The 288,358-nt window shown below is 36.2% G+C and overlaps 2 protein-coding genes across 3 annotated transcripts; one reads left to right on the top strand and one right to left on the bottom strand.

Annotated features, from left to right (window-relative positions):
• Positions 1–82,726: 82,726 nt before the first annotated feature.
• On the bottom strand, positions 82,727–169,263 carry SPATA17 (spermatogenesis associated 17). Its single transcript, XM_039697996.1, has 10 exons — positions 169,119–169,263; positions 165,335–165,424; positions 163,075–163,156; positions 157,503–157,553; positions 152,028–152,131; positions 134,733–134,856; positions 117,419–117,622; positions 112,116–112,267; positions 103,596–103,734; positions 82,727–82,966 (listed from the first exon to the last, which is right to left on the bottom strand). The coding sequence occupies exons 1-10, from the start codon at positions 169,223–169,225 to the stop codon at positions 82,886–82,888; spliced, it is 1,134 nt and encodes a 377-aa protein (XP_039553930.1). The 5' UTR covers positions 169,226–169,263; the 3' UTR covers positions 82,727–82,885.
• A 184-nt stretch (positions 169,264–169,447) lies between these two features.
• Positions 169,448–286,102, top strand: GPATCH2 (G-patch domain containing 2). 2 transcript variants are annotated; one of them, XM_039697993.1, is made up of 10 exons: positions 169,448–169,671; positions 177,749–178,459; positions 183,689–183,750; positions 191,538–191,720; positions 192,818–192,897; positions 251,189–251,253; positions 254,518–254,557; positions 257,319–257,389; positions 270,310–270,392; positions 282,423–286,102. In XM_039697993.1, the coding sequence occupies exons 1-10, from the start codon at positions 169,616–169,618 to the stop codon at positions 282,590–282,592; spliced, it is 1,521 nt and encodes a 506-aa protein (XP_039553927.1). In that variant the 5' UTR covers positions 169,448–169,615; the 3' UTR covers positions 282,593–286,102. The 2 variants fall into 2 exon arrangements, with proteins under 2 accessions (XP_039553927.1, XP_039553928.1); XM_039697994.1 differs by lacking the exons at positions 251,189–251,253; positions 254,518–254,557; positions 257,319–257,389; positions 270,310–270,392; positions 282,423–286,102 and adding exons at positions 194,371–194,414; positions 196,474–196,852.
• The last annotated feature ends 2,256 nt before the right edge of the window (positions 286,103–288,358 follow it).

Here is a 288,358-nt window from a genome sequence, read left to right as displayed (position 1 = left end):
AAATAGTACTTCAGATGTATTTGATGGTCAAATATTTTCATTTCAGTTCCCCACCTGTCAAAACAAGTGCAATAATATTTTCCTCACAGGAGTCTTGAGGAAAGCCTTGCCTTTCAACTCAATTTCTAACTCATTTGAGAATAACAAATTGTCTTACCTTTGCTAGGGTTTTGTCAACTGTTTATCCCAAGATAATGAATCCAAGATAAACTCACCTTCTTCCATTAACATGGTGAGGGAGAAAGGCAACCAATTACATTCCACATATCTCTACCATCCTGGTTTCTGAAGGCAGAGCTGCCATAATTCATACTACTGAAGCTGTACCTCCAGAGGAGATGAGGGAGGGATTAAGTAGAAAGCAGTTTAAATACTTTGAGAATTTTTTTCTACTGTGAGGTATTGAGGAGTGCCAGGATCAGCTATCCATTAATTTTGGCTGATTGCTTGTGAATTGGCATCTGAGAAAGATTTCAGCAAATGTCTTGCCTGCTGTGATATCCTTGTGAGAGTCACGGAGCTCAGCCAGTCTTTGCAGAGGACTGGACAAAACAGTGGGGTAGCCACGCTCACGCATCTCTTCTCACTGGCCGCAGGGCTAGAAACATTTCTGATCTGTTTATGCACATTTGCCTAACTTAATTTGGCCTGTTTTTTGGGAAGGATCTTTAGACAGCCATGACTTTCCCAACATCAGAGTGGATCCTCCAGGCCAGCAGGCACAGTCAAGACCAGTCTTGCCATGCTGCTCTATGATGCTGTACTGTTTCACTATACACTTCTTTATGGTCATGTCTATGCAACAGACTGGATGAAAAAATATCTCAACCTTTTTACCATGCAGTTACATCCTTCGTAACCAAAGCAATCAAAAGCTGTAGTAGATATTGTGCTCTGGACCATGGTATTCACTGGAGATTATCTGATTTAGATGAATTTAAATTACGGCTCTTCTCCTCAAGCATAAACACAGTCTCCTGGCTCTTTGGAAACAGAGGAGGACACATAACATTAGTCATTCTGAAAGCTAAACTGTGGGTTGTTAGGTAAAAATGAACAAGACTCTCCTAAATAATTTACTCTCTTGTGAATCAAATTAGTGACTCCATAGCCTAGGTGCACATTTGAAATGAAATCTTCAGTTATTTTGAACCAGGTATTTGATTGCTTCACATGGTGTCATCTTATTCTGGTATGATGTACCCTGTTAGAGCATTTGCCCTGTACAGCCCGTGAGCCTGTGGAGCTGTAGCTCCCTCAGTAACCTTCCTGCCAGCCCAAGGAATCCTTCTTGGCTGAGCCATTCCTATTGCAAAACACACAACAAGCCTTGTCCAGCTTTGTTACTGTTCTTTGTACATTTTTGGCCTTTAAGAACCTATTTTTCAGTGAAATGGGACTAGAAATTAATGCAATATACAGGATGAATGCACAAAAAATGTTCAGACTAGGAACATTAATTGCACCTCATAAAGGCTGGCAAGTGTTCCCAAAGCTCAAAGATTAGTAGCTTCCAAAAACGAAAAATGATACTGCTACTTTTTTTTTTGCTTTTGACAGTGAAGCTTTTGTGTCTAATCAGAATTTCTGAGATCCAAGGGAAACTCTTGCCAGCCTACATTTCTCTCCATTAAGACTTCTATTTATGAAACAAAAAAGCCACAACCAAACTGGCAGTTGACAGATTGGCCAGTTTAGCACTACATCATGACATGGTTATGCATGCCAGTAAGAAAATGGTTCCAATGAAGCAATTTATGATTTTAAAATAATGTAAAAAACATGTAGTAATGTATAAATAATCCTCAAGGTTCTTTCAAGAAACATAAGTATAATGAATTATTTTATTATGGTACATAATCTGATGTTCACACAGATACTGGAAGATTTACACTTCAGTTGAAGGCTGAAAACAGAGAGGATCTGAGAAGTTTTTGTCCAGATTGGCATGTCCTTTACATTCAGCATGTTACATAGATTTGCCACTTTAGCCACAGGCAATTTCTTTGGTGAGGAAATCATCTGCATTCTATTTGGTGAGGAAATAGATATTACTTTTATAATCAGCATGCTGGATTTAGCTTCATCTAAGAATACTAAAATGTGCATTGTCCATAAACTGTCAGTGGCTATTTAGAATGAATCTCCCTAATTCAACTAGGTGTTTTTGGACTGATGTGTGAAATTTTCAATATTTACTGTAGGTATGTAGTATCTGAATGTAGAACTAATGCACTCATCAGTGTATCATAAAATTAAGGTAGAAGAGAACCAAACACTGGGTTTTGAAGGCAAGAAGAACTTGCATTGACATGCAAATTTATGTCAGTCTTACGTACTGAAGCCAGCAGCCAAACAGCTCATTTAAAGAATGAGCCATAAAGGCCTACACTGTCAGTGGACGCTGAGACAGGATTTATGGTGCCCAACAGACACTGCCTTGGAAGATGATTCAGGTAAACCTGCTTGATTACTTATGTGGCCTTTCTGTTCAGTGTGAGTTATCAAAAGTGTGGTACAAAACACATGGATATGAAAGGTAAATAACCAGGTCAACCAAATTAATTGATGGAAATGAGTCCTGCACCGTTATATAGTAAATATGTCAAATTACTGAAGATAAGCCTTATCCAGTTGTCAAAAAAAAAAAAAGTTTGTCCCATAGTACCGGGAAAGAAGACTAAATTTGGCTAGATTTCTATCAGGGAAAAGAATTTCTCAATTCTTTTTTCCTCCCACAAATAATTACAGATGGAGATGTTCTGAAGTAGATACACTAAGATTAGTTCAAGTGTTAAACTCTGACGTATTTGAATATTGCTATAGTTCATATTTCAAAACCAGGCATGAAGGAGGAAGGATATAGATCCTATGAATTTCTATCAATTGCCACATCTTAGTGTCAGCAAGTGATAGACGGTTTTGTCCTTATCTTGTCCCATTTCTATAATGTAATACACAATACACAACTCATGCTGGAGCTGTGGCATTAATACATGTATAGTGTTTTAGTAAATTCAGACTTCTTCATTGCAATACACTTCACTAAAGGAAAAAAAAAAAAAAAGCAAGCTCTATATGGGCCTTACTTCAAGAAAGTATTTACTCATTTCCACATTTTATTCCTTTTCATGACAGCTAAAGGAGTTTAAGGCTCCATTTACTTTAATGATACAGTGTTAGTTTTCTAATATTACAACAGAAATATCCTTCTGACATGACCTGGAAACACCTCTGACGGTGCCTGCACTCACTGAGTCCTGTTTTGGGGAAAGTGAACAGTTAATACTTATGGTTTTGATAACAGAATCGTGGTTTTGTGGTGGAGTTATTTGCCTTCTAGGCATGGGCCAGAATTAACAAACTCATTTTGTATGTTTTAAAATATGTTTTTATTGAATAGAGATAGACCAGATTTCAGCATGTTTTGGAAAAACACTTTTTCTTTAGTCTAGTAGCACCTCACAGAACTGTCAAATTGCAATTTCTTTGAAAGAAGCTACTTCATTTAATAAAACTGACAACTTATCCTACAGAAGAAGAGATTTCTGAGTCATTGTTAATTACTGTGATTACTGTGTTCTCCTTTTTTCACACTAATATCTATTTATTGCTACTTAATAATACAATTTTGTCTTCACATTTTTAGAATGCACTGACTAACCTACAAATGGATATAGAAAGAAGCTGATTGGCCTACAGAATTTTATGCATTTTCTGATCTCTTGCTTTTCTTTTGTGCTTATTCTTTTGTATGTCAACTAGCATTTTTAGAATCACAAGATTTTTCCGAAACTTTAGCATTCTTGCCATAAGCAAGAAAGCCACAAGCAATGTTTTGAAGATTTTATTCTGGGTCAAAGAGAATCTGCTGACAATAGGAATTCCTTGTGAGTAGACCCTGCTGAATAAGGACTTTTGCTGGACTTTTTCTTCTATTTCACTGAAATATGCTCTCAAAGTGAGCAGTGTGGTGTAGAATTGCTACTAGTTTGCACTCAGAAAAGTTCCAAAACATGTTTCTTGCTTAGGACCTTAGTTAACAACACTTAAATAAGATGTATTTTGTATTTATTCATAAAAATCTGTGTTTCTAACAGTATTTATAGCCCTTGAATATAGTTTTCAGAGAGGTTCATCTGATACCGCTATTTCCTCTGAACAACACATTGAGAATATCAACCTCTGTTCTCCACGCTTCCCAGCTGTTACTACAAGCAAACCTATGGAGGTCAATGTTACCTGGCACTCCTTGGTGGATCTGAGATATCTTGTAGATTTTGGTCCTGAGCTTCACAACACAGGAAAATTTCTCTAAGGCAAGGATAATTTCTCTATTCTCCTATAGTCACTCTGAAATTCCTTTAAAAATTTGCTCTCTTTTTCTCTTGTGCTTTTTGGGGACCACAACAAATGAGGTGATAACTTGCTTAGTCTTAACAGTGCCCATGGTTTATTACAAGCAATGGAGGATGTGCATTTGTCGCTATTTCCTTCTGTTTCTGAAATCTCTCTTTTATGCAGGAGTTAAATTAAACAAATTGTTTCTGCTTTAGTAACAAAGAGAAATAACTTCAGCTGTCTCCAGACTTAGGCTGTTGTCGCTGGAGTATTGGTTTTGGAAACAAGATGCTTCGTCTCTGCCCCCACCCCAACATGTTCAAAGTCATTTTCTCAGGCTGGTCTAACACCCTGGCGTTATTCAAGGAAAATGGACTTCAGGGACCCAGCAAAAAATTAATGGTTTTAAACATCAGCAAATTTCCCAATCCAGTTCACAGTGGGGTTTTTGTGGTGGTTTGGGGGTTTTTTGTTTTTGTTTGTTAGTTTGTTAATGTTATTTAAAACAGGAATGATCTTATCCGCCGAAACTACAAAATCACAGAGTAGTTCTGAGGACTTATTACTGCTGCACTTGTACCATGTTTTGTAAGTGGTGAGACCAAAATGCACCACTGCTGGGCTACTGCAATTTCTTGACAGGTCCAAGCTTTCAGGTTATTATTAAATGTCATTGCTTTAAGCTTGCTGTGGGCAAAAGGTGTCGGGGTAAATTAAGTACAACAATTTCCAAGCTTCCTCTCTCTAGGCCTGTTCCTAGGTTGTTTTCATCAACTTCCATGAAACTTGCAGGTGCTCAGAATAAGGTCCCATCTAGCAAATCAGTCTACACCCTGCATCTGCCAAAGATGTGCAGATATGCATTAGGTTTTGGCTGACATCTCTATCTTGACATGACAAACACTAAAAAACATTCACCCTCCCCCCAAGTAAAAACGAAAAAAAATGCAAGGAAAACCTTAATATTGGTTAAAATGTCAGTTGAATTAAATGAGAGTGATGTGATTTGTACCCATGAGGGCAGAAAGAAAGAACAGAAGGTATGTTAGAGGTGCAAAAAAATATTGAGTTTCACACATAGCATGTACAAGCTGACAAGTCTGCTGGCAGCTGCCTGGTCACGGGGGGCTGCAGGGATAGCAGGAAAATGTAGTCAGTACTGTGGTCCTGAGAAATGGGAGAGAAAAAGAGACGGAGCAGAGCAATAGAGATACACCTCTTGGCTTGCTAAAGCTCAAGTCACTTTGGATTCAACTCTGGGCTCACAGAATTGGGAAAGACCAAAACTCAGCTTCCAAGAGAGTTAAAACACAGGGAGAGACCCTCTTTTAGAGGGTATTTAAATAGGTATTTGCTCTGATTGATCACCTGGCTTTACCCAAGATTCCATTGTATTGGATCTATATGGAGCTTAATGTCTAAACATACTGGGAACTGCTGAGACAAAAGGCAAAATATAAATAAAATTTTAATTGCATGATTTCTGCTTTTTCATTATTAGTATGAAGATTGAACAAGAAAACCAAAATACAAAGTCTAAAAAAATCAGAAAATTATTTTTTCTGGTAATCAGGACTGCTAATTGGAGATGTGGATTGTTTTGGTTTTCTACAGAAATTAAATTACATTTCAAGGAAAATCAAATTGAAAAAAAAATATTTAAATCTGTAACAAAAAAGCTTTTTCATACCTTAATGATGAAACAGATTGTTAAGCTATATAACCAATAGTTTCATGGTAGTGAAGGGAAATGGATGAAGATTAATTTCACTTTTTAATTATTGCAATATTTTCTCATAGCTTTACAAAAAGTAATTAAGTTTAGCCAAAGTTCCATTTTCTCTGAAAGAAAAAAAAAAATTAAGAGCCAATAGTCTGATAATAAGATCTTACACTTTGTAAAGTTTTTGAACTTTTCCAAGTATGGGGTTTTCTTCCAAATTAGGCACATCCTCATAATATTTGAAGAATAATACTTTCCATAATTGCTTTAGATGTTAGATGTATTTCTGCTGTGGTTGAGGAGATGGTGCTGAGTTTGTTTTTTTAATGTGTTAAGGTACCTAGAGTTTGGGATGGGCACTTAACTGTTTTTTTTTTAATGTTAAAAACCCAGTTATAATAACACCTACAACAGTTATGACCTAGAAGTTGGGCTCATGCTGTTGTTCCTATATGCTTTTTATTGGAGTTGGCACAAGGAACTACCAACAGCAAATCTATTTTGTGGGTAATTTGGGGGATGCAAGACGTCACTTCATCACATCACTTAAGCAAGCCCTTAGCTCATTACACACACTCAAGTTTAATTGACTTGAAGGTTTAAGCAGAGCACAGTCTGTGAATAGGGCTACATTGAATAGACCCATGGTTTTCTCAGCCTGGAAACTGCCAATCCACACAACCAAATGGGAAGTTCTGGAGTCAGGCCTGTGCCCAGGTTTTCCAGTGACTCCTAAGCAAGCTAAAAATCTGTTAGGCTTGAGCATCCACACATCATCCCAGCTCCATCAGCAATGGCCCTGCAGTGGCACTGAAGATGAGTGTTGCACCTGGTTGCAGGTGTCATTTTTGAAAGAAATCAGAAAATATGGGACTTAGGTAACAGGTTAAAATAACGTGAAGGTGTTGTGGGAAGCCAGTCTTCCTCCTGCTCTTTTCAGTGACAAATTTTGTAACATTCTTAAGAGCAAACACTTGGAAAATGCAGGGTGAAGTCAGGGGCTCAGTTTGGGCAGCCTCCCAACTGCATCTGCCTTCGGATACAGCAGTGCTGTTTCAGCTAATGACTTCATACTTTAGATCACCATGATATCACAGATAGGGGTTTTAGCAGATTTGAATTCTGTTGAAATCTTTAGACTTATTCCACCTTTATACTGAATGCCAGAGAAGCTCCAGTTAATCTTCTTTAAGGCCCTATTCGCTTAATGGAAACGCTTAGCTGCATAATTGCTTTGAGCCTATTGCTATTCCAAAAGGAAAATATAATAATCTAATGGTATTGTCTCTATAAGCGAATGAGAATTTCAGGAGTGGATGTTGGTGCCACCCATGTGATCCAGAGAGGTTAATGCAGTTAAAGTTATTTCACAGTCCATTAAGGAGCTTACGGTGACCCGTCGACCTTTGAGCCAACAACACGGAATCCATTATCATCACAACGGAGGAGCCGGGGCTCCAGCAGCTCCGCAATGGGCCCAGGAAATCCCAAGTTAGTACTTAGTCTAAAAAAATGCACTTTTCTTTCTGCTTCTTGGGTATGGCTATTAATACACCCTCCTGTAATTTGTAACATTAACATTGCTGAAGGTACAGAAAAGGACATTGAAATGAAGACGTCAAAACTGCTGACTTGGTTCGGAGTATGATAATATTGGCTGCATATTGAAATGGTGGATATATATAATAGGAGAGATCAAGATGAAGAAAGTCAAAGAAACTCGGGGAAATTGATGATAAATTATTGAAGGTTCTGAAACTCATTTAAGCAAATAATGGCTTTACTTTTTATTTTCTGATGCCACAGGGCTGGTGGGGTTTATTTTTTTGTTTTGTTTTGTTGTTTAAAATTATTTATATGAAGTAGATACTTGCAGAAAATTAAAAGGACATTGGGAGTTTACCATATACAGCATAGGTACATTTTAGTTTTGCAGATGTAGTTAATTCATATTTTTTTCATCTAAACCTTTTTTTTTCTTTAATTATTTTATTTACACATTAGTAGCATTCTGCAGAAGTATTCACTAGTATGTTTAATGATATTAAAATGAATACTTAATCTCTAATGTACAAAAGAATTTTTAAAAGATAATGTCAGTCACACAAAAAGCATTGATATGGAGTGATGAGGAAGAAAAATTAAATTTTAAAATTCTGAAATTTAGCAAGAAAGTGTCACAGATTTTACTGTCAAAGTTAATGAAAATGCAATCTTCTATGTTGCTTAAGAGAATTAATAAGAATATTGGGATAATATATGCATGCAATTGCATCCCATTTTATAAAAACTATACTATTAAAATTATACCATGGAAAAGACCTTACCCCAAAGCTCAATAAACATTAAGAAATTTGATAATACAAGTGTCAAGATTATACAGTTTTTGCTGTGGTTCTTGATGAAAAGAGAATGACATATCTTCCTAAAAGCCCTACAAGTTATTAAGGATCACAGCACTGGAAAGTTGACCAGTATCTCTGATACTTCAGGACCCATTCTAAACAAATAAAAATTGAGACAGTCACAAGCAAAGCCCCTCATGTCTGTGTTATGGTAGTACTGACAGAGAAAAAACATGTATAGCTACACCAATTTCAAGAATGCAAGACAATAACATCTTTTCATAGTTGGTAGTCAGCTCAAATAATTGGAAACAGGGTTATATCCTCCTGATTACTCTAAAGAAAGAAGAATGTTCTGGTGATAATTTTTAATGACAGCATTTATGGTAAATTTTGTGTCTTTAGTATGGAAAAATTTGAGGAAGTAGTCTGAGTTGCTCTGTTAAAAACATAATTAAAACTTGCATATATCCTAATTTTCTGTATCATGTCTTTAGAGAGATTATGAAAACAATGTATATTGAGATTGGATTATGTAGAAGCTGCTGCAAGAAACACAGCAGGATATTTTGTGGAATTCCAGAATGTGTGTTAGCTAACTGCATAGTGTCTCTTTCACCATTTTACAGAAAAATAAAATTAGCTGAATGACTCTATTAAATGACAGAGATAATCTCTCTCTGACTCTTTAACAAACATGAAGGGGGGGACAAATCTGTGGAGTGCTGTGAAGCTGGTAGAGTTTGCATCACTGCACATGGTAAAATAGCTCTTTTAAAAATATTGGGTTTTTATCATAGCAAAGGGGCAGCCAGGCTGTACCTTCCATTTTAAAGATCACCATGGTCACCCTGTCATTAGCTAAATAATTAGGTAAATAGTGATACTGAGGGGAAAATAACAATTTGAGTACAAAATGATAACTAGACTTGAAAGATATTTTATGACATACATATTGTTTTAGAAAACTGGTGAAATCATCAGGAATTGCCATGAGTAGCATGCCATACTGGTAATTTTTCTTCTATTTCTAGTCCTTATTTTTAATGAAGAAGGGGTCATTTTGTTAATTCCTACACTCAGTCACTACAGCAGTGTGCAGCTTAACTGAGCCCCAGCTCTCTCTCTTTCACACACAGGGGCACTCTCAAATACATTCACAGAGCAGCAATTATTGAGAAAGTAGCCAGGGTAAATGTAGGTTGGCATAATAATATAATACAAGTAATTAATCATGGGGTGTAGGATTCATTATGTCAACAAACTAGATGAAACCTCCTTGGGAGGGTGATATAAAACAATATGTAAGAATGATTTCTTTAAAGTGGCAGGCAGAGATAATCAATCAAAACTCTATCTGAAAAAGAAACATATTCAAAAACCTGGAATATTTGGGACCAGGAAGTGTAGATACCATTACTGCAATATAGGATAGCTTTCAGAGAGTTCTTGTGCAAACGGAATTAATAAATGGTATATCAAAACAATAGACACATTTTACCACATCATATATACGCATAATAAAAGATTTTTAAAACATATATTTAATTTTTCCTAAGGACTTGAACACTTTCCTGAAGATTATAGGAAAAATTATAAAAAATGTGAACCCTCCTAAAGACTCTACATTTTCAAGTAGCAGTGAAAGAAATAAATAACATTGACACACAGCTAGGAAGTCCCACCACTGTACACGGGCAGCATGCAGAAGCTGATTTTTCTATGTAGAAATCATATATAGGACTACAGATTTCTGGCAAAAGTTACTAATAACTTGTTAGTGAAATAGCAAGTGAGTAGTGAAAGTCTTTGGACATAAATGGAGCTCCAAAGTGAGTCTCAGCCTTCAGCGGCCAAAAATAAACCAGTTCTTGGCTGAAAGACATAAGTGTTATTGTGAAATTGATATCCCTCCTTGGCTTATTCCCAGACAATATGTTGCCTTTCTGGGGGCTGATCAATGTGATTGATGTGATGTGTGAAATCCAGGAGGGAGCTCCCCTTTAATCAAACCCACTGTCCTCCACTGATAGGCAGCTGTGGACTAACATGTTCTTCTGCCTTGCTCCCCCTGGCTCCCCTCAGAAATTAGTACAGCCACATCAAAAAGGACGAGAGGGGAGAGAAAAACTAACTGCAGCACAGGACATGAGAGGGCAGCAATCGAGCAGTGGATTTAAGTGTTAAAAAACTAAAAGCCCGTGACTCTCCCAGGCAGCCCCTCCCGCACAGGCTGGCTGCGGGGATGGAGAGGATGGGTTCGCTCCCAGGACAGAGCCCTGGTGCTGGGTTACCCCCCTCCCCTGGCTTCCCCTCTCCCTTAACATCGATCTGAGCTCTTTGTACTGCTTCAGGCTAGCACGAAGGTAAAATAATCAGGGCTAAAAATACCTTAAAAGGTTTTTGGGCATTACTTTACTCACTTAGACATGATGTAAGCAGCTGTGCAAAGAATTTTAAATACTGACCCGCTGCAGTTTTGCACATCACTGGATTACAGTCCTTCACGTTTCTCTTCTGCTTGTACAGCGAAAGATGTGTGTGTCCAAAGGTTGTTGGTTTTGGACTTCAAGCAGCACAATCTTTTAGCTAAACAGCAATAAAATTGTTAATACTTCCCTAGCATGTGGAATACATTAAATTGGTCTATCTTACAAAGTTAAGGTTACAGCATCATTTTTTAAAATATGTTTTTAGAGGCTTATTCTTATAATTGTAAAGGTTTCAGAGGTACAAATCTTATTTAGTTAACTTCTTTTACAATTTTCTGTATTATTGTAGTACTTGCATATCCACTCTTGATGCCAAGCTGTCAAATAATTATGTCATATGCTGCCAGCTAAGTCCATCCAGGCCTTCTATGGAAAATTTATATGGTTTTTAAGTTAAACCAAGAAAAAATAACTTTTTCAAAAATGGAGCAAGTAAGGGAGTTTTGCAAACTAAAAATGCTCTTGATTGCAAAGGCAGAGTAGCCAGAGTAAATATATTTTGAAGAATACCCATAATAGGTGGGTAAATAACAGTTGAACTAGGATTAGAAGATTAGAAATGGATGCTAACTTTAAGTATGTGAGTATCCTTGCAAAGTCTATTCCAGCAGTCATGGACGACATGTTTCAACACCTTATAAAAATGAATTTACAGAGAGAGACTGATTTCCTTGAATTTGAGCAGAGTCCTCTGACACTGAAATGCAAAGGCTTTGTATGGTCCAGCCATCTTACTGCCAAGAGCTCTACCTGACTGTCAGGTTTTATATTTGCCATTGTAGCCAGAAGTTGAAAGCCTGAATAAAAACCCAGCAGTGTCAAACCCAGAGCATTAATCTGCTTTTTTTCTTTTTTTCTGTCCTTTTGTGAGTAGCACCACACTGCTGCTGGGGGACCCATGAACATGCAGATAGTCATCCCTGCAAGATCTACCTTGCTCTTGTACTCTTCTGAGTACCAAAAATATATATTTATTTGCATCAGCCAAGACCTTTCCCCATTAGAGAGCAACCAAGAATCATTTATGTACAAATGCATCATGAGAGAATTGAACACTTTATTTTCCTTTCCTTATTTCAAGTTGCATAACTAAACCCTTTTCTTTCAGATTCAGGCAAGACTGCACAGCAACTTTGCATTGAACAGGAAAAAAAACCCCTCAACTAATACCATGGGGTAAATGAAAATATTGAGAGGGCAGAATTTTCCAAGGTACAGATTTTAAGCTGAAATTTTTAAAACAGCAGAATCATAAATGTACTATCATCACCAACACACACTTAGAAAATTGCATAGAGTGACTATGAAGGACACCTAACTAGATCTTAGCTATTCTATTGCTGTAAAAATACACACATTTTCCACATGCAGGCACAGAGTATTTGTATTTGTACATCCATATAGCACTCTTATCCAAAAAGTTCAAAGGCCCTAAGTTGCACCAGTATTTTTTCCATATCCAGAATATTTCAGGGTTTTTCTCAGGTCCAGAAAATAACTATTTCATGGCGTATTTGTAATTCATTAGCATTTTTATTTTAAATTCTTGTTTTGAAAAGGAAAATGCAGTATTCTTGAGTTCTCTTTTATGTAGTGAAAATTAAAGAATTATCTGACTACCAAAATGCATCTGCCAAAGTTTAGATCCTCATCTTCATTTCTGAAAATATCCTTTTCATAGGACAGACTAAATAAAACACTAAGAGGGATTAATGAGTGTAACATTACTTTCCTGAATTCTCAGTCCTGCCCTATCTACCTCACCATGCTGGTCCTTGCCTTTGGAGATTCTGTGGAGGGCCAGTTCTTGTGGTGATGGACACTGATTATCTCAGAGAAGGATAATAAGCTGAAGGTGTCAAGTGGGTCCTCAGTCACGCCAGAGACAACCATCTGAAGGATGTGATATGAAAAATATCTAGCTTGCAGCCAGTAGTTCCCATGGAAATTCACCCAGATTGGAATACTGCTGGTCTAAATTTCTACAATTTTTTAAGGAAAATCCACAAATGGTGTGTCTTCATATTAAAAGCCAATGTTTGGAAGTAATCATTTTCATCAAAGAAAAGATGCGTAAATGTTGTCCCTAAATCATAATATTTGCTGAAAGAAAATTTATTTTGGCATCAGTGAACTACACTGTGTTAAACCTCTGACTTTTGATAGCATGCAACACAGTAATATGAGAATGACATACCACAGATAGTAAACATTTCAAATGTGCATCAGCTCATTAAAGCAAGTATTTGTTGAATGCATGTTAGCAGCACTGCTCAAAGTAAGGCTACAACACATTCTTTGGCTGTCGCCATAATGAATATCCCTCTAAGTACATTTTCATGGAAGTCACACGGAAAGATTGCAAACTCTGATCTCAGCTGGACCACTGCAGTGAGTCCTGCAGATAATGTCTAATGTACAAAGACCAAACAATGGGTAGACTGCCAAATTCTTATTTGTCCTTCACATGAAGACCATATTGACTGTTTCAAAAACTCTTTGTATGAGCCATTATTTTCAAATTGTTTCCCAACTTATACTGCAATTGAAAATTGGACAGCTCTTCAATTGCTCCAACATTTCAATTGATTACCAATACAGGTTTTCAGAATTAAGAATATTGCTCTATTCTTTTCCACAGCATCATGTTGACTTTGTGCTGTGGTCATTTAAATATTGCTGCACAGTTTGTGCCAGACTCTGTGTTTAGATAACAGAAGAGAGAATCAATTAGATTTATTATCTCTAAACTGTACAGTAAGTGATAAGACAACCCCTACACGTAAAGTAGCACCCATTTTCAAGGACTTGTGTGGATGTGCAGTTTTAGTAGTTTAAGTAACACAGCAATTTATAGGGAAATATACAATGATGGAAAAGACTCTGCTTAAATGGGATCAAAATTATCCCCAAGCAGGAAATGGAGAAGAAAGCAGATGAAAGCCCTCATTCATGAAGGAACTGACTATGGCTGATTACCAAAGTTGAGGTTACAGCTCTGAGCCAAATGAACTAGAGAAAACTTCTTGAGTTTTCCTGCCTTCTTTTTGTTCAGAAGTTTGCTTATTTTGCTCTTACTGTTTTTAGTAGGAGCCTTTGAGTAAAATTGACCAAAAGATGTGATAGAAGTGCATTTTAATAGCTTTACATTCTTTAACAAATTATCTCCCGCAACTGTTCCAAAGTCAAGTGAATATAAATTAAGTAGTTTTCTGACATCAATAAACTTTAATTCATAATCTGCATGACTGTATTTATGGCCAAATAAAAATGTAATGTGAAATATTTTTTCCTCCTCCACTGGAAAGCATAAACAGCATTTGTTTTTTCTCTAGTCAACACTAGGGATTTCCCTTCATTTGTTCCCAAAGAGATATTCAAATTGATGGGATAGCATTAAGGAAAAGGTCATAAACACAAAGGCTAAAGAGTTTGATCCATCCCCTGAAATCAATGGAAAGTTTCTTGTTGGTTTCAATGAGAGCAAGGTTGGGCCCATAGTACTTTAATCTTTGCTCATAATTTTTCAGAGTCAAGTATTCTGCCTTCAATGACTTAGGAAAAAAAGAAAAGGAAGTCCATCCCTCTGAATAAATTACTCATAATCAACCTTGGAAATACCTCCCTATATAAAATACACACAGTGTTTTTCTGTCTGAAGATAAGGAATAAGTTTCACATGAGTAATTTCCATGTCTACTAACTTCCCCTAACATGTTCCTCCATTAATTTTTCCACCATGATAAAACCTCACTTATTACTGGTTCAAGGTTTATCATGACTTTTGTGATGCATGCAGGTCATTCAAAAGCCTATGGACTCATACTATTTGGACTGAATTTGCCATATTGCCTTATACCTGGGACATATAAAGAGACAGTAAATATCCAGTTTTCCAAAGAAACTTAAGGCTCCCTCTGGATGTAGCAGACCTATAGTTTCCTGAGTATTAAGTTCCTCAGTGAGTGCTCATCTGCTGCCCATTCATGACATGTGTTGTCTAAATAACATGTAAATATTTTACCTCTACAGATATGAGCAATGCAAACTGGGAAAGTATGAATGATAGAAGTTGGGAAAGCATGACAGTTTTCTGAAGGTGTAGCATCTCAGGATATTTTATTTGATTATACTTGGCAAGATATGAATCTGAAAAGTACAACACTTAGACTAGACACCTCTGCAAGAGTCCTAGGCTAACACAGAAAACGGTCCCAGAAATTCAGATGCTGCTGCTTTTCCTCAATAGCTGTTACCATGATTGAAGGGAATGGTACTGTGCAGCTAAGGACATCAGTTTTTACATGTGTTCATCAACCAAAGTCCTGATCAGCTTTAGCCCTAGAAGGTTCCAGCATTCTCTGGAAGTGTTGGTCTGACCTGGGTAGCTGCAGAGCATTTTTTAAAGTCTCTTTATTATTTTCTTACTAATATTCTTATTATTCTATTATAACCTTATTGTAGTCTTTTTAATTTTCACTGCCTCTGCTGTTTTTATGTGTTCTAAATAGGGACTTTAATTGATATTTCACTAATACAGAAATTTCTGATCATATACCATCCCACAGAGCACCCCTGAATATCCCCAGAATCCATGGACAGGCCTATTGCAATATAAACAGTAAGTGAAACTTTAAGAAAATCTTACATTGTGATCAATTTTCCTATTTACTTCAAGACAGTGTTATCCATTTTTCATATGTGGTTTATCAGGTCCTACAGTCCCTTAACCACCATCTAATTAGATAGGTTCAGGATTTTCATCACTCTTACAAAATTATAAGGTTTAAGGTATTACATCCACTCTTTCTGCAATAGAAGGTAACCCACTATAAAATGTTGTGATGACAATGCTTATTTGAAGTATTTTCAGTTGAAAAGAGACTAGAAAAGTTAGAATTATGGAAGTAGATTATCCAGTGTGCTTTACATCACAGCAAAATCTAGGATCAACATAAAGCTAAAAAACCTTGCTCTTTAAAATATTTAGGCATTCTGCAGAAATGTTATATTTCAAAAATCCATTGTTCTCACTAAAAGAATTTTGGAAAAGAAGTAAAATGCATAAGTTCATTTAGAAGTCTTACTCTATTCTGGGAAATATCAGAAGTAGATTCATATTGAATATTTCCATTGATAATTAATGAATTTTACAATGTTTCTATAGTATTAGCACTTGACAAGCCACCATACTTTCAGAACAGTCTGTGCTCAGATAATTAATTTGCTGTTCTTTTGTCCATTTACAAATCATCCTATAACTTTAGGAGACAGAAAATCTGTGCTGCCTGGCAACCCTAGCTTTTCCCCCAGGGAGATGGCACCATCAACTCGCACAGCCCACGCGGGGAGGAACTCCCCCTGAAAGGTAAGGCAGGCATGAGAAAACAGGCAAGAGATAGGGGTGGAGGTGGAGGCAAAGAGCACAAAATATCATTACCTAAAGCAGCTGCCAATGAGTGCAAGATCTGCCACAACTATAGCAAGAAATCTCCCTCTTCAGCAGCTGAGATCAGCTGCGCACCCACTCTCACCTAGACCTGGCACTCCAAGGGGGCATGTGAGTGCAGCACAACTACTGCAAGTAAAAAGACAGCTTAACGTTTAAACAGCAACATCAAATCCAAGAACCTCTAGGACCTCAGCACCTAGCCAGATTTTTTAAAAAAATTAAGTTTCAGAATTAGGTGCATAACATGACAATGATATGGCATACCAGAGTGATATCCTTTTCCAGTTTAACACTGACAAGCCTGTTGGCTATAAGGAGTAACACAGGAACATGATGCTGAATCCTTGGAGGTTAGTTCTGATCAGAAAGCATGACAATAGTAGCGATATTTAACATCACGAAAAAAGTTAATTTGGAACTCTTCAAGCACTGTGCTTTAAAAATATGTTTCTCAAAAGATCTTCAAACACTTCTTTGGAAATGTTGCAGAATGGCATATTGCATTGCTGCTCTTACCCCTCGAGATTTAAATACCTTAAACAATAAACAGTGTGTTTTCAATAGTTGAAAGTCACTTGGATCAAGTCAGTTCTCAAGTGAATCGACGTATCCTGATTTATACCACAGTTTATCTGATTAGTCTCATAAGAGAGGCAGCAGCTCTAATAAAAGCCTCACTGGAAAAAAATAGTGCACCTACTTATTGCTATCTTTAATATTTTGTGAAAACAAGAAAGACTTGAAGGTAAGCAGCTTTAATGAGCCAATTGATTTTCTTTTTTTTTTTTTAATATTAATGAACTGGCTAAAATAAGTGATGTTTAAAAAAAAATCAGATTTAAACAACATGCATGATGTTTTCTACATGATCCCAAGTGTTTATATATTAAAAACCAAATTAAAACTGATTAGTTGATAATGACTGCAGATGCTGACCTTTGGAAAGATTTATTAGTCCTGCAAACTGTGAACTGGGCTACCTGCTCATTCTGACCTTGATACAAGAACAGAAACAGCAAATGGTAGATTTAACCCTTGCTGATTCTAAAATACATTTCTGATAAAAGAAACATCAGTTGTGGTTAAACAGCAGAACTTCACACTGTGAATATTAATGCAAGTCCTTCTTGGTTTTGTTTTTGTTTTTTTGTTTTTAATGAGGCTATTCATGGGAAATTAATTATTGTCCTCTATCTCCCTGGTTGTTTACTAATAAATATCTTTTTAGGCCATACAGAAGGCTTAGTGGAACATTTAATTCTATAATCTGTACAGTCACTTTCGATTCACCAGCAAAGCAGGCTGAGTGTGTATCATACAAAGATTGCTATTGTCTCCCTTTGGTTTCATGACTGGTCTCATTCAATGTCCATTGCAGATAGCACAAATGTTCCCCTTAACTTCAGTTTGTTCAAGTACAGGCACAGATATGGAGAAAACTGTAACTTAAAAGCAGACATTTCAGACAGTTATCAAGCTAGAACATCAATAAGTCTTGTAAATATCTGGGAAAATTATTTAATAAAAATTTTGATTTAAATAATGATGATAACTGGAACTGCTTTAGGTTACTTTTTATTTATTTGTTGTGACTTCTTTTCAGGAGCCTATTAATGACTCTTTTAAGCTCACAATTCATATCTATTGACTTTAATACAACCCATTGCAATACTGATAGATCCTGCCTTCAGCAGCTGCTTTATAGCTTCCTAAATTAATAGCTAAACATCAGTTCTTAGTCCTGTGCTTTTAATGTTAAATAAGCCAAGTCTGGACTATCTGGTATAAATAGACTGTGATCAGGAACAACTAGTTACATGAGTTAATATACAAAATAAAATGGGGTGAGGAATAGGGAAAGGGGTAGACGGGAACAGCAGGCTTTTGGGTTGGGGTTTTGTGGGCTTTTTCTTTTTCTTTTTCTTTTTCTTTTTCTTTTTCTTTTTTTTTTTTTTTTTAGCCACCCTGTGATCTACACTGCAATCTGTTTTGTCCGTTGCTTCTGACAGTATCACAGGGAAACTCACTTGGTGAGATTGATTGGTACCTCCAACTTAGCCATTTCCTTGCAGAATGGCTGCCTTTTTTTGCCTAATGATGTTACATTTGTCCTGCAGATGATGTAGAGCATGCTACAGAGGATGAACAGCTCTGCTCTGATCACTCCTTACTTGGCAAGTACTCACGCTTCACACCAACACTCCTCAGCACCATTAATATTATATATAGATACTCTTGTCACAGATTTACATTCGGTGATCTGAAATCAGGACAGGAAGGGTGAAATGTGCAGGGGGTGTGTGGGTGAGGAGGCAATCTGATTTATTGTGAGGAATGTTGGTGAATAAAAAGGAAGTGATCAAATTTATATTAATGTCTTGACCTATATTCTCAGTGCTGCTTTTTTCACCGCTCTACCCCAAAGCGTTTCCTTCTGCAACAGATTTCAAAAAGTCCTTAAAAACATGAAGGTTCAGTGTCTTTATATGCATTTACTTGCAATAGATTCTTTGAAATCCCAATGTTGTGCAGCAGTGAGAGCCCCTGGCAAGATTAATTAGTCATGAAGTAGAAGCCAGGTTCACAGTCTCTAAAATGGTTCATGCATGACCTGCACACCCACAACTGGATGCACACAGGAAACCCAAGCACTGAACACAGTAAAACACAGAATATCACAGAGTTACCTTGAATTTACATACTCACCTACAGATCCTATGTGTAAGATTTGCTTGAAAGTTCATTAGAGAATAAGCAAAGATTTAGTGTATACCTTACACAGGAAGTGCAATACCAAGCCATATAGAAAGAAATGTTGCATGAAGCTGGTGAATGAGCTGAACTCAGAAAAGCAGGAATAAGATTTCTTGCAACACAACTTCAGTGTCTTTTATTTAAGTCTTCCAATAATAAATTCATTAATGAAATAAAGTTTTCATCCAATTACTTTCATAGGGAACCTGCTCTGGGGATGAATCAGAATGTCATTAGGAAAAACCTTTCCTGTAAGAATGACAGCTTTGTTTTTCAGAGGAGATAGACCACAGGAGGTTTCCTGAGGTTTCCTGTGGCATTTGCTAAGTTGTCTACATTTATATACTGATTTCCAAATAACTCCATTGAGGTTTGGAGGTTAAAGAGTTAAATATCACAATTTTTTGAATATCTGTGCCTCTCTGCTGAGTAAAGTGCAGATAATAAAACCACCTTAGCAGTAATATGATGTATAGTGGAAGTGCTGTTGTTTTCTGCATCTCTTAATCTGAGACTTAGAACTGTGTAAGTAATAACTCTGCGTCATTTGCATAAATTTTTTCTCAAAAATAATAACTATGAATCAAAAAGTGGGAAATTGTCAATTTATGATGAATAAACTGCTTCATTTCTGACTGTTTTACTTTTTTTTTTCAAATAAAGTTCAAGTTTGTTCCTATATGAAACATTGCTTCAAACTAAACAGGTTCATATAGAAAGCATTGAAATAAAATTATATGCTTTGAAACATCTGTTTCTTATGTTGAAATGGACTATTTTGACCTTTCATTTTAAAGAGACGTTTCTTATTAGTCTTTAGTTTTTAGCAGTAGCAATGGTCAGAATTTTTTACAAATTTACTAAATATTCCTGGCACCAAGAAGTTTTTCAGTATAACAAATATTCTGATTGTTGCTCTGCTCTACTAGAGCTTCCTTGGATCATGACAATCCTTGAGGAGAGAGTATATCACAGAAGAAAACCAAGTGGTTCTTTCTGTTCTACAGCAGAAAAGATATGACTCAAGCACTATAGTGGAACATGAACCTGCAGTCAATGCAATATTGCAATGAAGCACTAAGGAAAAATCCACCATTATGAGAAGTGCCCAGTGACCCAGCAAGTCAAGATCCCTCTCCTACTCACCTCAGGTGGCTGGTCAGCAGTAAGTTAATGATATCTTTATACTTCTGAAAAGTATATGCAAATAAGTTATTTACAGTCCATTAAATACATGCTCTTGGTACTTGAAATGCACGTCTTTGTAATGACTTGAGATATACAATCTAAAATCAAATGTGTACAAAACTTTTTTCCACTTTCCGCCTTCTGCCACATTGTCACTCTTCTGAAGGGATTTGGGAGTAATGTCACCATGTTTCCCAGCTTCAGTTAGTGAAGCCACAGTAGTTAGCTATTGACTTTGATTAGTCTGCTGCTGTCCCCTTCTGTCTGATTTCAAAGACCTATCAGTATTTGCAAAATTTAATTTTTCAGATTTTTGATACATGGGAAAAATATAATATTTATCCATTAAATATTATTTTTGTGTGCATTCATTCGCACTTAGATTTAGTGGTGATATTCAACCAACACATTAAGCATAAACTAATACCACAGTTGATTACCATCAATTCAACAAGGCGTGAACTAATGCATCATAATGCCTTTTTGCAGTTACAGAGTTTACTATAAAATTCTTTAAAATTACTTATGTTAATTTAGTTACAAGGCTAACATGTACTGAGCAGAAAATTATGTTGTATTAATTTCAGCATTCTCCTCTCTTATTAGCCAATCATATCACTCTTCATCTTTCCATTTTATAATTATCATTAATTACCAGTTTATAATAAGTTTATTCAGTTAATTCAGTGCTGTTCATGCCCTGAAGCATAAACCAATAATATCATTTGAACTTGCAACTAATTAGAAAATTGTACTACCATTAGGTAACTTGTTCTATAAATTATTTAATCCTTTCAGGTAACCTAAGCCTTTTTTTTTAAATTATGAGCAGAGAAAACAAACATTCATGATTAATTCCTTTGAAGTTTGACACATCAAGGTTTTTCATGGGCTTGTTTCGCAACAAAATTTTTACCAGCGATGAGAAAATAGACCAAGTTAGAATTATTGAATCACTTAATTGGTTAGGTTGGAAAAGACCTTTAAGATCATCAAGTCTAACCATTGACAAAACCATTGTCAAGTCTACCACTTAACCCTGTCTCCAAATGCTCCAACAAGATATCTTTTAAATGCCTCTAAATGATGATGACTCTGCCACTTCCTCTGGGCAGTCTGTTCAAATGCTTGACAGCCCTTTTGGTGAAGACATGTTTCCCAATATCCAGTCTAAACCTGGCACTGTGAAACCTGAGGCTTTTTCTTCTTGTCCTTTACTTACAACTTGGAAGAAGAGACTGACCCCACCCTTGCCTGAGGCCTCCTTTCAGAGAGTAATAAGGTCACCCTTGACCTTGTTTTCTCTAGGCTGAATTACTCCAACTCCCCCAGATACTTTTCAAAATACTTGTGCTCCAGACCCTTCACTGCCTCCATTGTCCTTCTCTGGACATGTTCCAGAGACTCAATCTGAAATAACTGAAAGTAGAAAGTAAGAAACAAATGTGTTACCTACAAATTTATATTGTCTGCTTCCACAGCAGAAAAACTCAAAGACACAGACACCTGCAGGCTAAATTTGGGAGTGGAGCTTTCAGGCAACTAAACAGAGTGTTTTACTGAATTATTTTTTCTTGTACACTTTTAAATGGGACTAGACAATGTCATTGATCAAGTACTGTAAAGGGTCATCTTGTACTGTGCATAAAATATAGGCTCTCTTCTGCTTGTAATTTCTTTATGGAATCCTTTAAACAGATACTTTAAGAATGATTTCTTATAGTAATTCTGAAATTTGAGCTGGAATTTTGATTATGATTTAACAGCCCAACCTTATAAAAGAATATTAACACAGTAATTCTACTAAATAATATCCCTTTCTGCAGGAACAGTAGTTAAATTCCAGGGCACTTTAGATACAGTTGCAGGTTTTCATATAGATTAATTATACAGTACCTAACTAAAGAAGTAAGACCTGCAGTAGCAGTACTTGTACATTTTTCAGGTGATGGAGTGAAATACACTTTCCCTTTTATAAGGAATACTTGAGATCTATTACTCTTAGCTTAGTTAATTCCACAACCGTTCCTCACTAAGTTCACCTAAACACTGCACTTTTAATATTTCAAATGCAAATAGACCTTTTTCCATTGCCTTAATCCAAGACAGAAGGTTTTTGTACCAACTACCCTCAGTCTCAAGCACCCTTGTAGCACCAAGTCTTAGCAAGGAGGCAGCTGGTCATTCAGTCACTTTAATTGTGACACTCACAAGATGTGCACAGGGATTTAGATATCCCAGAGAGCTCCTTCTCTGTATTTTCTGCTCCTTTAAAAGAAGCAGATGTCAAAACTCAGGCACAGCTTTTGGCTTCCTTAACCTTAGGTTAGGCACTCCAGTGGGGTTATGTCAGTCTACAGAGCTGCCAATTGCTGCCCTACCATATATGCCGTGTGACTCTTGACAATGTTGTCATAAATGTAGGTTGTGGGTCTTCCAAAAGAGTCACTGTTGCTTTAGACATGGCACTAGTTGGCATTAGTCACTATTGCAAATATACATGATGGCACAGGTAGGAGCACTGAGAGTAACAAGGTGAGGTGTTTCTTCCTTCTGGTCTTGATGACATGCTTCTTGCCAGTAGCTGTCAAACACCACCCGCATCACAAACCTGAAATCACTAAACCAGTCTTGCACGACCAGTGGTTTAAAACTGGGCTAACTCATTTGCCATTTCTTATGAAGCCAGCTTGTGTCAGCTCTGCTGCTGCTTAATCACGCTGCTGCTGAGAAAATTCCCTGGCAGAAGAACCACATAAGGAGTGACAGACATTATCTTGGATCTCATCATCTTTGGGTGGTATCCCTATGTTCATACCATGAACAGAATGCATATGCAGAAGTGTATTTCAATCACAGCTTGAGTAACTGCAAATTACTTTTGCAGTGTGAATGACCATGAGGCCAGAGCTCTGAAGTGCATCAGAGAGTGAGTGGTTCACAGCATACCTGTCATGTCTGAGATCTAACCTGATCATCTCAACCTTTCTGTTGTGTCCAATTCCTCCTTTCATGGCTCCAGTCATGACAGGATGATCACTCTCTATGTGCTCTTGACATCATAGAAACAGCCACACTGATTAGGACCAGTACTAATTTTAAGTCAGCTTTCCCTGTTGCTAAGAAAAGACTTCAAAGAGAGTAGCAAAAAACTTTAGATGTACAATTATGCAATAACTGATACTTCACAATGATTCTATCTCTGAATGAGATTTAGATTTTATTTGCTAAATATTTCCTATAAAATAGATTTTTTAGTCTTGCTCTACATATTGCTACTACCTTTGCAGAGTGATTAAAAATTCTGATCTCACACGGATGGTTACAAAGCACAGTTTTGATTAACCAGAAAATTGTTTTAATAATTTGTTGCTTGGAATAATAAATTGATGCAGATGAAGTCCATACTGCTGTCTGTTGAAGTGTGAGTCTGATATCACAGACATTCAAAATGTGGAAAATTCAGAGGAACTACTTATATGAGTAAGAATATTTAGCTGTCTTGGTCTTTAAGTCCTCATTGCCCTGTTTTAAGTATTTGAGATGGTGTCCAGTTGTATCAAACATTTAATTTCTCTTCATATTCACAGACAGTAAATAAATATTAGGAGCTAACGTGGTGAGGCATATTAGTATTAGCTGGCATTTGGAATAATGGAGTCATGATGAAATTCTGCAATGGAGAGGGACTCTGAACAAAGATAATCAATTGTCTAGGAACTTTATTCCAATATATTATGACTTTCTTACTCTGAAATCCATGCTATAATAATTATTTGATAATTATATGTTGGATGTCGTCACAGCTAGGTTAGGCTGTGCTACTTCAAATACAACTATCAACAGAAAGCAGGATTTCACTGATGTTGCACTTTTTTCATTATGCACTTCAATATCACTCATATGCTTACAAGACCATAAAACATGGAACCTTTATTTACTGCATACCTAATAAGGCAGAAGACAGGCTGAAAAAACAAACACATACAGAGAATACTCTATCATGAGGGAAGGCTTTCAGGGGTGAAAAGGATTTTGCAGGCAGCAGTAGTGGCGGTGCTTGGTAAGTTCTGAGGTCTTAATATGGTGTGATTTGAAGAGTGTCCAACTTATAATTAGATTTTGTATGCATCTAACATTTATTTTCTAAAAATATGAGAGCTAGGATGTGAAGCTGTAGTTGTGATAGATGGTGAATTGCACTGAAGATTCTCTTAGGGTCACTTTACTTTGCAGATCAAGCTGATTACTGGCAGATCACACCTATAACCTTTAGTCAGGTGAGTAGACCCTCCTCACTCCAGTAGTCCTGTGGCTTCAAGTGAATGCAAATGACAAGCTTAGACTTACTGTTTAGATGTGTGTGTACTCTCACTTCTAATTAATGAGCCATTATTTCATATCAGTAATGCAAGTACCACTGGGTCCTTTGTTATTTAAAACCAATAGGTTTACACACACACACACACACCCACACACACGCACACCCCAACACACACCCACACACAAACATATACATACATACACACACACAAGCAAGCATAAATACCCACACACTCAGATACACACACTGCCTTTCAAACAGCAAACAGATTTCTCACTTACTCTCAGTGCAGTTCTCTGCATATGGACTTCAGCTCTTTGGAAAATGAGGTGTATTGAAGAAAGGAAATATGTAACACACAGAGCTCTTAGCTAGATAAAAGTCAGCTGTCAATATGTGAGTACTGGTCTCAGAAAACTAATACCAACTGTAGTCATATGTCATGTACCTTTATTCAGAGTTCTGCGCTTCCTGTGATGGGTCAGCTCTGTAGAAAAACTAGTCAGAAAATCAATAAGTAGAGTAAGAAATGAAATAAAAAGTAGATCTTTTTTAGGCAGGGTGTTTTCTGTCTTCATCACTGACATATGTAAGCATTTTGTGACTTAGACCTTTCTGCTTGCTGATGAATAAGTTTTCTGCACGTGGTGCGAAGACTTTTGATCCAAGAAGAGGAAGCAGAGTACAGAATTCACTGCAAGGTTATTCTGAACCAATAATACTTCATAGAGGTTTTGCATGCTTTTACATGTAAGATCTATCAGAAGATGAGAATGATCTAAGTAAAACTTGCATTTCCATATTACAGAGACTTGAGGGGTAGCATGGCTCATGAACCTTCTATGAGTTTGTGACACAAACATTCTCTGATTTACACACTTGAACCATTTTTAGCCACGTTCTGTGCATAAGCAATGCTCAGCTGAATTCCCTCTCTGCCGAGTGGAGAAATCCACTGCCACACTAATCTCTGAAACTGTTAAATTAATTCCTCCCCTCCATTAGTTGTCTCTTAGATGTACTGCATCCCGGATGTCCTAATCCAATTTATTAACCAGGGTGTGAAGCAGCACTCCAACTACTTGGAGTGACTGGTCCAGCACAGTAGTTTACCAGTCCAGCTGGTGAACTCTGCTGAACTAAGCTCTCATCTCTACCCTACAAACATGGAGCTTCAGCCCCCACATCATCACAGGCTCATCTGCAGCTCTCCACCTTCAGTCTGTGCCTGTCTGTGTGGGCCTTTGTACCTAAGAGTTCTGTGAGTGTGGAGGGATTTGTGTGGAATACTCTAAGCACTACAAAGGATGTAAACTTCCATCTAACACTTCAGCAGACATACACTTTGGGAATATAACTCCATCAACACCATTATCTATTAAAATTCAAACACAAGCCCCTCCACATATGAAAAATGTGCATGTATACAAATGGCACTTAAGAAGGGGAGTGTGGATACATTTTATTGTGTGATTTAATTATTCTGAATTGATTGATAAAAACAATTTAGATTTCTATGGGGAATTTTGTTGCAATTTCTCAAAGTCTTTTCCAAATAGCAATGAGATAGAAAAATGTTATTTTTAAAGAAAAATTTATAAAGAAGGAAAGTCAAAGACAGGCTGTTACTTAATAAAATTGAAATTCACACCAGAATCCAGACTTGATGCTACATCACTACAACTGAGTCACTCTTCTCTGATGAGAATTATGTTAGTGGTCCTCTATTTCACTTGAACATTTATTCTATTTTGGCAAATTTATGGCAGTTTAACTTCTCACTATTGCTGGAACCTGAGCTTCTTTCTGCACCTGAAGTTTGTCAGTATGGCTGAGAAATTCAGGGATCTCGATGTATTCAGCAGCAGTTCATCAGTCTCATAAAGTTTTCCAGTTTTCCAAATTGAGGAATAAGTGGTGCTAAAAAACCCTATTAATGCTTAATGCCAAAAGGAAGGGATTTTACTGTTCTTATACAATTTAATTTTTTTCCATCTGTCAGTGGTTGTGTGATGAACTTTTATGTTGTGGATTAAAATAAAAAATGTAGCTAAACTGATTTTCTTTCTGTGTCCAAGATTTTACAAAGTATGCCAACTTCAGTGTGTCAGAGAATTGTGTTTCATCACATCCATTTGAAAACCAGTACTATAAAATTTGACATACATGAAAATAATTAATTTCAGACTGTGGAAAATGGAGAAACAGTAAGTGTCTTAGAATAAGCAGTAGGACAGTGATATCAATTCACTTTTCGTGCATCAAAAGAGCGAAGTGAGCTCAAATCCTAAGCAATGCGTCAAGAACTGAGACACTGGGGATAATTTATGAGAGTACAATCAACCAAAAAGAGCTAAATATTTTGATCTTCAATATCCTTCTATTAAAGTATGTTCATTTCCATGCACTATTTAGTTTACAAGTATTGATGGACTGAATGAGTTTGAAGAAACAGCAGGGGATTTATGGCCTTCTGATTTGTTATCTGGGTCATGAATATAAGAATTTCATTCTAATGTCCTGGAGCCATATCATGCCATTGATTTTTTTTTTTTTTTAAGCAGATTTTGCCAGTGATTTAAATGGGGAGTTCTGCTTAAAAATCAATGGCACAATATGGCCCTGAGACATTAACACATTCAGAATATTGACAGAAAAGGAAAATAAAATCTTTTGTCAAAAGCTCTTTCTCTCAAAATATTATCCTTTCCCTAGAAAGTTGAGGCATTCTACGGGATGTTCTAAAATTAAGCATGAACACTCTTGAAGGCAAGTTAACAATTAGATTTTTTTCCTAAAAAAAATATATGATTGTCATCCAACCTTTTAATCAAATAATTGACTAATCATTTGCTATGTACAGCCTCACAATCAACTCTTCCAAATAAACTCATCTCCCCTGGCCCACTCCTTGCCACTTTCCTCTGCATTTCACTTCAGAAAATGTTCAGTACAGCCCATTGAGGAACACTTTAATTCAAGAGGGTCTGGCTGATCAAGAAAAATTAAGCTCCTAATAACAGCAAAATCGGAAGAAATTTGGACAAAATGACTCTCCGCATCACAGATTTTGTTTACTAGTGGGTAATTAATTCTCCACATATGTTGGGAACATCTGTCGCAGTGACCTGCCATCGTATCTGTGAAATGACTGCTGTGCAGCTCCTCTGCAGATCATTAGCAACGCTCTGAAAGGAATCTTCCTCGTTCTGCCCCAAACGGGCATTGCTCTCTGGGGTGTCCACATCCCAGGAGCGGCCTAGGTCTCTGTGACCCTGCTGCTCCCCTGCTTCCAGCACCTACGTCTCCTTCTGAATGATGCAGTGCTCAGAGGAAGACCTGCTGCCTGCTAGAAGGATGTGCAAGAGAGAAATTACAAGAAAAATCAGATGGATTTTGTAGTCTGCTGCATGGGTTAGCTGCCTTCTCAGCTAAGAAATCATCCTAATTCAATGTTTTAGCAGCAAAACTGCTCATTCTGTTTCTACTTCGCCAAAGGGCTTAAATGAATGGAGAAGAGAAAGGGCGCTTTTCTCTCTTTCTGTGCAAAATTTCCCTTTCTGTCTCCATAGGGACATCAAGACAGAACAAAGATGTGCCAAAGGAAGTAAAACAGAGGCCAAGTTTCCAGGCTTCCACTTCTATGTCTGTATTAAATTATTCCAAGGGATAAGCTGGTATAGGAAATCTTCCTGATTAGAGAACGGAGATAGCAGTGAATACTGACACATGTGCAAATCCCTTTTCTATTATAAGTAAAGCAAAAAGCATAACAAATAAACACAAACACTAAAGAAAAAGCCCAGCATCTGCACTTGAAAACCACATTTAGGTCATGTATTGGCCAAGTACTGCTCACATGCCAAGGCATAATCACATGCTTCAGAGCTTTACACATTATTTTCAAGGTCATGCAGAAAATATTTTTCTGGTGAGGCAAGTTGCCCTCCCACCCTCCCCCATACCCATAGGGACAAGAATAAGCTGAGGAGGGTGAACACCTGCAGCTCTCCCAAGACACCTGTGCTTACAGGGAATGCCACAAACCCAACAAATCTTCTTTCACATAAAACAAAAAAAAAAGATGCAGAAATCAAAGAAAATTAATCAGAGATATCATTATACACAAAACAAAGTACCTACTATAAGAATAATGTGTCTCTCTCCATCATATTTTATTATCTACAGGGATTCACATCCTGCCATTCTCAGATTTCCTTTAATATTTAAGTACCTTTTCTAACCTTCCTCAAATGTGCATTGTACCCCAAATATATGATTAACTGATGCCTTTAAGTAAGTTTCTAATTTTATCTTTTCAAGGGACATTGCCAAATTAGAATTCTGGATAGATCTGAACAAATGGTGTAACTCCACTGGTATATGAGCAACAATGCTGATTCACACCCACTGAGATTGTTGAACCTCTTTATTTATTAAAAAACAAAAACAATAACAAATCCTTTTCAGTGTTTCAGATAACAGAAAGGAGAAATCTGAATTTAAATATTTCTTCAGAAATTGAGAAGTAATTTCTATCTGTAAAAGCTGATCATGTGTAAACTGAAATAAAGTATGAAGAAGTCAGTCTGTAAATCATAAGACATATATAAAAATATAAAATAAATGTCTTGCTATTGAGCACAATTGGTTGTATTCATTTTTCAAGACGCACAGTTTGTTCTGTGAATCTGTTTGTTTGTTAGAATGTACAAATCACACCAAAGACATTGTAGCCAGAACATAGGGCTGGGAACTGGGAGATGGGAACTACTCCTGACTCAGCTGAAAACTATCTGTGTGACCTTGGAAAACATCTTAGGACTCATAGGACTGATGGCTGCTTAATGAGATAATCTGCTATGAAAAATGGGCGTAGGGGTATCAGGTAAAACACATGTGTGCTCATGAGAGGAGAGGCTTCTAAGGCAAATAATGTTTAATTGGGTCAGTATTTTTAAAGGTTTTGAGACATCTTACATACAAAGTCAGAAATTATCAAGACTGAAGGAACAAGAACAAATGGAAGAAGTATGTCACGAGACTTGCCTTATGGAAAGTGACAGGGTCAGGAGGCAGTTTGGAATGAAACCACATTTAATGCTGGATTTGGTCTTGCACATAAGAAGAGAACAGGCTACCTAGGCAGCACAGAAGTGGCTTTGACAGCAGGGGAGAAAGCGAAGTTCAATCATTGGTTCTTTACAATACGAGAAGTACAGAAAAAATGTTATTAAGAGATTCAATGTTGTTGCTTTTGTTTTACCATGAAGATTCATTAAAGAGGAAATGTACTTTGTTGAATTTCTAGCAAGAATAAGATAGTGTGTCTCGGTTCCCTACAGGCCTCTGGGGCTCAAGGAGAGAATTTGGAGGAACACTGAGAAACAGAAAATCTATTAGCAATGAAGGGTCTCTGACAAACAATCTCAGAAACTGCAAGGCTTCCAAGAGACAGCAATCACATGCATGTATGTATATTCATATCCTTTCAATTCTTATCTCATGTGCTACTAGTGAGAATTATATCAGATATGTTACTGCAATATGGCAAGGTTCAGAGTTGTTAAAGGACTACCTCACTGCATACCCAGTAGATTTCCAGTTTGGACTTTTCAGCAAATTCTCCAAAGCAGATCTTCTCCTTGTGGATCACAAAAATAGTGATAAGAGGAAATTGCCTACCAGGATCAGCATGAGCAATTTTTAAGCATTAACTAATACAGGTAAGTATCATCCTCATCTCCTCTCTCAGTCCAGTTCCATAAATTCAAGAGGATCAGGGCAGAAGGGAGAGAGTACAATCTCAACTTTTATCTTTGAAGTTCACAACAAATCTACACACAAGCACTGCACCTTGTACTGTCTTTAGTCCTCCTGTAATCCCTGACAGTATAGATTCTTCTGCATACTTTCAGCCTAGAGAAAGTCTAGAGAAAGTTTTCTGTGGAAAGTCAGAATAGCTCTGGAAATTAAGAGTGCTCCAAAGAAGTGGGGCTGTCAAAATGGCTGTGGCCACCCTGAGACAGTGGATGGATCTCCAGACACCTTTTCAAATGTGTTCCAAACTACTGATCTATTCTGCCATAAATCTTGCAAGTTAGATTTTAGTGAAGAGACCTCCTTCATCCCTGCATTGCTCTCCTTTCCACTTCTCACGATTCCTTCACCCACTTCCCTACCCCTTCCCCTTCCTTCAAGCTGGAAGAAGTTGGAAGGAATTCCTCCACAGGAGATTTTAAAAGGTTTACTTCCCACAAATTTCTCACATGTAGCATTCTCCCATCCCCTCCATGGCAGACCCTCGTCTGACCCAATATGATTCACTGTTCCTTCTGCAGGCTGTAATCTCCAGCTCTCCCAGGGGAGCAAAACCCGCAGCCAAATGTCTACTGACAGCTTTGCATGTGTAAATCCATAGCAACTTCATTGAAATCACTGGAATTAGTTTGGCTTGACACCAGTAAGAAGAAGAGCTGGATTTGACTCATTAGCACAATAAGGGAGAAATTAGTTAGATTACACTAAGGATTTCTTTGATAAAAAACATTTAGTTTTCATTTAACCAGTGCAAAGGTAACAGCACAATTCCCTTAAGGAATGTTCAGAAATAGTGGCCTATATACAAAGAAGGAAAACCCTTAAAGAGGAGTATGCTGTCAGGGAGAGTGATACTGATGCCCAGGAGAGCTGTATATAATTAGCTGTCATCATTTACATGGTTAGTTTCTTCACCACATACAAAATATACATAATTACAGTTCACTTACAAAGGATTCATTTGCTGTTTTCCATATCTTATGAATTTTTATGGCACATAATTCAGTAAACATTAAGTTAAAATCTAGGCCAAAATTTCTAGAAAACTTCCAAGCAACAATCTGCTGTAAATTGAAGGAGAATCAGCTATGACTGCTTGGTACTACAGTTGCTAATCTTTCTAAAATTCAGTGTTTAGTTATTTATAACTACGTTTATATATACATAACTACTACTACTGAGATTGTTGCTCATTTGACTTAATTATAAACAACTAAAATTTGACACTTCTGGTACATGTTAAAAGCTCAGAGAAGTCTTCAGAAAACCTTAGTCAAAATAGTTCAGCCATTCCAATTCATATTAATAGGAAAAAATATCTTTTATATATAGGAAATTATTTAAAATCATGCCACTGAGAAACTGTACCAAACTAGAATTTTGAAGGCCCATCTTCTTGAAGAGATCTATGAACTTCTGCCAAATATTTGTTCTTCTGTATTCAGCAGAGACTCTAGCAGGTAAATTGTCTGAGGACCAGAGCACAAGAAACATTCCCAGGAATCAGATATGGGGGGAAAAAAACAGTAAGAAAACATTCCCAGGTGTTACAACAGACCCAGATATTTCTGAGTCTGACCATGCTTTTGCTGCTAACAAATCAAATTAATGTGATGTTCGCTGGCCATTAGGAATTTTCATCTCCCCTCTTTTTATGGATTTGGAGTTGCTAATAACTTATTATGAGCATGAGACAGTTTGATTTTTTAAAAATAAAGCAGAAAATGAAGGAGCTGAACTAATTCCTATCTATAACCTCTGTGAGGTGTATATTTTTATAAATAATATTAATCAAGGTCTGTGACTAGGGAGAAAACACCTCCTTGTTGGCCTATGTATCTCTACACTTATTAACATGAATTTCTAAACAAAATTCTGTAGAATAAGACTGACTCTAGAGTGAAATCAAAACCTTGTTGTTATCATGGCATAAATTGCTGGCTTACTAGAAGTTTTTTGTGTTGGCTCAAATTCATTTTAACTGAACTTTAGAGGGCTAATATTGTCTTATCAAAAGCTATACTGTATATAATCTGTTATATCCCTACTAGCACAAGAATAATTGTGCTTCATGAGGAATAGTGTTCCTTCTTCCTGTGTTTTTCAAATTCTTGAGCTACAAGACTCTCTTTTTCCTCAAAACATAGGTTATTGGAGAAGTTGATCTTAAGTGAGGGTTGAGAAGGGGCCCAATACTACAGTAGCCTTCTGAAGAGAGGAAAAGGTGAAACCTGGGAAAAAAAGCAGAAGAAAATAGAAGTAGGAGCACCTTTTTACCATGTCTAGAGTAAACTTAAAGCAAGTTTATAAAATATATACATATACATTTATAAAATATATACATATATTTGTGGGATTCACATTCTCTGAAACTGAGAGGAGCAGTGAGAGAAGCAGAGAATGATCAAAACAATTCTTATCTCATTTGCTGCTCCTGTGTTGTGCCAAAGTAGAATGCAATATGGAGATTGTTTACCCAGAGTGATGGTATTTTGTTTCCTTGGCCTATCAGAGCCAAGCATGTGTCCAGACTGTCGGTCAAGAGACAGTCGCAAGATTTTGTTCAGTGCTTGTTCAGTTTCAGTTTAGATGTAGTGTAATATAGTATAGAATAATATAGAATAATAAAGCATTTAATTGGCCTTCTGATATAGAGTCCTCCTCATCATTCCTCCTGCCAATTGGGTGAAATATCACTGATGTATATTTGTGGACAAAGTACTTTCTGGAGCTTGATCTGAAGCCCATTAAAAAGGACAGCTTAGAAACAGCAGTCAAGAAGTCAGGAATAATGATCGCAGTGGATCTTTCTAAAAAAAAAATGTTTCACAGGAATTTCCAGAAAAATGAAGAGGAAATAGTGAAAAACACACAACCATCTCTGGAAATAATGTTTAGACTCAGCTTATAGTGGGTAAATGCCTCCAGGAAATTATTGAAGCTTCTAACACGTATATGATGCAAAGGAAAAGGTCTAGAATATGTAATTGGAGCCTCTTTTAAAGGAATTAGCAAATATAAAACCTTCTATGTAGTCATGCAGAAGAATAAGACTGCAGACTGCTTGTTTGCTCCAGAATTTGACACTAGTCTGAGGGCAATATTAAAATTGCACCTACTGTCATTTCTTTGCTCAATGTCCTTCAAATTTCTCAAATCTCTTTCAGCTTTGCCCTTCATGGTGACTGTCAGTTCCATTTCTGTAGATGTTTGCACGTGAACTACAATATTACTGGTATTAGGAAGTATCACTAATGAATACAGTGAGATGATTTTTTTCATTCTGCTTGTATCTCCTTTGGACTGGCATTTGGATGCTGGTAACTGTGGTCTACTGAGAGCAAATGAGAAATATTGTTTTAACTAAGCTGGCTTTCTGCACCTTGGTTTGCTAAGCACCTTTGGCACATCTGGAGGGAGTTCTCTGCCTTGGGAAAGGCAGGAATAGAGAAACTGGAAATGTGAATTAATTATTTTTAAATCACAGTTAAATATTGGATTATTTTCTGAGACTAGTAAGATGTTTGGAAGGTTTGACCACAGGTTGCTACTACATTTTCCTGTGTGGTCAAACACTGAAGCCTTAGCAGAGCGCCAGCTTCTTCAAGCAAATGTTGTGAGAAACTAACATCTGCTCAAAAAACAGGACTCACATGGCACTTCAATAATGCATTGAAATCGCTGAGGGACATGGTTGTAAAGACTTGCATGTACCACACCTTCCCACACACCACGTGCAAGACTGCATTCAAAAGTTTGCGAGGTCTAAGCAGATGTTGTTACCATGACAAATGACTTTTTAATCAGTCATAATTTTGCACTAAGTGCTGTATAAGTGCCTTTTGTTTCACTACTTAAACTGTCAATGGCTAACAATGGAAGTCACAGACTAGTGCCTGTCATTAAAAGCAATGGAAAAAAATCAATACCATTTTTAATTAAAGCTGCCCAATGACTTGAGCTTTTAAGGAAGGCATTCTCCTTGTCAGTACATCTTGCCTTCAAGCCCTTTCTGGCACTTCAGAATTTAACGCACAGGCAAATTGTGATATTTCCAACGTGCTCCTGGAAACAAGGAAAGAAGGGAACATGAGAGGAATCCAAGGAAAATATTTTCTATTTGATTGGTATTGGTAGGGTAGGGATAAAGTATATGATGCCTGCAGAAACCCTAAAGCATGTTTTTTATTAGATCTTTTAAAATATGGAATAATATCTAAAAAGATAACCCTGACAGTAAAAGTTGCAGTATAGATTTTTCTGTACAGACTTGTGAAAAAGCAGCTTGAAAAAGCTTCCTATTGCTGTCATTATTACTGGAGTATTTGTGTTATTGACTGCCTCAAGCAACTTGTCTTTGTTTAGTCTTTTCTTACCCCTGAGTGTTCAGGTTTTTTCTTGTATTTTTTCTAATACCTTCTGTTTCTCTGTCATCTGCAAATGTATTTCTGAAGAAGCAGATGTATTTTTCACTTGTGGTAATAAAATCTTCACTGGTGTACCTTTAATGGCAACAACATACAGCTGTAGAATTGAACTCTTAATTTCTCAATAGAGGAGGAATTTGACAGGAATAAATATAAGGGATGGAAGAAACAGATGATCTTTTTGGGTATGTCCTGGATGGATAAAACTTATAAATGAACATACTTATTTTGAAATTAGGGTAAAAATTTTGGACTAGGTAAAATTGTATTGAAAGGCATATACTATAATATATATTCACTTGTGTTACTAAATTACCAAGCAATTTTGCAGCATATGTGAACTTGACATGACCTATGAAAACCTGTATTCCTTTTGCATGACCTATGAAAACCTGTATTCCTTTTGCATTCTAGATAATGTTATAATTTCAGTAAATAGAAATTATAAAGAATATGACCTCTTTATTCATGTAAACAGCACTTTAAGGTTTTTATAGATTTAGATTGTGATCCTTTTGTTTACAAACTGAAGACTTAGATTATGAACCAAAAAATTGAGTATTAAAAATTCTATATTTCTAGGACAAATGTCTACATGTCTTTGAATTCGACATTTGATTAAATATTGAAGCAATAACAAGAATAGAATTCAGGACTTCTGTAACACTTTCACCAAGTGTATGGCAGTATGAGTAAGCTGATCCTGTGAACATTATGCAATTGACAGTGTCTTTACTTTCTTACAAGATGTTTTCATTAAAAATACCTAGTTTCTAACCTAAGCTGTATTTCCACTTTATATTTCTGATTTAATCACCTGTGTTCTTTTCCCTTTTTATTTCTTTTTCTGTGATATGTAGAGGGTAGAATTTTTGTCATAGGAGTAGCATTTAGCATTTATTTTTCTTGCTTAAATTACAGAACTTCCATAAGGAGTAATGAAGAAGAAAATGGCAGTGGAAAAAAAAAGCACCAGCTGTGCATAAGATGCACAATGCTAGGAAATTAAAAATAATTGAATAAATGCTTTGGGATTGGACAGTGCATTCAATATTCTTGGATACAACCTGCCCTGACTGAGATCCAGGTACTTCTTACTCTGCTTTCATCCAAGTCAGTCTTTCAAATTTGCTCTCTGATCAAGATTCAGATGTCTGGACTTCTTTAAAGGGAAGCTAGAGGTGTGGAGTAGAAGTTACTGAACATTATCTTCCCCATTCTCTGCTGACAACGGCAACAATCTGCACTGACTGGTCCCTCAGTGCAATCAGGAGCATGTTAAAGTATCTTACTGAGGACATGGCATTTCTTGTGCCAAGAGGTCCTATTCAGCCCACTTTCCACAACTGCCAGACAAGGTGTGATATGAGATGAGATGGGAGTCTAGGCTTCACTTTCAGGACTGAAGGAACTACAGCAGTCTGTATGGATTGAAGTAACTGAGGGCAGCCAGTTAAGCTGCCTCTGTGGTCACTGTGTCCCTATAGAACCGGTAAAGGAAGGCTGCTCCTGAAGGGTGTTGAACTGGACTAGGCTGTTACTGCTTTATAAGGCAAGTGGCACACTCTTGTATTCCTTTCCCAGGTTATTCCTGCTGAAGCAGAGAACTCAATTGGACTGTTGCTTCCAAGCTGAAAGGTTTACAGAAAAAATGTGCCTATGGAATAGATAATGGTGACTGAAGCACTAGTGCTCTGTAGGTAGGACCTGTCTGGCAATACTTGGCAATACTTAGAGTATTGTCTCCCCCCTGGTTCTTTGGGTGTCCACTTGCTTACACTTGAACAAGTTGCTTAGTTTCCATCATGTGTCTATGCATTGAAATCTAGACTAGCCTTGCAAACAACAAAAGCTCAATAGGCAAAGTTCAAAGAAAAAAATTACTGCCCTTCCAAAATGAGTCTGGTATATACCATGGGTCTGTGTCCTCCAACAGTGCACTTTTCCCATTCCTGTCTCAGACAATGAACAGCAGCATTTCTGGGGAGTTTTTGCCTTTTGATCTCCTCTCTGATCTAATGCAATTGTCCACTGGCAGAAGCGCTGTGAGGTGCAGAATAAAGTAATGAAGCTAATCTGATTTCCAACCCCCCAACCCCAGTATCTACATGCCCTTATTATATTAGATTCCTAATGAGATTCTCTGTCTGCACTCTAGAAACCAGGCTGGAAATGTATGTATATGTGGGGAGGGGGGGATATTGTGGAAGGTTGCCTCCATTTACATCCCATCTTTAATGGATAGAATTTGCCTGTCCTTGAGTTGCAAGAAATCTGCCTCCAAGATTTCTTGAGGGAGAAGCTTTTAAAATTGCCAAGAAAAAAAAAATTAACACTAATATGTCTTTGATACGGCAACAAATGTAAGCACAGGAGAAATGCAGGGAGGAATCTTCTTGGGAAGGTCTTGTGCACCTGCCTGATAAAGTTGGAAGATTTCCTGAAGTGAGAGTGAGTTGGAGGGATGCACCTGAGCCAAAATTGACAGAAAGAACTGAATACACTCTGGAAAGAACTCTGAACAAAGTGATTTTCTGTTGTTGAGCAGCAAACATAGTTACTTTCTTGTGAGTAGGGAGCTTGTACACTTTTAAAGGTTCCCTGAAATGTGGTCTTGCAAGTCATGCAATCCATAGTTAATCCTCACTAGAAAACACAGTTCTTATCTTCCTCAGCTATACAGAACCATTTCCAAGCAGGTTTTAATGAAGAAGGTGGGAGCTGCTGGATATTGCAGAGCTGGTCAGTAATGGGGCCATCCCAGGCTACAATTCACGCACCAGAACCATGTTTCTCCAGTTTGGTCATAAATAAGCCTCTCCTACTACACTGGATTCAATGTATCTTAGAAAACAAAGATCTGTGGCCACCATACACTCTCTGAGTATTGCTCAGAGAGTGTATGGTGATCATAGAAGATTTTTACTTTCCTTAGAGGCCAAGTTGTAACTTCAATTATGTCACTGAAATGTACCTGCTGTAATGCAGTAACAGAATAACTGTCCCCTAACAGAGAAAAACCTCTGGCCTCCCCTTAGTTCAGTGAAAAGCACTGCCAGCAAGGCCTGAATCCAGTTTCAGGCTTGATGGGCCCAAACTTCGTCAATTGAAAACTGAGTTTGCCACTTTGTCCTGAAGAAGAAATTTTTTGTTAAAAAGCACCCTCATGACTGCTGAGTGTTTATGGATAAAATGCCTTTAAAAGCAGTTTGACAGCCTCGTATGGTTCCTTCATGGACAAAGGTCCCTATCACAGAAGCACTATACATAATTCACCACAAGAGAGCCCCAGAACTAAGCAAGAAAGCTAAATTACCTGTCACTTCCAGAAGAAGTGTTCCCTTTGGGTCAAGGTTGAAATCATTGGTAAACCGGTGTGAAGAAGATCATGTTGGTCTCCTTATGGATTCCTTCCCTGTGTCAGGACTGCAGAGAAATAAGGGAGGCAGAATGAACACCAGCTACAATTTCCAAGGTATTCTCAATTCTTATTCATAAACCAGCAAGCCTGTCCCTGATCAAAGTTTGAGGGATGAAGCAGCATTGATTCTTCCTCCAAAGCAAAACAATGCCTGTGGCAGAGCACGTATTCTTCTCACAGGGGTGTCCTGTCACAGGTGCGAGGCACTACGGCTGTGTCTGAATACAAAAAACACCTCATTATTACTGGGATGGGAAATGCTGCTAGTTATAGGGAGCAAGTATGACTTCAGGAGTACAGTTCATGAGAAGTAGATGCCATCTGGCTGTCATTAAATGGCTGATTGTGGCTTTCTGTGATTGACTGGTGGTTGATTGACAGGTGGTAGAGAGGAAAGGGATCTAGCGTGTCAGTCAGACCCGCCAGCCTTTTGTTTCAGTCCTCTAATTTTTGTGGTGTCTGTAGCTATCAGGGGGGCAATTTTTCCTTCTGTCCTACTCGCATTGCAGCCTCCATGTCAAGTAGACCTGAAGTCTGTAGAGAAGAACAGGAGAGTGGGGAGAGTATTCCACCAAACACTTAGACTCCTGCAAAGATTCACAGTTTAATTCTATGAAAAAGATGTGATTTAAAGAAGATATTTGGTCCTATCTTCCCTTTCCCACATGCTGACATTTCCAAAGCCTGTAAGGGATAAATTTATGCTGTGTCACATTAAGTTTATAACAACTTTAAACATTTTAACAGTTTAATAACACCTTTTCTATATGTTAATTTGAAAAACTGAAGCTTAACTGATAGGACACAGAATAATATAGTCAAATTAAGCTTGCAGTGGTCCACCACAAAATATATGGGACTGAAGTATTTGTTTCCCCCTGAAAATTAAAGTGACTTAGGCCTATGCTATTCTGAGCAAGGTTTGATTGTTAAATATACATAGATTAACTGGTTACTGGGAATGTAAGCACATGGCAAAGGCTTTATTCAAAGCTGGATCATGAACAGTCTGTGTGCAGTCTCTACAAGGAGTGTGTTCCACAGGAGTGGGTGGGAGCTGCTCTGCCTCTCCATAGAACTTACATGGACTATCACTGCCAAGCTCCAAATTACTCAGGTTTATGGGATCTCTGCTAGAGACTGAGCTTGCAATCTAGTTCTAAGCAGTGCCATGCTGAGGCTGGAAAGCATCCCCGGGGGAGGTGGTGGTTGCAGTAGGGGCTGCTCTGAGCTGGGTGGGTGGAGAAGTCTCTGAGAAAGACTGTAGGGTTTGTAAATGAGCAAGCAGAGTAAGAAATGGGAATGCAGCTCGAGATGGTCAGTAGTATCTAGCTGACTGTTCCTCAATTTTCAGAGATTAGCAATGTGTCTTTTCTTCTGCAGGGGGATAAATTCTGCCCCAGTGAAGGTTTTGGGAATGGGACAGTCTGTGCTTCCAAAGGGACTTGCCCATGCTGAAGTTAGGCCATATCAGGTCTGCTTAATTACAGTTTACACATCAGTCTGAGGTGTTTCCTTGGGCAAAATCTTCTTTGCTTTCTGAACCAGGACTGTTGCTTCCAAACACAGAATTAAAATAACTTGTAAAACCTCAACAAAAATATTGGACCAGAAAAGCTGATTGATATTAATGTTGATATGTCACTGTTTATATTAATGGGAATTTCTGATTAAAACTTGGACCGCCCTTTCTCATATTTATATGCAGAGATTTTACTGAAATCCAGGTTTCTAATATAGCTGAAAGAGCTTTCAGATAAGAAATCATTTTTTAAGCAAGTTTCTAAATATGTTTAGTAATTTTGAGAGAAAATAAACATAAGAAATAACTTCCTCTCTTCTTATTATCTGGAGTAGGAAAATAATACAATATCACTTAGGCTGGAATGGATTTTCATCTAAAGCTCATTTCTTCTAGAAATATGTGAAAAAAAAATTAAAATTACAGTGATTTTCAGGTGCAAAAACATCTATAATGCAATGTATAATATCTTTATATATTTAGAACGCACTTGACTACATGCATGGGACATAACTAAATCCACACAGACAGGTTTTAATAGTTCCCATGGTAACTATATAATGTATAAGAATCACCTAAGTAGATTAAAAAAATGAATTTATATTTAGAAGACTTGATTCCTAAATAACTATTACTTTACTAATAAAACTAAATAGGATGAAATGTTTCACAGGAAAGAAAAACATAAGTTCCCTATTAGATTAAGACTGAGTTAAAACATTACTGTTTTGCGGGACTTTTTTGCACTTGTTAGGCTTGTGCACTGATAGAGCAGCTCTAGAATACAGTGCAATCCTTTCCACCAAAAAAAAAAAAAAACCAAGCCAAAAATTCCAGCACATGCCAGCAAAGTGTGCGCTCTTACAAGAAGGAAAAATGAACTAGATAGGATTTTGCAAGTTTGTGCACGCAACTTGGTATTTTATTCTGGGACATAGACAAGACTACTGCTGCTTTAAGGAAAGATGGTCTCCAAACGGTTTATGAAGTGATAGATCATATATAAATAGGTTGTTTGCTCTCAGTACAGATGCCATCATTACTAACTACTTTCAGGCTCTTTGAGAGCTAAATAATTTTGTAATGCATCATTGAACATTTAGTTGCTTCGATAGCAGATGGTTTCAGGGGTCCATCTGCTCACAGCAATGTTTTCAACAAGCCCCCTTCACCTTCACCAAAAGGTTCAGAAACATTAGAATATTCATTCCTCACCACAGGTGCCTTTCCCAGAGCCTCCCCATACACAGGCATAGTGGGTCGCTCACTTGGAAAGACAGAGGTGGTTACTGAAAAATGTGACTTAATCTATTGTGTGTAGATTACTTCTGTCAGCAAATGGAGACAGCAGCAATATTGGGAAATACGAAGCATCAGATTACTTGGAACATAGCTTTCATTTGTCAGGAGTAGGTTTTTAATAGGCTTGCATCTAAATATAAACAGTTGAATAAATTTTAATAGTATTAATAATTTTAACTTACACACACAGTCAACTATAACTGTAACAGTGTGTTCACAGAGTTATGAATACTATTAAAACTATTACATGTAGATGCACTCACAGTTAAAAAATCAGTGCATAGCATAAATATCTATGTAGCAGCTGCTGAAGAGAGAAATCTGATGGAGTGGAATACAAATACATCAAGTATGTATTGCCTTGTAGTTCTTACAAGTGTGATAGCAAAAGAGTAAGTTATAGTAATTTTTTTGTAAATTACCTGTCTTCTATTAACTCTTATACAAGAAATGCAGTGAAGAAACTCAAGACTGATCTGTTAGCTCTTTGTTACAACCAAAAAAAAATAATTACAGGGCTCACAGACTTATTTTGGCAGAGGAAATAGACATGTTTGATCTGTTGATTAATAGCAGAGTCATTTCTCCAACTTCTGTTTTTACAGTGGTTTTCTGAAGGCAGACAAGAGGGCTCTCTGAGAAGGAGAGCACTTCACACAGACTGATCTGTTGAATGCAACTGAGATACAGGAATTAGAAGAGCCTTTGTTTCTGAATTACTGCCTCTGTAATTCCCAGAAGAGCTATCTAGAGTTGCTTGATTTTATCTTCTCCAAAGGCATATATTTCCACATAGATTTCCAATTTCATAATGTGTTTAAAAATAGAAATTAATTCTGAATTACCTGAAAATAGCTTTGAGCATGAGCATCCTCCTAAGAGGAGCTAAAATATTTGGTTTATGCAAATGACAGTTTTTAATGATCTGTAAGAAATAACATGTCACAGCTACATGGTGTACACTGGTATAAGGATTGGTTCAACTTCTGCACTTATATCAGGTTGCTAATTTTTTTTTGTGTATAAATTGGGGTACAAATACACAGTAGCCACTCAAATATTCCTTGCCTCAAAAACATGTAGTATGGTAGGTACACAAAGAACCTAGCACAGCAGTGAGATCCAGTTCATCAGTAGATTGAACTTGTTTTGATACCTGCTCAGGAGTTCCTTTTCCTTTACAAAGCTAAAGACATTCTCATTTCTAAGCAGGATGATAGGTTTGATATAACAAAGCAGATAGTAAGGTTTAAATTACTTTCAGTGTGTCTGTCCCCTGCAGTTCCAAAACTTCTGAAAATGTGCATTGCTAGGTTATCTCTGACCACTGAAGAGCTGTTTTATGATTTTATTTTGGCCCATGTCATAGACTCCTAATCCTGAATATGTATGTTTGTGGAAGTGGCTACAAGCAAAGTACCTAAGGTGAAACCTTCAACTGTCGTTTAGCCTCCCTAACTTTGTTCAGTGATGAAGAGTTGAACAGACACTCCTATCAGTATTTAAGACAACCACTGCCTTCTGAGTATTAGCAGCAGACCACCCCTAGAAAAATCTGAACAAAGGCAAGTCAGCTGTGTCTCCTTGGTTGAACACAGACCCAGAGTTCAGTCTCCTGAAAGATTAACTCTGAATTTTGCAAGTAGTAGGATCATCTTGATGGCCTCATGCAGGTCAGCCCACAGAGAGGTCGTTCCTCCCTTTTAAGTCAGTGAAGCAGGATAACAGGTCTTTTTAAGTTTATAGTCAGTGGGTTCTAGACAAATCTAGGGTGGGTTCCTCTTTCTTTCTCACCAAAGCTTGCTTATTTACAAAGCAAACTTTCAAATTTACCAGATAGGAAATACAAGGGCGCAGTCTAGAGGTCAGAGAGTTCAGTGGATGGGCTTCTGCAGCGACCTGGGCAAGAGAAGTGAATTGTGGTTTCTTTCTAATCACATGACCAGTAAGCAAATCATCACTACCTTTCCATGTTTGTCAGTGGCCCATGTTGTTCTTTTATTTACCTAAACTCCTTCCATCCCTGCTGCTAAAACTCTGATGAGTGAACTGTTCCAAAAACAGGTATTTATTTTCCCTATCCAGACTTAGGATACAGAGTAGGATAAAATTAGATTTGAGGGGATTTGCTTATTTTGGTTAGCTGGACAATAAGGCTTTGGTCTCCCTATAATCAACATTGAGACCAAAGGACCCATATTACATGCATGCAGATACATCACTCTTTGAAATACCAGTTGAATCCCAACTGCATTTTGAGACATAAATGCTTTTTTTTCTGCATAAATATACAGTTGCTTTTTAAATTTTTTTGCTGTGTACAATAAATTACAGCTGCAAACAGCACTTTTAATAAAATATCTGTCATGAAAAATTATTTTATGAAAGGAGAGGTTTTATTTGCACTGTGGTTAGGAATTAGCATGTCAATAAGAAGTTACTTTTCCTTAACTATAACTAATACATTGTGTGCCAGGGTAGGTATCACACCCCAACAACTGGAATTTGTGGAGAGATATTGGCAAAAATGAAAGTTCCAAACATTGAAAAAGCATTCAAAATGAAAAATTAATACTTTAAAAATATAAAAAACCCTTTTGTAGTGCTTACTAGCAAAGGTACTATACACAGTACATGCATATACATCCGCAAAATAATAAAAGCAAACATTAATGTGTTCAAAAAGAAGATCAATGAGAAAGTCAGCTTTATTCTCAGAAGTAAAGGATTGGATTTATACTGTGGCTGTCATTCCCATCTATACTGTCTACTTTGTTTTGTTATAGCATCACATTATTGCTTTAGATGGCCGTGTAAGGTTGTGATGCTGCAATCTTTCTCTAGTGAGTAGCATCACTGACATTTTATGGGACTGCTCATTTCATGAGGCTGCTCTATTTTGCAGCTGCAGAACCTCAGGCTTGATAGCAGATGATTATTTTTTGTCAGTTATCACATGCTCATCACAACAGGATTTCATGCTACAGTGTACAAAAATCTGACAGTTACCAAATAATTAGTTCTAACTTCTCTATGCCCATTAAAAGTAAGAGGGTCAGAAGACCACAATCTAATCAAATATTTTCTCTTCACACCCTTAAAAGATTATGTCAAAAATCTGTTTCAAAAGTGCTCACAGTGCTTTTCCAAAACAATGGGGAGTTGTCAACTCTCTCAAGTGTTTGCTCTGATGTACTGTCCAATCAAAATCAAAAGTCCCTGAAAAAAGCAAAGCCTACAGACAGGCTGTTACACCTTCTTCCCTTATCTGTCACTGCATCTTACTCACCAACTACTCTAAATCCATTTTTCATTCTCTGTTCTGGAGTCCTTGAGGTGCCATATATACACGTTATCTAAATTATGTGGTTGTCACAAAAAACAGTATAACTCATGTGGATTTTTTGACGCTGCAAGCCCAGAGGAACCCCTCTCTTCCCTCCTCTGCAGTGTCTTCCAGGATTAAGCCTCTCTCAGAACCTGACTCATTAATGTAAAACATCACTAGTCTCATCCTATTAATACCTTTCAAGCAGTAGCCATGAACATCAACCAAAGCAGGAGAAAAAGAGATTAAAGCCCAATGTGTGATAAAGCTGGTCTAAATATCACAGGGAACAGTTAAGAAGAAGAAAGTTTAGTCTAAATATATAAAAGTGAAGTGGTGGAAGTTATGTAATAGGTCTTAAAACCATTCTGGAGAAAATGTTTTTAAGCTTGGTATTGTGATGGCAAAATGATGGATTTGATAGTTTTTATAAGTCTTAAGTATCTCATCACTTCTGTGTATTGAATTTACTAATTTATAATTCCATCACACTGGATTGAGTTTCTTCTGGATGGCTCACCAGATGCAACTTGCTTTAGGAAGAAGCTTAGAAACTTGCTGCATGAGTATGGAAGGGCTCTAAAAGAGAAAATGTACCAATAATTGAACCTGGCATTTCGCTAGAGTTAGGAATCATTTATGCTAAGGATCAGGTCAGATCACACTGGTTGGTATTCGCTTTATGAAAAAGTTTCATGTATACCCACACTATTTTTTTTTATTTTTTTTTTTTGAGATTTACTAGCAATTTCCCTCTGAGGAGCAATGTTATAACACCAGAGGAACAATCTGGCTCCTTTTAGATCAGAAGAGAATAAATTGGGTTTTTTCCTCTCTCCAGAGAAGGAATGATGGCCAAAGCATTGATGTAATTTCAGATCCTGTTCTGCAAGCCCAACTGCACTAAGTACTCCTAAATTTTTGTCTTATCTTGGAGTGCAGAACGCTGGGCTAAGGGGGACATGGAAACCCCAATTAAAAATAAAATCAACTAAGATTTTTCAATTTTGACCCTGAACTGATTTGTCCTGTAGTCAGGATGTTAACACAACTCCTATTATCCCCCGAGTTAATTTGGTGTCAGGTTTATACAGTTATGAGGACAGCTTAATTTTAATACCCATTCAAAACATGGGACAGCAAGTACTATATTTCTCATTCTCTTTTAATTGCATTTCTCACTTTAAGGTTGGAATAAACCAATTGCAATTTAAATAAAATCATTAAAGGAAAATTTTTCTAGTGTTCTATAAAGACACTGCAGCTACAGTGAACAGCTGACCCATGATTTTAAATTGTATAAATTATAATGATTAAATCTAAGACAATTTAAACATTTCTCTAAACATTATGGTGTCTATGTGTGTTTTCTATCCACAGCTAACTGAACTTTCTTGCTTTCCTACTACCAGTCATAGTAGTCATAATTCCCCTAGTTTAGACTTTCATAAACACTTATTTTAGTGAACACTAAAATATTTGACATTACTAAATTATGTTGATGTGTATTTTCTTATAGGAGCTCTTTTAGATATTTCTCTAAAATTTAAACCAGAAATATAATTGGGTAAGAGTATGATACAAAAAATAGTATACAGTAATTAAAATCATAAAATCTGAGCAGGTAAAAGAGAAAGAGTGCTGGAGAATGAAAGGGAAATGCAGCTATTTATATATAAAATTATTTATATGCACATGCATACCTCTGTATATTCACACATATCCATACTTTTTTGAATAATTAGGCACCAAATGGATATGTTTTCATTACAGAAACTTTACCATGCGGCTGTCCTCTGTGCTTCAAATACAGAGCAAGATCTGTGTACTCACCTCTCAAACTTTATACCTACTATACACATTTCCTTTCAGTGAATGTCCAATAAGCCTTGACTGATAGCTCTTTCCTTATGTTGCCTTCGTAACACTTCTAACATTATTTCAGAAAGAATTAGAGCCATTTCCTTTCCTCACTGCTATGCCTCTCCTGTTAATCCTGCATGTGCATTTAACAGACCACAGGATTCTTCCTCTTTCTGGCCCCTGGGCTTTTCTTCAAAAGAAAAAGCCAACAAACATGCCAAGTTGTATAAAAAAGTGGGATATCAGTGGTCTGGTGAAATGATGACATTCCATGTCTGCAACCCCAATTTTTGAGGCAGTGTACAAGTTGGAAAACCACCAGTGGCAAGAACAGTTGCCGTTTTGAATTTCACTCTGACTCTCCCAGTAACACTGTGGACGAGACCATCAAGCTTTTAATTTCTGTTTACAAATGCAGGTAGACAGTGGTCTGTGTTGGAATGATACAAAGTATGCCAAATCAATTACTATGTTAAATTTGGGTCTGCACATCTTTTATCTATACAATGAAGGCTGTAAGCCCACCAGATATCTTCTTTAAAAATATGTTATAAATAAAACCAGAAAAGATAGCAAATGACTGAAGGAAAAATTTAGCCTTTTATGAGTTTGAAAAGTTTTGTATAACAAGTGTTTAACTAAAAATGTACATCAAGCATGTGTTTTGTGAAATAAGTTCCTGATGATGCAGTGTTTAAATTCACTCTTCAGTTTATCAGTATGCAGCTGCTTTTTTACTAAGGAACAGATATCAGTAAATAATAGTAAATTAAGCTTCTCCATTACTTGAAATACAAAGAACTTTCTTATATTGTGGTGTAAATGAACACTCCCCACAAATTCAGATTAGCAGGTATTTAGTTTCTTTCATAAGAATAGGAAAAATAGTATCATATTTTAAATTAATTTTTCTTTATGCTTTTTTTCATGTGTGCGGTAAACCAGTTGTGCATATTTATCTAGGTAAAGTGCAAGTCTATTGTGGCACATTAATCTGCTCTGGCACATTAATAGCTTCAGTCTCTGTGCCTGGATTTTAAAAGTAAAATTAAAATACTGAATTTAAAGTGATTTCTAAATGTAGCTACAAATCTGTATACAATTCTAAAAATAGAATATTAAAATGAAGATGCATTATGGGTCTGTAGATAAAGAATTAGAGGGTAATGGGATAATTGCATTAGTAGGTCACTTACAATGAAAAGATACCAAAACAGTCCATAAAAATAATTCATACAAATAGAGTAAGTTTTATTATTCTTGCAGGAAGATTGTGGTGACAATAACTTTGAATTATGTTCCTTTCTGTTTTTTTTAGATGCTGAAATTCTGTTCTTGCTGACCAAGGAATTTTATTGTTGTTGTTGGATGTATATCAACATTTAAAACCAAACAAAGCCAACAATAGGTAATTATTTTAACTTGATTAATTTATAATTTCAACATATAATTAGATTATGGCAGACTTATTTATTTGTGTCACCCCTACAATAAATGAATCTATATCATTGTTTTCAGCAGATTTGGCCAGATTACACAAAGGGGTTTTTTTTTTCTGAATAAAATTGATGAAATTCTTTCCATAAAACTAGACACAAGGGGTGGGGGTTTGGTTCTTTTATTTTTTGTATACCAGCAGGATTTTTTAAATAATCATCAAGAAAATGTGTGATTTCTAAAATGTAAGATTACAGTGCAGTATATGAGAGTATTCACTCTTCCTGTTGTTATGAAAGCTAATATTCTGGGAAATAGTTTCCTTCCCCCTGGTGTCTTTAAGTCTTTTGTACATATAAAATGGCTCTGTAGAGGAAAATATTATGGTGTACAAAAACTGCACCTTGCAGAATGGTGTAGTACACTTAAATCCCAGATGAAGATTTTGGACTGACCAGTAACTTAGCCCGTATCCAGTTAATTATTTATAAGGACTATTATTTATGAAATCCTAAATGTGTCTTCCTGAGTTGTACACATAAATTTTATTTTTCATCTTTTCAATATAAACTTGCCGTCAGACTTTGCAGTTTAGAGACAGCACTTTTGTCCAGTTCAGAACACATATTGTAAAGTTTACAATTTTCCAGAAGAAATGGGGACTTTGTTTGTTTCTTTCATTCTTACCTGGAAAAGTCATCTCACCTTTGAGAAGGATCACTGTATGCTGGAAGCATTACAGCAACCCTGTAAGCACTTTAACTGGTGCAGTTTTCCTTGTTTATATGCCTGATTATTTTCATCCTTCAGAATTAAGACGATTCCTAGTGTTGGACATGTGAAAGCAAGCTTAATACTATATTTTAAGGAAGGGTGCTCAAATTCACCTAAAAAACTCTAAAATAACATCACATTATTCTAAGGGAGAGGAAGATGGAAGGTGGTCATTCAATGATTTAAACAAGCGCCTGTGCTCACTTTGGAAAAAGACAGGGGCTCCCTGCACCCATTTCTGCTCCAATTTAATGAAGTTGTTAAAGTAGCAAGACTGACAGGTTAATTATCCTTTATAAAAGGGGGACAAATTGAACTGTGTCTTTCCATCATTTTTTGATATATCAAGAAGCTCCTGAGGTGCTCAGGTGCCACTCTGGTGAATAGAACAACTAATCCACTCTGCTATTCTTTGCTGACCCTGGTCCCCCCATCGGGGCCTTGCAGTATATTGCAGTTGCTTTTTGTTTCACATTCAACAGATTCCACTTTATTATAAATTCAGAAGGATTTTTTTTCCTCCATATGTTGGCTGACAGCTCCCCTGAAATAACTGATGGCTAAATTTAAACTCTGATGAAAATTAACCCGAGTGTTAAATGCAAACAGGAGCTGCTTGGAAAGAAAAGAGTTATCATGGTAAATGCCAAACAGTGGAAAATGTGTGTAAATTAATGGAGTCTCACTGGTGACAAGCTGTCAGGCAGTTTGATGGCTCTCGCTAGTGCTTCAATCCCACTGAAGTTGGCCAGAGGGCAACATGGACAAGTCCTGCTTTTCAAAAAGACCGCGGGATGCTTGACAGTAACGCTAACTAGATCATCTAAAGTTCATGGTCAAATAAGATATTTTTTTTTTCCTTTTTGCAAGGCTTTGCACTAAACAGAGTTCCTGCACAGCTGGGCTATGAATGAGATATCAAATCACAGTTTCTGTACAGCGATAAAAAAAGAATGAAGATTTTTAGAGACCAGAGTTGTGGTGAAAGGAATTCAGAGAAATTTAATTTCAAATAGATATTAATATTGTTTTGTTGCTGTATCTGCTGAACACAGAGCAATGCTTGAGGGGTTTCTGGATGAAATCTTGTATTTCTAGATGTATTTTAAATGGTTTTAAAAATTTATATTAATTTTAGTCTTTTATTGAATCCTTCAATTGAATCATCCTTCATCTCCAAAGAAAGATTTGATATATATGGTAAGATGCACCTTATCTCCTCTTATCTATTCTTCTCCGTTATTTTATTTTTCAGCATTTGTGTGCTGCACATTTGAGAAATTAATTAGTGGTCTTTTGCTTTCAGGTCTTGTTATTTACTTCTATGAAAGTAATGCTGAATCCTTACAGTGTCTAAATAGTCTCTTACAGTATGTTCTGACAAAATTTTAACATGAGATAAAGTAATTTAGTGGAAACTAAACTGAAACCACTGTAAAGTATCTGAGCACGTACTAAGCTGTACAGACATGAAGCAGTCTATTTCTGGCTGTTTTTGTCAAAAGTGGGAAAGCACAGTCTTACTTAAAGGAGAATTTTTAATATTCTAAAATTAATATTTTGAAGATACAGTCTTAGTCCAGTTAGCAAAGCTGTTAACTAAATCATCTATATATTTGGCATAAAGTGTAAAATACAATAAAAAGTCACTCTAATGGATAATTCACAATTGCTACTATTTACATGAGATTAAAATAACAATATGTCTTATGGAAATACCTGTCCATATTGGTCAGGATAATTTCTCCTAGCTAATGCTCAAAAGCACCGCTTTTAAAACCTTAACAAATGTAACACAATGTACAGAGGAATTATATTTGAATAATAACTTGGAGAGGACAAAGGACAAAGTGCAAATCTACTCTCCATGATCCATCTAACTCAAGTGACCTCACTATTTCACCTCCTGTGACTGATGTCCCCCATCCGTTCCCTCTTTTTCAGCATTTCAATGCCATTATCAGTTCAAGCAGCACCAGGTTCTCAAAGTTCTCCTTTCCCCTCTGCAGACCATTGGCTTCTCTGTGAAAATGATCTCTGACTGGGGAGACAAAATTATGTCCAGAGTCAGTAACCTCTTTCCTCTGTAGGAAAGCATCTCTTGATGTACTACGACACTGGACAGGTGGATTAATTCAGTGTGTATGCCTTGATACACAAAGTTTGCATCTAACTCTGGGAATTCTTAGTTGGTTTAGGTGAAAACCAGCTAATTGTCTTGTAAATTAAGATGTTTGTCTTCCATTGAATTTTCCTTTCCTTGAGCCCCGTCTATGAGGAAGGGTGATAACTGATGTCTCATTACAACCAGATATTAAAACATGACAGTAATTAACATACAAGTGGTTCAACCAAATTCTGTGAGGTTTCTCATATAGCTAAAGTTAGTTCACTCTTTTTTAGATGGTGCACAGTTAGAGAAGAAGGAAACTGTTCAAATAGTCTGAATTCTCTGCTCCCTTCACTGGTTACTTGTACAGGTAGATGAGGAGTACACAGGAATCTTGTATAGGTAAGTCAACATCACACTGCATGAGTCATTGCTCTGTATCACACCCTCCTTACAAAGCAGGTCAAAAGGAATAATTAAAATAAAACTTAATATTCAATTTCTGCCTTAAATAAAAATGCAAATGTCACAAAACACAGAACCAACATAGCATTGGTTACTATTTAGATTTCTTTTATGTGCCTGCAGTATATACACTCTTGCCTAAATGGGGAAGATTTTCTTCTCTTTAGCTGGGAAGCAATATCAGAACCTATTCTTATATCTGCTGTTTAATAGCTAAATATTTAAATAATTTTTCTCTGTTTTTCACAAATATCCTGCAACAGATACCACTGTGTGGTACTGCTTTACCCTTTCATAATTCAATTTCAAAATTTAAGTTATTATATAGAAGGTAACACTCTGGTCGTGTTAATAACTGTGAGCCCTTAATGAGAAATCTTTTTTTCTGTGACCTATACAATTTAATCTGTGGACTTCATCAATTTCAAGAAGTCTTTTGATTGCACACTACTATATCAGAGCCTGGAGTAATACTTATTTCATTTAAGAGAATGGGCTTTTTACTTCTACTTCAATGACTAGGGGATTTCATCTGCAAAATTTCCCGGTGTGTAAAGGCCAGAACTTTGAGCTAGACTTCACAACACACATGTGGCTACAACAACACAGTGTTTACTCTCCTGGTGTGCTTTCACCACTCTTCATATACCACTGGGAAGGCTGAGAACAGCCTTACCCTCCTCTGAATACCCAACAGTCTAACAAAGAGGGTAGTCATACGTGATGCATTAAATCCATTACTTCTAGTTTCTGCCCAAGGGGCTGTGGCCATGGATGTATGAGGTATTTCCTTTCTTGTGCATCCCAAAGTGCTGACATGAATAAACACTGCCATTTGTGCATTTCTCCTGCATATAGGGTTTGCAGACTCTTCTCTGAAGGTGGGGCTTATTGACAAAATAAATTATGTTTAGAAATTGTTATGCTATCCTGATCTTTGAAGGTTTGGGTGATATTCAAGTCCATGAATTTGCTAGCAAGAATTCTTGCCAACTGGAGTTGAGCCCAGGCTCAAGTAGGAGTGACTGCTGCTGCTAAGAAACACCAGAACATACACAATCAACCCATTCCCTTTTCTAATTTTATGACATGTTCTCCTCCTCCAAAACAGTGAGGTTGCTGGACTTTTACCTTTGGGGCTTTGTCAAGGAAACTGAACCTTGTGTCAAGGAAACTGAACCTTGGCTTTGCTTGAAGGAGGAGAGCTTCCTTTCCAGAGCCTGTAGCTTGTACTGAAGCTTCAAGGAGTCAGAACAAGAGCTGATCTGTGTATCAGCTCCTCTTTTCCTTTCTCTTTTCAAGTGAAAGGCTCTTTGTATGGTAAACTAGCATGTTTAGCACTGCCTTTGTCATGAATTGTAGGTTGCATGGAGTGTACATGGAGGAGAGGGACTGCAAGAAAAATTATTTGAAACCAATGTTAACAGTGATTCAAGAGAAGGGCCATTTTCTATTTCACAGATAGCACCCTTTATCTAAGACTCTGCCCGGATAGTTTGTTTCCTGGCATAAACATAGGTCTGTGAAATCACAAGGTAAAATGATGTGCTGTTCTGGAGAAACTGGAGGAGCCAGCTCATGGCTGGGTGAAAATTTCAAGCAAGCCACACAATTTGGCTGTGCAGCCAGTGTGGGATTCCAGCTAGTCAGGGTTTAGGCAGAAAGAGTTCTAGAAGGCACTAAAGCATGGGGTCCAGCAGCAGTAATATGAAGCTGCTGCCACTGCAGGTATGCCTCTTCAGGGTGTCCAACTGGCAGCAGGTGGATATAAATAAGGTGCACAGACGGTGTATGGAGGGAAGGGGAAATTAATGAATGGTCTAACTGCTGAGCTCAGGAACACAGAATGAAAACATGTTGAACTTGACATGTCTGTGCTGCTGTTTTTGTAAATGCTGATGGCCAAACAGAATGTCCCTGTGACAAAAAAAAAAAAAAGCTTCTATGTATCTTAGGAATGTTAACAGATAAATTTTTTGCTCAATCAATAAAATCCTGGTTGATTATCAAGTGTGACTTTGACCCTATTCCTGAACAAGGGCATTTAAAGAGAAAATATTTTGTAGCTATGCAGTCCTTTGTTGGAAAAAAAAATAAAATTTCTCAACTCCTTAGGGAGCTGTAATCTTCAGTGTCCAATATTATGCTACATCTTGCAACTCAGGGCTCTGCAGAGTCACAGCAAGTCTGTTATCTCCAGAACAAGAAGCAGTGGAAATCTGTCAGCATGGTCCCGTGCAGGTGTTATTTGCACAGCTGGAAGTGTAGAGCAGATCAGATTTAAAAACTTTTAGTCCTCAGCTAATGTCTCTTGCACAGGGCTTTGCTGTGCTATGCCCCAGCCTCACTGAGAGCTGGCAGAGAGATTGCTAATGCAGATCATTTTTGCTTGGAGCTGACATGCCCCTGTGTCTACAAGTAGAGTTCCTGCAGTATTTACCACTCTGTTGATGTTTCTGCCCAAAACTGCTTCCAGTTTGGCAAGATTTAAATGTGTCAGTAACTATGAAATAACTAAGTCCTGCCAGATATATTCTTTAGACTATTTCCTGGTCACTCTTCCTCTTTTTTTAGTGACTGTGGAATTGAAACTCATAATTACTCCTGGAAGGGGGACTCAAAGATGACCCTTTTTTCTGAGATGTAAAATCCTACTCCTTTTCTCAGGCAGACTTGTAGCAATTTCATGTAAGGGACTTGTCAGTAGGGTGATGCAGGGTGACCCACCCATAAGATGAGGCTGATTCTGACATTTTCCACACTTTTCTTCTATCAACAAACAGATGCATGAGCAAAATTGCTTATTTCTCTGAGTTCACCTTTTGGTGTTGATTTTTACATTAGCATAGCTTCTATGAGCTGGTTTTACTTATGAACTGTGAATCCATTAATCCATGAAAGCATGGATTAAAACAGTCTTCTCCCAATTCTTGCAGCTCAGTCTCAACATAGGAAGCAGAGACAAAATGTGGATACAAACAAAGCAAAATGGAAATACAGCCTGAAGAACTAAGCATTTTTAACACATAGGAGAGCTTATGGTATATATACATCCAAAATCTATTCATTGTGTTTCTGTTCTTGCTGCAAATGAGAAATATATAGACAATGAAATATGGGTTTGTAAGGAAAGACAGCAGTTCAGACTGATCAGATGTGGGAATCAGCTTTCCACTTACCAGGACATGATGGATAATTTGTGGAGAGATTCTAGAAGTGAGCATAAGTGATGAATCTGACACAACAGAGAAAATAATATTGCAATAATCAGAATATGAAGTGAGCAGATACCATCCAAAAGTTATCTTTATATAGACTGACATGAAAATCTATATCATGGAGATGTTACGCAATAAATATTTCCAAGGCTTAGACACAGTCTTCTATCTATGCTGTGTAGAAGATAATGCCGAAGATATGCACTAGAACAACTGATAATAGCAAATGGGAGAAAGCAAGGAAGTCTGGGTCTGAAGTCATACGTCAATAATGAGGACAAAGTTTGGGCTAATGGTCTGTATGACAAACCACTGGCAAATATGAAAGGCATACACAAAAGTTCTGTGGTGACTGAGAATCAATCTAAATTTCTGCAAAAGTAGGCAAAGATAAAGAGAACTCCCAAGCCCAACATTAAGGGAGGTGAGAGGAGAATACATGCGCAAATGGGAGATGTTAAGGGAAACACAGCTGCTGTTCAGCTGATCCTTCATCATGGATGCTGCATGTAAGAGGAAGAAAAACTGCAGGAGAAGAGAAAAGGGGCTATGAGTTAATCAGAGAGAACTAACGGGAAGAACTGAATGGAACAACTGGTGGCAGCAGACTTAGATGGGGACTGAGAAGGAGAGAAAGGTTTGCTGCAGCCTTGTATGAAAAAAGAAAGGGCATAGTGGAAAGTTTGGAGAGGAATATAGGAAAAGCCTTTTACATTCATGGGACACAGCAACTAAGAGAAAAACAGTGTGGGCAGGGTCCTGGGGAGGAGCCCTTGTGCCTGTCAACATTGTTGACCAGAAGGAAGGAAGGTTGGAAAGGTTTTGGATAACCTTGTGTAGAAGGAGATAGAAGAAGAAACTTGGAGGAGTGGAGGATACACATAACCCACAAGAATATTCACATGGGAGAGACGGACAAGTAATACAAATTAGGTAGGTGAAAAGCTGACGGGCTTTGTACGGATGTCAGTGAGGGATCAGGAACAGGGAGGGAAGAAGGGGGTTGTTCTACAGCAACAGCCCTCAACAGCCCTTTGCATCCTGCACAGAATGGGATCTAAAGCTTGTGTTTGCCCGGGTATCTCTGAACTGATGGCCACAAGATTTACAGTAGCAGTTTAACTTCAGATCTGTATCTTAAAAGTACTGGGAACCAAGTCTCTTGAATCTTGTGTTTTTAGTTGTGGTGACAGACACCAGTTCTTAGGTCTGTGAGGAGAGCATCAGTCATCTTCTCTGAAGTCTGTGAATCTGCTTCAGTAATAATAGTGACCCTCTGCTTACTCACCTAATGAATCAGTGACTCGCTTTTATAATCAGTTGGTATTTTATTACAGTTTCTAGCCAGATCTGAGCAATTATTAAACAGAGGAATCTGAAAGAATTCTGTGACAGATGTAGAGGAGGTTTGTAGTTGGGGAGGTTTATGACATAGGATACATGTGAAGTTTTGGGAATTAATTTGTTAAAATGTTTCAGAGGACAGTGCTATGTATCTTCAGGAAATTAATTTTCTTGCTTTTTCTATCTCCTTTTAATTCTTGAAAATGCTGCTCATTCACCTTAACCTCTTCAAATCCAGTTTTTCTTTTATTCTTTTGTTTAAAAGATCTACCTCTACCACCTAGAGAGGGAAAGAAAGAGAGTGGGAGAGATCTGCTCCCTGGAAAGCACATACCTCTCCAACTAATGTAGTAAAAATTCTACACTTGCTATTTGCCTGAAGGTATGTCAAATGAAACATTTCAGATGTGTCCAGAAACAACTTCATTACTACTACTACTACTACTACTAATAATAATAATAATAATACAACATAAAAACTCCTACCAACTAAGATGCCCCTGATGTCGTTACTTTTTTAGGTGTCAGGGAACATTTCTGTGGAATGCGTTGGTACAAGTTGGTCTGAACTGCTGAGAAACACTGAGCAGTCTATGCTGAGCTGCATTACTCTTGCAGGCCTCTTGTATAGGTGCTTTATGAGACAATGTTCTGACAGATTTTTTTACAGGCATGATTTTGTTTTCCTATCCTTCTTCCATGAATAATTGCAGGAACTGATTTAAAATCTCTGCTTCTTGTGTATTGGGGAATATATTTTTTCTCTAAGTCTTTGTCTACTCTTGAAAAGGGATTAAAAGACAACCTATGAACCTGCTGGGTTTAGATATGGTGTTTTCAGGAGGAGTTATCAGTCAATCGGCCAGGGCTAGGAGCAAACTGAGGTCCTTGCTGGTTTAAAGCAGACCCTAAAATACCCTGAACCCAAGGCCACTGTGCAACACCTGACCAGCGGCCACCTTTCATATCCCCACTGAATTAAAAACAAGATGCTGAATTGTCCTGTGAGGCTGCCTCAGCCCACATGTAACTGACACTGCCTCTTCCTCCGAACGGCTCAGGCCCCTCTCGCTTCTCCATCTTCCTACCTTCCCTGCCATCTGTTCCCGCTGCTCCTGCAGCCTCTCTGCTCTCCTCCCGCCAGGGCCTGTCTGAGCAGACGGGTATGAGAGCCTCTGATGAGGTAGGCCTCAGGCCCCTCCATCACTCCTCGCCATGAGGAAAGCACCAGCTGTCTGGCTTCATTTGCATTTTCTCTCCAAAATAATGAAATTAGCCATGAGTATCCTGAGGTGATGCGAGACGCAAATTTAGGCTGGATGTGTCAGTGTGTGCTGGGAAGGGAGAGAGAAGGTCACGGAGGATGCTCGCAGCATTGAAATGGAGGGCAAGGCATCTCCTGCCAGCTGCCAGGGCCCCGCGACCTGGCAGAGGCCTGACGGGAGTCTGGTTCTCCTGGGCCCCTCAGCCCACACCACCACCTCCTCGCCGGGCCAAGACGTCCGGCCTGTGTCCCTGCAGACAACCGGAGAGGACACGCGGGTGACTGAGCTGCCCAGGCCAGCAGCCAGCTCGGGGTGCGGCCGAGCACTGCTGCAGCGTGCAGGAGCTGTGCAATGGCCATGTCTGGCCAGGCTGGCCTGGTCGCCCATCGTGCCTTTGCCACAGCGCGACTGTTCCTAATTATTTCAGTGTTTGCTCAGTCAGAGCTTGTCACAGGTGCTGCTCAGCAATTCTCATCTCCTCTTCACCTTCCAGAATGCATTTCAAAGTATTTGCTGAAGTGTTTCCCACAGTACAGAGAAAATATCTGAACATGCTGGAGTTCTGGCCTCACAAGCCCTTGTTGTTCTGAGGACAGTTACTGCTTCTTCTGTTTTACTGCTGTTCATTCAGGTAAACAATTATTTACTGCATTTATGTTTATATAGAATGCAATTTCTAAAGCATACAGGGAAGCTGGCTTTTCACACTCTACTGTAGTTTCTTTGTCTTAATTATTCTCCAGTGATAAAGAGTCTTTGGATCTTTGACACAGCTCTTTAAGACAACTCCAGAATAGCACTACCTAGATAAAGAGTTAAAATACTTAGGAAAAAAAGGCATTCTAAAAAAGAAAATTTAAAAGAGATTTACTTTATTCATGCACATATTTTCTCAGATAAGATTATGAATTAGCTTGTGTATGTAAACAACTTCTTTTGAGAGAATATTGTAGAATTTTTTTTTTCCTAAAAAATTTGTATTGTCACAACTGGACTCTATTACAGACTTACACCAAAACTAATCAGTGCAGTCTGAGTTAGCTATCAAATGCTCACATTAAACTCTTCATGAAATTAAAAGGATTAGTAATGCAAAAAAAAAAAACCAAAAAAACAAAAAAAAACCAACCAAACAAAAACCAAACAAAATGTCCGAGCTACCAGAACAGATTTGATCACTCACAGCATCTTCAGGCTAGGTGGTTGGTGAGCAACCTGTGAAGCTGCACTTCCACTTGACCATATGGAAAGATTGAGTTTCTTCACAGATATTTTTCTATTCTGTTTCATGTACATAGCAACAGTCTAGGTTTTCTACCCAAGGCTGGTCTACAGGTCATGGGGTCTTGAGCTGAGGGCCACCAAGACAAGAAAGAGTATTCTCCACGTGGTCTAATGTGTGCTAGGGTGTACCCATTAGATAATAATTTCATGAGCAACTGCCTGTGCTTTGTCAGCATACAGGCTGTAAACTATAGACACCTATAAGTCCACAGACTTTATAGCAGCCACATGTTATGTGCTATCAGGTTGCGTGCTTACATTGTCCAAGAGATAGTGGAAGGGTCTGGCCATACAATGGACCAGCTTGAAAAGCAGGGTACATTTCAGGAGCTGGCAGGTTTGTGGCATTTTTCTAGGTTCTTGAGGATGAAAGTGCTTTTTCCAGTTTGTTCATATGTCAATCTTACCTGTACTCTGTAGGAAATGGAAATATAATGGAAATAAGGTTAGAGTGGAGAGAAGATACTGAATTACATTTTATCAGACTAAGATTTTTCCTCATATGTTTAGAATTTAAACATAAGAATGTATTATGTGGTTTGAGTATAATTTCACTTGCTTTGCACTAATTGCCAGGTTTTGGTGATATCTTCAGCTTTAACTAATTCTTTGCTTTCATCTTCAAGCATATTTACTTTGTTATCTGTTCTGTCCTATCACTTTTTTCTGCCTGTGCTTAAAAAGTAAACAGAGGCAGAATGAGCCAAGACGGCCTTGTCTAGATTTTGTTGTCTTCACTTTACTCTGAAGTGAAAACAAATACCATCAGACTGGGACAAGATATTTTCATGTTCATCGGACTTTCCTGTGGTTAGAGCAAAGCAGGTTTTGCTTTTGAAGTACAGCATAACTCTTGCCAAGAGTGCATCTACAGTGGTTCTCAGATATAATTTTTTTACTTATTCCTCAGACAGAACATTTTACAGGGCTGGTAAACAGACAATAGCAAGTCTCTATTATGTCAGTCTTGTCCAGATCCAAGTAAAATTATCTTCCTTGATTTCTTACACTATTGCAGTCTGGTTCTCACCTCTTCTATCACAAGTTATTTTACCAACACAGCAGTGGCTCAGATCTCTTCAGTGTTTGCTCACCACTTAGAATGATGCAGCTTGTCTGACAGCTCTTCATGTCACTCAAAAGTCTGGGTCAGTCACTTATCAATTGACCCTGTGTTAAAGGCAGGCCCTCATTTCAGCACCTGTCAATAGCAGCTTTTGATGCATTTTCAGCCAAGGCTGTTTCAGAGGAGCTATTTGTAAGTTAGCATGTATGGACTTTAAAGAAAGGGAAACATTGATAAAATGGTGAAATCAGTTTGGTGGCTGGTTTGTTGGTATTTAATGCATAGATCTTCTTTTTGTCTTTGTCTGGAGGACAATTCTCATTACACCAATATCACTGGGAGATGTGCTGATAGTGAGAAATGCAGCAAGTCCTACCAATGTACACAGCTAAAGCCCTTGCTAATCTCACATCCCTTTTCTAACACAAATTAACACAAATAAAAGCCTGGTCTCTTGTACTTTGCTAATGTGGAAGGAGAACCTTTTGATTATTAGCTGCAGTTACCATGAGCTCCCAACCTGGGATGGTGTCTACGCTTCTTCTGAGGTGTTAATCATAAATCTGCCAATCCTGTCCCACTTACAAGACAAGGAAAGAAATGTGAACATGTAAAAATTCACAGAGGGGCCCAGGAAAATTTCTCTGACACACTCCTGCTGTGACACCACAGCAAATGAAGAAGGCCTGTCATTTGGTTGTCAACCTTTGACCTCAGCCAGACATATTTTGAAATGATGTGAAAAGAATTGCTGTGCTGTACGGCTGGCTCCTTACAGCTTTGCATGTCTGTCCTTGATGTCAGTCAAAAGTAGTTAACTGGCACCCATGGAGTCTAAAAAAAAAGCTCCTTTAAAATATCAGTAATGACTTCTGTTAGCAAGACTAGCTCTTGTCAAGTAATGACTTTATGACATAAGGTATTGTTTATCTAGGCATCGTTCTCTTACTTGCATTTTAATGAGCCTAATTAATAATAAGTTAGAAGTCCTCAGCTATTTCTTCACAGCTGGACCATATGCACTAATTACACTGAGTGTGCAAACTTAGGCTAATCCCTTCGTCAAAAGAAATATTTTAATTTAAAAAACCTCAATGTACTTTTTTTTCACCTGATTGCTAAAGATGTAATCTTTTCATTCTGGCAAATTTGCACAGAATCAAAGTAAACCTGGGAGTGGGAGAATTCTATAATTTATAATTTTTCTAGTGGTATACTTCATTCTTAAAATAATTGAGAAAGATCATTCAAGAGCAGAGAGGTGTCAGGTTCATTTTGGATGTGCGTTATGTTCCATAAAAGTAAGGGATAATAATTTTTAAGCTGAAGGATAATCACCAGTCTCTATGAAGAGATCCTTCCTGAACAGCAGTAAAAAGGATAAATATACTTTGGTGCAAACAAGTTGGGAGTGTTTCTATTCTCAAAGTGCAACAGAATAACACCAGTCATACAATTTCCCAAAAGTGATGAGATGCTGTTAGTTCCAGTCTAATAATAATAATGTAGTCAATAATAGATCAAGCATTACTGTTTGAAAAGAAACATGGTGATTTTGCCATAAATGTGTATATTTTCAAACTAATTAAATACAATTCTTAAAATAATAATAATAATTACTAGTTTTTCCTTATATGGCAACTTGCTTGACTTATATATTGGTGTTTGATTCTTTTTTCAACCAAAGAAAGACCATACAATACTTTTACAAACCTTGGAAATATGAAATATGAAATATATTAAATATAACTATACAGCTGTCCACAGATTATAATATCAGGGCACACAAGGAGCTATAATCAGAAATTATAGTTAACTTCAGACTGATTCAATCATTATATGAGATCATATAGTACCCTGATATCAAAATTCTAGTGGTATTAGGGATCCAGTTACTAAGAAAGGGGTATTAAATAAAAATTCAGTATTAAAATCCTGTTGGCAGATATGAAAATAGCCAGTCATCAGATGCCTATGTTTTCTAGCTCCATACCCATTCAAAGTCACATTTGTCTGTCTCCACAGGAGAAGCAGAAATCAAAGAACCACCTTGGATGGCAGTACTGTCAGTCCCTTTGACCTATTTTTTATCTTTTTTTTTTCCAGTTCTAAGCTGTTGTTTGAATGGGGTTGTTCTGCTGACTGAAGAACAATGCTGGTGACTCTTCTTCAATAAACAATGCTGGTGACTTCTCAACAATGCTGGTGACTTCTTTTTCAGGCAGTCAAAATGGCAAACTGCAGTTCTGCCACTTCTGCATTTTACCTATAAGGCTTCTTGAACTGGGCTCAGCAGCTTCCACAGCTGTGTGTGTAGATATGTGAGCATGAGCCTTGGGAACATGTCCTTAGTATTAGATTCTGCTGATGGAACCCACAGTTCTCAACCCAAAGAAAGAATTTCCCTATTTGCGAAAGTAATAACATGCTCCTGCACGTGATCCCTCATGAAGCCACTACAGAGCTGAAAAGTCATCCCTTATGGTATTATCCCTCCTCCTTCATATCTTCAGCTCTTCCTTCTGTGCCAGACCCAAAACAGTTTCAGTTCTTTCAATCAGCTCCCTACAATAACTGCAACCTCTGCGTCCAGTTGAGTTCTTTCTTAGCAGCTATTCTGTGTGCCTGAGCCCAAACACCTAGTCTTAAAAAGTGACACTGCTATGAAGGGCTAGCAGCACTATTAGCTGAGGTATCCACAGGTATCCTATTTATTTGCATATGGTTTTTAGTGGCAGAACTTGAATGAGTAAATTGGAATGAGCAATTGCTAGCAGAAGGGAAAAAACTTTGGTCATAAAATAAACTTACTATATGTATGCATTGAAAAGGTATTTTCTAAAGTTTGGTTATAAAATAATCCTACATTGACAAGAATGTTTTCCCAACAAAATATGACATGAGGCAGTTACCTCAGCCTGAGTGCACATAAAGAATATGAGTCCTTTCAGGAAAGGGAAAAATTGACCTGAATGTCATAAAATTTGGTTTGCTAGACAGAGACCCAGCTTCAGCCTGGAAACTTACTGATGTGGAACTAAAAGCAGTTATTTGTGGAATTTCTGCCCCTATGGGCTGGTCAGGGGCCACATTTTGTATAATTCACATATTGTTCAGAGGATTGTGAAGGAATTTCAATTTTGGGTTTTGGGTTTTTGGGATTTTTTGATATGTATACAGGCACAAAAACTACATAAATTTGGATTTATTTCTTTCATCTTCTTGTTCTGTTCCTCCCACCTACATTTTGGGCTTTCACTGCAGTGTCACGATAGTGCAATGAAGGGATGTAAGCAGGTGACCATAGGTTGACACCCATTCCTCAGCACCAATTCTGACATTGCTCTTGCCGCCGTGGTCTATTCTACTGTATGAAGATTAATTTTAGCCATTTCAGAGAATTTCAGCAATTCCATCCTATCTCTTGGGAGGTTGTTTGGCTATGTAACAGATTTTTCCAATAAGTTTTTTTCTGATGTGCCTAGTCTCAATTTTCCATTTCTTATTTTCATTCCAGTAGTCCTTGCTGCACTTTACTGTTCTTTTCTATAAATCTTTATTCCTTCTGGTTTATCCACCCTAAAGACCATTCCAAACCGTTAGCTCATACTGCCTAACTTGTTGTTCAGCCAAGCTTTCACTTCGTATCTTCAGACCTTTCAACCTTTGTTTCAGTGAAGTGCTACTAACCTTTCAAATATTGACTTTGCAAATATAATAGTTCTTTCATAATGAGTTACTCCATGCACAGCAGTTTGCATTAAAATTTAATAATGATGTTTTATCTTCTATTTAGAAAAATAGTCACAGTCAAAGAATATTTTTTATCAAACCGTACAGTCAAAGAATATTTTTTATCAAATCGTAACAAGCTATTTCATAATTTGGAACAGAGTGAAACTTTCCAGGAAGACAATTAAATGAGTCTGAGATTTTTATTCTATTTTGTTCTCTTTGAAATCTGAATGCTACTTGTCTGATTTATAGTATTTCCTGGCTCTTATCAGACAACCAGGGTTAGTACTCCAGACAATCTCCCCTCTTACAGTTAAGTACTTACAGTCTAATCCTCTGAGTCCTTCCATGCACAGAAAGCCTCTGCCTGTTCAATGCAGCACCTTTCTCTATGAACAGACCTCACTGCCCTAAAAGGCAATGTGCTGCTGGTATAGACATTTTTCAGAAAAGACAGTTCTCCCTTCCGATTTGGTGTTGGCCTACATTCACCTTCTTACTTGTGGAGATGCACATTTTTGGAGTATTTACAGTACATCTAAGAGAAGTCCTTGGTCTCTGGAGCCAGATGCTGTCAGCTCCACGGAACTAAATGAAACCTAATGCTGAGCAGAGAGAAGGCAGAAAGGACTCTGAGCAGAAGCTGAAGCTCAGGTGAAGTTACTTCCTAAGGAACCTGTGGTGTTCAGGACCTGACCCAAATCTTCTGGAAATCAGCCTGCTTTCCTTTTTGATGCTGTTATTATCTGTGGCAGCACAGGAACTCCAGTCCTGAACCAAGGCACAGGCAGAAAGAGACTAACTGTACCTAAATTACCTTCTCTGTACTTAATTTATGCTGATGCTAAATTTTGTTCTCTCAGGATCTCCCAAATATAGACACGAGCCCCTGTTTCCTTTGGAAAGCTGAGAATATCTCCCCTCCAGAAGGTTAGTGCTCTAGTTTATAACCTTGATATACTGTCTGATCCTAACCTTGTTATTTAATTAAGTCTGGGCTCTGGAGCGGTGCAATTCTGAGGTGCTAATACCGTGTTCAATGAAGATGAGCACATTGCTCTGCTTTTTTCAAGGGAAAGTAGCAGCATAAGAATGAGAGTTTAAACACAATGCTAATTATCAGCCACAGGAATTACTTTTAGTGTTATAAAGCCTTTTCTTCTTCTTTGCTTCTCATAAAAAAATTCTGATAATTTAGGTACCTACACAATTATCTTTAGCAGTGATTAATGGATTAATCTAACCATATGGAATTAGTGTATTAGTCTCAATATTGCATCAGATGTCAGATTATTTTTCTGGTTTAGAGCTTGGAGAGTTCATAGAACTGTTCTGGTGAGTAGGGAAGGGGGTTTTCTCCCTTTTTTCTGTTTTTGTTATCATTCTTTTTTGTTTAGGGTTTGGATTTTCTTTTTTAGTACAAGGTACAATTTTTGGATTATGCTGCAAGCCTTACCTCTCCTCTCAGTCCCACCATACAGATTTTTCTAGGGACAGTAAGATCCCTGTTAAGAGCTATGGGAAGGCCTTTTCTTGTATTGTTCCACTCTTTTTTGCCATTTATGGCCCTTTAAAATGACATGAAATATGTTAGCTGAAGGTTGCTGACATATCCAGCATTTACTATGGTTAGATAAACCTGCTTTATGTATAGTGGCAAGTTGTTTTGTGGTTTTTTTTAAGGGAGCTATTTGATGTTGATCAGATCTTTTAAATTATAGAACTGGTCCCAGTGGAGATGGATTAGTAAGCAGAGGGTAGATGAAGCAGTCAAAAGCACAAACTGCAATTTACCACATGGTCTGTGTAATTTATCACACAAACGTCTCTGACACATACACGGTACGTGTGTACCCTACAAGTTTGATTGTGTTGTGCTTATCTACTTAAAATGTTAGCCAGCCTTCTCCCAGTCCTGGAAAAAAAGCTAAGTTGCACTGGAAGTTTGCTACTATTTGGTCTGCAAAGTGCAGTGTAATAAAGAAAATATTTAAAGCAGAAATTCTTTGTGCTGAGGATGACCACAACATTTATATTAAGACAGATGGTGAAAATAAGGCTCACCCTCAGGTTAGATACAAATGCACAAGAAAGAAAAACATAACCTTAAGAACCTGATATAGATTAATTTAATCAGAAAATACCCTGCCCTGTGTATGTCTACACAACTTAAAGGCAGTACTGCATAGAGGTATCTGTGCTAGCTAATGCATAGACATGTATTTTTGTGGTCTGCAGATAACTGCATGGATATTAATGAGATTCAGTCATTTGTGCTAGAGGCAACATTTCTCCTAGATCATTTTATTTGTTCCATATTGTTATCTAGTGCTGCATCAAAAGGGTTTAGTTTGCTGGAGTTTCTTCAAAAATTACATTGTGAAAACAGTGCAGGCATCATGCTGTGTGCACCTGATAATGTTCTGCACCATCAGTAATTCCTGCAACACTCTGTCTTATTATAAAATACTGAACCAGAATCAATTCTTTCATAGAAAGGGCCTATTGTTTAAAAAAAATAACACATATATGCTCTTTTTTTTGTCTACTAGGATTATAGATCCCATATAGCTCCTTCAACAATGAGAATATTACCAGTAAATTGTGAATAGTCACTGCTTCTTGCTTACATTTTAAATGAAAAATAAATTCTCTACATGCTAAGACAGCTGTGTTCACATAAAGAAAAACATGAGAATAAGATACAAGTTTAAAGATAGATTTTTAGTGATGACATAACTTAGAAAAGGATTAATAATATTTTGGTTTTTGTTAACATTGCCTGATTATTGATTGTAAATATTTTTACAGGCAGCAAGGAGGAAATACAAGTTCTAGGATGAAAAATATAAGATATTTTTATTGTCTGAGGTTTGACTAAAGGGCTAATACCCAAGACAGATCAAAACAAAATAGCTTGGAAAATGCAGGAATTATTACGATTCTTTAAATACTTAGAAGTACAGTAGCCAAAAAGAGGATTACTCCCAAAACCTCAGTGGAGGCCGACAACAGGATTTGTTATTGTTACCTGTGTGTACATGAGCAATAAGTTATTTATCATCCCAGATAAATTGCTGCACCTTGTTCTATTTTGAAGGAAGGACATTTTACATAATCATCATCAATTTTGCAAACCATGGGAAAGTTGGATTTTAAGAAAAAAAATTCAGAATTCAGATGAGTTTTGCTTTGTGGAATGTTACAAAAATTATGTATGCCAGTCACCATAACTGGATTCAACTCCAGGTTTCTGCATAAGCCAAAAGATAGATTCCTTTATGAAAGTACTTTTTATTAATAGTTGTACAGCTTGAGCTGGGTGCTTCTCAAGAGGTACCCCAAAAAAACCCAAAAACTCAAACTAGGTAATTCTACCCTTACAATCCAAGTTCTTTGCCTCTCATGCAGTAAATTGGATGAATAGTGATATTAAGGTCTGGTCTTATATTTATTTCCTGTTTTGTTATTAAGCCGTCATGGCTGGTTCTGTAGTTACCTATTCAGTTGCAGTATGGTTGATGATGAACTGGTGCTTAAGAAACCTACTAGAGTTGCCAGAGGAAGCTTGTGACATGCTGTAAGTTTAATTATGTTCAATTCATTAACACAATTAGAGCTGTGAACAAATCTATTGACACAGCCAGAATCACTTAGAAACAGCTAGTAAGTCATAGATTACAGGGACTTGTTCTGCATCCCTACATGTCGAGCATGATTCCCTGGCAAAATGCATCAGTCAGTTATTTGTGAACATAGATTTGATGCCAGAGGTTTCCTCTTTTCCCTGGATTAGATTAGTCATGTTTGAGCAGAAAGGCCTAATAATTAAAAACTACATGAAAGCAAAGTCCTTAATGTGCACTGACATCATGTAGTTGTGAATGATTCCTTTGCTGGATTTACCTAATGATCTGTTTGTTGATAAGGGACAGATGCATTTCAGGTACAGTACTTGGTCAAAATCAAAATTCACACATATTTTGGGGGAGCCCTCTGAGAGCTTTAGTTTTCTTCTGAGCATGCATTTGTAACAAAGTCAGTAAAGTGACTAATAGGGGATTCAAGGAGAAATGTGTAGGAAAGGTGTAAGGAGAAAAAAAAATCTTCCTGAAATTTTTGTTCTGTACATTTCCCACAGTACCGATCCACTCCCAAAACTTCCAAAAATTTCTGCAAGGTCAGAACACTTTGTGAAAGTCTTTAATGCCATTGAAACTTCAGCTACTTCTCAGCAACCTGACTGCACTTGGGCAGGATTGCTTATAAATCCCCTGGTTGCTTTCCCAGGCCCACTGTGATAAGTGAATCAAGCAGATGGAAGGAACTTACATGAAGTATTTTTGGGCTGTCTTCCCCAGTCTGTAACTTCATTTCTCTGCTTATCCTCCACCTCACAGTTTAGGAAATTTAAGGAAGTGAACTAATGTGGAAAGTGTATCTTCGCTTTTGACTGTGGCAAGTTTTTGTGAAGGGTCCCTTGTAATCACACGTTTGGGAAATATGCTCAGGTCAAGTCTGTGTATTGCCAAGTTATTCCTAAAGATTGTTGAATGGTCCCAGTTTTGTAACTTACAGATGACAAAAGAATAGTGTGCTTATTGATATTTTTCTTTTATTTTTTAATATAGCTTTAAAAGCACTTTCACTTTAGCTTCAGGGCATGGAATATTATGAGGTAAAATAGTACGTTTCACACAGGTTTGCTTTTATCAGGCAACTAGGAACAGCCTAAAATTCATAGCCACTGGAAAATCTACTTACAGAGGTGTGTAGTGAGGCATTGCAGGTGTAAAAAATCACATAAACCTTTTGTAGACACAATATGCTAATTGCAGAGATGTATATAATAATATAGTAGAACTGTGATCAACCTTAATTGCACTATTAAAAAACATATATACTGTACATACACTATTTCACTAGCAATCCATAGAGCATCTGAGGACTTTTACTAGCTATCATAAAAACAATAATAAAATATGTAAAGAATAAGCTACCATGAAAATTGCAGAGGAAAATGATGACCCGTGTATTTTGAGATTAAGTATCTTACATGTATGTCATAGTGTTACTTACATTCACTAAACAGGTTATTGAAAGGATGCATTTGAGGGTTCGGTAACCTGATGGGTTAATCCACAGGCTTTCACATCAGAAAACTGAAGCCAAATTTGATTTTGGCTATAAGTGATTTGTAAGGTTTTGCTAGGTTCCACTTCTTAATGAATCTTTCAAGCAGCAAAACTATGATGGAGTTTTGTATTATTCATCAGAATTAATCTTTCCTGCACAGGAGAAATCCAGGGTAAGTGTACCTGAGGCCATGAAAGAGGTTGCAATGGAAAAGCTGAACTGTAATCTGACCAATTACACCATTAATGTTATTAAGCAAATAAAAAATAATTCATTGCGTTGCTGCTATAAGCATTATCCCAGAGCCATTAATGGCCTGGCCCTTTTTGCATTAACTGAGTGACTGCAGAATGTGATTATCTGTAATTACACACACATCTCACTGTGCAGCTCCAGGAAGTCAACCCCAGGCTAGTTGGACCCAGCACTTTTACGTACATATACTCTAGTGTAGGTTCATGTGGCTAATCTGGGGAGCAAAGCCATACTCTGTCCATGCCATCTCTGTTTGGCACTGCACTGCACTGTGCTTTCTTGGCCACACCTGCCTGTTTGTTCATCTTCAGGAATTTCTTCTACAGCACTAAAATGCACCAGTGCAAATCAGTGGTGACTCCAGAAACTGATTTACCTGGTTTGTTAAGAAACAGAAAATTAAAAATGCTTCATATTTGTAAACAAACCAAAGCTTTCAATCTGTAATTATGCTTTTCACTGTCTTAATTCTAATTTTTTTCTTCCCATCACCTTTGTGTTTCAATCTGTCAGTACAAAACTGCAGAAACTCACTGTGGATCTCCCATTGCTTTAGCTGTGGTATGAAACTTCCCTCTCATGGTCAGGGATAGAGCTCTGCCCCTGGCTGCTCAAATTCTGGCTAACCAGCCTCTTGCCTACAGCACAAGAACTTGGAGTTTGCATCAGCAGAGTGACTGAGACCAACTCGCATGCACAGAAGCTGATTGATGAAGCATGATGCATCCCTTAATTAAGCAGAAGCTACTAATAAAAATGAACTTACTGGATGATTTGTGTGATTCTTGCAAGGCAGCCATATGTGCTGCACACTGGTAGTGGGAATGGGTGGTATGCAGCTGATGCTTGGAAACTACAAAAGAGGAAACTTGTTAGGGGAGGCAGTTTGGGTTCTGTCACTACTCAAGGCAGTCCATAATTAATGCCCTCCTCCTTATCCTTGTTTCTGTGATAAGCTGTCCTTTCCTCTCCCTCTCTGCACCCTCTCAGCATTAGTCCTTGCCATCACTGCTGCTCTCACAACTGCACTTATTTTCACTACTTCTTTAGCTGTGACTGCAGCATTTGGGGGGATAAAATTCCTTGAATCTGCACATCTGTTCCCCTTTCCACGAGCCATAAGCATGTGTGCATTTGTCTCAGCAAACCTTCACAACAGTTGGGGTCCAGATGCCTCTTCCTGTGCTTCTCTACAACACTTCACTACAGCATTTTCCAAGGGAGCTGGAATGGGAGCACACATGATGCATGGGATGAAGAGGAGGTTCCTGGAAGTCCTTCTCTGTGCCACTGGCCACCTGCAGTTGCTTTTCCTAAGTATGCTGTTCACCTCTAAGATCCAAAGTGGTTTCAGTAAGATGGTAAAACCTTGTAGGGTTGTATTGCCAACTAATCAACTAAGTAACAGCCTAGAGGTCAGGATGTTGTAAAAACATGGCAACACTTCCTTGGTTACTGTCCATGATCTGCAAGAATTCCTGCTGTGCACCAGTGATACGAGCACAGAATTTAAAGGGAGAAGTGATGTGTGACGCTTGTATCCTCAAGCTCCCCACTCCATATGTTTGAGAATTAAAATATTCCTTCCAGATGTGCGTTCCTCTAACAGGCTGAAGAAAACTGACTCTTTCACCTCATTTGCTTGGGGGACATGATCACATCTTCATGCAAATAAATATTCTTTTTCTGCAATTTTCTGCAGTAAAAAAACAGCAAAGAAATCCCTTCTTCCATATAGTAAGTCAACTTTTATTAAAAGCAAGCTGAAAATGAGCTGTGTAGAAAAAAATGTGAATTTAGCACAAAACAAGAAATGCTGTCCTTAACACATGTGATAACAGGCCTTTCATTATGCAGGTGTTAAGGGTGCAGCTGCAATGTTCAATTTCCAATGCCATGTTTGAGAAAGATGTAGTCCTAACAAAGGGAAACCAAAGGGTCAGAAGTCTAAATGGCAACAAAATGAAAGAACGGAGGTTCTTTGGTCTAAATTTTTTTTTAATTACAGAGATACATAGGAGTTATCTTTCCATTTGTAAAAGGCAGCTGGTTAGAAAAAAAAAAATAAACTTTTCTCCATGTCCTTGGCCTATAAAACAAAAAAATTGCAAGATTAGAGAGCAGCAGTGTTTATTCAGAGTTAAGCATTAGGAAAAACTTACAAACAACAAGGATAGTTAAACACCAGAACAGATTGCCTAGGGATGTTTTGGAATCTCTGTGATTGGAGCTTTATAAGAACAGGTTAGACAAACATCTGTCAGGAATGATTTAGGTATAGCTGATCTTGCCTTGGGGTAGGGGGTTGAACTAGATGACCTCTAAAGGTTCCTTTCAGCCCTCTTATGATTCTGTAAAAAAAATACAGGAAATGATTGTATGTAGAATTGAGTTTGGCACCTTTTAGTAAATCTCATCGTTTCTGCTTTTCTGTTGTTCTCTTTGCAGTTCAGCCATGCTGAGGACTCTAGGTTCCAGCAAGAATCTTAAAAGGCTGTTTGATGCCAAATAGTGCTCTGGTTCTTTTACACTGTTATATTTAATTAGGGTTTCTAATTAATCTTCTCTGTGTATTACACTATATCCAGCCATCAATGTTAATAAAATCTTTGCATAGTTTAAAGATTCTCTGAAAGTTTTCATTTGGAAAGTGAGACCATCTGGCCTCTCTACCTCACTAGGATTAGATTCTGGGTAAGGCATACTCCATCTGTTTCTGAGATTCACATACATATTACACAAGAATGTGTGTTGGGGCAAGGCTAAGGAGGGATTTCATTGCAAACATAACTAAGATATCGTCAGATCTGTCTAGAGAATCTCTTTGATACTCTTGATGCAAAAAAATAAGCAAACTTCCTTTTCAAAATGTTCTCAGCATCTCTTCAGAGAAGGGTTATTTATTGCTTTCCATTGTGTGAGATGAAGTCCTCCACTGAGGATATACTTCAATCCTGAACATATGTAGCACAAAATACTGAAATGGTAAACTCTGTTTGGTAATCACTGGGAGTCCCAGCAAAGATACCCTGCTGTCACTGAGGAGTCCTTGACATAGTGAGAGCTGTGGAACTGTTCTCCTGGCCAACAGTACAAATCAAGTTCATATATTTAAACAGTTTGTGAGCTAGGATGAGCCTGATCCCACATCCTTCTTCATTCCTTGAGATCTTCTTGGAATCCATATATAGTGTCTGGCATTTTTAAACAGACAAATCAAATGCCTTGATTTACTAAACTAATTCTATATCTGATTTGGTATTGAACCACAGACTATACATTGCTATGCAACAGGAATATCACTTTTCCAGGTCTTTTTTATTCAAATTTGTTTGCCACATTCTATAGCCTGTATTGTCAGAAAAATGCCCATGCTGTTGGATTGTCATCCTTCTTGACTGAAACCCACTGAGAGAAGAGCTTTTCAAAATAAACCTACTTCATTAAAAATTGCTGTATGTGGAATTTCTTCCTCTTTTTTAGCATGTCCTGGTTTTCTTCATGTGCAGTTTACCGAAATACACAGCCAAAGAAGCAAACAAAAACTAAACAAGAAGCAGAAGAGTTTTGAAAGGGGGGAGTATGACAATCTAGCTCTTGGATGCAAAGAACCATTACCTATGGCTTACCTTCCTTCGCAGAGCCATTTAGAACCTCAGCAGATAACAGTGACTTTCATTGATACTGGCAGATTTATGGGGCCATCATTAAAAAAGAGCAAAGTGGCCTTGATCAATGTTTTCAATGGATGAGGTACATACTTGCTTTCCATCAATATCAGACATGCAACACTACTTTTCCTGCCCCCCCCTTTTTTTTTTTTTTTTGAGAAAAGATATAAATTGTGGCCAAGGGAACACTAGATTTTTTTTCTTGAGGCTCCCTGCTATAGTTTTTTTCCATGGAACAGACAGAGATCCATACAAAAATTTGCTGTGCTCTGGACATAACTCTTTTCTGATAGGTTCCGCTTCAGGTCCCCAGTAAAGATTTGGATTATTTGAGCATCAATACTGGTATTTTGTATTTTGGAAAAAAACAATGTGATTATTATATTTGATACATAAAAACAGAGAGTGTATCTGTCTTAGAATCCATCACTGACTAACAAATACAAGCAGGCTTCATTATCAAAAGGGGCATCACTGGGATCTCAAGGATGGAAAAGGTATTTTCAGCTTCTGATTAGAGTTGACATAGAAATAGCTTTTTCCTTTCTATAATGCTGGGGTGTAGCTGTACTTGTTTTAAAGTTAGCTCTGTCAAAAATTGCAAAGTGTTAAGAATATATAATTTTGCAAACACTTTCAGCAACCCATCAAAGTATTATTGTGTAGAGCTGTAAAACACACACCTGCTCCCTCTGAGATCCAAGGTGTTGCTCATAGCAAGGGGTGGCAAACAGTGTCCAAATAGCCCAGTAAACCAGGGCAATCCCTGGACTGGGGCCACAGACAGGACCCTGACCAGGGTTACCCCCATAACTCTGATGTCCCTTCTCAGATGGATTTTAAATCTCTCTTGTAAAGGCACTTTTTTTCTACTATAAAATTTTGAGTAGAATAAAAATAAATTTTTAGCAAAATACTTTTGCCATCTTTAACTACTTTCTCTTGTTAAAGAATATTACTTAGTTGTTTTTAAGAATATTCATTTTAAAATTCTGCATAGCAAGTGCCAAGACTGATCCCTCTAGTCCACGCTTCTAACTCCTAGATAGCAATAAAATTCTTAATATTTGAATTGATTTGCTAATTCTATGTGACAATCTGAGTAACAGATGTATCAGCTAAATGTGTTCTTGCTGTGAAGAGACAGTTTATCAACATATTTTGAGAAAACAGCATGGCCAGACTCCTTTTATCAGCGCAAAAACTGGGGCAGCCTACTAGTTCTCAAGATCAGCAGAAGGTTAGTAGTGACTTGTTCAAGGTGAATCTTCACTCCATCTATCTTTATGTACATATAATGAGGACAAAATCTGAGTCTTCCAAATTACAGCTGTTTATATGAGCTCTTCATATTTATAATAGAATCTGAGATTGCCCAGAAGAAAGGATTCTCAAGAATCGTTGTCACAGACATTGTTATTTTCTTCCCAAGTGCACATAAACCTACAATTATATATAAAAAAGTGAATTATTATTTCTGCCTAGCTGCTGGACTTTGAGAAAAATCTACAAATAACAAAACTATATCAAACATTTACAAGACTGAAACACAAGCTTCACTTTGTTCTAATTTCTTAAATTATCAGAGCAATTTTTTCACCTGTTAATACAGTCAGCTTTGTAAATAAATACTTGTACTTTCTTTGCCAATTCTGCATCTGCTCTAAAAAAACCTATGATGTAATAACACATTTTTCCAGCTTGAATGACCTCAACAAGAACAACTGTGAAAATCTTTTGTATCTGACCACCTTTACAAGTTCATCTATATCAGTCAGATTTCTGCATAGCAGAAGCAAACACATGTGAGAGGTGAGTAGGTACTGTCAAAATATTTTGATATTTGAAGAAATCATTATCGAAGAAGAACCAGACAAGAGAAAGGAAATTATAGGGAAGAGAAATAAAGATACTCAAAAGAGCCAGATTTTACATTTGTAATTTGTAGGGATCTCTGGGTGGTGCCAAGGGAGAGATTTTCAAAAATTGTAATGCTGTCTGAATTCAAGCAAATTGTTGATGTTCAAACCCTCCTCACATATGCCTGCCCCTACTCAGATCTTCTAAAACCTCCCACAAAATGGCTATGCTTGCACAATGTTCATCTTTGCATTTTTAGATGAAAGACAAAGCAAACCTGCCAGAAACATTTTCAGTTGGCAGAGATACTCTCCCAGTCCAGACATGGTCAGCTACCAGGCTGCTACTGAACATCAAATGAACTTCCACATGCTAGCCCTAACAAAGTTATGAATTTTTAAGTCCATGCATGTGGAACTATTGCAGGACTGCTAGCTCCCATTTGGCCACAGATTTATAACTTTTTCTTTGTTATCATCACAGAGATGTAAATATGTTAAATTTTGATGTCCCTTTTGGTACAATTATACTGGAGAAGGAATCATGCAGTTTCCACTGTAAAAATAAAATGTTGAACAAGAATATGTAAAACTGGAAATCTTTCAGACATCTCAAAGATCATTATTCGACTGATTATTATTCGGTGATTTTCATGCCTTAAGTTTTAGCTTTCATATATTCCATATTCTGTAGTGCATTAGTATGTAACTCTGAACTTTATATAAAGTGTTAGCAAGTTCTCTTCACAGTTTAGTTAGACAAAACAATCCTTTTCCAGCCCAAGAACCAAGTGCACCATTGCAGCTTTTTGCTCAAAAAGTATAAACAATGGAGAATTGAGGAGAGCAATCTGGGAGGATGGGAACTCATAACCTGAAGCTGTAATTGGACAAGTAACCCCAATATGTAAATGGAGCAAAATATAAAAGCGTGAAAACTCCTGACTGGCTGTTCATCTTGCATCCATCTTGGGTAGAGCCACAGCTGGGCTCTTGTACTGCCCAGGGTGTGTCCTTTAAAGACCTTTTAATAAATACCTACTTTATTCCTTTAACACTGTCTAGCCTCTGTTCCAGGTAGCCTCTTTAGGCATCAACTTCTTCTCAACACATAGGAGCTGTGAGAAATTAAATAAGCATATTGACTGTTTTTATGAGAAATTAAATATATCATCACTGTTTTAACATTTCTGGAATGCGCTGGTGGTTAAAAAGAAATAAAACCTTCAGAGCAACAGGAGCAAGTATTCCTATTTTTTAGCAAGAATCATAACTTGTTATTGTAAATGACCAGATCTCACCGTTTGATGATGCATTTGTATAGAGTCATCCAAAGCCTTTCCCAATTCTTGGTGTTCAGCAACAGCTGTGAGATATATGACCATGAATAGAAATGAATGAGAGCTAAATAACGTGTTAATCATTGCCAGAAGTAGGTCAGACATAAGCTCTCTCTCGATGCTAACAGACACAGCTGTCTGTCACGGTCATCCTCCTCAACTGTCATTAGACTGCGAGTGACAAACTAACAGGTTGCAGGAGCTGTGGTATCAGGCAATGGAAAACGCTCTCGTTCAGAATTCCTGCCTTCTCATGAGCAGCATGACTTTACAGTGATCTCCTTACTACAGAGATCTGGCTTTGAGTCACTGTACATAGAATAAGAACTACTGAATTACTGCCTTGCACCAAGCACTCAGTGACTCATACCATTGCCTAGAGCAGTCCTTTATCTTCCATTTTCCAGTTTAAAGCCTGGACAAAGTGTTCCCAGTATTTCCAATAAATATGAGTCTACATGAGCTGAGTCTACATGTAGGTTTCTACAGTTTCTTCCAGTCACTACTTGCTTTGCTCCTTTGCAATAGCTCTCGAATTCTTACTCTCTTTTCCCTTTGAATTACTTTCCTTTTTCTTTTAATATCAGAAACAGGAACAGCTAACATGAGGCTCTATTCTGAATAAGACACATGAACATTTGTGAAACTGTAGCAATGTTTATTACAGACCCCTGCAAAAATGTAATGGGCAGAAAGTTGGACAAGTGTGTATGGATATAAACATATATACATACATATAAGTAACACTAAACCAAACCATAACCGTAGCCCTAACTCCCAGTATGTCCCAGATGCTCCCAGCATGCTCATTCCCAATCATCCCAGTTGCTCCAACATGGTTCCAGTTGCCCCCAGTACAATCTCTTTCACTGCCAGTATATCCCTGTTGCCTCCAGCGCACACCCACCATTCCCAGTTGCTCACAGTAGTCCCCAGTATTACAAAAGAGTGTTTGAGCTCATTTAAAGAATCACCAATGAGGGGATTGGTAAAAACCTGATTTAATATTAAGCAACAGCACAATGGAGTTCATTGGCAAAGGTTTGCTCTGCTACTTATGGGATGGTTTAGACACTTGGAAGGAAAAAAAGCAACAAAGAAAATCTAGTCAGTCAAAACAGAAATAAACTGAGAACTCTGTGTGGGTGTGGGTGTGTGGGTGTGTTTAGGTGCATGTGACAAAAGGATAGAAAGGGCAAGGAGAAAAAGGAATATGGCCTAAAGCCTTAACGGCACTCAAAAGTACTTAAACTTGACTTATAACTTAAATTTAACAGTTTAGCAAAGGAACAACACTTAACAGCATTTAACTTAATTCATAACTTAACTTACCTACAGGCCTAACTTACTTAGATAACAAATGTACTTGAAAAATGAAAGTAATCATCTGGACTAAGTAGGAGTTACGATTATTCTAAATTTTAGAAAGTATATCATAACATGCATTGATATATACTGAGTGGGATTAAGTTACAAATTTAGACTAATAATTCCATAATGATTATGTTTATGGCACTGTCAAAGGTTTTTTCAGGAGGCTGGGGGAAGTCAGAAAACCCCTTCTGTTCAAAATAAATGTCCAGGTTTTGTTTAAGAGCCACACAGACTGCTTCAGAATACTCCATTTGCTCTGCTGTCTAGAGCAAAAGATTGATGGCAAACCAATTCTCCTCTCATCCACAGATGGCAACACTTGGTGGTGGAGGAGATACAGGATCTTAAGAGGGAGAGAAATATTGCAAACACAAATACTTTAAAAATTTGAATTTTTACTCCCAATTGATTTTAACTAATTTTGGTGGAACATTTTTATGCCATTATTACCATATAGTAGAAGTATCCTATGATGCAGGGGAAATGGATCCAGTGGGAGGATAAAAGCAATGGTCAAAGAAAGAAAACCATGGGGGTGAATGATCCCTAGCAGGTACACAGGAATCTTACCTATCTGACATGGATTTGAAAAATAGGAAAATGAAACCAGCAAATGCCTTCTGAACTAAAGAGAGACCCATGTCAGCAACTGTTTGGTCAGTGCCAAAACACAGGTGACTACTAGGCATGAGTGAGATTATTATTGCTGCAAAAACAAAAAGTATGAGCAGCCCTTTTTTTTTTTTTTTTTTTTTTTTTTTAACATGCCGTGCCTATTTCCTCCTCTTACCAGTGATTCACTGGCTCAGATTTTGGTAAAAATACCAATGAGAAAAATCAAGCACAATCCTACTCAAGCAAGAGAATCTACATTAAGGGCATATTCAAAAGAAATTTAGCTCCTGTTTTGCTTATGTATGAGTGGTCACAGCTTGCCTTCTTTTCTTTATGTATTTTTCTTTGTTTCTTTATTTTTCGCTCTTTCTTTCTCTCTCTCTATCCCTCTTTCTTACCACCAAGTAGATCAGACTTTTTAAATCTGAAGAAAAGTTAATAGAAGTTGACAGTAGAAAATGATCTGATGGAATCAAGTGAAGCATGTGGATGAGGAATCACCACTATAGCATGCTTCAAACTTTGAATAAGTGAAAAGGTGACTAAACTTGGCCTCACCTTCTTCTCACAACAGTACACAAGATATATCTCTCTCAAATTTATAAGCACTGCCCCTTCATAAAGACTGAGTCACTGTGAGCATGTCCAGACTGCAAGTGCCCCTTATTTCTATCATGACATACAGAATGTAAAAAGTTGGGGTTTTGAGATTGTTAAGTATCTTCAGCCAAAACAAGAACAACCTTCATTTTCACTAGACATTCAAAATAAATTAAGTGTAAGAAACAGGGTTCAGTTTGGGGTAATTCTGATCTAGTTTGTACATGTTATTAGCTGTTAAAATAATCTAAACTTGCATTTGAGAATGTGACCTGTCACACGTACAACAGCACCAGTAAACAGATTTTTTAAACTAAATTATGTATACATGGAATGTCCACATTTTTCTTGAAGTGGCTGAGTGATTTATCTCAACAGATTTCTGCACTTGGGATTTTCTTTACTCAAAGATGCTCAAAGGAAGCAGTTTAATGCAAACTCTCAATATGTCATATTTTGGCAGTGATTGCTTAATGCAGCAGTGCACAAATGAATTGCTCCACTGCATCCTCTGATCATGAATATGAATCGGAGTACTATAAACTGAACTCAATGTACTGATAAGTGACTGCATCTGATTGTGCCAGCAGCCAGATGATTTTCTCATTAATGAGCTGAACTATTAAAAGATAGAATATGAAGCCAAGCCAGCATTGCCTGAGCCTCTTTGATGACATATTTCCAGGCCTGCCAGAAAGCTTTGCCAACCAGTGAAGGAAAATTCATCCCAAAAAAACTTTTATGAATGAAGACAAATAAAAGCTTCAAGGCTCAAATTCTGTTTCAGATTACATGGATGTGACTCCCTTGTAGTTGCAGTTTTTTCTGTTTTAGTATGGGACTAATCCAGATTTTGATATTAAGGAATTATGCTCCTCCTTTGCTTTTCAGCCTTTGCTATTCTGTGTATAGGAGACCATGACTGCCAGGAAAAGACAGAGAACCTCATTCAACTAAGCAGAACTTCTAAATTCATTAAACTGAGAGCCACAGATTCATGAAAGACATGTGGCAAATACAACCTCTTCAATAACAATGATCTGTTAGCAATATTTTTAATTTGGATATTTTCAGAGTGTTATTCAAGGTCAAGCACTGATGTATAAAAATCCATTATTGTTTGCAAGCATCACCATGTTGCTTTGCAGTTTAAATATGGCCCCATCTCAGTTGGAAGCACCTGCAGTGCAAATTCAGAGTGAAGCATGTAGATCACTTGCAGAGCCCATAATGTTTCTATATCTTTGCTCCTATAGAAATGTGACATGTGGCGAACTACAAAAAAAAAAAAAAAAAAAAAAAAAAAAAAAATTAAGAGCACGACTGCCAGCACCACCACTGCTACAGGAAATCTGCCTCTAGAGGGCATTGCAAGCTAAATGTTTTCCCTTAAAAGTGTTGAGAACATCTTGGATCAGCCCCGAAGGCAGTCCTTAAATTGCCTAAATTAAGAGATTTTGCTGTGTTTACAACATCAGCTATGTAACGGTCAAAAAAAACTATTGGGCAGCAACACTGAAGGGTCTTCAATCCACTGAGTATAGAAAATATTTTTGGTAAGAATAGATGTTACCAGACATTTTCTAATATACCTGAAGCTTCTCAGGATGAGACAGGTTGTGAGCCAATTTTTGCACATAACTGTTCCCTTTTAATGACTTTGCTTTCATCCTTCTACAAACACTGCCATCCCCACAGGTGGCTGAATCCAAAGATCATTCACCGGCCATTAGCAAGGAGTTGCAAAGAGGCTTCAAATGCTTAGCACCTGGAATGTAGGCCAGTGCATCTGATAGAAACCAAATAACATTATTATTTGACTCTCTCAAGATCTACGATCAGTAAAAATTGCTCAGATATAAGTGACATCAAAGCATTATGTTCCATGCTTTTTGTACGTAAGACAAAAATATCTAAGTGACACATCATGAGATGGTAGAACGGGCTCTTCCCAGTATGGCCTGTTTTCTAAAGGTCTTATTAAGCCTCTGCAGATATGCAGTAGGAAAAATTTTTAAATTTTTTTTTTCTCCTCTGTACACATGAACTAAATCAGTTCAAACTACAAAAACCACTTTCCTGCTGCTGAAAATCAAGGAACATTCTTGTCTTGCTGCATGATGAAGGCAATGTTTTGTCATTGCAGAGAACAGCAATCAGGTCCTTTGCTATAGTTTGGCTATGGATGTTTAACTATTCACATTTGTTCAACTATAATTAACTGAAATATATTCAATATAGTCTTCTTTTTCTGAAGACTGGTATTTGTCTATTTCCCCTACCATCACAGTGATTCTTTTTGATTTTCAAGTACCACTGTGATAGTTTTGCTAAATGTCATAGGCAACTGCATGCCTAAGAGGCTACAAGTCTTGCAGACTCTTCAAGGTCTAGGAGTCCTTTACAAATTTTCAGAGTGCTCAGCTCATTTCCCGGTGCCTTCCTGGTGCTATTCTGTGTGTTAAGATTTTGTACAGTGAGAATAAATATTAACATCTCTTATAAGGCTGAAATGTCTTCCCTGAAACACATAGCATGCTATAAAACAATTATTTTAATTATAAGGAAAACCCAGAATATATAAAATGTTAAAAATATAATAGTCAAATAAACTAGAAAAAGCAATTTGATAATTAAAACAGAAAGGTAGACTATATCAGGAAGAAAGTTATACAGGAGTAAAGTAACGCCACTTATACAATCAGTATTTTTACTGATGGTTACACAATGATACCATCAAAATTCTTCCTATCTTGTTCATTATATTACTGCAGTGAATAGAAATATCAAAATTTCAACTTTAATGGGCTTCAGTTGAAACTGTAAGTTTGCCACATGCAAACATTTTGATTTAAGCAAGACAGCGGAAATAAAAATGGTCCCTCTAGAATAATTATCAAATTGTTAGTATAAATGTAAGTAAGTGTTTGATGTACTTAATGAGAAATAAAAGGACTATGGGATTATATTGTGGCTACATAAAATAGTTTGGATGCAATATGCCCATGAACGACACAAATTCTTTTTGAACTCCAAATAAAGAATATTGGATTCTCTGTGAAATGAAATTTGAAAAAGATGCCCAAAATCCAAACCTCACTTTGTGGATGTTTATTTGTCTAATAAAGTAAACAGACCTGATTTTGCGTAAGAACATTTCTGGTTATCTGCCTAGAAACAGAAAAGTTTTGGGGTTTTTTTGGCAAGAAAAGGAAAGGTGTTTATGTATCAAGCAATTCCCATTGGAAGTGCTGGGTTTAACCTCCCTCTGTGCTCTGGCCCCTCAGCCATGAGCACTACGACCCTGCAGTACAGGCGCCATGGGAAGCTGTGCTTTGTCCTGGGGGCAAAGATGCTGAACGGAAGAAAGAGAAAGATTAATCTGATAAAGGCATTGCCATTTCTAATCGGACTGAAGGGAAACTGTGGTATGAAGTTAAAGAGGCAACACAGGGTGAATTACTGTGATGAACTACCTTAAAGCTGAAGCAATCAAATAGATAGCTCTCACATATAAAAATTACTGTGCCATATTTATTCATCAACAGTTTTGCACAAGTGTATCATGTTCAATTCCTTCCAAGAACAACTAAAGCACTCTGATACATTGGATCAGATTAAATCTTATCTGGGAAACTCACCTGCTGGGGTTTCTGTTTCCCACTTCCCAGACTTAATTTCTCATAACAGAAATAAACTTTTTTAAGCTTGAGAATAACAAACTCCAAAAAGTAATACCAGTACAGCACAGTGCCTGCCCTTACAACCTGCTGGAATGGAATTGGAAGGGCTTTTACTCTGGCATGTAGCAGTAAAAATTTTTCACATAGCCTGACAGGTGAAAACCTATAGAAGGGAAATCTGTGACTCCTAGTTTATAGAATGAGAGAATGGCTAGGATTACAAGGGATCTTCAGGATTATCCAGCTCCAACATCCATGCCATGAGCAGGCACACCTTCCACTAAACCAGGTTCAGAAAGTATTCATACAAACAGACATGGAAGTTCTCTTCACATTTATGGGGGCCATCAGAATCACATTAAAAAAATAGTACTAAAAAGCCTACCATTGAGTAACAGATTAACAATCAATATTTGATTCAAATATAGTCAAATGATATGAAAAGCAAATACAGTAACATAGAAAATTCAGCATAAAATTCATGTAAAAATCCACTCACATGATTTTAAGAATCAGCTTGTAATTTGATCTTTAGATATGCTGAGATCTTCCCATGATGCTGAATTCTTTGAGCCTTTTGAAGTGGATGGGCTCTGAGGATACTCAGTGTTTTGCAGGACTGTTTGCCAATGAACAGAGGAAACAAGCATAAGCTTTGTGTCATCAAATGTGTTCTGACCAAGCATCACACAATTTTGTACTCATGGCATACAGGACTAAGAGTTAATGCACAGGTACTGACAAAGAAAATTAAATGGAAATAGAAAAACTGACCTAGTAATAAGGTATATATGTTATCAGAACTTTATTTTTTTCAAAACTGAAGTTCTTTCACCCACAGAAATGTTAACAGGATTTAAAATATGTTATCTTCCATTTAATGCCTATACTGCACTTCTGAAGTCATGGATCAGTCAAGGATACCTAACACTGAAGATGAACAACAGTGATGAATCAGATATATTTATAGTTGTGAGAGGAAAAAAAATATATATAAATTTTATACTTTTTTCCTATTTTAGTGTTAACCTCACTTACAAATGTGTAATAAATAAATGATTTTGAGTATTTTACTTGATAACTCTGATTTTGTATTCTAAATTATTTATACTAAATAAAATACAGCTTTTTCAGAAATTATTTAAGATAATATTTTTTTAATAATTTTTGACAAATCTTGGACCCATATTGCATAAAGTTCAAGCAAAATCAATTAAAACTACTTCAGACAAGGTATACATCACAAAAAGAATATTTTATAGGACATTTAGTCAACATGCTGCTGTGTATTTGCTGAAATACATTTATTGACTACTTTTCCTGTGTCTCATGGTTTTTAGTCTCCAGGACAATTACACTATATGCCCAGTGCTGGAGTAAGTTTTTCCAAATTTTTCGAAGAGAGCAATTGATGAAAACAGTGTTTCAAAGTCCTAAAGAAAAAAGACAAAAAAAATTATGTTAGGCTTAAGTGGGTTTGGCTTTTCTTTAAGGTATTTTAGAGTTCTAAATATTGTCTTCTAGTTACATTTCATTATATAGATAGAATGCAAATTATGCAAAATAGTGAATATTAAATATACATTTTTACATTATATGAATATTCCCTTGAAGAGGAGCAAAAGAATGGATTTAATTGAAAGCAAATATGTATTTCAAACTCTCAGCAGCTGGAAGAACTGCAGAAATTTCCTGCCCTAGAAATTATATTTTGCAAATCATGGTATACAAAAGTTTATTCACCTCCCTGGCAACCAGGCAGGTTAAAGAAAGCACAATAGCCTTGCTATATTTAAACTTTTCTACCCTGGTTAACATTGAAATAGAGGTGTTAAAACAGCTCCATAAGAAATATTTTTCAAAAATTAATATATATTAATTAAGTACTAGTGGCAACAAATTGATTAGGAGAAGCAGGGTGATTCCTAACCATGTTTTTTCCCAAGGTAAATTTCTTGTATATTACATTCAATTTTTTAAGTGCAAATGCTTAAAAGTCTAAATTGAATAAGGAAAACACAAGTGAAGCTGTGCCTTAAGAGTACAACATCAATTCAGCCAACAAACAAGAAAGTAAAACAAAGTGTTCTAAACCATATTTTGATTTGTCTACTTACTAATAAATACTTATGGTAAATGATTAGCAAGTCCATGGTATTTAAGATCAAGGTTTTAATAAAATTATTTCCTTGAACCTGAAGCAGTGAGGATAGTATAACAATAGAAAATACTTGGTTTGCTTTCAAATGGTTTTCACTTTTAGAAAGTAACATGCAACAGATGAACTCTCAGCTTTCTAGGATCTGATGATTCATTTTTAGGAAGTGTTCTGAATACTTTGTGCTGTTTTCTGTTGCCAACAAATAGCTCTGTGGAAGTGAAGGAAATTGAAATATCTTCATGGAATGTCTGAGGCCATGAGTTAAAGAAAGTGAAAAGTTTTATCTTTTCAACACATTTCCCAACTTCAAACGTTTCATTTCCTCTTTAAAAGAGAATAAAAACTTTTTTTTTAAGGACAAAACAGATTATCATTCCCTAGACAATTTGGATTTAGCTACTTCACAGAGCACAGTTCAGCTGTACCTCTATCAACACAGCACCTCTGACTTCAAGTAAGCTTCATGCAAACACTGACTGGGCCCACCTGCCTTTCATCTGCATTGCACTTTGCCCAACTGAGACCATATCATTTCTTACATCTCATACTTAAATTTGTTTACTATGGTTCCTCTAAATTTCTGGCACATAAATCTTAAAATAGCAAGGTAGACATACATTCAAACTTAAATAAACTGTGTGTGGTGTGAAAGTGAGTACTATCCCGTTCTTAAATGATTCACAAGATTTACTTTTTAATGTTTCTCTATGCCTTGTACTGGCCAATTTCTTATTCAACAGAAGCAGCCTATTTTCATATTTTGATATTAAATTTTTAGAATGGCACAATATTCTAATTTTCAGTGTCTGTTCAGCATCACAAACGCCTTCTTACCATTGGAAACTTTGTCTATATAATTATTATAATAAATATTATAGTATCTCCAACACAACTGCAAATAGTTTCCTTCTAAAGCGAAGCTAGTTATATTTAATTCAATAAATTAACCAGACTAATTCTGTTCATGGGAATGGAAAAATCAACAAATCAGCTCTAGTTGCTGAGAAAGCAGGAAGATAATCCAGCAATAATTTAGGATTAAGCAGTAATTCAGAGCAGAACATGGTATCTATTTTTTTTTAAACAGAAAGTATCTCATTAATTTACATGCAGGACAGTTACATACAGCTTAACAAAACATGAACAGTTTAACAAGTGGTGAACTTTGGGTGAGACAGGGAAACCAGTGAAACCTGTGCACTCCCTCTGTCAGGATAAAATCAGGAATGGGAAGACTGAGCATCGCAGAGATCTTCATTTCCTGGAGCAGACGGCTTTTGCTATTAGGATTTCTGGCCAAACAAAAACAATTGGCTGCCAAAATTATCTCCTTGGGACGATTTAGGAGCCTTTGAAGTGAACAGTGTTTTTGAGCTGGAACTAAGCCCAGGTACAGCTTCAAACTCAAATCAGAATGACAAAGAGGAAATTTTTTGTGCCACATGCCCCCTCAGTGTAAGATTACTTTGGTTTGGCAGCTGTACTGTTTATCTTGTTATTTAAAACTATTCCACTAGATACTCACAACTGAGCATTTAAACAACTGGCTCTGATTATGACGACAACAGTTGTGTTTGACCACATTTAGGAAACATTACAGAGTCTGATGGACAAATAAAAGCATTGCTGGCTTTAGATTGACATTAATTAAAGAAATTTAGGATGTATGCTAGGTAAAAAATGCATAGAATGCATATAAAATATAAATATATTTTTGGGAAACAGATCTTGTTTCTATTTTTTTCTGTATTTGAATAAAGATTTTAATCAGATTTTAACAGAGAGATAAAGAAAGGCCTGAAAACACCACCTGGCCTTGCAATATCTACCTCACAGCACAAAGTGAAAGGAACTGGGGGCCAGGTTCTCACATCCATCTAAAGTGATGGTGAAATGACCACTCAAACTATGAAGAGAAGCATAGTGATGCACTGCACATTGATTCTGATGGGAATCATCTTGAATTTAGGCTGTCTAGTACGTAGCATAGAAGTTATGAAGTTACGTAAATAATCCTTTTGAAGAACATAGGTTGTGAGTGGAGAAAAACAGGCTTCTTCAAAATTATTTCCACTATCAGTTTCTCTCTGTTGGTAGCTGGAATTAATAGACTTACAAATATGGATTTAGACATATTAGTGAGCTCAGTGTATATTTTTGCACTCTTGAGACCACAGGAGCATGGAGTTGAGCTTTATGGAATTTTTCCATAATGCATTCTTAAATCATGCCGTATAACTCTCAGCATCAGAGACCTGTAATTCTCAGCACGGAGAACTACTTTGAAATTCCCAAACAAAGTTGATATAACACTTCCTTTTTAAACTTGTCCAGCTTTGACTCCTTTCACTCTAGTAAATTGTAAGTGACTCAAGTTCAACTGACAGCTTCACAAGACCTATGGACCCTTTCAATATATTATATACTTGAGCTTGTGAGATCATCAGTTCAAAACAATGGAGTCAGAAAAGGTGGCATAAAGCCACCAAGGATTTGTCTCAGTCAGCACTCTGATGTCATAGATTAGACTTGCCAAATGGTTACATAATCTATATTTGGAATGTTATTAAAGCAAATTCCAAAGACATTTTTTATCTGACTATGCAGACTTACATAAATACAGATCACGTACAAATGCTGGCAAATGAACAAGACCTTGTAGACCTTCAGATTGGTTTGGAGGCCCTTGAAAATTACTTCTGTGATATTCTAGAAACAAATTTGTACTAACAGTGTTTCTTTCCAAGCAATTTTGAGAGTACTGTACAATATCCCATAATATAAAAATGCAGTTAAAAATGAGATACTCGATGGTAATTCCTATCTTTTTGGAAATTTAATGAAGTTGAAAGTCAGCTGCCTTGGACCAAAGCAAGAACAGAGAAATAGCAGTAACATATTGACTCTCAGATTCTAAGGCCAGAGCACTATTATAACCATTTATTCTTAGCTCCTGCTTAGGAGCTCTCCTTGAGTACTAAGGAGCTCCTCCTTAGTACACACTTCAGGGTAATTTCACATATCAAATCTCTCAAGTCTATAATAATTATGAAACTGTTTAGCATGTGATAAACTTGGAAAAATAAGCATATATTGTTCTAACAATAAACTTGTGTTAGGCTGTACAAATATAGATTTCCTTCATGGGTTAGTAGAAGCAACTTGTGCAGAAGTTTCAAATTTAAATTGTATCATGAAAAGCATTCTCTGAAATGTAAAGTATTCCATCAATAGATATCCAGAGCAGTGATTCCTCTTCTGAGTCAATCAAAAAATACTAAAGACAGTTTATAAATGCATTATGTCAAGCGTGGCACTGTGTGCTGTGCAAAAGGCAAACCAATCCATGAAAAATTTGCATCTGAGAAAAACTCTTTTGTAGTGCTGGAATTGTATCTGTTGCTCCTATAGAGACATAAAGCCTCTTCTGTTGTACTCTTTATAGAGTACCTTTTATAAATGTAAATTCTGTTAGGAATTAATGGCAGAAGGAACAACTGAAAAACAAGCACAGCTGCTGGAATCATAATTCTATCTTCATTATACTGAGTAGTAAAACCAGGAAACAATACTTTGAAACTAATATCCACACCAAGTGGATAGTACACATCAAGACCTTAGAGGATGCAATGGGAAATTCTGTATGAGTGTCCCTGCAGCAGGAACACTGTTCTTAGGGTAGGGTAAGCCACTGAGTAATCTTGCTTTCCCACAAAGCTGGGAGAAATCCCATGTGCATAGCTCCTCTGGAAACCAGGCCGTGTCACTGCACAACTCTCATCCACAACCCCACCTGTTTAACACTAAATGGTCATATTTAAGAGTTTCCTATGATCCTAATGCTTGTAATAGTAAAATTAAAGTTTTAAATTGAGCTGTCACAGTAAGCCTCCTGACCTGTTAATAGCCACAGAGGTCTCTAACAAGGAAGCAAACCAGAAACAGCAAGCTGTTAGACAAGTAAATGTTGATCCAGCTAACTTTTATACTCAGCAAATTTATCAATACTGGTTAACAATACTTCCAACTAGTACAGGGCCTTCTGACATGACAAAATGAGTGTAACAACCCATTCTGTCAATACAACACAAATGTCATTTCAAGTACTCAAAACCCACTAAGCTACCCTAAAAAAGATTGATTTATCTGCTCCAGTGTTTCTTTGGGGCAAACTTTTCTCACAACTGAAACCAATTAGTGGGCCTGGCACTTGTAGTACAAAATGTAGGTCAGCATCAAGTAATAAAAAAGTATTGACTTTTCTCTGTCTGTAAGCAGCATGAAAGGGGTGCCATGGCCTTGTCGTATATGAAAAGAGCTCCATTAATTTCACTTATTTCAACCAGGGCTGTCAAATACTAATGCTTCTATTGCACTTTTCACACAAAGTGCATTGACACCAATCCTGGCCCCAGTGTAACAAGTTTACAATATTTCAATCAGTGAAAGGGGTACTATAATTTTTAATTCCCTGTTGTACATTTAGTCTCTTTAAGCAGCACTGCTTATAAGACTTACTAAGAGATATGAGCTGGGACATTAATATAACAGTTTCAAACTACTTCCCATGGGCAATAGAACTTATTTCTTGGGCACAGCCTAAACAGCTAATTAGCCATAAAGTTCAGGACACAGTTGTTTGGTATAACTCTGTTTCTGTGACTGGTGGGCACAGACTGCCAATTTTACTTTCTGCTTTGGAGAAAAAAAACCAAAATCTAGGAAGAGGTCTTCCATGACTTGAGGCCATAAAATTGAAAAGCTAATGTGTTAAGCAATTGGGTCAACCAGCCCCTTCATACAAGAGATAATAACAAAAGCCTGGATCATGCCTTAGGGACTGGATCTCATTGTGTCAGCACAGAGGTATTGACACCCAGGGAAAAGCGTGCCTCATCAGAGCTCCCCACCCCACAGCTGACAAGTGACCACTGCTGTGATGAAGGGAGTAGAATGGCACCTTTCCCTATTCAGCTTACCAACACAATGCAGAGGAGGAGAAGGAGGAACTAACCTCTGCTTCCTCCTTCAACTCTCTACTACTGCTATCAGTATGAAAATCTCTAAATTTTGTTCTTTCTGGTAGGAGCAATAAAGTTTTCATGGAAGCATGCGTGAGTTTCTCCATATTGTGGATAGGCACAGCAGAGGTCAAACTGACTCAAAATGTTATAATCCTGTTTCCCTCTAGCCTCTGCACTTTGCCTTCTAAACTGACTTTTCTTTTTTTCAAGTGAAGTTTTATGGTTCTTATTGACAAGCTTGAGGGCTCTGAGTGTGATGCCTAACTCATTCCCTAATTACCTCCTGCAAATGCAAACATCACCACCAACTATAAAACTCTTTGATTTAAAAAGACTGGGTGACTATGGTAGAAGGCAATTTTCTACTTGCTTTAATGACTTTGTAAGTCTTACCCTTTGAATCAACTTGCTATTAGATCTTAAAATAAAATGATATTGTATAGCTGTCATAAAAGGCAACTTTATAACCTTCTGTGTTACGCTTACATCAGGCAAGTTTCTTTCTATTTGTTAGTTTCAGTCTTTTATTGACATTATGATAATGTGTTGTAAAAAAGAATCAGGAAATTATGTTCACAGTAGGAAATTTAACAACACTATTTTAATATCCTATCTTCCAAACAGAAAGAGAAAACATTAATTGATACTTAATTTATGTAACAAACATTTCATTATTTTTACACTTAATTTTTCATGGATATTTATAACTATCACTGACTCTTACATGTTTTATTTTTTATGAATTAAAAATTAGGAAGCCAAACTCAAACAGTGCTTGCTAGAAATTGTGAAAGATTTCTAATGATGGCTTATGAGTTTGAAAAACCACTGACTTGATAATCACATAGGTTTAGATACTTTCTCTGTGATGTGTCAAGTACAAGCAGCACAGCCATGTGCACTCCCTTGGGACAGCCAAACATGGAAATTATAACTCCATTCCTCCCTTTCTGGAGTATTGGAGAAAGGAGTGTTCTGCTACTCATCTGGGTTCACTGAAGTTTCATAGCTCTGCAGCTAAACTGTGCTAATTTGTGCTTTGGAGATAGTTGGAGGCAACTGACAATCAAGCTCTAAAACTTCTTGTCCTCATCTGTGCAAGGTAGGAGAGGATGTGTTCTAGGTTTGAAAAGAGCCTATTTTAGCTCCTGCATGGTTAGAAGTAGTTTGGGGAAAGGAATTAAAGCGTATCCCCTTTCATAGCTGCCCAAATTAAGTTATGACATGACAGAAAATAATGATGCTCTTCAAAATGCAATAGTTTGAGCCACTGTACAAGGAAAGCACTATTCCTAACCAAGTAAGATATTCCGTGATAGCCATGTTCATTAAGGATTACAAATGTGTCAACCCTTAACGTCCTTTCTCACAAGCAAATTATCTCTGGGCTTCAATGGAAGTTTTGTGCAAGGAAGGACAAAAGAAAAAAAGGGGAAAAATTTGGTCCAGTAAATTATTTTTTCCTGTAAGTACAGTTCTGTAAAATTAACCTGGGATCTGAAACTAGGCTGTCCTTTTTGTCATGTGTAATATAACCAGCAATGAAGATTTGTGGTCCAAATTTGTATTTGTTACATTTACTTAGTACCCTGCAGTCATTCTGGTTGCCCAAGGGAAAGGAAGGGTGGAATTCCCAGATGTACCCTCTATGTTCATTTATTCCATTCATTAATGATCTGCAAGGCAAGGCACTGTCTGGTCCTTCCTCTCAAACATGGACTAGCTTTGCAATGCTTTAGAAAGAAATGTGGTCTCCCTTATAAACAACTGTTCGGTTAATTAATTTCTTTAAGTGTATAAAGCTAACCTACAGAAGAAGAATAAGTCACCTTGATGTAGACACTTTCCAGGTACTTTGAGACCTGTTCAGAGTGAGTATCAGCATAACAAGTGTAGTTTCCTGCACAAAGTTACAGTGCATGCTCTACCATACTTTAGCAATGTTATGAAACAACATTGACCAAATTCTGTTCTGAATGTCTGTATATGAACCAAAATTGCCAAAGATAGTACTCTATTTTTTCACTATGTAGCCTTTTTTTTACAAGTAAATTAAATTAAGAAACCAATGTGAATTTCTCTGCAAGCTATTTCATACTTGGATACCCTTGAACTTTACTGAAACTGGGCTAAAAAACAAATGCACAGTTGAAATAGTTCAGTAAGTATTCAGAATCCCAAGAGGTGTATTTTTGCTATTGTCATGCAAATATCTACCTCTTACAGTGTATTTTAACAAAATATCTGTAAAAAGGGGAGTAGAAGGTCATCTTAATCTATTTAAGATTTACAAATAACATTGTCAAGAACAAAAACACTCTAATGAGAAATATATAGGCCTTTAAAGAAGTCATTAAATCTGAGGTGGAGCTTAACACACATTCCTGTGTACAAAAAAACCCCACAGAGTTAAAAAGCATCTGATGAAAAAAAGGAAAGAATATATTTTTATGACAGGATTTTTAAGCCAGCTTCTTGTCCTGTCCATCAAACACAAAGAGGACTTGCATTAGAAACTACTGCACTTAGGGATAAACATCTTGACTTAGGCCATTTGTAAGCTGCCCCCTTCATTGTCTAATCTGTTCAACTACTACATTCTCTTTCCAGCTGAAAATAAGCCAGTGCCAAGTGCTCACTGCCAAGAAAAGCTCAGAACCACTTTTAACCTGCTAGACTGAAGCCAGAAAATATTTAACCTGCCAAGATCAAGTTGCAACTCTCTGTAACTTGCCAAAATCATGCCACCACAGTTAAGGAGGAAAAATTCTGAGCTGAAATCCTCAAGTGAAAGAATTTTTTATCTTATTTGGCTTCTGATATGTAGCAAAACCAGTACTCCAGTTAGACTTCATCTGGTTTTCACATGGCTCTGGATGACACTTTCTAATCTGATTGTTTTCTGTGATGAAATTACTAGATATGTAGATCAAAGGAGAACAGTGCATGATGCTGTCTGACTGAGCTTTGACAAGGCTTTCAACACAATCTCCCAGAGAATCCTTTTAACCAAGCTGGTAAATTATAGTCTAGATGTGCAGACTAATAGATGTAATGGCTGCCTGGACTCTCAGGTTCAAAGGGTAATAAAGAATGTCTCCTCCTCAACTGGAACCTGGGTGCCAACATATTTCCTCAGGTGCTTTCTTGGGGCCTATTAATATCTTCCTCAGTGAGCTGGAGATGGAATGCACTCTCCTCAGGCTCCTGGATTACACCAAAGTAATGAGTACCATGGAGACCCTGGAGGGATGTCACTCAGAGTCATGCAGACAGGCTGGAGGAATAGCCTGACAGAACCTTACAAAACACATGATGGACAAATTCATCTGGCACAGACTCATTTAGAGAAAAGCAAGCTGGAGGCTGACAGGCTGGGCAGCAGCTCTGCAGAAGAGGAGATACTGGTCCTTGTGGGCAACTGGCTAAACATGAGTCAGCAATGATGACTCATTGTCATGACTCATGACTCAAAGTCCTAGCATTGATGAAAGCTAAAGAGAAAATCAGCTTTCCTCCTCCAGAAATACAAGCTCCCTTCAGAAGAGACAGAAATTATCAAACACTAGTATTTCCTCATTTTGCAAGCAGTTTACTTTGCAGATGGGCTAACACTAGAGAAACTACTCGTCTCCCATACAGTGTTTAAAAATGTTCTCATTAATCAATAAAATGGGAACTAAAGCTTCTAGACTAATACCTATTGCTATTTTTTCTGTCTGTATTTACTCATATATGATATCATATCTTCTTTATGTGTCATGTTTTCAGTGGTACTTTTTCTTCTGTCTAAATGCACCAGTTCTTTGATACAGTTCAGGAAGAGCATCAGCTACAGTGATTACTCACTCAGGTGCCACAGATTAGTTTTGGCATTGGGACGAAGTTAGTTTTGATAAACTTGCTGATTAGAAGCTTTAGGGAGAAGAACAGCTGGTATTTTTGGCCAAACATTGTTACCTGTTGTATTGTGTTTATTATGCGTTATTTTAATTAAGTCATGTATTGGTTCGTTCCATGTACCCCTTCAGTTGTAATGGTTCTGCCCTGGTTCTCCCTCTCCTCGATCGCCTGGTCAGTTTAATCTCTCTCCTCCCCGTAACCCTTAGTAACTGTTGTACCCATCTCTCAGTCCCTCCCTGGTGCCCTGTCCGTCACTCGGTGTCCCAACCCTTCTATCTAGAATCTTCTATCCTGGGCAACGAGTGATTGGTTCGGGGGCCAGGGCCCCACCCCTGATTCTTCCCTATTGGATTTCCCATGATGTCTGTTACCCTCTCCCCACTCCCACCTTCTTTCCCATTTGCTGAAGGCCATGTTCCTTGTTTGTACCCGCCCTTCTTTATAAGCTCTTGTCGGGACCCAGTTGGTGTCCTCAGCTGGTAGTCCCCCTGGAGTCATTAAAACTGGATTGAACTACCGCTGGGGTCCATCTCTTTCCTTTCCTGTTGGGTAGCAGCCCTCTCTTCATTGCGGATCCTCGTCCCGCAAGGCGAAAGCCTTAGGCGCTCTCTAGACCCAGCCCAGGATCGGGAGAGTGCCCCTGTGCTGCTGGCGGTGCTGGCCGCAGCTAGCTGGGATTTCCTTCGAGGTCAGCCGCTGCTGCAGTTACCTATTCAACATTCTTCAGAAAAAATTATATAGATTACACTTATTAGCACAAATATTAAAAATAGATTGCTGAGCAATAAAAAAACGAAAACCATGCTGCATTGGTTCTGATATGAATACATCTTACGTATATATTAAATGCAACAACTTGTGCAGCGATAGTCTGTGGTTGTGCATAAGCAAAAGTTTTTTTCATTTTTCAGCTGGATAATTCTGAACTAGATTCAACACTCTGCTGGCCATGCTGAGGAAAGAATTTAGCCTGAGACTTTAACATCTACGCCTTTAATGTCCATACAGAACTTTCAATGTATAGCTGAGTATGATTATATCTTATAAATTAAGAGGAACTGGGAATTTTTACAATGTTTTATATGCTAATTTATTCATTGACAGTGCAGTAGCAATATAAGTTATACTGTAAAGTTTTCCATACTTCTCTGAGGACTTCAGATTTGAACTGAAGTGTGGAAATTCTTTAAATAGCAACACATTTTGGTCTTCCTTTTGCCAAGGCTTGGGCATCTGCAAAAACTACAAATCATGCCAAACTCTTTGAGTGATATATGGAGGACCACAATCCACTAGGAAATAAGCTACGACGAAGTCATTCATTTCATTTAGGTCTTTCAGTGGGATTTGAACCATCCAGTCCACAAACCATATCTCAGGAGATTGCATTGTACATCCAGCCCACAGTAATAATGATTCATATACATATATGTGTATATGCTTTATTGCTACCTTTAGCTGGATTAAAAGCAGTATATCAAATTTTATATTTCTGCTTCTTTTATTAGCTTTCTAGCACTTGATCAGCTGATAGAGGCAATAATGAAATGTTTTTTTATAAACTGGAGTTTGTAAGTCCTGTCCTGAGAATGTAATATTTCAAAAAATAGCCTAAGCTTTGGGGGAAAAAACCAATTACAGAAACAGCACTAAAAATGCCAAGCACTGGGCAGAAGCAATTCTGGATCAGTTTAAAAAAGTGATTGATGAAACTCTAATCTGAGCTGAAGGAACAGTTTCACGACAAGCTGTGACCATTCCGCACACTTCATTAGCTGCCATAATTAGCCTGGTGTTTCAATTTGTTAGAACTGGTGGGGACAATTTTACTGAGAATGCAAACATCAAAAAACAGGGTGCCTCAGACTTCAGAAGACGCTGATGAGAAGCTTTTCTAGTCTTTGTTAACTAAAAGATTAATTACAGCTGATGGAAGGCTGTACTCTGATTGTCACTCTGTCTATGTGCATTACTTTTAGCATTAGAAGAAAGACATGGCTGACACTATACTGCTCAATCAAGCAGCTTTGCATTAGTGCACAAAGCCTGCTAATATGCAACGTCTTTTATTGTTTCTCTTTTTCCTTTTTTTCCCCCCTAAGTTTAAGGCTCTCATACCTAACAAGTTATTCTTTAAAAGAGCAGGATGTTTGGTTGCCAATGACAAGAACTTATCACACATGCTGCCATTCCTCTACGTGACTACAGGTGAGAAATTCTGACGTCTCAAAGCTGCAAGCCAGGAATATTATTACTTTCTACTATCGCAATCAAAATGTAAATTCCTTCTCAAATAATCTCATTATGAGAAACAAAACCAATACAGTTGTGAAACCAGTACTGTGCACTTCAGCCTTTGTACCTACCCCTCTACCTCAGGCGTGGTTACCTCTATACATTAACTCATCAAATTGTAAGGTTGTTTATATAGAAGTGAAGTTTGAATTTGAAGTGAAAAGGTTAGTCCTAAATAATTCCACAACTTTCATTCTAGAACATTAACACATGGCAAATCACCTACTCATAAAAACACTCCTCATGTGGATATGCCTTTTCCTACAAGTATTATCAACAAACACTTTAAGAGAATAAAAAATGCAGTTTATCATGGTGAAACATTCTTTTAACCTGAGTTTATAAAGGGCATGTTGAAAACAGCTCTTCATTGCATTACATGAATAGTAAACACAAAAGTGTATTCCAAAGTGGATATCATACCATGATTTAAAATAGGGTAAATTAGTCTAGAATTGATTAATAATATAAATTTTGAAGGAACAAGCAGTAGAATCTTACATCAAACCATTAAGACTACAAGTAGTCTGTACTACTTTCCATGTCTCATTCATTCCAACGTAAATGCACAAAGCTTTTACTGTGGTTTTTTCTATTCAAGGAGTGCAGGTTAATCTAAAATCCGTTTTTATGCATTGAAGTGCTACTGCTCTGAGAATAATGCACTTTGTTCTCTGGAGAGAGCACCAAAACAAACAAAAAACTCACAAACTTACAGCCTTTCTTTCAACCTGGGGTCATACCTGGCATAATGTCTTAGAAAACCTGTAGGTGTTATTGGCATTTAAATTATAAAACTATGCAATCATAATGAGTCAGTGTAGCAAAATCTCTAATTCAGACATCATTTCAAGATGCAACAGTCTGCATTCCTCTGTGAACCTGTTGCAAGAAAGTCATCAAAATATGAGTCTCTCATCTCAGACCTCAATTTTGCAAACTCACCAGCAATGTACAATGAGATTTTACAAGTCTACTTTTCTGAGAAAATAGGTAACACCATTTTTCCTAGAACATTCTGTCTGAATGGCATGAATTTACATATTGATTATATTCATTACAGGTCGGATCCTTATCTCATGCTAATTTGCCCAGCTCCACGGAGGTATCTCAGTTACACTAAGGCTGAGGACCAGCTCTCAAACCTACAGCTTTCAACAGTTGTATGGCCCGCATAATTCTCAGAGGATTATGAAAAGCTTTTGGTTACTTTAATTTCAAATCTATTTAAGAAGCACAAACAAGGTCTCAGTGAGTATTATCAAATAATAAGTAGCTTGCTTTTGCAGATAAGTTCCATAAAGAATTTTAAGTGACTTCAAAATATACCTTTTTAATTCAACACTGTGGCAAATCGAATTGAGTTGAAATACGTTATGTTTGACATACATATAAAAAAATCACTTAATTCCAAGAATACTGAACAGTCTTTCCAAAACTGATATGAAAAGGCGCGGCCATGGATTTCCCAGTTTAGTGTGTGGATTTTGAATTCCAACAAACAAAGTCATATCCAAATAGTCAACGCCTAAAACCAATAGAAACAAATTAGGTGTAATTCCAGTATCTACTGTTTCTAGATTAACTGATTGTTTTGCAATTTAAAGCTGTTCCACAAATTACTGTAACACACACTAAGCGCATATTGAAGGAATTGGGCAAGATACTCTATTTCTAAAGTGTTTCTGATTAAATAAGAGGCTTTAAAATGTTTAAGCAATGTGTACAATGGGAATTATTTAGAAAGCTTAATCATACATACATCTCACTCACGGAAATACTGGTTAAAGTTAACTCTTACAAAAAAAGCAAGGTTTTCTTTTATACCACTAAAATGCAAGTTACATTATTAAATGAGGAAGGTAGGCAAAGCAATACATTTATCATCCAACAGACAAATGACAGAGGATTGCTAGTTAGACAGTATAATAATTGCCATCTAATTTTCTCCTTCGAATCAATTTATTCTTCAAAGCCTTGGATCATCATCAAGGGACTGCATTTTCCCGCTGAGATATTACAGAACTGAAAATCAGGTTTTATAAAATACTCAACTAGTTGCCCACAAACCCTTACAAATAACCACTAGCATGGATTTGATTAGACTAGTGGTGACAGTATCTCTTCTTATGCAAATAATTGAATTGAATGGTTTGACTCTTCTCAGATACTACTTTGTGGCATTACTTCAAAATCAGACCCTGTGACTCATCAGTAATCACTAGAAAGTTTTTTCAGCCTTCCAGTTATGCACAGATTTTTCTCTGCATTTAGTTGAACATTAGCCAAGGGTACATTTTGTGTGTTTGGTTTGCTTCACAGTGTTTACCATCTTTCTACAACCAAGAAAATAATTTGAAGGCTCAGTGATAGTTAATAATAATTAATAATTGTATATCAAGAATTGCATTTTTCAAAAGCAAGCCACCAGTGGGGACCTTAAGGATTTCTCAAAGGAAACAATCTACAACTCAGAACCTTTCCAGTGAGGGCACTGAAAGTGATCTTCATAACAAAGTGTAATTCTGTAAATAAGTCACAATCACAAGGAACCTGGAAAGATCATTATGAAAACTGTCAGAAGTAGAAATTGTCATTTGCTTTCCTGGAAAATGAAATGGGTGCATCTTATAATAAGAGAGACTTCATTCTAGTCCTGTGAATGAGAGGTAATTTCTGGTGTTCCCATTTTTGGACATGGCACACTCCTGCTTTCCTCAATACATTTCCTTCTCAACAGTACATTATGACATTTACCAAAAAAGAAAAAAGAAAAAAGATAAGAGATCAGAACTAGAAGTTGCAAAAGTTACTTTAAGATACTTTTTGTTACCCAGTTTCAGAGACCACCTGCTTATTAAGTTCTTCTGTGATATTAAATTGGGCAACACTGCTCTTTTTCTGTACTATCTAATCAGGGAGCCAAATACCTGAGCTCCACGGAGCTCACAGCTCTAAAGAGTAATGCTGTTGAGAGAATCAGCCTATGTGGAGGAAGGTAATCACTATTTATAGAAGCATTCTGACTCCAAGTGATTCTTCTGAGAGCAGAAAATATATGTTACAGGATAGAACAGACAGACTTTTCATGAACAGTATAGTATATATTGTTATAGGACCAGATCCTTGTGTTTAATTGATTTATTTTGGTTCAGAATTCAGGATACCAAAAAAAAAAAGTGAGATAAAACAGTGTCTTGTTGGAAGCAGATAGTTGCTAACTCAAACTAAGGGTCCACTTGGAGCATCTGAATAGATACATCAAGTTATGCCAGCAGTAATAACCATACAGGAGCCATGTCATGGGCTAGGGGTCACTGCAGGGCATCCCACTTTGGCAACAACCCTTATTATCCCTGCCATCGCTCATGAGGAAACCAGCATTGGAACAAGCAAACTCTTACAGCCCATCTAATAATTCCCTTCCAGCTGCCACATTGTGTGAGATCTGTATTGCCTAGAAAAACACATTGAGGTTGGTTGGGGAGCTAGGAATCTGATATTCCAAAAATGTCCTAGCACTTCTCATGTACATTAGTAACTTCTGTTACAAAACACCCTGGTAAATATGGCTTTTAAAGATTTAAAAGTTAATCAAGCTGATAGTTCAGATGCACATTCATTAGCCAGTATCACACCATACTAGAAAATGTTCTTGGATAATCTTTTTTTTTCTAATTAAAATGAAAACAAGCAAATTCCTTTGATAAAAATTAAGTCACAGTCTGAGCAAGAAAGAATTTAAAACTTCACACAGATCATACCTATGATCTCAAGTCAAATCACTTCAAGGTTAGAAAAATGGAGTTAAGGTGAAATTCAAGTAAATTTCAGTATAGACAGGGATGGGAAAGCAGAAATAGTGTATCAAAAATTCTATCATATAATGACATCATCCACGAGACATGACTGTTTTATATGTTGGCATTTATGTCTTACAAGAGATAAAACTAATTTTCAGACAAACAAAATCTCTTTCTCTCACTACAAGAATTTTTCTGTTTTCTCTGTTAACCCAGATTGAAAATCTGTCAGTTCTTGGATGAAGAGCCAAATTTATGCCTACTGTAAAGCAATGAAACTATACTTTTCTTTATACTTATGTTGTAACATTCTTTATATAAATTCTGGCTTGGAATATATACTCATACTTATTTTTATCTGTTATATGTGTCATGATTTAATTAAATACTTCTGCAACTTCATGAAATCACAGTTGAAGGCAATCACTGTTCAACAAAATTAACTGAAGCTGTTGATTGTGCCTTTATCTACCCTGGCTGAATCTGAGCCTGTAATTCTCTGCCTCTGGTGACAAAATGGAAGTTGATACAATTTATAAATGGAGCAACTATTGCTTGCTCTAATGGCTACACGGTACAGTGTTAAAATGCCAGTGTTGACTACACCCCTGCTTCCATTGCTCCACCAGAAGTAGAATTGTGTGGGTGGTGAATTACAAGAGCTTTGTTTCCTAGCCCAGGCAAGGCCATGATAATCAGAATTATTTGAAGTTGATATTTCATTAATGCTGGCAATATTCTATAAGTGATTTCCTCTAGGCAACATCTAATTATTTAATTATTTCCCATTATTAACGGAATGAAACAATTCAAAACAAACATCTACAATCAATGTTTTGCAGGAAGCTCATAAACATCAATTCATGTAGAAATCTTACTAAAATTATATCAAGCTGGCCTGTTGAACTTGAAAGGTGTATTTTATCCCAATCGATGCATAAAAGTAAAATTATCTATAACTAAGGCATGTTTCTCTGCTGTACAGTTCAGCTGTAATGATCCCCACACACTGCACTTGCACATCAATTATGATAATCATAATCACGGTCATTAAGCTGAATGTTCATTATTATCAGGATGCTGGTGACAGCAGATTCAATCATCGGGTGCAATGGGCAGGCAGTCACAGTCCCACCCAAGTTTCTGCAGACAGTGTTGTGCCACATTAAATCTACGATGTGTTCCACATCCCACTCCATTCCAAAAGCTGTAGACGGTAAAGGTCAACTTTATGTTCTGTGCAATATGCTTAGGTTCTCTAAATTAATTCTTTGCAGTCCTGGGTATTTTTATGCTTTGTAGATAATAAAATCCTGTTTCGGGCCAAAATGCCTGTGCAAATAATGAAACTGTGATTCAGTTGTACTGTAATTCACCTATAATAAGGCATCAGAGGGAAGAATCTATCAGAATGGAACATCTTAAACTATCAGTTCCTGAATTTTACAAATAAGAAAACATTAAATGCTGTCATTGAAGTCAGTTTTCTAAAATGCATATGCAAACTAATTCCAATGCTGATTAAAGACTGTAAGCCATTATTTCTGCCTCAGCAAATATGAACATATGTGAGTGTTTTGACAGCTAAAAGACTATAGTTAGTGTATTTGATCCCTTGGCTGTCCATCTACACTGGAATCTATCATTGTAGATTAAATTCCTAGTGAGTAGCAATTTTTTTTATTGAAACTTCATACATTAATTTTATCAAAGGCATTCCAATGTATTTAGATAGATGGTGTAACTTAAAATATGTAAGCAGTTTTATGCTTTATACTGATTTACTGAGTAAACTAACTAGATTCAGTTTCACTAAAAGTATAGTATTTCCATTCCTTGTTTATTTACAATGAAGAATTAGAACAGAACACTTTTTCCCTTAACTCAAAATTCTTTGAAATGTAAATGGAGTGAGATAAAAATTTTCAGATGATAACTAGATGAAAAAAGAGCTACTAACTTTTCCTCACATAGATATGGTAATTATTATGTTTAGAGGAAGTCTATGCTAGCATCCTTTCATTTTCCAGAAGAAATGTAACAAGGTAATATTTTTCATTGTTGCTCATTATGCTTCTAAAGTAATTATATAATTTACATACTAATCTTGTTGTGACTTGATTTAAATTGCATAGTAATAAACACATGAAAACCTCCAGAAAATACAACTAAGACATGCTCGTGCACACACACACACACAAAGAAACTTTTTGTATTTAATATTAAAAAAAGCCATCTAATATCAACTCACATTAAATAATACCTCAGCAGCTCAGACAGGTCACTGATCAACTGACCACTGACTTGAGTTCTTGAAAGAACTTACACAGCCTTACCAGCAACAACACAGGAAACTTGTTTAGCATAAGATTGCCAGAAACTGGACAGAGATCATGGCAGTGTTATCAGTTACTCAAGTTGTAATAGAGGTTGCATCCACAGAGATATAACCTTGTAGTAAACTCAAAAGAGGGTTATATTCAGCAGACAAGCTATTAAGCAAAAATCCTTTTAGTTTTCTAGTACTTTTTTACATGCTCATCAGTCTTGTGATTCATTAGAACAGATGATTTTGTTCATCGCATTGATATATTCAAAGTTTTCATAGAGTTTAGAAATAAGAAAGTGACACAGAGTTCTATCAAATTTAACAGTTAGGAAAGTATGACCTCACAACTGTCTATAGGCCTTTTTCCATTAAACTGCATGAGGAGCTTGATGTTTTGTCACTCTTTTTGGATTTTTTCCTGATAATAATGACCCATTAAAGCAGTAGGTATGTCATAAATAGCCCTTTTCTCCTCTTATTTCTCTGCCGGGGTAAGGGGCTCCTAATGGAAGCTTCATATTGATGTTGGAAGGTTCTGTGTCATGTTGGGTTAATGTATACAGCTATTCACCACCATAGATTTATGCTGGTATCTATCCAAGATCACAAGTGAGTTTTTTTAGCTAAACCCATAGTTTATATATCTGTGATATTATATACAGTATAAATATCTTTAGGTTTTTGATATCATCATCTGAGCCTGAGCAAGAACTGCTAAGAACTGGAAAACAAAGTCTTACCAGGACAAGACAAGTACCAGAAATAAGATATTTAGGTCCTTTTTATATATCATACTTATGCTGTCGGACTTCAACCAGTTATATCTTCCACTCTTTGTCTTTGAAATTCAGAAATATGTTTGTTTGATTTTTGATGTTTTACTTGCAAGGAGATACAGTTAATGCATGTCGAAATACCAAAACTTTGCTCGGAGCTCATTTATAAACTTTAAAGTTTTGATGAAAAATCTTTTAAAAATGTTCCTTCTCAAACTAAGATTCCTCGGAACTTGCTGAATATTTGCAAGGGTTAAACTGCTCTCAAGGAAATAATTTATTATATCGTACAAAATTCCATAATTGTTTGTGGTGTTACATTTTAGTTAAATGGTATGCTCTGTCTCTCCCCTCCAAAATGTACAGCTTGTTCCGAGCCTGTGGTCCTGCCCTGAAGTCCCATGTATCTGTAATCCCATTGGCACAAGACTTATTCCATGCCCACTTTCAATCTCCCTGTTAAATTGTGCAAGGAAGCTCAGACCGCTTCTTGGCCCCTTTCTCCCTAGGCTCTCCCTGTCTCCCCCTCCCTCCCCCTTCCCCCCCTTCTCCCTCAGAAACCATCCATCTCCCTGGGGGTGGGATCCTCAATAAACCCTCATCTAATCAGCACCCTCAGAAGCCGTGTGGAGTCTCCTTGCCTGCCTGCTGCTACCAGTGAACACACAGCTTAGGGGGCTCTCCGGGGACTCCCTGGGGAGCCCCTCCAAACAAATCTCAACAATCATTAAGATAGGAAGAGACCTCTTTAGATCACCCTCTACAGCCCCCCTACTCAGCTAGAGCAGGTTGCCTAGAGCAATATATCCAAAGATAAAGATTATACAACCACTTTGGGCAGTTTTTGCCAGTGCTCTGTCACCCTCACAGAAAAAAAAAATAAATCAATAATTAAAAAAAAACAGTGTTTTCTTGTGTTCAGATGGAATTTCATGCACTTCACTTGTGTTCATTGACTCTTGTCAGTGGACACTATGGAGTCTGAGAGAAGTTTGGGGTCCTGTTCTTCCTTCATTCTTATCAGGTGTTTATGCACTTCAATAAGATATCCCCTGTGCCTTCTCTTTTCCAGACTGAAGTGTTCCAGCTGTCTCAGCCTCTCCTCCTACAAAAGATCCTCCAGTCCCCTAACTGTATAGGTAGAGAGTGCAACAGAGAGCCAAAGTCCATTATCCTTTTTGTACTCAGAAATTTTAAAGTGATTAAGATACCTAATACAAATAGCAGTAATGCAAACACTACGCAAACTCATGTTCTTAGAAAAATTACCTCTTACAGCACTACAAAACTAGACATATATGAGATGCTCCTGACAAATCAAGCAATTTAACAAAGTCTTCTTAAAATAAAAAAACAGCTATTCACTAGTTTTAAGGTTTTTCCAAAGAATGTAAGCACTAAAATATTGTGTTGTTTTAATCAGGTTTTCCTATAATTTCCTGAAGTTTATCCTAATGCGTAAATGTACAACCTCTCTTAAATCAGAAATGGCAATTCAAATAGAATGAAACTTAGGAAAATGCATATAACTTAATCAGGGTCCTAAATCCTGATCTTGTAGGACCAACAGGTGTTGAATTTCCTCAAATTGAATTTACCAGAGAGTCAAGAAAATGTCACATCTTATCACAGCTCTAACTACTTGATTTATAACATGCTAGAAAGAATCCTGTTGGATTGCATGATCTCTGGATCATACTGAAATTCACTCAGTTCTAATAAAACAGCAATCTAAAAAAGTAAATAAATTCTTGATTTTGCAGTGTCTTACCTTGTCTGCTATCCACTTCTTAGGATATACTTCTCTGAAATGTTTAGTTCCATAAGCTTCTTGGCCATATTTGCCTGACTTAAAAAGTGATGGCTCATACTTCTCATAATTTTTATGATATGAAGAAAATGGCAGAAATCTGAAATTCAAAATATTTTAGAATCAGTTATGCTCTTCTCTAGATGCCACAGGATTGATGTAAATCAGTGCTGCAGGAGATGATGTGGACATATGTTCCTGATATTTTTCACTACCTTCTTAATGTTCCCTCCCAGTACTGGGAGAGGATTACTGCAATTTCTCCTGCAGCTTTTTTTCAGATTAAATCTGGAGCAAAGAGACAGTGAGTTTCAACAGAATAAAATGAAGACTTTGTGCACAAGGATCTAACTTGGTTTACTTGCATTAGTAGATTATTACTTTGTGTGTATCTGCACTGACAACTGATGGGATGTGCAGGACGATCAGTGGTCCCTTTGCTGGGAGGTGCCTGCTGATAGCTCAGGCGCTGGCAGAGAGTGCAGCCTGTGCCAGCTGCCTGTGGTAGGCACTCCCCATGCACGAAGGCAGACATCACCTCTGGAGACAGGCATCCTTTGCTTTGGCTCTGACAAAGCTAAATATACCATATTTTCATTTAACAGAACAGAAACTTGCACATATTTGTAAACCACAAAACAGAGAAGTTGTTTCTTTGGAATTCACAGGCTGTGTACTTCACTCTTAAGTTATAATTATGTCCTAATTAGCAATCTTTTTGAGCCAGGCTCTTTCATTTTCAGTGGTAAAGATGATAGACTTGCTGATAGTGCCAGCAAGCAGTGAAGATCCAGCTACCTGCTGGAAGGAGTTTTCAGATGGATGTCCCTAACTGTCAGGGACAACCACAGGTTTTTTGGGTAGGTTCCACAACAAACTGTATAAAGGAAAGTGAAAAATATCTTGTTTATAGAAGATCTGCAAGACACCCTACAAAAACACTTAGTTCCATCTATTTCAATTTCCAGGAGAGTCATGAAAGCAAACAAGTACATTTTACTATGAAGTAAAAAACACTGGGAATTAAGTTTATCATTGCTGGTATTCTGAAAAAAATCCACATGTGTTCTTAATTCTAGAAGTGCGGGAAAATATATTACTTGGTAAAATTAGAAAGACATGCTTCAGAAGTCAACAACATCACTTTTAAATCCTATGACAAGAAGCATAGTTAATTAGAACACTTCCTTAGCTGAAAACTTTTCAGAATCCAGAGTCCCCATAAGAGTTAGGCAAACAAAGTTTTATAAAAATGAGAATTAAAATACTCTGACTCTCAGCTGATACAGATGCAGAAAACTATTTGTTTTGATTATCTGATTTATCAACAACTGTTTGAGTGTTTCTTTAAATTATTTTTCTTTCTTTCCACCTCATAAAAAGAAATGGTTTTAGAATCTTTCCAGTGTATCAACTTCTTCTATCACGTGCCACAAACAAATGCCACATAAAGTTAGTGAAGGAAAAACCCTGAGTTAGCAGACTTTTAAATAATAAAAAGCCATGGTAGCATGTGCATACCCATGGGAAAGGACACCCTCACACAAGACAGATTAGGGTACTTGTAATGCTAATTTGCACATGGGATGGACATCACACACACACAAAAATTAATGTGGCCCCAGTGTCCCAGAGAATGCATTGAAGGTGCTGTGAGCCGGCTGCTCCACTTGCAGTTTTTATCACTTCTGAATTGCATTTTAATAGTACATTTTTCTTTTGTTCAGACATGAAAGAAAATTGGCTTTCTCAGGGGATTGGATAGCTGAGAAGACAAGGCTTGCAGTTTTGGGATTTACCCATCCATATATGCACAGAATTTAGTTGAGCCAGAGCATTAATAGTTTAATATGAATACCATGTCTTTAAAATGCATTACAGACAAAATAATTAAAAATCTGGAGGAAAGTAGAAGTAAATTATTATTGTTTTACTAAAAAAAATAATTCTACATAGTGGTTTTGATTTTACTGTGGATCAGTTAATCTTTGCCTTTTTGGCAAACAAATTCTCACAGTAATGTAGGTTCTACGATCATTAAAAAAAACACCCCAAAATTAACACTTTGAGACATAACTAGCAGTATTTTCTTTTAAATTAAAGAAAAAAAAAGTATAATAGGGGATAATAGTATCAAGTAAAAGCTTTTTCTTCTGTTTACAGTTCTGCTCTCAGAGTCGGGGCAGATCCTTAAAGTGATGATTCTCTAGCAACAAGAAAGGATCACATGCTTGTAAATTCAGTGCCTGCTTAAAGTAAGTGAGAATTTACGTTATATGAATAAGTAATTAAAAGAATTGCAACAATTTTCTTGTTAAGTAGGGTAACCAAATTAATGGAAGTAATACCAAAGTCATTATATCCCCCCAACAAATAATAAGAAGAAGTAATAGCATTGCAAATACTTCAGTAATGTTATTATGTTCTGTACCTCTTTGTATACACCTGACACAGCTTCTCCCAAAATTAATGACAGTATGTGCTCTGAAAGTGACAGAAGAGAGTGATGGAAGAAGAGCATTAAATTCAGACAATGATAGGATACAATTATCAACTGTACAAGTTTAGATTTCAATAGTTTCGATTTCAAAACATTCACTCATTATTCCTACATCTAGTTTTCAGCTTTTCCTTGTGAGTATTTGTAAATTCAGAAATTTTTAAATGTTTTCAATAAACATGACAGAGACAGAAGTACCAATCAAAGAAGAATTAAATTCTGTATTGATGTTTTATTGGGCTGTAAGAAAAATTTAGTATAAGCTGAGACTTCCCAAAAGATGAGTTAATGGAAGGTGAACTTCCCCTAAATAAATATATTGAAAAATGAAAAATTATTTAATATCAGCCTGAATGAGAAATATGCCAAAGAATACAATCAAAATGAGGAAAAGGTTGGAAACAAAAATGGGAAACTACAACTGGCAGTATTACTCATACATAAACTGGGAAGGATGAAGACCAAGGCTGGCTGTGTCACTGGTGATGAAGGCCAGCTGCACTGCTGCCAGGACCCCAACGCAATTAGCCTAAAAAGACTTAGAAGGCTTCACTTAGTAGCCAAACCAGGACCTGACAGCTGCTAGAGGTATTTAAATTTCAAAGACACTACAGATATTTGTTGCTAACAAAAATAAAAATGGTTTTATCTCTCATCCTGTCCTGGACCTTCCTTCTACTATAAATTTCATCTTTTTAAACCTTTTTCCCCTCACACATTTACACTCCCCCTCCATGATTTTTGTTCCTACATTCCTCACGTACCATTTCTTCCCTTTAGTCTGTCTCTTTTATTGCAATCTCTCTCACTACTTTGGTAGGAGATGAAAAGGCCTTTTACATGCTGAAAGTTTTCGAACTGGGTTGACAGAAATGACAAAAACAGCAGCAGAAACTGGTTTGCAGTGTCTATGGCAGTGTGAGAGGAACACAGCAGCACAAGCAGGAATGAGAATTTCCCAGGTCCATCACTGACTGCTGGGCAACGGTGTCCCAATGCTATATGGAACCTACCAATAGGACACAGGACAGAGGTAGTGACTTTTTATTAAAATGTAAATGGACAAAAAAACCGGAGTGTTTCCTCAGTGTGTTCTCTGAATCTGGCCAAGAGGTAAAATCCCAGCAGTGTAGCAGAGCAAGCAGGTAATCCTGATCCCAGAAAAGCTTCAAAACATACCCAGGCTTCTGAGAAAGAACTGCCAGATCTACTGCTGGACTGCCACACATGCTGGACTGCCAGGGCACAGTTAGAAATATAAAAGAGAGTACTGTTACATGGCTTTTCAAACTTTTACATTTGTATGCACTGTACATTTTTGTAATTTAGTAGGAAAAATGCCATCAAAATATTAACTCTATGATATTGTTAAATTTTTAACTAAAGTGTTTTTATACAATGGCAATTCAATCCTTTGTTGTCTTGATTTAATTCAAATTCATCTCGCTTTGAAGAATGCCATGAACAATTAGCTCCAAACAAACCATGCTTCTCTATCAGGAACCTGTGAATATTTTACCTTATTCTCTTTCTTTAATAAAACATTACATTAATTTTAAGCTTTCAAATTGGTATTATACCTGAAGTAATTTTTTCATCAAATCCAATATTTTCACTTGGGGAACAAAGAAACAAGCATAATGGTTTTCCATAGCAAAACAACTGGAGCAGGGCTGACATTATTTAGCTTATAATGCATGTATATTAAAATCAAAGTGTTAGATACAAGAATAAAGATGGAATATTTTATTTAGCATATCTAGTGACATTATCTTTAGTGCACTATTTTGCCCTGATAAGCCTACTTGGGTGCATTAGTACAAATATTGTTTCTGGTAATATACTAAATACACATTTATTGAAAAAGTATCAATCACTTTGATTGTAGCATCAGTAAATCTAAAAATTCTCTGTCTGTGATAATGTAATGTGGCAAATAAAAGCACAGCCTAGTTCCTGTAGGAAGTAAAAGAGATCTCTTCTGCAGCAAATTCTGGAACTTCTTAATTATACACAGACTTATTATCTGCATCCCCAGTGTTATAAAGTACCAGAACTTCATTAGAAAAATTAAGATGGAAAAATTAAGGCGCTACTTTGTAAATTTCCAGTGGAAATTAGCTGGAAGAAGCAGAGGAATACTGGATCAAAAGAGTGTAATCATGCTTAACTGTGCCCTAGAGCACCCACATGTATAATACGATTTGCACAGTAACTACCTCTCCTATTACTGCTTGTTTGGAGTATTCTGTGTTAATGGGGTTAGCTAATTTAGTATTTTAACTTAAAAAGACTCTGCTGATTAATAAATGTTGCACACTGTGCTAGTAATTAAAATAAATGGAAGAGTTACAAACAGAAGTTGAGTTGTTAAGAAAACACTATCTGAAAATATATGATAATCCCTGTTTATCATAATAGAATAACAGTCCGGAAAATATGCAAATTGCTGAAGTTGCAAAGCATATGACAAACTAAGTATAATTTGAAACAAGTTTTTATATGTATTGTGTTTGCATGACAAAAAATGTAGTAGCCATTTTCACTGCAGCTAAGTCAGAAATACAGTACAAGATTTTATAACTCTAGAAATTAAAAGATTTTTTAAAAACTCTAAAGTGATTTGCATATGAACTTTTCTTATAATTAATACCCGGCAGCTCATAACATCAGTGCTCTCCAAGTACAGAGCTTGTTTAGGTCACTAACTCCTCTGCAAGTGTCTCTGTCCTGCCCAGCACAGCAGCACCTCAGCTGCTCTAAAGAAAAACATGTTCTTGCTGGAAATAAATCCATGAGGAGCTGGGTGCAGCTGTATTCACACAGCACAGGAGAGGCAAGATGTGGAAACATTGCTGCACATGAGTGAACCAGTGTGACCAGGACCAGGCTGTGCATCTTCAGCACAGCACTGAGCACAGACACAGCCAGCAGCTGAGATAATGTTTCTTATGTCATGCCAGAAGCCTACAATAAATTAGGAAACCTAAGCCTTACACTATTGCTATCACCACACTGCATCTTGCTCTGATGTTTGTTGACTTCATAAAGATGTTTAATACTATACTTCGAAGTGTGAGACATATTATATGAGACAGATTTCATCAAAGTTAATGAAAATAATTTATATTTTTGTTCTCTGGAAAATTAGGCCAGCATGTGCCTGCACACAACTAAGGAAAGAACTTTTTATGCTTCTTCTAAATCTGCTGGATCCAGCAGTTGTCTCCAACTAGACGCTATATTAAATGGCTATCCCAAAGGAATGCAATTGTCATTCTTATCCAAGTGGAGGGGGAAATCACTTCATTTGTATGAAAAATAGCACAATAAGGTAGTAACAGCTTCAATTACGTGAGAAGAGGAATCATTCTTATTAGGCTGGACTACCCAGTTGCTTTTCCATTACAGAAGAGGAAATTCTAGCAGTTGCTTTAAGTGAGCACAATATATTCTCTTTTGGTTTCATTGCTTCTGCCTGCCTCAAACTCTCTCACACCTTTTCCAAATTTTTTGTGCATTTTATCAAACACAAGAACATTCTCAGAGCTTGCAACACTCATCCTATCATCCTGTAAACAACCACTGATAAAAAGAGGTGTGTGAGAATTCTGAATGTTGCTGAAAATTTCAGGTACATGGCAACAATCTTATTGTGTGACCCCACACAATACGTACTCTGGAAATACACATATCAATGCAAATGTCATTCATGCAAACAAAAGATTTCTCAATAAATGCCACATCGTTCTGCTGCTCATTCTCTCTTTATTTTCTAAAACAAAATAATAATCAGCATAGGAAGCACCACCAGGAAGAAATAAATTCCCAAAGTACACAATTACATAGCAAGAAATGGAAATTTGTCAATTCACAATAGACACTGCTGAGAAAAAAAACACTGTAGAATCTGAGTAATCCTTTGCTGGCTCCTCTCTGCAGACCAACATCCCATGCAGCAGCTGCAGCATTACCAGTGAGCATTAGTCCTGGTGATGACCTGCAGCTCTGTTATCACCTTTTCAAGGTTACAGATGTGACCCTTGCATGGCTGGTTGAATAAGAAGCACAAATGGAATGTTCATGGCCTGAAAATGTGTAATACACTCTGCATTTAGTGTGCATGAAGCTGAGAATCATTGATTGTTGGGACATTGCTTCTGTGCATTAAGAATGGTATTAAATGCTTCCTTACCCATAAGGTAAATAAAGACCCACATGAAATAATATCTACCAAAGTTGGAGGCTTCAAATTTAAACTGTACAAGACCAAATCTTCACAATTCCCTCACTGAAGAGTCAGTGAAACATTTATTGCAAGATTTGACCTTCTGAAAGTGTTGACACAGTAATATCTGGGGTAAACTTCATCAAATAAAGACTGGGCAATGTAGTCATGCCTATAAATAAAGAACATCATCTATCCTCAGTTGGAAGGCATCAGTAACAACTAATTCAGTGAAAAAAACACTTTAAATGAGAGGTAGAGTATTAATTACTACCTAGTGATAGGGGTTCTTTTAAATTTCACCAGCACAAATTTTATATAAAAAGGAAAATTAAAAAAGCAGAAATTTATGCTGAGTTATGAAAATTAAGCTGTTTCCTTCTCCTTACAACAGTGCATGAAAGAATACAGAGAGAAATAGAAAAGGGGAGTATATTTGTACTTGTAATTGAAGTCACTTATGATTTTGGTATGAAAGGAATAAAAAGTGTTATCTCTCACTAAACAAACAAACAAACAAACCCACAAAAAAACAACCAAACAAAAAACCCCCCACCAAAAATGTTGTCCAAAAGTGAAAAAGTAGTCTAAGTAAATTTTTTTTTTCATTTCAAAACTGCTTCTGAATACAATTTTCATTCAAAGATACTATTAATATTAAATTGGGGGAAATGGTCCAACAATAAAAACATAGAAGCTAAACCATGTAAACACAATTGGTTCTGGCACTCTTAAGTCCCAGTCCTGAAGCTGACACATAGCAACATGGAGCTGATAAAAAAGCACTAAAACAGATCAAAGATAGCAAAACATCATGTGCCAGTGATCACAGGCTGTTCATGAGGAAGAGTGATTCTCTTCTGTCCTGAATTCTGGTATTGAAGGGCCAAAGGATTGCCAAGAGCAGTAAATTCAAGGAAAAGGTTGGCAAAACATAATTCTTTTTCTAGTTAAATACAAAGCCAGAGAAAGTGACTTAGTAGGCTTTTGTTATGATTGGATAAAACAGTGTTTAACAGTCATTGTGCTAAAAAACACAAAACAAAACAAAAAAACCCCCCAAAAAACCAAAAAACAAAACAAACAAACAAAAAAAAGGAAATATTTTGGCAACAGTCTTTAATCATTTGGGACAGAAGCCTTACACTTTTGTGATGGATTATGCCTGTATTTGAGATTTTATGTAAAAGAACTGGCCTGTCTGACACTATTACAGCTGCCATGGCTTAGGAAATCAAACTGCTTCAAAGATTATTCTAGTTTTTGTATAATGTTCTAACGTGCAACATATGCTCCCTCTCCTTCCAAGTGAGCTGTGATACTCTTCTGGGAGAGACAACAAGTCTCACTGGCACACAACACCATTTTTTTCCTCCCATAACCAGTAAGCTCCCACAATATGAAGACTGAAAGGGTATTTTTATTCCTTGGCAAGGTGCATTTGGCAAGATGGAATTTGCATTTGTTTTCTTAGTCCCCATTAAAGCCATCTGTTGCATCACATATTATTACTATTACAAGTTCTTTTAGACACTCATAGATACGGATGGCACATGTCACCGAGTTACAAGATAGGGTCTCTGCCCTGAGTAGTTTATAATCTGAGGACACAGAATTTAGAAGTATATACATAAAATGTTTTCTAGTAAGCTGTCAGGTTTGACATTTCATTTTGTCAGGCATGAAAGGTTTCTGAAAGCAATGGAATAAAGAAAACATTCTAACAACAATATAAGAAGAGCCAAGAACTCACTCATTGTCATGGATGGGATTTCTCCATTCCTTCCCTAGTGTTGACTCTCTGGCCTTGGCTGGTGGTGAATACATTGATTCTCTCACTCGCAGGGTTGGTTCCACAGGCTTGTAGCGCTGCCGCAACACTTCAGCGGGATTGCGGAACGGCCCCTGAAAGGTGTAGGATAATACAAGTGCTCTGTTTGGGGTTACAGTTCTTTTCTTTCCCCTCTTTTATTCATGGCACATCACTGATGAAACAGGACACAAAATGTTTGGGTAGTGTAGCAAGACTCTTCCCCCAAAAATAATTAAAGCTGTTCATTTTGATAGAGACTTACAAATAACAAAGGTTGATAACATACTCTAAAGCTTCAAAGAGAGTGCATTCCAAATTTATTTAATTACTAATAACTAGTTAACATTTTAAAAAAATATATTGTTAGAACTGACTAAGAAAACTTTTTACTAAGAAAAGAATATTGGTGAAATAAAAAACAAGCCTTAACTATAACTAAATTCTGCTTAAGCAGAAAACTTAAGTATTTTACTTGGCAGAGAACAAACTTTAAAGAACACGCTCTTTTCAATGTAGCTATAAACCCAACTGCAAGGGAACCTGGAAGGGAACCTGGAAGGGAACCTAATGCAAGGCTTAAGATACAATTCTTCTAATAGAATTTAAATGCATTACTTCAGTACTATTGGCATACAGTCCATTTCTGAAAGGTCTAATTTCATATTAACTTTGTAATTCTTAAAAATTACACATATATGCCTTTTTTTTCCAGAGTATTTTGCTTAATAACTGGTTGTATCAGTATCTACCATTTAACAACATGGATAAATAGCAGCAGGAAATCCTCTCCTGAGCTGCTGAAGTAACATATCCTGTATATCTCACTTCAAGTATTAACCCTTAATAACTTACCTGGAATATAATTAGTGCCTGTGCCACTCCTGGCAGTTTAATGGCAAGGCCGAGCTTAGGAGTATTAAAATTAATTTTTATTTTCATAGTTGTTGATCTTGCAATGAACTAGCGAAACCTTCTGAAACTATGAACAGACAAAGAATCCTAATCACAGCCTTTATTCTTAAAGATATCCTTCTTTAAATAGGTTATCACTAACAAGTCACAGCTGGAGTTACTGCAAGCACTGAGTGAAGACTGTGGGGCTAATAAAAAGAAATGATTCACGCCTCATTTATGTTCACTTATGTTTTACATTAATAGAAACCAATAATAGGAACCAGTTACCATAAAAGTCATGGACCGTAAATAACACAAATGGCAAATAAGTATCATCTAGTACTTTTCACAGCTGGACAGGAGGATTGCTATATTTAAAAGTAGTTAATGGATTTTTATTGGAACTTTACTTTTTAAAGGCACAGCACCAAGACTTGGAGATATTTTTAAAGGTCCCAGTAAGCAAATGAGCGTAATATTTACACTTCTTGCAGATATTTTCTTGCTTCTGTTTTCAATGTCTGCATAAAAAATATGTTCATTTTAAAAGAACACAAAAGTCCTAAAACAGAATGAAAAGTGCTACTGCCTGCCCATGAGAGACTAATCAATATTAGAACAGGTCATTAAAACTAGTCAACAATGTTCTAGTGATATATAACCTGAGGATCAAGTTATAAAAAAGTTTAAAATTTATAATAAAAAGTGAATATTGTGTTACAAGATGTTTGCAGTAAGTGGGTATATGAAGGAAGGAAGGAAGAAAAGTACTATTACCAAATAATACCAAGAAAAACATGTTTGCTTTTAAAAGTAGTCTTTCAGAATATTGTATTATTTCTTCACTGAAAAGTATTGACTCTTATTCCTCCAGGATAAGGGCCCAATCAGATATCCAAGCAAGGGGTTTTCTCCATCTTTAATTTCTGAGGCCTAACTAGGAGGTAGATACAAGAAAAATCCCAGTCCATAGTTTAAATAAAATTACAACGACTAATAGAAGGAGAGGGGGAAAGGATGTAACTAAGCAAAGGTCATTCAAAATAAGGCCATGACATCACTAATGAAAGCAGAGTATATATATTAGAATATTGAGATAATTCTAAACATTCCATGAGGATTTTTCTGTTCCTCTGAATAATGTATTTGAAGAAATTTACTTAGTAATAGGGATCTCAAGAATGTATCTTAAATGAAGACCTCTAAAAAGTCCATGTGTCTATTTCCATTTACAAGAATAAGACTTGGGGAAACTCTGGTAGATTGGTGCTTAGAAAATGTTTCCAAGTTGACAATGCTTGCAAGTGTTTCAGGCACCCTGCTTCAAAATGGAAATCTTTATTGGGAGATCAAGCTAGGAAAAGAATGGTATGAGTCAACCAACAATATTTACCCTAAAGGAAGCTCACACGGCTCTATGTTCTGTGTTTGGTATTTGTACTGAGTAGCATAAATCTTCTTGATACCAACTGGTTTGCCAAATAAGGGATGGCAGATCAGTATTTTTACTACTTTATCATAACATCAGAAACTCGTGATAAAAAGTACAATGTGCATTAGATTATACATTCCTCACTGTCCCCATTCCACAACAGATAACAGCATGCAAACGATCTAAATGGTCATGTGCATTCTGTTATTAACACCTTTTAGTGAATAGATGACTAATTTTAGCATTATCCATGTTTCTATCAAACTATAATTCTAGTTAACTCAGTAATAAAAATGATAGATCTAACTGATGTAGAAGTATCATTAAAATCTTTCTTTTAAATACACTATCTTACACACACAGATCTTACCTATTAAATGCTAAATATCCATTTGCCTAAGAGAAAACTGAAAGACAGTAAATTTTTTTTTCTTTTGAATATATATATATGATTGGCATCCTCATACAAAATATCCAAACCTAGGGGCAATAAAATTTTTAGATACCTGAAAAAATAACAAGTGAGCCAGGCAGATATTAGAAAATGAAGCTTGGTGCCAAAAAGTCTTACCACAAAGAACGAGAACACAAGTATATCTAGTAATTAAATTTCTTACAGCCACACTAGACAACTTTCGGGATGATGTGTTCTGATGGGTTTTCATTTCCAGCTGTTTCATCAGCTCAAACCAGTGTCCTTTTCTTAGACATACAACCCTAAATTGTCAAAGTGTTGTGCAGGGATTTAGCCGTGTGACTCCCATTAACATCAGTAAAAGTCAGGCAGCTAAATCCATGTGCTGTGCTTTGAAAATTTACCCCACAGTGTACATCCCAGGGTGCTGAAAGGATTAAAGTATTATATAGTAAATTCCCTCTTTGAGGTGCAGAAAATAAACAGAACTCTTCTGGTTTGTTCTAAAAGGCTATCTGTGCATGACTGCTGTGCATATGTCTGAACTTAGAAAGGTCTATAAAATATTCCAAATCCAAGCAGAAGCTTGTAAGATACTTTGTATACAGTAAAGCAATTTTGCAAGAGCACCTTAACAATGGAAGAACTGTGAGTTCCCTATTTATTTAAAGCCTGATTCCTGCACCATGTTCACAAGGCAAAAGCTTTCCTCTTTCCTGAGAGACAATGCAACCAGTCACATCCTGCTCAAGGACTGTCACAACCCCCTTGGTCCCAGAAGGTAAAGCTATAATGTCATGTTTATGTCAACTCCAAATTCCCCAATCACCCAAACTGCTTGTTGGCTCACACTTTGTCTCAATTCTAATGTGAGTCAATGAGGTCATTCTATGAGGAATCTCAAGCAGTCAAGATACGGAGAACACAAGACAGGAAGGACAAAGGCATTCTCACAGGCCTTCTTAGAATCACAGAATCACAGACATTCTTAGAATCATAGAATCATAAAGGTTGTAAAAGACCTCCAAGATCATTGAGTCCAATCTTTGACCAAAGACCACCTTGTCAAACTAAACCATAGCAGTAAGTGCCATGTGAACTCATTTCTTGAATTTTTCTGGGGATGGTGACTCTACCAGCTCCTCGGTCTGCCTGTTCTAATTCCTGGCCACCTTTAAGTGTAAAAATTCTTCCTGATGTCCAGCCTGAACTTTCCCTGGTACAGTTTGATGTTATGTCCTCTTGTCCTGTTGTCTGAAAAGTGACCAGCCCCCACCTGGCTTACAGCCTCCTTTCAGAGAGGCTCTCCTCTCAGAGAGTGGTAGAGAACAATATTGATTCAGAGGAGTAAAACACCATTAAAGATATAGATATACACATTGCTTATTGCTCAAGGTGCTACAATTCTGCAGATAGGTGACAGTTTCACTAGAAGTTGCTAAGAAGGACTCATTTAGAAGTATTGTCTTTCTAAGTAAGATACAAATAAGGAAATTTATATATAGAATGGAGTACAAAATGGAAAAGTGTCAGAGGTTCTGATGTCATGTCACTCCAAGTGAAACCAGCATGGAAAGTGTATGTGAGAGCTAAGTAGAAGATCCAGTAGACTGGACAAACTGAAGAATTCTTCAGAATAGAGAGAAAGTCAAAATATTTCTATCCCTAAAGTACTTGTATAAGGCACCTACTGGCAAAAGCTACATGTCATTATATTGTCATCTAGTGTGGAACACAAAGTTCTCAAAAGTTTTTCTGCTGTATATATTGGTCACATTCCCAGCAGGTTTTATAATAAGGGGGCAAAAGCTGTTTTGCGATCTTGGGAGACATTCCTTTAATGCATTATGTCACAGATGTCCATAACTTCACAGAAAAGGGAAAAATCTACCTGCCAGATACAGTGACATCAACTAAAGTTAAAATTGAGACTATGACAGTTAATAATGGAAGCTGGGCAAATTGGTTGTGATGGAGCAGAACATGTAGAAATTTTTGTTATTAAAGCTCTCACACATCTAGTGGACACAAGAGAGCAGGAACTATTCTGAACTGAAAGGATGCCTCAGTCTTCATATGGGAAAAAATTGCAAACTGAGGACAAAGTTATCACAACTGCTTAATTTTTCCTATCACCTTCCATTTCTCCTTTTTTAAAATGATTTAAATTTGAAAGAATTCTAGCTCTAATTAATCATAATATTGATACTCAATTATATCAGGTCATGCCTTTGAAATATAATAAATTACACATTTCTTCCCAAAGGATAAAAGCAACATATAAAGAATTATATTTCCCTGTTTCTACATAAGACCTAAATAACACCTAATTAAGTCAAATCTGTGTCAAATACTTTATATCTTCAATGCAAGCACTAGATTTATGTTTTAAAAAAACATTCACAAAAGGGATTTTCAGATGATCCAACTCAAGATATTCTGTGATAATCTCTGATAAAAGATCTGAGCAAAAGCTGCTGCAGAGTCACTGGAACACATTACCTGAGGTTTCTGTCTGTCAGCAGGTAGCAGAGGCAGTGATGTGACAAAAGCTGGAGGCTCTTTACAGGTTGGCCAGCCATAGAGCTCATCAGCAAGGGGGATCTTCACTTGCTGCTTTCTGTGGGTCAGTGGCTTTGACTGCCGTAGCAGCAGTTCCATTGGATCTGGAGATTTCCTGAATGGTGAATTGTAGATGCCTGGAATCTGAGCAGAAAATGGGACTTCTTTGACTTAACTCATTTAGATTTCTACATACACTATGAACAAGATCAGACAGTGGCACCTGTTGCGCTTTTAAAAGTAAATCAGCCAAGTTAGGAGAAATAGTTAAGGAGAAATAGAAGAGAATTTTTGGAATATCAAAATCCAATAATTGTTTTTTCCCAACAAAATATCCACAATAAATTCCTGAATAGCTATTACAATGTGTTTAGACTTAACAGCACAAAACATGTAAAAACCAAAAAATTAGCACAATGATTTCTAAATTGTGACTAAAATAAAAAGGTTCATTTGCCACTGAATTTGATATTTTTTTACATCATTGATTGTATGACTAGTGTGGTATAACATAACAATTATTGATACAAAACACATTTCAAATTCTGTTTTAGCAATCTCCATCATTAACAATCTGTGAATATCTGACAAGTCAAAATCATGTGACAATCTGTTCCCAAATCATATCTATATATGTAGCTTTTTATCAGTTGTATATAAACAATTCCCAAATAGACATATGTGAGTTTACTGAATTAATTATGAACTGTTAAATATAAGAATTCCTTTTCCATATTGCACAAAGCCACTAAATTCTCATAAAACAGATGACATATGATGAAAATATATCAAAATTAATTTAAAGATACTGGGTTACTTTAAAAATAATTATATTTTCTACAAAGGTATACTAAAACTTTTAAAGTAGACTTGCTCAGTTAAAATATATTGTCTTTTGCATTTATCATAATTCTAATAAATAATAATAATAAATTATTATTAATAATTACTAATAAACCTTGAATAAAATAGTAGGGAAAGAAATTGGTTTCAAGATGCAGGGAAAGTTAAGGAAAAGAGTAAATGTTTAAAATCTTGTATTGCTCTTTTGCAGCACTACTGAGGACCCATGAGAAAACTGTATAGGGCATCAGCCTCCTAATATAGTATTAAAATCTTGGGGCTGAGAGGACAGAACTCTCCCCAGTGAGCTCCTATGCATTTTTTATTAACATATCCTACTGGGAAGTTCCAGTTTCTTGTGTCAAAAAAATTAAATAAAGTACATATAAAACATAGTGTCTAACGGATACTTTTTTAAAAAAGTATTCAGCTTATTCAAGATAGTGTTGGGCTATTCAAAATTTTAAAAGCTACATTCTTCATTTGTAAGATGTATGGGTCTAATGACAATTTATTTTGGTCCTCTGTTATTTGTTCCCCTCTTAAGGTATACCCTATACAATCTATTTCAATGATGGGTGAAATGTACAGTGGAAAAGAGAACTTGAATAGAGGTAAGTGGTGGAAACATATGCATGTCAAAAAACCACTGGCAGTTCCTTCAGCTCCTCAGGATGCCAAATGAGAATGGCAGGGATCCATGCTTCAAAGAGCAGACAAGCAGTATCACTGGAGTGAAAAGGAAATTATCTCTATGATCTGTAAAGTCCAGCTGCAACTTAAATTTTTGTTCTGCAGATCTGGCTTGTACTCACATAAACATCCCACAAAGTTACAGATTCTTCTCATGCTGTTATTATTCTCATAGTACTTCATGCATTGTTATATTGCAATTTTCTTATTAGCCCAGTAGAGCTTTGCCTGTGACCACTTGGTTGTCTGTAAGTGCTACATAAAGACAAGTTCCATGTGCTGTCTTGGAATTTACTGCACTCCTCCACAATTGTTGAATGCAGTTACACCATGTAATTTTTACACAAGTTCTCTCAAATATAAAATTCCACAGTCAACATGAATTCCATACAAATGGAATGCATTTGATTCACACAAATAAGATCCCTTACTGGAGATACACAAACCATCTCTATGCCATGGTCATCATACCACTTCACTCATTAGTCCTACCACAGCCTTTGGATCAGCCTACATTGTGCCAAATTAATTTTTTGCCTTCACTATATTGATGACAGTAAATAGAAAAGTAATAACCTTTTTTACATATTTCACTGAACTGCTCACTATGTTGTTACTTCATTTTTCCACTCCTTCCTACACCACCCATACTCAGCTGTGGAGATTGTGTTCTAGCCATGCCACGAGTGTGCAGAGGTTCCCAGCCCCAGGGAGAGATCCTGCTCTCATGCTGTGTGACAATAGCAGTGAAAATTTAAATATTATCCAGATGAGAAACATCTCCATGCTCATCACTGAGAATCAGGGTGATCTGGAAGAAAACACTAAGGCATAATAAACAACTCTCTAAAGTTAGCAGACATGGATTTGTTGATTGGTAGCAAATCCTGATCAGGGATGAGTCTTCCCAAAATTTACAACCCTTTTTAAGCCTTTTTAAAAAAATTAAAAAATTAAAACATGCTAAAGAGCAAGTTGAGGAGGAAATATTTTTAACTTTTTAACTGAAAAAAAATTATTATTATATTATTTCAATCTACATAACACAGGTTTGGGATTTGGGTTTGTTACTCCAGAGTGTAAAAATACAGTATCTGAAATAATTTAAATATTCTTCCTCTGGAGAATGAAGTGCAAGAAAAACTTAAATTGATGTTCTGTCTAGGTACTTCTTTTAGTCACACTGAGAGATAGTGTTAGTGCCTCAGTGAGTAAAATGGCTTTCTGAAACTGCGTTTTGCAATCTCTATTAAAATACTGTGTATATTCTATTTTGTGCTTATTTGATTAAATGTTTGGCAGTAATAAAAAACTATAGTTCATAAAGGGTTCAAACACTGTGAAATGGTACTGAATATCACCAAGAGCACTAATAAAATTGGCTTTTAGCACTTTTAATGAAGCCAAAAGTACCCATAATAAATGTGGAAATCCATTGATTCCATGTCTTTGGAATTATTATTGCTGAAAAGGTGTCTTAACAAAGAATCATCTTTTGTTGCCCTTTTTTACATACTCTCAAGTTAAATGGATACAGATATTATACCAACTATGAAAATGGATTTGTAGTTTAGAGAGGCCAACCACACACTAAAAGTTTTTGCTTCTTCTACAGGTGAAACTCTTTGTAAGATTTGGGTCAAAATTGACTACAAAGTGCATATTTAAATAATGATTTTTCAATCAATCCTCGTTAATTACTTTACATTTTAATTATATATGTTGAAGTATTCAACAAGACACATAATAAAGCAATCAACAGAGTTAGTATCTAGACAGATGAAATTAATACTATGCTCTAAATTCCCTAAGGTTTGTGGTAAGGTTAGGCCTAGATTTAAAATTGGTAAAGTTTGGTAGGAGAGACAAGGGGATGAGTTTGATTCTACTTTCCAGTTTAGATCAATCATTGGAAAAATTGCTTCCATTCTTTTTTAAAAATATCTCTGCAAGTTGTAGGCTTGTTTTTGGAATTTCTTCCACTGTGCAATGTGATGATGAATATCCTATCCATTCTGTCCTCTGCAGGGAGCTGGCAGTCTATAGAAATCTAAGAATTTGGGGTATCAAAGCCTTTGGTACTTAATACATTTGCATATCTTCTTGAGACAAGTACAATGCATTAAAAGCATTACTTCATTTTCTTTCCCTACTTAAATAAAATACTCTCTCAACCACAAAACCACTGTACTTAATACTGCTTTTTCAATAGTAGAAAAGTATCTGTCTTGGAATCCCATACTGTGATTTCAATATTTCCCCCACTATTAGTCTATAAGAAAATATGTAACACTCCAAAATATTACCATACATTACAAAAAAGCACCTCTGGTCTGCAAGGAGAATGACACATTTTTCTGTACCCATGCTCTTCAACACTAAGAAGGGTCTCTGTCAAAGCCAGCTTTCAGGACTTCATTCCCAGGAACAATTTTCTAAAGTGACAAACACTATGGGGAAATCTGTGCTAACTGTTAAAAAAACTTACAGCTGAGTTATTTGCAGTACTGTCATACTAACTTGAACCTCAATAAGACCAAAGAAATCTCAGGAGGAGACTCTGCTAATAGCTTCTTACTGACCTCTTTACATCAGGCCCTTCTGGTGAACAGTGGCCCAGTGGTGAATATGGCAAATGAGTTGTGAAAGCAGAGATATTTTTTTTAAGACGGTGGTTCTGACTTGTCAGGGAAAAAAAAAAAAAAAAAAAAAAAAAAAAAAAAGGGGAGGAAAAAGCGTGGGTGTAGGTGCAAGGACACTTCCCAAATGATTCTTCCAGGGTCAGATGGAATTTTTTTTGTTTTTGTAGGAAAAAAAAAAAAAAAAAAAAAAAAAAAAAGCGTGAGAGAGAAATGAGTTATACAATAGATATATTTTCCCCTAGAATTGTCTGCCTCAGACCTTCCATCATGGAAACCCAAGCGTGACCTGGAATATTAATTGCGTCAGGTCAAGCATACTGGCAAATGTACCATTTGTTACGCAGTCATCCTTAGCATTACATTAATATTTTGAATCCTTCTGCATTTCTAATACTCTATCATTTCCTCCCAGTCATTTTGTTATTCTTATAATTAATGCTCAAATATAAAGGAAGAAAAAATCATAAGGAAAGAAATACTAATTTAATAAACATTAGCAAGGAAAGATTTAGGGATTTTATAGTCTGAATTGCTTCCACCACTAATGCTGTATTTACTCAGTACTAAAGAATATCCATTTTGGTCTTTTCCTGTTTGTTTATCATTTCAATACAGAGAGCAAGAGTTAACTCTTTCTCTCTAAATTATTTTTTTTCCAGAATAAAAGAAGAAAATTATTAAGGAGTTGCCTTGAAAGCTAAACTATGAATTAAGGCAGCAGCAAAAGAAATTGAAAGAATGAAGAAAGAAAGGAAAGAAAAAGGTGCAGATAGAAGGGAAAAACAAGGGTGTGTTGATATGCTGGACAGCTCATCAGAAAGATAGGTGATCCCAAGTGGCATAATAAATCCTGAGCAGTTTAGATTCTGCAACTTCAATTTTTTAATTAATTATTTATTAGTCTTCTTTCCTACTTCTTGGCTGAGCTTTTGAAGTCTATGTAAAAACTGCAGACCAAATAAGTTCTAAGATATAGGATAGCTATTGTGCTGCAAATAATAACACACATGCAAAATGAAAAATTGACAAAGTTGAGCTGAAGATAGATTGCAAGGATTAAATCAATAGAAAGTGTATTCTGATCTATTTACATATTTTTACTGTAACTTAACTAAGCAATAATAAAGATATGCTCTGTTCTAATTACTTTTTAATATCAACTCTGAATGACTGAAATAATCAACATATATCATGAATATAAATGTTTAATTTAACAGTCATTTAATCTTGAAAAAAACAGCTTTGAGGGAGGAAGCTTGTACAAGTGGTTATCACGGTAAGGACCTAAATAAAGTGCTACTTTTTCACTCTGGTCTTTTAATGAGGAGTTAAATGAGAAAGAAAAGACTTCAGCAAAATAGGGACTTAACTTGAAAATCCTTTCTTGCTCCATTGTAATTTGTAAAAAAACCTAAGCAAGCTGAGAAGAGAGGTAAGAGATCTTTAAAAGCCATAAAAGTAAAAGCATGAAGGAGAGCTGTGAATGAAATATTTGCTAGAGATGAGATTGCTGAATCAACACTGACCAGTGCACTTCATCATAATTATCAGGACATACTACTGCCAGGGGATTTATAAAAATCCCACTCAGCAAATAATTGCCCTGCTGTTAGGAGATAGTCAGAGTGTTAACACACTGTCACAGTCCAGCGTTTAGTAAGATATTCAACATTCAATTACTCTTGCTGAGAACTAAAAGGAAACATGATCATTTCTCAGCTACTGCAGTTATGCTTCCACATGAATTCCAGTGAACAATCCTGTTAATCCCCAGATATAGTTTCTCTAGCAAGGAAAAGAAATACCTTCAACATTAACGATTCACAAGGAAATAAGTGTTTATATAATGCTGCAAATATGTCTGTTAAAAGAAGGAATTTTAAATTTCTAAATAACCAGATTTTTACAGACTTCCAGAATATTTCATATTTAGTGAAAATAAAATGCCAAGACTTTATATGAGAATTGTTTAAGAAAGAATACCTATAAAAAAATCTGTAAACACTGTTCTAGCAACAAGTATAGTAAGACTATGTCCATGAATTCAAATTTGAAACATCAAAATATTTAAGCTTCAGTAGAATGTATCCTACTAGCAACAATCTGCAATTCTTTAACTAATGTAAACAGAGTTTTATATTAACAATTAAGAAATACATTGTAAAGTTTATGCAGATGTTAGGAAAAATACCGTAGTATGGTTTAACATTCTGGTTTGAGATAAAACGTCTTTACTATGCCTGACAATAGGAAGAATTTCACCCAGCTTATAAATGTAGGTCCATTCTCACTGAGCTAATGCTACTCCTCAGACCTGATCCTCTAATCCCTGAAAAATACTCTCAGGAATTTAATCTAAATAAGAACCAGAGGACCTAGCCTGTTATTGCCACTAAGGTATTTTACCTTTCTTTGAGATACTGCCTTTATGAAGAGACTGAAGAATTCATAAATGAGTGATGAATGGAGTATTTTCTTTCAAGTAGGATTAATTATCTGTCTTCTGCTTAATATATATTCTGTTTAAATAGAGTAATTGAAACATTAATTATTGTTATTCTGCCTTCAGAAAACTTGGCTCAGTCCTTTTAATCTGTAAAATGTTAGCTTGATATCAAAATAATTGTGCAATCACAGCTTAAATGCACTTGTATAAGTAAACAGCAACTTTATGGACTGTACAATAAGGTCTTAAGGAAATATTCAAGTCCAGTATCCTGGCCACAGACCATAATACCAACCTCTAAACATGCAAGGCACAAAGTTCAATTGCAGGAAACAACACTGCAATTGAGTCTCCAAACAGGTATCAAGTGCTTGGTCATTTAGGCATCAAGACAAAAGAGAAACATTATCTTAGTTTTCTGCATGAAATATTGTGGCACAATATCCAAAACACAGTAGCCCAGCAGATACAGAGACATCCCAAAAAAGCATCCACCTTTCATTGATTGTCTCTCTGACTGAGGCTTACTCTGTCAAATCTAATTCTTATGCAGGCTCTTGATGACTTGACTAGATCAGGGATAATAACTTGAATGAGTGAGTGATGGCATGGGAAACAATACTCTTATGATGAAGAAACAATACAGGAACAGCAAATTCAAAGTTCTCTTGCTGTCTTCTCATTTGACCTCTGACTTCAAAACAAGCAGAAAAATACAAATTAATTGCTGAATGGCTTTATTTTAAAAATAGGAATGGGAAATTCCATTTATTGTTATAATTTTCTCTTTAAGAAATGCTAGGCTGAATATAGGATACCCTACAAAATATAAGAATCTCTGAAAAGAAACCTGCTTCTATAACCACCTTGAATTAGTGGGAATTAAAGAACTTAGTCTGAAAAATAATCTCTGAAAGTGAATTTATTCTTGTGTGTCTCAATAACTGCCTGTAAACACACACACAGTATTGAGGCTAAAATTATTTATCTTGTGAGAAGTTTTCAGAGCCTTAAAACACATATGCAATATTACTTACATCTTTAAAATTAAAATTCCATCCATTGTCATAATGGAAAACATTAACTTTCTACAAAAAAAAATCTCCTTGCAATTCACTCTTTTCTAACTTGATTGAGAAAAATCCTTATAATTATACCACTTAGACTCTTCTAATTTGTCACATCAGAAATTACCCGCAACATACCAGAAGAGAGGAGAAGCTCTTTCTATCAGGTAAAGATGGAAATAATATGGAGATTTCCTTTGTCAAGGACATAATTGCTAAATAGAGAATTGTTTTACTCCTCAAAACTGCATAGGTGCAACCAAAACAATGTAACATTCTTGTGCCTTATGTCTGTTGCATTGTGCTTACATGTGAGTATTCCCTCACAAACATATATGCTGACAGATTTATTAAACAATTTGCTGTAGCAAACCTATGGGATTAAGCAATGAGTAAAAACTCAGAATGTGGCAGAATGTTTACATTACAGAATGTTTACAGCAAAGCAGGCTGCAATCAGACCAATAAACAATGAGGAGGAGGTTTAATGAACAGTCGTAGTATTGTATAGGGAAAGAATAATCAGGGAACAGAACTATGTTAGTCTGACTACTAAAGGTAGTCAGAAATTAGTAGAAAAGAGTGAAATAATCAGAAAAAACCCCAAAGATGAGAACTTTATTAAAAGATTGTTGAAATGGAAAAACTGAAAGCAAAGCAAACAACAGATAGAGGGAGATGTACAGTGTTTATGATGTCCCTTGCAGGACTGACACAATTCCCAAATTAACAGTATATATTAGATACTAAACAAAGCACTGAATATTGATAAACAGTGGAAGTTAACAAAACAACTTTACCATTATGCTATTCTGTTACCTAAGAGCTGAAAAACAAAAGAACTGGTGTGTGCATCACTCATCTTGAAGTCTCATTAAAGCAAGGATACCATCAGTGCCACTTCTTAATCAACAGGAAGGTTTGCTGTTGAGACATGCATGGTATTTTATCTTCATGACTTCTCCCATGTCATTCCTAACCTCTCTTTTATGCAATTATCTCTTACTTAGCATGTACTTCTCCTAATATAACAGGAGAAAAAAATTACCTGAGCAAGACCATAGCTCACACCAACTTGGTTAAATACCAGATGCATCAACCAAATTTAAACCAGTAACTTTCAAGAATATCAGTGGAGTTCCATCATTTCTGAATGCAGCTTTGTGAACTATTTAGCTGATGTTGTGCTGCACTGTGATTTCCTTGCAGTATAGATTCTTTCTTAAATGTTTTTACCATATCCTACAAACAGCCAGCATTCAATATATATCTCATTCTTACTGGCTTTCTGACCCTGTAGCAATCCAACCCTTTTTCCACCCCAGTTGATGGTAATACACAAAATGTGGTCATGTTTCTCTAAGATCTCAGCATGTAGACTTTTTGATAGATCACACAGCTTTTCCTTTAAACTCTGCCATTAATCCTACCCACAGGAATTGAGTACAAAGTTTGTTGTCTACAAAAAAATCCACAGAAATAGGGATTATGCAATTCAGATACTGAAAAAGACCAGTTAAATGCAGGGACCTTCTAGCTAGTAGATCTTTAAATTACTAAGGCTGAAATGCTCAATGTTATAATACATGGTAGATACAGAGATGTCACTCTGATATAATATCAAGCTTTGTGCGATATGGCTAGTAAGAAGCTATTTAGAAGAAGCTCTGAGAAATATTTCCATATCTACTGGGACATACCTTTAAAAACTAAGCTTGCATAGGATCAATCATAAAACAGCACTCAAACTATACATTTTATTATGTGTTAAGCTCTTTCTAATTAGAGGTGAATTTTTTGTATAAACTTTCATTTCTTTGAACAGTTAACCAGTTATCAAAAAAATTGAAATTATTTTATAGCAGGAAGCCTTTAGGCAAAATAGAGCTTACAATACTGTCACAGATAATGCTTAAAAGTTCATTCACTGACTTTCTTTAAGGAATAGGAAGTAAGTATCTTGTTTTCTAGGTGGTGGGCCAAAAGGAGAAATTATTGATTGGAAATACTTTCACTTGCCACTTGTGCTAGGCTGAGACTTCAGAGAAGAGTGGATGGGAGGGAAGTACTGTTTACTGACACCAGGAAGAAACACATGTGAAATGCACATCCGAAATGCACATCCATGCATTTTGCATGGGTTATGGTGTCAGCAGACAGCACTTCTTCCATCCTCTAACCACAGTTACCCATTTCTGGGCATGAAGATCACCACGCTTACAGTCTTAGTTTTGGCTTTGACTGTACTTGTCCTCCCTTGGGAGACAACCACTATTTCCTAGAGAACAAAAATGTCTGGAAAAAAAATGAGCAAAACTGGAAAATCTATGGAAGCTGTGAGGTTTGTCACTAAATTATTTTGGCAGTAGGTGCCCCAAATAGATTCTGGAGGTATATTTTGGCTTTCAGCTCTTTCCCTCTTTCTTACATCACCATGATAGTGTGTTGAGCAGCAGAATTACAGTTCTGTGTCCTCAAGATCAGTTATCCCAAAGGGCAAGAGCTGGACTCAGATTCTAAGAGAAGCAGAGATTTTTGATTTTGTGTGCAAATCACTTAAAGGTCATTTCTGGAATTTCGAGGTGGCGTTCAGGTACAACATCTTTCAGAATCACAAACAGCTCAGTTACTGGCTTCTTTCAGTTTACCTTACTTTGTCCTTCTTTCTGACAGAAACACTAAGCAACGTGAACTGAGATCCCTTCCAAGTGAACTGAGATGGTGTGGACAGTGCCTCATGAGGCACAAGATTGGAACGATTTTCCTAGAGTGAATGCCTGTAAATAGACTGGTACATCTGACTTCCAATGGGAAGTGAATACGAGGAAAGCTTGCTGATCAAACATACCTGTCACAAGTACTGTCAGAAGGATGTAATGCAAATTGTGAACCCTTTGGAAACCATATTTTATAAAAACAAAATGCTGCAGCATGAAGTGCTTCACATACAAGTCCAATTTAAATGTAGCTGAAAGCCTGCCTGAGAACTAAGAAAGCTCACCCTCTTCTCTTCAATTTAAAGAGGATTTTTCTTTGTACAAGCTTTGGAAAGTACTCAGAAACATCTGACTACTTGGCAGAGAAACGATCAGTGGATATTAAACACCCAGGGATAGGTGGGGATGTTCATTGATTGGGGCACCTAGAATAAAAAAAAATTTACTATTTTAGCTCATCTTCAAGAGGTATTAATACTTATAATGAATGATAATTTCATCCCCTGAATGTTTTAGAGACAGGATAATAAAATTACAACAGTAAAGAAGGAAGAAATAAAATGTAAAAGGTAAGAGCTAATTCATTCTTCATGCTACATCAGTCCTTGGCCTTTCCTGAACAGACACTGCCAATAGTAACAAATTATGTATAATTATTTTGTGATGTGGACTGTTCACTCAGGACTAAGCTCAAATGACCAAACTTGCAGCCTTGTCTCTTAAACTGTGGATCTGAAGATCAAGGGCTAGGGCTTTATCCACTGAGTCCTCACCTTTATAAGAATAAAACTGCCAGCTGTCCAGAGACAGAGTGGATGTCAAACAGTGTCATTTTAGACCAATTGTTTTCCAAGTTCTTACAGGACAGCACATTAGGTTAGAGGCATATTAATCAGTTGTGTCTCCTGAATATTCATTAACCTGCTTCAGGAAGGATTTTGTGGCCTTTTTTCTTTCTCACTTAGAACGTTAGACATTTAGTCCTGAATAATTGCATCAACTTCAACAGAATTAACTCCTTATTTCCGGTAATGTGAAAAGGGGACAAAGGCAGTCAGTGTAATATTTATAAATTGCCACCTCTGTAGACAGGAAAAATTCAATATAAGACTACTTTAGCATTGAATAGAATTTGAATTTAAAATATTTTACTCTAGGAACTGACAAATGCTAAATAAATATGGAAAAATTATAAATAAATATGGAAACATTTTATAGAAGTGATATTTTGAGATCTACAGTAAATACAGAGAATCAAAATGAAACTGTTCGTAGAAACAACAGAGGTATTTACTTCCTTTATATTCAAAAGCCCTAATACAGAATTCAGAGAAGTTTGCTAAATGGTTACCATTCAGCTAAAATGGAATTGCTTATGGAGGTACACAGAGAGAGTAAAAATGGAAAAACTTGATTCTCATTGCTGATATTAGGACTTTTCACTGTTACTCATTTGAGAGTAACTCATAGCAAACATTTCCTTCCCCCTTACAGAACATTATTGTCAAGGTGGGGTTTTGGGCCTTTTTTTTTAATGTTTTCTATAATGCTAATCTATTAAAGGGTTACTTTCTCACATATTTATATCTCCCTGGAAAGGATCATCTCATTCATGACTATTTCTATTCAAAATACTTTCATATTTTACAGTGCCAACTATAATATCCTTACAAGTCATTCTTTACAAAGTATTATTTCAATGGGAATAAATGTGGGCCAATATCAGCCACATACTAGCCTTGATTCAACAGACAGATGATGACACACTCAAGCAGGCACTGAAAACCAAACTACTGTAATCCAAAAAGAGAACTCATGTCTTGCTGCTAAAAGGACTGCCACAGTTTCTAAAACTTCTACAATGAAAAGGGCCTATATTATACATGGACTTTGCTCTTCCCTTGCAGGTCTAAATTACCAGGATCTTATGAGCAGTATCTGTTCACAAACTGCGCAAGGACATCAGAAAAAACTGTCACCTTGCTAAAGAGGGCTGAAAAATTATGGACTTCAGTGTTGCTCAGAGTGGCAGAGGCAATCCCCAGAACCAGATGAAATTGTGGAGAAAGAATAGGCCACTTCACAGTTGCATATTCTCCTGTGACGGAATATCAGAGACAGCAAAGCTGTGAAATGAACATGCATGGGCAAAACAACACTGCAAGGGGAATGAGAGAAGCTGATCTTCCAAGGAAGCACAACTTGAGAGCTTGTGTTAGTGCCAGATCTCTTAACCCACTCTCCCTGTGTAGGTTATTCCTTCTCTGGGTATTAAGAGAGTCAGGAATTGAAGGAATATGGAGGCAAAAAATGAGCATCTAAATATTACAAAAATAGGAAGTTGCACAGCTAAGAACTACAAGTCCTTCAACTACTGTTTGCTGGAAACTGAGAGAGTATTCTTGACAGTAATTATATTGCCCCATTGCTCCATTTTATTCCTCTACCCTAGGCCGTGCTGTTGGCCTCTGTCAAAGATAGGATGCTTGGCAGAGAAGCCTTAAGTCTGACTCAGTCAGGTCTTCTAATTAGGGACTAACAGAAAGAAGATGCTATACAAAAGTCAAGAGTAGACATACACACATAACAGCATGATTAATTGTTTAAGGTCTCAATAGTTAAAGAATTCAGATAGAACAGAAGCTCCCAGAGAACAGAGGAGCAGCATTAGCTCATCTACTCTCAGCATGATTTATCACAGAGCAGGAAGTCCAGCTTTAGAAGAGAGGCTGCGACTCAGTCCAACAGCCACAGCAATGATAAGCTTAAGTGAGGCATGTATAACATCCCACTATTAACAATGTACATGTTGATCAATTGTGTGACAAAGCTCTCAAGATTTTGCAGATCAAAAGAAATTTGGCTTCCTGGACTAGTTGTACATTTATTTTGTGTGACAAAAAGTAATTGTGTTTATCTGTTTAGAAACAGAAGTAATGGAGAAAAGAGAAACTAAAACTCTTTTACCTCATCCAGTACTGTTTGCTCTACAGTAAAAAACTATAAAGGGGAAAAATCTGTTGCTCTGCTGATTCTCTAATCCTCTCCTCAATGACAGGAGAAAATGTAATAGCAGAAGACCTTTTCAGCTGTGGCACTTGGAACACTGTTTCCACAGGGCTCTTCTGAACTCAATACTTTACAGGACACCGCTTCTGCTCCATATTTCGGTTACCACTGGTTTCTTCTCTCCATCCCACTGTGGACTTGCAGGTGCTGCTCAGATGCTCCCACTCACAGAATCACTTCAGCATTGCTGCTTGCTCTGTCAGCAGATACTGAAAACAACACAGGTCTGCATTCTAGCTTGATACTGGATCTCCAGATTTAGACTGTCATACTCCTAACTCTCATCACCATTGTAAGACAAAAACCAACTACAAAATTTCTTGAAAGGCTGCAAATACCAATGACAGGAATCATGCAACCACATATTTCAACACAAGTGGGCTCTTCATCCCCATTTCTGCTAAGCACCATGAATATATTAAGTGCTTTTCTCCATTGTTGACTTTAAAGGTCATTTGTCAGCGCTTGGCAGGGGATGGCCCTCACTACAAATGCTGGCCTTGAAAATATGACAAAGAGCAGAAGTAAGAACCTGTTCAATTACAGTGAATTTCTTGTTAATACAGAAAGAGGGATATAGAATCATAATCTGCATAGGTAAACATGCTTATAAGGGAAAACCACATTTTATAAGTAGTTTATTTATTAATGATAATTTGGGGAAAAAGAAGGTCATTACCACTGTAGTGGAAATACGATACTGTGATTCTGGACTAATAAAAATTTTTTTTAAGTTTCATATCTCAATAAGAAATCACAATTCAGGTAATGATAAAACAGGTAAAAATTATGAAAGCAAATTTTGCTACCAACAGGAAATTATAAGAAATATTCTTAACTAAGACAAATACTTGTTAAGCATATAATTTTTATGATGTTCATCATAAAGCAAAAATTTATCAGCCCGATAAGGTAAAAAAATGCTTAAGACAAAGATTGTGTTTTACAAAAATTTTAAAACCTGAAATACAGAGAATCCTATTTTTAAAATTGAATTTGGTTTTGAAGTCACAAAGTTGCCACCACATAGAATTATTCCTTGCTGTATTTTACATAGGAATTTCTTGCACTGAGCAACCAGAAAGTGGTTTTTCTTTATAAAGTAACATTTTAGGAAGGAAATAAATGCTTGAATAACAAGTTAATTCATGAAAAGGACTAAACACTAAATTAATCATAGGCCGTGCTATTACATCCATACCTGACATCCCTGTACATTCCTGACACATTCTTCAGCTTTACCTCTTGAAAGTAAAACATTGTTAACAATTAGGAATGGGCACACCCCGTTTATAGATAAAGATATAGACATAGATAAAGATACAAATATAGATATATAGATACATAAACACACTTCTGAGATGTTTTCTGAGATGTTTCTGAGATGTTGTGGTCTTCAGCTTGGGAGAGAAGAATGTAAATTGACATGCCTTTCTTAATAAAAATTGAGGAGCAACAACTCCTAAATTCTTTTCTGTCAACAAGTAAATCCCCTTTTCTCACCCATTTTGCCTGTATTCAAACAAAAATATTCCAAACCATAGGACATATTTGAAACAATTAATGCAAATAGAGATTTTTCAATGCTGTCCATACAACCCGCCTGGACGCCTGCAGCCTTGATGCACAAGGTGGCTCAGCTCCATCGCTGGATCTCAGTGCGTATGGCAGGAAGGGGAGGAGAACCGAACTTTGGCAAGTCATCTCTATAACTTACTGGGCTTTAGGTAATGCATGACTCTACAATAAATCCAGCTTATTAATGTCCTCTTTTCATTTGCTATGTATCCTGCTTACAAATGATATGTTTTCCTAACTCACTCAAAAGTGTTGACTTTTGCTGCCTGTTTCTACTGAGACATGAATGGTCCTTGCTCAGTAATCCAGTGAACTGTTGCTTGAAAACAGCAAGATGTAGCTGTAGCCAGGACAGAAAACCAGACATTTAGAGACTGAAATGTCAGGCACAAAACATTAAACCAGTAAATTCTGCATGGAAATAATTTGCCCTGTATCTTACCAAGATACCGAATTCTACAACTATGTGGACTTGCGGAATATAGACCTCACAGTAAGCAAACTTCAAATATATCTTTGATGGTTTTCAAGTTGTCTGTAGGTTCAGCATTGTTTTACATTTACTTATGTTTTGAAATACTACCTGCAAAAAAGACAGCTCTTGGAGCTCAATTCTCTCTTAAAGAAAAACTTCTGTGGGCTCTGAGTCTCAGTATTCACAAACCATTTGAGCAAGCAAAACCAAGAATTTTTTTTGTTCTGCTAGCTAAAAACACTGCTAGCTAAATTCTAATTCTGTAGAATTAGTAACCAAAATTCATCAGAACATAACAGTTACTGCTGCCCTCTACAAGCAGTTCTCCATGGCTGAATTGGGGAACTACTTGCCATTCCTTAAAAAGTGTTTCAGCTTGCAAAGCCTGTATCATTGGAGGTGAACTGGCTTACTAAAATCTTACTAGACCACAAGTCACTCCATGTCTCCAACCTGACAACTTTTGTGCTCCAGGTAAGCATATTAAATGCATGTGTTTATATAAATTGACTATTCAAAACAGGAATTCACAATTTTCTATAGTTTAAAACAATGTAAAACACTGTGCAGATTATTCTTAATATCCTAGATCTACACGGGAAAAAAAAATTATAATGAGCTAATCCAAGTCATTAACTAGCTTCCTTGTCTAATAGCCATTGAGAAAACTTTTTATGCTATTTTTTACTTATATTATACTATGCTTAAAAAAAATAAATACTTAAACATAGTTGACACATTGAGTTTTCATAATTGAGTTCCAGTTAATCAAACCACATTTCTATCTACAAGATATGTCACAAATAATTCCTAAGCAGAAGGGAAGATTAAATATTTTGTCATTAAGTGTAACTTAATGCATTCTTTAGGATTAGCAGTTCTTAAACACAGATTATGACTAACAACTTCAAAAAAGCAAGCATTTAGTTCATACTAATATTTCACATTAATTCCATTTCTGTACAAAGACCAATCAGCCACTAAACACTTATGGAGGCAAAATCCTTTTATTTTTTAATGAAGGTTTACAAGAGGAGACTAAAAAAAAGGCAAACCCACAAGCTTTACCAATCATATCAAATTTATGTAAGATATATCTACTGGCATGTTTACCTATCTGTTTAAAGTAGCTTCCATAAGAAAGTTTGGAATAATATACCAGTAATACTGATACAAAATGAATTAATAATAAATGTTAACATGTATTAGGCATTTTTGAGTGAAAACAATCATGCTAAATAAGCTGATTCAGGAAGTTCTAAAAAAAGCTTTAACTGAAAACCGACATTTACAATCTCTCCTAAAAACAAGCAGAACACTGCACCAACCTAAGCATTAGCTCAATTAAAAAAGGGAGGAAAAATGAAATCCCTTCTCAGCTTAATAACTTGTTAGTTCTTGACAAGTGCAACAACACAACAATAAGCCAGTCAAAATGAGTTTTTAAAGCGAGGTTATGCCCTTCATGTTGTGTTATCACAGTGGCAGATCAAACTGCTGACTTGGACTCTTTGCCAGCAGTGCTGATGCTGCCTGTATGAGCTACTGTCACAGAATAGTCATGGTACCTGCTCTTGCCTATAGAGAAGCACCAAATTGAACTCGAAGTAGTGTCTTTGTGATATCTTTTCAACAAGTCATGTCCCATTCAGCCTGCTAGTTTATCTCTGTCAGGCTGGGGGCCCAAGTGGTTTGCATGAGCTGTCAGGGACAGGTCTACCAACCTGTTCAGTGCTAAGGAGGTAATGCATCTTTTGGGCTTGGTATTTCTTTTCCTTTTCTTTCTTTTCCAGGTCTTTCATTTTCTCTTCATTTTCCTTCATTTCTGCATACTTTTGAAGTTCATGCCTGTAATAAAATAAATCTGCTAACTATATTATAACAACAAAAGACATGCTAGTCTTTTAGTTTACTTTAACCCTTTCATAGCTTCACAGTGTTTTGTTCTTATACTTTAGCAATATACTGAAACCACTGGAATGTAAAATTACTCTTCTTTCAGTTCTGCAGCAGCAGGATTTTACATGGATATAACTAAGAAAAAACAGGATTAAAAGGATCAAAATTAGGAGCAGTATATAGGTTCACATTGCTTACAGCTTGATAAAATAGTATTCATGTAAGTCCTTTCATTTTCCTCTAAGTGTCATTTTACTCTGAATTTCTTTAAGTGGAAGCTATTATAATAAAAATACAGGTTGTTCACTTATGTTTCAGCTAGTGCCTTGCAACACCTCCTGATCTGCAGAGAGGTGAGATTTTACGGAATGAGAGAGGATAACAGACATGGGATAGGACATGATATTCAGTTCTGGATCTTTGAGTAAGGATGAGAAAATAGCCACAGAGGAATATGGGATGGGAACCTTTCATGCATACATTGTCCTTGGGAGGAGTTTCTGTGGCATTGGGCTCCTCGCATGGGTCATTTCTGCTCTGGTTTCATGAGAACTATAGAGGCCACCACAAGAACCAGGAACTGAACTGCTTAATGAAGCACTGCACAACAGAGGTATGCAAACACAGAGAGCCACCTAAACATGTGAGTCTGTGCAGAAAACCCTTTCATCATAAAAGAAATATGGAACTATACCTAACACCAGGTTTCAAAGAATGGAGAAAACTCATTATTTCAACTGAATGTTTACAGGAAAACTTGAACAGAAAATGGGCATAGATTTCCAAATAGATGTGCTTTTTTTCCACAGAGCCAGGCTCGCCATAAATTATGCAAACAGTAGAGTGAATTAATGTTCTATAAGAAACAAAATTCTATGCTATTGTGCACAGTGCATCTGTATAGATTTTTTTGACCCAGTTAAAAAAGGTTAGTTTGATTAACATTTGTTAATTTTGTTATTACAAAATGGCTAGTTCAAATTAACCTGTGTGCCAAAGAAACGAAGCATATTCAGCCAAGCATTTAGATGGCTAAAAATTTAATTAGGTGAGTAAATTCTAGTCTTTATGTTTTCTAGTATGTTTATATACAATAAAATAAAAAAGGAAAAAAATTATTCACATACCTAAATATTCATAATTCAAATTTTCCTGCAAAACAGATTATTTAGAAAGGTCTACATTAATAGTCTCAGTTGTTTCAATGAGTACCAAATAAGACACTCTGAGGACATGGGTGAAATCATGTCAAAATATGCACATGGGTAAGTTTGCTGATATGAATAACCGCATGGAAAAGTCATATTGCTCCCAAAAGTGTTTTTTAAGGTTGTGACTCAGCCTTACACTTAATATTTAAATTATCATTAAATTAGGTCATCAAAATATATGAAAGAGCAATGATCGGTTTCTAAATATGAAGACTTTGAAATCACATCCTTAAATACAAATTGAAGTGTAGAACTTATATTTTCTCATGCTATCTTTCAAGATTTTATCAATTAAAATAAGTAAAATATTAAGTAATTAAATATTTTATTTCAACTGTAAAAGAAAAAATAGAATTTAAAGGAAATACAGATCAGAAAAGATGCACAGGTATTTTTGCATCTCTGAAAATATTGTTGCAGTTTACTGTTAAAGGCTGCTAATACAATATTTCATACAAGGTTACTTATGAAGCACACTGACGTTTAAAAATCACCATGCTATGCTTTTGCAGCAGTGTAATTTTTTTCCAACATAAGATTAAATTGCAAAATAAATGAATTACTTAGAGTGGCATGGCCCCCATTTTGCCACCCTTCTCTTGAAAATTGCTTATTAATATGAAAAAAGAAGTTGGAAAATAGCCTGTTTTACTTTATGCATAGCGTTCTGGGGCCTCAAAGCCTGCAGAGCCGGAGTAGCTGAACATTTTAGATTGTGTTGGCAAGCAGGGACGATGACCTTTCTGACCTGCATCTCAAGGCTATTATTAATCGCTAAGTAACCTGGTAAAGCCAAACAAATTTGTTTCCATTGAAAGGATCTCTATCTGTGTCTGAGAATTTGTGCTGTACCAAACAAACCTCATTAACTGTGTCCAGTTTTGACAAAGAACTAGGAGTTGGAGAGATTGGTGACCTTTCTTTGTCCTCAAGGTACAGATTTCAGAGTCACTACATGTAGGTACATAAGCATTTTTTACTAGGAAACTCTTTGTTCTATATCCATAAATCACAAACAAATGAATAAATAGACAATACATATAGCATCAACTTTGTTCTTTTATTTTATGCCTCTTCACCTTCAATATCAGAGTGTATGATCTGTGGTTTACATATTTCATACTATTCCTCTTTGATTACAGAACTTCTATTCAGCTTTAGTGCCTCTATCTACAACTGGTGAAATAATAATCAAAATATTACTACAGTCCATTCATGTTCTTATATACTGAGGCACCTCTTCCTAACAGTGAATATTGAAGCTTTTTGATTTAGAACACAACTGGTGATAAAAACCCACAAATAATGTCAAAAATATAGATTTGTACTGCAGAAATAATGATGCAAAATGTTTCCCATTGTCATCAGTCAGAATTTATCAGATTTCTTTGAATGAATTATTAATAATCATTACTTGCTGTAATTAAATTAAGTCTAAAATACTTGTTGAAGTTCCATGTAATTCATGATCTTTTTAGACAGTGCTATCATGATGATCATTCCTGATTATCACATACCCTCCGTAACATTTGTACCATAATCCATGTAAAAGTTTGAGATTTTTTAAGCAGTTACAAATAATTTTCAGCATACTTTTGCAGCAGACACATTTTGTCAGTTGTTCTAAAATATCTCTATCAGGCATTATACTGCCCTGTACAGTTGTACAGAACATGCAGGCAATTCTGACATAGGGATAATAGCTCCCAGGATGATTCCCTCCTGAGAGGCAATACAAAATAAGTGGTATGTAGCAGTCCAAACATTGCTTGACAGGAAACATTGATGTTTTAGCATAAATATAGATTTATTTTCAAGACATTTGAACCTGAAACTTTCATCTCTTTTAACATATTTTCAAGCATTTGAAAAGGAGCAACAAAAGCAGAGAATCTAAAGCAGTTAGATACGAATATTCTATTTCACACATTAGCAGATTAATACTAACATGTCATGCACCGTGCAGGGGTTTCACTGCTGCCATACAGAATAATGTGTAGAAGGATAAGTGATACTAATGACATAAACTTATCCTTCCAAATGCTTACTTAAAACTAAACTAAACTTAACCTTCTACATGGCTTACAAGGAAATGTGTCCACTGGGAAGTTACATGCTTGGGCTCTTCTACATGTACACCTTTCCAGAGAAAATAAATCCAAATTCTATTAAAGTCAATAGCAAACCAGTGGAAATTAAATTATTTTTGGATTAAATCAGTACGCTTCCTGCTAGTCCTCTCTTTGTTTGCAAATATGATGGGTTCACTGAGCAATCTTTTCTTGGGATATATGTATCATCTCTGTGACATTATGAATACTAGCTGTGATACGTGAAACTGTGGATTCTGGACCAATTTTGCATCCGGATGGACCTTTCCCGGTTCAGTGTGAAGTGGGAGAAGGCAAATTGTTTGACCTGCTTTTTTAAAGCTTCAATATATTTTGCAGGAGAAAAAGAGTTCAGTAAATGAAAAACATGTTTTAGGATATTTGATAATCTTGTTCTAATTTTCTAAGCAATCTGTCTGTTGCATAGTTCATAGCTGGAAAAGTACTTCTTATTAAAAGCTCAAAAAATTAAGTAATTATTTTAGCACATAATCTTTTATTTGTCTTAAAGCCTATCCCAATATATTAACAGCATCTATTGTATCTTCCTACAAACCTGGCTTTCCATATAAGTTTAGTCCAATCAGACCTTCTTCCACATACATTTTTATTGCTTTGTAGGAATAGCTTTGTAGGAGAATTATGTGGATATTTTAACAAATGTAATGTCTTATCATGATCTGAAAATTATTGAAAAAATCAGAAGAATATCAATGGTTTACTATGGCAAGTTCAGGATGCTTTTTTTTACCAAAATCATGAATATACTGGCTAACACAAAGTGTGTTGTCCTTGTCATAGGGAATCTTTCATGCTTTTGAAAATAGACAAAGGATTATCAACACATGCTCGAAACCCACAATTAAAAATGATCTTGTGTAACAAATCTGTTAAGTACCTACTGAATTGTTAATGATAAAATTACTTGCTCTCTATAGTTTGAAAATAAAAGAAATTCATCTGACAAGGTAACTTATTGTTATTCTGATTCTTCATTATGCAGTATGCAATGGTGTTGATTCCTGCTATGAGATGCAAATTCAGTTGACAGTGCTCCTGCTGTCTGTATAAAGGTTAAAAATACACATATAATATTGTTCCTGGCACTTTTAGAAAGGTCTTCAAGCGATTATTTCAGTAATATACAGATTTTAATAATTCTGCATAGAACTTCATCATTTTACAAATCACACTGACCTATATTTATTAAGCTTATCAAACTATTGCATTCTGTTTGAATTTCCATTGGTATTCTGTGGTTCTTTGGCCAAATAATATTACAAAATTATTATATTAACTAAAGGAAAAGGCATCAAATAAAAACCAATAATCAGTATAGTTGCCTAGAGTATCAAGAAAAAGTATTAAGTTATTGTGATTTTAAACAGTTCAGACACCAAATAATAAAATTCCTGCAACAGAAGCAGTAGGCAACCTTAGCATACAAGGAGATAACCTAAATGTATTTAATCTTCCAGACTATATATCATTCTCCCGGCTCAAATACAGATTATGGAAGGTAAAATAAAATTAGTGAGACAATAATTTTTGGTATACCACTACATGCCACTCATCTTAACATCACATTGGTGTAGGTGAGGATGGAATATAACTTTCCACAATAATATTGTTTGCCTTAATCGATTAAATTTGGGAAAACAATGAAATATATCTATAGACCAGCCTAGGATGTAAAAATAGTTTAGAGAACTCTGTACTTGGAAGGCAAAGTTTTAACAGAATATACATACTACATACTTAAGTTAGCTATGTACCATCTGTCAGCTTGCTCATCCTCAATATATTTCTCATTTTTTAAATAAACCCCTTCATATTTAGCAAGCAAAACAGGTAAGTCTCTTTTCCTCTCTACAATGATGTATAGTCCTGTGTGTATCCTGACAGAATTCTTTGATGAAAATATTTGATCTCAAGTTGGAGTTTGATAGATGCTCAAAACAACAGTCAATCATTAGTGGTACAAGGTATCTTACTGCCTACAAGATCTACCACAAAGAGATGTCAAAAAATATTACTAATTTTAAATCTGAATGTTTACATGAATCCATTCAACAAATTCATCATGACACTCTCTTCAACATCTGGATGAATATTATTGCTCTGTAGTAGATGTCCCTGCAGTGTAGTGAACAGGAAATATGACTCCTTAATATGAAAAAATTAAAATAAATAAAGGTAATGTGTAGACATATGAAAACACCCTGTATCTCCCATTTTTATTAATTTTACAGAAATTAATTTACAGAAATTACATTATAATTTGTGCATAGTAGCACATCATCGGTCCATCTCCCCTTAGTCACAAAGTGTACAGTGCTAATGGAATTAAGTGACCCACCAGTTCCACTGTCAAGGTCCACAGTGTGATCAATACACGACGTTGGAAATGCGATGAGCATGGTGCTGAAGGGCACACAGTGAATGAATACCTTGTGCAGATCAGGAGATCAGGGCACAGCATGTACCAGGCGATAGGGAAGAACAGACGGATGCATCCTTCTTACCCCTCCAATTTCCACTGCTGCACAGTTACTCAAGAGAGTGCAACAGCCTTTCAAGCTACTGATTGCAGAGGCAGCTTAGAAATAAAACCAGATTATTTTCATAACCCACTATGCAGAATCTTCTAATTAAGGTTTCAAAAACAACTCATACAGAATTTTTTCCTCACATATACTAAAAACCTAATTTTTTTCATATATAGTCTCTTAAGATTATTGTATTTCCTCAAAATGTGCAAACTTCTTTTCCCTTGTGTGTGTATATATATATATATATCCTCAAGGCAAATTTACTTTATCCTCATTGGCAGCAGAAAATGCTGTGAAGTTAAAAAAATTTTTGTAAAAGTCCAATCTAAACAATGATTTTTCAGCTTAATTATTTAAATTTAATTAAATTTCAAACTCCACCTATTATGGATGTGGCATAAGAGCAACTAATCACCAAAGCTTCTGTTGGCAGAGGAACCAGATTCAGGGATACTAGTTCAACTTCATTTATACCCGGGTGTGTGCTGAAAAACATAACAACAGGAAAAACGTTTTCACTCAATGTCTGTTTGCTATTGACCCCTCCATGAAAAATCAGCCTGATTGATTAGTTTTAATAGTGAAATTAGTATTTGGTGATTAGCTTAAACAGAGAAATTAGTATTTGGGGTTAACAAAGCCGATCTGGCCCAGAATGGATAACAAAGCTCCAACACAATTTATTCTGACAGCAGTTTAGCAGCAGTGGTCATTTTTAGCACAGTGTCAGTGCTAAGCTGCTAAGAGAGCAGTCATGCTCCTAATTTTTTCTGCAACATATAAAAGAGGATGTCTAACCACAGCCAAATACCATTGGAAGTTTTCTAGTGAATGTCATGTGAAAGTATCTGCTATCTTTTGGCACTGCAATTCCCAGAAGACTATATATGCTACCATCTGCACAGTAATAACTATAGGAAAGCTCACTGCTATGTTTTGCCACAGTTAAGCTGTTCCCAATACTGGAATGAACTCATTTAAGCTAACTGTTATCTCTCTGCTGCAGTGCAGTACAATGTAGACATATCTGTACTTCTTTTACTTTAATATATGGTGCTTGGCAACATTTACAATATTCAACATTATGTGATTTAGAAAGCAAACATGACGTTATAGCTTCTAAAAGTCATCAGCTAAGGTGATTTTCCTTCTCAGAGTATTATGAAACAATTTGACTGAGGTCTACTCACTAATTCACATCCCTCATCTACTTTCACATAAAAGTCTGCATACATTGATAAATAAAATGATACACTTTGTCTACATTAAAAAAGTTTTACAATAGCAAGGCAGGAAGAGCTTTTATGTAATGACCTATTACGTATGACAGAACAGCAACGCCAAGACTCAAAACTTCACAGTGACTTTTGTAGTACCTCATGGTTTTCTCAATTTCATATTCATGGAATGGTGTTACTACTTGAGCATTTATGACGTTGTTTTTATTGAAGCATAAAACATTATGAAAGATACAGTAAAGGAATAGTTTTATTACATAGCAATTGTAGTTATTTTGGGAGAGATCTAAGACATTGTTTTTAATACAGCAGTACTACTTGAGATTCTACTGCGCTGGCTTATTGCCAAACTGAAAATATCAACTAGATCCCAATTTTTAGAAGTATTAGGAAATCTTATCTCTTATTGTCGTAAAAACTTCAAAAAAGCTTCAGAAAGAAAAAACAAAACAAAACAAAAAACAAACAAACAAAAAAACCCCACAAACAAACAAAAAAATTAAAAAAAAACCCCAGGCATTTTCAGTATGCCATGGAAGAAATTACACTCGGAATTGAGGTCTGTTCTCTGAAATTTTGGTTCTGCCTAATAAATGAGACTACACTTAATTATAGATTTCAACATCCAATTATACATGTCTAAAGAGTACATCCAATATATTCTATAGCCTATCCTCAAGCACATAAACTTCTGTTCAGAGTACTAAATCTTTCCTGAGGGGCCAAACACAATGCTGTAGATATTTGTGAGGCCTCTCCATCAAGTACAAGTAAGCAAATGAGTGCTGCATGCATTTGGGTACCATGCACACCGAAAGGCCAAATCAGTTTTTTAGCAAACAGTTCACTAATTGCACAAGAATAGAATAGCCTACTTGGAGAAGTGAGGTGAAAAATGTTGCTTTCTTGAAACAATTTGCTTCTTGATTTGATTTGGTTTGAAGGTAGCAAGAATTGTGAAGTTCGAGGTAAAACATAGGGATTTAGCTTCAGAGTCAAGGATAAACCAGTTAATGGACTCCTGCAATTATCCCTACAAGGTGAAGAGCTGAGGAATTTGAAAGGGGTATAATGATAAGTAAAATTTTCTCACAGTTTAAGAAAAGTCATGCTCACAATGTGAAGAATTATGGCTTTTAAAGGAGGTATTTCAAGCAGGATTCATAGATATGAAGAAGCTCTTTCACGTGATAGAGCATTCATACAAATGAATGTATAAACTGATAGAAGAAAAAATTTCTTTTAATTTCCTAGTCATCATAACTATGCTGAGTTCTGAAGCCTAGTATTTTAAAGGACATTTGAAGGTCTGTCCAAAATGGTAACAAAAATTATTTTAAGCAAAGACAACATCTTTCAATGATCTCTGTTGTTTAGGGCTCACACAGTTTTCAGTCTAGTATAGCTGAATATAACAAGAAGTAATGGTTCAAAGATAAAATGAAACTGTTTCAGTGGGGAACTGTGGGACATACTTTGAACATAAAAGGTAATTAACTCCTGGATTAAAAGGGTATTTACTAAATTTTGATATATTTTGATGTTATTAAATCAAGATTAGATTGCTCAGTCAAAGCTTAATGGGCTTTTTATAGATACTGCTATAAATTGGATATTGATAGACACCATATTTGTGATAGATCTGAAGTCAGACAAGATCATCTGATTCCAAATAGCATTGTTTTCATTATTACTAGGAAAAAACCCCCACTTTTTTTGTAATTACTCACTACTGTTATAGACTGTATAAATAGAAGACAAATAGTCTCTGTTTCTTTCTCTGGGTGACCACTTCAGAGACTTAACTCTCCTTAGATAACAGAAATATATATTTATAATGATCTAGAGAATCAAAAAAAAACAACTAAGACAATTTTTTTATCTCCTTTTTTCTCCATTTTGGACACTTTTTCTTTAAAACAAAACAAAAATGTGCTCATGAGATACTTATACTGCTTGTCATCTCCTGCAATTCTATGATATCTCATGGGACATTATAGGATACACCAATATAAAGCAAAGGATTTTAATTTTCCACTGTAAAAAAATCTGAAATGCCAAAGAAAGATCAATAAGCCTTCATATCCTCAGACAAAAAAACTAATTCACGAACTTGGAAAAAAGCAGTGCATAGTCACCAGACTTCCAATAACAAAAACCACTGAGAGGTGTCTCATTTTAAAGGTCTTCACTGCTGTAGTTTCTATCTCTCTGACATAAATGGGAAATGATAAAGGGAGTCTAATCTCAAAAGCCTTTCACTGGGTACAGCAGTGCCAAAGAACACTATTTTGTTTTGCCTTCCTTAACATTCTGATATCTCTGAGCATTTTGCTGATTTGTGAGTAATGCTACTCTTTGATAAAGACTTATGAAGTATGGGAACAGTTACCTGACAACTTTCTAGCAGCACTCAGACACAGGATCTTACATTATTATTAAACCAAAATAGTGATGTTAGATCAAATAGGCTGTAGTGTGCCAACTAAGGAAAAACCATTCCTTTTGATTTTGGGTTTGGTTTGTTTGGGTTTTTTGGGTTTGTTTTTTTTTTTGTTTGTTTGGTTTTGGGGGGTTTTTTGTTTGTTTGTTTTGTTTTGTGTTTCTTTGGAAATCTCAAATATAAGCTACATTATAGCATGTTCTGGAAAATACACATCTGTAAATTAAGTACTTACTGATGTACCTACAGATAAACTCACATATGAGCTGGAATACTTGGATAGCATAGAGCAAACTTAGTTATATAATTGTATATAAAGTGCTCCTACAAAAAAATTAAATATCCAATTTTCTTATGTAACACATAAATGAATGCATTTAAATTTTATGCTTCATTATTGAACTGAAAATAGCACAACAAAACAAACCATCACCTCATTTTAGTAACAATAGAACTGCTTAAGTGAGTTGAGTAAATAGCACATAATATTTGTCATACTTCTAATGACCTAAACAGCTGAAGTGACTATGGCACATGAAAAATATTTATATACTTCTGCAGGAGTCTTTAGTCTTCAAGTGGTAGAGCCCTTGCCTTATAACCTCGTATAGCCTGTATATAGATGACCTGTCATGTCTCTACAATTAGATAAACCAGAACTGCTATAATGTAATCAGTTACAACCTGAAAATTATATTTTGAAAATCAAGTTTATTAATATGTAATATTTAGGTAATCCTATTTATCCTCCTAATTTACACAATATTTATGATAGCCTACATGTCCTTGAAATAGGGAACAGGGACACTACACTATGAAAAAGTGGTCTGGCTGCTGGAGTTCATAAATTTTGTTCAGCTTTGGATGAGTTCAAAGAATTGCCATGTAAGAAAAGCCTTACAGAGGGAATTTATCTGATTATGGCAGTAATAATTACCCAGCTGTTTATTGCAGATAGAGAAATAATTCATGTAGGCAATAGGCCGTGGTGGCAATGACACTCTGCATTTAGTAAATATGCAAACTGTTCATTTCTAATTAACCAAGCTAGAGGATGCCCTTATTAAATGTATAAACTAAAAGTGCCTTCCTGACAAGTGATGAATTGTTACATTGCACAAACTCTTGCCACAGAATTACTGGAGTGAACTTGGGGCTTAACTTCATTAAGAGATCTTGTGGGATAGTTAAATGAGGATGGACAGCATAACAAGACCTACCTGACAGTCAATGATATGTTAGATCTTAATGAAACTGTAGCTCTTCCCCTTTTCTACTTATTTTACAGTGAAGATTCTTCTTCAGACAAAACAGAAGACTGTGAAGTTTGTCTCTATGAGAGAACTGTTTCACATGATTAGTCAGTCTTTGACCACAGAAAATGTTTTATGAGCTGGCAGTAATTCTAACAGACCTCCTAGAAAATACAAAATCTACAGCACCTTCAAAGCTCACAGGTACAGAAGTATTATTCTACAAAACTGTTCACACCTGTTTTTATTCATCAAAACTAATCATCTACACCACAGATTATTTGGTCCAATGATGTACACAGTGATCTCAGATTTCTTTCTACATATTCAGATTAAAAAACAGTATTTCTTTGTATACAAATGAAATAAAGTTTCATGTTTAGTCTGTTGATTCTAATGGTGTGCTTGGTTCTATATAAAAATACATGAGAAAATTCTGCCTTCATATCATTGAAGATTTCAGTCTAAGCAGCAATTTATGTTACTTACGGTGTTCATGTTTACTGCAAAACTTCAACTATTTACACAGAACTACCTAAAAACATGGTAAAGGCTGCTTCCACTCCTTGCTCAAGAGAGACATGGACAGAATAAAGCTCATGAGGGATGTGAGCTGAATCTGTGTTGGAAATTCAGCTTCCTGTGTAAACATAATGGTTCCTACCTTAACCTCACAGTATTCAGAAAGTGTTTTCCCACAGAGTTAAAACAGGCCATTGACTGCTCTATAACTTTAGACACTTTAATTCAATTTCATTATCAATTTCATAAGTTCATTTTTTTATATCTTACCTATCCTAACAGCATCAGGTTTGTGGCTATGAAAGTACTCCGGGATCCTCAATAAATTGCAGCTTTAAAATTCCTAGAAATCCAGCAGTTATGCCTAAAATCTTCTGCAAAAGGCATTGGATGTCTTAAATTATGTGACCTACCAATACAAATTAATATTTAAATATGAGAAAGCATACTTGGCACTTTTGTCTCTTTCTGAGGCTTACAGAGAAAGCTGACAGGGCAAGTTTACATCCAGAAAATTCAAATTACAGGTAAGTAAGTTAAAAAGCATAATGTATTTCCTCCATATCTTTGAAGAGAAGTAAAAAAAGATGGTTGAAGATAACGTAGTTAATTAAACATCAAGTGAAAGACAACATTACAAAAATGAGGGTTTTATTGTTGCAAGAATTCTAAGGAGCTGTCTGAAAGGCTTTGGCACTAATTGAAAATAGACTACAGAATCAATTGCTTCTGCAGTCAATTGTGAGAAACACTTTAATTGAATTATAAGACAATATATACATTCTTCAAAACACTTTGACACTTGAGAAAATGGCCAGCACCTGAACTTATCATTATTGAAAAGGAACTGCCAGGTGGAGGCTGAGCAAGTTCTCCTCATATTACCGTGACAAAAAACAATTTATTTCAAGCCCCCTCCATGGAAAATAGCTATACCTCAAAAGTTTTAAGAAATCAAGTACTTTCTATGTTAGAAAACACACTTCAGAAATGGTACAGTAATCTAGAATAAGATAGTTAATCTTACTTTTTTCCATACTGTGTTCTCAGGCATATTTACAGAATAGCTAAACATTGGATTAGATCACCAGCAACATGTAAGTACTCTTTAATTTCACTCTTCATTAGGGTTATAAAAAATCAAGCTGCATAAATGATTTGTGAATACATATATTGCCAAAGAAGTGATTTTTATCACTTTGTATTATCTATTTCCCTGGCGTGTCTTGAAGACCTGGAGGTTTTAATGATGACTGTGAAACTAAATCTGCTGATAGAACAGCAAGTCAAACTTGGATCAAAGCCATACTCTGCAGCGCCACTTACTACTCATGCCAACAATGGAAAGAAGAATTTGGTGCTGATCCTGCAAGTGTGTGAAATTCCTGATTTATAAACTCAACAATGTTTTCATAAACTATGATGCCTATTAAAGGTAGACTCAGGTCTTAGTTTGCTACCTTTAAGTCAGTGTTTATTCAGTAGCCAAGAAAGCTGAACTACCTGCCTTGATTACATAAGAACCTCAATGCCAGTACTTTGCCACTGCTTTGTTAGTTTTTCGATACAGCTTTCTTTACCCAGTTCTGTGTCTTAGGGAAAAATTTAGGTGGTGCCATTCATCAGTAAATGGACCAATACATCCCAAAATCTTATCTCTACTTGCACACCTGACATGTAGCAAAGTTCCTTTACTATAGTTTAATGGCCAGTGTGTAGATAACCTTAGGCAAAGAACTGCAAGTTAATCACACAGTTGGGCAACTGACATCATCCATAAATTCTTCAGATATAATGACACCAGCATACTAATTTATGTGAACTGATGTCCATTTGCTTATTATGGACTGGAAACTGTTTCACATAAAACAAAATTCTAATGCATCATATGGAGTTATAGCCTATGCTAATTGTTTCTGGCATATTTCCCCTTGTAACCATTTAGCCAGCTCTTGGAGATGGTAAATGCAGCTTTAAGAACATTTCAACAGAAAGTATTTTCCCTTAAAATTAAATATACTAACTGCACTGAGAAGTAAAGAAATTTACTTTCATGCATATATTTATAAATTAAACCAACCAACTAATCCATATTGAGATAGAATAAAATATATATCAGTACTTAAATAAAAAATGGATGCTACAGATGAGGATTTTTTACTAAAGTCTAAATAACAAAATATAGTAAAATAAATATTTAAGAACAAGGTTCTTACTTGCTTCATTAAGAACTTCCTATGTCTTTTAGACAAAAGAGAACTCAGGACTAATGAACCCATTTCATCACTAAACTGTACAAATGTTAAAAATCTGAGTCTGTCCTTACGTAGACAGAGTTTAGGGTTCAAATTTGTTCTTTTTCATCTCCAAAGGGATTCTTTCAAGCACTTCTCAATGTAACTCCTAGGGACTCTACGGGGGACACCAGCAGCCATCAGACCTAGTGGTTGTGTAGCAGTGGGAAGTAATAGAAATGCTGGAGGAATTTAGCCAGTCTGGGAGCTAAAGCCAAGAGTTATCTTCAGTTTGTACAAAGGCAGTGCCTTAAGTCTGTTAAGTCTAACAGTGCCATAACCAGTCTGTTAAGTGAGTGGAAACTCACACATAATATGACTATTATTATTTAATTATATTTTAGGTCAATTTCTGTTAAATCAATTTCTGTTAAACTTAATTACATTCCTCTGTGGCTTTAAACTGGGGCAGCTTCTATTAAGTTTACTTTCTCCTGGGGTTTTCACACTAAAGACAAATTATAAAGGTCTGGCTATTAAATGAGGGCAGCTATTAAATAAGGACAGTTTGTATTAAAGCTGAATGGTAAAGATGTGGCTACTGGTTGAGAAAACCACTTAGTACAACAAGTGTCTGTAATTTTTAAAAAAAATAGAGTAAAGAAGGAATGAGAAGAAAACAAACTTTGATCAATAACTCTTTTAAGATATTGTTATAAGAAACTTGACAGAATGTCCAAAGTTTAATGAGAACTTCCTCTGAAGTTTCTTTTAGAAATGAGTGAGGGATTATTTGATATAGGCTCCTCCTTAATGAAAGAGGAGAAAATTAGGCACAAATCCTGGCTCTGGAGTCCAAAAGATGGAAGGACTTGCAATGTGATTTTCGATAGGTGTTGACAAATAAAAATTCTGCCAGTGTTACTGTAGAATAGATAAGACAGAGAACTGTACAGTGTAGTTCAACTCAGAATTACATCACAATTCTAGAAAGAACAAATTGTAAACACATTTTTGAAATTAAAAATATCTTCTGCTTTTTTTGTGGCATGCAGGGGCCAGTTTTACGTTTTCATGTGCATTATATCATGTTCCACATTGTGCTGCTTTGTGGAGTTCTAGAGATGTGAAACACTCAAAGGCAGTCTAATCTGAGCGCACAAGTGTATCAGTCTCTCTGTCCATCAACAAGTAAATTTCCATAATGTTGATGTTTTAATAAAACCCAGCCATTTCATAAATGCATTCTTTCTATTTCTGACAATTCCTTCTGTTTTTTACAGTGCACAGTTGCAAAAATGTTTATGAACAGTGAGGTTATACTTGTCCAGAGCCAATGTGATGGCTAATGAAAATATGAGGAGAATCTTTCCCCCACCTGGCTCAATATTCCACATAAGAAATACAGTGGGCCACCTTGGGGCTAAAGTAGTTGGCAGCAACTTAGCCCAATGACAGGAAAAATCTGTTTGGCTGAGGGCCTACACCTAATTCTCACTAAACATCTGTTAGATTTCATAAGAAGAATGTTGAAGGTGATATACATATTAGTTTTCAAATGTATCCCAGTAAAGGGATTACTGCAGTGATTCTTGATTGCACTTGGTAACTCGTGTTTTAAAAATTGAAACAATAATACAATCCATTTGTCCAAATTAGCTCAAAACTTAATTTTTAACTTTTTTTAACTGAAAAGATGGATTTTTTTTCATCTGAAAGACATGTATTTCTGTGAACTCTGGAATATAGAATTCAAATTAGCAAAATATCAATCTATCAGTTGCCAGATAAGAGTTCACACAGACCAACTTTGACACATTTTGATGTACCTGAAGTCATACGGTTCATCTTACCTGTTAAGGAGCACAGAAGTGTTTCTTAGTTAAAATATCTATGCAATGCATAGGCTTTATGGTTTTCAATGTTTTTTTACCTAAACTAAATACTAGGGAATTTGATCAACATGTGAAAGTACTGAAAACCAAATATTTTTGTAGTCTTCCAAAGCAGGGTATACTCAGGAGAGACCTATAGTGGGTGTGGGGAAATAAAATACAAAGCTCCAACCAATCCATGCTCACCGTGCAGCAGGAATACCACTTGCCATCTTGTTTTGTTGGCATACATTAAAGGTCAATCTAAGCAACGAGTTATGAGCCATGGTCTAGGTTTAGGCAGGGAATGAAGAAAAGTGATAGAACAATTATGATCAGAAAAGCAGTTTCTATTTTTTCAGTTCATCCAGTGATATGAATTTTAAACCAGAGAAGTTATGGCTCCACTTATTTTCCAAGACTTAGTCTAGTCTTCCTAGGATTCTACCTTTTCAAGAGAGAATATTTCAAGGATTTCAGATCAAGATACCATTTAAGCAATAACAGAATATTTAAGTCTGGCTTTGCTGAGTTGTAACCTAACTTCCTGCACAGAATACATTTAAATGAATAAAAATGAGAGTTCAGAGGTAGGTGACTATCAGTATGGTTCATTATAGGTAACAATGTAATGCACAAGAAATAATGTTTTGAAAAAGAGGATTTAGCACCAGCTGTACTGTGGAAGAATAATATCATTATTAACCAGCATACAAGAAGCTGGATAATCCTGGGTTTTTTCATGTATAATTTGCATATGCTGCTTTATGTAACAGTCTTTGCCATGTGATTTAGACAAGATTTCTAGAAATGTTGGTTTACTAGACTCCCTTATATTTCTGTGCTTGAGAAAGCAAAGATTTGTCTCAGATATTCTGAACGTCAAACACTCCATGGATTTTGTCCAACAGCTTTCATTTACACTGAGAAAATTATGATCATGGTCACCCAGCATTTCATCTGTTTGTTTCCACTGTTATCTGAGTAATGGTCATGGATCAGAATATCAAATCCACTAGAGGGAAATAATTACCTCTATTTTAGAGAGGTTTCAGCTTAAGCACAGGGAAAGAAAACAGATGTATAGGAGAAATAGAGTAAGAACATAGAGCAAGAACAGTTCTAGACAGAAATCTGACAGGCTATTCATTCTCTTCTGTAATTATGAAAAGAATCTGTTTCACTGTATCCACACTAGTATCTTTCCCAATTAATATTCATAGTACGCCTCATGCATGAAACTTAAATCCAAATCTGCTCTTGCATTCATTACCAATAATCTATATTCAAAACAAATTATAAAAAGAAAATTTTGGTTAGCTTGTGTATAGTGGGAAAAAAAAATCTAGTTCAACAAACCCTATTTAGGGCATAATAATCTAGAAATTCTGAGCATGAGTGAAGAGCCAATTCCATTTTTCTTAAACTAGTACAAACCCAGAGCACACCTAATTAATTCAAAGAAATAATTCTGAATTCATAACAGTGTAAATGGGAAGAGAATATGGTGCAACATGAATAGGCATAGGATAAAGAGAATGATGACATATATATATATATACATATATTTGATAATGAAAGAGAACCTACAGTCAAAGAAATAGTTTAATTAGTGCCACAAACTTTCTACAAATAAAAGAAGGGCAAACAAATGCTTTACCACATGGAGCTTTTATCTTTACCTGACAAGCTTGTTATTCAGAGAAACAGCATTCAGGTATTTCTTCAGTGCATAAAAATTATGGATATACTTCCGAACGTAATAGCCTCGCCATGTTTTCTGGATCTGGAGAAAATAAATACTTGCTTAATATATTTAAAATAAAAAAGATTGCATGCATATCAAATACATGTACTGTTTCCCAAGTACCTCTTTCCTTAAAAACCATACCAAGTAGAAGCACTGATATCGCCTTTGTGCTCTGCAGAGGTGTAAACTGAATAAAAGCCTTCCCAGGAACTCAATGAATCAGACCTTCTGGAAAGTTAATTTATAAATTGCATTTCTTGCACCTCCAGTGTAAAATGGTTCATGTCTATTTGTTCCACATTAGTTTAATTCTTCCCAAGAAATACTATTCTCTTGCATAACAGAGAAAGCCTAATCTTTAGAAAGCCTAACCTGGAGAGGAAAAGCTCTTTACATGTAGCTAGTTATAAAGTTGTATTATGCATATAGAAATTAAGTAGCATCCTCTAACAAAAAGGGTTAATCTTTTGGTGCATTTTGAAAAGCATCCTTAAAAAAAAAAAAAAGAAACTTGGTCTACACCCAATTTTCCCCAAAAACTGATTTCAACAAATGTGTTTAAACCTTCTCTGATACTTGAAAATTCTAATCAAGATGTTTCTGAAATCATTACCTGCTTACCAGCTATCTGCTTTTTGGCATGGCAAAGTAAGCATTAAGAATGGACAATTAAGCATTGGAATGGGCTGCCCAGGGAGGTGTTGGAATCACCATCCCTGAAAGAGTTTGAGAAACAAATAAACATGGCACTTAGTGCCATGGTCTAGTTGACAACGTGATGAGCAGTCAAAGGTTGCACTCAATGACTTTAGAGGCTTTTCATAACTTAAATGATTCTGTAATTCTGTGATTCTGCAATTAGATAAAAAGCTAGAAGGACTGCCATTTGGTGAGTTACATTTATCCCTATGCCACGACATGTAGAGGTGAGAGATGTAACTTGCTCTATTCAGTCATGCCGAGGACTGCTCTTGCTCCTGATTTTCCTTGCCATAAGAGGTCAGTATACTCTGGATGTCTACATCTGAAAAAAAAAGTAACCATCTTTTCCTCTCTTCTCAGGGTCTGGCTCCTTCATATTCAAATACTTCCATCCTTGAACTTATTATTAACTTTCCTGCAAAATATTCTTTACATCCTTCATTGCATTTTGTCTCCTTTTTTCTCAATATTTTTCTACGTTAACATCCCAGTTTCTATCTTCTAGTCTGCAGTAGCTTCATCCATCTCATTGACCTTTACAGTTTTGAAATCTTAAAAGACATAACAGCTGAAAGGCAGAATCTACATTCAAAAAGCAAAGTTGGACATTTTACTATTCAGAAGCAAGTATCACCTGTATCCCCTTATCTAAAGGCATGGAAAAGTAAAATGTTGCAACGCACAAAGAACTCTCTTTTTCCTGTGGGCCCCTAGCTACCAGACTTTTCAAGAACTTAAACATTTCAGTATATCTATAAGGAACATTTTTTTTCTTTACATCAACCTTTCTTTTTCCAGAACCAAGGGATGACTTTTTAAGTGGAGTGAAACCCATGTGTTTCTGCTATTTGGCTTTTTTTCTTAGCCTACCTCTTTCTAAATAAGTACCTTTAAAAAAAAAAAAGAAAAAAGGCAGGGGGCGGGGGAAGAAAAAGAATGCCATGGCTTTTGTGTTTGATTCAGGAAGAAGGCAAATGTAAAAAATATGCCAATTGCCCAGATTATCACTAACCATTGCACTCAGTAATTTCAGAATCTTTATCATCATTCTTGGGAGCACTCTTCAGTAACAGGCAAAACTCGCTTTACTCCTACCAGTTCCAGCACAGTCCAATTCTGTACCACTGTGATAACTGACAAAAGTATGCAATGTCTCCCATCTCCAGACCTTTACTAGATCCATCTAAAATGACACCAATTAAGGCAGGGCTGAATATTTCATACTTTGGCACCATTTTGCATTCACAAACCCCCAAACACTATTCTTCAAAGTAAAAGTCAACATTTGGCTTCAACTGATGGCACCTTGGGGTACAGTTATAATTATCCTTTTATGTGAGATTTAACAAGAGAATAAGAATTACAGAAAAGCTTTCAGTAATTCTTTGGGCTATATGTTACTTAAAAAGAATAAGAAGACATTAACTTCCAGAGTTAATATATTTTTCTATTTCCCATTTGTGCATCAGCATGGATTTTCCTCCCTTCCCAAATAAGACTTAAAACAAATTTCAAAAGTTGAATATTTTTTTACCTACAGGTTGTTATTTGTGATTGACTTTGTTTGGTTTTGGGGTTTTTGTTGTTTTTTTTTTTTTTTTGGCTGAGTTTTTTTGTTGTTGTTGTTGTTGTTTTGTTTGGTTTTATTTCTGGGGCGGGGGGGTTGGTTTTTGGTCTTTTTTTTGTTTGGTTGGTTGGGTTTTTTTTGAGGTTTTATTGTTTGGGTTTTTTGGGTTCTTTTGGGGTTTTTTTTAAGTGAAAGGGGTTTGGACCTCTACATATTGTTATATCATGAACAAATAAGAGTTCTGGGAACAAGAAAAGTTCTAGACATACTGCTTTGCACTAAGTGATAGTAAATTTCATATTCTTCGTAACACTACTTTCTCGTACACAAGCTTATTGGGTTAAAAAGGAACAGAGAAAGAGCAGAGAATGAGTATGCCTTCAGAGATCTGGGATTAAGCAAAATCCTTTGCATGTGAATAAGGATCATAGCTTTGTTTTTCTGTTTGGCTTCAAAATTTCTCAACAAGAGCAACTTGGCTCCCATATAGCCATGTGCTCATTAATGCAGGATTATGGTCCCTTTGAAACTCTTTCTGACAGTCTTCACCTCACAGTTATAAATGCAGAACTGGATATTTCTGGGTTAAAGGATCAAAACTCAAACTGAAAGACAAAAGGCTCAAATAGTATAAAGCTATAATTACCTCCAATGGGCTCAGTATACCAATTAAATGCTGCACTTTACCTTTATTTACACCACTTTCTGTTTAGAATGATCTCACTGATTTCAACTGAATGAAACCTAAGTAAGAAAGACTGCATTGTGTCTCAAATTATTTTATGCCTGACTTCTGTTTCCCTAATACTGTATGTCAGCTATCCCAAAACTGAAGATTAATCTTTTTAGGAAAGACCATTGTTTAAAAAGCTTCTGATGATGCTCATATTTTCAATGTGAAAGTTTTAAATGTTTGCTTTTATAAAGAAGTATAATGTTATGACTGCATTTCTTTTTAATTCCAAGGTGAATGTTTAAAAAATTCTTGAAAAAGAAGAGACAAGTGTGTGTATGCCCTTCAAAGTAATTAGCAAGTTTCAACAGCAATTGGTACAAAACAATTATTGTCATTGATCAGCACTGAACAGATAATTTTAAACAAAGTCATTGTGTGCTCAGCAGATTACAGCTTGTTAACGGGCAAGTTCTAAATGACCTCTTAAGCTAGTCAAATCAATGATGCGTATTCCTCATTAAGTAACATCAAAATGTAAGTGGTCTTATAAATAATGTTTATTTTAAGCACTAAAACAAATGGCAATACCTCGATATATCAAAAGCCATCTGCTCGTGGAATTTTTTTTGCCATGGGATTACTTTTGATGCTGAAAATTTACAGGAACTTTAAATATTTTAAAAGAAAGAATAATATTTTGCCTTGAAACTGAAACTGATTTAAACAAGATCTCTGATTTAATTTTAAAAGTTTAAACTGATTGCTCCGATCACAATCAAATGCAATCCAGAAGGACAAAATATATAGACTTGCTTCAAAACTATGAGCATGTGTATGCCCTCAATACTTCAAATGCCAAAACTGAAACTGCGTTTCTAAAGAGTGACTAAAAACTGAAATAGTTAATAATACCATGAGACAAAACAAAGTGGATAAATAGAAAAACATACACAGTTATTGTTATACTTTTAGAACACTTAGTTATATTAATCATGAATCAAGATCATGATGACTGAATATAAGGAACCGTTGGCTTAGGAAGCTTGAAGTTTGAGCACACATGATCTGTGCAGAAACTCACCAGGCCTGATTTGCTATTGGACCTTGCTTAGCTCTTCAAGAAACACAGGACAGAAAAAAACACAAAAGCATTCAGTGTTTCAGACCAGTAGCACTTAATCTGCTCTGCAGATATGGCTGCACAAGATTTAGGTAGAGGAGAATCTGATTTTGACATTTGCAACTAAATAAAGATCTGTTCTATTGTTTTCTACTGATTTAAATTTCCATTAAAGAAAAGGACATGACTGAAAAAATGTACTTTGAAGATTTATATCACGTAATGATTCAACATTATATTTCCATTACAAATGAATGGGAACATATTCAATTTCTTTTAAAAATGAAAGACCAAATGCAAAACTCCATTTGACTAGAATACATAATTACCTCTGAAATTTGGTCTTAAAATATCTTCTGGAAGTACAGAGGCAACTTTTAAGAGCTGGCTTACATCTTATGTTTTCTCACTGATCTCAGCTGCATGAGTAAATAGTATTTATCCACTATGGAATACTTTGAAACTAGCTAAGTAAGGAATGAACTATTACAACAACAAAAAGATACATTTGTGAGGTATTAAACTGCTGTTAAACACCTTCAATTCTTAAACATGCACCAAATGTAAGATTCTACTCTGTGCCTTTGAGAGAACTAGAACTAAGCAAAACACCTGATGAGTACAGGTCTCTTGACTCTGAGACTTAATCACAAAAATTATTTTATGCTTTCCCCATTTTTTTTACATATTTGTTCAAGTGCAGTTTCAAAGTTCAGGAAAAAAAAGTTAGTTCCTAGTTAAATATGTTTTGCAGTTTCACCCACAACAAACTTCATTTGCTGTAGATTCATTGAAGTTCAAGGTCTGTTTATATACTTCTTCATCTAGCAAAATTCACTCTTAATATCATCAATGAGATTAGTTCAGTTCCACCTCTATGTTTAAGCACTGAAATTGTCATGTGCTCTCTAACTCTTGAGATGCAATACAGCAAGGGTCATACACTAACAAGAGAAAAAGCACAGCCACATCAACAAGCTTAAAAGCCCTGTACTTTGTCAGAATTGTAAATATATGTCTACTTTTGTAGAACAAACATTCTTACTTTTGTAAGAATACTGGCAGATAGAATGTTTGGGGGTTTTATCAGTATCATACATTATAAGGTCCAATGGACATTTAAATGGGGCAAGACACATTCATGTACCTCAAATTCAGCTACAGTTTTCAAATACAACCCTGACTACCCAGTGAAACTTTAATTTTTAACTATGTAGTATTTCCTGCTGTTGCCATGAGCATATCAATCAAGTGTACATTATTCTGCTTTGCTCATTTTATTAAAAGCAAATTCGGAGCACAATTGACTTTTCATTTGTTTAACAAGTGAAGAAATATTTACCCTGACAGCCATTTCATTGTAGAATTTCTGCTTCTTAATAAAATATGCTCTCTGTGAATCAAGAAAAAAAAAAGATGGCACATATTTCAGTTACACAAAGACAGTCCTGCTATTTTTACATATAAAAGATAAGAATCTTTATACATAATACATAATAAGAGTTCTAGGCTAAGAGAGAATAAAATCAAACTTTGTATTGAAGGGATAGGCTTCCTAATACATAATGCAGGCTTAACCAGAAAAATCTATGGTAGTCAAACCAGGAGCTAATGGAGATATATGATCATAAAATGCTCTCCGCTGAGTTTGATAATCAATGGTGCTCTACTGAGAGTAGAATAACAAAGCAGAAATATTCACAAGTGCTGGTGACATGTAGTATTGTATGATTTATTCACTGGGGTTCTTTTAGCCAAAACTCACAGAAACATAAAAGGAATTCATATTTCAAGATGTCTGGTTTAATGAAAAATTCAGAGAAATGCTGTCTTCAGTCGAAATCGTTCAAGGATATGGATGCAGTGATGGAGCAAAATTGTGCCTTCCAACCATCTGTACTAAATGTTATGTACTTAGCTGCCTCCTGAGTAATCGTTGGGAATTTTGTTTTATTTAATATGCATTTTAACATCATAAAATCATAAATAAAATTATACCATGTTACAGTGAATCCCCTGATATAGAGAACATTTCCTGAAGTCCTGGTTTCCTTCCAGTAAAGTAGAATTCCTCTCGTAGTGAACGAATCCCCTATTATACTAAGCAATCACTTGGCAGCATAGGTTATTTTAATGGATACATCACTTTAAACTAAGCTTTCACATCTGTTCCGCCCTCTAATTACAAATGCAAAATGAACATAATTCACAATTGTATCATAAAAAGTAAAATATAAGTACTTTGAATGCAAGAGTATGTCCTTTATTTAGCACAACATGCAGCTTTTATGTGTTTCTCATGTTTTAGACACAAATCAAAGGCAAAAGTGCTTTCCCCTGATATAGTGATTTTCTCCCCCATGGCAAACAGGAATTCACTATAAAAGGGTTTCACTGTAATTAGTGTTATTTGAATTGCCTAGTCTGATCCAAAGCAAATTGTCTGTGGAGAGCAGCAGGACTGGATTATTTATCAACAGTCTGGGCAATTAAGAAACAGTTGGCTGCAATATGTTATTTACAAATGAACACAATGATGTTACTTCATTTTAAATTCTCTTCCTTCATTACATTAAGCAAGGCATAATTCCTGCAGTTTAATTAAGGTGCATTTTAAATGCTCACTTTAATATCATACCAATCTACTAATAATGGAAACAGTACAAAATATGTTTCTTATATGAAAGAAAATTGCAGAATTGTTAAAGTTCAAAGAAGTTTCACACTTACATGTGGATGTGCATACATACACATAGATATATACATATATACATACACATATATAAAAATAAAAAATATATATATATATTCAAGGGAAAATCTACCCCAAATGTACAAATTAGAATAAATAATGGACTGTCTCTCTCTCCCCTTTATTCTCCATAAGTATTTACTGAGTGATACTAACTGTAGATAGCTAATAATGGATTGAAATAATGGTTGCCTGACTTAAGTGTATCCCTAAACTGCTCAATTAAATTAATAAAATTTTGGGTTGCAGCTCATCTTTTCTTTCTTTGAAAGTGAACATAACAGTTATCACACCACCAAATAGATAAAATAAATTTTAATGGAAGCTTAAAAACTTTAGTCAGATTTCTGTTGATCAGTGATTAAACTAAACAATTTTACACCTCTTTGTTTACTCTTCTCATATTTGAAAGCTGTGAGCACTTAGATCTGAATGCATCCCATTTTATCGAGGAACATAAATTGGACACCTTACATCATTAATGCTCTTTATATCACCCAAACTGAATGTGGGACCACTTTGACTCTGAGCTTGGCCAAGTATTGAAGAACTCTGTCTATTATGTACAGAGACAGTCAATGGCAAATAAGGTCTAGTTTTGCACACCCCACTAAAGTATGAGGAATCCAGGCCTTACCCTACCACCACTTAAGAGGGTTACCCAAAACCAAGAAGTTACACATTCCTGCTTTTACTCAACTCTTGCTCCAAATCACATGTCTCTCAAATGCAGAACTGCTCATGTAACTGTCTTGCAACTTAATTCTTGCACCAAAAGCCAAAGGCTGTATCACTGTCTAGGATTTTTGCAAATGTATTAGCCTCTGTTTTCCAATCCTGATTCGAAAATTCTGCTATTACAAATGATGGAGAAGGTGTTCATTGCTATTCACAAAAACAATGTGTCACAATTTAGGGCTTCAACCCAAGTCTACATTTATGTGCTCTCCTAATAAACAAAAGATTCTTTCCAGAACTGGGACCTGCTTGTCCAGAAGACTATTTTCTTATGTTTAAGTGGAATTTCATGCAGTTCAGTCCATGCCCATTGGATTGCCCCTCATTTTTCACTAAGTGCCAATTTAAATGTGACACTGCCAGGTTGACATTCTGGAAAGAATTACTTTCCCATCTCATCCATGTGCCACCTCTACTTCTGAGCCAGGATGTCTTTGTCTTTGTCATGAATTCTGACATTAATATGCAGGTCTTCCTTCCAGCTTACCTTAAGAGTAGGTTTTCAAAACATATTTGAAGCCTTGTATATAAAAACTTTTGTATATTTTCTCATTTTGCATTTAAAAACATGCTTGGGGATCATCTACAAATGTGCTCTGACTGGTGTCTTCTTTTGTATTATAGAGTTAATACAAAATGACAAATTCAAAGAATTTGAAGAGCCAAGGATTTGATTGAGTTTGAGAGTGAAATCAAGGTTGAGAGATGGTCTAAATTGTGAATGTGGTCATGGTGTATTTCGGAAGTTTTGTAGAGCAAATAGGTATCCGCCTAATTCCTATTAGACTGGAACTATTTAAAACTGGCTGTTGACTTGAAGCTAAATCACTTAGGGTGGTGCCAAACTATAAATATTCACTTTTCTCAACTGCATCTCCTCCCAAAGTAAACTGAAAATATGGCCAGTATGCATACCAGCTTCATATAATGATGAAATGTTACAATTCCCCTTGCTTTAGCAAATGATTCCTTGGCTTTGAGAAAATAGCAATAAAGAAACAGTGATGCATAGTTTGTTTCATGTTCTGGTGTTTGCCTGGTCCTAAAATTCATACCTTCCTGCAGGTCATGCAAAGTTTTACAATCCAACACAATCAATGTAACCAAGTTATTAAGAAAAGTGTAGGAGAGCAGTTATTAATTTTAGCTTGAGATTAATTAGGAAACAAAGCTTTATATCAAATAACTTAGAATAGAAAGGCACATAACTTCAATAATATAAATGCCATCAATAGTTGTAAGGTTTTTTTAGTTTTTTTTACCAAACATATCTCTTAACAATTAAAGGAAGAGGCACTAGAGGAGAAGCAAATGAAATACTAGTGGTGATGCACATATGGACAGCCAATCTGATGAGCCTCAGCCTTTGTTATTTTCCGCATCAGTACCATTCACATTTCACAATTTTGAATATAATCATTAAAATGATTTATTATCAAGCAATCATGGGTATTTTGTGCATATGCTTTGCCTTGTTTGCTGGCAGCAGATACCAATGAAATCATTATCAGCAGACAAATTTTAAAGTGACCAATGTATTTAAGGAACTATCATGCCAAATGCATCATTGTCTTTCATACTCAGGAGTCATTACAACGGTTACTAGCAAGAGTTCATTGCAAATACTGCCTGATCCTTTAACTTGAAAGTTATGTTAAGCTGCTGAGATTTTGCTTTTTACATATTCCAAGTTCAGCCATTAATTGAATAAAGATAGTAAAACAACAGTTATAAGGTATTAACTCACACTTTATATTTAAGTCCACACACTGGATACAGCAGTACAAAGGGAGTAGAGTGTGCCTTTTTATCTCATACTTCTGTGGTACTCAGGTTGGCTTCCAATCAAGCTGTTCTATTTAGTCTTCTCCAATCAAAGTGATGGCAAAAACGAAATGTATTGTTTGAGGGGAAAAGATAATTTCCTGTGCTGATTGCTGCAAAATTTGTAAGCTTTCTAATGAGATTCTGTTCCTCTAGAGCTCTGGCTAGCACTGGATAAGTACTGGAATCCAGAAACTGGATTAATTCATCATCTGATTTAGAATGTGTGTATTAAGTTGCAGAATTTTTTGTCCTACATTGTTCCATGGACTTCAGATTTGGCAAGAATTTCAGTTATGTCTGTTGGAAGAACTAAATATTCATAAGGCTTTATTGATTAAAGATTTATTTATTTTACTTTTCAGAATTATATTCAAGGACAGAAAGCTGAGGAGAGCTTTATGATGTTAGCTCTCTCAGGTCTGTGATTACAGGCAACCTGTTTGATCACGCTGATTTCTTCCTTCCCTTGTCCCAGTGACTGCACATATCCTTTCTTTTCATTAACAAATTTTAAGATGGATTATCATGCTTCTCTTCTACAGAAGCTTTCCTAGATTAAACAAATCTTCCTTATACTCAGGAATAATATTCAGCTGAAGTCCTACTTTTTTCAAAACAGAACCCAATGCAACTATGCAGCTATCTGCTCTGTATTCAAGAATTACTTTTAGAAGATGAGTGAAAACCATAAACTGAAAGAATGGCTCATTTATTAGTTAAGCCAGTTAGTAAGTTGGAAAAGAGAAAATCTTTACATAGATAATTGACAGACTTGGGGAAAAAATAAATTATCTTTCAGGTACACAAGTCCTGATACTTGAAAACATAGTTTAGTGGGGAGTATGAACCTTGGTTAGTAATATATGTTTTATTTTAGCTCTTTTTTTACTTCTTTAATTGTCTGTTTTGACTTAAAAGCAGCAATTTAACAAAATTAATCATGAATAAATGACTAACAAGTTTAACACTATTGTAAAACATTAACATAAATTGATAAATTATTGAAGTAAATCACATATTTTATGTTAAATTATTTTCTTCTTAGTCCGCTAAACCTGATAGCAGAGGTTTTGGCTTGTGTGCTATCACACACTTTTGTTCTCCTCAGGTCCATCATAAGAATTAGACTTCCTATGATCTGCTGTCTGTCTTAAGGCAAAACCTCAAATACTTCAAGGTTCAATAAGTAAGAAATTTAAACCACTAAAACATAAAATAGCAATGTGTAGACACATTTGCTTATTTTATTTTCAAAATTAAAAGATATGCCAAGAAAAAGGAGAAAAAAAAAAGCATCTTGTAAAGCTCCAATCCTGCAATTAGCATCATGTGGGCAGACTTCTGCATGAGCAGATCTCATTGCTGGTTTGGGGACCAACACTCCAGAGCTGCAAACACTTAAAGACTGACTTAACTTGACTGTTAATAGTAGGCTTGCTGAAATTAATGGTGCTTTTCTTTACAGTAAAGTTAAGAGTGTGTCTGTGTGTATAAGAAATGGAGTTTCAGCTTTTTAATTTCATGGTGAGTGAATGAATTATTCATATGCATTCTACAAAAAAAAAACCAAACAAAATTTTAAAAAGTACTTTTTTACCTCCACTACTTCTCTGAAGTATTTTCTTCTTAGGTAACCTCTCCACCACTTCTGTATCAAAATCGCCATTTTTCTCAGATGTCTAAAATGAAACATATTAACAAAGTAATTAGTTTTTTCAGACTCCAGACCTATTAACTTTTCATAATAATAAAAATAGCATACAGTGTATTATGCAACATACAAATGACCACTACAAGCACAAGCATACTTTATACATATACCTGTATATATATACATATATACCTATGTATATGTATATATACACACACACATAGACCATTATATGCATATATTTATTTATATACACATACTTTTGTTTTTAGAAAACATGGGTTACTGCAAACTTACCTGTATACTATTAGAAAAGTTTAATGAAAAAGCCTTACAAATTTAATTTGCATAATAAATTGTTTCATTTTCATGGTTTTACCAAACAAATCTAACCAGTTCAGAATTTTTTCTGTCACATGCAACATTTTCACAGCTATATCATTTTTAACTATTTGACAAAACCTACTGACACTTGAATTTTTAGATACTTTTTTCACTTTTAGGCACCTTTTTGCTTTTATAAAATTACACCTAGCTTAATTGTGAATATTTACTGTGTCCTTAATTAATTAGTTTATGTATAGCTACTAAAAATTTCATAGTTGATGCCACATAAATTTTTGCAGAAAATTTTTGAATCATTACTTTGGGAAATAGAAAAAGCTGTACAGGGGATAATTCATACCACCTAACTATGGAACACCAAACTTATAAACCTGTACTCCACTCAGTGAAGGCAGTCTTTGGGTAATTCAAAACACTGAGAATTGGCTACGTTGAGCCTGTGGTCATAAGTAAGCCAGAGACAATCACAGAATTAGAGAATCAATCAAGGTGGAAGAAGCCTTCAAGATGATCTAGTCTGACTGTCCGCCCAGCAGCACCATAATCACCCCTAAATCATATTCCCAAGTGCCACATTCAGACACATCTTAAACTTCAGGAGATGGTGACTCTGCCATCTTCCCAGGCAACTCACTCCAATGCCTAATAATCCTTTTATTGAATTTTTTTTCTAATAGCTCATCTGAACCTTCTCTGATGCAGCTTAAGTACATTTCTTCTAAGTGCACATAATGACTGCAGCTTATCTTCCTATGAGGGAAATATTGGCCATTAAGTAGCACATGTTATTTAAGCTAATAATTCTTTAGGTTTCATAAAGTAGGTCTGGATGATGTATGATTACTTCCAACAGGCAAGAGGTCAAACTAGAAGATGTAACAATCCCTCTCCCTCAACCGTCCTGTTTTATGAAGATACTGAAGTTTGAGCAGATGAGTTTGGCCAGCTGGGCTTGTGACATAACAAATGGAAGAGGGCTTTCTGGGAGAATGGACCAACCGCAGTTTCCAGGAAATTTGTAACAATGTTATGAAATCATAGTACCACTAAGTTGGAAACTACCTCCAAGATCAAGTCCAATGTTGATACATCATTTCCCAGAACAAAGCTGGTCAAGGGCCTCGAAGGGGAAGCCACACGAGGAGTGGCTGAGGTCACTTCTGTTCAACCTCAAGGAGACTGAAGAGAGACCAGTGCAGTCCACACCTTCCTCACGGGTGGAAGCAGAGGGGCTGGCACTGATTTCTCTCTGGTGAGCAGTGACAAGGAGGAAGTGGGCTGAAGCCATGTTGGGAAGTTTTACAGTGGATATTAGAAAAAGTTTTTCACTCAGAGGGTGGTTGGGTACTGGAACAGGCTTCCCGGAGAAGTAGTCACAGCCCAATTCTGCCAGACTTCAAAAAGCATTTGGACACTACTCTCATGCACACAGTATGACTCTTGGGATCGTCCTGTGCAGGGCCAGGAGTTGGATTTTGAAGACACTTGTGGGCCCTTGCAACTCAGGATATTCTATGATTCTACATGAAATGTCTCTGAAACAGCATATCCAAGGGACATCTAGTAATTTCTTTTTCTCCCACTCACAACAAGATTTCTTAAACAATATTGTGTATCTATTCTGAAGATAATTTCCATGCTTTCTAGCATCATGACTTTTTAATTGTATACAGTTCTGAAAGTCAAAAATTGTTATTTCTTACAATGACACAGTATATTATTTTGAAAAACTGGGTAACAGTTATTGCCCTTTTTTTTTTTCAAAATGCTCCAATTTTATTAAAATCAAGTAATATCATGAGAAATTTTGAGGAAAAAAATTCAATGTTGAAACATGGATTAAGATAGGCTTGATACCTACCTCAGATAGGCTCGGACACTGCATGCTCGAAACCAGCGCTGGATCTTGACAGCAGCCTTGTACTGTATTTTTCTGTCTTCATCTATAGCTCTGAAAAAATATAAAAGTAGTAATATTTCTCAGCATGGTAATGTAGAACCAAAGCAAAAATATTATTCTAAATATGTTTTATTGTTGCAGCTTGGGATCCTCTTCACCAGGATTTTCACTTTTAATTCTACATAATTCAGTGCTAGTGTAGAAAAATTTAGTTTACATTAGTTGCATAGTATGAAGGTAACAAAGAATGTTGCAGCTAGTAGAGCATGTAAGTTCCGGGACAGGGTATTTCTTATTCCCATACAATACTTAGATACATGTCAGCATGTCACATGGACTCTTCCATTGTAGGGGAAATATGTGGATAATGCTTTAATGATAATTAGGCCTGAGTTACAGCAAAAATCATATAACTATATAAAATTGCGAATCTACAATGTTTGTGACAAAGCTAAAAGTCATGTAAGGAAGACCATAAAACTAAAATAGATTAAAGAAACACATTGTTAGTCTGGAGGACAGTTTTCAGAGAGTTCAGGAAGAAATTCCTACCATTATGAGTTTCAATGCTGAGGGGTAGAACTCAGCTATGAGATCACCTCTAACTTTTCTTCTTCTTTTGTTTGTTTCAAAATGTCAGTAACTGACAAGTCTTTGAACTTAAAATTAAATTTTAATTTTAATTGATTTTCCATTTTTACTAGGAACATAGTCACCAAATTCTTTAATTTGTTATACCTGACAAAAATTACCTTTAGGTTACTATTAGTAGTTTTGTTAATTAGCTCTCCTAACAAAGTTTCATGTCAACATTACTTGCCTCAGTAAATACCAACAAGATTATTGTTTATCTGATAAATTAGGATTATCCTCATTATATGTCTAAAAATTAAACGAATTGCAGATTTACTACCAGAGATCAAGAAACATTAGCTCCACTCATTTTATGTCACCTGGTGAAGCATGTGCTCTCAAATCAAATTAAATGGGCAAAATTTTCACTGTCTGATGTGCATCAGACATTCTCAGTGCCTGAAAATTCTGGGAAACAAGGTTTTTTACCTAAAATTGAATAATTTTCAATTTTAGGTAAATTTTAGGTAAAACTTTCAATAGTTTTACCTAAAATTGAATAGAAACTGGCTGGAGAGTTTTCTTGTTCCTTTCCTGTGCAGCTTCCTAGTCTTCAACAGGAAGCAGACACCTCCAGAATACTTTTCCTTAGAGGAAAATTATTTTGATCAAAAGGGTATGAGCAATTTGGCCCTGGACAGGCAGCCACAATTACAGTTTGGAAATGAGGGGAGATGGGACTGGCCGTGTTAGAGGTGCCAGCTCCAAACCCAGTCCTAACCCCTTGGCAGTGACAAGAGTCTTCTGGAAGAGCACAAGCCTTCTCCTCTCTTGCTCCCTGATAGATTTTTCCTTGTTGACATTCAGTCTTGACTAGCCAGGATGGGAGAGAAGTCCTTGTAAAGTTTATTGAAGCAAACCAACAACAGAGCTGTTTTTCTCACAGGATAGCTCCACAAACATTTCCAGTTGCCCTTGCCAGCAGAAATGTTTCGAGGTATAAGTTTCTCAAGCAGGTCTCTGCCCTTTTGATCAGATTGCCCAGTTGTCATACTGCTTGAATTAGGCTCTTGAGCATCACAGATCTTCACAAAGGCTGTACTGAAAGTTAAAAAGGCCTACTCAAGCACCTGACACAGATACTACAGTAAATAAAAGTAGGTTCTTGAATGAGTAGAGTGATAAAATTGTGTAACACTTGAATGAATTAATGAATCTTGTATATTCTTATCCTTATGCTAAGGGTATTTCTCAAAATGCAGGCTTATGGTATTCTTGCACTGTGTCATCATTGGGCAAGTTCTTCCCTAGAAAGGTGCTTTCCCTAAAAAGCCAGTTTAGGACACCTCATAGCTCTCACATAAACAGAGTTCTGCATAAAGCACAACAGGAATGTTATTATGATCGGAAAAAACATTACTACAACTTCTTGCTGCACTGGACTCTTTGAATCCTCTCATTTGCATTCCCAGCTGCAAATCTGAATTTTCTGAAACTAGTGGATCATAGCTCATTCTTAAAAGGGAAACAATTCATTTTTGGTGAGCTCTGCCAAAAAAGAAATCCCCAAACAACAAGCATGCTGCCCTCCAATGGATTTCCAAGTCTGGCTCAGACTGCTCTTTCTAACCTGAAATACGTGAAATACAAGCATAGCCTCCTGCAACTGATGTTTCTTTAGAGAACTGCTGTGTGTACAGCCACAAGAGCATGAGTGAAAGTTCAGGAAAAGAACAAAAACCACAACACTGTACATGCAGGCAGGACTTGATCTCTGTAACTTTTAGCGATGTTCAGGAGCTTTGTTATTCATGCTAATGATGTTGTAATTAGATTCAAAAATAAATGATTCATTAATTAGTGAAGAAAAAACCCACAACTGTGCTAAACACGTTTGGTGGGGTTTTTTTTATGTTTGAGCTTTTTCATTACACATACAGCAACAGTGCAGCTGAATAAAAGGATTTATAGGACAAATCTCTGCAATATTTAAGTAAGTCTTACAGCTGGTCTGGGAAAAGTTGGCCACCATCATTCTGGGAGCCAGAAAATTTAGTACAAACCATCCCAGCTGGTGAGGACAAGGGTAACAGATCTTATCAGATCTCTTTCATTTCACTATGAACAAAAAATTAAATATTAAAAAATAAGTGGTGTCTTTGCAAGAGGACAAACGTCCAGGCACAGCCACAGACGTGAGCCACGAGAGCAGGGGCTCAGGGCTGGCGCGCTGCATCTCGAGGGATGCTCAGGGAACAGCACCTCTAGGGCGGGACAGAGGCGGGACCGGGGAGAGGCGGTCAGCTCCCGAGGAGGGAGTGGGAGGAACTTGCGAGGCTCAGCGCGTTTCAGGAGTTTACAGAGGCTCCTTTTTCCCCTCAAAATTATCAGGGGGCGGGGGAAGAGTGGGACACTCAGCATTTTCTGTGTATAAACGCGCCCCTTAAAGACGCTGCGCTGCGGCCACCAGGTCTCATCAGATCGCTGTGGAAATATTGGGGAAAATGCGATGGGTTGGTGCTCTCGGGAGGGATTTTAAAGCGAAAGAGTTTCACAGAATCGTATAATCATAGAGTGGGTCAGGCTGGGAGCGACCACAGTGGGTCATCTGGTCCAACCTCCCGGCTCAAACAGGGTCATCCAAGAGCACAAGGCAGAGGATTGTGTCCAGACGGTTCTTGAATATTTCCAGTGAGGAAGACTCCACGCTCTCTGTGGTCAACCTGTTCCAGTGCTTGGCCACCTGCACAATAAAGTTCTTACTCATATTTAGATTGAACTTGCAGTGCATCCAGTTTCTACCCGTTGCCATTTGTCCTACTGCTTGGCACCACCTAGAAGAGCCTGGCCCATCCTCGTCACCCTTGTCTCCCTTCACATACTTAGAGGCACAGATGAAGTTCTCTTTCACTCGTCTCCTTTCGAGGCTCAACAGGCCCGGCTCCTTCAGCCTTTCCTAGTAAGAGGGATGCTCCAGTTCCTTAATCATCTTCATAACCTTCCATTGGACCTTCTCCAGGAGCTCCGTGTCCCCCTCGTATTGAGGAGTCCAGAACCGGACAATTTCCAGGGGAGCTGCCTCCATCTCGTTGCCGGCGGAGAGAGAGGCCCGTCCGCCCCAGCACAGCACAAGACGGTGTATCCCGCCCCACCACCGGCATGGCCCAAGTACCTGTTCGTAAGGAAATACTCGTCCCGGAGTCCCGTCAGCCTCTCCTGAAGCCGGGCCAGGGCGGCCATGCTCCCTCCCGCCTCCCGCCCGCAAGACGCTGCCGCCATGGCAACGGGACCGTCCCAGTACGCTCGAGCGCGGGGGTGTCGCTGCTCCGGGCGGCCCCGCGGCACGGCACGGGCAGTGCTCCGAGGGAAGCGGGAGCTCCGCGAAGCTGTAGCGAACACGAGGCGAGGGTGCTGGAGGGCACGCAGCGCCCCTGGGCAGCGGCCGGGCTAGGGAAGGGAAGAGGCGAGGTGGTCGCGTCCGGCTTCCTCCGCTCCCGCGGCTGCTTCCGGGTTCTCATCATGGGGGACTGAGGAGCAGCGCCGGCCGCCCTCGCCCTTCCCGCCCGGCCCGAGCCCTCCCGCCCTCGGCCCCCGCCCGCCTCCCCTCGCCCAGTCTCTGCGAAGCGGCGCCAGCCTCCTCGGGGAGCGGCCGGGGGAGGCGCCGGGTTCATGTTCCGGGTCGCTGAACCTACCCCAACCCGAGCTCAGGCGGCGAGGAAGAGCTGGTAAGCCTGGGGGGACACGCGTGTCCGCCGCCCCGGCCTGGCCGCGGGGCCGCTCTCTGCGGGAGGGGGCCCGAACACCGTCTCCGCGCCACGGGCGGGGCGTGCGAACGTGGGCACGAGTGGTGGCCCCGCTGCGGCCGGGCCGCCCCTCCCCGCTGCTGCCCCTTTGGCTGGGGGTCCGGGATGGAGCCCGCCCCAGGCCCCCGGCGAGGGACGAGGCGCTGGAGGTCCGGGAAGTGCCACTGCCGTGTCTCGGCGGCTGGACGTGTTTGTGAGCGAGCAGTGGGCTGGAGGAACAAACTTCCATGCCTTGTTGACAAAGGGACAGTGGGCGAAAAATAAATCAAAACTTTTGTGCCAAGCTTGGTTAGGTTTTCCTGTCTGTTTTTTTCCAGTAGTGGTAGACTCTCTAAGGCCTAAAGGCCTTGCCCCGTGTGCAGCTGAGCATCCAGTGCGGTGTGTGTTTCCTCCTCTAAAGCTTTTTTACTGCATCCCAGGAATCAACAAGTGCTGCTGTAGCCACCGAGCAGGGAAAGTATGGGTAGTTCTCCTGCAAAAGAAGTTCATAGATTTACTGTTTTATGTAATTCCTTATAGTGACCTCAAAAGACAATTTTTTTATTTATTGTAGCACTGTCTGGAAGGAAGGCTGAGCAACAAAATAGAAAAGCTCAGTTCTGTTAGTAGGCTGTGCAGATATAAAGATTGGTAGTGGAGAGACTTGATGGAAGCAAGATGTTCCAAGCAACCAGCTGGGAAGCCTTTCATTTTCTTCCTGAAATCTTGGGTATCTTGTGATGTGTTTGGTATCAACTGGTGTACGTAGCTTCTCTCTTGTTTCACTTATTAATGGAAGCAAGGAGGATTGTGATGGGGTTTTGTTTGTGGGGTTTTTTCCAAAGGTTGATACATCTTTTAGAGGCTACGTTAGCTATACAGATAGCTGCTGGTAGATTTCTCAGCTGAAATAGAGTTGAAACAGATATCCTTTCATCTTTTTCTTTGTTCTTTTCTGGGGATGGGGAGGAACAGGGAGGGAAGTGTTTAGGGCTTCATTTTTCTACTTTTGCTGATACCACCTTTTTTTTTCCCTGTGGGTATTTTTTCTCTATGTTTTTCTAAGTGAGAAAGCTTTCAAAGATACATTTTATTTGCCCAGCTGCTAATTATTTGCTAGAACAAATTTTCTGGTGTTGCTAAGCATCTGTATTTGCCTGGTGTAAATGTAACAACTTCTCTTGGTGTAATTCAGAATGTTTCAGAGAATGAGGTATACTCCAGTGCACAAGTATTTTTATTTGGGTATTAATGCTGCATACAGTGGAAACATTGCCCAAGACATTCCAAACAAGTATCTGTGTTCTGTCAAAGTCTTCACTATTTATTTGACCTGTCATTTGTCTTCAAATTTTCTTATTTTGTGTCTACATAAAGTACTTTAGTTCCAGAGGCTTCTAGAGTAGCCCTCAGCAGGATGAGGAGTAGGCATATTTTTCTGTAATTGTCATCATGCAGTAATGATATTACTTATGCTAGTACACTGCTCAGAGGAATTCAATACAGAGGAAAATGTTGAAATGTTGTCCATGAAAAATCTGACCAGTCCTCAGAGCTGCTCTCTTATTTTTCTACACAAGTTATTTCAGAAGCTCTCTGTTAAAAGAGGACTGTTTGAGTGGGGTGCAGGAAAATACTTTTTATAGTGTCTAATACTTGATGTAGAAAATTAAGAACTTGTGCTTTCTAAAAGCATTAAGATCCTAAAGAGGTGAGTAGGTTCAGAACAGCCACAGAGTAAAATTTTTCACTTTGGGTGGTAAAGCTCCTCCAAAGCAGAATGTTTTTTTAAATTGTAAGTTCACGTGGCAATTTTAGATTAGTTTGCCGTTTGGATACTTGCTGGGCACTCTGATTCTTTTGATAATGACTTTGGTGCTTTAGGGTATTACCATGATTTGACAGGTCATGTGATTTGGCACCTTGGCAATTAATTAATGAAGTCATACTTCTGAAAAGGGCAAGCATATCAGTAAATGGCAGCAATGGGATTGCAAGAATTGCTCCCTCTCATGATAAATTGCTCCAAATCTCATTTCTGGCTGACCAATTCCTTTGTGTTAGAGCCTTGTTAAATGCAGTTCATGTCAGCATCTTTCTGACTGTATGCTATTGCTCTGTGCTGAGCACCTTTTCACTGTTTAATATGTGTAGACTGATAGTATTTATTGTTGTGCCTTCTGAGATAAGCAGCGGTTTCAGAAGAGTCAGATGTACTTACTGCAAGTTAGCCTGGTTCTAATTTTTAGGGGGATCAGCAGTATAATAGGTGATAAAATTATATCACTTCTGAAATACTTTGTGTTGTATAGGACAGAACTACAGAAGTGGTCAGGCTGGAAAGGACCACAGTGGGTCATCTGATCCAACCTCCCTGCTCAAGCAGGGTCATCCCAGAGCACGGGGCACAGGATTGTGTCCAAATGGTTCTTCAATACCACTGGTGAGGGAGACTCCACACTCTCTACGGTCAACCTGTTCCAGTGCTTCGTGCCCTGCACAGTAAAGAGGTTCTTCCTCGTGTCAGGAAAATCCACAAATGGCAGAGGGTTATGCCCAAAAAGGAGGAGTCCTGCAACTTTATTCAAATAAAGGGAGCGAGAAAAAAAAAAAATGTCCACCAGGGCACACACCCATGGCATTTTCTAGAGGTTTTGGAGGGTGCAGCCCCCTTTTATCCTAAACTCCTTTGACCTCTTCCTTTCCCCATTGTCTGTGGCGCTAGGAAGGTACAGCCTTCCCTAAATGCCTACTACATATTCCCCTCTTGAACCTACTATTTTATCCCAAAGTTCAGAAGCTCAGCCTTGTGCAGACCCCCACTTGTTTGTTTCAGGAGCAGAGCTGCCTGGGCTCTTTGAGGAACCTGCTGTCCGCAGTCAGTAGAGACTTAAGGCCCTTTTCAAAGATGTTAACAACCCACACCTTCACCCATAAAGTTGTTTGTAAAGATATTAGTTTTCCTCTCAATCCCTCCTCTTCTTATTTTTGTCTTCACAAACTCTAGTTATTATTAACTTAACCCTTTCTAACAACCAGGAACATTTAAAACACACCCTCCCAACTTTTCCACCTCCAGATGTGGCAAGTAAATACAGGTAGCTCTTATCCCCTGCAGTGGTGGTTGATATAGGATGGAAAGGATGGCTTGTGCTGTAGCTTTGCATACCTGGTGGTCCAGCAGACGGTGCCAAAGGATATAACTAGGTGTGGATGTGGAATGGGATGCTTTGTCCACCTCTTAGTGATGGCATTTTAATGACAGGGAGTTTAAATAGTCTAGGCACAGCTTCACTTTCTACTCATAGAATCGTTCAGTTTGGGAAGACCTCTGAGGCAGAGTCTGTTACAGCAGCACTGTCATATTTACCACTAAACCGTGTCCCCAGGTGCCGCATCCACAGGTTTTTTGAACACTTTCACCAGTGCTTCCACCATTTCTCTGGGCAGTTTGGTTCAATACCTGACCATTCTTTCCTAATTCTTTTCTTTGTAGTGAAGAAATTTTTCCTAATATAATTTTTTTCTAAACTTCCCCTGGTGCAGCTTGAGGCCATTTCCTCATCTTGTTACCTAGGAAGAAGGGAAGCATAATCTTTTATGTAACAGAGGTTTGTCAGTGATTTTGTAATCTACCACAGTCTCTTGCCAGATTTTTAATAATTTTTACTTAATTGTGTTGCTTTGTTTTGCTTCCCCCTTTGTGTGTCCCAAGAACCATGATAGTTCTCTTTTTAGAATCTGTAAATTCTTCAAGTAAAGCAGTGAGATTTATCATGTGCTGCTCTCTCCCAAATACTTGCACCTCTTCAACTCAAATTTCAGTCATGCTCATTAATAAAGCAGAGTTCTCAAAGTCAGTGCTTTTGTGAAAATAACTTCTGAGGTAGAGAATGGGATTCAAATTAGTACCTATCTGAAGATAAAGCACTCCGTGGGTACATCAGAGAATCCATATGGGAAAAGATTGTTGGAAGTCAGGTTTTTTAATCCCAAGGTTGAAGGAACTATTTGATTTCTGTTGTGCTCTTAGCGTGTGATCAAGGTAGTTTGTGAAGGAAGCAAAACTCATGGTTCTTTCTAGAACTGATGAAGCACAGATGCAGCATGAATTTAGCTGCAAGAAGCCCCAGTCCTGTTTAACAGGAAAAGGTGTAGAACTAGAAAGTAAAGGTAAATGCGTCTGTTGGTTCGGCAAGATGTAATGCCTCTTAAGAGTTGTGCAACTAAATTAACTTTTCCATCACTGTGTGTTTCTTAAATACTTTATGAGCAGTCAGAGCTCTTCATTGTTATATGCTTTAGGTGTGAGGTAACACAAATTATTCTTAATTTTCACTGAAGAAGTGAGTGTCAATTATTTCCATTAGGATTTTCAGTTTGAGTATTTATACTGAACGAAAGCTGTGTGATCTGTTTTGGAGCAGGTGAAAGCAGTTATGCTGTTCTCTGCAAACAGGACTTATATGGTCTGTTCTGGTAAGGGTTGGAGAGGAAATGGGTCAGCCTTTGGTGAACTACATTAAAATTGCTTCAGATAAATGTAAAGGTCAGTGTAGGCAAACTAGATTTTCTTGTAGTAAAGTAGGATCCTCTCTTAGTGAGGACATTACAGTTTATTGCTAGCTGTGGGCTGTTGCTGTAACAGCATTTTTATAGCCTTATGTGAGTCGTGCTAAACTGTGGCTCATCTTAATATTTTATGTACCTCAATATGTTGCTCTACATTTGTTGTTACAACCTTTGAAATTTTTTATCTTACTGAACACTGCTGATGCTCACTGGTAATGTCCTCAATACTTCTTGTCGTTATTTTTCAACTTGTTTCAAATGCAAATATTTTTGTTACAGTCCCATCTGCAGCAATGATTAAAATTGTTTCATAGGCTTGACAGCTGGTTGTGAACAATAGCAAAAGTTTCAAAACTGAGTTTGTCTGATTAATGCTATAATAGAAATGTGCTCCTGGATTTTTGGAGACAGCAGCAGCCAGATAGACTTCAGATTAACTGTTCTATTTTTGAGGGGTTTTTTTTCTTCAATTGTAGCAGGAGAAATGAGAGCACCAATAAAATTAAGCAAAAGAGATTTTTTGGGTTTTCAGGAAAAGGAGTTTTAGTGTGGACCACTGGCATGTTGAAAGTGGAATGTGAATAGAAAGCTGAAGTGGTTTGTATTTGCATTCTCAATCTATTGCACTGTCCCAAATTGGTCAAGTAATTATTGTAATCATCCTAAGGAAACATGTTGAAATAATTAAAATACTAATTTGTCTGATCTGTGTAGGAGGTGATGAAGCTGTGATACAGTAATATTATACATTGCTGCTGTTTTTAGGGCAAATAAGGTCACAGCTCTGTACAAATCTTAATTCAGCAGTTTCAATCAAGAGACTTGATATTCAGTAGAAAAGATTAATTCAGGAATGCATAATATTCAAAGTTATAGTCTGCTGGAAGGTAAGTCCTTTACTGCTCAGAGTCATTTAAGGATCTTGTTATCCCTTTACTTCAAAACACTTGAGGATGTTCACTTTTCTTGAGTTTTGTCTTTTGGTCTGGGAACCATCTATATTGCAGTATTTTGGGAGGAATTCAGGGCAAGTTTCATTCAGGTATAAAACTCAGAGCTGGACATATTGTGTTTGATCTTTGAAGTATTTTGGAACTAAGGCAATTTTACCACCATACTCATGCCATTACCTGGAGTAAATTGGTATGTCCACTCTAGGAGCTACATTGATTTTAGTGACGTAGTTATCCATACAGATTAGGGATACTGAATTGAAGGAATTAATTATAAATTATGGTGCAAGGCGTTAGTGTCCCTGTCTTCTCTTTTCCTTTTGCTTTGTGCTGCAAGATCGCTAAGAGAATGGGCTGTAAGAGATTTATTTAAGCTAGTTCATATTCTGGCAGGTTAGCAGAAATCTGTTCATTTGGAGAGTTAAATCTGGGTTTAAGCCTACAAGTTCATGTTTTAGTGCACCTCCACTTCTATCAGTTTGCCATAGATGCAAAAGTGTGTGGCAGGAAGGGCTGGGCAGGTGTTTGAGGGAATTGGTGTCTCAAATTAACCCAAATGTGCTGCCGTTTGTCTGTTGAAGTGTTATGGCTTCTGTAAAATGAGTGCAGAAAAGCCCTTACATCTCTAGGGCATGACATTTCTGATACTTGCACCTCTGGGTGCAAGTATCTGATACTTTCTGATACTTGCACCTCTGGGGATTGCCTGTCCTCATAGGTATTTAACAGGAGGGCTAAAGGAGTGAGTGCCCTCCCACTCCAGCTGCAGCCATGGAGAAACATGGAGTAGTGCATCTGTTTAAGCATCTTGTTAACCAAACAGACTAAGGAGAATGTGTCACACTTTTTCAGAGCTGTCTCACTGTTTACAAGACAATATAATTCTGCTCTACTAAGATCCAAAGAAAACATTAAGAGAGAGTAATATGACTAGAGGTTACATCAGGACAGGAAAAGAGGTATGGGAAATTATGCAAGTGATGCAGCAGTTTTGAGAATTCAAAATAAACTTATATTTCTACCACTGTCTGTGCTTTTATTGTTCCTGCAATTGAAATATATAAAATAAGTATTTCTGAAAATGGTTTAAAATGAGAATATATAACTTCTTTAGGTAATATATTTCATGAGCATTTGGATTTCTTCTTAAACATGTTCTTCATTTCCTCCATTCGTATTTAAGACTGCCCATTCAGCCATCACCATTAGTACTTTTGATGTTGGAGTTTGTGCTAAGTGGCAGAGCGAAGCTGTCTATGATCTGTCTAGGTTTTCTTCACAGCACCACTGAATATGTGTAGAAGTCTTGTTATTATAGGTTTCTCCAACCATTTATATTGTAAAATGAAGTGAAGAGTCTTGTTTTTAAATGTCCTGTGTATAATTTGCTGAATGTACAATGTCTTCCATACGTATCAGTTTGTGTGGTGTAGCAGCAAGCATTAAAAGTATTCTTTGCTTTACCTCAAGAAAAGGGGTCTTCTGATGTTTTGATATAAGAGTCTAATTGCTATGTATATGGAGAAGGTTCTCAGCCTTCAGAGAAGGATTAGAGTTCAGCAGCAATCATTTAATGTTTTTGTAATTACATTCATGTAATGCATGGGTGAACTTACTGAAGCATACTGAGTTAAAGACATGCTAAATGCTAGTGAAATTTGAAGAGGAAGAAGCAAAACATTAAAAGGGTAAGGCCTAAATTTGGCACTGTGTATGTAGGGTTTTTTTTTCCTTATGCAAGCATGGGATTCTATGGATGCAAGTACCTACATGTGATAGGAAACTTTGCATTCAATACTCTAGAATTATCTGTAGTTGGGTATTCTCTCAACCCAGTATAAATTCATTGAATCACTATTTTTTAAAAATCAAACAGATATCAGCCATTTGGAAAGACAGACGTATTTGCTAGTAGCAAAAAGTCATATTATCCAAGAATTGCTGTCTTAACTTCATTTTAGCATTTAGGCAGCATTAAGAGATAATCATCCTTAAAAATATTTTATCATAATGAAAGTTTTAAACAGAACTCATTAATGTAGTACATCAAGAACAATATTATGTATTCCATTTCCCATTCTTAATTTAAAATGTGCTCCTTACGCACAGTTAGATTGAATGCTCACTGTTGATGCTCTTGCCATGTGGAATCCCTGACAGTCATATAAGTGTCATGAAATTAATTAAAACTAAGCAATAGCAGTGAGGCCACAAACCAATGGGGGAACCCCCTGGCTGCCTCTTCTTTCCAAGACAGAAAGCTGGGAAGATATCTTTTAAAAGGAACTTATGCTGGTATGCTTCAAATTCTGTAGGAGTGGTTGGCAAGGTTTTGTCTCTTGGCAGAAAGAGTCAATGGTCATCCTATAAAGATTATTCTGCCTTGCCTAAAGTGTCTAAAATTATTTTGCCCTATGAAGTTGTTGTAATTTATGCTTAGCACTTTTAATTCATTTGTTGTTTTCTTGTGTGTTTTTTTCCTTTGAAATCTATAGGCATTTCAGTAGGACTATGGAGGAGCTGGTTCATGATCTGGTCTCGGCGCTGGAAGAAAGTTCAGAGCAAGCCAGAGGAGGTTTTGCTGATACTGGAGATCATTCTCGAAGTGTGTCTTGTCTTCTAAAGAGACAGGCGAGGAAAAGGAGAGGACGGAAAAGACGTTCATTTACCACCCATCACCCCTGGGAGACTGGTCATTGCCTAAGTGAAGGCTCTGATTCCAGTTTGGAGGAATCAAACAAAGACTACAGGGAGAATCATGCTACCAAGAAAGACCACAGTGATTCTGATGACCAGCTGTTGGTTGCTAAACGTAGGCCTTCCTCAAACTTAAATAACATTAGAGGCAAAAGACCTCTGTGGCACGAACCAGATTTGGCTGTGGACAGTTTGGGAAACAGAACTTTGCGTAGGAGGAGAAAGGTAAAACGCATGGCAATAGATCTGCCATCAGAAGTTTCTAATGCACTGACAATAACTCAACAGGATAACAGCAGAGATCAAGAAATGGACAATAACAATAAATCATACCAGCACCAGGAGTTTTCCAAGAGCAAAGTGAAAAAAAGAAAAGTATCTGCAGCTCGACAAGGTCCAGAAATCTTGGATGAAGGAGTAGTTGTAGAAAATGAAGAAGTGAATCAAGCAAATAAGGACAAAATGGAATATGAGGAGCAAAAAGGCTCAGATGAGAACATGAGTGACAGGTTATTCTTCCTTTTTCTTTTTACACAAACTTTGGATAATATTTGTTTGCATTTATTACTGTTGCTTGTATTGAGACTCTTTAGATTTTTTGTTGATTCCAGAGTTTAAGTTCTAGCACCAATAGTATCTGTTCTAACAATTTACTCTTATTTTTTTACATCTACTATTTTTTACATATTAGTTGTTCAGGTTGAGGAATTCGGCATAAAATAGAGAGTGATGTAGCAGAGGAATAACCAAGAAAACAGTTTAGTGAAATGATATGTTCTAATTGTTTCAATATCAAGCATGACAAAATACACGTATGAATGACACAGGTTTTTCTGGGTATTTCAACTGGTAGCAGTTGTCAGATAAGAATTTAGTGTTTTTCCAATTTCTAGACATTGGTGCTTTGATTGTTATCTCTATTTGTCAGAAAGGTTGTCAGTGTTTAGAGTCACCATTTAGACAGTATGTTTTGGTGTGTCATGGGCATAAAAAGTCTGCAGGTTGCCAAGGATATATATCATTTACGAAATGCAAAAACCAATTTACAGTTCAGAAACACCTGAGCTTACCATTAGAAAAATAGAGGAATGATGACCCTTTGGCAGTACACCTCATCCATCCATTCCAGACAACAGTCATACTACATTGGTAATTGTTTCCAAAGTACTATTTTGACAACACAGTAAGGTGTAAGTCATTTTTCCACTGTGCACAGGGGACGTTAACTGTGCTGATTTTGTTTATTCCACATGCAGAAGTGTCAGCAAGACAGACACATCTTGAAAGATATAATTTTGATCAGTTCCTTGACGGCACTGGTGTCCCTGGTTTTTTTGTAGGTATTTTATCTATAAACTGTTAAGCCTTTTTCTTACTGGACAGGTAGAATTGAGGTTCAGAGAGTGGTTTTGACCAGAGCAGTCAGATTGGTTGCTGTAATAACAGCAGCATTGGTAAATGACTAACTCCAGTTATGGTCAGAAAAGTCCTAAGTCTTTTTGTTATGTACTGGTGCTGTCCCTTACCTGTGAACGAGAAGCAGCTGGAAGAGCTGAATAAGTCCCAAGCCTTAAGCATTTTTCCTTACATGTTAATTACTAGAGCAGAACTCATCCTTCAGGGCAGCCAGTGTACACATCTCCCTTTGACATGCAAGTTAGGAGTCTGTACTGTCAGGAAGCCGTTAGAAAACTTGTCTTTTCTTTGATAATACTTGGAGTCTGTTCCTCCAAGTCTGGGACAGATGTTTAAAAATTTCCCTCAACTAGGAGCCAGTGTTTTCATATCTCCGTAGTCTTGTTGCATTTTTTATTTATGAAAGACTTTCTGTTATGCTACAAGGGTAACAGTTCTTCAACTCAAAAGTTCTGTAGCTAATTTTTGAGTGGAGAGAAGAGTGAGCAATAAGGATTGATCTTGTAGACTCCCATAACCAAACAAATAAGGTCAGTCTGAATCTTCTTTCTCAAAAGAAATGTTATTATTGGAAAAATTGATCATCCTCTTCCAAATGCTTGATGTTTTTGTTACCTCAAATGCTGCTTTTGCTCAAGTCATATTCCAAATGCTTGTATATGGCCCCAGTAAATAGTCTTTGAAACCATTCTCGTTTTCATAGGGTTTTCTGCTGATGCACACAGTTGAGTATGTCATTCTACTGAATTTCTTTCAATGGTCAGCTGTACCAGAAAGTTTTGAAATCACTGAATTAGAAAACTTGCATTTCATAGTGTGGTTAGAAATCTGCTGTATCTAAGGCTCTCAGGTGATACAGTATCATAATTTTTTGTATGTTCATAATTTTAACTTGTTTTAATCTAACTTTACTTAGTTGCAATGCTGCCTTTATTAGAGATCATTTAGCTGGAAGAATTTGAAAGAACCATCAAACTCTTAAGAAAAGTCTGTTCTGAAAGTGAAAGCTTAGATTTTAAAAGGGTGTATGGGATTGTGTAAAATACAAAGAGCTAACAAAGCATCTTGGATAACACTTGCACTTCAGCAGCACTTGCTGGAAGAGAAAGAATGAAATGTATACAAAGTTGGTTTTGTTTTGTATGCCATGGTGTGTGCAGTAGTATTCAGTGCAGTAGTTCAGTAATTATTAAAAATAGGACTAATGTTTTAGAAGTTTGTTTTTTAGAAACAAAACAAAACTGATAATTTTAATGGGAGTTAGATTGCTTGGCTCTAAAACCAGTCAGAAGTTTTCAGTATACATGACATTATTTGAAAGTAATGTGTTTTAGAAGTGCACATTTAAAATGTTAAATCGCAGTTCTTTGGCAGTCCTTTATCTCTGTATGTGAGTGTTCAAACGCCAAACACCAATAACCAGGTTTTAAGTGCATGATTCTGAAGTTGGAAGAGGAGTCTTCAAACTCTTGAAATGTCTGCATCTAAATGCTCCCAAAGATGAATTCCTGGGAGGATTGTTTTAAGCACTGGAAATGAGATTTTTGTGATCACAGCTTACCCATCCTTATCCTCAATGTACAGCTTTTGGTTAGTTTCAGCCAAATTCAGCAGTGTGTGATGTTCTGGGTGCTATTTAATTCCCACAAGCTTTGGCACTTTTTTGTGTTTGAAGTGACTAAAGAGAGGTGAAATCTGAATTGCCTGTTTTGAAAGAGAAGCAGCAGTGAAGCTCAGAGGCACCACCCACTGTGGCTAGGGGGAAAACAGGAGCTGGTCAGGTCCTGGGGAGAGCACAAAGCTCCCATGTCTCATGTAAATCCAAGGCACCAGACAGCTCATTAGTTGTAGGAACTGCAAGTGACAAGTATTTCTTCTTTGTTTCCAGAAATACAGAAACAAAGATGTGAAAGCTTTTTGGATAGCTTAGCTGTTCTTCCAAATTTTTGCTTGAACACACTATTTTATAGGACTCAAAGGAGTCTGTGGGTTTTTCCATTTTCACTGAAGTCTTACTGGGAGTGGAATTCTTATTACAAAGCAAAGGAAGAAGCAGTATACTCTGCAAAATTATATTAAAACTGGAAATATATTCCATCATAGCAGCTTTCATCTACTTGGCTATTAGTGTATTAATTCCAGAGGTTTTAAATTTATTCAGTGAAATGACTGCCCTGTAGCAATTATCTCAACTGAATCCCTGCCCAATGTGACTGTGGTCTGAGGAGTGTGACCCCTCTGGCTGCCAGGGATATGTCAGTGTTAGTTTGAATTCTTAACTGTTTTTAGATTTATTTTTTTTTCAAAAATTTCAAGTGGTTATGTTTTTATGTGCTGACTAGTCCTTCAGTGAGAATTATTTCACAATTTAAATATCTTACTTAAAAAAGGGATGGAAACTGTTCTTAAAATTGGAAATTTTGGTTGGGAAATTGGCTGAAATATCAGGGTTGAAAGGATTTCGTGACTTTATTTTAAAACATGCAATTAAGCAATAAATGCACAAGAAGAATCTACGAAGAAGGGATGTTGTTTACTTTGAAATGGAGCATGTAAAATTGGGCACAATGAAATCTACAGAGACTAAAGTCATCCATGTTATAATTAAAGTAGGGATGGGATGTTTACTAAAAGGGAATTACTAGGACTTGCAGTATTGGAAAGTTCAAGTCTTGGTGTCCCTCACAAAAGATGGTTCCATTCTCATTGCTTGCACATCACCTTACTTCCGCTTAGGACAATTGTGCAAGTACTTCAGTCTGTTCTGATTCTGTTCTCTATAAGTTATAGTGTGAGTGTTGCTTATGCATCAAGAATTTGAATAAGCCTAAGATACAGCCAAGATTAAGGCAACTTAAATCTTCAAGCGCAGAGCTATGTCTGTAGATAGATAGATAGATGCTTTAAAAAACCCAAACGTGACTTTGTGTCACCTGCTACCATATTGTGTTCCAAATCCTGCTGGGATGCCTCCCAAAGGAAGATATTAAAACAAATATATATGCTTATAATTAAATATTAATTAGATTAATTGTGTATAGTTCATATATTCATATTAATAATTAATATATTAAAAAACCTGAGACTAGCTTTTGTAAGAAATCAGAATTTAAAAGGACATAATTTCCTCAAGTGTACTAGTTATTTGATAGAAAAATAAAAATAATTTAGTATTAAAAAATAAAAATAATTGGAAACAGTTGATTTTAAGTATAGGACAGCATGCAAATTGTAATATGAATGAGTATACAAAGGTAAACAGACATAAAGTTCTTGTGAGTGGCTTGTACGGGCACATCAAGAGTAGCCATAGTATTTATTAAATATACTTGAATTTGTGTGCTGAACTGAAGTGTTTGGGTTTTTTTTCAAGTTGTTCTACGTATCAAACTAAGTAAAATATGATAAAAATGTTAATGAGAATATTACCTCTATAACATAGCTACTCTCTTGATAAAAAGTGAAATAAAAGGTTTACAGAAAAGTCCTTTCATGTGAATCTCAACGAAGTGCTGTCTGTGTTATTAAAAGACCAGTCTGATTTACTATTTAGGAACACGTGGATTATTGTATGTGACAATGCATTCAGCAAAGAACTACATAAATACCTACTCATGTCTTTAAATATAGAGATGTGTATGCATGTTGTATACACACATTCTAATTTTAACTCCATGCTGGAACTCATAGCAAAGTAAACTGTGCTTTGTTTTTTGTTGTTGTTGTTGATGTTATGATCATGAATCATATTTATTTTCTTCAGGATGGCCTTTCTTTTCATTTATTTGGCTAGCTTTGTTATAAACTTTTTCTGTTCTCCCTGAGTAGTATGTCATGAAATCTTAAGCAATATCTTTTCCAGAATATTTGCAAATGATGTTCAGAAAGGTAATTCGATTTCAGACTCTTATATTTCATGTGCTGAAGGAAGGCTTAGGCTGCTTTTGATTGAGACTTTTCCTATTTTATTGAGCAGTGGTGTTCCAGGATCAAGCTGAATTGCACAGTATAAGAAGGGAGCAGTGAGCATTTGATGGAAGGAGATAATAAAATGCATCAATTGTGTCAGCACCTCGTTGCAGCCACATCTGGCTTAATGTCAGGGTACCATTAGATTCCTATGGTTTTATGTGCCAAAAATAATATGCTTTGTAGTTAATGGAACTGGGATATTTGCAGTTTGATTAAAAAGAATCATCCTATTTTCTCTCCGATCTCTGTTGGGCTTAAGTTCAATCTGAGCACAGCCTTGTCTCCTTAAGATTTTACGACTGAAAGATCAATTGTTCTTTTGATCTGTTTCTCTCTTTCTCTTATTACAGTGAATCCAGCAGTCTGAGCAGCAGTGATGCTGGTTTGTTTACCAATGATGAGGGAAGACAAGGTATTGAAACAATCTTTCCCTTCTCCACCCCTCAAACCACATCAGTTGAAATTCTGTAAGCGTTACAAGTTATTTCGTAGGTTAATTATTTTATTTCAGTTTCTGTTACCGTCTTACTGAGTGGAAGTATAGTTTGCTTTCTGTTTTGGCTTTTTTTTTAATATTAACAGAGGGTGTCTTGAGTACATGACTTAGTCAAAAGCTATGTTGAGAAACAGCCTCTGTAATGTGGTAGTTACTTAAAACTTGAGCATCTCCTAAAAATCATCTATATTAATTGTTTAGCTCCTCCACTTTTCTGACAGGACTCTGATTGTAGTACTGTTTCTCATGCTATTCCTGAGATGGTTTTTTTCTTTCTTTTCTTCCAAACTGATAAGGTTCTTTAATAGTTTTTTTTTCATTCAACAGTTTTTTTGAAAAGTAATTTCAAACAAACTACTTTTTCTGCAGTTTAAGACTGAGATTTGAGCTGTTTAACATCTTCCCTCTGAGAAACATTTCTTTAATCTGAAATGCAGTGAAGATTGAAGCTTTTCTTTTAGTATGCATAATGTTTTCACATGTTTTTCTGTGATAAAACTATTGAGGGTGGAAGTAAAAGGTTAGTGTTTTTATCCACTCTAGTCTTTATTGAAACACATTTACCTATATTATGCTGTGATGGATTAAGAACTTGATATCTTTGAAAGGATACAAAAGTGAGACAAAACATAGTCTCTCAAGTATTTAAGACTTGCTTTTCTGTTGGAAATTTTAAGTTAGTGGTAACAAGAGGGTATTTTCTTATACAGTTTGCCAAACACTACTTGAGTGTGTGCAAGAAATGAAATCCTGACCCATTCCACAAAACTAGGTTAAAGGAATGTTTGGGGGGTTTTTTCCTTTTTTTTTTAATTTTTTTAAATTTTTTTTAATTTTTAATTTCTAGTTCCATCTGGTTTTGTGGAGGTTGGATTTCTTTTCAGTAGGGAGAGGATCTTTCCTACTTAAAACAGAAGTGTTACCTTCCTTGTTCAATGATAACTTGTGCTACACAAATTGTACCTCCCCACCTGAGTATCTGATTTCGGTTGTGCTAACTCATGTTTTTTTAAGAGTTTAGGTTCTCTTTGAAAATTTAGATTAATTTATATTCAGTGCTACAATGCATTAAGTCTTTAAGTATGAGTCAAACAGATTTGTTTTTACTTCCCTATTTGAATTTCTCTTCTGACTTGGAATTTTTAAAGCATTTGTTCTCTACATTTGTATGTAAGAGGACCTATCACTTCCTAATTGCATATGTTTTTCCAGTACTTTCTGATATATTTCTATAAATATTTTAATCCTTAAATCCTGAACTATATTATTTAAATCTTTGTATAATATGACTGAAAACATATTGCTTTCTGGTTTTCTTATGTATTTTGTGGGAAGGGAAAACAGGAGGAATTAGTGACCAACTGTGTTTTTTTCAGTGATACGGTGTTACCTTTTTTAGTGCTGGTTCTTTAAAGTTGTAGTTGTAGTTCTTAGTTTTGTCTGATATTTGAATCTTGTTTTAGCTTTCAATTTTCAAGCAGAAAGCATTAGACCTGAAAATGTATTCTGATACACAAATAAAAAGAAAAGCAATAAATAAACCTGAAAGAGATATTGTCAAAGGGATATGACAAAACATTATTTTTTCAATCCCTCCTTTGAACTAATAATTTTGTGGGTATGATCGGAAGACTGTTAGTTTCAGAGTAGAATTCATATACTTTTAAATCTGCATTATAGCTTTGGTTTTGTGAGACTTTTCTATGAAAGTACTATCTGAGATCCTACTTCAAAACCAAAATTGTTGATTTTCTAATAATGCTTATTCCCCCCAATAGTAAATACTAGTAATTTGTGCTCTCCTTAATTGAGGTGAGGTTATTTTATCTCTGTGAGTTAATTTGTAGCTGAATTGAGACATATGCAAGTTTGACAAGAAGGAAGGAGAAAGTCAATCTGATAGAAGCAAAGGAAAAGCCTAGGTGTGATAAACAAAGCTGGAAGAGGACAGGATTAAAATGTATTAAGGGAAGAAATTGCTGGTTTTATTTTGTAGTTTCAAAGCTAGACTCTAATTTGTGTCTAACCAGTGTCCCTCCTCCAGGATATCTATATCTAATCAATATCTAATCTTTAACATCTATATATATCTATGTTCAGAGCAACAGCAGCTTGACCTCATTTGTACTTCAAATTTTCTGCACTTCTGACTTCAGGTTTCTGCTAAGTCAAATGGAGAACCAGAGATTGATTAATGTTGTCTGGTGAAATACTTGGTTTAAATTATGTGCCTGCCATCACTTAGAAGTTTGGGTAGCAAAGGACAAGAGGTTCCTTTTCTTCTGAGCAACATTTGTTTGTTTTGTGTTTCTGAGATCAAGAATCACATCTCTTTTATTGCAGACAAATAGTATTTATAAAACTTCAATTAATTCCCAAATTCATCATTTGGGATACACTTTCTAGGAAAATGACTGAAGTGGCAATTTCTTGGAGCATTTGACCACTTAAATAAATAGCTGAGTATTTAGTTATGGAGTGCCTGATCTTGTTACCGTACCTAATCTTCTGTGGACATAAACTCAGAAGAGTTTCAATTTTTATGATTTGATTAAAGAAAAACAGGTGTAGCTCTAATTGGGATAGTTCTAGATACATGCTAATTCTCATCAATTGCTATGATAAGAGAAAATTGTTGAGACTTGAAAATCCTCTCTTCAACTTCTAATATGTGCTGTACCATCTAACATTTTTTAAAACTTAGGTATTCTTTTCCTTTCACTGTTCCAGTCTTCCAGCTTTGTTTGATTTGTTTGGTTCCCATGAAGTCCTCATCTGAGCCCAGCCTTGTTTGCCTTCCTTTTCCAAGTTACCCAAGTGCTTATATTAGGTCATGTGAGAGGGCACAAGTAGCTCTCTTGTTGTGCTCTGTCCCACTGTGGTAATTCCTTCTGGCAGAAGTAATTGATGCTCAGTTTTGGTAGGCCCAATGTGGCAAATGTTTTTATTCTGTGAAACATTGCAAACCCTGAAAAGTTAGTCAGCAAAAGTTTAAAGATAATGGAAAATGTTTTGTGATGGTACTGTGAGGGAAGAAGGTAGCTGCTGAACTATTAAGAAACCTCAAGTGACTTTCTGTGGGTTGTGTTTTCTTCAGAGGTTTTCAAATTGGGCATTTTAGGGCTAAGATTTAATAGATAGGAAAAATACTGTGATTCTATCAAGCTCTTAAGTATGGAGATAGAAGAATCTGCCAACAAAGTAATTCAAAGACCTGAGCAGCAGTTGAAGCTTATGTATGAGAAATCCTCATGACTTCCCTTTTTTTTCCTCTCTTTTCCTTTTGTTCCAGGTTGTATTTTCTTGGCTGTTTTGCAATTATTAAAAACTTTAATGATAAAGCAGTGTTATACCTGGTGTAGGAAAATTTTACAAGATTCGTGAACCAAAATATCTAGTTTTGCATTGCAGCATAAAATAGCAACTCTGTGATAGCCCTAACTAGTAGGATCTCCTGCAGTTTCAAGGCACTGCACAGGTCAAAGGCACTTTACAAGTTAAGCTTTCAACACAATGTTAACAAAACTATTGTTATTCAGACACTAGTGGATGATACCCTGTTTTGGGCAAAGAAATAGTTAAATTGCAAGGATATTCTTTAATGAGTTTTATGGCTTGGGTATAGCAAAGAAAACATACTGTGTGTTCCTGGTTCATCTATACTTCTACACTTGGGGAAATTCAAAGTTGACTTAAGACTTCTTAAATTATGGCATGCAGCACTTGAAATGTCCTTTAAGATATAAGCAAGTAGGAAGGAATATTATGTTAATAAAGTGTTAAAACAGTTAAAATTGGAGAAGGTCAGAGAATGTCAGAGTTCCACTGTGGATGTGGCTAAGTGTTTAAAGGTAGTGGTTCATTATTTTTCCATTAAACATATATTCATTGCTGTGTCCTTTATGAAGATGACCCAGTACTGATTCAGTAGACGAATTCTAGTGAAGAACTAATTTGGACCTTGTACAGCATGTCAGTAGCTGCAGGTGACAGACACGGCATGTTTCTCCATATGGAAAAGAATTGGGGTGTGCAATGCAAAGTGAAATCACACCAGATTTGAACTGTTGTGGCAAATAAGAACTTGTTACATATGACCTGAGTCGTTCAAATCCCAAATATTTATATAGCATATCTTTATATGTATATCTTTTGTCAAGGTGGCTCTGTAAAGCACAAAGAGCATGATGCAGTGTTCCTCTGTGAAGGGGGAACTTCAACTTCTGCTTTCTTAAAACTCCTGGGATGTGTTACAGTGAATATCCTGATATTTCCAAATGATTATTGTTAGCTGTTAGCAGTTAGTAGTTTTTTACCTAGAAAGAGATACACTGGTCCTGGAAATGACACTGAAATCCCAGGGTATTCACAGACCCTGTGCTCTTGTTCTCTGTGTGCGGGTTGGTGGATAACAGAGCAGCACAGTATCACATGGTGCTTGTAGGACACTGATGCCAAACTTTCCACAGGAACCTCTCCAAGTATGTTGTGGCTGTTCTAGGCAAGCGCATATATTGGCTGTTGGTGAGCCTGATCTGGTCATTTTGTAATAAAACAGAAAGGGAGGTAAAGCTTTCTCTTAGTGTGCAGTGGAAAGTTTCTTGTAAAACTTCAGCTGAAGAACTGCTTTAGCTAAAGTAAGATTCAGGTATAGCTGGTGGTGATGCAGAAGGTGTCTTTGTCCATAGCAAAAACACCAGAAGCTCACATAAAATAATTTTCTAAACTTCTTAAAGAAGAAAGGAAGGCATTCAACATCGAAGCATCGAAGTAGTTAGAGAAATATGTAGACATAATAATATGGAGTGAAATTTAGGGAAACAGTAATTGGAGGGAGGGGATGGCCTATGAATAACTAAAAAAACAAATGGATTAAGCCAGGAACTGGTCTGGAAATTTTAGGATTGAAGTTGACATTTCTGAGCCTTAAATTGACTTTATTGTACTGATTAGCGCAGTTATAATTCAATGTAAATTACTTTGAAGTAATTCCTTGGAGCACTAACTGTACACATAAACAAGCATGATGTATTTTAAAAATGTGTTAGGAGGATGCATGGGCTCTATTTTTGGAGATCTGGTGGTTTTCCTACCTTTCCCGTACCTTGGAAAAATACCATAATTTGCTGTAGTCCTGTGCTGAATCAGCATTCTAAGAGGAAAGGACAGTGTAGTGAATCTTTGGAAGTCAAAAATGTTGTTTTCAGCTTTTAGTATTCCTAAGATCACATTTGCTATGAATACTGTGCTGCCTTTTGAGAGCTGCAAATTAAAGCAGGGTAAAATCCAAGTGTTTGGTTACCAAACTCTTGAATGGGGAGCCTCTATATTTTATAGCCTATATGTATGAGGTAGGGAATAAATTAAATGCAGTGGTCTTCCCTGGCTCTGAAAGTGGCATCCCTTCGAGGTGGAGCAACTGGTAACCAAAATACCTGTGAGTGGTGTCACCTGGATAAGAATAGTAGTAATAGGCTTACACTTGCCTCAAGGTGATAATATGATTTAAAATATTCAGAGGATTCTGAGTTGTTTGATTTCACAGACAAGAAAGCTAAAAACCAAGTATATCTGGATGCTGCTGTCATGTGGAAAAAGACTAAGAGGTTCAGATCTGAAGTCTGCCTTTGGCTGTAAGCAGCAGAAGTGCTTAGGGAAGTGTATAATAGCATAAAAATTAAGGTATCTTAACAGAAAATTGCTTGACATGCTAATATTCCTGTTGCACAAAAAGGAAAAGTTATTTCATATTTTCTTCCCCAAGAACAGCTATTGGGTATATAGCAAAGATATAATTTCCTTCCGTAGCTGCTCTTTGCCTTATTGCACATTCCACTAACCCAGTCTGAAATTGTAGCTTTCTCCAAGACTGCACTGCCTGCCTCTTACAGCTACTGTCCCTGAACTCATCATAGAACCCCCATTTCAGAATTCTGTGCTTATCTCCATGGACGAATTATGCGTAAGAGGATGACTTTTGAGCTCCTGATAGCATTTCTTGTTAGTGAAGGCATCTGGAGCTCTCATGACAAAATATAGAGACAAAGTTTAACAAACGTAAAAGTTTGGAAAGTGTTTCCAAACATAAAGGTTTGGGAAATCAAAACAAAGGATTTCAACCTTAGATTTGAAGCACAGACCAATCTAATTAAAAGGTGTGGGTCTCCTTCTACCACCACCAGTGTCCCTATTAAGTATTCTTAGAGTTCCTCCAAAAAGCCCATTCCTGGCTGTAACAAAATGAGGGTGGAGTTAATGGTGAATGCCTCTGTGAAATGTCATAGCTATAAATGAGGATTAGCATGAATAGGGAGAGCAGGCAGAAATGCTTCAGGAATGCATAGAAATTTAAATCTTTTTTCGACCTGTGTATCTCTTCTCACCTTTGTTTTCCCCTTCCTCCGTCTAAAACTTCCTGTTCTGTAGCCTCCGCTAATTTTGCTTTTAGTAGTGATCATTAAAGGTGCAAGGATCCCGTTTCACCTAGAAGAGACCAGTGAAGGGCTTCAATTTTTCTATATTTTCTAGAAGTACTTGTTCTTGATTGAATGTTTACAGACGTTTTCACTTGTGCTTGATCTCAAATTTTCTTTACATTGCAATAGTTTATTTGGAGAAAGTGTATTGGATTTTATTTTTCATGAAATTTTGGCTTTGGTTTTCATCATTTGTGTTTCCCCAGTATGGTATTGAGTGAATGAACCTTTGCACAAATGCGTTTTTATTCTTGAAATCTGTCTTACAAATCTTACATTTGTATTCTTGCTTAATTTATTTCCAAATACAAATGGAAATGTCAAACAAATAATTTATGTGCAGAAATAACAAAACATGGTTTGGATAGTTTGAAGTAGAATAAAATGTACAGCACATACCTAATCTAATTTTGAGGTGGAGGAAAGGAAATTTCCCATGTCTTTTGAAGCTATTTTCTGTTCTGAAACTAGATGGTGTGTATGAAAGGACATGTTTTAAAACAAACATAAAAATTTATTTTTAGTTGCCAGTGTGGTTATGAACTAATTTTAAGGTCAAATTTTCAGTCTTGTGTTTTCAGTCTTGTCTTATTTCTTAATTTAAATCCAGGTATTTAAATTCTACATAGATAAATACTGTCAGTAAAAATTACCAACTTTGTGTTATAATGCAGTATAATTCTCAATCATGTGATACTGTCAGTTTTCATTTAATGTCAACTTTTTCAAAACTTATTTCTAAATGAACTTAATCAGATTAACTTCATTTAGTCACATCTGTTCATGATTGTTTTCCCTTTTTACTAGCCATACAAATCATGAAATTAAGCTAATTATATACCATTATCAGCTGCAAAGAACCAGTTTCAGTTTTATACCTTTTAATTCCCTGCAGGAGATTAAGGCTTGTTTTTTTGTGAATATGTAAAGTGCAGTAACTTAAATGGATTTCCCCACAGTTATTGCCAAAAGGATTAACTAGTTTATTATTGTTTTCACTATTGTAAATTGGCTTTAAAGCATTACATTTTATGATGTTTCAACGATGGCAATGCTATTGAGGAACATTTTCCAAATAAAACTGCTATATGGGAGTAATTGTTATACAGCTATAAAGTGAAAGAAATAATAATCCTGTCAGAGTATTTATTGATGGTAACATCTGATTTTTATCTTCTCTGCTCCTCCCTCTTTTTGGGGGGATTTGGGGACCCTGTCCTCACACAGGTGATGATGAGCAGAGTGATTGGTTTCATGAAAACGAATCAGGTGGAGCATGTGGAATTACAGGGGTCATTCCATGGTGGGAACAAGAAGACTCCACAGAACTGGAGAGAGAATTGCCTGACCCAGTCTTTGAAAGTATCTTAACTGGTACTTTCCCTCTTATGTCCCGCTCAGGGAGGAGAGGTAAGTAGCAAATCAAGCAAAAGCAAGCTGTAGAATCAATTGGGTACAGTAGAAGGATATCTGTGGATTATATTAAATATGTAAAATGTGGACAAGTCTTGGAGTTATCAATTTGTTTCCTTGAACTGTTAAATTTTTAAGATCTCATCAGAGAGAAATAACTCAAAGTAAATTACTAGAAAAGTCAGAAGGTGGAAAATAGGTCATTTTGATGGCCTGCTGTTTTTATTTCTCTCAATGTTTGCATTGAATTTTTCAACATTATTTGAAATGAATCCTGATGTTCCATTGTGCTCCTGGCTTCTACTGTAGTATATAGAATTCTGTAGAAGTTCATTAATGTAAAGGCTGGAAAGACTAACATGAACATCTGCTTTGCTTTATGGTCATGTTGTTTGTATAGAAGAGGGAAGGGTTCTTCTAGAGCATGGATTGAAATTGTAATTTAGCAAATGCCCTTTTTCTTTATTTGTAAAATCCTTCCAACCACTGTGGATCCAGTGTAACCAACGGTAAGCTCTACCAGTGTGGGATTGCGTTTACAGCTAGGAACCCGCTCTTGTCCACGGATTGAAGTTGTCAGACCTCAGCTTGCTGCCAAAGAATTTTGTTGTACCTTCCTCTGCCACAAGCATCTTCTATCCCATTCAAATGCAAATCTGAGCAGTAGTCCAATCACTTTTAAATTACTTTGCACGCTGAATGTATTGAATCCTTCTGTGAGAATTATTCTCTAGATGCTTGGATTGCTTTGGAGGACTTGGTCTCTGCATATTGGCCAGATCTAATGTTTTATACTGATGAGGAAGTTGTAAGTGATGCAAAAATCACTTTTCTACTGTAGTTCTGCTGTGTTCTGCTTATGCTGCCAACTGTGCACAGATGTAGGATGGCAGTAAGAATAGCTGCAGAATTTTCATGACAGTTTATTCTTTCTCTTACTTTTCCCATTCTGTGCTCTGTGTTTCTACCAGTAAAATGCTTGACAATAAGATGGTTTTGTTTAACAGAGTTCTTATTGATAGATTGGTGTGTAAAGGTGCATTTTATTGCTTCCATGGTAAAGAAAATATTCTTACACTTGTACTTTTTTGTAGGTTTCCAGAGTAGATGTAGTCATCTTCATGGAATGCCAGCAAGAAACATAAAAAAGGCTTCAGGAAACCAGAATGCACTGGTAGGTGTTTTCTTTTTTGTAAACTCATGTGCACTGTTCTGGGAGGTTTTTAGAAAAGCATATTGCTCTAATGCTTGTTCCCTGACATTTTGGATGGATAATGGAACTGGAAGACTTGGTGCCAATGCTTCCTGAGTGTATGTTTACTCTTTTTAAATATTCTGACATCCCACTGCAGAAGAAAGAATCTGATACTGTTTGTCAGTACTTGTTTTGACCTAAGCAAAGGAAAAAGTTTTCAGTGCAGGTGTGTGTGTGTGCATGTATAAGTTACTATTTTTAGTATATATCTTATGTCTGTATGAAAACATGTTTCACTTTTATGATGAAAAACGAATCAATTTCTTTTCTGATAATAAAAAAACTTTCAGGATGCATTGTGGTATAATTCAGGTCATTTTTTTATCCCAAAAATCTGTTTTGAAAAATATGTCCCTGTTTTCTTTTGCTTGGTTTACACCTGTGTGGTTGGACAAAAAGGGTATATACAAAAAAAATTAAAGCAGCTTATTCAAGTGCCTGCCATAGAGATCATGCATTTCTTTGTACTGAACCTGTTCTAAAGCTGGAACTACAAATGGGATGTTTGGGGTTTTCTAGTGCCTACAGCCCTAGGAGCAATGTTTATAAGTGGAGGAAAAAAGTCAGCTGTCTTTGCATTTCTGTGCAAACTAATACTTGGATTTTCCTACAGCTTTTGTCTAAAATAAGTTTCTAATAATTTTTTTGAAATTTTTTTGGAGAAGGGCATGATGAGAAGAGAAATTTGACTTTTTAAATTTAAATACTGAAATGTATTAATTATAGCCCAGTCTATTCCTTTCTTATAAGAAAAATGTTTGGAAGAGGATGTGGGAGATCCTTTATCTGATATAATAATCATAGGCCAGGACAATAAATACTGCAACAGGATATTCTTTATTATTTGACAACATTAAATATTTTCAGATTTAAGTTGCCTAAACAACAGAAGTTCCTTCTGAGAAATATAAGAGTTATTATATGTGGAGAGAATAGAAAGGAAATTTCATTAATTTTGAAGAGGCAAGGTTTTTGTAATTGAAGTTCCTGTCCAATAATTGCCATTTGGAGCTGAATAAGATGCTTTAAAACCTTGGCCTGTGATCTTTGCTGTTAGTAGTCGTGAATTAGATGAATGCTATCTAGTTCTTGGTTTCCTATCTACCTATTTTTATTTTTGGTTCAGTGCTTGCTTGAGCATATCTGGGATTTGTAGCCCATTTTCTAGGCTTATTGCAATTTCACTCTGGTATTTTATAGGAGCTATTATAACTGATAGGTTAGCTTCATGGTACTTGATGATACATGGCTTAACTACCCTAAAACCTTCTTTTTCCACTAAATTGTAAAAAGGTGATTAAATTTCAGTTAATGAAGATATACCGTGAATGCGTATATATAATAAAAAATCCTAATGTTTATTTTCTGCTATGTTTTCTGAATTGTCCTTAGGACCCCATTTGTCTTCCAGTCAAGATATCCCATATATAATTAAGGTATTGTAGCTCCCTTTATAACAAGAATCCAGGCCAATACACTAAAAACTGATAATTCAGTTACCTCCAGTTATTAAATATATGTCATTTGCATGATGTTGTGGAAGAAGGTTGGCATGTGAATGTAGCTTCTGAGTCACTAGGCAGCAGTCACAAATAGAGGGGATGTGCTGTTAGCTCTGCAGATGCAGTTTTTCTGACCTCCTTAATGACTATTTATGTTTGTGGGCGCATCTGCTGCATCTGTCTTTGCAAATATAAACCAGAGCTCGTGTGCTTCCTTTTGTCAGTGATTGCTTCTTAAAGAAAATCTTCTTTAGATACTTAAATCCAATTACAAAAAAAAAAAGTAATTTAATACCTGTGACATCTGATAACACAGAACAAGAAGTAATTACTGTTATTAGATGGTAACAGTGAAGAAGAGCAAGAATGCTTTAAGAAAGATTAATATCCTGAGGAAAGAACACTGCAGACTCAAGTTATTGAACAAAATTGTGGTGTGAAATAATTCTTTTCTAGAAGCAAGGAGTCTGATGTCTGTATCACTGCTTTTACACAGACCTGAAAGGGAGACAACATTTAAAAAAAAAAAAAAAGAGATACACTACCTAAAGGATATATTATATCTTCTGTTCAGTCTAAGGGATAGTAGTTTGTATCCAAGGAATGTGAGCATACAGTTGGCCTTTTACATGCAGTCAAGGCTTAAGCTTTTTTGAAAAGCTTGGTTGAAGGTTCACAAGTATAGCAAGCCAGCAAAGCCTGGGTGAGATCACAGCTTTGGGGAAGGCAGAGTGAAGAGCTATGATAATGGCTGGATATACTCTGACCGTCTCTCAGAAAGTGTTTAATGCCCAGCTGTTTGGGTGCTTTCTTGGAAGAGAAATGACAGGCTAAGAGTGTGAGTACTGCTTGCTGCAGACCAAGGAAACTGCCTGCTCACATCATGTTCACAGCAGTGTGGGAGCTGAGGATCAGAGGAAGAATGATTCTCTTTATGGACCAGGTAGTAAACTTGAATTTAAGGTAGCTACAGCTCCCACTTAGATTCTCTGCAGAAGTTCTTCCTGTGTTTCGTGGATAAGTTGCTTAATTTGAGCAAACTCATGGGTCTTTCTTTTGTCAGGTGTACTGCCTTTGTGTCAAAACACTTTTTTAATAATCAGACAACAATGGACAAGAAAGAGAGAAGTAAAAAACCTAGCATGCACATACTTTGAAAATCCTTACCGACTCCAGTGTGTAGGTTGAATGAGCTATACAGCAGATGGCAACTGAAAAGGCTGAGCAAGAAAATTTAAAAAAAAATATTCAATACAACTGGCTTATAGCCTTTCAATTGTCCAGTTCATTTAAGATAGGCAAGTTTTTAATGGAATCTGTAATTAAGTAGTTTGTCATGTATATGTTTTGGGTTGCAACTATAATGGTGGCTTTTTATATCTTCATTACTTTGTTTTGCGACAGCATCAACTGTAACTGTACTTGAAATAGAAAAGCATGTTGTTTCTCTCATACCATGCTAAGTTGATAGTAGTAGTTTTGTAGTTAAAATGAGGAAAATTATACATTGACTTTCATATTTAGTGAACCCTTTTAATAAGGTGTATATTGCATGAAATCTTATTGTGGTTGAATTGAATTGGTTGAATTCTGAAATTACATATGAAGAACCTTATGAAGTAGTCCCAAGCCTCATGTTGCTTTATGTTAGGAAAAGGCCAAAATCCTGCAATTTAGAGGTAGTGTTCCATGAATGAAACACTGATTTCTTAGAAGGAATGCTTTTTTCCTTCTGTGAGAATGCTTTCCTCCTTTATGTGTGTTTATATACTTGGCACTCATCTAGTGACGTACAGTTTATATACATATCACTTTTCTACTACTCTATCTGTGTTCTTTCTAGCAAATTGCATGTGAAGCTTGGTATTTAATAGAATAAAATCTGAAATCTAACACTTTAAATGTGTTGGAAGTGTAAATGTTTGTTTCTATGATGTAGAATACTAAATTACCTCTTTACCTAAAATGATTAAGGTTGTTTTTTTTTTCCCAGATGGATTCCTGGAGAGAGGATAAAACCTTTTGTAAAGAAAATAAAAATGAATTATAGATAGTGAAAATATAATATGACTTTTCTCATTTTCTTAAAAATGTTTTGCCCAACGTAGTATTCAACTGAAAATTTTGACTGTCATTCACAACTCCTCTATACAAAAAAGTGGAAATACTTTTAATAAGTTTTAAAAATGAGTGCTGCTGTTTTAGCTACTCTTTATGTGGTTCTAGGCACTGTTTCTTCTGTGAGACAGACAGAAACATTGCAGGGGTTTTTTTTAAGAAGTCTTCTGTGTCACCTCTTCCTGCTTGTATTCCCTGTCTGGCTGGAAGCTGGTAAGTGATTTCACTGAGCTAAAGTGCAAAAAACATGACCAATAAAAAAAGATGCTTTCTTTCGACTCTGCCAATTTTTCCATCCATCACCTTTGTGTCTTGGGGTTTGGTTTCATTTTATTAAAGACAGCTTGTATTAAGTCTCGCACTCCTGGATTGATTCATTTTTTTGCACAGCTGTGCTACTGAGCTTGACTATACACAGTTGTAATTATTCAAAGTGTGTTTAAAGGATGAAAGCTACATTTCCAGAATGCGTTATCTGAAGGTGTCTGGGTATTTCTGTCAAATCTTATGACATTTTTTTTAAAGTTCAAAGATAAAAGCTTTTCTCAAAAAAATTGTTGACAGATTAACAGTCTGTTGACATTAGGAGAAAAGACGCATTCAGCACTGGTGCCATTTTAAACAGCTTTCAAAATGTAAAATCAAATCAAACATTTCTGCTTCTAAGTTCTTTCTAACTGAAGAAACAGCCAGGTGTTTTCAGGAGCTTTTTTCTTGTCAAAATATTTTGGAAATAAAGTGAAATATTACTGGGTAAGAAAACTTGCTATAGATCCAAGGAATATTTCCTTAAATAGTAATTTGGGCACTGTTTTTACAATATTGTTCAGAAACCGCTTTGTGGATACTCTGCGACTTTTGGAAGAGCACTGCTTCTCAAGTTGAAGCGTATTTAGTGTTGTTTATGTTGGATGAGTGGTATACAGTCAGATAATACAGTAGTAGCGAGGTGCACAAAAGAATTTATCTGTGGTGTATTAACTATTTTCTTCAGTTAATGATTTTCTGTCATTTGGAGCTATAGTCTCTATATCAAATTCTGTGGAAATGTGATGGTATTATATTATAACAAAACTAAACTCTTGTTGAATTTCACACTTTGATTCATTTGTGATGAGGAATATTAGGCCTCTGCCTGAGGGTAACATTTTGAAACCTTATGATGCTAAAACTGCAAATGAATTTACATTTAAACAAGCAGGAGGGTAGGAGTTTTTTGGTTTTGTAATGGTTTTATTAAGATTTCCTGTCATCAGAAATACTCTCAGCTACTGAAAGCATTTCTCAGTATGCTTTCACCTTTCTTTTGTTTGTAATTACCTTAAATAATCTATTCAATGTCATGCTCTCTTAATCCTCTCTTTGACTCAATACTAAACTTAACTAAATTTTACAATGTAGAGGGATAAAACTGCCTTATGGAGTAGGTGGTTTCCTGCACCTATGTGCTTCCTGCAGATATGTTTTTTTCAGGCAGAAATATTCAGGTTGTTAGGAAAGGAGATGCTGCTGTGATGTCAGTGTAAGCCCTACCTTCGATTCTTCCAGTGTTCAGTAACTATTGGCAAAAATACTACTGTTTTCCTGAGGAATGAGTCAAGCAACACACTTCTAGACTTCAAAATTTAGTCACATTGAAAACCTTATTTTATGAGAAAACAATGGTCTCGCATCTGGCAGAAGGTGTCCCTTCCCATGGCGGCAGGGCTGGACTAGATGATCTTTCCCTTCCAACCCAAACCTTTGAACCAAAGGGAAAAAAAGCTTCAGTCAAATTTCAAAACTTCATCATAAACAATGTAGATTTCAAAATTAAATGTAAATATTGTGGATAATATTGTAATGAAATGTAAAATTGTTGGATAATTGTTAAAAACGTCTGCGATTTTTTTAACTTCATGTATCTATACATTTTTGGAGGAACTACTCACTGTTCTCACACTTTTTAATCCTTACCATGTATTCCTCATAGCAAGAGATTCTTTTTTCCACAAATTAATTTTCCAGTGCATTTTTGCTAAAGCTTTCACTTACATCAGTGCAAGCCTAATGTATCTTCCATCTGCTATGGGAAGCACCTGATGGAAGACCAAATAAGTCACTTAGTAACTTTCATAATGGCTTAGTGTACTTCCTCATTGAAAGGATCCTAATTACACCTGTATCATTTTTCATGGTAGGTCAGTTCTCAAAGTGGTTCTCATCACTGATGGCACCTGCAGTGGTATCTGTATGTAAGGCGCATTTGGTTTGTATGCAATTGTTCAAGGCAGAGCACTGCAATTAATGGGTCAGGTTTGTCAGTGTTCATGTCATTGTTATGAAGGGTTGTGATTTCTACCTATCACTTACGAGATTTGTGGTTAAATGAAGTCTGCCTCACAAACTGTTTGCATTAAGTGACAGTGATTTTTGTGTCACCTGAAATTGTCTAATGAAAATCTTCAATTATTGTGGTGTCATCAAATCAGTAAAGAGGCACAAATAATACCACAGCATTTGTCTCACTTGAAGCTGCATTTCATTAGCCAGAAAAGAGTTACTGGTGAAGGTGAGCCATGTGTTTTTTATTCATTCTTCTGTACCACTTACCTTGTAAATTAGAGTGTAGAGTCTTGAATTATGTCCTGCCTTGATTCTTACAAAATCTATGACTATTAAGAAAAAAAAAAATTAGATGCATCAGCCAATCAATAGCTTGTGGAGATAACAATTGTACTTTATCAACAAAATGTAAGTATCTTTTACGTATAACCATGAAAAGAGATACTCTGTGTCACATAGCTCACAATGGTTTTTTTTATGGGTATAGTTGACCTGCAGTGACAATTAAAGGATACCCTTAAACTATCAAAGGTTAACTTATGTCTAGCTGAAGTGAATGTGGTTATTGAGTCTCTTCTTGGACTCTCAAAACCAGCATCCCACTTCAGCAAAGCAGTTGCCCTCCAGCAGTATTCTCAGAAATGCCAAATGGGCTGCTTAGTTTTTTAGATGCGTTCTGTGGTTTATTCATGGTGACAAGTGCTATGAACTGTTAGGCTAAGCAGTATTTCTCGCAATTCACCTCAACCCAACCATTCCAATGATTGTCATCTACAATTTCACTTAAGTTTATTTTTAAGGAGGACACATAGCATTATATCCCTTTCATTCTTCAGTTCGTGTCTGTCTTGAAAATACATTTAGTACAGTTTTACAGCAGTCTTTACAGATAATAATGATTTTTAAAACCTCTGACCTCAAAATATGAAGCAACATGATTATTCCTCTTGTTTTCTGCAGCTTTAAAGAAATCCCTCTTTCTGGTGTGTGGCTACATGAACTGTTTCTATTCTAGACATTTGGAATTTTCTTATTTTGACTTCCCAAGTGCCTATGGGTTCTTTGTTTTATGTTTTTGTGCAATTCTAGTAGAAAAAATAAATCCTTTAAATATAATTACACTTAGTATCTTTTCTGCAAGAAATTTGCTGTTGTATCTCTTTTAGAAACTTCTTAATGCCTCAAGAGCAGCATTTTGAGCAATTAATGGTAGAACAACATCTTGTATCCAGAGTCAAGTTAGGAGTTGATTTCCTTGTGTTGAGCTTGATGGGGGAGTGGATCCTTAACGCTGAGAATAGATGGAGAAACGTGTGTAATAGGCAAGGAAGACCTGCACAGATACTGTGGTTTACCTGATAAGCAACATCTCATTTATGTTGTAATAACATCATAAACATGAAGTAAATAATGAAAATCATGACGGTAATTTCAGCTAACATGTTAACATTTTGTAACCGAAAACAAGTACAGTTCCTAAACACTTGAAGTTTCTTGCTAATTCAACCCATAGCAACTCATTCACATGAATAGGTTTTTCCATCAGGGTTGCTGATAGATGGAACAACTTGAAAATTTTATTTTATATTGTCTTTCATATGGTGGTCATCTGTAATGAATATAGTCACTTTCAATATCTAAAGGTGAGCAGAGTATTTCCATTAGAGATCTAGATTAAGCCTATTAAGTGACCATCTAAATTTGTTCTAAGATAAGCAGTTTATATTCAGATGCACTCATTTGTTTTGTTACTGGTCCTGTTAGAATTAGTTTATGTAATATATATTCCAAAAATCTTGAGTGAAGTGATGGATAGCATTTGCAGCTTATCTTTCTAATCATTGCTATAAGGCAGTGATGAGAATATTTTAATCTTGCTTGATTTTTAACAAAAGCAAAAATACAAACCCCAATTTAAATTGGGGGTGGAAGGGGGGGTTATATGTTCATTTTGAATTCATATGGCTTGTACCCAGAGTAAGAACTACTGCAAAAATAGTGAATTAAACTGGATCTGTAGTATTCTCTCTTGCAATTCATCATGACAGTGCATATATCAAATTACTTCAAAATACAGAACAGAAAATTAAGTAGGAAACATGCATGATTTATTGTATTGAAGTTGAGTCAACCAAGAAGATTACTTGGCTTCTTTTCTGATGTGAAATATTATACAGGAATGGAGAGGTCCTCCTCTGCTGTTCTCTTTGATTGCGCTGACTTCAGTTGGATGTAAAGACTGTTTTCTAACGTGGTAAACACAACCAGAAAGGGGTGAAGCTAACCACAGTTGTACTTACCTTACTTCCGACTCAGCTGGCAAAATGACACACTTGCTACTGTTTGGTTTCTTGAAATAAGAAAATGAAATGTTCATATTGAGAGTGTAGTTTTGAGAAGGCAAAAATTACCCGAAACTTCCCAGGGATTGCTTCTTCTGACAGTACCACATGGTATTTACAGCAAGTAAGCACATAACTGAATGCAGAACTTTTTCTTTATAGAAACGTAGGCTTTGTTTATGTTTCTGCAACACGTTCAATTGAACTATCTGTTGGAAATGAACACTTTATAAAGCATGTTTATCCAGCATCAGAGACAGTAGTGCTAACTTTAAATAAAATGGTGGTAAGCAATCCTCAAATGGAAAGGTCATTCCCCAAAGATAATCAGTACTTAAAAAAAGCTGTGAGTTGTGAGGTGAGTCACAGAAAAACTCAAAACTCCTAAGTTTCATGGGCTCTTGATGTTGTGGGAAAACCCTACTGGTATGATGTTTTCAAAAGCATAATAATTATTGGGTTTTGTGTACATACAGCAGTTGTCCAGTTGTTGATTTGCAGAGTGTATTAGTCCTTGCCTGTTAATTACTATCCCTTCAGCTACAACATAGCAAGTGCTTTTTTAGCTTCTTTTTGAAGTGTAAATGCTTGTAACTGATGAAGTGAACACTTCCAGCCCAACAGTTTTGATAGCAACACAAAATCTGTTCCACTCAGCGCCTTGCAATTAGACTCAGCAGACTCTTATGCTTGCTCCTGATCCGATTTTTGCTGTGGATATTTTTTCTTTTTGTCGCTACTGACTTTGGAGAGGTAATTTGACAGGTGGTTTTAAACACCTGCATTCACAAGTAGGAGACTAATTCCTCATTCTGTTATTTCTCAGCTTTGACGTAGCATTCCTGCAGATCTTGGTTTTAAAGGTCAAGGAAGAAAATTCTCAGTTCAGAGAACTGAAAGCTGTTTATTTAGGGAGTCATCTTTCCTTACTGTTAGCTGATGGGCAAACTCTGTTTCAGCTGTCTTACTTTAGATGTGAATTTCTTGAAACACTCATGTAGTTCACCTTAAAAACCTTTTTGAAGAAAATGTGCCCCATTTTCCCTTTGCCCTGGCCTGTTTGCTTTGGATGAGGCTTCTAAAAGCCTTCTTTTACGAAGACCTAAACAGATACATACGGTATGTTCACATTAGGTTGTATTTTTATTCCCTGAAGAATGTGGTCAAACTGGAGAAAACCCTTTTTCCTGTCACACTGTTATGCTATGGAAAAGAAAGCATTGTACATTTCACAACTGAGATTTTGTTTCCATACTGCACCTCTTGTTTGTGTTTTTTTAAAAACCTGGAATCTACATGTTGGTGTAGGTATAAGGCAATTTAAGACTATTTGCACTACCTAAAAGAATTCTAATATTGTGTCTTAAAAGTTATTCTGAACTCACTTTTCCATGCAGCAAAATATAGCATTAAAGCAAAACATAGGCAATGACCGCATTAAAAAGGGGGGGGGTGCATAAATAGAAGCTACTGTTTCAGTGTTAAGTTGGGCATAAATATTATAAAATATATTGTTATGCCTTGTTCAAGAGAACATTTAACTGTATATTTTCTGATTGAGAGTAAGTATTAGATATTATGTGACTATCAAGTTTAAGAACTCTGAAGGTTTTATTAAAGTTTTCTTTGTACACAAAGCAGTATCATTATAAAAGTAGTTCCCGTATATCAGTGATGCAGATGCATGTTTTCTTTAGTATTTAATGTGGGGTATTTTTTGTTTCAGGAAAACAACTTCATTTATATAGAATGTTTTACTGAATCTTCTATTAAATATTACTAGAATGTGGAAAATATTTTTAAAATATTTAGGGGTTGATGGATTGGCTCTCTTCAAAGAGAAACAAAACACTAAATATTTCTAATCCTGCATTATTTACCGCATGGATGGTTAAATGCTACTTTAAGCCCCATAAAATTAAAAGGGAGAAATCTGCCAACTGTAGCAGGAATTGGATTTAGGAAGAGTGGTACAGAGCCAAAATATTGCTACAGAATTAAATGTCAAAAATCTTCTTTAATAGTAGATATATAGTTCACAGTGTCTGGTTATGATTAATACATTTAATCTAAATCACTGAAAGTTGCTCTCTCCTTTTCCATAAAATACAATAGGACACAAATCAGTTTTACTGTAGGTGGATAACAATTGGAAAATAATGCATCTTCCCGCCCAATAAATTGTCAGTTATACCTTTTAACTAAAATCGATTCATCTTTCCAAAATTTATTACAGTTTCTAATAATAAATCTTTTCAAATGTTTATTCATTTGCTTTTTGATACATTTGTTCCACTTTTGCTATGGTCTAATGTTTTTTCTTTTGATTCATTGTAAATTAGAAAATCTATTTTGAGTCAATTTTCTAGTTAAGAAGTTAAAATCTATAACCCAGCCATTTTTTCATAGTCTCCTTTGCACATTTTAATACCCTTGAACTTAGATCCAATCCAGTAAATTCTGATCAGAAGGTGATTAAAAGACTTTTCACTGCAACTTCTTGTCTGAGGGCCAGATTTGTAGAACAAGTATTTATGAGATTGTTAACTGGGTTTTTCCTGCACATCTCTCTGAGTTAAAGAAGACTTTATAGCAGATGATTATAGCAGATGAACAGATACATACATAGGTTTTGGTCAAAAGTTTTTAATATGGGCAGTCAGAATTGCCCTTGTGAGTGAGAACCCAAAGATGGTGTGATAGAAGGCTCCTTTTGTTGTCCCTTTATGGCATCAATACAATGGCAGTTGTGATGGTAGCTAAAGCATAGTCTGTGCCCCCTTATTTGGGGTGTCTGAATTATCCAGTGATAACCTCTTCAAGTGTGGTCACCTGCCATGTAATGTTTTCAAAAGTAACACTTTTTTAAAGAATGTATTTTAAAAGAAATTTCTCTAATGGTTGATATTCTAATCTGCATTGTGAAATTTTGTTCACTGCTCAGCAGTTTCCTGCTCTGTATATAATAAAATCTGTCAGAGGGGGATAGTCTTATTTTTTTACAAATCTCCCAATAAGCATATTTCCTGTTATGATACAGTTAAAAAATGTCATCTTAATCAGATTTCTGATGAGAATTATGTATGAGAAGGTTAATTGAGTATTGTAGCCATCTCAGATTTCTTAAAGGCACAAATAGTTTTTGTTTATAATAGAAATTTGAACATTGGCAGAATAGAGGAAGCAGGCTAGAAGATATTTGAAACACAACTATAAGAAAATTACAGTTGTAATTTGAACTTGATCTACAGTATCACTTTTTGGCAAATTCGTGTAGCTGAAAGCATCTTGGGCTTTAAAGTGATTGATTTCAAAGTTAAAAAAATCATTTGTGTGGATGGATTGGAATTCATTAATTTTACTAATTACACAGTGAAGAAAACAGATGTTTTCTTAGGCAAAGATCAGGCTTTAATTACAGGTCTTACCTGCTTATCTAAAAATAGTGTCAGTATGTTCATGTCTCTCTCTCAAAGTTAATTTCTTATTTTTATACGGAAGTATTATTTTTTTGCCTATTTTAAGCCTTACTCTAATTATGTACAAATACAACTCTAATACTTAGAGTACTTATTGAGGGATGCATATGTCATAATCACGTATTCACATTCTTCAAGAGTAAGATGGGTGAAATATGCCTCTTTAAATTGTCAAAATCAGAACCATCTAGTGCTACTGTAGTTCTAATTGTAATCATGTGTTACAAAAAGAGTCAACACATTTGCAACAGAGCAGAGTTTCCAGCAGTGATATAAATCTGTGTGACCTCCCCTTAGGACTTTTTATTCTGAGCTGTTTAGTGGGGAGGACTGCAGCCTACAAAAGACAGGCAGACAAAGCTGTCACAGAATTAGAAAAACAACAGAGGATTTATGTATGCTTGTTCTGTGCTTTAGCCAATTGCTATAAATGTTGTTTGTTTTAATTGCTTTAAATGTGCATTTGTCACTGCTTTGAGGAAGTGCAAATTACTTAAGTAGCACTAATAATTGGCAAGATCCAGAAAGAGATGGTCTTTGAAAGGAACATTTGCAACTGAAGATGGATGATCTATTGCAATAATTCTTTTTGTGCCACATTTTTCTGTGGTTAGAAGAAGCATATGAGCAAACAAGCATGAGTAGGTGTAACTGGTAGAATGAATATTTAATAATGTAAACTAATGCAAGGCTGTAAATTAACTCTGATATGTAACAGTTGTAAAATTAGAATCATGTGATCCTTTTAACTTTGTGTAAACTCTTGGAAGCTTCAAAACATGATTTTCTGAGAACTACAGTCATACTGTCATTTCTCAGGGTTTATAGTTACCAGGATGCTTTAGTTATTTCAGAAAGTGCATATATTGCATGGAAGAGAATTCTCATGTCTTTTCAGAAGAAATGTGTTTTCTTTTGAATTAGAAAAGTGAGCACAACTTCTGAAAAAAAAGTATTGAGATGTGTGTACTGTAAAGCAACACAAAATAACAAAACTTAAGCACTATCAATAATAACCCATTAGTAGCAAACTCCAGTGGTTGTCCAGGTGTTCCATGACAATCTTCTCTTTCTTTCAGATGTTATGGGGTGGGAGAAGGTACTTTCTAAAAAGCAGTCTGCTTGGGTGTTCTTTCAAGATTTTGGTCAGGGAGATTATTTTGGGGTTTTTTTTATTCTTTTTCTATGGAGGGAGGTTTGTACCTCACTTGCTTATTTCAGGGGAGTTACTACTGCAGGTGGTATGATCAGAGCTCTTCAGCAGTCTTATAGGGCAGCAGGCCCAAAATCTATCAAGAGCATGGAAAATTTCATTATGACTAACTGTGTCTAGTTGTGGTAATGTATTGAGTGGTTGTGGGACCTTGGAGAAGTAGGTCATTGATTGTTTAGTGATCTTTTAATTCTAGGTTAATAGATATGAAACTGCTGTTCACAAATTTTGGTCAATTGCATCCATTGTATCTATAGTCTGCTAGTTTACCATGTAGCGATGAGGGAGTAGAAAATATTTTCCAAGAGAGCTTTCAGTAAAATTATTCAGTATTGTTGCTGACAATTGATACATTCTTTGTTGATGGTTCTTTGAGAGAAATTGGTGACCCTTCAGCTAGTGTTATTGTGTGTTTTCTCCTGTTCAGAATCTTTGGATTTCTTTTGGATGTGTTTCTTCTACAGTTTTTCCAGTAAATTAGTAAAGCAAAGAAACCTAATTTCAAAGTAATTGAAAGAGGAACATGGCAATGTAGAGAATGTGCTTGAATGAACAGCCACAAATAGTATTTGTGCTAGCTAACTGTTTTGATGGGATACTGAACGGTGTTACACCAACCGCTTTTAAGTTTCGCCTTTGTTGCCATGGAGATCAACTGTGTACAAGTATTATTCTTGAAAGGAGATTAATTCTTGCCTCCTGTGCATAAGAGTGTTTAGGGAACAGGTGAATGTTTAGGCACTCTTGCTTTTAAGGTAAATAATATCATTGAGGTATTGTACACCATGGCTTTCAAAATGTGTTACCAAGCACAACTATTTCTTTTGCCTTCGGAAGAAAATAAACAGGCTCTTGTGTCTGCCTTAACCTAAAGGGAGACAGAAAAATGCCTGGAGATTCAGGTACATCTGATGTCCCCTTCATTCTTGCTGTCTTGCTGGAGGAGCTGAAAGTGGCCAGCCATGCTGTCAGCGTCCACATAGCCCAGAGGTCTCAAATGGCCTTGACTTGCGCAAAATAGATTATTCCAGTAGGGTGACAGAGCTGGTTGGCTGTTAAGAGAGCTAATCAAAGCAGACACAAACCCAGGTATAATACTGGTTATTAGAAACTCTGCTGGCATCAGACTAATTAAATGTAAACACCTAAAGCATTCATTTATTTCATTATCAGAATTATCAAACTGGTGAAATGCCTACAGCTGGGTAGAGGTGGGACTTTTTGACCTCACTTAACCTCTCTAGTATAACTAAGAGGATTTGGCTTGGCAGCCCCCTCTCCAAGGGGAGATCATCAAAACCATTACTGATCTATCCTTTGGCAAAATGCCTGGCACAAATTCTCTGAGAGCAGAATTTTTGAAGCTTTGTGTTGCTTTCCTTAGCATACATCTTCTAACTAAGCTTTCTGAGGAAGCTGGTGGTACTTGTCCAGGTTTGTTCATCAATCTTACTAAAGTTTTTATGGTTATATGCTTTATAGAGATCAGTGTTCTTGATCCGTGTGTCCAGTGTTGTTTAGTATGATCTAGGTGTTGTGTGGCCTGGAAAACTGTATTTCTTGTTGTTGTTTGAGCAGCAGCACCCATACACTTCAGAACTTGTCTGACAAACAATTTAGGGGACGGCTGGCTAACCCCAGGCTTCTTTTATTAATTTCAAACATTTCTGTTAATTTCTGGTAATATACTATAGGACCAACTTCTTAGTACTTTTTGCATGGATAGCCACAAGCTCTACTAAAGTTCTTGATGAAATGTATCAAAATGTATCAGCTTTTAAGATTTGATTTGTGCTAGTTTGTCACTACTAAAAAGGATTCAAGTATCATCTTGGAAAAAAAAAAGTGTGATACTGGAATACTGTCAGAAGAACCTTGAAATTGAATTACAGCTTTAATATTCAAACTGGGGCATGTATTGTTATTTGTAGTATATGTAAAATGATTTTTATAGATGAAATTTAAAATCGGTGGCGCAGAATAGGTTTTATAGTGCATGGTCTTTAAGAAGAACAAGGAAGGATCTTTGCTATAGAGCATGTAGCAGAAAGATGCATATTTATTAAATAAAGGAATTTTTAAATGGTGGTATGGAAAAAGAAAAGGTTGTTCTTTTCAATGTGCTAGTCAGATGATAGCATTCATTACCAAAAATAAATGCTAAGTGTTTCTCTGTGCTTAAGTATTTATTAAAAAACTATTATGTAGATTTATTAAAAAATTTAAATTGTAAAATATTTATTTAATAAAGCAATGAGAAAACCTTTTTAAATCTTAATGCCTGAGACTCTCATTTCTAGGAGTCTGGTTCTTCGTGCTGTGCTGTCAGTATCGCCCGTGTTTCTAGCAAGGTGCCGTGCTTTCTTGTAGGCACACAGTTTGTGGTCATAGGGAGTGGGGCTGTGGCAGAGCTTCATCCCTAATGGACTACAGCTGTGAGAAGCAGGTGAACAGCATTGAAGGTAATGAGACATGGAGTGCCCAGGTGTACTGACCAACCACCAAAGGGAACAGAGGGCACACAAGGGCAATGCATGAATGATGAGGGGTATAAAAGGTTGGGCTAAAGAATAAGAAGGGTGGATGCTAGCAGCCTTCTGAATTGGTGTTACTCTGTATGGGCAGATACCGGAAGCCTTCTGGTGTGGTTCGGTGTTACTCTGTTTGGGGATGCTTAAAGCCTTCTGAAATTGTCTGGTGATACTCTGTGTGTTGTGGCTGTCTCAACTGCGACATATGCTGTGACACTTTCTTGCCATCCTTGGCATTCTGTCTGAAGAGTCAGACCTGGTCAGTTAGGCCTCTCTCTATCTGACTTAGATATATGAATTCCATATACCACAGGAAATCTGTGTAAGTATTCCTTAGGACTCAGGGGACACAAGCATGAGTAGAAGCAAGTGTTGGGAGAGGCACTGCACAAAGCAGCAGCTTGCTAGCTCTCTTGTGCTCTGTCTGGATCCTGTCCTGTAATCTACTGCATGCGTTGATCACCCCAGACCATTAAGCTTCATGTATTTAATAAGAATGTTAGGAGTTCTTTGTTGTCCAGAATACAAACTAGAAATATCTTGCATAATTGTCTTACCTAAGACAGAAAATAAACCGGCACCTCCCTTCCGTCTTGCATCAGTCCTGCCTGGGACTATCACTTAGTGTCACTGCAAAAACACCTGCTGTATTGTCATAGATATTGTTTCCTGGACTCTGAAACAACCCAGAGATGTTTCATGGCATTTTCTCTTTGGATCTTTTTGACGGTATTCTTTATTCATCATTTCCTTCCTTACCACATTGTTTGTACTGGTTTGGGTAGTAATTTTAAATAAATTTGTTGCAGTAAGCCTAATGCTTACTTCTGTGTTGCCATTGGAGAGTGGTGACAGCAGAGACTGAAAAGCAGTAACAGGCCTTGCTTGGCAGTGCATCAATGCTGAAAACAACACCACAGATGCTTTGGAGCATTATGAACTCTGGTCTTCCAGAGACTGATTCAAGGCAGTCATCCCAGCAGAAGGAGTTTACTTGGATTGCAAGTGATACAGTATTGTAACCAGCAACCCTCTCTCATTCAAAGGGGAAAATTCTTAATAAAAATCCTTGGCAGTTTACCAGGAAAAGGCAGATTTTTTTCCACTACTCAAATTACTTCAAAAACTTTGTTATGGGGTGGGTAGGTAGGCTGAGGGAGGAAGATAGAACCCAAATAACCAGGAACAGTGACATTGTTTTTAATATACTTGTGATATTTTGTACTTTTCACTTCAAGTGGTAAGAAAAAGATAAGTGTTCTTTCTGAATTATTTAATCCTCTATTCAACTTAAAATGTCATGAGAAACCTTTTTAAAGAACAATTATGATATGTTAAATACCCTTCTCACTGTCTTGCTCAGGGATGTGAAACTGGCTTGCTGGGGAGTTATAACAATCTGAAATTCTATTACTTGACAAGTATATTTGGGGGTTCTCATGTTTCAGTGGAATTAAGAGGTATTCTAAAAACACCTTTTCATTTTGTTATCCACAACCACTTCCCAGAAGCCATTTATGAATTTAGATTTTACCTTTTGATAAGGCTGAGCTATTAGACATTAATGTATTGCTGGTTGGTGTTTATAGGAAATGGGAAGGAAGAGAAATGAGAAATATTTTCTCATTCTTTTTATGATCCTTATTGTTGAAATCCACTTTGAATGATTTGTGTTGGCTCTTGCTTCTAGTGTTCTCTGACTGTAGTCACAAGTAAAATAATAATCAGTCTTTTACCATTCATCACAAATCTAGCATATCACCTCACCATGGTGAATGAGCAGTTGGCCTTATTAGCACTAATTTGTTATGATCAAAGTTGTAGTCAAATTTCAATTACTAGCAACTTGATGAATTCATTTCCAGAAACAGCTGAAACTTTGATTATATTCTAGGCTGTAGTAAGTAGGCAAGCTCAAACAAGAGCGGTAGCACTACCAAGAAAATTTTTGGTCTATTCAAGTGTATGCAGTGAAGGTAACATAGTTGTTTTTAATATATGCTACTATAACTTTATAAATATAAGAGTATTCTGAAATAATCCCTACAGTTTTTTTCTTTAAGACTGGTTTGTCTACTTTTATCACTATTAACTTTCCATTGTAATGAACATAAAATGAGAATCATAAATAACTATTATGGAAGACATTAATTAACAATTCTTTAACTTGGGAAACTTGAGACTGTCTCAGCTTGCCTGCTCCTTCTCAAATAATCACTCTGTCAATACATAGCTAATAGAATCCTACCTCTTCCCCTTTTAGTAAGGATTTCCTACTAAGATTTTATTTTGAAATTTGGTAAAAGTGTAATTTGCAGACTTGAAAACAAACTCATATTTTATGCAGTATGTTTTTAATAGTAATAATGATTATAATAATAACTGGATATTTTTTTCACAGTATGGCATACTTAGTTCCATGTTAAAATGTGAAATTGAATAATGGGTTTTAGATTTGCATATTTTTATGGAAAGTTTTTTAAACTTAGTACATCTAAGTGACAATGATTAGGAAAGGTGGTGAGGCAATTTTGAAGTAGCATGAGGAGAATGTGTGGGGGCAGTATTATACCATAGGAAATAAATAAGGCATCTTTATTTACATTTGAGACTTCTAGATTTTTTTTAATAACTCTTCTTGTTTTCTCATTCTGATATTCATTTTACTGAGAGCTGCCTGAGTCTGAACTTTATGACAGTAACAAATAGTTGACATATATTGCAAAACAGAAAACAGAGTTTTTCCATGGTATCTTTTCGTTGACTTCATTAGGTAAATTCAAGCCAATGGTAATAAGAGTTCATTTCAACATGTTCCTACTTTTAGCTAGTATATTTTTCAAAGTGTTTGTGATGTTACTTGCATCTGAGCTTTGCATACCATCTTGTCTTATCTTGTCAAAAGTACCCAACAAGCAAACCCCTCTGTTTTGTATGTCCTAAGTGCATAGATTTACTGCTGCAGTTTGAACATTTTTAAATTAAAATATATTGCTTGTTCCAAATGTATTGATTTACACATCTCTTTGTCAATATTAAGTAGAGCAACTTTTCCAATAAGTTTAAAAAAATCTGGTAAGACAGGTTACATTTAGTGGATTGGTTGAAGTTTATATTTCTGCATTTTACTTGTTTGTGTGTTCTTGCTCTTTTGCCCCTTATTCTCAATCACTGTTACAGATATTTGTAATGCCCCTTAACTGAGAAGAGATGCTGCCAGTTGCACTCTGAATTCACACGAAGTTTTAGTCGTTTAAATGTGACCCTTCTTAAGCTTTCAACTCCTAACAAGTGCTTAAATACAAGGGTTGTACCTGAGATTGGGTTATTTTAAATGCCTAAAAGATCCTAACATGGGATCAAAGTTCTTAAGCTTAATGGTGGTGTAATAGTAGTGAGTCGTCAGAATGATTGTTTTACTGTAAGTGCTCTTCAGTTCAATGTTTCAGTTGTATCTTTTTTGAGAAGGCGATGTAATCACTTTTTTGTCCACTTCTAGTCATCAGGCAGCTGCTTGTTCAATAGTCGTTTGTTTTTAGAATATGTGTACAAGTTACCAGTGCAAACAATCTTGCTGCTGCTTTTTCATCTCAGTTCTCTTGCACCTGAATGTGAAACTATTCATTTGTTCTAAGTAAGCAAATCAACAAGTGTGTTCATAGTTCATAGGCTGTAGGAGCATTCTCTGACTGACTTTGTTAAAACTTTTGTCCATTTCTCTGTCTGCTCAGCCTATCCTGCTGATTGCTGATCTGAAAAGCAGCTGAGGTGTAAAGATGGACAGTAACACCTAATGGGCATAAGCTTGCTAGTGGAACATTGGTCTGGTGCAGGTTAAGGAAACATTGTAAATTTGCAGCTGTTTGTCTGTACACTGAGATTACACTTTAGTTCATAAAAAATCTTTCCCAATGCCAGGTAGATCCACCTGGAAACTGACCAGTTTCCTAAAAACTGTTGTGATATTTTTTGGTTTTAGGTACTGTCATTCCAGTTGGTTGACCTCTAGAAAGTCACCTAGAGATTATTTTGGGGGGTGATGGGTGCTGAAAAAGAAACCAGAAGTAATTTTTTTCTCACTTATAAAAGGTCAGAATTCTCTCTGTGTGGTCTGGCTGGTGTGTATCTATTGGTATTAAACATGCATGTAATTCAGGAAGTAAATATCTATTTATATACAGTACTAATTTTTAATCTGAATACTTGCAGCAAGTTGAAAGAATGGATTATGATAGCAGATGGTTTAAGTGGAAATAGTAGGTTAAGGAAGAAAAGGAAAGTTGCAGAAACATTTTCATGTACTGTTAAGAAAATCTTGATTTGAGTGACATTGGGCAGCCATATTGTAGAGACACTTAGGAAAATTTGGTATATAATTTCTGTGTTTAGGGCTAAGCCTCATAGCAGTCAAACATGTGAGGTCCATGCTGTGAGGTCTGCAGTGTTTGCACTGTACACAGGCAAAAAAAAAAGTTGGTCTAGAGCTGCTGTATATCAGTAGAGTTAATATAACTTCAAAACAAAAAAAACCCCAACAACTTTCTTTGTCTCTCTAAATGACATTACTTTGAACTTCTAGGCATCTTATCCTATATTTTCTCTAATAATTGAAATGTACATCTTGATTTTTATAACCTCTGTGGTTGATGATACATTCTATGGAGTTGGTACCTCTGTTTTATCCAGTCTAATAAATCTGTTTTGTCAAGAAGAGGAAGAGAGGTGTGTTATCCATTGTCACTCTCTAGTGGAAAGCCAATTTTTTATTACCGTTTTTTACCTGGGTTTTCTATGGAACTGATGTGAGCTGTCATCACTTTTCTTTCTTCCTTCTTGCCTCATTCCCATACCTTCAGGAAATTCCAAGTTAATTTGACAGTCCACTTAAATGTGGCAGTCATTCAGTTGTAAATGATTATTAAATACCTCGAGTTTTGTGAAAAGATGTAGCCAGCTTAAGTGACAAACCTAAATTTATTAACTCCCTTGAGGAAAAGCTTTTGGCATAAACTTAGTTATTAGCATGTGAGAAACCCATATGGGAGTAACCTTATAAATGCTTCAACATTTTGATCAGTGTTTGTGCCTTTGTTAGCCCTCAAAGTCACTTAAATGTCAGGTGTAAAGCTATAGGAAACCACGTAGAGTTATTTTTTTCCCCCAGTTTGCATTATCTCCCTTCAAAATGCATCATGAACAGGTAGAGATAGTTTAGAATAGAAACTTAAAAGCACTGATTTTATTGATTTGTTGGCCAGGTCATTTATGTTTAGTAATTAGTATCCTCTGTTATCCTTAATTATTTTACAAAATGTCATATATATTTCAGTTAATTATGCTTAAAGCTTTGTTCCAAACAGAAATCATGCTGATTTTTTTTAAATGTCTTGAGCTATGGCTGTAGTGACTTCTTGACTTACTTTAACTTTTGTCTGAATATTCAAAAAATGTTGTGTTTTCCTGTTTTAATAGTGTCTAAGGTTAAATTTCCCTGAGGTACTGATAAAAGATAATGCCAAGAAAATTCTTGGCAAATTTTCAAGAAGGGTGAGTCCCTTGACTTCCAAGAATGATGGGTCAAGGTGGAAGCAGACATTTGCTTTCTGGTAGACCACAATAAGAATTGGGTCTCTGCTAGGTTTAGCCATGTGAAGCACAAACAGAAATAACAGCAGACTGATTCTTTGAATTTGTACTCTATATAAAGCACATATATATCCAAGAGCACAAATAACTAATAAAATAAGTAAATACTGTGCATACATCTGCGTGCTACCTATTTTTATGTGTCACTTGGAATTTTAATCTCCAGAAGTTTGGTGATTTCATTCCTTCCAATTTCTTCTTCCCTTGTACTATGTCAGCTGCCAATATTGAAGTTTATTTGAACCAAATAAGGAAGCTAATTTTTAAAATGCTAAAAAAGTTGCTTGAATATGCTAAGTTTCTTCCTTTGGTTTGCGTAGAGACAGAGTTCATGGTTCAGTGCTTCTGATCATGAAGGAAAACTCTGTTACAGCAGTGTAATTCTGCAGGAATTTAACACTTTTGCTTGAAATAAATGCTTTTCATTATTTAAAAATAACGGCATTCAGAGATAATAAGGTGTTTACTCAAAAGAAAATTTGACACAATCTGAGAGCTTTTTCCCCTGTTTTTCAGTGTTACTATCATCCTCAGTAAGAATTGCAAACAGTTGAAATTTTTATTCCATTCACACTGATTAACTTATGTCTTTTATATTACGTTAAAAAAACGAGGGTTTGGGCAATCTGGACCACAGGAGGAAATTGTTTGCCAAGTTTTTGTATAGTATTTGTTCCATGTAGAAATATTCTTTTTACATGTGTGTCTGTGTTTAAAAAGAAATTAATGGGGATTGTAGAAGCCAAATTGCAGCCTGATAGGTGTATCAGTCAAAATAAGTAATCAGTAAGAATTTCAAGTCTGCCCTTTCTCCCATTACTTGGAGCATTTAAAAATATTTATAAAACAGCGGTGAAGTTATCTTCTTAAATGTCAGAAATCCACAGATTTCATGAAGACTGCGTCATTTAACTGAGAAATTTTTATGGTTACATCTATTACACTGAAATAGTTCTTAAGAAACATACCTCTAACATAATTTAATTGCGTTACTATGTCTCATTCAGATAATTGAGGTTGAAGTGAGTTGTCAAGTTAATGTCATGTCAAACTCTTGCCTTAGTGGACTACAATACTGGCTTTGGGTTTGGCCTGGTTTTGTGATTGGCTGGAAGGCTAATGTATATAACTGCTACTTCAGGACATGATCAGAGCTACAACACTGGAATCTGTATACTATAGTCCTTTCCTGTCTGAAGGTTTTTTAAGGCTTTCTGTAGGGAGGAAAAAAAAAAAGCCAGAAGAGCAATGCTAGCTGTATGCTCTGTCATCTGCTTAATCCTTATCCCCTTCACATTGTCAATACTCATCTAATTCCACTTTAACAACAGTAATTGGCTGATGGAATAGCAGATATAGATTTATTTTCCTGATGACTCCTTGACTTTTTTCCTCTGGTAATACTAATAGAATTCCAAATCCTTACTGGTGTGATCATGCCATGAGTAGGTCAACAGTCATGTCAAGGTCCTATTGGAAACTTCATAGCCAACATCTTAATTTAGACTTAGCTATCTTTTCCTCTTGTATGTGCAATTGTAAGCAATTCTTTCAAGTATCACACTCATTCTATTATAACACAGTTCATTTGATGCAAAGGGAGACAGTTCTGCATGTGAATTGTTTACTGAATGGTAGTGGGTCACAAACTCGGTAAGCCTCTTCCAGGTGTGATGCATTTTCTGAATTATGTGGGAAGCTTGAAGGAAACAAAATACTGCTTGTTTGTTTTCAAAGTTATTTCAGTCTTTCAGTTAATGACAATTAACTGTGGCATTCTAATATTTAAGGAAAACATGTCTGAAAATTTGAAATGTCAGGTCACCGGGGTAGCTGAGTTGATCTAGTGGCCTCCTGCCACTGGAAGGCCAAGGCTTGCTTAGTTTCTTGCTTTCTTTAATTCTATCCTAGCTCATAACCCACCTAGGCTCTAGGCCATGTAATTTCTGTCCTACATTTTACCAGAGCTCTGAATTATAACTGACTTCTGACTTTCCTCAATCCACCATAGCAAACAGTAAAAAGCTTTTCTTTTGAGGTTAATTTTGCCATCAACTTTGTGAGCTGGAATGATCTGGAGAAGGGGAGAAACATCACCTTTGACACATGAATGTGGAAGGGGTTATGCAGGGCAGCCCATTTTAGCAGTAATGAGTTATTTAGGACAAACTGTTTCATGGTGGGATTTTACCTTTTGTTTTTGATTTAGTTAGTCTTATTTCTCAGTTTTATCAAGTTGTTTGGAAACCTGTCTAGGTTTGATGGACTAATGACCATCTTTCGTATCATCATCCAACTTTACTTTGTCTTTTCTATTTATCTGAACTTCCATATTTGTTTTTGGCACTGGTGTGTATCCAGTCTGGAAATGGAAAGTATGCTGTGCTGTCTTTCTTGGACTTGAAGTAATACTGCAGAAGTTTGGGGGATTGACTTGAGTAAGAACAGAGTAGAGTGCATACACCCAAGCTGTCAGAAAAATCTGTAACAACTGATTAAACACCTTTTGTCTCTTAAAGCATGTCAGACTTAATTGAGTGGTTAAGAACTGGTTTTGGCAGAGACTTAATCTCACTTAGTCTTTTTGGCTAACTGAATAGTATTCAATATTGAAAGGGTGCGTGCAGTCTCTTGATAGAGATTTATGCACTTGACCAAGTGCTTAAATTTTACAGGGAAACATTTAAATTCAAGTGCTTTGGTAGTCCTACATCAGAAGCAATGCCTGTCTTGGGAATTACCACTATTAAATCAGCAAGGAATATTAACCACAGTCTACAGCCTCGCTTGACTGCCTTATCAAAGCTGCTCTTTTTATCCTCTGTCCAAAATCTTTATTCTGTAAAGCTGTTGACCAATTACAGGGAGCTCATCTACTAACAGTGTCTCTGTCTAGTGTATTAGTTTAGCTTCTTAATGTTTCTGTATGAGTGATAGGTAGAAAGCAGAAAGGAGCAAAGACGAGAAAAAATACCCCCAAAGAGAGCGTTTCCTCTTTAGCGGGGAAGTTATCTTCAGTATAAGGCTTCTTGTTGCCAAGGCATGCAGGTGTCTGACTTCCACTTTAAAGTAAGGGAAGGTCCCAAAACGATAACACTTTCTAAGAACGTCGTCTAGTATATTACATGTGCTTATGGAAATCTTTTTTTAGTCTAAAAAAACAACAGCCTGCTTTTCTGTAGATAAAAATGCATATTATTTTTTGAATTCTTGATTATATCAATTTGCTTCTTCTGGAAAAAAAGCCCAGAAAGCATAAAAGTAGTAATCTACACTTAACTGCCTGTTTTATTAAGTTTTCCCCTGATCTGTAATTGAAGCAAAACCCAGTAGTTTAGGATGTTAATCTGTAGTTATAGAAACATCAATATCTAAACTCATAATAACAGTAGTACTGTGTTGTACTAAATTTTTGTACTGAAATATTTTCATTCCATAATGTTGTATGTGTAATAACATAAATTCTTAATGAATGCAGGTGGAACTTCAAAATTTTTTGGAAGTACTGGCCAGTGCCACATCCTTGCTCTGTTTTCTTTTTAATATACATTCAGCTCCCTTGTTAAATAAATTTCATTCAGCCAGTTGTGAGATGGACAAGAGAATGTAACTGGGGCTTCAATAAAGTGACCAAACCTGTCTTTCATTTGTATCATTCATTTGTATTTCCTCATTGCAAGTAAGTCAAAAATTAATATTTTTTAAAGTTTAGCTTTGTTTTCCCTTAAAGTGGCCATCTTTCTGTCAGTATAGTCTATAAAACTATTTAATGTGCATGAGGTTCTTTAAAAATTTATTTTGAAATATATTTTCAAATTAATAATGCCAACAGTGTAAAAGAATTTTAAAATTTCTCTATAATAATTAATCTAATCTGATCTATAATGTCATTCTTAAGGGAAATGTTTGTTGGATATCTTTTCCCTAATATATATTACGTTTTCTTGTGGTTAAGCTTATTGGCTTTTAGATTTTATTTCCATCTTTTTTTGTTCAAGGTAGAATAGTGGGTAAAATTAGCAGCATAGGATTTGTTTCATTAAAGAATTTGAAACATTCTTATATTGTAATCTCCCCCTACCAGCACCCTGAAGGTTAATAATTTATTCAGTTTCCTAAGAATTTAAATTGAACAGCCAAACTGGCTTAAAACAGCTTGCAGTCCCTAAAGGAGGGGACGGCAAGAGGATGCACATCCTTGGTTGATTCTGCTCTTTTGCACCTAATGAAGTAGTTGAGCATTTCACTGAAATTTCTCACCTTGAATTTGTCCACTTGCTTGCACCATTCCATCCCACTTCTTAGCATTTGAGTGCATTAAATCATTTCACTTAAAAATAATTTAAAATTGCAAAGCTAGACCAAGCACACTCTATAAAAGATAGCAAAGATATTGACAGATTTAATTTTTACTATTTTTATTGGAGTTTGAGTCATTATAAACAACTGGGGATTTTTGTTCCTTGTGGTCTTAAGTCTCACATACTTATACTTGTTTTCTGTTATTCTCACAAAGTAATAGGTACTTTCCAAATGTAAAAAACCACTGTTCCTGACACAAGGACCTAAAAACATACATGCAAAGGAGATTGAGGGAAGTAGTATGGCAGGATATGTGACTGTTGGCTGGTAAATAAGAATAAGCTGTTCTGTTGGGGTTTGTAATTAACTTGTCAGTATAAATCAGCTGGATTTCCCATGGGCAGCACAGCAGATGAGGGTCTTCCAAAGGGAATTAACTGGAGGAAGGATGAAAGCTGTACAGATGAGTTTGTGAAAAATGTTCTTTGCACAACAGACAGGAAGAAGTCAGAGAACTGCTAATGCTAGAAACATTTTAAAAAATAGTTTAAAAATGTGGAATCTGGTTTCTCTAACAAGGGAGGAGGAGATCGCATGAAATAAAATGGATAAAAATGAGGGGCATGAAAAATGATGGAAAGCTCGAATTAGAATTCTTGATACTGGTGGTAGAATTCAACTAATACTGTAATCTTCGCATCTGCCATCTTTTGTCTGAGATGAGAATAGCAGGCAAGGAAGCAAAGCTGGACCATCGCTGTTGCTGCTAGTCACAGTTCTGTAGGGTTATTAAAATCTTACTGAAACAGGAACCAGAAACGGGTGATGTGGGGTATGGGTTGTTCTTTTAAAACTGTATTGGTGTTTGACACTGAGGCATCAGCGGGAGGCTTTAGGAAAGGAGTTGGGATCTGCACTAGATGAAAGCTGACAACTGGAAGATGAGCACACTTGAGAACCATCTACCTGGATGTTCTGTGCTGCAGAACCTCACCTTCCTCTGTTTTTCAGGCTGCAGAGATGAACATTCTCCAGCATGCAGGCCTAACTTGATATAAAGCCAGCAGGTATTTGGAATACTTCTCCATTTTATTACTCTGCAACAGAAAGTAGTTGAACACTGTTTGGAGAGACTTTTGAGTGTGTTGTTGAAATTACCTCCCATTTCAATCAGGCAGAGCACAGGACCAGCCATGGGAAAACTGTTTCTCCAAGACTTTCTGCCTTTGAACAAGTTCAGAGACAGAGTGGGTGTTCGGAGTTCTCTGTCACAGTGCAGTTGAGATTGTTGTATGATATGCACAGCCAAGCTTTAACTGCATTGGAGGTAGTGTCCAACAGCAGTGGCAGAGCTGGATCTGGGGAAGCTGTTTCATAGAGTCTAACTCCTAAGAATTCAACTCTGAAACTTCAACCCTTAAGCACTTGGGAGGCAGTGGGATTCTAGGAGTGACCCACAGCATTGTATGTTTCAGCAATTTCCTTTCTGTGTCACCATTCTACCCCAAACAAACTTGCCTCTGTTGGTAGGGGCTCTACATTCTCTATACAAATAGATAGTAATGATATAAAGTACAGCCCTTGTGTTTTTGAAGCAATGCTATTTGGTTTACAATATTAAGACACCAGCATGAGCAGTTTCACTTTGCATGTGTCTTTCAGTTATTCTTAAAAGAAATGTATGTTTCTGTGAATCTGAGTCTTACAATCAAGTGAGTTTAGGAGCTCACTTATTTGCTTGCTTGAGCCTGCATTTGGTATTTCCTTCAGAAATCTCTTTATAGGTTTTCATACTGTCAAAACATTATTCTGATTTCAAGCCTGATTTTTATGGTGGTATAATTAAGAGACAGAGTGTGTTGATACAGAAAAAGACATCTACTCGTTTTGACACTGAGAATTAATTATGAAATAAAAGACAGATTTGTACTCAGGCTAGTATTAGCCTAGCAGTTCAAAATATAAGCAGTCACCTTGGAATCATGTAACAAAAAGTGACACCCTTTCTTTTACTATAGGCTAAATATATCTTGTGAACTTTAGTTAGATAAATCATCTGTGTGTCAGTTCTATTTGTTATTCTGTTTAATTAATTTGGAAAGTAGTTGTTGCTTTCCTTGGACAAGCAGAGAGTTCATGTTTGTTAAATACTTTTAAAAAGTATGCTTTTTGGGTATGCTTTTTGTATTGGTTTAGATGATTATCAAGAGGTTGTTCATTCCTACTAGAAAAAGGTGACATTCAGCATATCATTGGTAGCCAATTTTAAATGAACTTTCAAAAGCCTACATATAATACAGTTTTTCAACCTCTTTAATTAGTTTTTGCATGGAATACGTGGCCTGAAGTGCTGGCATCATCTTTTACTCTTGTCCCCTGCAAGTGAATACAATTTGGATGCCTTTAATGCAACTTCCCTTATTTTATGGCAACAAAGACTCCTCCAAATATCTCATGCTGGTTAATACAGAAAAAACCCATTGTGTTGGTGTGTTAATCTTGAGCACACAAAGAACCACTGGAGGATAAGAGGAGGGCATCTGTTGGATAAGCTTTTAATATGATGGGAGTGATAACAGATCTAAGACTGGTGCAAAAACCAGCTAATCTTTTACAGTATGTGATTAAAAGCAGTGCATATCTTCTCAAAATTTGTTTATTGATGCAGAGGGGAATAGTAGACAAAGAAGGACCTTACTTTTGAGAAACATGGCTGTTCCAAGCTGCTACAATTTGTACTGGCTGCAGTGACCATTTAAAGTTTTTAGGCCTATATGTTCTGGGTGGGTTATTTTTGTGATGGATTGTCACTGTGATGGACGATCCTCTACTACCTCCTCTATGTATTTGTCAGTACAATTGTAGTTGTTGTAGGTTTTAGGCTTTTATAGTAAGAATTCTTGGGAAGATCAAGAAGTTACAAATAATCTTAGAGTTTTGTGTAACTAATAAAAAAGATTATTTTGTTACAATGAAGGCATGGTTATGAGGAAGAAAATGAAGATGCTGAGGCATTTGCCTCAAAAATGTGTAATTAATTTCTTCACTTGCTTCTATATAACAGGACAGACAGTCCTTTGTGCATTTTCTAGTTCCAGTGTAATTGACATTCTGATGCAGATTGGACCTTTTTTTATGAAGATTTAGAAAAGACTTCAAACTATTCATGTTACTTTGAGAAAACAGTTTAGCAATTGTGTCCCTTAAAAAGATGATTAGCAATTGAAGTTTTTACAAAATGGCATGTGGTAGTATGTAAACACCTTCCTAGGCCATGAAGTATGGCAATTTCCAGATGTTTTTGCTACCTTCTGTTTTGTTGGCAGTGAAGACACCAGCAGGTGATCATTGATTATTCTCCAGACTTAGAGAAACCATGTGTAGAGCTAACTGATTACTATCAGAAAGGGTGTTCTTAGGTTTTGTACATGAGGGTTTAGTATGTGGGCTAAGGAGCTCTTCAGAGCTATATTCAAATGTTATCTTTTCCTGTAGGTTGGCAATAATTAAGGTAAGTAGAAATTAAGTTAGTTCATATCCAACTTGGTGGGAAGTTAGTTCTGGCCCACAGTCCCCTCTTAAATGCCAGCTAAGTTGCATGCATTAAAAAAAAATTGTGTGTACATGTTTTCTGAACAGTAACCAAGGACAGACATGACAATCTGGATTGAAGTATTTGGGTCTCAGTTTTGTGCACAAACTTGTTCTATTTCATAATACTTCCATTCAGCAATGTGTAACATTGTAGCTACAGGTGCTGCTGAAGTTTCACTTGGACATAAGAGATACATATGAATTCATGTATTTTTCATAAAATAAAGGAAATTGGTGCTTCTGGTGCCAACTACAGTAACAAAATGAACATGTAAAGGAATCAGGTCCTTGCTCATTAAATTCAAAAGGACCTGCTGTATTATTATTTGGCTGTAAACCAAAAAAAGAATGGTTTAGTTAAAGCTGAGGGGAGATGGGAAATCACTTAATCAAATTTATACAGCTTTCAGAAACTTACTGGAACTAAAGTAGTTGGTGATGTAATGTATGAAGTCAAAGACTGTTTTGCTATGCTGGAGAAAACTAATGGAAACATTCACTTGGGGTAAGACAAATGGTATTAAATGAGAAAACACACCATGAATTGCAAATGGAGCTGAGTTAATTTGTTGCTACAGTAGTGTTGCCCTACTGTTAAATGAAGGCTGTGTAATTATCTTGCTGGCAGAGATAATGTCAAAACCTCATTTCTCCTTACATGCCTCATTTTTACATGAGGGCTAATTGAGCTGCAAGGTGACAACTGATTATATATAGCTATCATCAGGTCCTCTTGCTCAATTTGCAAATAATGTTATCTTTTTTAAGTGATGATTTTTTATCACATGTCAAATTAAAGCATTAAAAAAACTTTTTTAAGCTATTTTAGTAATTTGTAGCATTGCATTTCTGTTACCATTTTATTTATATTTTTAAGTATTACTTAATTCTTCTTTCAAGATTCTTGACATTCATTTACTTACTATCCATTTATTTAAAGCAGAGAGACATGTGCTAGTCACTTTTTCATGCCTCTTCATCATCACGAATGAAAGGACACCTCATAATCCAAATAGATTAAGTTTTCCTAAACTTTTCTGTTGTGTTTTCTTGCTGCTGAATAATTTTTGTTAATAAATTTCAGACTTAACAAATATATTTTTCTTATGCCCAAAGAAGCCAAACAATACTGTGTCAAATAGCAGCACCATTACCTGCCTTGACACAAAATCACAGAGTCCATCTGGTTCAACCTCCTTGCTTAAGCAGAATCATCCCAGAGCACGGGGGACAGGATTGTGTCCAGATGGTTTGTGTCCATCCTTAGTGAGGGAGACTTCACAGCCTCTCTGGGCAATCTATTCTAGTGCTCAGTACCCACTGTGAGGAAGTTCTTCATATTCAGGTGGAACTTGTGTGCATCAATTTGTGCCCATTGCCTCTTGTCCTGTTGCTTGGAACCGTCCACAAGAGCCTGGCTTCATTCTCTTGGTACCCGCTCTTCAGATACTGACAGACATTGATGAGATCCCCTCTCATCTCTTCTCAAGGCTGAAGAGGCCCAGCTCCCTCAGCCTTTCCTCATGGGAGAGATGCTTCAGTCCCTTAATCATCTTCATAGCCCTCCACTGGACTCACTCCATGTTCGTCATGTACCAAGGAGCCTAGAAGTGGACACAGCATTCCAGGCCTCATCTGGGCTTAGCAGAAGGCTAGGGTCACCTCCCTTGACCTCCTGGCAATGCTCTTCCTGATGCACCCCAGGATACCACTGGCCTTCTTGGAGATGGGCACTGCTGGCTTAGGGATAGCTTGTTGTCCACCAGGACCCCCAGGTCCCTCTCTGCAGAGCTGCTTCCCAGCAGGTCAGCCCCCAGCCTGTGCTGGTGCTGGAGTTGTTCCTCCCCATGTGTAGGACTCTAAGGATGATATGAGAGACGATGTCAAAAGCCTTGAGGTCTTTCCTTTGCTCTTCTCTTATCCATCCAGGTAGTTTTCATTATAGAAGGCAATGAAATTGGTCAAACTTCATGATGATCAAGAGGCCTCTTTACTTTGTCATTGCAGAATGAAAGCCTGACATCATTTGCCCTGCAGTTTTTTCTTGGTCTATTTAGTCTCTGCTTTAGCTGTAGGTGCAGTGCAGTCTCTTTTCAAGATCTTAAAGTTTTTTGACTCTAGCTACATTCACGAGAGCTAAAATAGAAAAAGTTAATTTTGTGTTCCGCAAATATAAATCAACCAGGCTGGATTACCATGTTCTTGCCCAGCAGTGCTGAGCTACAGAAGCAATATGTAAAGTGAGCCTTAAGAACGTGCTTGGAAAAAGAAAACTTTCAAAATCTGGCACTGAACATCTGTGCTGAAAAATAAACAATTTTCACAGGCCTTCACAAACTTCTTGCATTTTTTGGAAATGCTGTTCATAAAGTACTTATGACATATCTGAAAAACAGGCGAGTCTGAAATCATCATACTATATTTGCTCATTTTCGCCTTGTACACACAACTTGTATTGAAGTGGAACCTGGAAGGTTTGATATCCTTGTAATGACTGTCTTGTGTTTCAGGGTAGTCAGACTCCTACCAGGGGGTTGGCTGTAGTGTAAATAGTATTTAAGATCAAATTTAAAACACAAAATATTTTCATTAATAAAATATAAAACTAGGCTCAGTTTGTGTTCCATTAAATAAATCTCAAAATAAAGCATCATAACTTCTAAGTGGTTAATAATGAGGGACTCTTATTTGCGAAGGCCCTGTAGTTACTCAGAATTCTCAGATCGTTTATTAAACCTAACAATGTGGATTTATGTTTTAAGTAGATATACTTCTTCACTGGACATGAAGTACAGCCATGACTTGGCTTTTAAACAAATAACATAATTATGCAAAACTATCTAAAGTCTTTTATTTTACTGTATACTAGACAGTAAGAGAATAAAATTTTTGCTTTGAGATGAAAAAATATTTTCTTACACTGACACTCTAACAGATTATTTGTATCTTGTCAGATAGGAAAGATGGCCTTCTTTATTGGAAACCTCATGACTGAGACCTTAAATCATTTTACTTTATTAGATCATTTTGCATTTGGAAATTAAATGATGCCGCTCAAAAAAAGAATTTACTCCAAGACAATTCTGTCTCTTGCTTGTCTGACATCAGGGGGGAAAAAAAAAACCAGAGAGCTTCTCCTGGATGAAAGGAGTAACTTGAAAGTGAAATGTGCAAATCCATCAGTGATATTTTAATAATGCTGGGTCATGTTGAGTTCTGAATAATTTAATCATTTGGTGTATGTTTGCACTTCTGTATGAGACTTTGTCAGAAAATACCTTTTTAATGACTGACTTGAATTCTGAACTATTTTTTTAATAACCTCAATGTTCATGTGATGGTTTTATAAATCTGAGTGTATAATAAATTTATACTTATTAAGTTCTCAATAAATATAGCACAGCTCTCTCTCATCTGGTATAGCTATCATAGACTGAAGGATACTGCTGGTCTAACAATACCAGAAAAGTTAGGTTTTTATTGGGTGTAGGCAACATACGTAACCATTTACCAAATCAGAATGACATTTTATTTTTTTGAAAGTTTCAATTTTTGAATGACTTCCAGATATAAACATTTTGCTGTGTTTGTATAGTGCTTACTGTGGGGTTCTGATTAACTCTCTTTACTGGTGACCTTCAGCCCAGTTTAAGCCTGAAAAGAATTTCTGGTTTTTTCCTTCATCAAGCCACTTGACTAAAAGCTTGAATTTTTCCCTCCTGCCTTAAGTCACTGCCTGTAATGAACAGCAGAAGCATTACTCTTGGTTTCAATATATTGAATTCTAGGGGACATCAGACAAATTGTCAGATTTTCTTAATAATATATTCATGATTGCCAATAGAAAATATATCCATGCTTCACAAGATTTTCACTTTAGATAAAGGTAATTGTTTTAATAATGGAAAAGGAGTATTGAAAGTATTATAATAAAACTGGGAAATATTTTTAGACAGCATTTGTTTCCTTGAATATTTACCAGTACTGAAGAAACCATCAGCAGTGAGTAACCAGTTTCCCCTTTTAAAATATTTATGTATAAGGAACCTGTGGCAAAAGTACATTATTCTTTGCATGGCTTTATTTTCTTAAGCCATTTATTTTTTATTTGCTTAACATTAGCACATTACTCATCATGTTCTTTTGTAGCCTGTCTGAAAGGTACAGTCCCACTGTACGTAGGATAAAATTATTGCTTTACAGATACATAAAGCAAATATTAGTTTACAAATACAAATGAGTTCCAGCACTGACTCACTGGATTCTGAAGCAGGTGTAAAGTTTTGCTATGCTGTTAAAGAATTAGAACTTCAAGGATGCTCTGAGGCACAAGTATTCCATAACCACAAACTAAGTCTGACGTTGCAAAACATTCATGATAGTTGCTAATATAACATTGGTGGTATTCTCTGCAGGTGCTCGTGGGGACTTGTAGAGCTCTGAGGATGTGAGGCTGCCCTCCCTGGTGACCTCATAATTTTCAGAAGCAGGTGGAGGTGGCAATTATAGCTATGGCCACTATCTTGAACCTTCTGTAGTAGGTGATGAATTGTAAATGGCTAGACCTGGTGCACAACAATAAACTCAAATAAATCTTCAATGTGTAATAATGACAAGACTGAAAGACTGGCAGTTATAACAAGGCTGCTGTTGTCACCCACTTTACTGTAGCCTTGATATCCATCATTATCAGCTGGAGCTAGCTCAAGAGTCGGACAAGAAGGTCTGAAGAAGGATGAGTTGTTTGCGCTGAAGCGTCCAGTAGGTCCCATCTGGCAGAGAGTAAATGGGATTTTTTTGCCTGTTCACTGGGCCAGAGCTGTCCATCATTTTGGGCAGATATCTGATCACTTCATGCTGTGGGACAATATGGCTTTGTGCTGTTTGGTACAGCAATGGCAATTAAAATAACTACGTTTTTCATTTATTTCAAGCTTTTGTTTTATGTTAGCTGAAGGTGATCCTAAGAAGGGATCTTTACGTTAGAAGAGCTTTTTATTTCTTTGACTCAGAAAGTCAAATGAGAGCAGTCAGTGCCAAGTTACTGAAAACTTTAAGCTGATAATGCAAAAAGATTTATAAATACATGCACAATGGACTTTTTTGTCTTTGTTTTCCCAGTCACATGCTTTAGAGTACCTGAAAATACCAAAACAGAACATAGAAACAGGCCGAAATGTAAAATCATCTTGAAGGCTTTTACAGAAGTAGCAGGGTGATTTAGCCCCTGGCAAGTTTCTTGTAATTGCTATAAATTCTAATTGTCTTAATGCATCTTAACTTGATACTTTCCTCTACTATGTACAACTCTGCTGGGTTTACATCACATGAGTACCTTTCAAATTAATTTATCAGACAAGCATGAGGGATTATTTCCAAAAATGTTGCACACAAGAAATGAAATATGAAAACCGAATACTGCTTAGTTTAACATGGCAGCTTATCTAATATTTGTTTGATCTTTAGACTTTTCAATCAGATCATAGGATTAATCAACATAACATGTTAATGAGCAAATCCCAGATTGATTCGCCCTGCCTTAGAGGTATAACACGTCTTCAACAGAAGACAACTTAGTTTATTGCATATTAATTTATGAAGTCAATATAATTGCACTTTGTAAATTTGTTTTGTACTTTTAAGATATTAAGTTGCAAGGGAAAAAAAACCTATCAGATGTCATAATTTTAAAATGAAGGTGATTCTACTAGAGGTTAGAATTTTACAGTATCTAGATTGCAAGCTGCTTAACGTCAGTTTGTTCTGTAAAGCTGTCTTATTTTGCATTCAGGGTAGTTCTTACAAAACTTAATCCTGGCTTTAAATGATTCAGAGTTGTGAACTAATGCATTATAGATATGTAGATCAGGTGTTCTTTTAATTTTAAAAGTATTAAGTGTGATGGGAAAGTGTTTTTCAAGCTCGTATGTTTTTTGTTTATATTTCATAAGTGTTAAATTTTATACAGCCTCAGCTGCATGATAGTGGTGATTTTACAAATATTTTAATGTCTGTGATGATTAAAAGTCTATAATGCAGGTTCGGTAACTGATGTCTAGGCCGACTGACATACCATCATTCTTTTTTTTTTTTTTTTGTAATAAATCTTGAAGCCTGAAGGCATTTAGACCCATGCAGATTTTCCTGCATTTTAGTGTCTTGACAGAATAACAACTTCCAAATTTGAAGTAGTGGCATATTGTATTCTATCTCTGTAGATTTAGCTCAAAACCACATGAAAATATATGTCAAGAACACTGTTTTCTCATATTGGAATTTAGGCAATTTGTTTTCAGTCAGAGAGCTGTTTCTAACCTATTTTTGGAGCTCCTCTGTGGCCTGACCATACGTTCTAACATAATTTATGGTGGCACTATAACATATGGACTTTTCATCATTGTCCAGCTGAAATCCTCTGTTGGACACAGATGCAACTCCATACACAGGCTCCCAAGGCGGGTATTTTAGAGTACTGTTTAGTTATGTGTAAGCTGACTTTATCAGTGTGTCTAGCACGCTGTCAGGGTTGTTTTGTGCTCTTTCTTTTTAACAGTAGTAAGAAAATTTCTTGTGTATATTTTATCTACAAATTGTCAATTAAATTTTGAATTTTTAGCAAATAAGCCAATTCCTGATGAGCATAAGCATCACGAGACCTGAAAACTTCAGGGTCTTATTGTGTTGGGCAATACAGAAATAGAAAGCAAAAGCAGTCCTAGACCCAGTGAGCTTTGCTGTTTTAAATACCCAGAACAGTTGAAGCGGGAAGCAAAAATGTTAACTCCACATACTGATACCTTGTGACTGAAACAATATTATGTTTGTAATGGGTGAGGGAGTTTTCTTTTGCTTTTTGGATGGGAGAGCATAAATTAAAGGAGGAGGAAAGACAGTAAGGGACTGGTGTGGGAAAAACAAAGCAAGGACAGTAAAAGAGAATAGCAAGAATTTGGAGGCAGGTCACAGAATATAAATAAATTGAAAGACAGAAGGGAAGGTCTTAAGTGCTTTTGTTGTTTTTGCATGTAGGAACTGATAAAGTTTATTAAATTAAAGATGAATAAAATAATACTATTTTTGTCTAATAGTTGTCTTTTAAAAATTGTTTAAAAATCTTTCTCCATACACTTGTGCTTCTTAAAGTCTGTGTCCAACCAAATGGAAAAACTGAGATTAAAAATAATTTATATTTGAAGAAGGGTAGTTCTCTTAATTCCATTTTTTTTTCTTGGTGTCTTCTTTGTTTTTCATATCTAGTAAATCTTAATGGTAATTAAGATTTCTAATGATAAATAAGACTTCTAATTAGAATATGAAGTATGGGTAGTTTTTATCAACAGTGTGTCTCAAAAAGATGAGTTTATTTTTCTTTTAACTAAAGACAGACTCATTTACCAAGAGAATATCAAGCCAAAGATGTCAGCACCTATGGACTACACTTCAAAAACTTAGCTGGCTTTTTCTTGCTACAGGAAAACCGATGTTTTTTTTCTATTAAATATTTTTTTCTGTTCTCTAGTGTCATATTCATTGTGTGTGATGGTCATTGGGCATTTCAGTGCCAGGTCAAAAAGGAGTTACATACAAAAATATACAGAATTAACAAATGTACAAATATGACTGAAACCAAATCTTTTGTACTGAGCTTAGACATTTCAGGATTGTAGGCAAGTTCTCTCTTGCTGTTAAGGTGTCACTGAGCAGAATGGAAAGTAGGACTTGTGGGCAAGAACCGAAGCAAGGGAGGATGTAAACTTTAAACTCTTAGATGTTCCTTTCTTTGAATACTTCAGGGTTTATTTCCAGTCACTCTCTATTGTAATGTGCACTGACTGTACAGTTATATACATAAATTTGTATTGAATTTATCCTTTGGTGAAAGAAATATGTTTTTATAAATATTGCAGTACTGTGCACTAATTCAAGAACTGGAAGGGGTCTATGTAGTTGCAAAAGTTTTGGTTTATGATCATGAAGGTGTGAAAATTTGTGATAGAAAGAAATTCCCAAGTTCTTTTCCAACCAGACTTTGAGCACACTTCATATCAAATTTGAGACATAAAAGTAGTCTGGATTAATACCCTTAAAGGATTTGCAAGCTTTCCTGTAGCTACAGCTCTGATAACCCTGTACCTTTTTGTTATCTGGCTAGGTTTTCTCATTTAAAAAAACGAAACTAAAAACCCCAAAAGCCTACAGAGAAAGCACCTCTAAAATACTGTAATTAATTCATTGTCAGAGCACTGAACTGTAGTACTGTTTATTAATTGAATCAGTGAGTGTATTTAGTTTGTAGTGAAGTTATCTTGTTAACTCACTGGAGTTGAGATACAGCAGTGATGGATTTGAGAACCTGTGTGTAAAGTGTCAGTGTTCTCAGGATCAGCCCAATACTGAGGGTTTTAGCAATGTGTTTATTACCTGTTGTACTAGAGTGATGGTTTTTCTCTCTTCTGCCACTGCAGTTACATGGCTTATTATACAGCAGGTCTGTTATTGTGTAGAGAATTAGTACAAGAAAACCTTATGAATTCATTATTTTGTTAATAGAAACCTACTGTGTAGCAAAAGTTGAAGTGGGAGAAAAAGTCTCTTTAGTCTGTTCTTGGTGGTACAAGATACACACTTAAACACTTAAATACTCTCAAGCTTGTAGCAATTGCCTCAGTTTTTTTCAACTGTTCCCTGCTTGATCATCATACTGTAAAAAAAAAAATACTCAGGGTTTTGAAATGTGATAACTATCATACCAATCCAAGAAACTTCAAACAGATGTACTCTTGCTTTGTTTGTTTACTTTGTTCCAGTAGTATTTGTCTTGAGAAAGCTAATAATTCTAAACAAAGAATATATGGAAAGAGTTATGATAGTACCTCATTTGGCCCAGTTTGTACAGATGTATTGCAGCTCACCTTAGTCTTCATTTAATATGGTAGAGTAATATCTCTACACTGGGAACTGTCTTGTAAATCTGAGCTAGTTTTATTATAAAGCTCAGACTAATTACTCGGACAACATTGTTGATATTTTTAATTCCATAACTGCTCTGCTATTTCTACTGTTTGCTTTTGCAGACTGTTTATTCTAGAGAAAAAATATTCCATCATTTAAATCTGTGATATGAGCTGATTATTTGGATGTAATCCACAAGATAAATTCTGAAAGACTTTGGAATCTCTTAAAATGGTCATTCATCATTTCAAGGAAAAGTTTTAGAAAGCCTGTGTAATTATAGGATAATTGTATAATTGTACATCTTAATTATTATATTTCTAACTTAACAAGTTATATATATTTGCATTAATTATGCTACCAAAATGTTTAATTACTAAATTATAGTTGCATGTGGGGGAGACTAATCTGCCAGCTGAAAACAAGTTTGTAGCTTGTATTCTGCAAGCAATGTCTTGTTAAAATTAAATATATGTTGGAAAAAAAGATTGTATACTATTGTGGTGTTCTCAGGTGTTACAGAAATAACAAATGGTTGTCTGAGAGAAGTATTCATAATTCTAAAGCTGAAGAAAGAACAGGAATATACCAGCAGATGGAATAATAGAAAGAATTTAGTATGCTGGTTTGGTGTTTAATTATTATAGCAAAGAATAAAGAAAACCAGTTTTTACAACAAGTCGTCTATAACTACTGTCGATACCCACATCACGTAGTCCTTCACTCTCACCTCTAGTATTTCAGTATCCCATCTGGACTGTCATTATTTTATTTTATTTTTTCTTAACATATATGGCACTTGCTCATTTAATCACTGTAGAGAATGCTCCCAGCCTTTGTCATATCAGTCAATAGTGAGTGTCAGCTTTGACTTAGCTTTCTTTCTAAATCATGTTATTTGGCTGTCTTGCTAAAGAAACAACCTTTCTTTTTCTGTCTTTCTACACAATTTTAATCTTTTGCTCAGGCTCCCATCTTTCTGTATTTTCTTTTACAGTTTCTCGTCTTGCCTTGACAAAATCATTTTTGCCTGTTTATAGCCATTTAGAATGTGGTGACAAAGATGGTTTTCTTAGCTGAATGTCTTTTCAGTATTATCCTTCCACTGCTTTCCCTTGCCCAATGTTTTTTTTCTAAATTTAAGTTGCTTTTCTTTTTCATAAGATCCTTTCAGGTTTGTCTGTTGCAGGCAACAGTACAGAAAGGTTTCTGAGTTTAAAATGTGGTTTAAGATTCATACCTTGCTTTTAGAGCTTTTGTATGGGGTTTGTGTATTTTGTTGTTCTCTTATCAATTGTGCCACGTAGCTCAATATACCAGGTACTAAGATGGTAATTTCATTTTCCTGCATTTTTTCCCATCAGTTACCCCTAATAATGAATGTCGTCAAACTGACACCTAAAAGCAAAATCAAAACCAGTTTCTCCAATATGGTGATATATCAGTCATACTTTGTCACTTTACCTTCGATTTCAAAATAAAACAGTTCTTGGGTGTTTTTCTATAAAGCTCAAAAAACTCCATCATTGCAGTCTCCCTGTGCATTTTGCCACAGGGTCCATGATCTTATCCTAGGAAAGTTATTTTTCATTAATCTGAATCTACCTTCTTGTAATCCTGAATTTTTTGCATTATTAGTCAGAGATAAAAATTTACATGGTTTCTTACTGTCTTTGAAGGCCTGTATGTCATTCTTTCCCTCTGTTTCTTTCACTCTGAGTCACCAATATGGTGTGCGAGGAAGTTGTGATATGGGGAACCTAAGTCATTTCACCACAGTTCAGTCATTGTGCTCCCAGAGCACAGGCTGGAAGGAACCACAGTGGGTCATCTGGTCCAACCTCCCTGCTCAAGGAGGGTCATCCTAGAATGATGCCCTCTTCGTGAGTTTATCAGTTGTTTCATAGCACACAGCTTCCGCTGCTTTTTATAAGAAACAACAGTGAAAGGCTGGAGAAAGCCCTCATGGAGGTAGATTTACAAATGTCAGTCCATACCCTTGAACAGGGTTTTGATAAACCAGTATTCTCTCAGGAAAGGAGGTGGGAGTTTAACAAAATAATTTGAAGTCAGCAAAACCCAGCAACCTCTTTCAAAAAGACAGTGTTAGAGCTGTGAAAGTTTGATTTGTCTGCACTTGTCAGAGTTAGATTGGCTATGTGCTAGTTGCTGTAACTTACTGGGTTTTTTTCAAAGCTTTGCATTCTTAGCTTTTTGCTCTTCAATATCTTAATCAGGCTCTTTGTGGAGTGCTGCAAGGAATATGTCTATTGGAAAAAGATTCCCCATCTGTAATTATTTCTGAACATGATCAGCTGTGATTTTAATCCATTATGTATACTACGTGGTGTATTGATTTTTGACTAATGATAACTTTTAATAGACCTGTCATTTAGTATCAAGTCAGATTCTTTAGAGAATTCCTAAGGCTTAGCTGTACTTCATAACCTCCATATGATGCAGCGAGTGTAGTCACCTTAAAACAGTTGTGTTATCTCAGTTGATGAGACTTAAGACATTCATCCAAGCATGTCAGGAGGATCACTGTCACAGCTCTGTTTGTTACCTAAGAGATGGGGTCTCACTCCAAAACCAAACAATAAGCCTCATTATTTTTTTCCACAAACACCATTTAGTTTCAGTAGCACTGTGTCTGATGGTGTGTTTGCTTAATTTGTTTAATTAACACCTAAAAGAATTCAGTCGGATAAAAGAGAGTTTTTATTTTTTTGCAGAGAGATGTGTATGTGTTCTGTGAGAATAGGAGACTTCCGAGTAGGGGAAGTAAACAAATGATCAGTTTTATTTATCTCTCTGTTTTACTGAATGGATGTAGACAAGTGATATGTCCTGATAGTGAGATCCTTGGTCACAGTTTCCATGGATGAATTCTTGGTCCTTCCTGTACAGTCATTGCTGAGAGCTACTTAGTCTGAGTTTCTCTGAAAATGTATTCTTCCTTCAGTTGCTAAACTACAGCCTATTTTCACTCTGCTACTTGAGTTTATGTAGCATGTTTATGGAAGATGTTCTCTTACACCAATTCTTAAATGTCTCAGTTTGTGTTGAAGGAAATGTTTTTTACAGTTTTGAGTGGTTTATTTCCCCTTATGACTGCTGACATTTTAGTTTGTTTCTATGATTGCATGTTCCAGTTTTCAACTGAAATATTTTTGTCTAATAATAATCTTTTGTTCATAAGAAATATGACATACTTGACATACTTTACATCTAAATACATACTTTCGGAAAAAGGAATCTTCCTTTTTAGAGAAAATATACAAAGACATATATATACACTTTATACACAAACTTTTTTTTTTTTTTACAGTTCACTGAGGTAGCATCCTAGTATATGAAACAATAAAAATCTCAATATATGAGATTGTTGTTAAATTCACAAGTTTTTATCAAGGCCATATTTTGTGGAGGATACAAATCTGAAATAGAATTTTAGAAAAACATTGGGATACTCTTCAGATACATTGTGCTTTAATTTATAATGTATAATCTATACATACTGTATAAACTATATAAAGAATCAAGCAATCATGTCTTTCAGTGTTATCTATTGCCATCATTCCCCATGCATTGAGGCTCTCACTATAGCTATTACTATAAAACGTTCCCTAAGTACATAAAGGCTCTAATCGTTAAGATTTTTATTACCAGCCACACATACAGAGCTGCAAATTGCCTTGTTTCAGATTTATTATGTATTACTCTAGAAATTCTATAAAGATCAAAAGAACTGATTACAATGTTGACCTTTGCATTAACTCATCTGAATTTAAATTCAAGTGTTTGATTTGGGAAAATAAGTCCATTTATCATAGGTCTGCTACTGAGGGGATTGTGCAGCCCTGATTGGGAGTGCTGAGACCGAATTTATTTATTGAGCATGGGCTTGAAAATTGTTTGTAGGACAAGAGGAACGAAAGTTTGACCTGCTATTGTGTTGCACCTAGGGAACAATGTGGCAGCTGCCCTTTTCAAATATCTAGCAGTTTGTTTTTGCTGGAGAGCAAACAGATATTTATAGTTTAAATACATTTAATTGCTTCAAAAAAAGGATGCCAGTAAGCCTTTTCTCCTCATGAAAGAATTAACTGTTAAATACAAATACTACAGTCTAGCAATGTGTAAGGAGATGTGGCATTCTAGATCTTGGCTTTTCCTCTTTCAAGTCCTTTTGAAGTTTGCTGTCCTGGAAATATAAATATTTGTGAGTGTACATTTTAGAATCGACTCCTCAGCTAGTAGAAGGATGGTAGCTTTGTCAATTAATTAATTGTAGCTCATTTAATGTGCATATCTATATCAGCTGAAAGGCCAGTTCCTTCAGAAAAATAAATAAGTGAAAAGAAATTAGAGCTAATAAATCTGACAATCGTGTATCCATACAGACTCTCTGTAGTAGTGTTCACTTTCTGAAGTAAACTGCTAAATGTGGGGATTTTGTCAAAGAACTGCAACTTACACATTAAAATGTTGGAGTTGGCAGTTTTGTGAGCTTAGTCTGAGGTATTCATGTGTGAGAAACGTAATTTACTACTTAAAGATATCGCCCCTCTGATTTGGAATAAACTTGTTTTATTTAATGTAAACTTAAAGTAATTAAATTTTGTTATAATGCAAGTCCTTACTTGTTCATCAGGTAGTGACAGCAGGTGTACAAACAGGGTGGCTTGATGCACGAGGTTGGTTGTGAAACAAGACATTGCTTGCATTTTTACTCAAAAGCTGATAAATGCACTGATGCCACAGTGATAATGCCCATGCGTTTATTACTGTTTTATTTGGGGGTTTTTTTTAGTTTAATCTTAAGGAAAGTATATATTATAATTAATTATTTCACCAGAAAATGCTTTAGTTGACACTTTGGTGTGTCAGGAATATGTTGATGTCCCACCTTTCTCCTCAACTGTTCAGTTAAAAGGAGAGACAAGTGGAGAAGAAATACCATTTCTGGTATGAAAAGAGGCTTGTCTTGACAGGTGAGCTGCAGTATTTTAGACTAAAATCACTCCAGACAGCCAGCAGGAAGGGTAGGTTTGAGAAAATAAAGTTAATATTTGTTGCACTCCTAAAATGATACATCCAGATCTGTTTAAGGTGCCTAGCAAAGTCTGCGTTAGGAAATTACTGTTCAATGGACGCATTTTTATTTATGGATCTGAGTCATATGGCTGTGAAATTAAATACTCTTAGTGGAATTGCATTTTTTATCTATTAGGAACAATTCAGATTTTAAGATACGTATATTGTATGTCAACTAAAAGTGACACTGCTGCTTAGGGTTCCTAGGGCTTTCCACTTTCAAGTACTTTAAAGATAACCCACCCTATAATTCTGTTGTTGCATTGCATCTTTAAAACTTCATATTTTGAACTTCAGATTTTCACTTCTAAGATCCAAATTTGAGTGATGATCCTGTAGTAGATGAGGATTGCTTTAATGCGTGCAAAGGGCTGTAAGTACATCCTGTCCTAACCAGCCTTGAGTTTTATGGTTTCTGAAGTCAGCAAACTTTAAAAACAATTGTGAGGGGTGTTGTCTAATCTCCAGTGTTTATTCTCTTTTAGACACCTAGTGAAAACCTGAGTGCTCTATTAAAATAAAGGGCTGCAGCCTTGGGGAAATAAGTGGGGTTTTTGTTTGGGGTTTGCTAGGTCTTTTTAGTCTCCTGCACTGCATGTTATCTGCACCATGGTCTGCAGGTTTACATTTTTGCTATGTGAGGAAATGTATTCCAGAGTTGAAAGGAAAGCACTCCGTTGTATTAGGGGTAAGATTTCATTCTGCTCAAAAGTTAATAGACATTTATTTAATAAGGATTCCTGAGGAACTGTGCAAACTTGAATTTTTAGTAACTTATTTTCCAGAATTGATAAACTGGGAGGCAATGGGAAACTAACTTATCCCAAGTGTCCACATTCTTTACTGCATTTGTAATGTTTTACTTAATTTCATCAGTAGGAATTTTGTAACTCTGGCATAGATCCCTCACAATGTTTTACCTGGTTTAAAAAAATATCTTTTAATAGAAACCAAAGCCTTTTGAGAGGATGCAAAAAAGGGTGTTTATTTCTGTGTTGGTCAGAGTCCTAAAGCCCCTCTGGGAGAAAATATTGTTCATACAGAGAAGAGTATTCTTTTGGCATGAAGGCATTCATTGGTTGATTCCGTCAGATGAAGGAGAACAGTAAAATGTTTGGCTTTTAAAAGTGACTCCTTCATTTAAACTGCGGTGATTTCCAAGCATAGCTTGAAAAACTGTGTTACTACAAATATATCTACAGAGTCAAAACAGAATCCTTTGGTCCTCCCAGCCCTTGGTCTTTTAAATTGTAAAATGGTAAGCCTGTTGGTATGATAAAGAAAACATACTCCAGTTGCCTGGGGATGTTCTGGAAGGTTGTCATATGTAAGTCTTCATGTAATCAAGGATTTTTCCCCCGCTATTCTCTGTTTCTGTGTTTACCATTTGACTTCCAACACTAAAGATAGAATTCTTCCTAAATATTTTCAAATGGCAGAAATAGCACAAATATTCAGGTTTAACAAGCCACAATTTTACAGAATTATTGAATCAGTCTGGAGCACTGCATTGTGTTGTTTATTTATTATGCCTTTCAGTAGATATGTTTTTCACATAGTAAACTACAATCTTACCTAAAGATGAATGAAGCCTATTCAAGGAATTCCAGGGGCATGGAAGAAGCCCACTATAAAAAAGAGGATTTTTTCATCACAGTAAAATGTTGCTATAATGATGGATCATACAAAATTATAGTAAATAATATCAGAGATTTTAAAGTAGGATAAAAATGGAAAATGTATGCTTGCTAATTTAGCCACAAAATATCTCTTGAATAGTTTATATGAAAACTTCTATAGCTGATAGGCTTTCACTTTGAATCAAAGAAAACAATAGTACAATCCCCATATCTTATCATAGAAGTAAGCAGGTATTTGGTTAGAGCAGAAGCTTCTAGAGGTGGTCTCTCAGATCTGCAAGTAAAAGCAGGAAATAACTCTGAATTCCTGTAGTAGACTGAAGGCAAATACATTTCTAGAGAGGTTTCATGGTAATAGTAATATACCCTGTACCAGAGATAAAGTATTTAGCTGTGTAAGGAGATGAAGCATATATTTTTAATGGCATCTTTAAAAAGAAAACAGAGGATTTCTTTGTGTACCAAGATAGATGAATATGAAATTTTCAGGGTTCAGAATACTTCATCATGTCTGAACCTCATTTAGTTGATGTTATGAATGATAAGCTAGACAAAGGATGTATATCTGTATCCCTCAATTTAAGAATTTGAAAGACTGTTTTGTTTTTTTTTTTCCTAAAGATTATTGTTTATGAACGTTGCTTTTCCAGGAAGGTGCCTTGAACTGTGTAACTACTGCCATATTTTCCCCCCACCCCACAGAACAGGCACTCCCTCAGTATGCACCATCTTTTTATGGGCAAATGACCTCTGATTTAATAGCAAGATGTTTGATTTCTTATGAATATGAATGGCTTTGATAACTTTCCAGATTTTCTGTAAGTTTTCTTTTTTTTTTTTTTATTTTATTCAGTATTTTCCTAAGTTCATGGCTATATTCTGGAAGAACTTGAAAATGTTCCCAAATGTTTCATGGCACTTATGTCACCTTTTCCGTGAACGTTTATTTCTTGCCAACAGCATTCGACTTAATTAATATATCACTCCATTTTTATTATTCTTAAAATAGTTAATAAAATGTCAAAGTTTATTTTGTTTTGTGCTGCTTAAATATTTGCGGGTCATAATGCCAAATTCAAATTACTGTTTCCCTAAATTTTTCTTCTTGGCAGTCTACACAATTTAATGCTATTGGGCATATGATACATACAACAGAATTTTCTGCCAATAAATATAATTTATTGAATGCTGCCATTAAATGTAATTTCTTTTTTATAAGGGATTCATCCAAAGTTGTGGATGTGCCTGAGCATACCATGTTTTCTAGTGTTAAATGTGCCTGCAAACTAAACCAGGCTTAATAATGTGCCAAGTTACCTCAATTCAGCCTCTATTCTGCTGTTTAAACTTCTGGGTGTTTGGAAGGAAATGGAATAGTCTATCAAGATAGTATTGCTTCATAAGCTAAATTAAAGGTACTGATGCTGAAAGTTGCATTTAGTAAGCAAACATCTCAGGTATGCTTTGGCAGCAAATGAAATGAAAACTTAATAACTTACTTCAAAAATTTTGTACCACAACCAACTTGAATGGCAAGCAGTGGATTCAGCAAGGCTTTGTGTTGGTGCTATTTACTCAGCCATCTTGGGGATGGCAGAGAACATGAATCTGATTATAATGACCTGATGCCTTTGACCCTTGAACAAAGCAGAGAGATTTAAAGAATCCTCAAGCACCAATTATGAAGAGGTAATTATTGTTATCTTTAGACAGTCTATTAGTTTTTACCTTACTGAAAATTTCTGTGTAGGTGTTCTTTTCCACATACTGTCATTTTTTGTAGTAATATTTGCACACGTATTTCATTCTGTCTAGTTTTCCTATCCTTCCCTCCCAAACTAAAATCAAATATTTATTCCAACATCTCATAGGAGAATGCATATTTTTTTGCAAAAAAATACATCCCCTTGACTGAAAGTGAAGTTTGCATCATGGAGATAATCAGATTATACTGTGAATAATCTGTGAAAGCCTCTGGACATGTATACATTTTAAGCAGCAGGGCTGTCAGTCATAAATAGCTGCTGAACACAAAGTACTTCCATTTCCTTGTCTTGGAAGTTGTTTTGGTGAGTCATGTCATACTGTTTTATAAGTTGTAAGTTTTAAGGACAATTTGTCTTTATTAGGGACTAAGTTAACTCTAGGTGTTTCTGTAATAACATACCCAAAAAAACATCAAATGTCGGGGTTGGTTCTAGATCTTCTCTGGGTAAAGACTCTCTCTTTGGCCTCTCTGATTTTTTTTCTTCTTTTAACAGTAGAGAAAATAGTCTAACTCCCCAAGAGCAATTTAGGTTTTCCTAGGTTTTGCTAGGAGTTGCTGATAACCAAAGGCCAGAATTCTATGATGTCTGCCCTGAGGTGAGTAGAAAGGCAGCCCTCTCCAGGACCTGGCAAAATGTGCTTTACAGCTTTGTGTGAAAAAGAGTGTTGTTCTCTGTGCCCTGCAACACATTAAACATTTGCAACAGAGAGAAAAATGTTCTTTACTTGATCCTCTATATGATCAGGACCCAACAAGCCAGGTACTCCTTTCATTCTTGTTTCTACAGTGATGTTTTGTAAGTAGAAGATATGGTTTTGGTTGGAAGATATTTCCTGTAAATGGTCAGGAATTTCTGAAGCCTAAGGCAACTAATGTGTTGCAGAGTTACCAAAACCTATTTTCATGGATCTGGCCAGAAAAGTAATATTGGTGCTGCCAGAGTTATCGGGGAGAGAGAATTGTCTTTCCCCTATGTAATTTCCAGGTAGAGAAGAGCCTATAAATGAGAACAGTGCCCTGATTTCTGTCCTGCAACAGAGGCAGCCATTGTCCTCACTCACATAGGCACACATCTAGGAAGTACTTGAACTCTGTTTTCTGTACATGGTTTTAAATTTTCTAGGAGAGCAAAAGTTTTTCACATACTGAACACAACTTTCTGACGGAAGCACTCTAAAACGTCATTTTCTTGTCAGCACAAAACCAGCACTACTGCTTCATCTTGCTGGAGGAGAGGATAGCAAATAGAAGCAGCACTCTGCTCCTGGAGCACAGGCTTCACTTTCTTTGTGAATAAATGTTTTGGAATAGTTATCATTGTAATGCATTACAAGTTCAAATTACTGTAAGGAACTCGGCTCTTAAGATCATACTGTGACGTTTTCCATCATATTAGGGCTTGCCATGCAAAGAGAATTTCAGAGCACTCTTACTGATAAGGAGGGATTTGAGAGTAAGGTAATACAATGTAGTCTTCAAATCAAAGTTGATTATGACTTTGCACAATCCATTCATGAGTTTTGCAGTCAGTAGGATAGATCTTTGGGATCTGCATTATGTTAGAAATTAAGAAATGCAGTGCAGCCTTATTCAAGTGTTGATATCCTAGTATGGCACTGCTATTAAACCTAAAAAGCTTGAGAGTTTATTTTAAAATGTATGAGTGGAATTCCCACTTGTGATTTTTTTTTTTCCTATTAGAACCTCCTTGTTTCCATTTCTTCTATAGTAGAAGTTATGAATTATTTATATTTGAAGACAAGGTAATGGAAAAGCTAGAGAATGTTTTGCTAAGAAGAATTATATTTATTGTAATATGTTTTAAAATACACTTTATTTCTGTGCCATTTTGCTTGGGGAGAAAAATTGAAAATATATCTTAAGCCTGAATTTAGCTTGACCTTAAAAATGCCCAATGGAAAGTTGATTTCTGAGCTTCTGCATGCTTCTCCTTTGCATCTCTACTGGTGTTTACAGTCTGAAACGATGGTTATAGTTATATGTTAGAAGTTCAGATGGCAGAAAAGGTGGCAAATACAGACGGATTTCTAAAATCTGTTTGTCATGTAAGCTTGTAAAACATTGTGTAGAACATTTATGTACAGATCAGTTCAAAATAATGAGAAATGTCATCAACATACAACAGTGAAACTGTCCAAGTTTGTAACTGAGGCTCCCCTACAGCCTTTTTCCTGTTGTTTTACCACTGTTGTGAGCCCTTCTGGTGAGAATTACACTTGAAATGAAGAAAAATAGTTTTGTGGGCACTAATTATTTAAATGTCATCTAACCTAAAGGGCAAAAGGTTTTGCTTTTATTTTTGCAGTTCAAGTTTCACAACATCTGTTATTGATCAAACTGTATGTACTTTGAAAGGTGTTTTATTCCAAATCTTAACAAAGTGCAACCTTTTAATCCACAATCTTCTGAACTGTTTTCTTCACATGGGAAATTTTTCACACTGCTATCGGCATTCTCATGTGTTCAGTCTTCTTAATGTTCTTCTGATAATAGTTCAGGTACTGCCTGGTTTTTGTTGTCCAGGCTGTAATACTGCTCACTGGGTGCCCCTTGGAAAAAAAACAAAAGGTATTAAGTTTTTCATGCAAATCAAACTTCTAACAGTTCAAGACTTTAAACCCATGCAGGACTTGTAGGTGTTATGATAGCAAACCACTTGGTGCTGAGGGGAGGAGGAGAATTATTGTAGCAAATCTGTCAGGAGTTACTAGTCGTCACCTGTTTCCCAGTCAGTGGAAGTATAGTGGTATGGAAAAGATGGGATCTCACTGTTCTTCTGTGTGCTACAAGTCCTTTCTCTGGAAAACTGTGGGCTTCAGTGTAAAACGGGCAGTGAGGCATTCTGTTTTATTTCAGTGGCTGGCCATTTGATCTTCATTTCATTCATAAGCTAAAATCCTTTGTCTTTCTATGTAAATAAAAAGGCATTACTTGCAGGCTGCATTCCCATCAGTATTTTTCATCTGTTTTCTGATGATAGAATCTAACATTAATGCATCTCTGTCTAAATATGTTAATGAGTGTATAGATTAATGGAATTCATGTTAGCATGTTTCAAGTGAGTTTTAATGTGTAAGTAGAATGGAAAGACTTTAAAGCAAATTATTTGGCTCAAAGCTCCGTTTATATGGTGTGTGTTTCAAGCTAATAATCAGGGCTTACTGTGGGTCAGCGTGTCATATCCCAGTGGTGTCTAGTGAGATGGAGGGTTATCTTCTATGTCAGCTAGATAACCCTGTGAACAATTTGGAGCGGTGGAGATAATGGGACTGAATTCTGAAATGAGGTGGAACTCTGAGATGGGGCAGAATTCAGAATAGCAGCTGGAAATAACAGGAAATACAGGGCTGCGTGTGAGTGCCATGCGGCTGCTCATGAAGGCAATCACCTTTTGGCATCAGTAGTCACTTGTGTTTGACAATAATCCTTCTTGATAATGTGCAGTTAAAATGTGAGACAATGGCAAATCAGATACATATTCCTAGGAAAAAGAAAAGTGAAGTTAAAAAAACCACTCCCTTGCTAATGGCCCTATTTTTATTTGTTTAATTTTTTTTTAATTCTGATACAGACATTGCACAATAATCTGATATGTATTCTTGCCGTGTTTTGGACAGCTTTTCTCCAAGCTGTGTTGTCCACAAATATTGTGGTTTTTAAAAAATTATAGTTTATTCTCCTTTTTTTCTTCACAAAATATAACTTTTATGTACTTGGAGAAAATTGTAGGTCATCTTTGTGGCAATAGAAACAGTTTCATCCTTCAAGTTTTTAATTTTTTTATTTTGCTGTATTTTACCGATTTTATTTTATATAGAAGGAAAAGGCCAAATGTGTTTCACATTTATTAAGAGAATGGTTATATTCTGGTTTCATATATCTCAGATGATGCAGCAAGCTTTTTTATTTGTGCATCTAAATCAAACTGTTGATACTGCAATTGAAGTAATTCGCTCTTCATACAAAATATGTAACGTACAGATTACACACTACTTGAGTTTCAGGTTTTTGTCCACCTTAAGAGCTAGCAAAGTACATCCTGCTGAATTCCCTTGACATTTTGGAAACTGGACTACTGAATGTGCTATTTGCAGTATGTATTTGGACAGATTTGGGAGCACTGGTATTAAAGGCATTTTTCCTGCTGTCTGTTGTATCACTCACCTTGTGTTTGCCGCTTGTTTTTAGCCCCAGTCTAAGTGAATGGTGTAGTACTGACGAGCATATTCTTTCTGTTCCATTTCTCCCCACACTGGATAACCTCAGCTGTAACTCGGAGCAGAAGATTGGTGACTCCTGTAGCCTTTGGCCAGCCAGTAGAGGCCACTCACAGCTTGCGACTGAAGCTGGGTGGCGACTTGAACTGGGGGTTTTGTTGTGTGCTTGGGGTTTGAATCCATGCCCAGCCAGCTCAGGCTGCCATGAACTGGCTTTGCACAACTGGTACCTGCAAAGGGCTATGCTAGGAGGAATTCTGCTCAGATACGGAAATGCATTAAATATTGATGTTTTTCTGTTTCCTCTAATAAGTCCCACGGCAGCAGGAATAACAGTCACCTTCAGTACTTCAAGCAGACTCAAAGCAAATGCTTTGATGACATCCTTTGTTGTTGGTATAATCTTTACTGTCATTATATTATATTACTTTAACAAAGTAAGGAAATACTGTTACAGAACCCTTTTGGGGGAAGGGAAAGGAGGGTCTTGTTTAAATGTTTTCCTGTTTTTTCCAAATGTAGCCAGCATCTCCCAGATCAAGGCTAGTTGCGTAATTGCTGCTCTGCTACTTCCTCCTCCCTATATTACTGTTTGGGTAACTTACTTATTGATGATAATTTTACAAGGTAAAGCATTATTTCAGCATTTTAGGTTATTCTTAACTAATAAGGGTACAGTCCCAACACTACTGAAATACAAATCCTGTTGATTTAGTGAAAATTTCACCTAAGAATAAATTTTCTATCTAAACAGACAGCTAGAATATCACCATAAAGTGTGATTGTGTGTATATATATATATATATTTATTTATTTATTTATTTATGCAGCATATTATTGCAGCATTTCCTAAATAAGGTAAATCTGGTTTGTTTAATATTAAATTTGTTAAATACCAGCTATTTAGAGAGTATTGAAGTAACAAACTTCTGGCCAATGTTTTGTTTCACAGCTGCCATGAATATTTTCCATTTTCTAATATAAAGTATTGAAGTAATGGTGCTGTCTTGTGTTTTTGTAGTCAGGAGAATCTTACATTTGCCTTTTTAGAAGGCAAATTTAAAATTAAATTAAATTTTGATTTAATTTGAATATAAAAACTACAAATTTCTGGTTTATACTTTCTTCTTGAGACTTTTAAGTTAGTCCATTTTCTGCAGTGTTGTGAGCTGTTATTGAAGGCATAGTGCCACACAGTACTATTTCATATTAAATGTTAGGAATCTCAGAAGAAACTCTCCTACTGAATTCCTTGCAGATGAGAGACTTAAAATTCTCAGTTTACCTGATACTTTCCCCATAGACCAGTTTTTTCTGTTACATTATATATTAGTATTATTTCCTCTAATAGCTCCTCCAGTGTTACTGTATTACACACCTAAAGGCAGCAGGAATGCACTAATATATATTATTACAGTGCATCATTAAACTTACTCTGTCTATTCCATAGTGTGTAAAAACTGGTTCGTTTGACAAAGGTTCAGGACAAAACATGGTGTGTGGTATTTTCAGTTAATGTTACAATTTAAAACAAACAGAAAATGTTACACCCAGGGCAGTCTATTTTCAAAAAAGTACATTTTTTGTTTTAAACTTACATTTATTTAACTTCAAATTCAGGTTTTGTCTTAAAAGTAGCAGAGAAAAACTGTGAAATAGCAAAAGTTCACAAAGAAATTCCCTTATTTGCTTTTACATATGTGATTTAAATTTCCCATTTTTCTCTGAAGTAGCTAGATTCAGTAGTAGAGTTTTCTTCGTTTAGTCTCTGATATTCTCATGGTATTCATCTGTTAATCATTCCTCTGAAAGCTGTATATCAAGAGATAGAGGCAGTTTGATCAGCTGTGTGAAAAGAAATGTAGAGAAAACTCTTAACAGTGTGTGAAATCACTGGAGAGATTAGGGAGCTGGGACATATTGTGTCACACCAAGAAACTTACTAATTCTTTTTTTCTTTTCTTTTTTTAAAATGCCTTAAGAAAAAGTAGTAAAACTTGTACAGGGAGGCTCCTGTTTGCTTTAGCATTAAAATCCATGTCTTTTGACCTATTTTTTTTCCTTTTTTTTTCTTTCCCTATCACTTGCATGTATTTTGCAAGCAGAATGGCAATGATTCATTGATTTTTGCAACACTGTGTTAGTAAGAGGTTAAAGAAATATGACTTGAGTAGCGAAAAACTGGTATAGAACTATTCTGCCAGTGAGCCGTGACTTCATGGAGACTTTGTAGAGTTTGACTGAGCATCACTTAAAGGTAATCTGTACATTAAAGAGATACTTCTCTGGAATGGTCAGTTTGGGCCCTTCAGCAAGAGTGTGCTTTCAGAGGGAATAACAGTGTAATGGTAATGTCAAGCAAGGATTATAGCAATGTTCCAGCAATGTATACTGTGAAAGCTATTTGTGTTTTCATCATTTTCTATATTGCTCCAAGTCAAATGTGTGTCTGTATTTTTTTAAGATGTATTTTAAATCTAGAACTTTGTTTAGTGCATGTACTTTCCAAGGTCCCTAGTGTAGAAGGGATAAAAAAATGACTAATACTGAATAGGTGCTGAAAATAACAAGGTATTGCTTTTAATCAGTGCAACAAAATGTGGAGAATAGGTTTTATTCTATTTCTTCTCTTGATATAGTTTGATTTAATTTCCTACAAAGTTACGGTTGCAGATCAGTGAATTATGAATTTGACATTGTCATGCTGTAATTTCCTGCAAAATCTTGTTCTCCAGGATTTTATTTTAGTTGCATTTCATTTTGGAAAACAACTTCTTTGCACAAAATCCTCCCTGAGAAAATTGAGTTTGCTATGGACCTTTTTAAGCTGTAGTTAACCATAGCAGTTAATTTACAGAGCAGAAAAGGCAAAAAAGGCAACCTGTTCTTTCGTTTAGGAAAGCAGATAGCTTATTTGTGTGATTAGTGTCCAGCAAAATTTTACTGAAATTTTACTGGTTTTGCCTGCTATTAATGTGCCACAATAATTAATATTGTGGCAACTAAGCTAAGCTTTCAAGTCAAATATTTCATAATTATCGATGTGGCTTTTTAAAGTGCATCACCGACTCGTTTAGGTTAGAAAGGACCTGTAAGAAAGATCGAGTCCAGCCATAAACCTAGCACTGCCAAGTCCACCAAATCATAGCAAGGAAATAACATCTTATAAAAAATTAGCTCAGTACTATCTTTTCACTGCACTTGCTATCGAGTCCTTGGCATAAAATCTAATTCAAAAGGCAAAAATACCACTTTCAGTGTTTAAAAACTGCTTAATCTGTGAGAAACTTAATTTTTCAGTAATGGAAGATATATCTGAGGAACAGTTATGAATAGGACATAGTTTGTGTTTTTTCAAAAATATTATGCCCTAAGATAATCATAAATTATGAAGAGGGAATCTATTTGTTTGCTTGATTGTGTGGTAACATGGGAAAAAATAAGGGAGAAGAATGAATGAGCATGCATATTAGTTTATACTATTTAAAATATTAAGAAAATATTGAGTCTTGAACACATCCATACTTGGGAGCTTTGTATCATAGATGTCTTTAAAAAGTAATTCATGATTTTTCGTGGGCTATTCAGTAACTGAACATTAAAATATACTTCAAATGAAAAGTAAGCAGAATTCTTAAATGGCAGCGTAACATTTTTGTTGTGCATTAATGTGTTGTGGGTTTTTCATGGTGCATGCTAGTAGCTTTTCTTTAAACTACAGCACATGTAAATTAAAATAGCACTATCATATTTAATCATGTAAATTAAAATAGCACTATCATATTAAATTAGGAGATGCATAAATTGACCCACTAAATTGATTGTTTTTTTATTTCTCCAATCTTGGACACCCCATAGCCTGTTCATATAAAGTAAGTGGTGGTGTTCAAGCACCCTGTGGCTGAGCTGTGGGCACTTTGCTCCCTGTCCCTTAGTGGTGTGAGCCACTCAGAAGGGGGGATGATCTCGCAGGATCCAGCGCTGGTGCAGCCTCGCCTCCAGTGCTGGGTGCGGTTCTGGGCTCCACAGTTGAAGAAGGATGTGAAGGTCCTTGAAAGTGTCCAAAGGAGAGAACAAGGCTGTTGACAGCACTGGGAAGTCATGTCCTGTGAGCTGTGGATGAGGGCTCCAGGCTTGTCTGGATTGGAGGAAAGGAGACTGAGGGGTGACCTCTTACAGCTTCCTGAGATGGGGAAGTATTGATGGCCTCTTATCTCTGGGACCCAGTGATACAATGTGTGTGAATGGGGCAGAGCTGCTCCTGGGGAGGTTCAGACATCCGGAAGCATTTCTTTATCAAGGGTGTGTTCAAACACTATAGCAGGATTCTGAGAGACATGGATGATGCCCCAAACTGGTCGATGTTTTTGGACAATGCCCATAACAATGCACTCTAAATTGGTCAGCCTTGAATTGGTCAAGATGTTCACTGTAGGTTCCTTCCAGCCAAAATGCTCTGTTCTCTGTTATTGGCACTTTAAAATGACAGTTGAGGTCCTTAGTATTATTTTAGTGAGAGTGAAGTCCTCTGACTTTCTTGTCCTTTTTCTGTTTAATTACCACCATCTTTTGTCATGTGTAGTATTTTGCAGAGGAGCATCAGGTTGGATATTAGGAAAAATTTCCTCACTGATAGTGGTTAAGAATTAGAGCAGGCTGCCCAGGAAAATGGTGGAATTGCCATGCTGGGAGGTATTCAAAGAATGAACAAATGTGTCACTTCTTGATACGCCTTAGTGGGCATGGTGGTATTCAGTTGAAGGTTGGACTTGATGGTCCTGGGGCCTTTTCCAACTGTGATTTTGGGCAGCAGTAGATGGTGTTGTGTATTCTGAGTCAGAACCCCTTATTGGTGAATACTTTTTCTTTTTTCTGTGCCCATTAGTTTAGGTCATAATTTCTCAGGCAAAGAAATCTTTGCAAATCAGGAGTACTTTGTCTCTGGGTTGGAGTACCTGTGTCTCAGGGATTCTATGAATAGGATGCAGCCATCAAATTGTCATCTTATTCAAGCGGTGGTGAAAGGACTTGTAGCCAGAAGAGAGTAAAAGTTTCAAAAATGACCCTGAACTTTGTTAATACTGAAGATTTTTGTAATGGTGAGGTAGCAGATGAAGGTGGGCAATGAGGTTTGGTTTAGCTTTTTATCACCTCGGTAAGTTTTGCAAACAGAAATTAATTTGCATTAACATATTGGGAATCTTAGAGTAATTAGCAGTGAGTTTTATGCAAAGGTCTGTGTGTGTCTACCTTGTGAGTTTAGTTTTATAAACATTCTGTGGCTGTATGGTAGCTGAAGCCATCTGGGGTGTGCAGGAGAAAGCTGAACACTGTACTTGGTGACCACTTGTAACTGTATTCCAAGCAAGTTCACATTCTCATATAAATTGGTGGAAAAACCTACTTCTGTGGTTTCTGTATTATTTTAAAACTGGCAATTTATCAAGTGAATTTTCTTGAAATTTCCATGCTTATTAAATTTCAGATTATGTATTTTGAGTAAGCTGGAAACGTAAACTTGTTTCCATAAGTATGGCTGCAGGTAAACAACCAATTTTAGTCCAGAAAATAGCTTTTGCTTCTGTCAACATGTTGTTTATTTTCTCTCAGAGATAAAAAGTTCAGTTTTCTGATATTTGTACCAAGATAAAGTCTGTAAACAAGATTAATATAGTGTGGAAAAGGTTGTCAGCAGCCCTGGCAAAGGAAATAAGTTGCCTGTACACAGAACATACTGTAAACTGAATAAAAGTGTCAGGTCCACCATGAGATAATGTGATCATGAACCTCTAACAAAGCATGACATAGGCACAGTCCGCTTTTCTTATAGCCACAGTGTAGAAAATGGATTACTATATTCCAGGGATACCGACTGGAATAGCATGAAAACCTCATTTTGAGATTAATGCAGGATATTACTCTCAAGAGCTGAGCTGCATGGTTACCTGTAGTTTTAAAGTAACAGTTTAGTTATTAATCTTAAAATTTGGAAATTACATATTAAAATACTGGCTTATATTTCCAGGTCTGTCTTTGTGAATGACCGTTTCTCAGTTTTATTATTAGATGAACTATGATATTGAAACAGCAGCATTTGGTCAGTGTTTTATTATCATCCCATGGCTGTGTAAAGCCTTGATCAGTCTAGTAAAACAGTAAATTCCAAAAGGGAGTAAAGCAGTACTGTTCAGGTGCTGTTCTCCTATGTAGCTGTCGTGATTTCCTCTATTATGATTTCTATATTTGCATAGATTTTTCAGAGGTAAGGTATTACCAATGCCTTTTTATCCCCCTCAGACAGAAAAGTGATAGCACTTTATTGTTTCTCAATTCAGCCCAGAGTGACATCATTCTTCAGGTCAAAGAAGGAGGTTTTGGTCAAATGTTTTGTCCATGTGGAACTCTCAAATTATTCAGTGAGCATTCTTTGAAAGTCTTCCAAACTTGAAGACTTGCCCTGCCTTTTCTCCATTACAATACCAGATTAATAGGGAGGTTTTACTTTAGGAGTTGAGCTCATATAATAATGAGTGGGCTGCTTTTATCCGTGAATCTCCAGCTTACGTACTTTTGGTGAGCCTGAGCCATATAAATGTATTACCACTGAGGTTTGTGGTCTCCTGTCAAACCTGCAAGAACATCTGACTTCATTCCCTCTTCTGTCCTGACAATAAAATTGTCTCCAAGGAGTGGAAAGTTTACTTCTTCATTCTTTCCATCACAAATAGTTTGCCTGCTGCTCTAGTTCCTTGAGCATGTGTATCATGAGTTGTCACTTATTCTTCTGCTTTTACTTATCTACCTGTGCACATGAATTAAGCATTTTGCAAAAATAAAAGCAAAGCTGTTTGAATCCTTTCTTGAGCAATATCAGAATGTCATCACCTGCAAAAGTCTGCACATGCCCTCATGCATCCTGAAGATCATTCTTCAGTTGAGGATATCACATATTTCAGGTTACAGTATGTATAAAACACTAGACAAGGACTATGTTACAATTTGGTAAAAATTATTTTACCTTTGCTTTCTATCGGATGTATACTTGAATTTCAAAAGCTTAATGTGAGAAGGGTTGTTTTTTTAATACGTGTATTGCTGTATGAGCCATAAATAAGGACAGTGTATTGATTTTCAAAACATCTAACTTTCCTTCTTTGGAGGTAAAGTACTTCATGGACTTTACAGAAAAGTAGGTTAGGTCCTTGAAATCTGTAAATGTCTTCATGTCTGACATCCAATTAAAATTGTTCATAAAGGATTTTCCTTAATCTTATATAGCACTTTCTGCACTCAGACTTTACTGAAAAATTGCAGATATTGCTGATTAGATTTACGGTATCTAGTACACTGTCTCTATTTTGCATTTAATGTTTTTGATGTATTTTCTTAATAAGCAATCATTTTATGCCTATGCTGCCCCATTATTCAAGGACTTCTTTTTTCCTTCATGTTTCTATTAGATGATTCCAGGACCAGCAGGTAGCAGGAAAACAGTTCACTTGTCCCAGGATTCTCTTCACCATGAGTGAGTATCAGTGATGGGAGTTACAATTTTTTGTTATTATTAGCTTTACAATGGTACCTCTGCCCCAAAGCCACATTTTACAACTGCACAAACATCTCTTGTGATGAGAGCCGCAGCTCACTTATGTGGTGGTCTTTATTTAATAAGACTACTTACAATCCTTTTAATTCATTTTTAATGTTTCTTAAGGAAACATGAAATTCAGTGCTTTATAAGTATGTTTTTATTAACTTTCTAAGTATCCTTTCCTAAAATACAAACTTGTTTAAGGCTGGATAGCAAAAATGGGATGTATGAAAATACATAAGCATCCTATCTTCTAGTCTTCCGTGTGAGGAAGAAGTTTATCATAATTTTCACAAAAAGATATTGAATTAATTGTTTGAATACCTGTAAATAGGGAGTGTAATTCACTTTGTCTAGTTACTCTAGTGTGTCATTATTGTAAACTCTTATTCTCTTCAGCTGATAACACTTAACAGCATTATTTATTGGTTACATCTTTTGAATACTTTAAAGGTTCGCATTTTCCTTTCTTTTTCAAATCAAAACGCTAAAATTATGAGGAAATAGTATATTTGGAGATACATTCATGTGTTCTAACTGCTACTAAATACATCATCCACCGTTTAAAACAAAACTTTCCAAAGCAGAGATACTACAGACATCTGCTCCTCAGTACCATTTTACACCACTAATCCACCTCTGTTTCATTTCATAACTTGATAGAGTGTGTGTAAATTCAAGAGGTTTTGATTTCATAAGTTATTTCTACCATAAGTTATTACTACCAAGTAGTAATTCAACTGGGCTTTACTTTGTGGGCTTTACTTTTGCTTATTTTAAAAGAAACAAGCAGACAAATAATACTAAGAGAATGGGCTAAAAGTTAAAAATGAGTGTGGTATGTCTCTTCCCCATTAAAAAAGGTCTTACTCTTTTTGAAGGGTTTTTAATATCTAAATATGAGGTGCATTCCAATTATTTTGATGTACTTGTTCACTAGAAATACACTTTTACTGATCATGTAGTCTGTAATCAACTGGATTGGCACAGTCCACAAGAGTTTATGTGGATGATACCCCAGTTTGCTGCTCCTTCTTGAGCATTTGCTGTTCACACTGGTCCGAGACAGACAAACATCTGTCTAGAATTTAAATTTGACCCATTATATTTCTGATTTTCATCAGCCCCTGAACAATTGTGACTTTATTTGTTGAATCACTTGCAAATGTGATGTTTTTACTTTCCATCCACTCCCAGCATCAAAGTTGTGTGTATATAAAATCTCCCAGTTTTTATCAGATTTTGAACTATTGAATGCAGTTGATGAATGTTTTGTGTCCAAAATATATAGTCTACTATTTCTTAAGGTATACTTTTGACTTTATTGCTGTAATTCCTTTTTTATTTCCAACTCCTTTTCCTTAGTCACCTTAAAAGTAGAAAAAGCAGTATGGATGTTCTGGTGACAGCTGGTCTTTTATGCAAGAATGAGAGGGTTGACTGCTCATTATCAAACTCTGAAAAGCTGAGTGATAGAAAGCCACAAAACTTTTAGATTTGTGACTTGAAAATAAAAAAGATTTAAACCAGACAATTCCATGGAATTGGAATCTTCTCAGTGTCTCCATCTCTCTCTGGGGGTGCCTCCCAGTGAGCCCCGGCCAGCCCCGGGTCGGCAGCGGCCAACAGTGGGGGGACACTCTCTGCTGCCCCCAGGTACTGAGGGCAGCTGGGCTAGTGCCTTTGCATCAGAGGAGACATGGGAGATGTCGGCAGAGGATAAAAGGCCGACTCTCAGCAGGGGGTTTATTTGGAGCTCCCGAGGGAGCCCCACACCTCAGTGATGCGCCTTGCTCAGAGTCAAACAAAAGGAATCTCAAGGTTACATTTAAAGGGGGGGGAGGAAACCAAAGGTACATACATTTGCTGACCAATAAAGGACCCTCCAGGGATGCAACCTTAGGGATGGACATTTGGGATAGCATATAAAATAATACTTGGGGGGCTGACCCCTGGCCTCGGACTAATCACTCGACCACTTGGACCGAAAGTTCTAGATAGAGGAGATGGGATGCTGAGTGGCTGACAGAGAGCCAGGGTGGGGATTTGGGGATGATCTCAACACAGGAGAATGATTACACAGGTAGAGGAAGGGGGTACAAAAAGGGGTATATCATTTGGGGAAAATAAGGGGGTACAAAACCAAAACTATTACAAGGTATAAAAGCACACTACAACATCTCAGTATACTAATTAAAGTAAAAATTTAAGTGTCATTATATGGCTGCTTAGGGGAGAAAATTGGACTAAATTATATTGAATGGAACTGTTTCAGAAAAAGCATGGCTAGGTTAAGCTATATTCTTTGGTTACACTTCTATAGGAACATGCAAGCATAATAGCAGATAGTGGGGATGTACTGTTTTGTGCAATATTTTGGTGGCTGGAATTATTTTCTCCTTTGACCAAAACCTATTGCTTGCTTACACAAATAGTATGTGTTTGCTACATGTAACTTGAGATCCCCCTTGTTGTAGGGGGTTTTTTTTCTGTCTTCTTTTCATTTTGCAGTGAAGGTTTATATGATGCTTGCTACAGCTCCATTCAGATGGTCATTCAGTTCTTTGTGACCACAGTGTGTATGTGAAGCAGTATTATGCTTTTACTGCTGTTGAGGGAAGAGACACATTGTGACAGCCCTGTGTGTCAAAATCTTACTCTGAATTTCCATCTCTTTGAAATAAGGCTGCCAATAGTCACAGTTTTGAAGTTGTATGGAGATATGAAGCCACTGGCTTTTTAGACTTGGTATTTTACTTGAGATTCAAACTCAGACCTCAGTTTGTGAAATAATACATTAACAGCTATCAGGTAGTCCAAACTATTTTGAAGTCTTTTCAGCTGTAACCATTAGTAAGTACCACTTCAGTACTAAATATGGAATTACTGTAATTTGTGGCATGTGCATTGTAATGTATTAAAATACCATCATTTACGTATTATTTTAGCTTGTTTGACAAAATATAATTACCTTCAAAGCCAGCAGCTATTCAGAAGTGAAATCTGTGATGCATTCTTTCAGAACTGTTACAAACTTAGGGAGTTCAATAAAAATAGCCCATTAAAATAAACCATTGCCAAAGGCTGTATTTTCCTGGCAGGCAATAAAATACCCAAAAGCACGCACAGACTGGTCATATGACAGCATGTGCTTTGTTAGTTATATTGTTAAACCTGTCTTTTCTTTTTCTCCCACAGTCATTGGTTTAGCCCTGGAGCTAGGAAGGAACATAGCCAGGTAAGAACTGCTTTGATCCAGAACAGTTTACTTGAGATGTATGAAGAACTTTAACTACCTCTACTCCAGAGGAAGTGGGCTAATATTTTAAGAAATTGTAAACAAAGGAGGTATAATTTCATATCTTCTTGTGAGTAAACATACAGCAGTGTATTTCCAAAATTCTCTTAATTAAAACTCTTTAATTAGTCCCTTAATTTCACTTAAGTTTTCTTCAGGTTTTAACATTCAAGTAAAAATTCTGATTTTTTTAATAATTTTGTCAATTGTGGTATCTCCAAATGTTACCTTTTTCAAAATGCTGGAAAGCAAAAAATTTTGCTCCCAAAATCAAGAAATACAGAACCAGTTGTGCAGGTGGGGAGGCTTCTACAGGAAGATCTTCAGTTCCATTTTTCTGCATTTCATTGTTTACAATGACTACAGCAGAAAAACAGGAGGTTTAAATCTCTATTATGGTGCAGATATTGGTGAAAATATCTTATTAGTTTGTCTGCTGAACCCCTGCAGTGCAGTCCCTGGGAGATCCAAGCCTAGAGATGTAGTTGCAGGAATGTGAAGCCGTATTTAATATTTGATTAGCACTTAGTCCTTTAGCTTGTCTTCAGACGTGGAGGAATACCTGTCTTTATGAATGGTAGAATGGTCTAAACAGAACTTACTGTCCAAAACTATAAAATGAGAAAATAAATTTGCTTTCATTTCATAAAACTCTAGTTATCTTCATATATTCAGTAAAAGTAGCTGAATATATCATCAATGCATTGAAATTTAACACAAATGTTCCATTTCTTTAAGTTAGAAAAAATCTATATAACAGTTGATTTCCTTAGATCTGTCCCAGTTTGCTGGTACTTCTTCAAATGTAAATAGATTTGAAACTTCAAAAGGAAATAAAATCTGAAGAGTCCTTGGAAGGTTCATTTTAGGATGATCCATCATGAATACTTATAGCTCCAGTAAGTCATAGTTTAAATCGTTCTTGTTCCCTCCCCTTTCTTTTGAACTCCAGAGCAAGCAATACTGCTTACCCAAACTGCCAGAGTAGATAGAACATAGTAGTTTTAGCTGTAAATTGTGAGATTCCAGCATGTTACAATAAGCTGACTGACACTTAAACTCTAAGTAGATAGCTTTATATAATTCATATTTAACGGTAATTATTTTGAAATAATTTTCCTAATTGAAGAAACACCTAAAAAAGAATTAGATTACTATGAGTTTAAGTAATTTTTAAATATTTTTTTTTAATCTTGATTGTCTCATGTAATGCGGTTGATTGAAGTACTGCTTACTTTCTTAAAGATTCTAAGCTGCAAAATAAGGAAATTTCCACAATGAAAAGTACATTAATGTATATCATACATGCCAGCACTGATTTTCAGATTAGAAGATGCGAAATGTCTGCTTAGCTTGTATAGAGTGTATTAATTCATTTTTCTCAGATAATAGTAAATTTTAGGTAAATTTGTATTTTACATGTGTTTTTTCATCTTTCCTAAGAGCTGTGTTGGCAGAGCTTATTGGAAATTAACTGAATTTGTAACTTACAGATTAATAAGGAATTGTGAACTAAAGCTGTCACAAATTATAGATATTACTGGTGCATAAGGGGTTTGAGCTTTTTTATAACACAGAAGAAGAAAAGAAATGGTCTAATGGTGATGTAATGTAATTTTGACAACCAATGGAGTTCTCACTAAATTTATTTAAGTAATCAGCTATTTTACTGCATCTGAGAACTAGATAGTTGAAATGACAAGAAGCATTTCTTGTACAAGAAGGAAGCTGTAGAAAGTAGAGAAAAATTGTTCAGTTTTTTGGACTGGTAGCATTTTTTTGAGACTCTGTGCTCATTTACAACATTAAGATGTAGTTGGCCAAGTACTGAAGTTGATAATTTCCTAACTTCCACAGGATTTTGAAGTGTCTTTGCTGTGAATATTAGGTCAGTTTATCTCTACTTTGTCAACAGTCTTTCATTCTATTTTTTCTTCAATATATGAGACATTTCAAACAACATTTGTGGACGGTTTATACTGTCCAGTGTTAATTTCTTTAGTATTCTGATGGTTGTTTTTCACTGAGCACACCTTGACTCCTCTGACAAACATCATAACACTGGAAATAGACTTTTGAGTGTTGGAGATAATCTGAATGAAAAGTCTTACTTGTCTAAAAGACAGCTTGTTTCAGAAGCTGAGTCATCATTTCAGTTAAACGAATCCTTCACTACTCCTACTTCCTCACTGTTACAGGAAGCTTTAATATTGTGTTTTTGTTTATTCTGCAGCTTGCAAATTACTAAAGCTCCTGGGGCTTAGAAGAGTTTATAACTGTTTCATAACTGCCTAGACACAACAAGTGCTAACTTGATTAGTTTTTTGGTAAATTAAGTGTCCTCCAACACTTTTAATTATACAACTACAAAAATTTAAATTGAAATTGTGAAAATTATAACATTTTACACAAAAATTAATTGTGAAATTGTGAATTGCATAACTTTCTATTATGCTTTGAAAATGCTTTGATTCTTATATTTTCAATTATGTAGGCATTTTAAATTAGTGGTTATATATATTTACATATTAACTATTCTTGTAAAATTCCATTAATATTAATCTCAAAAGTCACAGATGAAAGCTATTGACAGATTTACTCAAGAGAGAAATAACTACATTGTCCAGATAGAAATTCTATAAAGCAAATAAAGGCATTGTTTGTGAGAGTCTTCTGAGCATGGTTTATTTTTGTTTGACAGCTTCAACTCTTGCGAGACAACCGCTCGGAGAGGGGACACAAGAAGAGCAGCTCTGTAAAAACAGCCAGCAGGTAACTTAATATGGTATTTGTCTTTAGTACAGTTTAGGAATTTGTTGATTCCTTAAATCTTTATGTAAAACTTACACTATTCTTTTGGGGTATTTTCAAAAGTCTTCTGGGGTTTTTTGTGACTTACTTTCAAGAATTTTTTGCATGGCATAATCTTTGCCGTATATATGAGTATTAGACTTTTTTTGTTGACTATGCAACTGCACTTACCAAGCTTAATCTCTTTAGAACATCAGAATTAAATGGATGCCAAAGTAAGGTTTGTGCTTCTGGCATGTAAGTTAAGCACTGGGAATATATAAAATTATATTATGCATATCTGAAATCAAGAAGATAACTCAAATACTATAACACTTAAATTGTTCTTGTATTTTGACAATAAACATTTCATTGTGAAGACTTAATAAAAACAAATCTAATTCTATTCTCCATCTTCTTTCCTTCCCCTCAAAAGACAAAAAATTCAAGACTGAACTTACTGATCTAGGAGTCTGTTTCTAGAGGGGTTTTTTTATGTACAAGTCACCTACTGAATATATTCTACCAAATAATTATTTTAATTCTAGCTTTTTTCAAATGAGAAACTACAGAAACGTTTCTCTTGCTATGCACAACACCCCACAGAATTGTTATGTTGTCCTATAAAGATGGCAATGTGCTATCAAATCACTTTCATCACTAAGTCCTAATAAATTTATATCAGCATGTATTTCTATGGTACCAGTTGAGACAACTTTCTGTCAGGCAGTTGAATTTTAGTATATATATGGTCACCCAGACCAAATTTTTAATATTCTTAGGTACTTACCTTGCTCATTACCTGGAAAATGATACCATTTTTTTAAAATATGCATATTAAATAAGAATCTATTTCATTGTATATTAGTTCTGGTTGCATGCTCTCAAACATAGGTTACAGAAGTGTCAGTCATTCATCTATAGAAATTTTGATTATCTTTGTCTATAAAACCTTTTCTATTAAATTTCTGAAAATTTCTGCATAGAAAGCAGTGGCTGTGACCTTCTTTTGCCTTACTCTTTGTTGCTAAATGCAGTGACAAACAGCAGCAGTGGACAAGTTTTGGACATTCTGTAAAGTTATTGTACTTATCTAGAATACAGTCTAATCTGGTTTTTTAGTTAGACTGAATTTCTCTGGATCATTTTTGTATAGTTTTCAGGTATCTGTATTTCTTCTTTGCCATTCTGGAAGAGCTTATTCCTGGTTTTCATATGTGTATTGAGATATGTACATAAACACATTTTTCTATGCTTGCCTTGACTTTTCTTACCCCTTTTGGATGACTGAACACAGTTCTTGTCTCACCATGTAGACAATATTTAAATACCCTTATTACATTAGATCAGTGACTTGTGGAATAATTTACTCTGTAAATACATCAGAAAGGTGTGGAACTCTAAGAGTGGCAGTGGTCTGCAGCTGTCTCGTTGTGGTGGAATCATACTGTCTGGGATGAGCTTTACTGTACTGGGTTTAATGTCTTAGGTTTCTTCTGTCAACATTAATGATAATTGTCTAATCCTGTACAAACTAACATGAACTTTTGCTAGTGGCAAGGTAATCATTTTCTTGAGAACTGTTGATATGGCTACTGATGGACTGGATGTTAAGGAGGGGGACAGTCCTGCATCAAAACTTAGAGCCAGGGTAGATCATATTACACTGATACAATTCAATATATCTGTCCAATTGTGCCACCTATAGAGATAGGATTTAATCTGTGAAGACATACTTTTCCCATTCATTATTTAAGTTATTAACAGTACCAAAAAATGCTCTTTTCAAAGCTGCATTTCCTTCTCCTGCAGAGCCTTAAAAAAGTTCTCTGTTTACCTTATCTCTCTACATTACAATGGGAACAGTCTCCTCCCCAAAGCAGCTACACTGCTTAAAGGTAATAGATAATGCTTTTTTTCACCCCCTATTTTTTGCCAGTAGAGGAAGGTTTTTTTCAGATTTTTTAATAAGCTTTGGACAAAACCAGCCTGGTTACCTCAACTCACCTATTTAAATTAAATTGGCTGGTTTTGTACAAACCATATTAAGGCCTGTTCACATGATTTTTTCCTCCAGCAGAGCTGTGGAGATGATAATCTCCAGCAGATGTGTGATAACAAATAGCTTGGGATAGTAATGTCTTCAGCTGGTGCAGTTGTTAGCAGACCAAATGTCTGTCTGTAGCCCGAGGCAGTGGGCAAACAATTGCACATGATTGAGTTACAGGGAGTTAACAAGTTGCTGCTTGGCAGCTGAACTGCCAAAGCTGGTCATGGGCTCTTTGCCTGTTTCCCTCATAAGGTAAAATATATTTTCTTAAGTCACTTCCTTAAAATTTTACCAAAAAAAAAGAATTACCTAAAAACTTACCTAAAGGAGATTTTTCCATGGCTAAGAGATTCCTTTGTTCAGCAATGGGGACACTGTTGAAGGATATTTTTCTGAACTGCTGTAACATGATTTTGAACATGTGATTGCATTGTTAACTGTGGAGGTGGACCTCCATCACATAACTATCTCCCTGTATTTAAATACATGATGAACTTTTCCTCACAATACTCTTATGAAGAGGGGAAGTACCTTTTTCCTCATTTGACAGAATAACCAGAACACTTTGCCAAGTTTTCCTTCGGTCATACGGTCGATGTGATAACTAGGTAATTTATGCTGTAATCTGGAAGCAAGAGAATTGCAGGTTGGGAAAACCACGGACTCTGAATAAGTTACTCTCATGTAATTATTTCATTTACATAGAGGTCTTGTGTCATATTTCTTTTGTAGTGTTCTCCTGTAAAGTACCATGAGTTATTTTCATCTATGAATTTATTTTTTTCTTACTGTATTGTAACTCTAATTTGATACATGCCTGAATTGAGAAACTGAAAGGAAAATAGCACCCAAATTCTTACCACTTAGTAATTTTTTGGGGTTGAATCTTGATAATTCTTTATTGGCTTTCCACGTGCCAATGTTCCCCCAAAGATATCTAAAAGAGGGAAAAAAAAAAATCGCCTTTTAGTTCCTATGCAGTTCAGTCCTGGCTTGAAAGAAGGCTAAGTCATACTCATGAAAGGTTTCAAAGTGGAGTTGAATTTTACATGTCATGTTTCACCTACCTAACTGAGGCTGTTTTAAGAATTTAATCAATGTGTGCCAGTCCTGCAGTGATCACCTGAGCTGTCCAGAAGTCTTTGAAGTCTTTGAAGTCTCCTGCCATGGTGAACAGCGCAGCCTGAATTTCCCCGTTTTTTGCAACCCTTACTTTCCCTCCTTTCCACAGTTGTTCTCAGTCCAGTTTAAATTTGTGCCTTGTGCTGATACAAGAGCATGACTCTCACGTGATTTCACTTCTTATAACTGTGTTCTCTGTGAATTAGTATTTTAAAAAAATCTTGTAAGAGAAAAAATTACACCAAACCTGAAGAGAGCTTTTCAAAAGTGTGTCATTGTTTTGGTCAAAATTGCAGCTTTCTTATTTCCTGGTTTTAAAGGATAAACCCTGTTTGTGCATTTGTACAGCACTTGTTCATCTCCACCTGATTATATGGAACATGGTACTTTTTTACACAGATGTGACAAATAACATTACAGCTGCTCTTCATTTGATCTTCTAAAGAGACAAAGATATGCAAGGATTCTGCCTGCTTCCTCTTTCCCATCATGTCATCTGTTGTTTGGGAAAGAGTCCTAATTTGCAGCAGATACAGAACTATTTGTTGAGGTGCAGGTTTGCCAAAAATAAATGAAACCATTAATTACTATGTTTTTTGAGCAGCTGTTAATGGATTGGGATAAGAAAACTGTACATTAGACTACTGGTTAATTACAAGAACTGTAATTGTTTAATGTGGCTTTTGCGGAATGAAATTACAATACCAGAGGAGGTAAATTCAGCCAGTTTTTGGGAATTATACACCAAGATGTGCACATACTTACACTGCAGAAAAGCAAAGGAATGCATAGCTGTTTTATTAGATGATTTGCTTCTGCCATTACATTAATATTATGCCATCATATTCTCAACAAAAATACTTTAAAATAAAGTCATATTTAAACATGCCTTTTAATTTGAGTGTAAAATTATTAAAGGTAGTAAGTTAATGTCTTATAACCCCAGAGCTAATAATGCAGGAGATTCAGATACAACATTAAAATCCAAATGTGTTTACATCATTAGAAATTAACAACTAAGCAGTTTTATCTCCTCTTTGGAGTGCCATGAAGCAGTAACTGTGCTGTTATGATTGCTGCTTAATAATATTTGCAGTTCCAGATTAAATTATGTGAATGTTTGAGGACACATTGCTTCCCTCCCTTGCTGTCACCCTCAGGGACAACATTATTCCATCAGTTTAGTATTTTTCTTCCCTGGAAAGGATGAAAGATGGTGCTGTTTTGGGAGAGGGCAATTCCTGATTGAGTTTTCTCTACTGTGGCCTTATTTTTAAGGTGCTAAAAAGATTTTCACTTGGGAGACGAGGACAGAGCCATGGCAGTTTAAGTGATGTTTCCAAATGTAGCCAGTGTGTGATGCTTTAATTTTGTGGAAATCTTTGAGCCTCAGTAGTGGTTCATGGACAGATTTAAATTATCTATTGAATAAATGCTGATTAGTCATCTAATGTCTTGAAAGTATCACCTTTTAACTTGCATAATGAGAACTTTTATAAAAATAGCAGAAATTTTGAACTGTGCTCTGTTTTGCAAATACATTTTTCCATGTGATCTGAGCAGATTTTTTCCATCTTTAACATAAAACTACAAGCTGAATTTTGTTGTTCTTGCACTAAAATCTAATATACTTCATAATAAGGTACATAAACAAGCTGCTAAACAGTACTGAAAATTTGTCATTTAAAATGGAGTTCCAGGTATATAGGTACGTTAACTAACAGGAAGTTATGTTTTCCTGATTTTAAAAGCATGTAAAATAAAAAGAAAAATCAGATAACCTCTAGAAATTATGAACCTCTGGATCCTCCTGATGTACTATCTGGAATAAATTTTTCATCTGAATGAACTGATAGCAAATCTCTCACTTTGAAGTAACCAAATTTTAGCGCATGGCGTGCTTGTTTCTCATGTTCAGCTGCATTACATGCTGTGTCTTGTTCTCTTGTTACACAAGTTTGTGCGTCACAGCTCAAACTTTGTCTCATCTTACCTGTTAAAATATTAATGTCATAAGGATAAAGTTGATTTGTGCTTCAGACGTCTGAACACCCTTCCTGCTCTGTAAGATCTGAGGAGGAGCTGTGCACAGGGGCTTGCACTGTCATTCCACAAACTGTTTAGCCTGTGGTTAAACAGCTCTGCAGTGAAGGAGGTTGTTTCACACTTTGATTTTCCACCACTCATTTGTCCCATCATCTCCCCCACCACAAGAAATTTGGTTTTGTCTCTCTGTATTTCTCCACAAAGGCACATGGAAGCTGGATATTGTAAGGATGAAGATGAATAGCTGCTGTGCATGAAGGAAGGGTGGTTTTCCCTCTTTCTGGTTTTATTGCACATTAAATTCTTCAGATTTTACATCCTCAAAAGGATCCCTGCATATCATATGTGTAAATCAGTATCCCCTAGTGCATGTTAACTAAAATTCTGAGGCGTAAGCACACTGACTTCTGTTTAGACTCTGATGACTGTGATTGTGTGTAGTGAAAGAGTTTAGAAAATTTGGATAGTTTGCTTCAAATTACATAAAATTTTCATGTTTTGTCCTCCATTTTTGTGCTACTGTATTACATACTTGTGTTTTTAGTGTTGCCTCTTATTCCTTACCTGTTTTAAAAGATGTTGAACACAACACTAATGCTTGCAATAATTTAACCTAACTCTATATGACTGTAATCCAGAACTTGAAAATGTGTATTTTCAAATCTTTCCCAGAAAATACATTTGTTCCATACTTAGCTTATTTAGTGAATTTCATTCTTGGTAAACAAATATGTATCCAGAAATATCTGGAAGATATAGTGTAGCTGAGTACATTAGCAAATCCTTCTGTTAAAGTGTCTGTTCAGATCCATGTTTACTGCTCAAGTCATAAAGATATTTTCTAAATCACTTCAGAGCTGGACTGAGGCCCATATCTCTGAAATAGCAACAGTGTTGTTGCAAGATGATAGAGGAACCAAAGAATATTTGCTTTAGAATTTGTGAAACAATAACATCCTGTAACAGGTTGGCGTTCTATTACTGTGACCTATTTTCAAACTACATTTCACTATTGCATGAATATGAGCATTATTGTCATCATTTATTTCTTCACACAAAAAAAAATAATGGAATTTGTCATCAAAAATATTTAGAAATATTTTAAATTAATATGAAACATTCTGAGCTAGTGTAAATATTAATTACCTGTATTAAAAATGTGAAATCATGTCATTTGTTGAAGAAAACTGAAAGTTTTTGCTATCTAATTCTTGACAGAAGTGTGTTTTTTGGGTTTTTTCCCTCAATGTTCCTTGGTGACTTGTTTGTACGCCAAGATATTGGTTTGGATTTGCCTTTGTGTAATTCATATACTTTTGATCAATTCCAACTCATGCCCAATTATATTACACTAAATTAACATAATTCAACAGATGTTGATATTTAAATGTTTTCTGGCATTCACATCTTGGACAGCTGTCTTAGAGCTTGGGGAAAAGGCAAACATTTAGAGTTAAATGCTGAACATATGCTTAAATTACTAATTAGAACCAAGAAAAAACAATACATTATCCTTTCTGAGGGCAGTAGGCCTCTGCTACTGAACTATTTTTTTCAGGTCTCTTTTCACAAATAAAGTGCTTGAGTGACTTGAGTATGGGTGTCAAATCATACAGAGTGATGCAGGTTTTTATTTTCCATTATGTGTGCTAAAATTATGCCAGTGTGGAGTTGAATGTGTCAATTTGTAGTGTTCAGATAAATTTTGGACAGCTACTGTGTCTGAATGACAAAAGTGCTGCTAAAGATAACAGCAAGGAGTGTGTTAGGATATAGTATTTATTAAGCAATGAGGTAATCTCATGGGCCAGGGAAAGATTGTATTCTAGTCATAATGGGATTGCACCAGGACCTTCAATACTACAGGTATGTCGCCCTTATGCTTGAAGTTACATTGTGAACAGATTGGCATTGTATGAAAGGAATTTCATAGAGTTGTATGGGCTTATCACATCTTTTTAAGATGTAATGAAAGGGAGATAAAGTGCATAGCTCTTCTGGTTAATGTAATGGTTGTTACTCTTGCAGAAGTAGGTGAAGCAATCTAATATATAGATGATGTCATTCTTTGGACAAGTTTGAGGAATCGCTTTACTGTTTGTAAAGGATGAGGAGGAGTCAAGCATGGAACTGATTTCACATGAATGTTGTCTGAGAAAAGTGAAAAGAAAGCAAAAGAGCAAAAGAAGGCAGGTGGACAAGGAACCATCCCTCTCTAACTGGGACACATGGGACACATGCATTACTGCACATGCCACCCTTCTCTGGGCATTCAAGTAGACACCAGGGGCTGCATTCGCGTTTTGACAAGCTGTGTACCACAAAGGAAAGAGGATATCCTTCCTTATATATTTACTTAACCATTGTTTTTTGTATATTCTTCTTTAAAAATGAATGTGCCTTGCATATTTCAGTGTAATATTATGAAATCAGCATGCATCTTTTCTGTGGCTATATTGATACACATGCCAGAGGCAAAGATTAAGTATTCATTATACCTAGATAATACGTAATAGTCTTCCCAAATTTACAGCCCCAGTTGCTTAATACATGTATTTGGAGTGATACATTTTCATTTAATCCATACTTCTGGAGACTCAGTCAAAGGGAAATGCAGAATTTTATGTTTGTTGTAATTTAATTATGTATTAGTGTTATGAGATGTTTAGAAAGACATATATAATAGGGTTTTAATGGTGTTTATCGCTAAACTTACCATAAACTGTTCCATTGACTTCAATGCTCTTGAAGGTGTTGTCTGCCACTTGTGGTAATTTAAGAATGATCAGTATGAGTTAAAGTTCCTCCAGACTCCATTATTTAAGCAGCACTAGTGGTTATGTTCCACTGGCCACCATATACAGCAGTATCTGCATTTTAAGCCATGTAAAAAGCAGGATAGGCTGTACTACAGATCCATTCTGTGTAAGGAGAATAATTTATGTGATATTTTTGTGTAAAAGATACTTAAATAAGGGGAGGTTTGCTCAGGGTATTTTTGTATTTTTGTAAAGTTGAGCTCTTCCATACATTCTGTTTTTTAAATAATTTTATTAGCTTGTTTCTCTGGGTTCCACAATTGAGTCCTGTTTTCTCCATCCTTAACTGTGCTGTGAACATTGCTTCACGCTCTCCCTTCTCCATTTCAGCTTGTAAGAAATTGTCAGATAATTTCAAGCTTAAAGTGAGTTAAGTTGTCCCTACCACATTCTCTCTGCAATCATATCCACATGAATATCTATTTTTTATGCATATTTTAAGACTGAAAACTGAGAGTTACAGTTAGATTTCCCCTTCAAAATAATTCTCTCAAGTCCCTTCTAAAATACAAACCAGTTAACTTTTTCCTTTTTGTGATGTCTTGTGAAAAAAGTTTACTTAAAAACTTTGATCAAGCCTCTCCATTAGCTGAAGCATCCAGTGATGATAAACTTGCAGAGTTCTACAGCCATCTGCAGGAATGCACTGATAGTGTGGCAGAATGGGGTGTCACTGTTTACTATCAGTTTCTTCCTCAGGTGAGAGATGTTAATAGCGCTATAATGGATAGGCATGCATTGATCTTTACCAATTCATCTAATTATGGAAAAGAAATCAGTCTTCTTGAAAACATACTACGTTATAATAATATGCTGTGTCAGTTTTTCCAAGTTAGTGTACAGAAATTTGATAAATGCTGTTAAATAAAAAAATGCTCTTCCACACCTGCCTTCATTAGTAAATTTTGTTTTGTTTTTTTTTTACACCTGAGATGATAGTGAGTACAGAAGCAGGTAATAAATCGGACAACTAGAATATGTGTTCACGAGTATCTGCTGCCCTACAGCCACTTTATTGTGCTGTTCTTAGTGACTGGTGAACTTTTAACTCTGATAGTGGCAAGGGTGAAAACTACCAGTGAAAGAGTGAAGAACCCCGTTGGGTCTTCAGTTGCTCAGGAGGTTTATTGCATTTAAAGCAGCTTAACTGTAGGCTCCCCCACGGAACAAGGTGTTTATTTGGACAATGTAACCGCATGGTCCATGGATGCAGAGGTCAGGGTAGGCAAAAATCTGACATGATCTGTTACAAATGTCTTGGAGAGGTGAATGTGTGTAACTGCTGAAAAGGCATTCATCAAAAATATTTGCCTGTGGAGCTATGAAAATTATGGAAAAGGGGATTGTGTTGTGTAGGCACAGATATATTTGGGGAGCTTGAAGAGAATTCTAGACATGGTACCACCATAACTGCAATGACCTTAATTACCTTGAGAAAAAGAAATGATAATGAGACTGCCACTATTTAAGAAGGAAATAGCAAAATTTCCATCAGAGGGAAGGTTTCACAAAAATGCATAAATGCTTGTGAATTTCTTTGCCTGTCATTGCTTCTATAAAAGTGGTTGCTGTATCAAATCTGTGGGATTTATGGGATTTAATAACTAAACTTTGTGGGGTTTATTTACTATTTCAATAGCTTTTTTCAGTTATTTTTGTTATTGCTGCCTTCCCAGTCTGTCTTCATTTTTGAGACTCTTATTTACCATGTAGAAAGAAGAATCTAAACACTGTGTGCAAGATGAAAAATGAATAAAAATTGACAGCAGCTTTTCCAGTGTTTTGCTTAATATGTTGAGGCATGACACAACAACAACAACAAAAATTCTTGGCATGCTAGTGTAAGTTCACACCAGCCTGGCTTTTGCAGCCCTCTTATTTCCCTCTGCCACAACTTTGCTGCTGCTATGACACTTGCAGGCCTGCTCGGCCGTGGTGCAGCTGATGCCCTGTCCATGCTCATATTTTTCCTATTGACAGTGAGTGTTCTTGCCAAACGCCAGGGACCATAGTCACATCTGTTTGTCTCCCAAGCTTGTCTGAGGCTGCTTGGGAACACTTTTTATCCAGAGGGCAGCTTTAACTAGACCTAATACTCTGAAAAGCCTCTATTTGTAAATGCATACAATGAGGCGACAAGTTGCTGTTGTCTTTCCTTAAAAATTATTCCATTTGACACTGCTTGCTCCAGTCCCTGTCACCAGCACATCAAAAGCCAGGTTTTCAGGCAAGGTGGTCTTAACAAGTATTATTTTTTTCCTAATAAAATGCCTAGCTTCCCTCCAGAGCACTATTTATAAATGATAGCTGGAAGCAAGTTAGGGGTAAGTAGAAAAAAGGCAGGCAAAAAGCTTTCTTCTCTTCTGTAATCCATGCTCTTCTGATTTAATGCTAAGAAACATAATGCTGAACCTAGCCTGATTGAAGGTTAGAGTTCTCCCTACTTTTTAATACCCCCATTACAGGCATTTCAAAATGTATTGTGCCACTTCACAACTCTGCTTCTTTTTGTCAAACCTGCCAGTTTCTGAGCCGTAATAGTTCTTGTTTGATCCTCTCTAAATAAATATGAGCTTTTTTTTTTTGCTGTGATTTACACTGGCAGAGCATATCAAATATTAAGCCCTAGCGAAGGCAAATGCAGCTTTACAGTCGCAAGTTTGGCTGAACATTTGGTGGTAGTGGCCATCAAACTGGGTTTGACAAAGCTTAATTGGTGCTCCAACATCTTGTTATTTATTTGTGGTGTAGGGAATTTTTGACAACAACAAAGAAATACCCACGCTCACCTTGGCTGGTGATGGGGTTGTTGTGATCGGCAAAGGCAAATGATTCATTTATGCTGAAAGAACAAGGCTGCCTTTCAGACGTTCATTGATTTTAAATTAAAAAGTAACTGCTGTGTTCTACATGAAGGGTGACAACAATAACAAAGTAGTCCTTACTTAGTGTTATTTGTTGCAACTCCATTCCCTGTGCCTGGAGGAAAAGTGGGGAGACCCCAGTACCATAATCTTGCCGATCAATAATCTAGATATCTCAATGTAGTGTAACAGATAATCAATTCTGGTAAAATAACTCAAATGCTACTCACTGTTCCTGCTGTGGCTCAGGTCTTCAAGTTCAATTGCCTGACTTTATTAATTTTTATCTTTCATCCTATTTGTATTCCTGCAGACTTTCTCCCCTTTTCATTCAGAAAACAAGAGTTTCACACTATAGAACGTATCATTTATGCCTATCACACAACTTATTCTGCATGTTTGATACCATTGTTAAATACTGATCAATTGGTGATCAAACATCTCAAATATATTCTATTTAGTTACTGTTGCACCATATTGTATTTAAATATTCATTTGCTTTATCATACAGTCTGTTATGAAAGGGTTACACTTTTTGATTTCTTTCTAAATTCAGAACTGAAAATTATCATCCTGTTAGTTTACTAGTTCAACTGTGTTGATTTTCTGGAGATTAGGATAAAATTTCATGTTGGAAGGAATTGCTAGGAAAATGTGTCTTAAAGGGAAAAAAGTGTTGAAATAAGGGTTCACTAGGTGAAGCTAGAGTGCACTTCTCTGTGAAACTGAAGTTTCTTGGAATATTTTTATTATTATATTTATTATTAACTCTGCTGCTTGTTAATCTGCTTATCTTCTTAGAAGAAATATGCAGAGGATTGTACATTGTCATCTTACTCATCAAGGCATTGTTGTCATTCTTGTACATTATTGAACAGATCTGAGGTCTCTCCACAGTATATGACCATTTTTTATTCATTTAGAAGTACCTCAGCTTTAAAATGTTTATAAATGCTGTAAAGGGTAAGTCATATATCCACACTGAAACCAGATCCCATGAGTGACAGAGTGTTAGTATGCTGCTGTGGATTGTCAGATGCAATTTTCAGCTTGTAACTTTATCAAAATTCACTACAGTTATGTGGTAAGAAACACATTTCTCAGTAACATTTATAGATACATATTAAAATTGTGCAGTTCAGAAAGTACTGCATTCCCCCCACTTCTGTTCTGGTTCTTTAAAAAAAAAAAGTCAGCTTCATATATTCAATTCTGCAGGCATTCTATATTACTTTAAGAAAAAAAAAAATAACTGGAATTGTCCTTTGAGATTATATTCCAAAAGCCAACGCCTGAAAATTCCAAATTTACCATTTTCTGTGGTACTGACTTCTAATAGCTGGGCTTAATGCAATAGCATTTGTTTATTTGCCATCCTCTGCGTCTTCATCAATTTTCCAGTCTCCAAGTGCAAGCTCATAATTGTTCAAGAAGCTTACCAGATATTTTGCCTCTGTGGTATTCTCACAACTTGCCAGTGAATTAGAAGAGGAAAAATGGTCATGCTACAAGTTTATTTCATGCACCTTTAAAGAGTTTACTGTTTCATGTTTTCTCATTCATTCTTCATTTTACCTTAAAAAAATTGATGTTTTCCATGTAATAAATGCTGCTCTGACAGTAAAGCATTACCAGCCAATTGATAACCTACAAACAGCATTGTGATCTCTTTAGATAATTAATCTTAGCTATTTTCCTGTCAGGAGCAACAGTGTTTTTGTTTTATGTTGAGCTAGACAGATTGCCAGTTTTGAAAATTAAAAAGCATTCCCTTTATATTTATATTTATTCATTCCAGTAACAATTTATGATGCTGCATTTAGATACTGAGCACTTGTCAACAAACATAATTATGTTTCGATATAAACAAGATTGGTGGCTTGACTGTGCAGCTTCATCTTGGTTGAGAATGTTTTTATATAGGTTCAGACTATACAAACTGTGTATTTATGTGGCAGTTTTCTTCCTTTGTTAATAGTTTTCTCCTATAATTACTTGCAGGCAAACCAGTGTACATTTAGGATCATTGTGCATGGGAGACATCAAGCGGAGAAGGAAAGCTGCTCCCCTGCCAGGACCCACAGGTAACCAATTTCCCTGGGACAGAGCACAAACCACAAGATGTTAAATCTCTAAACACAAAGCAGTAGGTCAGTGACCTGGGGAAAAGCTTGATAAATTCAATAACTTCCCATATAACTTCAGATGTGTTCTATTCTGATTTATTAATAAAGATTAAGAAATAAATAGGCTCCCTCCACTCTCCTGCAATCATTGCCAATTTCCAGTCCTTTGTAGCACAGCATTTCTTTGAAGACAATAAATCTTTTTTCATATACTGGGACAGCAAAGATTACTGCTTATGTCCCTTCAAACATCACAAGGGAAGAGACTTGAGGCATCTTGTTTTCTGTATATGAATGCTCTAAATACCCTGCACAATAAAGTTAGGATGTGAATTCTTGGGTAAACAATCAAAATGAAAAAAAAAAAAAGTGAAATGCAGCTTTAAAATTAGTGCTCTAGGTTAAACAGGAAGCACTTTCAAGCACATTTCTGAAAGATTTTTACAGATGCGAGGTCACAACCATTGGATGCATTTTGCTGATGTCACAGCTGTGAAATGACTTTTTCAATAAGTGATTTACAGGACTCGCATCAGTTTGTTGTATTAATTATATATGTGCATACTGGAAAGATTAGGTTGTATGTGAGCATATGCGAGCTTTTATATATATTTCTAATACTGAAATCTGGACTGTATGTCCTAGTCATAAATAAACTGTAGCAGCAACATTTGCAACACATAGATTTTTCAAATACATTTAAAGTAGATGTCTTTAGAGAAGCCTAATACTTGTATTCTACTGAATTCCCCCTCCTGAAACTTCTTTGTTTCAAACCTCAGTGGCAGAAACAGACCAAGAATAATATTAACAATGGTATAAAAGCACCTTAGTGGCAGCAGTATGAAAAAAAGAGAATCTATGGGTCAGCTTCTAAGACTCTGAACATATGTGAACCGAGAAAGAAAAATACTTAATGGCTGAAGAGAGAATAATGTAATTATTTCTACAAGATGATTTTCACTTCACAACTTTCAAGTACTAGAGGATGTCATTTTGTACTGAGAGGTTATCAAGTATTTTGAAATTAATTTTATTATTCACTTTACTTTGGGCTTTCAGTGTTCAGAATTTTATATTACAAGCTGGGTCCTCTGCATAACTTTACAAAGCCAATATTTTGATACTAAGGCAAATATGTGGTCATTCAATGTTATATGTCCATGAACTCACAGTTTTAGAAATTGTTTTGCCCCAAAGTTTGCCATTATATGAAGAGCGACAGAGAATAATGGTGGATACAGGTATCATATGAAGTAATTTTTAACTGATGTGCCTTCTTTTCTTTTCAAGTTCAAGGTAATCTTTTCAGTTTTCTTGTGATCAAGAGGATTGAGAAATTTTTTTTTATGGTCTTAGAAAAGTTATTTTTCTACACTTCATCCTTGTAAGTTTTTAAGCAAATAGAACCTTTGGTATACATTAAATAAGCTTGTACCTGCGTATAGGCAATGTATAGCATGCTGGAGATTATTACATTTTTCTCAAAGGCTAACCTTTCTACAGCTAAATTATTGTTTATCTGTCACAGGCCTTGGTTTTTGTCAGTTTTCCATGAGATTTTATGAAAGAAATGGGGTTTTCTTTTAGTATGAATCACATTTGGAAATTGGGATTAAAATAAGAGATTGCTTATTTGATTATTCTTCTTTCAGTAGTTTTAGTTGGCTAAGATGTGGGAATAGAAGGGCTTGATTTTATGAAGAAGAATTTGTGAGCTTCTTTCTTGAAAGAAAAGAAATACGGAAGTTATTTACATGAGCAGAAGTTGGAAATAAAAAAAAAACATTCTCCTAATAATTGTTTGTATTTAATATCATAGTGAAACCTGAAAGGCTGTCTGTAACTGACTCCTTTACTGCAAATGCTTTCTTTATATGGACTGCAAATTGGCAAAGTTTGGTCTGAGTCAATGTTTTGGTAAGAGTGTTTTCTAAATTTTCCTTTGCATTTGGAAAAACATCCATTGGTAAATTTACTCTTGTAAAAATCTGCACAGTGCTGAAAATGGTCATTTATGCCTTTAGGTTCAGTAGTACTGATGAGAACAATCCTAACAAGGTATTGGAACGTGTTCCCTGGGTTTGAGTCTCGCAAGGGTAGCACCTGCTGCTTTCAGACACCTTACAAAGCCACAGATTTGTGTAGCAAGCAGTGTGATTGGTTAAACATTTATTAATTGTGACAAGAACACCCAATTTATTTCAGTACTCCAGCTTATTTACTGCTCTTTCACCTTTGTATTTTGTATCGAAAAAGTAAAATGAATATTGATAGAGTTAGATATTGATTTCTAAATTTATAGCCCGTTCTCAGCCTGCAGTCAAAGTCACATACCAATAGGTTTGTGTATATTAGTAACAAAGGATGTAGCTTTTTTACTTGTACAGCACTGAGAAACTATTGAAGCAAGAAAGTTTGAGCAGCACAGAGCATTTTATAGTTTCAAAAATGTCATTTGTAAAGGTGAAGAAAAGATGTGTTGAATAGCAGTGAAGAAAATGGGAGATAATATAGGCATGGATGGTTAGGAACTGACAGTACTGATACAGGAGTATCATATTCTGTCTTTTTTCTAGGATAAATTTTCTGTTTTGTGGATGTTTCATATATCCCACTTGTGTGTTATTGAACCTAGATAGTTAATTAATCGACAAAAAACTGGTATTAGTAAAAATCTATTACTTCTCAGAACTGAAGTATGAGGTGTTGTACCTTTTAAATACTCTTTTGGATGACTTCTTCCATGAAACCAATCTTTTTCCAGTGATTCTGTTCTCATGTGAGAACAGGTCATTTTCAATGACCTTCTCTCCCCTCTTTCTACTTGAGTGGTAGAGCTATTTCATATGACACCCTGACATATTTCACTGCAGCAATACAGTGCTCTCAAGTTTGTAAAAGGACCTCTTAGACAAACTAATCCATTGTCATGGAAATAGCCTTTCTGATACTGGGTCCAGTTTAGTGAAAATGATAATAAAATTGCAACAAGAACAAAAAATTTTGCAAGATAGTGTTTCTACTTGAAACAGATGTACTGGGAATATTTGCAGGAGTATCAGTCTTAGATTACCTAGTTTAAGTCTCATATCAAACCAATAGGTGCTACAGAATTCTAGATACCACACACTGAATATGCATTTATCCCAGTTTCTTTCTAATTGACTCTTCTGTACAAGATTTTTTATTTTTATCATCTCCTGTTAAATCTCTGAGATATTGTAGATTTTTTTTTTAATAATAAACCTCTAAACCTTAAATGTTGGGAAAAAAATCATCATATTCTGCTTCACATCTCATATTTGTATGCCTTGTAAATAGTTATTTATTTCTATTTCCAAATAATCTTTTTACTCTGGTGTTGCCTACTGTGGTTTACAGTTTGGAGCAGTGTTGAAAACCTGCAAAAACCAATTATAAGAAGAGAAAGCTATTTTTTATTTAAAATGTACAAAATGTTTCTATGAAATAGATAAATTACTATGCATATAATGAGCACTTTGATACTTGCCTTTTGCAAAAACAAATTTCAGATGTCATATTCTTTATCTGGTTGGCATGTTGTATGCACATGCTACACTTCAGACTGGCCCTGATTGAAATGACCAAGTTAAAAGTCTCATTTTAAAGAATGTGTTTTAATGAAAAATATGACAGTTTCTTAATTACAGCAGAAATACTGAGCACTGCTATAATGCCATCATGACTCACTTTAACAAGGTAATCAAAACGGTACATGTTTTCATTCCTTTTTTAAAATTGCCAATGGAACAGCTAAGCAAACTATTTTGCTGATGCTTAATATGTCAGTGATTAAAAATCAGACCTGAATATCTGCAGAACCAAAATGATGATTTGAAAAAGATCGTGATTACAGTGTGATAACAGAGGTGGCTGAGGTGAGTTTGTGGTGAAGGTCAACTTAGTGTAATAGTTTCAGGGAAAGGTCAACTTTGGGGTACTTGGATGAACTGGCCATAAATTTCCAAAACTCTATAGACAAGAAGCCTGTTTTCTTTTAACTTGATTCACTGCTTTTCTGTCTACCAAATGTACAGCTCTATAGGCAGAAATCCCTTGTCACAGGGCAATAGAACATTGGCGTGTTGTGAATCCTTTCCCTTGTTGCATTGCACCATTTCTTACCCTCAGTCTGCCAAAGTCCTTCCTGGCATGCACTTCATGCCTGCTTGTTTGTACAGTCCATGGACTCTCGTTTTCCTTTGGCTGGTATCTAACTTGGCAGCAAGTTAAATTTTAGGGAGTTATTTCTGTTTCTTTGTTTCTTCTACCATATTGTCTCACCAAACTAGAAGTTAAAACATTGCAGAGTGCCATCCAGTATTGGAAGCTGCAGTCCCCTCAGAGCAAAAGCCTTTCTGTGTTGAGCTTGAGGTGGCTGGTTCAGGCAAGGCATCTTATATGCAAGCACCAGAGTTCACAAAGTTCAGTAACAACCTTCCGAAGACCTGCAATTCAACGAGGACAAGCTTATCCTGGAAAATTGCTGATGGGTTTCTTGTGATCTAGGGAGAAGACAATGTTCTACAGGCTGTATACACAGCCACTATAAAGTCAAGAAGAAACATTAGATTGGTAGAAGATGACTGTAACTGACTTTTCTAGTGCTGTTATCTTCTGAAATGTGGAAGCTTCAAGAATAATTCCTTGAATTACTCTGGGAGTCTTTCCTAAGGTAGTTGTTTCTGGTTATGGAAACCATTCAAATTACCTCTATTGGGAGCTGAACTTTGTGGTCCTTATGGGTCCCTTCCAGCTTGAGATGTTCTGTAATTCCATGGATTTTTTGGCTTCACTTTCAAGAAGTGAACCACCTTACTGGAGAATATAACCAAAGAGAGTACCCTTAATATAGTGGAAATCTGGGGGGGAAAGGCTAAACCAGGCATTATTTTCAAGTTTCAAAGGTATGTTTCATTAAAAAGTTGTAAACTTGAGGACTGGCTTTGAGTGAAACAGAGAAGTCAGTAGCAAGACTCATCCTCAAGGGCAGTTATGAGCTCTGCAAGTTCTGCACATTCTCTGCCGGGTATCATATTAAAGTGGTTCCCCACAGAGAGAAGCCACCTCCTTTTTATGTGCAGTTTGTTAGAACCATCACCTTCCTCAGAAGGGCAAAGGGATGTCCTGTAGTTGTCCTAGAACTCAACCAATAAAAGAAGTTCCTGATATTTCTGGCAGTCAGTTTTAGATTGGTAATTGCAAAGGATTAAAACAGTTAAAACACAGTTTGGCAGTTAAAACGTGTAGTTTTTCCTCAGTCAGCATAATTTCTTATCCCAGCTCTCCACAACCTCTCAGTTGCTAGTGACTAGTTTTTCTTTCTCCTGAGGGAATAGGGAGCACTGCTGCAAACAGTCCCTGGTAGAGATTATGCAAAAAAACCCCACTTTTCTGAAAGGTTTTTCAGCATATGATTCACTTTTTGGATAAGGAAGGAGGTCTGTGCATAAACCTGATAGCTTTATACAGAAGTTTTGACACTTCTGAATGTCAAACACTTCTGAGTGTTTTATTCTGAGAGGAATAAAAATACCTGTTTACCATGTGAGGAAATAAAATTCATTGACCAGGTTTCCAGTGCAGGCAAGATTTCTGTCTTTTTGTAAAAGACTTGCAGTTTGTGGAAAAGTTCCTAACAAAATTTGTTGTACATACTCTGGGTTTCACAAAGAAAATTTTTGCTTTAGATTTCCACTGGGTTTCATTGTAAGGTTGCAAGTCCTTCTGCAAAAGTGGGGGAATGCTTATCAGATGGGATTCATTTTGCTGAATTTGGGGGGCGGGGGGGGGTGGCGGGGGATGGGTTAAACAGAACTTTGCTATGTCCCCCAGTGAGAATGCTTCTTCCAAAATGCCAGTGCCATCAGGGACAGTGTTTCTGTCATCAAAGACAAGGCATAAAACAAAGACCTTCTTTGCCTGAAGTAAAAAGACAGTCTTGGGTATTCGAGAGATTCCCCTTACAGAGGAATAAATGGCAATCTAAAAATACTATCTCTTCCAACCAGTTTATAGCAGCAAAGACTGAATGGGCATGAAGTTTTACTCCACACACAGTGTAATTCAGTAAAGAATGGAAGGAGAAGAGCACCTGCGAATCCAATTCCAAATGATCTGTTTCTGGCTTACCAGTTGTACCGAGAATTCAGTTTCACAGTCTTCACTGGAGTGTAAATTTATGTTTATATATTCAGGAGAGTTGAAAATAGATTTACATCTAGAGTCTATGCTTCAAGATAGGGTGTGTTTACCTAGGCCACATTTAATACCCCTTGAGATGGGGTAGTAGGAATGAAACTATGGCAGTGCAGACATCAACAAAACTCTGCTGTGGATACGGGATAAATACAGAGGCATGCATCACCTGCTGAAGTCATAGCTATGTCCTCTCTGCTATTCTTATCTCTCTGTTAGAATAAAATTCAATGCAAGCAGACTTACCTGAACATAATAATTCTAAAGTTATTCTTTAGACAGTTTTAGATAGCTCAGTGTGAGGGATGTGTTAAAGTCTGGTGAAATAAAGTCTCAAATATTAGCTAAATAATTTCATATCAATCTTATAGCTGAGTTGTTTTAGTTTTGGTTTGGTGTTTTTGTGGGGTTTTTTTAGTAGATACACAGCCATATGTACTGAATTTTGAAAATCACTGCAGGTACTGAGTTTTAAAATCACCATGCAGCTGGTGGCTGTGCTTCTGAAGCCATGTTTGTGCAATTACCCGAAACAATTTTAAGAACATAAGCATCTAGGCAGTCTGATTCCCATTTTACTAGTTAGAGAAAGCTGGCATAAAAAGACAGACTAGAGCAATGTATTTTTCTGATTAGTTTCCATGTGTATCAGGATCACTCCCTACTGCTCTGAGCTCATCTGTTTGGTGAGGAGTCAGAAAAGAAAAAGAATAAATGAAATATTAAATGCTTTCAGAAAATGAGGGGAAAAGTACACCAGCTTTTAAAGTGAATCAGCATGTATCATTTCTGCTTCCATTGGCTGTTTATCCAACATCAATACAACACTTTAGGAGCCAAATTACTAAACAAGCTGCCAATTAGGCTTGCAGTCAGCTGGATAGATTAGTGGCAAAGAGAGGCAGATACAAGATTTTCATCTCTTGAGCCAATTATGCAAGTGAATTACCATCCACAATGCTCCTTGGAAGATTTCAGGTAGAAAGACTGACTCTGCTGTGATAGACATAAGTGAGATCCAGGGTAGGGGGTAAGGGTTAGCAGGCCATGTATTGCAAAAATTACCCAAGCAAAAAGAGATCCTTCTAGGAAAGGATTTAAAGGATTTAAGGCTGCTGGGAGTGATAGAAGAGGAAATAATAGTTGTGCTATGCTCTGCGAAGGCATTGCTGTTCTGCTCACAAGTCTTAATCATACAAAAGAAAGATGAAAGGGCAAGACTATATTTATGTACAGTGTCATTTTCTCAAAACTGTTTAAAACCCTGTTTTCTTAACATCAGAAATAGTGCGGTGGCCAGAGATGAAATTACTTCACTATGCCTTCATTTGTTTCTTACAGCTTCGGGGGGTTGAGAGGCAAAAAAAGAAACACAACAAAAAACCCACACATTTTCTTAAATAAGGGTTATCTGAGAGCTTGATCCTAGCTGTATTCTGGTTTTATTCAGCCCAACATAAGCCAAACATGCTTGATGTTAGTCTTATCCAGCAATTGGACCATACAAATAAATATTGTGACAATAGTAGTTTATGAGGTCGTAGCTCCTGTATTATTCTGTAATAAATTATGACTTCAATGTTGAGTTTTGAATTTGTAGAAGCATTTTGCAAATAAAATGGTTCTGTCAGATCAAAACTGTTCATAGGCTCATTTGTTTCCTACTGGCAGTGTTGTACACTGGTGTAACATCATTTCTTAAATATGAAGCAAATTTAAAAGCTGAACTTTTGCAAGCTGCGGTATCCAAAAATGATTAAACAGATGTGAAGCCTGCAGCAGCATTAGACCTCTGATCTGATTTTAGCTTACAGATGGAATTAAATTAATTCATGGCAATCACTGTAAAATCAAGGGTATGGCACTGAATGCTAGTGAACTGTTTAACCAGGACATACCTGTCTCAACAGCTGTTAAGAAAAAATTACATACCTTTATTTTTCACTGAAACCTGCTTTTAATGCCATCATAAGTATGATACCAAAATTAAACAAATGTGGTGAGTTTTTTGCTTTCCACTTCCCAGTTTTGTCACTTACCACTCACTGATTTCATGTTCCATGTATGTAAGGTCATATGCATAAAAAATGTGGACCTTGAAGTGTGTGTATTCATATACACAAAGATTTGCCCTTTTTTCTTTCATCTGGCAGTATTGCAGAGAGAAGGAACATAAGCTAAGAGTATTTCACAGAGCTGTCTTTTCAAACAAGTTACTATACCTTAATGTTTGCTCCTCCCTCATATAATGGCAGCCACTTCGACATGCAGACTACTCGTCTGGTAGATCAGGAATGAATTGTTAGGGTTGTTAAAATCATTTTCTGTCCATAGGAAAAAAAAAAAAGGTGTACTACACAGGAGAGTCCTACAAATTATTAGGGCAGAGACATCCTTGTAACTCCCAGAAACCTCTTAGAGCATTAAAATTTGAAAAACATATCCCCATGTTTTTGGGGGGGGTTTTTGAATCTGTTTCTGCATAGTTATTTTTTGTGGGACAGCACAATGGGTTGGTTTTGCTCTTGCTCCTGGGTGGGTCAAGACTGAACACGTCCCAGAAGTAGCACAGCCCTTTTCAAGGCTGTGTGCTTGGACCATTCTCTCTAACAGGCCCTACTGGCTAGTCCAAGAAGTGCCATAGGCATGAATTAAAAACTGAACTTGAAGATGAATATTGCAAGGACAATTACTGCTTTTAATTAGAAAATAAAAGCCCAAAGCACAGAAATGGGGGTCAGGGGAATAGCACACCATGTAGCATGATTTTTAAGAGCTCTCTCCCAGCATGCAGTCTATCAGCAATGCAAATGTTGGGATTTTTTCCAACCTGCCGATTGCACATGAAATGGAGGAAGAGGGCAATACCACTATCCACATTCTTTGGATTCAAGTAAAATATGTTGCATTACAAATAATTTTTCAAGTGCTGGGTGAAAAATTGCAGGAATGTTGAAGGCAGACATAGATAGTATTCATATAAAAACTAACTATACTGCAATGGAATGGCCAGGGTGTATTAAATATTTTTCACAATTCAAATTTTAAAAATCTGTATTCACCTCATTTATGAGAAGGAATAATTAGTCAATTAGTAATATAAGCAAGATGGGTGGGGTTTTGGTTTTGCTTTATTCTTGCTGCAATACAAAGCCTTCAAACACATTATCCTTTGGACAGTGTATGTTGTTTGATTTGCCCAAAAATAGGTTGCAAAACAAATTTTACAGTGGCTTCTCTTTTCTTTTTTTTTCTTTTTTCCTCCTTTTTTTTTAATCTGATGGTATACAAGGGTAAAACAGGACTCTTAGGGAGAGCTTGTATTTTAATAGAAGATACAAAAGTATGTACAGTGGAGGGAAAAATAGGTATTGCATACACATTCTAGCAGTACTTATATGTCTTTAAAAACAAATTTCAATTATCCTGTCATGGAAAAACAACATTGAATTGCTTTAAAAGGTATCAAAAATAGAAGCACCAGTTTACTAAATAACATGTCAGGGTACAGAGTGTTCTTTCATACATCTTCTTTGTGAAGTTCCTCTGGCTGTCTCAGGAATTGAAATTCATATAGAAAGGTACCTCTGTTACAGGAAGAGCTCTGTGGGTTTTTCCCCTGAATAGACTAAAACAAAAAAAGCTGTTTACGTTGTCTCAGGCTATGCCTTGCATGCTGTTCCAGCAGCATTGCTGCCTCTGCCTAGGCAGAATTATTAATGGTTTCATGTTTCCAGTTTTTAGGTGTCATAAAATATACTCTTGTGCTTGCTCTTTCCTGCTTGGCAGGTCTGTTGGATCTCTCTTCCCCTTGAAGTTTTCCCCTTAATTGTTCCACAGACATTTGCTGGAATGATTCTTCATCTTTTGCCATCACTTTTTACAAAAAGAGTACCAAAACACAGTTGCAGGGTTTTACCTATGAGGCTTACCAGAACTTTTGCTGAATAGCACCCTTTCTTCTTTCCCTTTTTTTTTTTTTTTTTTTTTTTTTTTTTCTTTTTTTGAGCTGGAAAGTATAATTGGGAAGGTTACAAAGCCTGTGTTGTGTATGCCAGACAGTGCCAGGGACTCATTTGTATGAAAATTCCCTCTGCCTGTGGGGGCCTGAAAAGAAAGGAAGTCTTGGACATTGAATTTTGTGGTCAGTTCAAGAGGAGTCCTCTCTGGAACTGGAGGCCGCTGACTTTAAAGCCTTTATTTTAAGCCTAGCATTAAGCATAGCTTCAAACCAGTATTAAAGTATAATAATATACTTCCCTCAATGCACTCTCTTTTTCTTTGACACAGGAACTGAGATACTAGAAAGTAGGCTGCCTTTTATGTAGCCAGTGTTTTACTGAATATGAACAGATCTGTGGTGGATAATGCTGGAGTACTATAAATTTATCATCACAATCATCATGAGGTTTTTAATGTGCACCTCTCAGTTTTAGTTTCTGTCTGTGTATGCACTTTCCACTATGGAACCTTACTTTTTGCATGTGTGTGATAAATGAGGCTTTTTAGAAGCTCATGTTCAGCCTTTTTGTGTTCTTGTTTAGTAAGTTAATATAATGATAAGCCAGCTGCTTGTCAATGGTAAATTCTTAGCTAAAGATATTGTAGTCTCCAAGAACTCAAAATCACAGCCTTCTACTACAGTATTTTTCAAAAAGTAGCAGGCAGAATAAATAGGTAGAAAATCGAACAGATAGTATTGAAGCTGGGCACATTGAGGGTGATCTTTTTGTTTTGTTGGGGCAGGGAGATGTTGGGTAATGCTGAAAACAAAATCCAGCTGTCTATGTGCAGCTACTTGTGTTCAAAACCTTCAGCCCTTTTTAAAACTGTTTGGTGAAAGTTGATACATATTAACACAGATTCTTGAAATAAATATCCCTTGTGCAAGATACTTATATTTGGAAGGTTTATCCATGCATTGTCTCTAAACTCTGGCTTGGGTAGTCTGGTAGATGAAGGGGAATAACAGCTTTGTTATTTTGACTTTTTTTTTTTAATGATGCATTCATGGGAAAAAAAGCCCTTTCTTATAAAAAAATAATCTGTTATTGTAACAGATTATATATATTCTAACACTTGCAATGTTGGTGCTCTTTTCTGTGGTACATATGCAGCCTTTCTCAAAGATCTCAATGCTAAGGAGAAGAGAGTGTAAACAACACTCAGTAAAATTAAAAACACCAAAAGTAACCTTGGACATATCAAATTTCACAAAGTTCAGTAAAAGAGAAACTGAGTAAAGGTATAGCTGAATTTCAGAGTGGTTGACCACCTGTCTGTACTGTTTCTGTAAGAGCTAGAATTGTTTAATCAGAACATTTTTATTGGGTTTTCTTGAGGGAGGTCATTGATAAACATTACTAAAAACAGAGCGATGGTCATCTTGCTGTGATGTGTCTCTTCTTAGTAACTGCATAGGGCTAGAAATTCACATGATCTTGACAATGTACTGGTAGACATCTGCAGGTGATTTATATTCTCTGAGGCTGATGTGAAATCCACCGTATTGGAATATAATATGGTACTATTTGTCATATGTAAAAACAGAACGAATCTTCAAAAGCATTAAAAATAAAAGCATTAGACTGTATTATTTAGAATCATATGCAGTCAAGAGGTCAACATGTGCAAAGACAGCCTGTTCTAGAAACCTGTTGGATGAATTAGGAGAATAAGAAGGTTTAAAGCTTTACGGGAGATTATCCTGCTCTTCTCCACATGGCAGGCAGTGCTGATTAATGCTGTGTATTTTTTTAATCTCAGGGTTTGTAGGTGAAAACACCCAACCAATCCCAGAAAACAACATTGGAAACAGAATGCTTCAGAGTATGGGCTGGACCCCAGGCACGGGTCTCGGACCAGACGGCAAAGGGATAGCAGAGCCCATACGAGCCATCCAGAGACCCAAAGGACTTGGACTTGGATTTAGCTGACAGAGAAAAAAATAAAGCTCAAAATTAATTTCAACAGGGAAAAAAAAAAGAAAAGGAAAAAAAATGCAAACATATTATTTGTTGTGATTGGCAAATCCAGTTTTTCTTCTCTCAAAGATGGTTGAAGTCAACAAGCTCCACAAAAGCTCCACCAGCTGCTAGATGCAGCCGCAGTGACAGAACCAGCATTCAAGTCTAATTTCATAATGGTGCTAAAATGTACAAAAACTTCTACTTTTTTATTTTCTGTGGTCTTAAGGTTTGTATTAAGCATAAAATTCAATATCCTCACATTTTTTTGTAAAAAGCTTCTGACACAGCAGGTTTTAGTATGTAACTAAATTTTGTTTTGTAGGTATAATTTCATCTCAAGAGCCTTGATAAAATTTGTTGAGGAAAATAGAACTCTTTACAGCTATTGTGGCTTCCCCCTTGTCAGGCGAAGTTTCCAAACTTGGTATTTATAGTGTTTAACAATATTTAAGTATAAATTGTTATTATGGCCATAATACATACGTGTTTCCCACTGGAAGGTGATATGGTATTCAATTTTGTCTAAGAACAGGAAAAACAGCTTTGTTGTCATAAGAATCCCATTCCAACACCATTCTCTGGCAATATATTACTGTCTTCCACATTCAAGCTGAAAAGTAATGCTATTATACTTGTTTTTACATTTACAAAATTATCTTTCCACAGCAAATATTTTAGAAAGTTAAAGTTTACTCTAACTTTGGCTTTCCCTTCATATTAATAATCCTCAGTGTTACCACATTTAAGAATAGTTTGAGCTTTGAAACAGAAAATTGTATTTCAGGGATGACTGTGTTTCAGTGTTTGTTCTGAGGTTTGGCACATTTTAAACAATGCAGTGTTCAACACGGTGTTAATGTTTGGTTTGTGACCGAGTTGTTGCCAATGAGCCACAACCTCTAAGGATCATGAACAGAAAAAGGGCAAGGAGAAGCAGGATTAGGATGGAGGAAAGGAAGGGAAAAGATACTTTGATGGCATCTCACAAATCTAAGCTAGCAATTTAAAATCAAGAGGGATCATTAAGTGTTTTAATCAGTATCCTAATGTATCTAATGTCAGCAGAAGCAATTTCATTAAGCACCAACCAATCAAGCTCCTAGGGTACTTATTAGTCTGCAGGATAAAACAAATTCCACTTTAAAATTAAATAATAGGGCTGAAGGAAACTGTTTTTCAGATGGACTACTAAGGAGAAAATTGTGCCCCTCTCACCATCCATGCCTCTAGTAGCTGGCAATATTTACTCACATTGCAGACAGAACAGGATTTGATTCTCCAGTCTTTTTTTTCTTCAAGAGGAGGATCTCCCTTCCACAACTCCCAAGCTGCAGAGAAAAATACTTAGTTCCAGATGCTTGCAAAGATATTTCTTTAGGATAAAAGGAGCATAGCTTCGTTCATGGAACTGTGAAATATAGTGATTAATTTTAAGACTTTTTTATTACTTTTCTTTTTCTCTCAGCTTCACCCATTTTTCCAGAGAAATAGTATCAGGAAGAGGAAAACCAGCAGCATTATAGCATTAAATTTGCTTTAAAGAAATGTTCATATTTTCCAGTGTGATTACTGTCAGTTTGGGGACGTTGTTTCAGCATACCACCATAGTGTAGAGATTACAGATTAGTACCTGATGTTTCTATGATAGTTGAATGCACATGTTCTTTGAGTTTCAGGAAGACTGTTTATTGCTGTTTAAATACTTTGTGTGATTGTGTGGTTTACTTTTTTAAATTATAAGAAATTTTAAACAGAATTGCGATTTATACAGCAAAAGATACTTTTTATTGTAAGGTTTTGGGGCACAGCATAATGTGAGTTTGCCACTTCAAATATCTTTTGCACAACTGAACTTGGTTAATACATTCCATATCCAAAGAATTTCAAGGCCACATAGTTACAAAGGGCCGAGAGCCTGGAATTCTGCAGCTGGCAGAGGTGCCCACTTGTGTGTTATTCCAAATAATGCATTTCTGTGGCTTGCACCTGTTCTGTCAGTGCCATGTGCTCCTGAGAGCAAGTGAACTCTGACCTCTTTGTTTTGTACACTGCAATCAGAACTCCCTTAAAATCATTTTCAACGTGTGAATTGCGAAAGTGAATATTTTAAGATCTGTTTGTTGTAGCTCTTATCTGCAAAACTGTGAAAGAATACTCAGTCTGTTAAAATTCCACGATTTTGCTTTACTTCCAACACCTGCATGTCTTGGATTGGACCTATATGGCACCTATAACACCTCTTTGAAGTATTTCTGTGCAATTTACCATCACAGTAGTTTCTCAAGAAATAAGTATAGAGCCCCAAAAATACTTGAAAGTGTTTCCTGTTTTTAAAAGGTAAGAGGGAAATAATGCATACGTGTTGAGAAAAAACATCTTTAGCTCATTCAACTCTTTTTTCATGCATTCCTACAAGTGCGGCCTGCCTAGTAGACTATTATACTGGAAGAACTATGTAATCAGATTGAAAATCTTAAATTTTTTTGTTCTAAATCAGCCTTTTAGTGAGAATCTATTAGACATTAAGATTAGTTTAACTGGTTTTGATATAGATACACTTTGTTTTCCCCAGGTATTATCAACAGATGCCACAGCTGACAATACACTTTATCTGTTATAAGCTGTAGAACAAAATGATTTATTAAAATATTTTAATGTAGTGTTTTGAGATATTTTTTGTGCATTAAAATTCCCATTCTGGCTCACACTGTGATTTCATTTTCTTTTTTCCACATCTCACGGAGTGGTTTTAAAGATACTCCAGCAGTGTGATTTCATACAATTAAAGCTAGTGTTAAGAAACAAAACAAAAATTAATTGCAAGGTTTTGGTGGGTTTTTTTAAGCCATTGCGATGTTATTTGGCTTTGAAACAGGTCAAAATTCTTGGATTTACTGTTTGTTTTCTTCAGATCTTTCCTATGTCTAACCTGTAATCATACCATGATACCCTGCTATAAAGCTGGAACATACTATTTTAAAATACATATACACGATTTTTCAGATAATAATTCTTTATGCCTGTGACACTGAAGTTTTTTGCCTACATAAATAAATATGGGATCATCTTGTATCTAAAAGTTGTCATCCATCACTTGCCAGATTCTTCCCATTGAAATATTTGAATCAGTAGCTCTGCTGTTACCATAATATTCTTCCTCTGAAGAATGTGTAGTGAAGAGATGTTGCCTATTATCAGCACTGCGTTTGCTACATGTTCCATGGTGTCTCAAAGTTCTGTGAATTGAGCCATTAACTGTTAATAAAAGAAACCCATGAGCAGTATCTTATTTCTAAATAAATATTTGTCAAAGTCAGAGAAGCATTATCAATATGCTTGTTTTAACAAGATTGTCCCTGCATTTGTCTGTCTGCAATTAGGTCAATAATGGGTGTAGAACAGCAGTAAATAGCTAAATAATATGTATAGAATGCTTTGTTTTAACAACACAAATGCAAGATGGAATAAAATTAATAGACTCAATTCTTCATGGGCTTTGTATGTTCTTTTCTTTAAACTACCCTTTTCAGTAGTGTTGTTATTGCACAGGTGAGTACAAAAACATGCTGTTTCTGGAAATGTAATTAAAGTGGCTAATATCATGTACCAAGTAAATGCATACTTTGTTAAGCTATTACACTGCCTTTTATGTACCTTCTTACTAGTACTTCTTTCCTTGGTTATTATTATCCTGCTGAAGAGGTTACACCACAACATCAGAAATGCCTCGTTTAAGATGTTTGCGGTACTTTTGTTATCATATTCTTCTAAGACTTCTAAGTACAAGTTCCCTTCACTCCTTAGGTATGTGTATACTTTGATAACCGTGACATGGCCTTGTGCTTTCTCTTCAAACAGTTCTCCAGAATTGTTCCTCCAAGGAAAAATCACAAAACCTTTATTTTGCTTTCCCTTTGCCCTGCTCCCAGGGCACTTTCAGTGAAGACATACCAGAAATGGGAATCCCTCCCCTCTTGCTCTTAATCAAGAAACTTTCTAATTAGACTTCCATCTCTAGCAGAGTTTTCAGGAGCAGTGGAGTAGCTGATAAAGGGTTAGCACACATTTACTTTCAACTGAGCACATTAAGTTATTTGGGCTTCTCATGAGTCTCTTCTGTCCTACAACAAAACAGATATTGGAGCTATTTTGACCATGTTGCTTGTATTTGAATATTCAATCATTAATAGATTATGTAAGCTTGATCGCCCTCACCAATGAGAACTGTTTTTTAGCAGCTATGAAAAGTGGTTTAAATTAATATGAGGTATTCCATCTATAGATGTTGTTATTTTGGCCTGTTAATGACATTGCTATGATGAATTTAAGTATTGGGGAGTTTGACTTCTGAAACTGTAAATATAAGTCATCAGCCTCTGAGGTAGGTATGTGTTTTTTTAAATATATGAGCTTATTAAAATGTAATTCAGAATATTTCATCAAAGATATGCTCATTTCAGTTGTGCCTTGTCCATAGTGTTGTCTTTTCTTCTTAATACTTGTCTGTTTTTTTTCTGAAAAACTGCAGTCCTGTGTGTGTTTTTAAGTGATAATACTCAGTGCTTCCTCTCTTGAAGCATAATCTCTTGTATGTGGCAGGTGATGCCACCCAAGATTTTCTGTCATTTCTGCTACTCTACAGAAGTTGCTTTTCCAGCTCCTTCCTAGGCCAGTTTCCTGAAGGGCCACCTTTTGCCTTCATCAGTTGTAAAGAAATTTTGACACTGAGAACTTGGGATTTCTTTGTCCTTGACGAGGCTGTTGTGTTGGTCCGTCTCCTTCCTGTGGCCCCAGGTCAGTGAGAGATTTGTGATACTTTGTGCACGTATCTGCCATTGGCTTCCAAATGTGAAGTACTATCTAAAAATAAGCAGCATGGGAGAATTTGCAGACTGAGGCTGTGACTTTCTTCCTTGTAAAAGATACGGGTCCTAAATTTTCTATGGCATCAGAGTTCCCTCAGGTCCCAGCTGCCTTTTTGCAGGATTGTGCTGGCCCATCTTCAGCACTGAGCTCTTGTAGAGCTGCTCTTGGCTGCGGTAATGTACAGGTTAGCTGGTGGGTAATGTCAGTCTGTCTATCCTTGCAGTACCCACAGCATTGAGGGTACAGTACATTCCAGTATTGTGAGGAGTCAGGCTGCCATGTTGGCCTTAATTTTGCAGAGTTAAAAATAAGGCACAGCAAGCCATTCATATAGCATTGTCAGTTTAGTATTGAGGAGGTGATTCTGTAGGTATGGTGGGGTCTTTTTGGCAAGAATGACAAAAGAATATTCAAAAAGAATATAGCCAGAAAGTAAGAGTTGCAGATATTGAAAAGGAACCAGAATCACTTCTGAAGCAGTGAGAAGTTTGAAATTTCTTCAATTTGGGAACATCTGAGTAAGGGTAGTCGTCAGATTCGCAGAGAAAGAAAACGTTAATGTTCCAAGTAATATTTTCTTTAATTTACAAACAAGGTGTTAGTGTTTGGCAAAACAGCCTCAACATTTTGACCCACCACTGAAGAATGCTGGAAGTTTTAATGCTTGAGGTAAGTTAAACTTCTCATGCATCTTCTACTTCGAATCCTACAAACTTTCTGTGCAAGTCAGCTTATTCTACACCTGTCCACACTCAATCTTTCTCCATCTTCTTCCCAAGCTGCTTTATTGTTTGTCTGGACCTCAGATTGCTCCCTGCATGTCCATTCCCAAGAGTTTTGTTTTCTTCTTTAGTGAGGTGTGATTTT

Source organism: Passer montanus, unplaced genomic scaffold (genome assembly GCF_014805655.1).
Source record: "Passer montanus isolate IOZ18808 unplaced genomic scaffold, ASM1480565v1 scaffold12, whole genome shotgun sequence".
Taxonomy (NCBI): domain Eukaryota; kingdom Metazoa; phylum Chordata; class Aves; order Passeriformes; family Passeridae; genus Passer; species Passer montanus.
Note: the sequence above shows the minus strand (reverse complement) of the source record. Positions and strands in the feature narration are given on the sequence as shown.

Excerpts from the sequence above, each read along its gene's own strand:
- SPATA17 (XM_039697996.1), bottom strand. The coding sequence starts at position 169,225 with ATGGCGGCAGCGTCTTGCGGGCGGGAGGCGGGAGGGAGCATGGCCGCC. Across the intron at positions 165,425-169,118 it reads GAGTATTTCCTTACGAACAG|AGCTATAGATGAAGACAGAA; the intron begins GTACTTGGGCCA and ends ATATTTTTTCAG. Across the intron at positions 112,268-117,418 it reads CTGACAGACAGAAACCTCAG|GGGCCGTTCCGCAATCCCGC; the intron begins GTAATGTGTTCC and ends TACACCTTTCAG.
- GPATCH2 (XM_039697993.1), top strand. The coding sequence starts at position 169,616 with ATGTTCCGGGTCGCTGAACCTACCCCAACCCGAGCTCAGGCGGCGAGG. Across the intron at positions 183,751-191,537 it reads CAATGATGAGGGAAGACAAG|GTGATGATGAGCAGAGTGAT; the intron begins GTATTGAAACAA and ends GTCCTCACACAG. Across the intron at positions 257,390-270,309 it reads TCTGTAAAAACAGCCAGCAG|GCAAACCAGTGTACATTTAG; the intron begins GTAACTTAATAT and ends AATTACTTGCAG.